The sequence below is a fragment of the Rhipicephalus sanguineus genome, chromosome 5 (assembly GCF_013339695.2).
Source record: "Rhipicephalus sanguineus isolate Rsan-2018 chromosome 5, BIME_Rsan_1.4, whole genome shotgun sequence".
NCBI lineage: Eukaryota > Metazoa > Arthropoda > Arachnida > Ixodida > Ixodidae > Rhipicephalus > Rhipicephalus sanguineus.
In genome coordinates this window covers 188,322,408-188,579,868 of record NC_051180.1, presented here as the reverse complement: position 1 = coordinate 188,579,868, position 257,461 = coordinate 188,322,408, and the positions used below count along the sequence as shown (strand labels likewise).

At 47.8% G+C, this 257,461-nt stretch overlaps 1 protein-coding gene across 3 annotated transcripts; it reads left to right on the top strand.

Moving 5' to 3' along the window:
• Nucleotides 1-33,355: 33,355 nt before the first annotated feature.
• LOC119394526 (transmembrane protein 50A) lies at nt 33,356-203,105 on the top strand. 3 transcript variants are annotated; one of them, XM_037661852.2, is made up of 7 exons: nt 33,356-33,534; nt 117,193-117,305; nt 117,383-117,450; nt 156,932-157,024; nt 161,455-161,514; nt 175,363-175,423; nt 202,540-203,105. In XM_037661852.2, the coding sequence occupies exons 1-7, from the start codon at nt 33,436-33,438 to the stop codon at nt 202,583-202,585; spliced, it is 540 nt and encodes a 179-aa protein (XP_037517780.1). In that variant the 5' UTR covers nt 33,356-33,435; the 3' UTR covers nt 202,586-203,105. The 3 variants fall into 3 exon arrangements, with proteins under 3 accessions (XP_037517780.1, XP_037517781.1, XP_049271766.1); XM_037661853.2 differs by lacking the exon at nt 161,455-161,514 and having other exon boundaries at nt 33,379-33,534; XM_049415809.1 differs by lacking the exons at nt 161,455-161,514; nt 175,363-175,423 and having other exon boundaries at nt 33,379-33,534.
• Nucleotides 203,106-257,461: the final 54,356 nt, after the last annotated feature.

The window sequence follows — 257,461 nt, the reverse complement described above, 5'->3', positions numbered from 1 at the left end:
GAGACCCGGCGAAGGTAAACAACAAAAAATAACGTTCATGTACGTCCGTCCAATAACCGTCCACTGCGCACACACACTTCCACTTCGCAGTTTGTGGGTGACACGGTTTCAGAGGCGTGCAAAACGCGTGCACGAAATGTCAACCGCGGCACGGAGTTCACAGACTTAGTTCCGTACTGCTGGTGCACAAAGGGGAGCACTCCCCCCTCCCGCCGACTGCCCGGCACTGTTACTCGGATACCGCCACGCATTTGGCACGCGCAACACCGCACCCTCGTTGACATGGGCGCTGCCCTTTCTGTGATGTACAGAACGTTCTAGCCCTGGCGCGCCAGCGACTACCGTGCTATCTTTGCCCCGTCGACGTCGCCAACGGTGTCTGCCGCAGACCCTACCCGGTCCCTTCCGCTTAGGGAACATTTTTTTGGAGCACTGTTCGTCGAACGCTAACACGGCCTCGCTCACTCGAACACTCGACGGCTTCGCCCGCATATCAGGCTGCGTTGCGTGCGCGGTCTGTTGTCTCACTCTGTCCGCCTCCTTAAGCAACGCCCACGCTTCCTCGGACAACAAACAGTCAGTGCGCGCCCTTAATTTGTCCGTCAGCGCGCACAACACCGGCACTGCTGCCTTACCATCCGCGAAGACTCCTGTGCCACGCGCGAGCGCCAGCGGCAGCATTGTCAGCTTCGCACGTACCTCTTCTCCGAACGCCGAGATCAGTGTAATTGACCCGTGCGGCTGCACAAGCTCCGGCGGGACTACGCTCTCCCGGACAACCGTGACGTCAGTGCCCGTGTCAAGAATGGCGCGAACCCCAACGTCTCGGCAACATAATTCGATGGGCTCGCGTTCATGCCCTCCGGCAACTATCGCCGTCGCCGATACGCGTGCGGACAAACCTATCCTTTCCTGAGAGCCAGACGCCTCGGCATCGCGATTTTCCGCTCGCGGGCAATCAGCTTTCAAGTGCCCATGCACACCGCATAGGAAGCAACCCCGCGCCTTTGTGGGCTCCCGCGCTAGTGGTTTAGCCCGATCCTGTGCGCCCGTGGTCACAGTCTCAATGATTTTGCGTTCCGACCTTTTGCTACCTCTGTTTTCGCCTTCCGCTTCCTCGAATGTTAAGACTAACGCCGCAATTTCGTGGGCCTTGCGCCAGCTCCCTCCCTCTTGGAGCGTTACATATTTTAAGGCGGCATCCGACAAGCCGTCTTTCATCTGGTCCGCGGTAAAAAGGTCGACGAGCTCCTCAAAGCTACTCACGCCTCTCGCCTCCACGTAACAACGCAAGTAGCTCTGCAGCCTGGTCGCGAACGCGCGCCACCCTTCTGCCGCTCGCTTCTTCGCCCCATGGAACCGGCGGAGGTATTCTCCTGCGGAAAGCTTCATCTCCTCGAGTACCGCGCCCTTCAGCACTTCGTAGTCCCTATGCTGAGGTGGTGCCAAGCGCGTCGACAAGAATGGTATTTTCTCCGCGACCAGTGGAAAAATAATCTGGCCCCACCAAGCCTTTGGCACTTCGTACCCCTCCATCGCGCTCTCGGCAGCCTCAAACCATACCGGGACCTCCGCCTCCGTCGGGAACTTTGGCAGCACACTGCTAATCAACTTTGAAAAGTGTCGCATTTCACCGTGGTTCTCCTGCCCTCCGTTACCGCGCGGAGTCGGCGCGGAGCCACGTTGCTCTCTTGCAATTTGCAGTTCTAACTCCCTCAGTCTGATTTTCATTTTGAGCACTTCTACTTCTGAATGGCTCTCTGGCTCCTCCAGACCGGCGGCCTCGTTTCCGACCTCCTCGTTGTCGCTAGCGTCGCCCATACCGCTGGTCGTACGTTTATCTGGATTTAGACAGGCGAACCGTGTTTCCATTTACACCCCTACCTAGCCTAATACGAACACAGTGCACAGGCCCAGGCGGAAGAAGAAGAGCACTCACCCGTCAAGACGACCGCTGCGTAGCTCCTGTCCTCCTCTCCGCGCTGGTTTTGCTGTAGCCCTTCGCTTCGATCCGCCGGCGCCCGGTAGATGACTTGAAGAAGCGGGCCAGCCGACTCCCACGGCTGTCTCCTGGCGTCCTTAGGACCCTTGTCCCCGTGCTGCACTGCTTTGCTGATGCCGCTGCTTTCTCTCCGCCCGCGCTGAGTGCTCGACACGGATCTTGAACCGCTGCCGAAGCGTTGCCTCCCCTTCACAACCTGTTGAATCCCTTCGCCATCGCGAGATGCTTGAAGAGATCCCACCGCTGCCACCAGTAAAGTTTGGGTCCTTTACCCGCGATCGGATGATCGCGATTCAGCCAGAGGCTGATCACCAAGCTTGTGAAGGTTCGTCACCGAGGTGCCCCGTCAGCGACGGTCGTAGTGGCGATTTGTAGGCAGAGGCTCGGAGATGATGGGGAATTAAAGCAGTTTATATACAGAAGGTTACAAAAACAACATATTTACAGCGTATTTACAAAGTCAGGGCGTCTACGTTGGACATCGTCCACACCTCGGGAGACCCGAGTACTGCCTCGCAGTAACACCGCCCTGCTCAGACTGACCTACTTTCCCCGGTCGGCCTCTTTTCCTCCTTCTCAGCATCCCTTTCCTCAATGCGGCCACGTGGTCCCGCCAACTCTGGCGCGCCAGTTCCTAGAACCCATGCGGCCGCACCCTCGGAGGGAAAAGCGCTCCACCGAAGGGATGACGTACAGTGTTCCAAATGCGGTCACCTCCCGAGTTTACGCGTTAGCACGCACTCGGGGAGGGGGGGGTGCTTTCAAGAAACGACGCCGGCCCGCCGCCACCGGCCACCGACTGCCTTCCCTCGGCGCCATCTTGCCCCCGTTGACAGATGTCTGTAACCCCCACGCTGTCCCTCTGTTTGCGCGGGGCGCGGTGCCGGCATACTGGCGCCAACGGCCCTGCCCAAGCTCTCTGTTTTTTCCCGAACCTTACAAATGGTCTCAGCCTGGGAACTCTTGGCATAGCACCGGACGAAGAAATTGTATTTGCTACTTGGGAATCAGGTGAACTAATAAAGAAGACCATGATGCCTCCAGCATTCCTAAAGGAATTTCAAAATGTGACCATGAAATGGATCCCTCATAACTACCTCGCGCGCACGCAAAGCAAATGCCATACACGAGGAAAAACAGTGTTGTGAAAAGGGTTCCATTGTTTTCCACTTTGACTTTGCCGAAAATTGGTCCATCGTACTCCCAGATGAAGTACAATCTTACCATTTGCAAAGTACGCAAGTTAGCATCTTTACTTGCGTTGTATCGACAAGAAAGTCGACATGGAACTACGCAATAATTAGCGATGTCGTTTGCCACGACTCCGCACATGCTTGCTAGGCCCTGAGAAAAATCAAGGATCACATTGAAGATTATGCTCCAATTTACACGAAACTAACACTTGTGAGTGATGGAGCAGCTGCCCATTTTAAGGACCGCTTCCAATGCACGAATTACAATGCAGTCAGCTTCAGACAACCAAGTGGGATTTTTCGGCAACGGGGCACGGCAAAAATGCCTGCGACGGCGTCGGTGGCCTTGTGAAACACCAAGCCACACTACATAACCTGCGTTCACCCACCACCGAGGTCATTCAGTGCGCAAGTGATTTCGTTACTATTGTAGCCAGTAAACTTAAAAAGGTTTTCTTACTGCATATGGAGAAGAGTGAAGTGGAAGCCTTCAGAGAACTGAAGAAGGAGAAATGGAAACTTGCCAGACGGGTTCAAGGTATTCAGGCAACCCACATGTGCAAACACATGAAATCGGGCCAGGGGAATTTCCTGTACGTAGCGCGGTGCGCAGACACAGAGTGGAAGGAGTTGTGAATCTGCAGTGTGCAAAATTTGATTGCCCGAATGGATATTACTCATTCTAGGTGACGTGAATAAACTATTTAATGCGCAACATGAACGTGTGCTTCTTGTAGATTCATAACTCCCTCATTCCCACCATCTCAACCCGTTTCTGCGAATGGTAAATTCGTCGAAATATTAAGACAGCAACGGTCTTAATATTCCCATACAATGGTAATGCTCGAGCCACCTGTACATTATTGTAACCAACTCTAGTCCATAAATTTCGTTGCTTGATGGAAGAAAATCAGGGTAAGTACGCAGTTGAAGATGGTAACACGAAGGCTTTTATTATTAATAAAGTATAGGAAGATATTTTTGCAGGATTTTCATCGAAATATGGCCCTCAAGTAGTCTTAGGGCAAGTTAATAATCATTTTCCTTAAAGAAACAAACGCGAACCTCACATTTCGGGCCCCCTTTCTCTACCACCCAGCAGCGAGTAATCGGGTCTAGGCACACTAACGCAACAATAACATTTTCCCGTACTGTTAGGGAAATACTAGTTAAATCTCTTTTGCGTTAGATACGTGGTATGATGTGAACTAAAATGGTTGACGTGCAGAAAGATTTGCACTCTACACCACGAGCTTTCATTTGTACGCGCTCTCGGGTGCCGGCTGCCTCAATGTACTGGTAGGGACACAGACAGAGGAGCTCTGAAAAATTCAAGCTCAGCTTTTCTGTGACTCAAAACGGTCAAAAAGACACAAGCTGGGTCCATCGTCATTATTAAAACCAAAAAAGCGAGCTACGAACTAAATATTTCTATTAAATTTATTTTATTATTAGAGCGCCACACATTGATGTTAAGACCATACATGGGTATTAAAATAAGCAAAATTTTCTCACTTAAAACAAAATAATGCAACATATTTTTGCAGCACAATATTTAGCAGTCATGGCCGGGTATAGTTCATTATTTTCATAAAAATCGGTGATGATTTTTTTTTAATGACCCTAAAATGTTGCAATTTTCGCTAGTTTTGGAATTATGGCATTTTTTGGGATTTTATAACGGAATAAATATGCAGTGTAGTCGCATAACTTTTTGCTTAATTAGCGAAAAACCTTTCGTAGACTTGTGAGAAATATTTTCAGCTTCAGCGCTTTAGCGAAAACTGCGAAAAAAGACCCTTGAATTTGGGGTCAGCCAGAGGCAGCCGCTCAGAAATCAATGTTTGGCAATTTTTCAAAAATGTACTCTCAGTCACACAAATTTAAATTTCCGTAGGCAGATAGTACTATTGCTGAAGATTTACGAAAAATTAACACTAATGTCGACAATGCGTTAAGTTTTTGTGATAGGCCTCCAAAGTTGTGAAATCTGAAAGTTGTAGAATTGCCTTTTTCCACCTGTTGTGAAACGCGAATTTTTTCCTAGAAATCCGTGATAATTTCCGCAAAACGAAGGTTCATTCCTTTCTATTGCCACGCCCACTTCTTGTCTTGTTTTGATGTATTCGGGTTTGACCGGCAGGGACGGTTATCAACGCTCGACGCTGTCCGCGAAGCATTGTTCGAGAAGCTTCACGTCTATAGTAGATCGTTCTGTTAAGATTGCGCCCCGCACGCGAACGTTCCAGCTTTGTCTAGAGATAACGCCGCCACCAGCGATATTGCTGGAAAGTTCGATACCGCCTGTATAAAAAGCCGACGCGATTGACCGCTTGTCAGTTGATCGACGGACGACGCCCTGTTCGCCGCTATATTTGTACAGCGTGTATTGCTGTAATTCTAGTTCTCATTTTCCGGCCACAAGTTCGGCCAAATAAACAGTTTCATCCTGCAAACGCCGACTGCTGTCTTCATCGACGTCACGACCACGTGACATCTGGTGGAGGTGCTGCTTCGCTCATGTTCCGGTCGCCCCCGTCAGGCCGTGAACCCAGTCCGGGCCGCCACGAAGACATCGACGCCTACCCTGAACAGCGAGCAAGCCGCAGGACACAAGGACTACCTCCAGAATACCAGCCTTTACCCGACAAGACCAGGAAGACCCCGACCATGACCAACACAACAGCGACAATGACAGCAACCATGCCGCTTGCACCCGTGCTGCTAAAGCGCCCAAAGGAACCACCGACCTTCCACGGATCATCTGCTGAAGACCCGGAAAGTTGGCTGGAGAAGTACGACCGCGTCGCCATTTTTAACGAATGGACCGATGAAGACAAGTTAAGACACGTCTACTTCGCCTTGGAGGACTCTGCCCGAACTTGGTTCGAGAACCAAGAGCGAAGCCTCACGACGTGGGACATTTTTCGCACAAGATTCCTTGCCACATTCACGAGTGTCGTCCGCAAGGAGAGGGCCGAAGCTCTGCTGGAAACCCGTGTGCAGCTTCCAAACGAGAACGTGGTGCTGTACGCGGAAGAGATGAGCAGACTGTTCCGACACGCCGACCCAGCCATGCCCGAGGACAAGAAAGTCCGCTTGCTCATGCGAGGGGTAAAGCAAGAGCTCTTCGCTGGGCTAATGCGGAACCCACCGTCAACAGTCCAAGAGTTCGTCTCAGAGGCGACGACGATTGAGAAGACGTTGGAAATGCGCAACCGGCAGTATAATCGCCGATCGATTCAAGACAACCCAGTTGTTCATGCTGTCGGCTCCGACGACCTGCGCGAAACGATCCGAGCGATCGTGCGGGAAGAACTACGCAAGCTCTTACCCTCACCACAGCCTGAAGTTGCGTCGATCGCTGACATCGTCCGAGAGGAAATCCAGCAGTCTCTGGGCACCCCCGAGTCAGCGCAGCCGCAGCTGCAAGCAGTGACCTATGCTGCTGCAGCCCGACGCAACGCCCCCCCTCCTCGCCCAAGTCAAGACGCCGCGCCGCCTCAACAGTTCCGCCGCCAGGCACCACCGCCGCCGCCACCGACGTCACACCGCCCGCCAGCCGGCCAACGATACACGCCGAGGAAGACCGACGTTTGGCGCGCCCCCGACCACCGCCCACTCTGTTACCATTGCGGAGAAGCTGGCCACACTTACCGCCGCTGCCAGTACCGACAGATGGGACTGCGTGGATTCGCCATCGACGCGCCGCGTCCACAGCGAGGGGAAAGACCACGTGACATCGCCGACTACCTCGCGGGAACGCAATGGACGCCCCGACAACCTTCCCGTTCGCCGTCGCCAGGCCGCTACGTCTCTCCCCAACACCGACCATACACTGGCCCAACACGGGGCCGGTCACCTAGCCCGTATCCGGAAAACTAAGGGCAGCAACCGATGGAGGTGCGGTTGCTGTACGACGAAATACCGAAGATCCTCCGCCGCCGACGACAACGCCGCAACGACATCTAGAGAACACGCCGCAAGCCGAACGAAGCCCTGACGTCGAAACTTCACGGCCCGAAGAAGACCTGACGACACAACGACGAAGCAGCGGGACAAACCGACGTAGCCGTGATCCGACGCCGCGACCAAATCGAAACGGTAGGCGACGAACGAGTGACCTCGACGTCCTCATCGACGGCCACAACGTCACCGCTCTCGTCGATACTGGAGCCGACTATTCCGTCATCAGTGGACCGTTCGCGACGAAGCTGAAGAAAGTCAAGACCGCCTGGGAAGGCCCCGAAATCCGCACAGCGGGAGGTCACCTAGTAACGCCGGCAGGAATCTGCACAGCGAGGGTCTCCATCAACAACCGGATTTATCCCGCAAGCTTTGTAGTCCTTCAGCATTGCTCCCGAGATGTCATCCTTGGTATGGACTTCTTAGGCCTTCATGGTGCAGTGATCGACCTCAGATCGAAGTCGATAACACTATCTACAGAAAAAGCATTACCGCGGTACACGCCGCCAGGGAAGCATGCCTTGAATGTGCTGGAAGACCAAGTCACCATTCCCCCTCGCTCCAGCGTCATCATTTCCGTCGGCTCTCAGAAAGTAGCAGACCTGGAAGGCGTCATTGAAGGCGACCAACACCAGTTGATTAACCGCGAGATTTGCGTCGCAAGAGGAATAGCAGAGTTGCGGGGAGGCAAAGCAACAGTGATGCTCACAAATTTTAGCAACGAGTATAAGCACGTAAACAAAGGCACGACAGTCGCCTACATCGAAGAAATCACAGCTACGTCGATGGCTTTCGCCATCGCCGATTCTTCCGAGCCAACACCGACGAACCAAGCTTCTCAACCAGTTTTCGACGTTAATCCTAGCCTTCCGAAGCATAAACAAGAACAGCTCAAAACCCTGCTCTTGAAATACAGGGACTGCTTTTCGTCATCGTCAAGAATCCGCCAGACCCCAGTCGCAAAACATCGCATCATAACAGAGGAAAATGCCAGGCCACTCCGGCAGAGCCCGTACAGAGTTTCAACGCGAGAACGCGAATCCATAAAGAAACAAGTCGACGAAATGCTACGCGACGACATCATCCAGCCGTCGAAGAGTCCATGGGCGTCACCCGTGGTGTTAGTGAAGAAGAAAGACGGAACCCTACGCTTCTGCGTCGATTATCGCCGCCTGAACAAAATCACGAAGAAGGACGTCTACCCTCTCCCACGGATAGACGACACCCTGGATCGACTCTACAACGCGAGGTACTTTTCGTCGATGGACCTCAAGACCGGCTATTGGCAAATCGAAGTCGACGAGAGAGACCGAGAGAAGACTGCCTTTATAACACCAGACGGCCTCTTCGAGTTCAAGGTTATGCCCTTTGGTCTTTGCTCGGCACCTGCGACGTTCCAGCGCGTTATGGACACCGTGCTGGCTGGACTGAAGTGGCAGACTTGCCTTGTGTACTTGGACGACGTCATTGTGTTTGCCTCAAGCTTCGACGAACACCTCCGGCGCCTTGACACTGTACTACAAGCAATCAAGACTTCTGGCCTCACCTTGAAGCCTGAAAAGTGCCGCTTTGCATACGAGGAGCTGCTGTTTTTGGGTCACGTGATCAGCAAGGGTGGTGTTCGCCCAGACCCGCGGAAAACAGCTGCCATCGCTGCCTTCCCGCCCCCCACCGACACGAAAGCCGTGCGCCGTTTTCTCGGCTTGTGCGCCTACTACAGGCGCTTTGTCAAGGAATTTTCACGAATCGCCGAACCGCTAACTCACCTCACGAAGACCGACGTGCCATTCAAGTGGGAAACGGCGCAAATCGAAGCATTTGAAGAACTGAAACGATGCCTTCAGATGCCTCCTATACTAGCACATTTCGACGAATACGCCGATACGGAAATCCACACCGACGCAAGCAGCGTAGGACTCGGCGCCGTCCTTGTGCAGAAGACTGACGGGCAGGAACGGGTCATCAGTTATGCTAGCCGGTCGCTATCAAAGGCAGAAACGAACTATTCCACAACAGAAAAGGAGTGCCTAGCGATCATCTGGGCTGCATCCAAGTTTCGCCCCTACCTCTACGGCAGGCCCTTCAAAGTTGTGAGCGACCACCACGCATTGTGTTGGCTAGCTAACTTGAAGGACCCTTCAGGTCGCCTCGCACGGTGGAGCCTACGACTTCAAGAATTCGACATTACCGTCGTTTACAAGTCCGGAAGGAAACACTCCGACGCTGACTGCCTGTCTCGCGCCCCCGTCGACCCACCGCCGCAGGACGACAAGGAGGACGACTCCTTCTTGGGAATCATAAGTGCCGACGACTTCGCCGAACGACAGCGAACGGATCCAGAACTCAGGGGCCTTGTGGAATACCTCGAGGGCAAGACCACCGTTGTTCCGAAGGTATTCACGCGGGGACTGGCGTCATTTTTCTTGCGCAGCGGTGTTCTCCTAAAGAAGAACTTCTCACCGCTTCGAGCCGATAGCCTTCTCGTGGTACCCTCGACATTGCGGCCAGAGGTCCTCCAGGCTCTGCACGACGACCCGACGGCTGGACACCTGGGTGTTTCGCGCACGCTAGCAAGAATACAGGAGAAGTACTACTGGCCGCGCCTTTCCGCCGACGTCACTCGTTACGTGAAGACCTGCCGGGACTGTCAGCGACGCAAGACACCGCCCACTAGGCCAGCCGGACTTCTGCAGCCTATCGAGCCACCTCGACGGCCGTTCCAGCAAATCGGGATGGACTTACTGGGTCCGTTCCCGACGTCCAATGCCGGAAACAAATGGATCGTCGTAGCTACAGACTACCTCACCCGCTACGCCGAGACGAGGGCCCTGCCTAGAGGCAGTGCCGCCGAGGTAGCGAAGTTCTTCGTTGAGAACATCGTCCTGCGTCATGGCGCCCCAGAAGTTCTCATCACCGACAGAGGTACGGCGTTTACTGCTGACCTAACTCAGGCAATACTGAGATACAGCCAAACAAGCCACCGCCGGACCACAGCGTACCACCCACAGACAAATGGCCTGACCGAGCGGCTAAACAAGACCATCGCCGACATGTTGGCCATGTATGTCGACGTCGAACACAAGACGTGGGATGCCATCCTTCCGTATGTGACCTTCGCCTACAACACGGCCGTCCAAGAAACGACGCAGATGACTCCGTACAAGTTGGTCTACGGAAGGAGCCCGGCGACGACGCTCGACGCCATGCTACCCAACGTCACCGACGAAGAAAACCTCGATGCCGCCGCTTACTTACAACGTGCCGAAGAAGCTCGACAGCTCGCCCGCCTGCGCATCAAGACCCAACAGCACACCGACAGCCGTCGCTACAATCTTCGACGACGCTTCGCGGAATACCAGCCCGGCGACCGTGTTTGGGTCTGGACGCCGATACGCCGACGTGGGCTTAGCGAAAAACTCCTTCGGCGATACTTCGGGCCATACAAGGTTCTTCGACGCCTCGGCGCTCTTGACTACGAGGTGATCCCGGACGGCATTACGAACTCCCAGCGACGCCGCGCACGACCTGAAGTCGTCCATGTCGTGCGCCTTAAGCCGTTTTTTGCGCGTTAGCGAACGTGGGGACTCTATTTTTCTTCCTTTGTTATTGTAATTTATTTTTGTATGCACTTGTTTTTTTTTCTCTCTTCTATGTTCTTTCACAAGCATCGGGACGATGCTTTTTCAGAGGGGGGCAATGCCACGCCCACTTCTTGTCTTGTTTTGATGTATTCGGGTTTGACCGGCAGGGACGGTTATCAACGCTCGACGCTGTCCGCGAAGCATTGTTCGAGAAGCTTCACGTCTATAGTAGATCGTTCTGTTAAGATTGCGCCCCGCACGCGAACGTTCCAGCTTTGTCTAGAGATAACGCCGCCACCAGCGATATTGCTGGAAAGTTCGATACCGCCTGTATAAAAAGCCGACGCGATTGACCGCTTGTCAGTTGATCGACGGACGACGCCCTGTTCGCCGCTATATTTGTACAGCGTGTATTGCTGTAATTCTAGTTCTCATTTTCCGGCCACAAGTTCGGCCAAATAAACAGTTTCATCCTGCAAACGCCGACTGCTGTCTTCATCGACGTCACGACCACGTGACACTATAGAGACATTTGCCCAGCTCATATAAAAATTCCGTGCAAAACAAAAAATAGTCGGGACCCCCCTTGGTCTGTGCTTTTCTGAACACACCCAGCTGTCGACCAACACCAGGAATAGAGGGAAAAGTAAGGCCTCACACCCTACCAGAATGGGCCATAGACAAACTGGTTGAAACACTGGAGAGCTCTGTGGAACAGGTAGACACGGACGAATATGAAGGCTTTGAGCAATGGCTGGTGAACAACCTTACTTCCGCCACAAAGGCATCAAACCCCGCCACAAAAACAAACAAGAAACACCGCCGCAAAGCATGGTGGGACAAAGAGGTCTCGGAGGCCCTGTCCAAGCGTAAGCAAGCATGCCGTGCACACCGTCATGCACTACAAAATGGGGCCACGGAAGATAACATCCTGCAGGTGGGAGGCATACAGGGAGGCGAAAAGAGACATGGCCAGTGTAGTACAGAAGAAAATGCGGGCAATAAATGTGCGCCTTCTACAAGACATCAAAAAGGCGGGAAAAGACGCTGCCAGGAAGTTCTGGCTATATATACGCAGCCAGCAACCAACATTGCTTCAGACCCAGGCATGCAGGCATACAGGACCCAGACACTGGACGCGCACTCTCTGAAGAGGAATGCCTCCGACTTATGGAGAAATATTTCAGTGCCAAATTCCAGTCTCTGGAAAATGAAATAAAAAGCACAGACCGTGAGCCCAGGATGTCGCTGCACCCATGCGCTACGATCAGAACAAGAGAGCTTGAACGGGCCATTAAGCACTTGTCTGGAAGCACAGCTGCAGGATTGGACGGCATACCTGCACTGCTCCTCAAGAGGATGGGGTCAACCGTGCGCCAACTGCTTCTCGCTGTCCTCAACCGGGTACTGCTTAGTGGTGAAATCCCCAAAAGCTGGAATCGCTCACGCATTCGGCTCATCCTGAAAAAAGGCAGTGATAAACGCCACCTAGAGAGCTATCGACCCATCGCAGTCACTTCTGTGCTGTACAGACTCTTATGCTGCATTCTGCGACGGCGCATTGAGACCTGTGCAGAGGAGGTCCTCGGAGAACTGCAAAATGGCTTCAAGCCAACACGATGCCTGGAGGACAACTTGTTTGTTGTGACGCAGGCTATTGAGATTGCAGAGAGAGAGGAAAGGACCCTAATGATGGCTTTTCTCGATATATCACGTGCCTACGACTCAGTAGAGCACCAACTACTGTGGGAAGTGTTAAGGGAGCAAGGCCTACCCACCGACCTACAACAAATCCTCGAGGCATTGTATGCAGACAATGAGGCTGTGATCCATTGGGAGGGCAATGTGACACAACCGATCAAAATATCGAAAGGACTGCGACAGGGGTGCCCCCTATCCCCACTGCTCTTTATGCTACTGGTGGTGGACATGGAGAGGAAACTCACGGAAAGTGACACAGGCTTCAACCTCACCAACTGGGATCAGGGAGTGATCTGCCCACGCCGCCTGCCGGCCTTATTCTACGCCGATGACATTGTGCTGCTGGCTGACAACACAAAGGACTTGCAGCAACTGCTGGACATATGTTCAGAGGAAGCACGGGCCATCGGTCTGCGTTTCAACCCCGCAAAGTCAGCATGCATGGTTGTGGTGAGCCAAGAGGACCGCACGCAATACACTGCAAGCAGGCTCATCCTCCAGGGAAACCCTGTAGAGTGGACAAACACTTACAGGTACCTGGGAGTAACACTGTCTGCTGCACCACATTACGCACTCCACTATGAGAATGAACTCAGGCCCAAGGCAATAAGGAAACGTGCCTTTCTAAACACCAGGGCACTCTGGGCTTTTAACAAGTTCGAGGTCACCAGAAAACTGTGGAAGTCAGTAGCTGTCCCGGCCCTTACTTTTGCAAACAGTGTGCTCTGCCTGTCCTCCGGGACACGTCAGTCCCTGGAAATACGTCAAAGGGAGGCAGGTAGGGCGGTACTGGGGGTCCACAGGGGCGTACCAAATGAGGCGGTGCAGGGCGAGGTGGGCTGGTCCTCCTTTGAGGCACGAGAGGCAGTTGCGAAACTCGCTTACGAGCGACGACTGAGCCAACTCCCAGACGGGCGTTGGGCACGTGAGGTGTACAAGTACATCCATCTAAAGTGCATTAACACCAGGTGGGCGCTACGCACAAAACGCCTGGCCGAGTGGTACGGGGTCGCACCATGCCGACTCACGGAGAAACCTCAGCGGGACAGGAGAGCGAAGGTCCGGGAAGCTGTCCAGGAGGCCAAAAGTGTCTGCTGGCGGAAGACTGCAACAGAGAAGCCCGCTTTGAGTCTCTACAGTAAGGCAAAACAAGCGATCGAGAAGGAACCGATGTATGAGAACTCAAAAAAGGGAAGTGGTCTTCTGTGCGAGGCCAGATGCGGCAAGCTGCGAACCCGACTGCTGCGGGCGAGGTACACGCCCAACCTTGACAATACATGCCCGCTTTGCACCCTGGAAGACGAAAGCATTGAGCACATTGTGCTCCACTGCCCAGCGTTGCAACCACAGCGACCACGAGACTTCACCAACTTCACTGCCTTCGCCGTCCCCCCGCCTGACGAGGAGTACAGTCAGTACAGTACGAGGAGGAACGAACGACAGCAGGGAAGAGTATTTCGGCCGCGCGTTAAAAAAGTCACGTGGTACAGAGAGCTGCTCCGCGCTATAGTGTTCTAGAATATACACTTTATCCGCGCGCGGCGGTCGCGGTTGCCTAGGCGGCGAAGACGCGGCCGCGGCGGCACTCCGACCGTCGTTGGGTTCTGCGGCAGTGCCATTGCGATGACGCAGTAACTGCACGAGCTGCAGGACTGCATCAGCTGCACGTCACAGCGCACAAATGCAACATTCAAGGGTAAAATTTAGCACAGCTTCACTGACTTGGCGTCGCGAAGACGGATGAAACTGCCGAGCTGGTGCCTTTTCCTTGGCTTTGGGGTGCCTTTTTTACTAAGTACTATTTTAGCTGTCGATACAGCGATGATAATATGACGCCGCTAAACGGTCCGTGAGCTCCTGCTTTGGCCACTCGCAAGCCAGGATCGGCTTCCCTTCGTTGCTGGGCGGCTGACGTCTCTCTTCCCGATGAGTTTTGTCGTGCAGTTGCCGCGACACGCCTCCCTCACTCGAAACTCGGGGTCGGCCCGTAATCGTTGGGCCCATGCTCTAGCAAATTCCCATCATATTTCCCGCCGCGCCGCTTCTTCTCCCGAAGACAGAACCTTGTTCGTACTCGCCATACTCGTCGCCGAACGTCGTAATGCTATGCGCCGACAGTACACTCGCCATGTTCAGCGCAAAACAGGAACACGAAAACACAAGGAAGTGCACGACACAAGCGCTGTCTGTATTCCGGTGTTAAATCTGCTAAAGGTCTTGAGCTGCAGATTTTTTTCACTGCAAAGACCCATAAGGCTGAAGTCCCATTCCGGGCTATTGTTACCGAGCGGAACTCATGGCAACACGTCGTGTCGGGTTTCTTACAGAAGCATTTAGAGGCGTTGCATGTGGTTGATCCTTTCACCACATCGGCGTTTGTCGGCGTTTGTGGTGTCCTGACTTCTTTCTTGTGTCCGTGTTTGCACGCCCTGTCTTTTCAGAATGATCCTTTCCTTGTTCGCAACTCAGAAGAGGTGGTGACACTGTTGGCTGAGCGTAACCCTTCAAGTTGTAAGGCGTTTAGCGTAGATGTACAAGACTTGTTTTATTCTTTGCCACATGGTTACCTCATGAGCTGTGTGAAAGAAACTATCGTCGAGGATAATGATGAAGTGATGTTTAGGAATAATGTTGGTATTCCAGTGGAAAGCTTCTTAGAGCTACTTTGGTTTTACCTATGCTCTACAGTTGTTTCATTTGGGCAGAGTCTGTTTGTACAGAAATCGGGCATCTGTATCGGGTCAAGGGTAGCCCCAGTATTAAGTAATATATGTCTTGGAAAAGTGGACCGTGCCCTTGAACAAGATTTCGAGGGTGTTGCACGACATGCTTTTAGATATGTCGATGACTACTTGGTGTTTGTCGATCGCGTCAATTTTATGGCGTCCATGATCCGGGTCTTAAGTATGTTTAAACAAAGGGGCAAAGGTCTGTGCTTTACCTCTGAAATCCCAAGAGACAATGTCTTGCAATTCTTAGATCTTTCATTACAGTTCCAGAGGGATCATGTTTGCTGGTCTTATTCCCCCCGTTCCTCAAAACCATTGTTAAGCTATCGCTCTGCCCAGGTAGCACACATGGTCTAGAAAACGTTTTTTTTTTAGGGATGAAACGGATAAAACGGATTCTAAACCAATTTCGACGTTTTAAAAACGTCATAGAAAATCCGTATTATATCCGTTTTTGATAACGTCTAGAAAGCGCATTTTTTAAGACCATTTTGGTCTGGAACGTATATTTGAAGACGTTTGTTCGATTCTAAACCAATTTCGACGTTTTCAAAACGTCACAGAAAATCCGTATTATATCCGTTTTTCATAACGTCTAGAAAACGCATTTGTTAAGATCATTTTGGTCTGCAACGTATATTTGAAGACGTTTGTTCGATTCTAAACCAATTTCGACGTTTTAAAAACGTCACAGAAAATCCGTATTATATCCGTTTTTGATAACGTCTAGAAAACGTATTTTTTAAGACCTTTTTGGTCTGCAACGTATATTTGAAGACGTTTGTTCGATTCTAAACCAATTTCGACGTTTTAAAAACGTCACAGAAAATCCGTATTATATCCGTTTTTGATAACGTCTAGAAAACGTATTTTTTAAGACCATTTTGGTCAGGAACGTATATTTCAAGACGTTTGTTCGATCCTAAACCAATTTCGACGTTTTAAAAACGTCTTGTTCGTGACGTCTAGAAGACGCACTTTATAAGACGTTTTGTCGCCCAGCAGCGGACCGCGCGCCACTTGGCCCATGCATGCATGGGCATGCATGAACCACCGCGAATTTATATTTGAACTCGAGCCTGCGCACGCCATCTCTCATTGCGATAAAGAAAGTAACGCGCAAAAGGATAAAGGCGTACGGTGTCTACATTGCATCAGCAATAATGAAGACTTCAAAGTTCGTTAACCAGTAAACTTTACGTCATTTACTGTAATTTACTCGCAGCGATAACCGTCCAACTTCCGTACGAAGGCCTTAGCGCTGACTGTATCCATCCGCGCGGCCGTTGCTTCTGCAATGTCAGTTAAGCTCGCCAATTTTCGCATGGGCGGTCGAGCTCACCGGTCATGCACTCTTTTGCTATATTTCGTGTTTGTGTCGTGGTTCGTGGAGGCTATAAACGCAGCTGTGAAGAAACTACTTCGCTGCGTGTTAAACTTGTGGACCCGAATGCAAGTATGCCTCTGTGGAGCGACTGTTACGCTGACTGACGGTTAGAGTCCCGTAAGATTCTCTGCGGAAAAATTCACTCATCAGCTTGCGCGCGGGACTCTCGCAGCTTCCTTTCTTCTGTGCTCGAAGGACGGGCGTGGTTACTTTAATGTGCGATTAGTTTTCTGTGGATTTGCGGATACTGTAAACCACGGGCTTCTGTCATTTTTGAAGGTAAGTTCATTTTTACTGCATTTGCGCTCAGTATTTCAGAAACTATGGCAAATGAAAAAGCGTGTTCCGTTGCATCACGGGCTGCATGTGCGACATGTTTCAGCAGTACGTTACTGCGGATCGAATTTATTCAGCATACATGATAAAGCTGTCTAAACGTAAATGCACGTCGTGGTTTCCGTTCATGCTCGAACGAACATCAGCGAAAACCATATTTATATTTGTTAACCTAATTTCAGTAAAATGACTGTCTTTTCTTGGCCGTTTTATGAGGTAGTTTCAAGAATCAAGATACACATTAGCTTAAGCAACGTGTGCCGCGTAAGAAGCAGTTTTAGAATAGGGTACGCAAAGACAGCGTTCGTTGGGCGCATACGCTATTTCCGCCACTTAACGTGAGTACGCAAGAGGATGGCGTACGACGCATGCGGAGTAGCCAGTTTTACAACGGGATACGCAGATAGCGTTTGTTGCGTACGTAGCGCATAATGCATGCGAAATGGCGATGAACGAACGCAGTGCTTCGCGCACCCCATTTTAAAACTGCTTTGTTGGAAGTTACGGCATGTGTCATCTGTTTTATTGTGTCACTGAAGTTTGTGGATGAGAGAATCTTTGCAGCGACAGCGTACTGGTTCATGGTTTCTTCCACAGTACTAGCTGCATGTAACGAGAGGCTGGTCACGCTTCTCCGTTAGTTGCGAATTTCTGAGGGCATGAGAGTCAAAGACGCGTTTCACGGGGAGGAGTTCGGCATTTTTTCTCAGTGCTGCCTTGACTATCTCGATGCGCTTTCGGACTTGTGATTTGTTTCCCCCACTCTGTTAACCACCTCCTTTCTCGGTAAAGCCTGCAGCTCTTAGCAGAACCAAGAGGTTCTCTTGCGCGTCTCTTGTGCCTGGTTAAATATAGCAGGCTCGCTCTCTGTCGCCGTACGGTGTTATCGAGTTTTCATCTTTTCACACCGTCCTATAGGTATAATAACAAGTACTGAAATGATCTTTTCTCCTATTTATTGCAGATGGTACTTGCCCTAGATGTTTAGAAACAAAGGCTACACCAACTAAATTATTACTTTCTTCTTTTTGATGGGCTGACTGACAGGTTTTAGTACGAAAAAAGATGGATGTCAAGAGATTGACATTTTTCTCTTTTCCTTGGAAACTTTCAAAAACAAAAGGTTACAGTTTGTAAAGCAGTTAACCTTTTTGAGCGTGTTCGTTGGCATCTTCAAGAAACCGCACTAGGGCTATTGTGCTAAATATCTTTGACGTGGAACGCTGCCCCATGCTGCTAATGGCACAACTTTCGTGTGTATGCTATTTGTAGTGTTCTTTGCAGACTTCCGGATGTGCCTAGTGATTTCCATCAAGTACCTGTCATGAAGCCATGTGTTGAGACTGACTTGCCACACATTGTGATATTTTGACACTGAGCAATGTGATGTGCTAACTGCAATACCCTGATCTGCCTCTGACAATCCTGAGTTTACAGCTGTGTGCTTTTTGAGTAAAAAATGGGGAAGAGTCCCAATTTCTTTAGCTGATGTGTCTTATCATTATATTAATTTGTTCTTTTAACCTGACATTTTCTAATACTGGGCATCATAAAAGAAAGATGTTTTTTATCAGGCTGGTATTTTCATATTCCTAATTTTTATTTATTCATTTTAGTAAGTGGCTCATTCATTGTAATTTTTGTGGTCGTTTCGATTAGTTTTCTGTTCATACATTTTGTTTTCGCCCTACAGTTGGTTTAGTTGCGCTTTTTGTTATATATCGCTGTAATTTACAGTGTTCATATTTTCTGCTAGCCATGGCACATTTAAGCTTAACTGTGTGCTCTCTAGGGATGTCAGACCATGATTTCTGTGATGTACGCTGCATTTCGAAGCCTGAAACCGTTACTTCTTTCGTTGGCGCCGTTTGAAACACGGATGCTGCATCCACAAATATTTTTAGCTAACGTCTAAAATGGCGCCTTTTTGTTCCCAACGTCTAGTCTTACTTCTGTAATGATGCCAGAGTTTTTTGCCAACATTTTTTCAGTGAGAAGTGTTCCAACAGAGGCATGTTGTAAGAACGTTCCTAAAAGTTTCATTTTGTGAGCAATACACTTCAGCAACAGTGATTTTGCAAGCAATTTACGTTCTTTTTTCATTGCGCATTCTTGGCTGGGTGGGCCAAATATTATTTTGCAGTTTTGTTTTGTTATTAGTAATTTCAACACATTGGAGTTGATTTCCACTAACTGTGGTCTTAAGTAGCGCTACTGAACAATTGTTTTGAAACGAAGGGAGACACACACCAGGTGCTTGATTCATGCCTCCTTTCCTGCTTTGAATGCTGTGTTGGAGCAAGATGGCGAATTGGGCCTGTTGGTTTACGTCCATGTTTGGAAAATTAGGTTGAAGCACACTGAAAAAAAAAAAAAACGTGGACAGTAGAAGTGGACAGGAGTAAGCGCTGTCCTGTCCACTTCTACTGTCCACGTCTTTTTGTTGTGTTGCTGTGTTGGCTGTGGCTCGGTGTAGCGTCTTCTAACTCATTCACCTATCGGATTGGTAGGGCAGATTCATCAATGTGCGATAACTGCAACTGTGTAGAGACTTTCGATCATCTTTTGTGCCGCTGTATGCTATTTCAAACACATCGCCGGACTCTCTAGTGTGCCAGTGTGCCTTCAGGGGACTTGACCGTCGCCCTTTTCCCGAAGGAAAGATCTTGGGAGTCTGTCTTCATAGCACATCAGCCCAGAAAACCATACGAGCCCTCCTGCAGTACTTCAAGGCAACAAAATTGAGTGACCACCTGTGATACGCTCCTCTGTATGTGTGTTGTGAAATGTGTCTCTTTCTCTCTATTTTTACTCCCTCATTCTCCTCCCATGAGTAGGGTGGCAAACTGGACGCCAGTTAACCTCCCTGCCTATCCTATGTTCCTTCTCTCTCTCTCTTTCCTACAAGAAAAAAGTTCAGCGGAAGATGAAGCGTTGAGGAAACGTTTCATCATGAATGCTTGTCTTCGTCAGGGCCCTGACGGCAGGGGCGTAGCCAAAGGGGGGGGGGGGGGGGTTCAACCCCCCAACCCCCCGAAAATAACGCACGCACGAACATACATAAAGTATGGTTGAACTCCCCCCCCCCCCCCCCCCGAAAGAAATTTCAGGCTACGACCCTGCCTGACGGAAACTAGTCCCCTTGTCGAGTAGTTGGCTTCATCGACATTCTTTTTTAGACAATTTCTCTTCACTTCATCCTTGCGTTTGATTAAGTAAAGCTAATGAGATTACGCTTACATATTGCAGAATGGCTGTGCCAGATCCTAAATTGTGTCATATTGCACTGTTAGTTGTTTGACAACAATTCTGCGAATGATGAATCGTGCAACAAAAAGTGTTCTTGAAGGTTGGATACTATATAGCTGCACTTTAATTACCTCGATATTTTGCCTTCTTTCGCCGCTTCTGAATAATGCTTTATAGTCGCATGCTATATCTCATTTCGTGGTTTTTACGTTTCTATGCTGTACAGGAATCGTTGCTGTTTTACATAATAAATTATGACATGACCGCTTTTGTCTGTGAATCGACTGAGCTCTCACTCTGTAATAGTAATTACCGAATAAAGTAACTGTAATTACTATAACAGGGAGGGCTTCCTAAAAACGTGCACTATTATAATTGCATGCGCAAAAACAAAACAGCTAAAAGAAAAGAGATCCTGCATGACGTCTTAAAAACGTTTAGAAAACGTCTTTTCAAAGACGATGCAATGGGGTATTTTTATTTTTAAAATGGGATTTTTTGCGACGTTTTTAAAACGTTTTCTGGATCGTCTTAAAAACGTTTAGAAAACGTCTTTTCAAAGACGATGCAATGGGATATTTTGAGCAGTTTTAAAAATTGCATTTTTTGCGACGTTTTTAAAACGTTTTTAAAACGTTTTTTAGATCGTCTTAAAAACGTTTTCTAGATGGTCTTAAAAACGGATTCTAGCCGGACATTAGACGAGATATAAAACGTTTTCTAGACCTTTAGCTTCTTTTCCGTGACGTTTTCTAAACGTTTTTATCGTCTCGGATAAACGTTTATAAAACGTCAATTATCCGTTTTGTGCTACCTGGGTGCTCATTCAAAAATTGTAAAGAATGGATTGGCCACGTCTTGTCTCAATTCGGCTTTAAAGAAGTCCTGTCCTCACACTGTACGTGAGAGTTTTTTAAGGCAGGTTGAAAGATTGGAAGCGGCTGGTTTCCCGCGCCTGGTCCTAGCTTCCACATCACAGCGATTGCTTCATCGCTTGAAAAAAGAAAAAGAAGAGGGTCTTGATGCTGTGGTTCTGCCCTCGGATAGGGGGAAAAAATTCGTTGTTATCCCTTATCTGCACTCGGTATCCCACCGTTTGAAGAAGATTGGTGGTCATTATGATGTGAATGTTGTTTTTCGCGCCGGCAAGAAGCTAGGGAGCGTTTGCGCGAGAGTTGAAAAAAGAGCGCAGAAGAGGCAGGCTGCTGACAGCACTGAAGGTTGCACTATGAAGCACTCTAAGCGTTTCACTGAATGCGCGAGCGGAGTGGTGTACGCCATCCCTTTGTCATGCGGTGGTGCGTACATTGGGCAGACGGGTCGTTGTCTCAACGTCCGTCTAAGGGAGCACGCTAGCTCTCTGAAAGGCACACCATCAACGCATCTTTCCATCCATTGCCGGCAGTGCGGATGCGCAGCCGAGCTAAACAAAACCACCGTGATGATGAGGCACAGGGACCAGCGCACGCGTGAAATTGCTGAAGCATTTGAAATTATAAAAGCAAGAGACAGATGCGTGAGCCAGCCTTCAATCGCTCTCACAGAAGCTGAGATTACCTATCTACAGCATACATGAGTACATGCCTGGTGGGGGATAAGAATTTTTGTTTGGTTTTTGTGTTTTTTTTGTTTTCTTTTGTGGTTTTTTTGCGGTTTTTTCTGTGTGCTTATATATGACACGTTTCTTCCATTAAAATTTCAGTTGTTAGACAGCGCTTGTGTCGTGCACTTCCTTGTGTTTTCGTGTTCCTGTTTTGCGCTGAACATGGCGAGTACGTTCCAACTAGCCCAATTTGCCACCTTACCGACAGTACACGCTTTTGTACTGCTTTGTTCACGCAGAATTTATTTTTGCAGCAACAACGAAATGAAGCAATGTTAGTGCTGTTAAATCAAGGTGTGCGGCCTAGAGGTAGGGGGCACTCTTGTAAGCTCAGTGCGAGCAGCCCGGCCGCATTGGAATTAACGCCACAATTAAAGCACGATATGCAACACGAACTGACGGTCGCATGTCAACAACAAGCATGCACGCTAGCAATAAACAAAGATAATGAAGATGTGCGTCTATCCTAGCCTCTCCTAACGCCATCGCACAGTAAACAAGCCCAGCTTTTTACACTGCCGAAATAACATAGCACTACCGCAGAAGGGGAGCGCATACTATCGATACGATGGCCGGCGCCACCGCGTCTACGTGTCTCGCCAGTCTCGCTCGCCTGGCAACGGCCAAACCCCCGCCAACTCCGCGCGCGCAGGCGGAGGGCAGCACAGCCGCACAGCGACGTGTACCACGTGGCTTTTTCAACGGCACGAGTCTAAAAAGCCACCTAAACATCGCCCAATGTTAGCGATGTAAGCATGTTTTATGTTGGCTACCTTGTGCCACCGAGCAAAACTAGCGCCGTGGTGTACCCAGAAATTCCCTAGTCAAGTTGGCGAGAGCAGACGAGAGCAACGAGAGGCCGAGTTGAAACTTGAAGTTAGAGGCACTTGATGGCGTGTCTTCTTTAAAGATTTTGTGTATCTGTGTCATGCTTTGTTGTGTTACCTCGCGAGTGTTCGCTTAGGAGTGACTGAGATTGCTAAGACATCGACTCTGCTGTCACTTTGGATGAAGCGCGAAAGACAGGGACAGAAAAGGCACACATACAACCACACATACTGCGCTACGTGTGGGTGTGTGTGTGCCTTTTCTGTCCCTGTCTTTCGCGCTGCTCCCTTAAGTTATGTTGAACCAACTAGCCAACAAGTTCACTCTTCAAGGTATCAGTGGTGTTCCGCTGTAAGCGCCTGGTATAATTCAGTGCGCTCCAGAATGAGGGATTTTCCTTGTTAAGCTTCACCGCTGCACAGTGGCGTTATGCGAAGAAAACTAAACGTCACGCTGTGAAGCTCTAGCCCTTCGTGGCCGAGAAGGGTTCGCTGCCGCAAAGTGGTTGATAAAACATTTACGGCTTCGAAGCAACTTAAAGGAATCAGTCAGCTCATGAGACTGTCCGAGACGTGTTAATATGAAAGCTTACAGGCGTATTTTCCATTTGTAATAATGGATATATCGAATTATTTCGCGATCCCCTTCGAATCCGATGGGTCCGACGGTCGTCAAGTGAGGTGAAACTTGAGGCACTCGAGAGTGTGCGTTGCGTAAAAATGTCTGTGTATGCCCTGCTTTATGTTACCTCGCGTGTGTTCGCTTGAATTTAAGACTATCAGCAGCGCTAATAAATCCATCATCTGCGCATTTATTATTTGACCTGAAATGTAGCAGCTGGCGTTTGAAGTAGACATCCGTAGCGGCGCCTCGTCGCAATTTTGCAGCAAGTTGACACTATGCGATCACGCTGAATTCAGGCCACGTGATTCATTGGTATCTTGTAATAATTTCTGTTGGCATAATTAAGTTTTTCCATGACACTATTCCAAGCTATTCCAAGAAGTGGCTTGGTCTGTTCTCTAATGTAAAGGGTTGCTGCTAATTCGTTTGCCTGGCGGGTAGAAGAATTGAAGAAACCTTTGCTATGAACTGGCGCATTTATTAGACGTTTGGGTGCTCGTACGGTGACTGGAGACTGCGTGGGCGCCTTTTTTTTGTAATTAAAGAAGACAAAGCATCAGGTAACGTATGTGGCAGTTACGATTTCCCTGCTAGTGGGCTTCGCTGCACAACGAATCACCGATGCACAGTACATGCTTTGTGGCATAACACAGCTGCAATGCCATAAAGCTGACTATAGTGAATCTGTCATCTTGTAGCACGTATATATAATGTAAATATATAGTGCATTGAATCCAAGGGGCAGTGCAAGCATGGCGTAAAGAAGCAGGGTACGAGTCAAAATATGGGCGGCGTGCGCAGCACAGATTTCTTTGCGCTCCACAATGAAGGAATTGCTTTGTAAGTTTTACCGCTACACAGGGGTGTAATGCGACGAAAACTAAATGCCACGCTGTGAAGCTTGCTACCTGTGGCTGCAATTAGTTGCCGGAAAGAGTATCGCCAGGTTGTTTCAGACTGATCTGACGAGAAAATAAGCAATCTGCATCGCTGCGCCTAGTACACACATACTGTGCCCTAAGTAGGGAGGCCGGCTTCGGCATGACGCTCGTTCGCATGGTGGCTCGATCGCCACAAGCATTTGTTTAAAACAAGCAATATGATTATTCGCTGACTATATCGCGGAATATTGGAGCTAAACGTTTTTCTAAGGCACCTTTTGGGAAAAGCTGGCTTTTCTGGAACCACGAGACAAGTTCCGATCATGTCTCAAACTTCGTCGTCCAAAAAGGACCAGCTTCGTAAACTAATGCGCTTGATACGCTAGCAAGGTTAACACAAAAATGAAACCTAATGCACTGTAGGCTATGCCTGCGCAGTGATCTCATTGAGCTGAAACAAAACTGATTCCCCCGCCTTGCGAACTGCGTGCCCCTTAGTCAAAAAGTGGCCCTTCACAAAGAAAGCAGCAAGGCGCACCTTATTCGTGCGTCCATTAGACTTCTAAGCGAACACTCGCGAGGTATACACAACAAAGCATGACACAGATACACAAAATCTTTAAAGAAGACACGCCATCAAGTGCCTCTAACTTCAAGTTTCAACTCGGCCTCTCGTTGCTCTCGTCTGCTCTCGCCAACTTGACTAGGGAATTTCTGGGTACACCACGGCGCTAGTTTTGCTCGGTGGCACAAGGTTGGGTGATTCCCGTAAGATCGACCCCGTTGGGTGATTCCACGTAAGATCGAACAATCGATGGCTGGTCGACCTCTCAAATTTATTTCAAAATGTTATATAATATTGCCTGATGAGTGGAAAGAAGATCCGCAATTTGTTTTGCCGCCAAAAATTTTTTCGAAGCACAGGAAATCAATAATGACGAACAGGTGGAGTGGAGCGCTCATCCGCTCTGCTGTTTTGGCCAACTTTCGTTATGAATTGCACAAAATATGTTAAAGTTAGGTAGCTGAAATTTCTTTAACTAAATATATGCATGTTTTTGCTTCTGCTCAGGTATTTTTAGTTTTGATGTGTAGTGTAAATGTTTTTATAAAAAACCTCAAAATTGGCCCAGGAAACGTTATTTTCTTTACTTTGAAGGTCTTTATCTCGAAAAATCCTTGTAGCAGAGCGACAAAAATTGCGCATTACGTTCTTCGCATGGTTATCTACCATACTGCCGAATCTTATATTTATATAACTTTTCAGTAAAGAGATATGATCGGGCTAAGTTAAAGAAAACACCGGACAATGAAAACTTCTGACGACAATTAAAAAAAAAACATTTTTATATTTCTTAAACTTTGTCCACTTATTCTCCTCCACATCAGCTTTCATAGTCATTGGAAACATGTTGCATAATGTCGTTGCACTAATAGTTACGACCCCTCCAATGAGACCCTTAGGCAAGGACTGGCAATTCCGACTTCTTGCCCAGCAAGTGTATAAAATGCAGGCAGGATTGAATTGCTTTTCATTAAAAGGCTAGCAGGTACCGAAAAAGGTGTCGCCGGCACTGAAGACGTTAATTTTGAAATTATTTCGTCACTGCAGCAGCCACGAGCGCGGGGCTCCCGAGCAGGCGCGTGTTGTATAAGGGACGGCGCAGTGAGAGCTCGTTTTCGCGTCCTCAGACCGATTGAGTTCGAAACAGCAACACCTCTGGGGTGACTTGAACGCACGTACACCGATAGTCGCAGTAATCTGGTTAATGACGTCGATTTCTTTTTGAGGGGGCATAAGAATGTCATCGTTAAACTGTGCGTTCCGTGAAGATCTTTCATTGCAGTGGTAGCAAAAGCACGCGTAGCAGAAGTAGTCCGTCTCACTGACAGTCACTGATCTTTCGGGCGTTAAACGTTTCTTCAAAGCGTATATGCCTAGGTCGGTAACTCTGCGAAATTTTGGCTTCTTTGCAATAATTAAAGGAGTACTGACACGATTCTGAGACATCGCAAAAGGGACATTTTTTGCTTCGTTGGTGTGCAGTGTCAACGCTGTCCACACACTGGAGTCGGAGAACACGTATAAAATAGTTTAATTTGACTTTGAAGTTGTCGTCGCTGAGCATCTGCAAGCCAGCTCCACTGCAAGGACATTATCCCGACCAGTCAGGACAATTCCCCCGAGTATGCGAGTGCTGCGTCCTGCATGCAGCCTAAATCGCAGAAATCACTGTCAGGGTCACAGGACGACAATTCACTCATCGTTGTTTATGTGCACCACGAGCAGATGACGAATTTGCTGCTAGTACGTCGCGAGTTTCTGTATCTCCGTGACGTCACACTGCTATGAAACGACACTGAGACGCCACCCCCTCGATATCTAAACCGAAAGTGTCTTTTTAAGGTGGCGCTAAATAAAATATATACGATGCATTTCCAGGCTCCACAATAGTCGTTTTAGGTTTTTCGACACCAGTATTTTTATTTAGAGCAACAATCCGAAATTTTTAAAACTTCGTGTCAGTACTCCTTTAAGCTTCTTGTGCTTCGAAAGGTAGTCTCCACAATACACTCATTCCGAGCTATACTTCTCGCCATGAGACGCACAGGAGGAGTAGAGTAAGAGCAAAGCACAAGAACTATCCGCGCCGAATGAAGTGTGAACAACGCTCTGAACGCGCGGCTAGTTCAGGCCGTCTGCTGCCGACATCTAAGCGCATCCGGCTACCGATAGTTTTGCTTTTCTTTCCTTTGACATTCCATATTTTGCTTTGCCACTGGAGCGCCACGTTAATGCTTTCCACTGATCGCAACTGGCGCAGCGCAGTTTCTCTGGCAGCAGCGTGCCTGAAGCGAGGGCTCATAGCTCCTTTATAGAGTTCTCATATTGCTTCCATCTCTGCCTTGTTATCAGCGCCTAGCTGCGATGCGAACAGAGGGCGGATAGAATAGCGAAGCTCCAGTGCACGTGCGTTCAAGTCACCGGAGAGGCGTTGCTGTTTCGAACTCAATCGGTCTGAGGACGCGAAAACGAGCTCTCACTGCGCCGTCTCTTACAACGAGCATCTCGGGTGCGCGCGCGCCTGCTCGGTAGCCCCGCGCTCGTGGCCGCTGCAGTGACCAAATAATTTCAAAATTACCGTCTACCGTGCCGGCGACACCTTTTTCGGTACCTGCTGGCCTTTTAATAAAAAGCAATTCAATCCTGCCTGCATTTTATACACTTGCTGGGCAAGAAGTCGGAATTGCCAATCCTTGCCTAAGGGTCTCATTGGAGGGGTCGTAACTATTAGTGCAACGACATTATGCAAGATGTTTTCAATGATTATGAAAGCTGATGTGGAGGAGAATAAGTGGACAAAGTTTAAGAAATATAAAAAATGGGGTTTTTTTTTTATTGTCGTCAGAAATTTTCATTGTCCGTTGTTTTCTTTAAAGGAGCACTGACATCAAATTTACGCTTGTCAAGATTTTTGCATCCACGAGTAGTTATCTACCCCCTAGTAGCGATTCGCGACCGAAAATGCAACTGAGCGACGAATAACTACCTGTTTTATTGATTTATATCACCGGTATCTAGCACGATTCAAAACAGCCTGCAAGCCCGCCATTTTTTAGCGCTGGCAGCGCTCCCTCGCGGTCAACTCCAGACCGCGCCCCAGTTTACAACTTGTCCACAGAAAGGAGTGACGTGAGGACCAGCTGCTCAGCTAACATTTCGTCTGCTAGGCGCGCACGTTCAGTTATGCCTTGTCAGTGTCGCCGTCAAAAGTATCGACTTGTGTTGAAGACGACATTCTGGAACTTAGAATCACCGCGATACGCGACGTCGCGAATCATTTTCGCTTCGACCCTTTGCAAAACAGCGATTCAGAAATTTTCGCCGTTCCAAGCAGCAACGAGGAGGTGCCCGGGGACGCGCGCTTGGGTCATACTCGCTGGTGTGTCTCAATTAGCTATATCAGAGAATTGTAGCGTGCACGTCATTCCGGTATACGCAGAGGGAGCTATGCACCAGCGGAGAAATAGAATACGATAGGTTTCTACAATAACAATTCTGTGCTTGCCAGGTTCTTCTTTGCGCCGCCAGATGGCCCCACCTATCCGGCCTCTCACGGTTACGGCTGCAGTAACCCGGTATTACGCCAGCGCAAGGAAGTCCACGGACGAACTACCATTCACTATTAACGCTACATGCGTGTTACTTGTTAGCGATGCTATTTATCTATAGGCTACTCCACTTTGATAGCTTGTGGTCGTGTTGGCGTGTACCGTACGTGTAATGAAACGCCACGCACTTTCCGCTTTTTCCGCGCCTCGACGAGCAGGTCCGCAGTACGCAGCGGTTCTCCAACGTGCTGGCATGTAGTCGCTCTGATTGATCTCACTCGCGCTGAGGATCACACGACAAATCGGTCGATACGACACGATGAATCGCAGGCACGGATCGGGACAGCAAGGAGAGCCACTGGCTGTGAGTGAGAGTAGAGTTACTGTATTCGCAATGCCCATAGACTGTCGCGCCGCCAAGCGGAATTCAGGAGCGTCCTCTCGAGGAGGGTTAGTAGACGACAAAATGGCAGCACTACGTAGTCGCTCCCTTGTTCGGCTGTGCTAACCTCAGTGTTAACACGTTGGCAAGGAAGGAACACTACGACTTGGCATGTTCCCTGCATCAGTGAACAAACCAGGCCCTCCATGACACGAGAAATCTGACTCGTTCTTGCGAGGCGCGATGTTTTCGTGAAAATACGTGGCGACTCGCGCTTTCAATGCTAGCCCACAGCGTACGCATACTATAAGCTTCGCGAGGCTTTCTGTAGCCACGTAGGTTAGTTAAATGTTATCGTCTGACATATTCAGTTGAAGCTCACCCTGTTTCACTTGTATATAGCATTGGTCAGTGTTTCTTGTGCATGAATCCCATAACACTGTACGCGGGAGGTCGCGCCGGCTCGCGATGTGCTCTTGTAAAACTGAGCGATCTCAAGTTGTCGATACATTAAAATATGCCTCTATCCTTTGTCAGCAAAGCGCTGTTACTAATCGTGCGAGCGACGTTTCAATCATTCGAGGACGCGTCCGCTCCACGCCTCTGGTGGAGCGAACGCTTTCCACGCCGTCCTTCGCCAGTGTGTTGGTTTCATAGCCAGCGCTGCGCCGTTTGTTTTTGTACGTTTGTTGATAGGTGGCAGCACACTGAAAGCGATTTGCTCGTTGACCGATCTGAGAGCGAGATGTTCTCACCGCCCAGACGTATCTGTAATTGTAAACGTGGTGACGCGGAGTGGTCGAAGTTGTTCGGCGGAGGAAATTCTTCAGATTGCTTTCAGCAGCAGTGATGTTGAAAGAAACCATCTTGACGACGAGGATTTTTCACTGGACGTAGAAGACTGTGAAGGCACCGAGAGTGACAGCGACGGTGAACGATCAGCTGGTAACTCACGAGGAGCGAGTTGCACTTCACGTCCTCGTGCGTTAACGTTCTTTCATGCTCGTAAGTCACTTTGATTGTATTTAATGTATCATATCCTTGAGCGAGATCAAAATAAAAGCATAGTTCCTCTTGTGCATTGCATGTATCAATTATTGTGGATATTAAGGAGCGCCGCATGCCGTCAACACGCTCGAGCTCGACCAGAGAAGCGAAATGGTTAGAGCGTTGGAACGTGCAGTCACAGCCACAATCCACGCCTCTCGGCTAACTTCATCGACGTTGCGAAAAGGATACGTGTGCATTCTTTTCGATATTCGTGTTTCGATCGTGCTGATCGAGCCTGCAACATGCGAGTGAAGTGAATTGCACACGGCTACAGTCTCAGCATGGCTGTGACACAAGCGCTACTGAATGGGAGGTTAAATGCTTGTGCTCCGTTGAAGACGTAACTCCGCGTTCCCGACTGCACGAGTAATGACGACGGCGTATTACGTTTGCAAACCATCACCACGTTAAACGTGCGGTCCCGTGCAGCAGCGATGGCGCTACTCGCTGGCGGCCTACTACTACAGTGTACTAGAATGGGGCAGTGGGCTCACTGCCGTATCCCTGCGCCGCGCCGCCGCGGCCCTCTCCGCGTCGACAGCTTGAGCGCCCGCCAGGGGCGCTGCCGCCAGTTTCTCCTGAAAACTCTTGCGGGGTGTGGAGCGCGTCCCCTTGGTCGGTGGGGGTTAGGCTGGTTACGCTGTAGTTGCGGGGGTATCAACAAACGCAGGGTTGGTGGCGGGGAGAGGGCCACCACAATGACACAAAAAGAGATCACAAAAAAAAAAAAATGAGGAGGGGAGGGAGTCGAGCATTTTATTCTTTTTTTTAACTGACCCAAGTAGTTGAAGCTATACTGTTTCCATTTGTGTGTGCCCTGCAGCGCATGTTCACGCCGTTCATTCGTTTGAAGGACCTTTGTCGGCACCCCCCGTGCCGCTTTACTGCACTTATATATGCTTGTTTTTCTGAAGGATCGGCATCTGTGTCTATCCCCAAATCGCAACTGTCTCAAAGACGGCCCGCCGCTGCATCTGGACGGGAGGGACGCGCTTTTTTACAGCCTCAGGCGGTCGTGCACATAGAGCATGCAGCGTACGTGCAGAGAAATTTCTGGGGCTGCGTTTGACAACAAAAAACAGCTGGACCCAACGAAGCTAGGAGTGACCGCAGAGTCAAGTGTGACAGCAATAAAAGCAAGAAAACGCGCGAGGGTGGTGACAACAAAACCATACTCGTGCTTTAGTAAAAAAAAAAAAGGGGGGGGGGGGGTTAAGGGTAGTACTTCTAAAAAAAATACTAAAGAACGCTGGTACATCGCTGCTTGTTTCGCTATCGAAGTCCTAAGCACTGAACTATACTGACGGATGAAACGGGCTGGATAGTGACGTACAGAAAAGGAGATGTAGAGGGGGGCTGAAGTAGCTCTCATTAGGAAGCGATGGAGGTCCAAAGGGATTGGGCTCTCTTTGGGATGCCCCAGTTCCTGGTAGATCGACGTTGTCGTCGGCTGTCGACTACAAACATCGCCGGCGTTTCTTGCTGTCCTTTATTTTTCATTTTCGTAGTCGACTAGCAGATGTTCATACACGTTTGTTGCATCTGTTTATTGTTCGACCACGAGTGACATTTTCGGCATTGATAATTCATATTGTGATATGGCAAACATTTGCGCATACATAGGCAGGGTTTTGTGTACATATAATCAGTATGTCAGTGCGTGACACTGTCGAGTGTTTCTTCGTGTCCTGTTATATTCGCGCTGGTGCAATTCCAAGGTGCAATAAAAAGTTTTGGTAACCTTGTACGATCTACGTCTGCAAATAAAAAAATTTTAAGCGTACGGTGCGGATACATTTATTACGAAGCCGAGTGATTCCCCCATTATTGATTCGCGAAAAAAAAGAACATTAAGTGGGTTAGTTACACAGACCAGCTAGATCATATATACGCGAAAAAATTTAAAAAATGAGGCGTTGTTTATATTCGGCATAGTGGGGCTCGAAAGGCGGGAGTGAAGTCGCTATGATAGCTACAGTGGCGAAAGTGCATTGAAAATCGTATCGATCAGCAGGACAAAAAAAAAAAAAAACGAACGCCCCCAACTACACACCCTGTTATTGCAGCGGCTGCGTGGAGGAGCATTCATTTATGCAATAGCCGCTTAAAACATCGCTCGCCCTCCGTAAATCAGTCACAACGACAGTAACTTATTTCACAACACACAGAAAACTTGCATCAAAAGAACTTCCGTGAGTTGCGCACCGTAAGATTGCCTTTTCTTGCGCGCAAAACAACAACGCGCGCTATCCGCGCCCTGCAACCCGCCGGAAAGTTTCAGGTGACGCTGTGAGCCGCGCCGCCTGTCGGCGGCGACATGAAGTGCGTCACGCTCCGCCGCTCAGTGAGCGCACTATAAACTTCTAGAACACTGTACTACTACTGCGGCAAATCCGTAAGGTAGGCTCGGTACAACGTATCCATAAACGTTGGCTCGGTACGTACTACCTCGGAGTGCCGTTCTGCTCATACGTCAATTTTAGTTCATGCAGTTTTATGTGGCACGCACAGGATTTCGCAAAGCATCGTTATGCACGGTAACGGAGCTGAAATATAACCTTTCACACCACAGCAAATAATTAGGTGGCGAGTACTTAGCACTTTCCATGGTTTGGGAAAGTAGCTTAGTCTCACATCCAATTCAGCACAGCTCATGACTTCATCCGGTGAAAGTGGCACGGCCGTACGTCCGCACGTACTATCTGTTCCTATGCTAACAAACGGGTTGACCCTCCTCCTGGCGTTATCTTGAAAAGCACGGCGCGCCACCTATAGTTCGTGGGCATTGCGAATATGCTAGCATATACTCTAAGTACAGTGTACTCTCTAAGTGAGAGCCGGTGAAAGCGTCGTCTGGCGTCGGCGGCACAACAAATACACTCAGATCGTCGACGTCATTGTTACTGGCGTATCGTCACTCACGATGGTATTTGCGGAATGTATCACACCTGTTACGTAGCACTAGTGTCGATGTCGCAGCGTGATCAATTTTCCGTTGAGCTTTCGTACGCTGTTTGCCCTCGAAATAAAATTACTTCCACGCGCGACGGACGCCGTTCAAATTTGGCCAAGAAGACCTATGCATACCGAGCAATCGAATGAATGACACATCTTGACTTTAAAATTTGATGTCAGTGCTCCTTTAACTTAGCCCGATCATATCTATTTACTGAAAAGTTATATAAATATAAGATTCAGCAATGTGGTAGATAACCATGCGAAGAACGTAATGCGCAATTTTTGTTGCTCTGCTACAAGTATTTTTCGAGATAAAGACCTTCAAAGTAAAGAAAATAACGTTTCCTGGGCCAATTTTGAGGTTTTTTATAAAAACATCTACACTACACATCAAAACTAAAACTACCTGAGCAGAATCAAAAACATGCACATATTTAGTTAAAAAAATTTCAGCTACCTAACTTTAATATATTTTGTGCAATTTATAACGAAAGTTGGCCAAAACAGCAGAGCGGATGAGCGCTCCTCTCCACCTCTTCGTCATTATTGATTTCCTGTGCTTCGAAAAAATTTTTGGCGGCAAAACGAATTGCGGATCTCTTCTTTCCACTCATCAGGCAATAATATATAAAATTTTGAAATAAATTTGAGAGGTCGACCAGCCATCGATTGTTCGATCTTACGTCGAATCACCCCAATGATTGTAAGAAACTCTATGCCCCGTTGCAAAGGGCAAGGTACCAATCATCATCATCATCAGCAGCAGCAAGGTAGAGTTGCTGCAAGTTGCTGAAGCTGTCTTCCGAAGCGGCTGAAGCGTAAACGCGTAAAGCTTTCCTTAGTCGCGTGGAAATGGCCGGGTGCTTTGACAATATTCAGTTCAACCGCCCCGAATGGATGGAGCTCGGCGAAAAGAGGAATGCAATAGCGTCGATTGTGGCCGGGTCTTTGGTGAGCGTTTCATGGCTTCCCGTTAGTCTCATTCGAGAAGCACTTCTTGATCGAAATAGCGGCGGTCGTCGTCCGGGTTTTCTGCTGATTGTGCAGGGTTCTGTTTGGTGTCACAGAAGTCCGTGGTATGCCCGTGTCACTGAGGTGCACGTAACCACGAGCCGCTTCGCCCTTCTCAGTATTTTGCCAGCGTCCGTGGTGTGCCCGTGTCACTGGGCTTCAGTCTGGCAAGAGACTTCTGTGACACCAAACAGAACCCTGCCGCTTTGTTTGGGGGTAAATATGTCGTGTAGATTTATTGCAGCTGCCAGTACAACGAAAAGGCTTGCGGTAAGCACTTTATTTTTAAGCCGACGAATAGCTGCAACTGCGATTATTCGACAAAAACACCGCTACTCTGTTTGATTTTGAGTTCGTATGCGTATTCCTAATCTAATTTTTACGACCTCGATTGGGCTCTCCTAAGAGCGCGTTCATTACCATTTGTCACAGCGGCCACGGTAGCAAATTTGACGGGATATGGGAGCAGACGACGCAATCGGCGGAAAGCCACTGCGCCGTGTTTTGCTGCTTCGCTCGACGCGTCTTCGTCTTCGTTGGCTTTCAAAAGACGTTAGATTGTTAGCAGGTGCCTCAGACCTTTAAACTTAAAGCTTATGTTGCATTTCGCAAGAGCCTGCAGGCTGCACCCTGAGGCGAACGCGGCGACAGAATATGCATGAGCTGGGGGATACAACAGAGGGGACGAGCTCGTTGAGTGAAAGCGCGTGCCGTCTTGCTCACTAAACGAGAGCAACGGTAGCACACAATACGCACAGCTTGCCACCCTCAGGCTAAAGCGGCAGCTTGAAGCAAACGAGAACACCGGGGCCAGTTCACAGTGCGTTCGTTCACAGTGCCTATTCCAACCAGCCGCCGAGCGAGTCTCCATGGCGTGCGTTTAGCTAGCTACGGCAATGCAAAGCGCGCCAGTAGTAATAAAACTTGGATTCAGAGAACTATAAGGAATAGCCTGCCTCTTCCGCGGCGATAATCTGTAACGAAAGTGCAGACAACTTTTTGAAGCGGGGCATAGGACATACACGGTACAATAGCGCAAGAAACATAGGGACACGGGCAAGAGAGACAATACAGGCTCTTGCCTCTGTCTCTGTGTTTCCTGCGCTATTGTACTACGCATTCGTACCAACTAGCTTGGCTTTCCGTACTACTGCAGGGGCATAAGAGGTTTTGCCGAGCGGACCAACTATCACGGGGAAGTGCGCCCCACAGAATATAATAAACGCACCAGGATCCGCGATAATGGAGGTATGCTGCTCACGTTTCAGTTCTTGGTTGTTTAGATACAGTTCATGTCATGCTTTCATATCGATGAAAGCAGGGGCATTTGCTCGGCCAGCTGCGACAGCCGTGCCGGAGTCGCAGGAAGACTCAACACGTGGCGGCCGTTGTGTACGTGAATGCAATGACTTCCGCATCAAAAACGAGTAAACCACTGTCATGGGGCCTTCCTGCAGCTTAGAACGTATACCCAAAACACTCAAATGTGGGAGGAAAGTGAGTTTATCTTTCCTCCTTGTCACCTTAGCTTTGAATGCTCCATGGACATTGCAACTTGCCCATTTGTTTACGGTCTTAAAACCTTCATTACAAATAACTTGGAGGCCAACTTCGTCCTTCACAGTTTGAGCAAGGAGCACCAACGGCATGCGCGGGCTGAGGAATATCGGCAGCATTGAGTGCCCTCTAAACGATGGTCTCAAGGCAGACGACGCGGCTCCCAAATATCCACAACATGCTCCCGCCTCTACTCGGCGAACTTTCATCTTGTTTGAGTGGGAAAACGACAACCAGTGCCACTGTCGCAATTACAGTATTCTTCATTCGATGATACCGGTTATTTACAATTGATACAAAGCAAACGGCTCTTAAGAATGTCGCGCGCTGTCACCGTGGGACTGTGGAGCAAGTGGTGCGAGCAGGCAAGAGTTTCCTACCAGGCTTGCACTTTGTTTCACTAGAGGCAGCTTCGTCGGCATTACGTCTGCACGGATCCTATTGGCTCGCTGCTTTTAATTTGTTGCCTGACGTCGTGTGTTACAGACACAATGATGAAGCCTCAGTGCCTTCCTTTTCTTCATCACAAGTCCGGTGCACGATTGTGCGCACGCTGCCCCAAGGAGCCGGCTTTAAGGTCGCTTTTTTTTGTTTAGCTCAGGGTGTTTTGCACCTCAGTCGCTTTTCTCAAGGCTCTTGGCGCCACCTGTCTGCACGAGAGGGATGAGGCTAATGGCAAATTCCATTGAGAGAACAGGAGTAGGGGCGTCATGCATTGAGGATTGGGGGGCAGGGCACTGAGAGCAGAGCCACTCGATCTGCCACTGGAATGCGGAACGCTTCCGGAGAGCAGGTGAGACGGTGACGAGTGGGGAGGAAGAAACCATGCGATCAAAACATTCGAAGCCCCAGCATTCTCTGTGGGGCAGCAGCAAAATATGCATGAAATTTGTCATTTGCATGTTCGCCATTATCCTAATTTGCAGTTACATAGTACGTTTGTGCAACGAAACATCCAGCAAACATAGCTGCATACACTTCGTAGCCGTCATCATCGATACCCATGCAGACGGCACCAATACGGCCCTCATCAGTGGTGTCGAACACATGGTTGCTACCATTGCCGCTGCGCTCGCCAGCTGAAGCAAAATTAGAACATACGAAGAACGGGACGTTTAAAGGTCACGTGACTTGTAGTACTGTGCCTACTCTGATTATCAAGCTAGAGCACTATGAACTGCTCCTGGCTGCTCTTGGTGCCGCAGAAGCGTTCATGATCCACCAAGCAAAATTACTACAAATACGGAAAATGTAATGTTTAAAGGGGTACTGACACGAATATTTTCAGTTGTCGTTTCTTTGCGTCAAATGAAAGTTCAAGCCCTCAAGAGCCTAGAAAAGGTAGTGCTAAGCGTGAGTTCGCCCTGAAAAAGTAATTACAGTATGTTTTTAAAAGCTAGTTTCGGTTCCTACTGTACCCTGACGTCACAACACGGTATGCGCTTCTCGTCACGTGCTCGCACAATATACAGTGACATTTCCACGGCCGCTCCGCAACGTGGCTCCGTTGGTGACGCAAAAGCGGCCATTTTGGAAGTTTTGATGACGCACAAGCGGCCATCTTGGAAGTTTTTGTACCTAACGTCATCACAACTAGCCAGACTGCTGCGTGAAGTCACCAGAATTTGTACTGTAGCCTGACGTCAAGCTAGTGTCGATGTCAGTAGTAGTAGGTGCGCCATGGAAAAATTGACTTTAATATCAAATTAAAATGCCTTATCAGCATTTTCTGAGCTTCACACTTGCTCAGGGCCGTCTCTGCATACAGGAGATATGCATGGCACAGTAAACTCGCCTTCGAAAAAAGGTGTCAGTACCCCTTTAAAAGTCATGTGACTCTCGTACTGCGCCTACTCTGCTTTTCAGGTGATAGAACTACGAGCTGCTGCTGGCTGCTCTCGGCACCACAAAAGCGCTCTCGCTCTACGATGACAGTGCTCCTTCTTAGGTTCAACCACTGAGACACGCTGGCTCTGAAGAGAGCACTTTCAGTGTGCTTTTGAGTGCTCCTGTGCTCCCAGTAGAATTTGCCATAAGTAGTACAGTCTGAATCACACTTCTCTAGAGCGGCCACTTAGCCGCCATCTTTTTTTCACAGAACTATGCAGAGAGCGACAAACCTAACATAGTCATATTGCATGCTGGATCCTTTTGCATGAACAGAAGGTGGCGACTGCGGACGGCGCCTGCGTCCACAGCCACGCGCTTGACTGCTCTAGACAAGTGTGATTCAGACTGCACAAATCCAGTTAGCTGTGCTGGAACCGGGTGCAAAGCAAGAATTTAATTATGGCTGATGTGTCCTACACAATTGAACCACGGAAAAAGAGCTGTGAGCGCTGCTGATATAACACGCCCATCCCAGAATGCCTGATGGACTCATTCGCCTTACCCATGGAGAAAAAAACGAAAGGGAGAGAAGGCAAGCATTACAGTCTTGTGCTACCTATAAAGAAAACATATAGTTGAGGGAAAAATTCTAAAGACCACGAGAGTGTGTGCCAAACTGCATGATTGCACCTTCTCACGGGTTCAGGGTTAAGTTTGAGAGTACCCCACCACGGTGGTCTAGTGGTTATGGTGACGAGAATGCTCGAGGCCCGTGTGCTTAGATTTAGGTGCACGGTAAAGAACCCCAGGTGGTCGAAATTTCCAGAGCCCTCCTCTACGGAGTCTCTCATAACCAGATCGTGATTTTGGGACGTTAAACCCCAGCAGTTATTATTAAGTTTGAAATAGCCAGTGCGTCCTTTCCTATCTGCCAGTCTACCCACTTCAAGCGTGCACATAACGGACCGTGGGCGAGAGTGCAAGATGTCACTTCTGCAGTCAATAGGCAGTTTTAGAATAACATATGCAAAGCTTTGCGTTAACGTTCAGGAGTGCTTTTTCCTTGGCTAGTTGGAATAGCATACTGTAATTTTGGACGCGCTTGAAAAACAAGGACAGAGATGAAAAAAATCCATAAGCAGGGGGTGGGTGCTCGAGCAGGCGTTTCGACAAGTGGACTTGTCTTCTTCAAGGCTGGAACTTCAAGGAAGGACACAGAGAGGCACACGTAAACCACAAAAGAAAGCACATCGTTAACGTTTGTCGCTATTGCGGATGTGTCATATAATAACCTCTTGTGTACACACGTTACGAAAACAGTGTATTGTATGCAAGCAACACTAGCGCTACAAATCCTATTCTAAAACTGTTTCTTGTGGAAGCGCCAAACAATGACATCACTAAACACTTCAGTTGTGGAAACAAGGTATTTCCATCACCATATCATTGCTTGGACACTTCCACGGTGACTGCAAAACTGACACCCTGCGCTTTGTCCCACGTTCTGGTGCGCAACCGGTTGGAGCAAGTGAATGAGCAGACTTGCAGGTGGAAAAAGATGCGTGTGTGTTGTACATGCTCTTGAACATAGCTGTGAAGCCTACAGAAGGAACAGCAATGCATTTTGGCACTAGCTTCCGTGGTCTCTAGAATCTTGCATTCGACTATATGTAGTCATCAACACTGATGTTGCTTTGTGAATTGGTGCAAACAACAACTATGGCTTGTTCCAAATGTTTGGTCTTAACTGTTATCATACATTGAGGCAAGATCGCTGTCGCAGCCGGCTGACCTAACTGATCAAGCTTTATTCTTTGCACATTCATGGTAAGAGGCTAAATAATGTCCGCAAACACTTTTCTAGAATGAACTCGTACTTCGTACTTCTTCCCAAGTCACATGTACCTGGTGCTGGGTGAGAAGCAACTTGTCCAACATCAATTTTGCTGTGCTTTTACTGGAACATCGTACAGTGCTTTGACGAGATAGACATGCGAATTAGGGCACAGGATCCATGAGGATACCATCATACAAAATGCAGTTTGGTAAAGCATCGAATATTAATAATATGTTACGCTGAATTCACTGTTATTTACATATTGCTGAGTACACAGACATGTCATGCAAATACATCACGCGTGTACTGCTTGGCTGTGCATGTGACCGCACTGTGCCTTGTGGCAAATAAAATTCATAATGGTCAATCACCAAGGCGTATGAACCACAAGTGTTGAAGATTGGGTGAGTTGGTTCGTCGTAGTTGAACTGGTATAGCGCATTACGGGAAAGAAGAAACGGTCGAGCAGACCGACACAAGATGACGTTGGAAGTTAGCGCTCTGTCCTCTTCTATCGGTCTGCTTGGCCGTTTCTTCTTTCCCCGTAATGCGCAATACCAGTTCAAGTAACCACCTTGTATGGAACTTAATTTCACGTATGTATGTTTTAAGGCGTGAATTCGAATTGGTTAACTGTATGAACATATGCATAACATCATTCGCAAACTATCTTCTTTCATACCAGTACATGTGCAACAGGTTTGGAAAGTTTATGTTCATTATGAAATAATGCCTGAAACTGTGCTAGTGAGGTGGTCACATGCATAAGAAGTTAGTGTTGATGCGGGAGTGCTTGGCTGCTTATCGAAAAGAAGCGGCTTCGACCTGGGCCACAGTGGTGGCATTTCAACGAAAGCGAAATGCTAGAAGCCTGTGTACTGTGTGATATCAGTAAATGTCAAGGAACCCCAAGTAGCTGAAATTATCCAGAGCCCCTCCATTATGGTGTCTATCATAGGCTGAGTCGCTGTCACAAACAAGCGCGTTAGTAAAGTGAGCGCGGCTGGTTTCAGACGACAGTAGGAATTCACGGCGCCAGCCGTTCGCTCAACAAGCGCGTGCAACGAAAAAAGCAAGTATCCAAAGACGCCGGCGTGCCGCCTCCCCCCCCCCCTTGAAACGGCCACCGTCGAACAGGAGTCGCGGATCAAATGCCCGGCAAAGTCTGGAAACATTGCGAAAGAACAGATGCAACGCCCAGTGACGCCACCGTGAGTGGAACCGACGAGAAGAATCTCGCCCTTTCCCTAGCTTTGGCTGTGCTGCACATCGAAGAACACACCCAACGCTTCTGGAACCCGGGAGCGAGGAGGTGTAAGCGTGCACCGACGAGGGAAAAGAGTAGTCAGTCCGGAGATGAAGTTATGTTGAGTGTGGTTCCGTCGGCAAAGGAAGACGTGTTTTATGATGTAGTGCGGTCAGTCAGTCGTCGATCTGGAAGAATCGAGTGATGACGCTGTATGAGCAGTGAAAAGTTGTGTGAGTGTTTCCTGGAAGAGAAACAATTGGGGCTGACGAAGGAAGTGAACAACGACGATCAGCGCTGAGTTTGCGTGAGTGTTTCCTGGAAGAGAAGCATTCAAGTTACGTTACAAGAACTGTGGGCTGGATATGTTTGGTGAATATTCAAGACTTTAACTGTTCTCGGAATAGTTCATAATGCATGAGATTGCATTTGTAGCGCGCGATCTGTTTGTTTTGTTACTGTTGCAGGGGTGAAAGTGCTGCGCTAATTGCAACATCCTGCGCCAATCTGGCCTGCTGCGCCAAGCTGTGCACAAATGGCAATTTCCGAGAAAATTTACCATTGGAAGTGCAAAGCGCCAAATCTAGTCGAGTCTTATCGTGTCGACCAAGCAACACTGAGTGTTGGCTACACAAAGGACACAGCCGCATCCATATCCAGTGTCATTCGGTCACGTTGTATTTGGGATAAGTCGTGATGCTTGCAAGTGCTCGTCTCAGCGCTGTTATCACCGTGGCACAAGAAGTCGAGCCTCCAAACCCGACTGTCATCCCTCAAAGCTCTACTTACAAATGCGCAAGAGCTTATAAGCAACGGTTTGGACGCTAGGGACATGGACACAGTAGAGAGTGGCAATACTTTGCTGGGGGTTGTGAACTCTTAACTGCACTCTGTGCTTGAGTGAATCAAAGCAGATGGCTAAACTCTTTAGTCTATGATGGCCAACTGAATCCTTGTTATGGTGGTGTTTGTGTGCAAACCTCATTTCGTGTCTTCTTTTTTCATGTTTAGCAGCAAACTAGTTCCTTCAAGTATTACATCGCCATACTCGGCGACAACCACTGATCTCCACTAGGAGGAGCTGGATGGCGCATTGAGCACACGGGCGTGAAGCCTCCGGAAGCTGCCGTTTTTGTCCCGCAACAGAGCTTCTCTCTTCTTTTTTAAAGAAATACCTGCCTGTAGCGCAGTAAACTGTACGAATCGACCGGAAAAGTCGTCAGGGAAAAGATTTCATGCGTAAGTACCTCAACGTTGCATTACTTTTTACGCATTTTGTACGTTGCAGCACTCCGCCATATTCGGACGGTGTCAGCACGGCGTCTGTCATCTTTCGTGTAGCGTTCGTCGGCATCTAAAGTGAGGCGTAATCGCAGAGTTTGAAAAAATGAAAAAGAAAAACGATCATAACAACAGCTGCCACCAGAGAATATTTGAATTGTGCGACTGAGACGGACAGAAGACGCCAGCTTCCGGGACAAACAGGGGACCTTCCGGTGACTTCACAAGCGCCCGCCTCGCAGAGCGGGGATGCGCCATCCAGCCTTTTTAATGGAGGTCAGTGGCGACAACTTACTTTGACATTGGAGCGAAGGCTATGGAGGCGCGGCTTCCGCTCATTCGTGTTGCTCCGTAAGTAGTACACCAGCTTGCGGCTGATTTCAGTTTTGGTCGCTCGCATCGTTAACGCTTTTAGAAAATTATATGCACGAAAATGTGGATGGGAGAAACATTTCGATGGTTGAGTGTACATTTTAGTGCCATATTACGAGTATATTTTTCTTGGAGAACTAAACAGCGTGTTTGCGGCCGCACACTGACCCACTACGTCGTGGATGCCATGTTTGGAAGACGGGTGTGCTTAAGCGTGGTGCTGTCAAGAAATGGAATGAAAAGGAAGGCACAAAGTGAACGATAACTGTATTTAGTAGTAACTATAGTAGGAAGGCATTAACTGTAATGGGAAGGCATTCTGCAAAGTGAACGATAACTTCCTGCAACTCGTAATACATAAAGCAGCGCTTATTTCAGCAAGGCCAATGAAGAAATTATCAGTAAACTTAAGTACTATTAGACAGTTATAGTTTAGCGTTAGCGTGATAGCGGGGGTTAAGGGAATAGCGTTACCGTGCCGCAAACGTTCGTTGCCGACAGCGCGTTTTAGTTTAGCGGGATAACGTTTACGGGATGGTTTACGTGCCCGAGCTGGCATGGTGGCGCCACCTGGAGGAGGATGAATACGTTAAAAAAAGTGAAAAGAAAAAACCGAGAATTCTCGCCTGTATCCCCGCACGCAGCAATATTACTCCTCTTTTTGGTGAAAATAAAAGTAAATAAATATGAACTAAGCACCAAAAGCGAAAATTTTCATGTTGCAGACTTGTTTACACCGATCTTCTAGATAGGCCTAGGGACGTTCGAAATGGGAAGCGATCTCAAAAACTACGCTAAGTTATCCGTAATACCGTGTCGTCGAAGCTACCTGAAGGCAAGCGAAGCCATATCGCACAGTCGTTTGCTACGAAAGAAGTGGGTCCGTCCACATCAACGCCAAATTCAGTTCGAAGCGGGCGTCGAAAACCGTCGCCATGTTTACGTACACTACGTTAACCACGCAAACACGCTAACGCTAAATCTGAAAAATAGCGTGCGTACGGTAAACGCTACGGGTCGTTTACGGTACTGCACATGCGCACTTCGATCCCGCTATTCCGGTAAGCCCGCTATTCCGTTAAACCCGCTAAACTATAACTGTCTATTTTTGGGCGCGGTAGAAGGCCTGCGCTTCGGTTCTGTAGTTTCCACACTACTCTCAAGAAAAGTTGTCGCCGAGTATACAAGCCTATTACCGCCTGCGATTCTTCTTGCACTGGTGTTCTGTCTTATGCACTGCCATAGCATTCTATGTCAACATTAAAAAAATTCTCTGATATGTAGTCAGGTTTAGCTACGCAGTGCAGTGCTTGTCTATATTTTCCTCTCAGTTCTCCTGTTCTCTCAGTTCTCAATGACGAGAGTATAAGCTTTTTAAATTCATTTTATAGAGTGTCAAGTTTAGAATGAAGGTAACTTTTATTACCTTACCTCTAGCCTTCAGTTGTTCATCTCAGCTACGTTGTTTTATTGGCATGACCATTCTTCATATGTCTGAGGCCTAGTCAAATGTAGTGATCCAAAGCATCGCTTATATCTTGCTTTTCTCCAAGTTATTGCTCTGTCAGCTGTGATGTTCTAATGATGGGGTCATATATGCATGTATAATATTAACTTGCGGTAAGTCTGGTCGGCTCATCAGTATTGAATGTTTGTGCCTCAATGACGGGAGCATACGCTTTTTAAATTCATTTTCATAGAGTGTCATTAAGTTTAGAATGAAGGTAACTTTTATTATCTCTAGTCTTCAGTTGTTGTTCATGTCAGCTACGTTCTTTTATTAACATGAACTTTCTTCATTTGTCAGGTCTAGTCAAGTGTAACGATACAAAACATCACTTATCTCTTGTTTTCTCCAAGTTATTGCTCTGTCAACTGCGATGCTTTAGTGATGGGATCATATGTACATGCATATTATTAATTTGGGGTAATCTGGTCGGCTCGTCAGTACTGAATGTTTAGTAAAAACCACTGGAATTTTTTGTGTTAACCAGTAATAAAAGATTTCAATAAACGATCATGTTTGACCTGAGAAGTGTGCTCCAAAACTAATTTTCATCGCTCCGAAACACACTTTTTGATGCTCCGAAGCTGCTCCAAAACTCCCATTTTATCGCTCCAAAGCTGCTCCAAAACAGCATTATTCCTGCTCCCTGAGCTGCTCCAAAAGGCTGAAGACCACTTCCACCCCTGCTGTTGTGTTAAACACCATCTAAGTTATACTGTGAGTTGTAATTGATACCAGCCGAGTTTGCATGTTTGTGTGATGCTTGTACTACCTTAACTGAGAATATATTTTATTTGTGTTATCATCTCTTGGCTCTGACTCGGTCTTTGGACCACAACCAGTGTTCGCTGGTGCACTAAAAGGATCTACTCTAAATTGTCCGTGCTTTCGTGGTGCATTTCGGGGGGCCGATACGTCAGCCCTTGGAATCTGCCCGGTGATTGCCACCCTGTTAACGGGACAAGCGACAGTCTCTTTGGGACCTTAAACCTTACAAACCAATGCAGGAATGTAAATGAAAATGTGAAGGATTCCCACTTTAAGTAAGCTATCTTTGTACATCGGTTTTTTGCATTCATCATCCACCTATTTTATATCTGCTACACTGCAGGAGGAAGTAAGTCTTCTCTCCAATTATCTCCAAATTGCACTGTCCTGTGTGAGCTCACTTTATTGCCTGCGAATTTCTTAATTTCATCGCCCTACTAACTCTCAGCCACCCTTAGCAGAGAGTCAATGTGGGTGCAAGTAAAATATGTAGTGGAGGCTGGGGAGCATTTACTAAAGCTGTGCACATGACAAAAAAAAAACACAATGTTGCGGATGCTAAAACGCCTTTTGTATATATTTTGTATTTTCAAATGATAAATTTCAGTTGGAAGACACCACTTATCCAGGTCCCTCTTGTTACTGTCACATTGTGCACCCTCGAAGTTGCCTAACCAAGCAAACACTTTGCTAAAGTATGCTTGTAATAACAAATGCAAGCAGATAGATAGGCTTCGTGTTGTCTTTGTTGTATGAATGGCTCTCTGATTTGAAAAAAGGCTGTAGTAAAACGCAATACAAACAACTTTTACCATAACATACTTTAATATTTGCTACTGTTCGAGAAATTCAGTACAAGTGTTTGTTAGTCATTTATTGATACCTCTAATGTGTTATTGCATTACCGTGTGGCTTCACTATAACCTGAAGACAAGAGGTGTTCTGCAACTCTAAAGGGACACTAAAGGCAAATATTAAGTCGACGTTGATTGTTGCAATAGCGTTGCAGAAACCTCGTAGTGCTTGATTTGTGCCAAGGAAATGCTTATTTTGAAAGAATATCACGTTTTAGTGGTCCGCACGGCAGCGCAATTCAAATCACCCGCCTGAACAGACCTTCTGACGTAGCAGTTGCCGTGCCCAGCGTTGCCCGGCCGCTGAAGCTACGGTTTCTTGTGCAACAACGCCCATCAACCTTGCCAAGACGCAGCCACGGGCCACTCCGAAACTGTATAGTTCACTGTAACGGAGCTTAGCTTGGCCAGCAGCAGCAGAAGTAGAGTATCGGCAGGCCGAAAACAGTGAGAGCCAAGCACACGCAGCAGTACGCGATACCGAAACTACCACTGAGACGCGCAGCTCGGCGAAAACGGAACTTTTGAACCACTCACGCTGTTCCCCATGGTAGCGCCAATAGGTTTTTTTCCATGAATCAAACAAACTAACAAGGAGCATTTTATTATGTCTTGTCATACACGGAAGATTCTTTTTTTATTGCAACTAGTTTGATTAGTAGTGGTAAATTGTACCCGGGACTCTTTGATGTCATCAGGATCATTTCCAAAATGTCCCGCTCGTGGCGCACATCGTGTCCTACATTTACCTTAATTTCTCGATTACTAGAGCGCTGCTGTTGATACTATTGACGTTTTAGACGTTCGTTTAGACGTATTGACGTTTTAGACTCACACATTGACCTTTCACTCTGACATAAATTGCTATTTGCCTTTAGTGTCCCTTAAAGTAAACTGCAGTTACAGTGTTCCGTTTACGTGCTATGTGGTAGACCAAGTGCTGCCTTGTAGGCCCATCTGATGATAGAGTGTGCGGTATGGTGAACCATACGTCACCCTGCTCATGACTAGAGCTTGAATAAGGTAGGTCACCACCTTGAAAAACGCATTTTTGACATTTTCAACCTCCCTGTCTATTCAAGAATATTTAACGAATAGAATTATACTGTTATGTTAAAGGTTTCATGAATCACTTTTCCAAGTAATCACCGAATGACCTCAGTGTCTGAGTTTATGGCTTCAAGAGTCGATTGCTGCAAAAATTTCTTGAATCCTTCAAGAACAAATTGTAGTAAGGCAGAGAACTGGGCTAGTTGGAAACGATGCGCGTTTGTAAAAATCGGCGCGAAGAGTACGGAGCACAAGGCGAGAAAGACGGTACGAGTGCTGAACAGTACAGTGCTCGTACTGTGTTCTTCTCACCTTGAGCTTCGTCCTGTTAATGCTGATCTTTGCAAACCTGTGTCGTTTCCAACTAGCTCACCTCTCCTCTACTTTACTGCGATTTGTTTCTTGTTTAACAAGTATGCTTCCATATTGCTAGCCCCCGCAGGGGCGCCTGCGCAAGCAGGCGTTTGGTGTGTAGCGACACCACGGACCCGAGCTAACGGGGGGATTTCGACCCCCTCCCACACCTAGCCGTGTGTGGCTTTGCCGTGTCTGGGGAAAAAGGGATCCTGGGGGTTGAGCCGATGCCGGGTGTCTGGACCTTTAAGGCCCCCCAGTAGAGGCAACACACCCCTTTGGCCCTAGCTTCACGTAGACGGCCCCCTGGGCTGACCCACCCAGGGGAAATCGGCAGTCGCCTTTTCGTGTCCCTGTCTTCCTAGACCTTCGTCTTGTCTCTGACTTCTCATCTTTCCTGTATTCTCCTCACTTCTGTTTACTTCCGTTTTTCCTGGCGGCCAGGGTTAACCTTGTGTGGATGACCAGTCTTGGCTCACCATATATGGTTATAGCGGTGGTGTACAACTGGCGCTGGCAGACTTGTCTTCGGACATCTCCTGTCGCGTCCCCTTGTTGGGCTCGGTGGTGGGCGGTTGGCACCGTCGCCGAAACACAAACGCATGCTATGTTAAGTTCATCTTTTTCCAAAACCGATCGTACCCTCAAAAGGGTACGCACCGAAGCATCCCTGCAACTTTTTTCCAAAACGCATGACCCTTTTCCAAAGTACCACGTTATCCACAGCGAGCAGTCAGACGAAAAAGGACCAGGTTACAAGGTGACTAAGATGGCCAGTGGTGATCTACTCCTTGAGCTGAAAGACAGAAAACAGTACGAAAACCTCTCCAACCTTACATCATTCGGAAGCATCCCTGTCACAGTCACCCCGCATAGGTCCATGAACACCGTCCGTGGTGTCGTCTCAGATGTAGATCTCTTGAACCTCTCCGAGCCTGAACTTCTTGATGGATGGAAACAACAAAATGTCGTCAACGTACAACGAATCAAAATAAGAAGGGACAACGTAGAGAAACCAACCAAGCACATAATACTAACATTCGGATCGAGCGAACTACCAGAGACCATAGAAACAGGCTACACGAAACTAAGAGAGCGCCCATATATTCCCAACCCATGAAGATGTTTCAACTGCCAAAAGTATGGCCACAGCTCTCTAACGTGCAAAGGACAACCTACCTGTGCCAGGTGTGCATCTAAAGAGCACATGTCAGACAAATGTGAGGCTGCAGCTCACTGTGCCAACTGCGGTGATGAGCACCCCGCATACTCACGGTCTTGTGTTGCATGGAAGAAAGAAAAAGTCCCACTTTCGCCGCAAGGCCGAAGCAATGAATGCGATAGCAAGAAACTAATGCTATATGAAGTGAGGCTCGCCATTGGATACTCTCAGTTTGAACAGCGCTCCTGTTGCAAAGGCGGCCGAAGCAGCGAAGGAAACTAGCGTGCTTGAAGTGTCGAGCTGTGACACTTGATAGTTCGCGCTCATCTTCTGTTTGTTCGTTTAGCGGCGTCCCTTGAGCTCGAGTGGCTTTCGTACGCTCCGTAACATGAGCGCGGACATCACGGTGAAAGCGTGATGTCCCCTCAGCACAAGAAAACCGTGCGAGCAGACAGCGGAAGGGCAGGGATCTCCCTGTGCAAGTATAAGAAGAAGCGAGCGAGCTCGCCGACGACTTTTAAATGCGCCTGTCGCGCTCCTAACGCCATCTCGCTGGTAACGAAGAAACGCTTATAAGCGCAGCCGTCTCTGAGTCCGTCCAACGGTAAACGGTGTGTATATAACGCTCGCCGTTACCTACGTGGAGGATCTGCGTTTCGTGGCGTAGTGGCTAGCGCCACTCGCTGCGGAGGAAGAGGTCCCTGGTTCGATTCCGCGCTTCAGAAGCATTTTTCTGAATTATTTTTCTTTGGGGCTTTTATATATATATATATATACATACTTATACATACACGGTGCATGACGGCGGCGACGGCGACGGCAAAATCCAGCCGAGACTGTCCATATAATTGCTATCGCAATAAAAGGACGTTATTTCTTTGAAAGTGAGAGACAACATCTCTTTCAGAGAAGCCAGGAAGAGATGCGCACCCTTCTATGGCACAACTTATGCGGATGCGGCGCGTCAGGGGGCAGCGTCGCACCGACCTCCGCCACTCGCCCGGCCCGTTCTGAGCGGACCGTCGGCTGTGGCACCTGCCCCCAAGGCGGCAGTAGTTCAGGCTACTCCGCCAACTCGCGAACAGGGACCGGCGACTCCAGGGCCGTCGGGTCTCAAGGCCTCGTCTCACCAGGCGAGGACCGAAACTCGAACAACTAGCCCGCCCGTGCGGGCATCCAGTGCCTCCGAGGAGGCAATGGACACAACGTCGGCACCTCGGGTGCCGAAACACCGGTGCAGTTTTCTGGACCGTGCCAAGAAAACAAAAAAGCCAATAACGGGGCCGGACGACCGTCCTGCCTCCTGAAACAAAGTATTTCACTTGAACGCTCCACACTTCCTTACTGTACACCCAGCACCTTTCAATGATTAATATGCAGACACAAATATTACAGTGGAACATCAGAGGTCTTCTTCGAAACCTCGATGACATTCAAGAACTCCTCCACGAACTCAACCCAAAAGTGCTGTGTGTACAAGAGACACATTTAAAACCACAACACACAAACTTTCTACGCAACTACGTCATTTTTCGTAAGGACCGAGATGATGCCACGGTATCATCTGGTGGTGTAGCCATTATAGTCAATCAATCAGTAGCATGTACACATTTACCACTACAAACATCCCTGGAAGCAGTAGCTGCTCGAGCAGTTCTTTTAGATAAACTCATCACCATTTGCTCTCTATACATACCGCCACAATACAACCTACAAAAACAAGAATTCCAGTCCTTGGTGGATGAGCTGCCGGAGCCTTATGTGGTCTTTGGGGACTTGAATGCGCATAGCGATCTATGGGGTGACTCTCACTGCGATGCACGAGGTCGTCTGATTGAAAATTTTCTCTTTTCTTCCGGCGCGTGTCTGTTGAATCGGAAAGAGCCAACATATTATAATCTCGCCAACAATTCCTACTCGTCAGTAGACCTCAGCATTACATCTCCATCCCTTCTTCCAGTCCTTAATTGGAAAGTTATTGGGAATCCCTATGGAAGTGACCATTTCCAATAGTTCTAAGCGCAGCAATAACAAATCAATATCCACCACATGTCCCTAAATGGCAGACTGAAAGAGCCGATTGGGAACAGTTTCGAAAACTTGCCCACTTAAGCTGGACTGACATGTGTACCTTAAGTATAGAAGCTGCTGTGAACTACTTTACAGCCTTTTTGACCGATGCTGCAACCAAATGCATCCCACAAACAAGTGGGCTATCTGGAAAACGTGTCCCATGGTGGAATAATGATTGTCGCATTGCACGCAACAAGCAAAACAAAGCATGGAGGTTGCTTCGGGATTTTCTGACAATGGAGAATCTTATCAACTTTAAGAACATAAAGTCCCAAGGCAGGAGGACGCGCCGACAGGCTAGAAGGGAAAGTTGGCAGAAGTTTTTATCAGGCATCAATTCGTATACACAGGAGGCTAAAGTATGGAACAGAGTTACTAGGGTAGTAGGAAGACAAGCGCATCCACTTCCTCTACTAAGCACAGAAGGCGACAGCTTGGAAGACCAGGCGAACTACCTAGGCGCACACTTCGAACAAGTGTCCAGCTCCGCACATTACTCTGAAGTCTTCCAACGGTACAAAACAAGAATAGAAAAGCAAAAACTAGAGCAGAAAAGTACAAAACACGAAGCATACAACCAACCTTTCAGCCTAGCTGAGCTACAGATATCGTTAAACAGCTGCAGTAATTCAGCCCCAGGTTCTGACCGTGTGGTATATGACATGTTGAAAAACATACCTGCCGAAACGCAAAAAACCTTACTTTCCCTGTACAATGCCATCTGGTTTTCCGGCGAGATCCCATCGTCTTGGAAGGAGGCGATGGTCATTCCTATTCTGAAGCAAGGCAAAGATCCATCCTCCGTTACGAGTTACAGGCCCATCGCACTAACGAGCTGCCTGTGTAAACTTTTCGAAAAGATGATAAACCGCCGACTTATACATTTCCTAGAAACAAATAATGTACTTGACCCGTACCAGTGCGGATTTCGCGAGGGTAGATCCACCACTGATCACCTGTTACGTATCGAGGCACAAATCCGTGACGCATTCGTCCGCAAGCAGTACTTTCTTTCTGTGTTCCTCGATATGGAAAAGGCTTATGACACAACGTGGCGCTTCGAAATATTAAGAGACCTGTCCCACCTTGGTGTACGTGGTAGAATGCTAGATATATTAGAGAGCTATTTGTCGGATCGTACATTCCGTGTCCGATTTCTTCAAGAAACTGGAGTGCCACAGGGTGGTGTACTTAGCTGTACACTCTTTATCATCAAAATGAATTCCTTGCGTCTTTGCATCCCACGAAATATGTTTTGTTGCACATATGTCGACGATTTGCAGGTCGGTTTTAAATCGTGCAACCTTTCGATGTGTGAGCGGCAGGTCCAACTAGGTGTGAACAAAATCTCCAAATGGGCAGACGAGAATGGTTTCACTCTTAATCCTCAGAAAAGCACCTGTGTCCTGTTTTCTCGAAAGAGAGGCCTTCATCCTGATCCAGATACCGTATTTACTCGAATCTAGGCCGGCCCCAATTCTAAGCCGACCCCCAAAATTCGCAAGGCCAGAAAAGAAAAAAAAACCTATTCATTGTACACGAATCTAAGCCGACCCCCCCACTTTCGCACATCGTTTTTTCGAAAAAAACATCGGCTTAGATTCGAGTAAATACAGTATTAACCTGTGTGGTCAACATCTATCAGTGACGACGAAGCACAAATTCTTAGGCCTAATTCTAGATAATAAGCTTACGTTCGTATCACACATCAAGTATTTAAAAAACAAATGCATAAAAACAATGAATGTTCTAAAAGTGTTGTCACGCACTACGTGGGGTAGTGACAAGAAGTGTCTGATGAACTTGTATAAAAGCCTCATACGCACTCGCCTAGACTACGGGGCAATAATCTATCAGTCTGCGACACCAAGCGCCTTAAAGATGTTTGACCCTGTCCACCACCTAGGCATTCGCTTATCTACGGGCGCCTTTCGCACAAGCCCCGTAGAAAGCCTCTATGTCGAATCAAATGAGTGGTCACTTCATCTACAGAGATCCTACTTATCATTTGTATATTTTCTCAAAGTGAACGCAAACAAGGAACACCCCTCACACGCCACAATCAAGGATTTGTCCACGTCTGTCCTTTTTCACAACCGTCCTTCGGTGCGAGAGCCCTACTCCGTGTGAGACGCTTGACAGAGGAAATGAGTGTTCCACTTCTTGAACACAGCGTGATGCCTCCTGCAATGGAGCTTCCACCGTGGCAGTGGCAGACTATCGACTGTGACCTATCCTTTGTAGAGGTTACAAAACACGCACCACTCGCACATATCCACACTTACTTTCTTGAATTACAGCACAAATATTCCTGCCCTGAATACTTTTCAGATGCTTCAGAATGTCACACTGGTGTGTCTTATGCGGCGGTTGGCCCCTCATTCTCCGATACCGGCGTTCTGCACCCTAATACAAGTATTTTCACCGCACAAGCATATGCGATATATGCTGCCGTTAAACACATTAAGCAATTACAATTACGAAATTCAGTCATATACACGGATTCATTAAGCGTCGTAAAGACATTGAAAACCCTCAAGAAACACAAAAATCCTGTCATCGTCTCACTGTATTCACTGTTATGTACCGTTTACACACTCGAACAGCATGTTGTAGTGTGCTGGGTCCTAGGACACCGTCAGTGGAGTGACATACCCATAGGGCCAATGGGGACGTTTTTCCGCTTCCGGCGACGGTGGCGGTTCCTGGGATGGGCGGTAATTGACTGGATTTTGGATTTCTGCTGGAGGCGAGCCAATCCGAAAGGAAAAAATCCAATATGGCCGCGCCCGTATGCGGTCGCTTCCTCGCTCGTGGTGCCGCCGGCCCCGCGGCCGCGACGACGGTTCGAGCGTTTGCGCACTAATTGCTACTGCACTGTCTTCTCTCTTTATTGCCGATGTACGTACGTAATGTGTGTAGTTGTTTTTCTGCTTCGTTGTAGCCTCTGTGGTAGCATGGCGAATGGTGGCGTGCGGCGCCGTCGCAGCTGCATAGCAGCCGCTTTCGGCGCTCGCTCGAGAAGCAAAAAGCGCATATAACTTTCTTCACATGATATTTTATTGAAGGAAACGTAAATTGCTGCACGTTTAGGCAATATTTGGGCTATAATATCGGTAACAATAACAAAAGAAAACGAAAAAGATTCGAAATACTGCTGTGGTAAAACCTGAATACAGGAATGCGTACATCGAGCACGCGTACAATATAAATAGGATACGAAAACGCATAATACAGCATAATACAATCACATAAGCAGGGTAAGCATATAAAGTGCTACATCAGCGTAAATAAGTGTACACATACGAGTTGTACAGATTATGACTAGCAGCATGAAGCGAAACAATCCCGCGCATTGAAATATATCATAACAAAACAAGTTGTTCGAATGGTTGGTGCATACTGTGCAAAAGATAATGACGCAACGCAAGCCGAAGAAAACAAGGGGTATAGGAAAAACACCCTTTCCTGTACTTTTTTTTTTATTGCCCTGCGTTGTGTCACTCCCTTTTGCACATACACACACACACATACTTTTGCATATATGTACACAGAAAGTGCACCTAACAGTCATAGCCTTTGGCTCATGTAGACGAACCCATGGAGCATAAGTAGATCAATGTCATAATATGCTGCAGTGCTACAGCATATTTTGTAAAAGCAGTGAGACAAATCTACCATTTGGCTCAGCTATCCCTGATCATGTTTTCCTCCAGGTAAATGTGTTGTAGGCAAGCTCACGTGATGTGAACAGGACACAGCATGCTTTAATTTTCAAGTAATAAAGGGAGAAGAACGCAACAAAGAGTGGTCTAGACTCAGTTGCAGAGGTGACCTTTGAAATTTGTGGAAACATTGTGGTTGTGACTGGTGCATAACAGGAATGATCACAGGTCATTAGTCAAGTTCGAAGTTGTGCGAAATACTCAAGGTAACATGAAATATACACGAAGATAAGCATCTTATCAAAGAAATAAGTAGAGTAAAGTGCAAAGTTGAACGCAGCTTCCCTATTATTTTTTTACCAGGTATCATGTTGGATCCATCACAATGTCAGAAGATTTTCTGAGCAGTACTTAAATTGCAGATGGGGAACGCTGCACAGTTTCATCATAATGTGTCACTAACTAGAACTGCATCGCTTGTCATTCATTGGTTCAGGAAGTGGAATGTCGGAGTTTGCAGAGTTTAGTTAAACAAGAAACACAGTTGCTCTACACAAACAGTACGTTGTGAATAGTTTCAGTGAGTATGGATGCATGCTTCTATTTCAAACTAACATGCATGTCAACCGAGTCGCAGCTTCTGCACAAACCCCTCTGGAATCCTCACAGAGCTGAGCACTTCATCAATGTATCTTTTATGCCTGTGAATAGCTGACACCATCAGTTCTTTGCAGTGGCACAACAGTCATGACCAGAGGTTTGTAATTGAAAAGTGACAGAGCCCCTGGGTGCTGAAAATCTTTTGGACTTGGTGAGCACCTGAATTCATGCATGCTTCAAACTTCGTGGCCCGTCGCAGTGGTCTAGTGGTTACGGTGCTCAACTCCTGGCCCGAACGTAGTGGGATTGAATCCCGGCTGCATATCAATGGATGCAATATGCTTGAGGCCAATCTGCCTAGATTTAGGTGCACGTTAAAAAAACGCCAGGTGCTCAAAATATCTGAAGTGCTCCACTACTGCATGCCTCATATTCGTATCATGGTTTTTGGACATAAAATTAATCAACCTATTTTTGCAACGTTCATTGTGAATTAATCACACTGTTACTGAAGACTGCTTCAGTGTAAAACGAGTCGTCAGTATTATATAAATTTTGGCATTTTTTGGGAGGCTGGATGTTTGATTGCCTTCCAAACCATGTCAAGCAAACAGAAAGAAAGCAGAACGAGCAGGGTTTTCCAGTGCATTTTGGGAAGTGTTGGCATTTCCCAATACTAAAGCAATCCAGAACCTCTGGTTGTAATACTCATGCTGATAGGGGCACACAAGGCTTCAAAAAAAAAGTTAGTCGGTTAAACTTGTATAATACAAAAGTAACGCAGCAGGAGCAAAAGTAGTCAATGCATTACATACAACCACAGCAGAATTATAAATACACATATATAAATATATACCTACATAAAATATACATATATACATAAAAATACGTACATATACACATAAAAAAAGAAATAGTGCAACACATCTAAAAATGGATAGGAAATGAGTGCAGAAGGCTGCACTAGAAATCCAATTTACATAATCATGTTCTAAAAGGCACAGGATAAATTTAGCCTGCTACTTTACGTTATTGCTGGCAGAAGCACTGTGCCTTGACTTTGTTTCTCGTGTGTTTTTGTTTACAAATGTAATGTGCCAATGTAGCCTTGTGCGGCAGAATATTAAGAAATTTCTCAGTGCAGCCAACTGAACAGAAAATAGCTTGCCGGATTGGCATCCTTTCCACCAGATTTTTGCACACATTGGAAAAATGTGCACAATAGTTGATTTCATGCCTGAAGGCCGAATCTAATTCCTTTATGTAATTCAGACATGATTCAGAGGTTACTGCAATGGAACCGAGGAGTTTCTCGGGTACACCACTTACCTTGAGTAGTGCAAAGAATTGGTGTCGTTCATGGAGAGAGCCTCCATCCACTTCAAGGAGTGTTCTCTCACATATGCACTCACTAGTCCTCAGTTCAAGAAAGCTGTTCACAAGAGTACCAGCGACATGGTACACAACATTTTCATACACCATGTCGGTCGCATCTTGTGAAGATGCCTGCAGATCAAATGAATCAGAGGCCTGCTGCGTGCTGTGGCTTGTGGTTGGTGTGCTGCTATAGTTGACAACAATGCAGATGCACTCTCCAAGTTGTTGAGGAAAGCAATTGTTGTCACCTCACAGTTTCCTTGAGAAAGCTTGAAGAGCTTGCCAATCCAAATATGTTTTAGAGCCGCCACGAATTGGTACACATTTGGTGTCTCATTGCAGCCATGTTTTTGACAAATGATTCCAAAAAAGTTTTCTAGGGGATCTTGCTGCAATCAACGTGTGAAAAGATGAGTGAAATCCAAGTCCTCTTTTAAACCAGTCCACAGCAACAACAAGGCTTTGATTGTAATCTGCCAACCTTTAACAGTGCGCGGCTGCTTGTCCCGAGGACTACCAAAGTGCCATAGGGCAATCCAACTGATGCATGACTCAAGGGAAGCACGGTGTTCCGACCCATCAATCATTGCATACCGCAACTTATCATCCTGATTTTTTGGGGTCGAACTGTTCTGGCTGTCAAAAATCTTATCCATTCTTTCTGTGAACTGAGCTGTAAATTTAGCATCAAGAGGAAGCTCTTGAATGGCAATGAGAGTGGGGAGTGCCACAGAGACAGATTCACTGAATAGGGAACCCAAGCTCAAGTTTGCGGCGCGACGACAGCGCCGCGCCAGCCGCGCTGCGGCTCTGTCGGAAAGCTCTGAACCTTCGCGCGGCCGACTCAGCCCCTTTCACGGTAGCGGTAGCGCACGTGCGCACGCATTCTTCTCTCGGTGCGGGTAGCTGGGAGGCCGTCAGCTGGGTACGTTGAACCGAGAGGCTTGCTGTGCGAAGCTGCGCACTTCCACGATGGCAGAAGCGACCCCGCGGAAGCGCAAGCGTGGTCCGAAGTATTGCGGTTTAGTGGCCAGCCACAACAGTGCAGACAAGGCACACGATTCACGTGTTAAACTGTATCGGTTCCCGGGCGTGTCGCACGAGAAATAAAGGCGGCAAGCGTGGGTAGCTGAAAGCGCTGTCTCGCCTTCTATTTTGGCTGTCTGAGTTCATCGCTTTCGTTCGTTCCGACTACCTGAATCGGTAAGTAACGGGGCGCATGCACGCATCGACTACAGTAATGATTACTCGCTGTCTTCTCGCATTGTTAAAGTCCAGTTACGGTTGTAGGTGAAGCAACTCTGTGTTTTGATTCCCCGTGCTCGTGAGACCTACCCGTCGTTGTTGAACGTTCACATTCGCGTTATACCGTTAGCGTTGCGCGGTTGGTTGAATTCAACTGAACTCCGCACATTGTCAGAAGTTCGGCGCCTGCATTTCAGCCGTCGGGAAGGCTGCTTTATCACGCCGGAACGGACGTCCGTGCATTTTCAGCAAGCTTTGACATCGTTCTGCAGGTTTGTTTTGTTTTTGTCACTTTATTAGGGTGATATATATTTAAGCCGCTAAATATAACTGGCACTTAATACATGCTTTGCAATTGCAACCTTGAAGTAACCACCTTCTGACTTTGTGCGATTTTCTAGCCGCGTTCACGCTGCAGGTTTTATACGCCTGTCAAGTCGATATCATAAAAAGAGACTGCAAGCATGACGCGAGAGCCGAAAAAAAAAACGAGGCGAGCAGTTCATCTTGCTTCACAGTGGTTAAAGCTCAGCTAGCTGCCTCGCGTCTTAATCGGCGGGTGATTCTCCAGCGGCACGGAGGACTTGACTCAAACCTTCTCAGGAAGCAGTGCCATGGCCGTATAATCTTTTTTCGCACGCCGCAAACGTTTGTTCACGAAAGTACACGGCTGCTACTGTAAGCATGCCATATCAAAACAACAATCATATGATTCGTAGTCCACGCCGCAGAACATCGATAGCGTGTACGGCTTCATTTCGGAGTGCATGTGGACCATTATTCATCTTTAACATGCCAGAATGAGACTTACCTCGAGGTATACGTTCTACACGTTGTAATCGCGACTTGGGAAATGCATTTCGCTTTGAGTCGGGCGTGGTTGTCGTCGATCGTCTGCTCTTCACCGTTAACGTGATAGCCTTTCTCATTTTATCAAGTTCGCTTTTCGGAAGCGCCAGTCAAGCTTGAAGATCCTTTTGAAGCCGCACTGCACGCGGTACATTGTGAGACGCCGCAAGTGCACCGCGAGAGCTCTGCACATGCACGGAAGCGAGCGGCAACGCGGTGGAGAGAACTCGGAGAAGGGAAAACGCTCGCTGATCACGCCCCAGTTTCTCTTTTTCTGCCAGAGATGGCGCTGCCTGTCAAGAGCAGCAGCGCCGCTAAGCGTTGCTTGGGAAGCCTATACTTGTGTGGCATACTTCACTCTTATGTCAGCCACGGCCGCTGGATGAAAAAGCGCACTTTTTATCCAGCGGCCGTGTGTCAGCAAAGGGCATCTTGTAGATATGTTGCTCTTTGAGCTTCCTTAGCAATCTTTCTTTTTTAGATGTTCAGTTGGTGTGTTAGAGGCGTGATTTGCGAGTATTTTTGTAAAAGGTTTCAATGTACACCCAGTCAACAACCTCGGAGCCAATCGTGAGCTTGTGTTTTCTCAAATTATTCCGCGTGCATTTTATCAGGTGTTGGATGTCAAACATGAAGTATAGTTTGCAGTTGTTGACAGTAAAACATGGTTCATGAAGAGAATGGATCAGCATTCTTGACAGGCTGACATTGTTTGACCCTTGATCATAGATGACCACTTTTACCAAAAGACCTTTTTTTTTCAAGCTGCATAATTACATCTAATAGCAGCTTGTGCATTGCAAGAGCTGACGTTGCATTGCGGGACACTGCAAAGGCTACTGGCTGCATCCAAATTCTCGATATGCCAGACACAGCCATTAGAATGGCTGCATTTGCCACACGAGAAGTCCTTGTGTTTCCATCATATGTGTCAGAGTGTCGGAACGGAACGAAAACCGAAAACGAAAAACGAAAAAAACGATATTTGTGACCGGAACGAAAACGTAACCGAAACGTTATTTATTATCTCGTTCCGGAGTGAAACCGAAATTTTTTCAATCGTTTTTCGGTTCACGAGAAAATTTCGCAATCCGGAACAACTGAGCTCATGCAAATGTGAGCATATCTCAGGGTATAGTATTAGCGCGTACCTCAGACAGAAAATCCAAAGCAAAGATATGTTGAAATTGTGCGAAAAACGAGAACAGTGGCAACCAGAGATGTTTAAATTAACGCAAGTGGACTTTTGCGCGCCTGTTAAGCAGGCCAAAGTGGAGAGGACATTGTCGGCGCTGAAGTTTGTTACAGCGAAAGCTATTATGAGATCACAACAGCCGATTTTGGCTCCATAGTTGTCCGCGGCCGCCGGTGTATGTGACCGCTATCGCGTGGTTATTAGAAAATATATAAGAAAGTCGTTATTAGAAAATATATAAGAAACAAAAGTCCTGTCTGTCTTTCTAGTCCCGTGTGCTCGCGCTGTTTCCGACGATGAAGCCATGCCAACAAGCTCAAGTTGACACCCTCCTAAATGAGAAACAAATTTCTAGGATCCGGGCCCTCTGCGTGGCAGTCAGGTCTTCCACCACAGTGTCACGCTGGTGCTTATAACTCCATCGCAAAAATACTCTACACAGGCGTCATGTCGGGCAAGGAATCGCGTTAACATATGTAATATAGCGTGGCAGAAGAGTAAAATAAGAACCAGTCATCACACAATGCTAATAGAGCAAAGAGTGTGTGGTTTAATGCTTCCCACCAGTGTTGCGGAGTTACCACTCCTGAATTGGAATGACTCCGGAATCATTCCACATTTTCGCGACCCTGGAATGGAATGAGGACAACGCTCGGAGGAATGAAATGGGAATGGAATTACGTCTTTTTCCGAAAATAGAGGACGTTTTCGTCTACGTGCTGTTTTTCAAGCTTCAAACGTTAGTAAGTCAGAGCCTCGCAAGTTAACACTAAAGCAGTATTTTTAAAATGGCTTAGCTGATTACAAGCACGGTACATTTATAAGCAACGCGCCTACTACAAAAGGAGGCATAAGTTAGTGTACAAACAAATGTATTATCCCAGCAGATACCGAAGGGAGAAACAAATTACCCCTGCGCGTTGGTTCCCATTGATACCACCACCCGAAAGTGGCGAATACTCTATGCACAGCCTGATCTTTATCTCACGAGCAGTTTAGTACCTGACACACGTAAATAACCTTTGCAACAAGGAAGACATTGCATACCTGCGCACAGGCGAACACAGAAAGTTCTCCTCACCGCATCCATGCTTGCGAGGCGCGCTTGACAAGCGTGAGTGCTGACGGACAGTGCGGCCCAGTGTTCCGTATTCGATGCAAAGGCGCTTTTGTCAGCATAAAAATACGCTATGTCGTCATTTTAGCATTAACAGATTTAAGCTTAAACAATATTGAAACACCACCATTCGTTCAAACATGTTGACCATGCAAATACTATCGTTAGTGGGAGAACTGCCCCCATGGGAATTAGTAGGGTGGTTGTACTGCACGAGATATGTCACCAAGCTACTATTCCTCGACCTTGGCAACGTGTTTTGCGTACTTTTGCAGTTCTTAATGCATTTGATGACATCAGCTTTAGGGGGCGTTCATTCTTAACTCGATAAAACTATCAAGATGCCTTTCCTACGTTGAGGAATTACAGGAATGGAATCGGACTGCCAGGCCATTCCCTGAGTGCCAATGGGCTGTTTTTTTCATTCCGAGGAATTGAAAGGAATGCAATTGCGGCAAGCTCCAATTCCCCGGAATGGAATTGGAATCGAATGGAGGCGCCCATTCCGCAACACTCCTTCCCACCCACTGCAAAGTGCTCAGCTATAATTCTTCATTATCAGCTACAGCACGAAGTGCAGATAATGCCTTACAGATGTGTAGCGGGTACCGCGATTCTCCGAAGAATGAAGAAAAATGGCATAGTGGGAACTTCGCTACTTCAGAAAAATTGCGACGATTAATGACGTAGTGGGTACGTTGCATGTTTACTTGTATTAGTTGCCCCAAGAGATAACGGGCTCTACAAAGTGCGCTCTTCTAGCTGTTGCTGTGACTTGCTGCGTGTTTCACGCAGGCCTGGCGATCTTTTTATCAGAACAGCGGTCTCGCACATCAGAGAGTGCACTCAATGACGTGCTGCTTCTGAGATCGCGCTCACTCCCTTGACACAAAGAATTAAGCCAACTAAAAAAATTCGTATTTATCTTGTGAGAAAATAAATACTATGACTTTGAAATGAATACTGGTTTGTGCTAGTTGGTAGGAATACGTGGTACAGTTACTTCCGCTCCTCTGAAGAACGTGTTTTACCCTTGTCCCACTTTTTTAAGAGGAGGGCAAGCAACTACATCACAAATCCAATGTTTTTTTTAATGATTGCCTCACCTTTTTCATACTTTCTTTTTTTATACAAAGAAATAAAAACCGTTACGAACCGTTACGGAACATTTTTTTTTTTCGTTCCGGAACAGAAACGAAACGGAACTTTTTGCGGCGGAACGAAACTAAAACCGAAACGAAAAACATTTCGTTCCGACACCCTGATATGTGTAGCCAATCACTATATCTTTTGATTGATCGTACATCAAATGTCTTTTCAAGGCTATTTAATCGAATAAAAGACAGCATGCTTTGTCTTGCAGAGGCCAAGCTTTAATGATTGATTCTATTGCATCCATGGCACCTGGAATGATACCAGGTGTCATTGGGATGTCTGCCAGCCAGCACCTGAGTGTCCGCACATGTGGCAAGTGAAGCATTTCTCTGAGGAAGCGTGAATTGAGAGTGAATTGTTTCATCCATTTGGACCAATGTTTTTTTTTTTTGGGGGGGGAATGTACCAAGCCTGATTCGTGCTTTAAGCAGTTCAAAAAAGGTCCTTTGACAAATCCGGTTCAAGCTTGTTTAAAACCTCCTGCTGCGTTACTCGCCTCGCCTCGTCCCTTTTTTTCATCTGACCGACTGCCTTGCGGTACTTTTCACTTCGTGAGTGAAGTGTTAGCAGCTTCTTTTTGGTGCGAAGGGTGTGCACAGAGCTGCGTTTTCTTCGCCCACTTTTTTGGCGTTTCTTGCATCTGTTCCGCGCTGCTGCCCTCCTTGGAAAATTGGAGGCCGCTCGGACTAGGCTCAGCTGAAAAAAAAAGACATGGAAGAATGCGAAGGCATAGGCTTTCATCAGTCTTGTAGAGAAAAAAAAATCACGATTAAGCTATCAGGGCGCAATCACAGGGCTACTAATATACGGACCACTATGTGCTGCCATGCCATTTTTCATTGGAAGCAATGTGTATTCTGCGACTGAGACAGGAATCATAATTGATTTATACATTCCAAGCATTTTATCTTCAAAGAATCATCCATGATTAAGGAAATATCACAAAGCATTGCAAAAATGAACATTTCATGAAATGCTGAACAGAGGCAATGACATTTACAAAGTGGAGGATTTTGAATTATTCATCTCATAAATAGCTATCTGGGCTGCATAAGCCACATTTACATGAATGCACACCTGATTGTGCATCATATTCCGCTGGCCTATCTCGCAGAGCTACACTCATCACAACAAATCGGACAGCACAATTTTCAGTGTGAACTATGTAGGTCCAACTGCACCCACCTTATATTTGAAATATAAATAATTGCGTGAACTAAATCACGGGTTGCAGGCCCTGAACTATATGTATGGTTTTGTCAACATTATAGGTTGTGACAATATTACACAGGCTTAGGTGTCCATATCTACTAGGAAAGCATCAAGACTACTGGTCCATACTTCCTTATGCAGATGCAGGATGTGTACTTTGCAATAATTCTCTCTCTCACTTTTTGCACATACCATCACTTGGTGAAACCTGTGACGGTGGTGTGGGCCTTCTTGTGGGTGTGCTTGGCGAAGCGGCTGTTGAAAAATAAATAAATATGCTATAAAAGGCTGGCCAAGCAGGTGTTTTAATACCCTCACTTTGCATTGCACGTGTGAATACTGAGCAACAGACTTATGGAGCAATTTTCACATGTGCCTGAGGAAAACTACTCAGTGTTTTCATCTCTATGGAATGAGCTCAACAAAGAAAGCACTGAGTCTATGCATTGATGTAGAAAAAGAAAAGATATCTATACCACGCAACAAAGTTTTCTTGCAGGGAGGTTGGTTTGTTGTGAACTCATACCGAGCTCCACAAACACTAGAGGAGTAAGGACGGAAACAGGACAGAGTACAAACTATTTATACTGTGAGATGCCAAAAGCCATTTTCGCTGCTCTATCTCCCTGTTTCTTCATTTTGCGTTTGTGCAGCATGCTATCAGTTCATCCATACCATGTAAACAGTGCACTCAGACATTTATACTTCTCTATGAGTGCAAGCTAACATTTTTTTTCCCCTAGAGTACATTTCCTGCATTTAAGGTTTACGTACAGCAATTGTTCTCATAGCACTGGTAATTGAAAAACAGCTGTGGCATTTCTACCTACTGTTCTAATTTCAGAGAACAATCTGCTCGAGTGTGCAGGTGTAGAATACAAAATAGTACCGCTCTTTGTTTTTATTTTTTGCAAGCTATTCGTGCAGTATTACGGTGGCACCACCAACCAAATATTCTGTACCCTTTCATTCCAAGCAGAAAGGTGAAACAGATCCTTGTTCGGTACACCTACATTCCACACTAGGGGGGCAGTCTCAGCAGCAGGGACGGCAACTCGCTTGCAATAAACTGGTTGTCTGCAATTAAAGTACTCGAACTTAGTCACCCTACGGTGAAAAAACAGCTGGTAGAGTAAATACACTTGCAAGCTTTTAAAGGCATGGCACTAAGCTTAATAAATGTGCTTGCTTTTAATCTCCACTAAATTATAATTACTGATAATTACATATATCCCGACAATATTCTCTGAATTAAAACTTGATATATGAAACAACTCGATCGAGTTCTTGTTTTTCCACTGCTTTTGCGAGTCGAAACGATATTGAAAGCTTATAAGGAATTATTGGTGTGTAAACGCTAAGCGCAAACAGCGCATTGAAAAAAAAATACAGAAAAGTGAAAGGGTGGCGGTGGGCATGGGTCCAGATTAGAGAGGGAAAAAAAAGTGGCCCCGCGCGATAAGCGCGGCCTGTTTCATGAACATCCAAAACCGAGCTTGGCCATGCCTTCGCCCGTTGGAAGCATCACGAGGGAGTAATGAAGAGATAAGCGAAACTGTTTCCGGGAGCTTCCCGAGAGCGAAAAGGGGCAGGTGGGTATCACGCTTGGTTCAAGGTCCCCCGTCGAGCAGCGCGGCAAGGTACGCGGAAGGGAAGGAATGCGGACAATTTACGGCGACAAAAATCCGAGCAGGCGGTCGGTGCGTACACAGACACACAGATGAGGAACGCGGTGGTTTTCACTTGTGCAACACCGCAGCACACATTCGAATCTGAGGGCAGTGTCCCGAGTTCGCTACTAGGGCCTCCGCAATAACTTTGCGAGCGATACTTTCGTCGGCTGCGAGCACCACCCATAAACTACACGGACATGATGTATACGCACGCATTAAAGCGCTTAAAAAAAACAGCTGCAGCGAGCACAACAACTATCCCACTCCGTTAATGTTACTAGCACGCATAAGTTAAAGTAACACGTAACAAAACACCCTGAAGACACGGTTGCATGACACGGTAATCCGAATTGGTTAGATTTCATGAGATAGTAGAGGTAACGTCAGGCAGTGAGGCACGCACATATATACTAACGTGAGCAACAGTGGCGGATCCAGGGGGGGGGCGATTGGGCGATCGCCCCCCCCAAAGCTATAAGCCAACCCCCACCCCCCGCTTTTCACCTCACCGAAGGCCATTTTTCAGAACGTAGAATTTTTTCAGGTGGTCGCTGTGCCCATCCCAATCCGAGACTAGGGAAGCACCCCTCACACAGCCCAGCGCTTTTGTTAAGAGCGAAACAGGCTTTCTAGAAAAGATTTCTTCTGCGTCCTGCATCTTTCAAATAGGCACCGACGAGCACAAGCCTCAACTATTTTGCTAAAGCAACTGCTGCCTTTATGGAAGCGAGCTAAAGTTTCCTCCCCACTCCCAGGGCCATCAGATCTTCAGCAAAGCGAGGGGTCTTCAAATTCTCCCATCTTTTTCTCAGAGACAGGAGTCTGTTCTGTGTCATTCAAACTGGCATCTTTCGTCCCACCACGGCCGGGCTAGACTGCACGTGCGCGCTTGAGCGCGCACGTGCAGTCTAGCCCGGCCGTGGTCCCACAAAGCGTGCAGAACAAGTTACCTTTTAGTCAACCTTCAGCGGCTGGTCCAAAAAAAAAAAAAAAAGAAGGAAGGCAGGCAGTGGTGCTGTGAATTATATTCGCCGAAGTACCGAGCAAGCCTCCGAGAGCACGTGCGTGGGGTATAATCGAGCGCGACTCCGAAAGCTCCGTTTGACCGTCCTTAGGCTGCGGAGATAGAAAGGGCATTTTCTGGCAACACGACCGGCCAGAAAAAAAGGCAATGGGGAGGAGGGGGCGGGGTAACAAAGGGAGGCTTACTCCGAAACTACGTTCAAGGAATACTAGAGCTCGCCATTGTGGGAATACTCATTTATCGAGCAGGTGGCCTGCCCTTCCCTCTTTCACCCTCCTCTTACCAACAACACTGATACGTGTTCCCCAATGTTTAGCGGAAATATGCGAAATTTTAGATAATGAAATGGCACTGAGCAATGCAACTGAGAACAAAAATAATGAGCATTTGGTTACTAACGTGAAGTTTTAAAGTTGGGCAACGCCCCCCTCCCCCCTCTCCCCCCCCCCAACAACCAACCGCCCCCCCCAAAGCAAGCGCCTGGATCCGCCCCTGGTGAGCAACCATAACTAGCGAACAGCTCCGCTTTTGAGAGGTGACGCGCGTCGAGCCACAAACTGCAGCCCGCCCACTAATTTTAACTTATTATCATAACCATTTCTCAAACAGATAGCTGCAGCAACGAATGGCAGCAAGAAAATTCGCTGTTCATTCAGCAGTTTCAAATCATAATGGTCAACGACAGTCAAATCAAAACTTTGCGAACATCTTGGGAAATATATAATAGTGAACGTATAAATACCTGTGGTCAGCAGGGATTCTGAAGAAGTGTTCGCCTTCATTCCCCGAGGAATCGCACCACTTCACGCCGCAATAAAGGTGCGACATCGCTGCTCCTCGCTGCGGTGGTAAAGTTTGCGTTTCTATGCGCTCTCGTGCTTGCGCGTCGTCTGCTTGTGCGCTGCGCAGGCGTGATGGCGGCGGTACCTAGCGGAGCCACGCACAGTCATGTTTACAAAACTTCTTTAAAACTTTGCCTGGTAATACTCGTGGCTGGTTATAGTTTAATGCAGAAGCACGTTTTTATTTACTACTGTATACTACCGTGGCCGCGTTATTTTATTTTAATTAGGCTTACTGAGGCCTTCACTCCCCGCCCGTACCAGGTTCGCTGCAATCGTTTCGACGGTAGCGACGCCCCATGGCTCGGACGCCAAACTGCCATCATGCCTCGGGCCTGACACCGTGAGATACAAGGCAATGTTATGGCAGACAAACTAGTTGCATCTGTCCAACAAAGCGCTTCCAATATATCTGTTGTAGTCCCTGCATTGGACCTTAAAGGACCCCTGACACCAAAATTGAAACCTCGAGATGTTTTTGTTGTTTGACTTTCCTGTATACGGGGACACATCTGACTGATTATTAGTGATGAACGTTGCCTTTAAGATATCTTAATTTGGTTTTAAAAGTAAGCGTGAGTGCTCATTTGAGTTGGCTGCACCTCGCGACATCCTGGTATGACGTAGATAGAGGCCCCGTGTGACGTTCCACGAGTAAAGCAAGTATTGTGGACGTCACGGAAGGTTTGCGGGGTGCACGTGCACAATACGACGACTGGCACCCGGCGAGGCCTATTGTTCCGCACCCCTCTCGCTTTGTTATCGGGCTGCTCTCGAGGTAGTTTTCGTGAGGGAACACGCGCTTAACAGGTACATACTTTCAATCTCTACCGCGCGCGGGGCCCCAATTTGAAAACCGCGCTTTCAACGTCACCACAGCTTGAGTGCACGTGGTCTCTGACGCTCCCCCGCATGGGGCGCTAGTTTCTTGTGGTTTTTAGGCGGGCGTTTTGAAGTGATGCTAAAATGGTCACAATTAACTACGCTAGAATTAGTTATACGATACGCTAGAGCATTTACAATTTAACTTGGGGATTACCAGACACAAAGCTACAAATTACAGTAAAAAAGTCACCAACAAAAATTTTTCTGTCAGGGGCCCTTTAAACCCGTCCTAAAGAAATCATTAAGGGCACACTGGCAGCGCTTGTGGGATAGAGAAACTAAAAATAAATTGCATGTCATCAAGCCACGTCTTGGCGCCTGGTCACCGGTGTCAAAGTCACACTATACAGAAGTCACACTTTGTAGAATGAGAATAGGACACACACACAGTACACACGCACACCTTTTATCCGGCGGTGACCCACCCATCTGTGAGAAATGCGACGCGGCACTCACTGTACTCCACATTCTTCTTCAGTGCACCCATCTTGATGCCATCCGAGAAAAGCATTTTCCATCATACCGCCAACATCTTCTACTCCATCCCTCAATGTTCATAGGCAGCGAACCTGTTTTTAAATATGATTCACTCCTTGCTCCTTGGTTTCCTCAAAGACGTACATAGTTTTAATGTTAAATTTTCAGGCAGCCGCAGTACGGCTTCTCAACAGAGGCTGCTGCTACGGTAGTTCTCTTAAAGGAAAGCACTTGCCTCCAATCCTTTGGACACAAAGGAGTTGAGGAGGTACAAGTGCTAGTCACTCCGTACGTCATCGCCATAATTTCATTGTGTATGTATACAGATCTGTTAACACATTTCATGTCACTCATGATTTTAATAGTTATATGTTTTACCCGCCTTGAGGGCGTGGAATTTTAAGGCCCTTATACAGCCACTAACCATAATCATTGATTACATCTCTTTGTCCCACGACCTGGCGCTCTTTGGCCATTAACTGGCCCTTGCACCATAAAACATCACATAATAATATTGCTAGCGAACACGCACAAAGGACGACAGAGAAAGAGGACAACCGCTATGTCGTACTTTGTGCGTGTTCGCTAGCAATATGGAAGCATACAATCAATACCAACTAGCCCAGCATAATGCATTAACGAGTTGTTTAACAAGCTCTGTTTTGTGTCAATCACTCGACTTAACCAACCCTGCTGTGCTTTTGTCCATCATCGTCATTTGTGTGTACAAAGCACGTACCGCTTCGTGGTATGCAAAAGCTTCGATGTGCCCTCCTGACCTACAAGGGATGTACGGCTTCCTGTAACCTTCGGCATGCCATTCGCGGTGTTTTCGCCACCTTCTTTGGTTAGAGTAGTGGCGCCAAGCGAGGCACTTCAAGACTCTACGGGTACGGTGCTTGAACTGTGGGAGCAGGGGAAAACGCCTCAGCTTTTACACTGAGTCGCAAATGATGACTGACCATGTCACTGAGTATCTATGGAACATCATTCATCCGACGTTGCCGCTGAGGAAGAAGCATATCCCCCAGAAGGTGGATGTGCAGTTTGTTGGTGATGTTGACGTTCCTGACAAGCTAAGTCGAGTACTGGAACTTGCCCCAAAGTTTTGCTTTGAGCCAAAGCTCTCCACGCTTGAAACCTTGGCTCCCAATGCATTCCGGAAGGGGAGCAAACTTCGTGCGTAAGGATACTTGTCTCAGATGCATCTCAACCGAAAGGTACGCCTAGACCATCAGGAAACCTGGGTCCACTTGGGAACTTTTGTAGACAATCACATAAGACTGTTGCTGTAGGACAAAGGTAATTTTGTTGTACTTCCTCAGAAGGCATTCTCGAAGAAAGCCATGAGCACTGTTTCAAAAAATTTTAAGCCTTTGCTTTGAAGTCTAACCACGTGAAGAAGTGAGCTGTCTCTCTTAAATGAGTTAGGCCTTGAGCGCATTGCCTCAGCGCTTGAAAAGGCACGCATGGACACTCTTCAGGTTTTCTTTGCCGCAAGAACGTACAGTGTCGATGTGCCCTACCGTTGTATTGTGTCCGAAAGTCACACTTGGCAATACGAGTTATCCAGCTACTTGCTAAAGTATCTCTCTACTGTGCATGTCAGAGGACCCTTTTAGAGTGTCTAATTCATGTGATGCTGATTTTTTGATCTAATGATAACCCCAGACCTTGTGAAGCTTTTAGTCTGGATGTGGAAGATTTATTTTATTCTCTCCCACATGACGAGTTGATGAAATGTGTAAAATGTTGCATCACCGAAAATAATGATAAACTTGCATTTGTTAGCAGCAGCCTGGTTTCTCTTTTCTAGAGCTATTGAGCTCCTACCTCAAGTTGACCTTTGTAACATGGAAAGGCAGCCTGTTTATACAAAAGTCCTGTGTGTGCATCGGCTCTAAAGTGGCACCCGTTTTAAGTGATATTTTTCTTAGTGATGTTGATCTGCTTGTAGACTCTGAAGTACGTGACCTGGTAGTAAGAATCTTTTGCTACATTGAATATTTCCTGATTCTTTTCACCACATTAATCTGATGATTTTTTAAGAAAAGGCGTATGGGCTGAAATTTGCCTGTGAATTACTGGAAAATAATTCCTTGCAGTTTTTGGACCAGCATTTGTTTTTGCAATGTGACCACGCTTGCTGGTGTTTCTCCCCGCATTCCAAAAAATCGCTGCTCCTATGAACTCTTTACAGTCCGCCCTCAAGAAGTCCTGCATACACAGATGTCATGATAGCCTTCAGCAGCAGGTTGTTCGGCTAAAAAAGGCTGGGTACCCTGCGCATGTGCTTGTGTCAGTGTCTGAGAGACCTATCAGGAAGTGTAAATCCCACTCGGTTGAAACCGCGGAGCTAGGTGACAAGTCGAAGAAATATGCTGTCATGCCTTACATACACCAACTATCACATCGGTTAAAAAAAAATAGCTAAAAGTTTTGATGTCGACGTTCTATTTTCTTCAAACCTAAAAGTAGGTAAAGCTTGTGCTGCGATTGAGAAGAAGGCTAGAGGAACGGTGACTGTAGGTTGCTTGGTGAAGCGTCGCAATCCCTGCCGTTTCCTGCTTCGTTGGTGTTGTTTATAAGATTCCCCTTTCCTGTGGAAAGCTGTACATTGGCCAGTCTGGTAAATGTATTAATGAAAGACCTTGCCAGCACAATATCTTAAAGGGAACGCTGACGTCACATCTTTCAGCCCATTGCAGATCATGCGGGTGTAAACCTTTTTTCAATAACACGGTCATTATGCTGAAGCACAAAGACAAAAGGGCTCGTGAACTCGTGGAAGCATTCTTTATCAAAATGAAGGGTGATGATTGCATATCTGAACCGTCTGTTTGCTAGATTGCGAGGTACGCTCGCTTAACCATTTCTTTGACGTCACCTAAAATTTCTGCGCACGCAGGTGTAGGTTTTCGTTGCGTTCATTTTTTTTTTCCAATAAACTTCAGTTGTTGTTAGACAGCACTCGTACTGTGTCCTTCTTGTCTTGTGCTCCGTCCTGTTCGCGCTGATTTTTACAAACATCCATCAAGAACGAGTGGAGTGACAGGTGTTTGTTGCATGCCTTAAGTCATGTCTCTCTTCTCTCGTGCCAGCGAGCGCACTGGAAGCTACACAAGGAGGGATGGCACAAAGGGAAAGAAGTTAACGTCAGCGCACGTTATAACCTTGAGTGCAACTGATGAAACGATCATTCTTTCCTGTTGCGATTCCTGTGCGCGAGTGTGGCTCACTGTGGGCGAAGCGCCAGAAGCATAGACAGAAAACAGGAGAAGGACACAAGACAGGCACTCACTGTGTGGCTCTCACTCGAGTGCTCACTGTGTGATGCTCACTCAAGTGTGGCTCACTCTGTAAAGTTAGCTGACTATGGAGCACGGTGCCAGCATGTGGCAGCAACCCGTAGCTAGAAGACCTGCCAATACTAGCATCCTGGTTAGCTCTGTTGGTAGAGTGACCGTCCCGAAAAGGCATTGGTCCAGGGTTCGGTGCCCTGACTAGGACAAATTTTTCTTGAACTAATAGATGTTCTTTTCAAAGAAAGCTGTATGGATTTCCTTTTGGCTTCGTGCTACACACGGGTGTTTGTCAAATATCCTTTTCGAAATCCTTCCGGGACCTTGTGGGATTCTACAGAACTCATTTGCTTTTTTCTATGTCCATGTGCTTGAAGTTGTTGACTAATTCGCTCTCGTGCTGGCAATTGCTAGCATCCTGGTTAGCTCGATTGGTAGAGTGGCCGTCCCAAAAAGGCATTGGTCCTGAATTTCATCCCCTGACCAGGACATTTTTCTTCAACTAATAAGCGTTCTTTTCAAAGAAATGTGTATGGATTTTCTTGTGGCTTCGTGCTACACACGGGTGTTTGTCAAATATCCTTTTCGAAATCCTTCTGGGACCTTGTGGGCCTCTACAGAACTCATTTGCTTTAATCTATGTTCATGTGCTTCAAGTTATTGACTAATTCGCTCTCGTGCTGGCAATTCCTAGGATCCTGGTTAGCTCAGTTGGTAGAACGACCGTCCCAAAAAGGCATTGGTCCTGGTTTTGATCCTCTGACTAGGGCAAATTTTTCTTAAAATAAGCGTAATCTCCTGACCAGGACATTTTTCTTGAACTAATAAGTGGTCCTTTTAGAGAAGTCTGTATGAATTTCCTTGTGGCTTCGTGTTACACACAGATGTTTGTCAGTTTTGCCTTTTTAGGATCTGATAATGCCTGCCAAATGGGCTCCACCCCGTTCTTATTCTTCTGTGTACTTCTTATTCTAGTCAATTCAATTTCATGGTTTGGATCTGCAGTCATTATCTTCCCTATCGAGATGTATTCATGATGCACAATATACGTTCATAATCCGTATTTCTTGACCACTTCCAGTGCCTTGCTATCTATTGTGAACCGTTGTTCTCTTTTGAGACACTTTACCATTGTTTTAGTTTGCTGCATATTAATTTTTTGACCGGCCATTCTGCTTTGCCTGTCCAACTCAGTATGAGATATTCCCCAGTAACTCTTATTGCTAACTGTTCCCAATCCAGGGCTCTGAACAGCTCTTGTAAACACGCTATGCACAGAATTGGAGAGAGGGTATCTCCCAGCGTCACACCCTTCTTTATTTTAATTTTACTGCTTTCTTTATGGAGGACTGTGGAGTTGCTGTACACATCTTCCGGTATTTTTATATATGGTTCAACACCTTGATTCCATGGTGACTGCTGAGATTTCTACTGAATCAAATGCTTTCTCTCAATATATGAAGTCTAAATATAGAGGTCAGTTACATGCCAAGCATTTTTCTATCGCCTGATTAATAGTGTGGATGTGGTCTGAACTCAAATCTTGATATAACGAACGTGTATATAACAAATTATTGGTTATAACAAAGTAAATGAATAGTCTTGTACTAGGTAGTGTTACGAATGCGTGTTTATAATCAATTGTTGGATAGAACAAACTTAATTTCATGTCAGATGCGACGTTGTTATGAGGTATGAGTGAATTGCCGGGTAGCTTCTACAAAATCGTGTTTGTTCCTTTAGTTGAATGAAATATAAGGCAATCGTAAATTTATCGGGAATCGCCTTTGTCGATACCTTGTAGGCAACGGACAGCAAGCAGACCAGGTTGTACTTCCTGTTGCCCCCTTTCTTACGGATTAAAGTGATTTTAGGTTCCGGTATGCTCACAGTCAGAAGGGGTTGTGTGCAGGTCTTAGTGTCCCTTCATTCAAGGGGGGGCCCGCCCGCTTAGGGCGGCGATCTCTCTCTCTCTCTCTCTATATATATATATATATATATATATATATATATATATATATATATATAGTCAACGTCCGATTTTTCGGACTCCCTAGGGACCGTGAAATCGTTTGAAAAACCTAATTCATGCATTTTTTTTATTCCGCTCAAGCTGTCAAATCGCCACAGCCACGTCAGAAATAGCTTAAATGCCTCCCAGTACAATTATCAGGCGTTTTGGTGCGTGCCCAGGCTCTCGCAAGTACATTCGGCACCTGCCGCAAACCCTGCTTAACTACGTGCCGACCGCCATTTGCAAGTTTGCATCTCGTGATAAGCGCCGCTGATATCAGCAACGCCTGGAGTAGATTACGGCTCTCTCGCATGGAGCGTTTGGAAACGATGACGCGGGACACAGATTGTGGCGGAAGAGCGGACGACTCGTCCGGCTTTCCTTGATGCATGTGCGCACATAAACGATGCGCACACACATCGTCGAATCTCCGCCGATATGCCGCATTTGCTGCCGCGTGAAGCCGATTGTTTCTAGTTGTGTGCAGCACATCGCCAACTAAGCTGACGCCGTCACTGTACTGTTGCTGCATCGTATGCACGCATTTGTCACGAAAGGGTTCGTGATGCGCACTTTGTTCCTGATAGCACAGGGGCGCGGCAATGGTGAGCTGTTTTCGTTCGAGAACGCCCATACACTTAGAGAAGGGAAACCACCTTTGGCAGTGCAACGGAAATAAGGGTAGCGGTGGCGTTGTGAACTAAAGTAGCCGACCAAGAGATGCCGTTGTACAACAGGAAACTGAAATGAGTTTTATGCAGTATGGCTGCCGTCTCTCGTTTTTGGTTGCTGTGCAGTGCGCTCCGGTCACCCGTGCTCGTACAAAATAAATAAATGTATATGCCACGTTTTGTTCGCTTACCGAGCCCTGCGAGTGTTGTAATGAATCTTCTGAACTGTCTTTCGTGTTTATTCCGTGCCCCAACTGTGTGAAATCTTACGAAGGTGCCAGGAGACACTAATGCCTCAACTGGCATTAACGCACACAACACCGGCGATATGTAAGCCTGATAATGTTTTATTACATATTGTGGGCATTCATTAGACACATCTACCCTCCTCATACATGGCCATCATCATGGGTGTTCGTCGTCTTCATCTGTAGTGGGAACTCGGCTTGATTGTGATCTGTGCCTCGGGTGTGGTCGCTTCACCGTGCCTTCGGGGCCTAATAAAGGTCGCGCTAACCGTTGCGTCACAAGTGGTGGAGGCTGCTCATCGATCGTCCTGCCTCTCCCAACCTGCTCTACCTCCTGGAGCTCCGCTCAGGTCGCCGTCTGTACCAGGTGTCCGGTAACATGCCTCAGGACGAGCCAACCGGCGCACCTGCATCTACCTCCACGGCCCCGACTACCATGGCCTATCCACCCTGGATTATCAGTGGCCACCAGCGTGACCCCCCCATGTTCGCCGGACTTCGAGGTGAAGATGTGGAAGATTGGTTGGACCACTACGACCGAGTGAGTTCAACAAACAACTGGGATGATCCGGCCAAGCTTCGCCGTGTATCTTTCTACCTCACAGACGTCGCGAAAACGTGGTATTTCAATCACGAAATTGATTTCACGGACTGGACCCATTTCAAGCAACAGCTTCGCCAAATTTTCGGTACTCCGGCAGTTCGTTCTGCCCTCGCAAAGAAGACCTTGGACACTCGCAAGCAACAACTTGGCGAATCCTACACCTCATACATTGAGGATGTGCTTGCTCTTTGCCGCCGTTTCAACACCTCCATGACCGAATCGGAGAGGGTTCGCCATCTACTGAAAGGCATCGGCACTACCGCCTTCAATGCGTTGGCCATACAGAACCCGACCACAGTCGCCGACGTTGTTGCCACATGCCAACGCCTAGAGGAACTCGAGTCTCAGCGGTTGCCGCCGGATAGCCCTGACAACACCGCCACCGCCGATCCCTCGTTGCGTGCTATGATCCGCGCGATTATACGGGAAGAGCTGCAATCTCTAGGCCTATCAGCGACCCCGAGTCCACCTCCCGCCTCCAGCACTCTTTTGCGTGACGTGATCAAGGAGGAATTGGCATCCATGGCTGCTCCAGCGTATGTGGACTCTCTGACCCCTCGACTCCAGCCAACGTACGCACAAGTCGTCGCTGGTTCACCAGGCGTCGTGCAATCGATGTCTGCACACTCGACGCCGGTACACCTGGCTTCGATGACACCGAGTGCACCTAGCCAGCCCTTTCACCCAACATGGCGATCGCCTCGTCCGGTGTGCTATTACTGCGGGTATCGTGGCCACATTGCACGCTTTTGTCGTAAGCGTCAGCAGGACGAGCGCCGTGGATTCGACGCCTACGAACGGGATGATGGTGCCGCCGGGGCCACGTTTCAACGCCGTCCTTACGTTCCGCCGCCACGTCGCTCTCCATCCCCAAGTGCAACATCCGAGACGGCACCAACTTACCGCCCCACTAGACGCCGCTCACCGTCGCCCTTTCGCCGCTCTACGTGACCACTGCGACCTGTTTCGCAGTTCACCGACCATCGCCCGGAAAACTAACCTATGCAGCTTTTGGAGGAAAAGCTGCATTGAACGACAAGACAGAAATTCCTCCAGTGCGTCCGTATAATATGGTATCTGTTTTAGTCGAAGGTTTATACGTGGACGCTTTGATAGACACTGGTGCTTGTTTATCGGTTATTGATCGCTCTTTGTGTTCCCGTCTCCGGAAAGTCACCACCCCTTATGATGGACCTACATTGTTCGCTGCTCAAGGGGACGCCATTCGACCTTCCGCCATGTGCACCGCTCGTGTTTTCATTGATGGACTTCTCCATTATGTACAGTTCGCCGTGCTGAGTTCGTGTGCCCACCAGCTTATATTAGGGTGGGATTTTCTGTCTACGGCAAACGCTTCCATCTGCTGTCGAGAACGTGTTCTTCACATGACGGAAACCGACTATGCCCTTTCTGTGGATGACAAGCCACTTCGCTTGCTCGCTGTGGAGGATACCGAGATACCACCTGGTCATCAACGAATAGTTACCATCGCCTCTGACGTGATCGATTATGGGGACGTGCTTGTCCTTCCATCTGCACGCTGTCTCGCTAGAGGGATAGCCTTTGCTTCAGGGATAGTGCGGTTCCACGATGGCTGCGGACTTCTCTATGCTACAAACCAGACGTCCGAGAAAATTCTCATCCCTAAAGGCACCACAATGGCTTGCGTCACGGGATCCCAGCCTCTCTCTGTTGTTCCGCTCGTGCCGGCGTCCTCTGACCCTCCTTCTGTTGAACGTTCCCCGGGCACGTCTGCTCTCGCTGCGACTATCAGTCCCGACCTGACATCATCGCAGTCAGATGAGTTGCTTGCCTTGCTACAAAAGCATGCAACATCGTTTGATGCCCATTCCTCCTCTTTGGGACAAACGTCCATTATCACGCATCGGATCGAGACGGATGGCACTTCTATCGTACGCCGTCGACCATATCACGTCTCTTCATCCGAGCGGAAGGTCATTGAAGAAAACGTCGCCGATATGTTGCAACGGAACATCATACGTCCCTCCGCGAGTCCTTGGTCATCTCCCGTTGTTTTAGTACGGAAAAAAGACGGCTCGGTGCGATTTTGCGTAGACTACCGGGCCCTTAATAACATCACCCGCAAGGATGTCTATCCCATGCCACGCATAGACGATGCCTTGGATTCGCTACAGGGTGCCGAGTATTTCTCAAGTCTAGACCTGCGTTCGGGCTATTGGCAGATACCCATGCACGAGGACGACAAAGAAAAGACAGCGTTTTCAACACCAGATGGCCTCTACGAATTCAACGTCATGCCATTCGGCCTTTGCAATGCTCCAGCAACATTCGAGCGCATGATTGACACCGTTTTGCGAGGCCTGAAATGGAAAACTTGCTTGTGCTATTTGGACGATATTGTTATTTTCTCGTCAACATTCCATCAGCACTTGCAACGTCTGGACGAAGTTCTCACGTGTCTTGCCAACGCCGGCCTTCAGCTGAACACCAAGAAGTGCCGTTTTGCGAGCAAGACAATTAAAGTCTTAGGTCACATCGTAAGCAAGGACGGCATTCGTCCTGATCCAGACAAGGTTTCCGCTGTCCAGCACTTCCCGCGTCCTGAAAAAGCCAAAGATTTGCGCAGTTTCCTCGGCCTCGCTTCCTATTTTCGCCGATTCATTCGAGACTTCGCCTCAATCGCTTCGCCTTTGCACAAGTTGCTCGGCTCCGGCGTTCCCTTTGTGTGGTCTCCTGAATGTGAATCGGCGTTCGTCCATCTGAAGTGCGCCCTCACGTCCGAACCAGTCCTTTGCCATTTCGATGAAACCGCACCTACACTCCTGCATACGGACGCTAGTGGTCATGGCATTGGTGGTATTCTGCTACAGCGAGACCAGTCTTCACGTGAGAGGGTCGTCTCATACGCCAGCCGTGTACTGACACCTGCAGAAAAGAATTATACCATCACCGAGCAGGAATGCCTAGCCGTCGTTTGGTCTGTACAGAAGTTTCGACCTTACCTTCACGGCCGCCACTTTACTGTGGTTACAGACCATCACGCCTTGTGCTGGCTCTCGACACTCAAGAACTTATCTGGCCGCCTTGGTCGCTGGATTCTTCGTTTGCAAGAATATGACTTTAGTATTACGTACAAGTCGGGAAAGAAACACCAAGACGCCGACGCGCTTTCGCGCTGCCCGCTTCCTTCGGAACCGTATCACGACACCACCACGACCGCACGCGACGAGTTCTCGGCCGTCCCTTCTTCACACGTTTCATCCTTAGCTACTATGGGCCCAACTTCTTTGAACGAGTGTGGTTCATTGCTATCTCACCAACGCGCTGATCCTTACTGTCGCCGCCTCATGGGCCGCCTTGACGGGACTTCGCGGCCCCCTAACGCACGTCTTCGTCGACAGCTGACGCAATTCAAGCTCGACAACTGCGTCCTGTACCGCCATATCTACCATCCTGATGGTCAACGCTGGGTGCCCGTTCTACCTCGCTCTCTTCGAGCTGACGTCCTCAAGGCATACCACGACGACATGACCGCTGGACACTTGGGATTTCAGAAAACGTACGATCGCATCAGATGTCGCTACTACTGGCCGGGCTTGTCCGCTAGTGTAGCGAAGTACGTTGCTTCGTGCGTCCTTTGTCAGCGTCGAAAGCTTCCCACATCAGCTCAAAGCGGGCAACTACAACCACTCCCGTGTCCGCTGGAGCCATTTGAGGTAGTTGGCATCGATCTGTACGGTCCACTCCCTATGACTGTCGCCGGTAATCGATGGATCGTTACAGCTGTCGACCATCTGACACGCTACGCCGAAACAGCTTCCGCGGCTTCCGCATCAGCTCCCGAAGTTGCTGATTTTATACTCCGATCCCTAATCCTTCGTCACGGTGCTCCTCGTGTCATCCTGAGCGACCGTGGAAAGGCATTTCTTTCACAACTCGTTGACGAAGTGCTCAAGGTATCCGGCACCACCCACAAAACAAGCTCCAGTTACCATCCTCAAACGAACGGGCTGACTGAACGCTTTCATCGTACGCTGTCAGACATGATAGCCATGTATATCCAACCGGATCACAGAAACTGGGACGCAATTTTGCCATTCGTGACTTTCGCGTACAATACCTCCGTACAGCGCACAACAGGTTACTCGCCATTCTACCTGGTCCATGGTCGTTTGCCCTCTTCTTTCCTCGACGTTTCCTTCTTCTCTGCGCCTGTTAAACCATCTCCATCCACCAGTGAAGAATATGTGTCCCGGCTGCTTCATTGCCGCCAGCTGGCTCGCGTCAACACTGAAGCAAGGCAACAGGACCGCAAGCTTGACTATGATGCCTCTCATCGCGCCGTGTCCTTCAGCCCTGGCGATGAAGTGCTGCTTCTTACACCCATTCGCACTCCTGGCTTGTGCGACAAATTTCAACTACGCTTTATTGGCCCCTACACGGTCTTGGAGCAAACGTCTCCCGTCAACTATCGCGTGGCACCCGTTGTTCTCCCAGCGGACCGCCGCTGCCGGGCTGCAGATATTGTCCACGTATCACGCATGAAGCCTTTCGCAAGGCGTTCTTCGCTTTAACCCGCGGTCAGGATGACCGCTCTCGCGTGGGGGGGAAAGTTAGTGTGGGCATTCATTAGACACATCTACCCTCCTCATACATGGCCATCATCATGGGTGTTCGTCGTCTTCATCTGTAGTGGGAACTCGGCTTGATTGTGATCTGTGCCTCGGGTGTGGTCGCTTCACCGTGCCTTCGGGGCCTAATAAAGGTCGCGCTAACCGTTGCGTCACAATATTCATAAATCATTACAAGACAAAGTACACCACTGAACGTTCACACAAGCAAACAACGCGGTTACATCGTGAAGTAGTGGCTCATAAAGCGCGAACGCACGAGCAAGAAGAGCTACGAAACGTATGTATATGCTCGTGTTCACTATAATTATTTCCCTATTTCCTTGTGCCAATTTTATGCAGCCTCTTTGGGACATCACCTGGCCGGTAGCCTTGCGGAGAGAATACGATAGCTTGCAGCGGAAAACTCAGTGGCTGGCAAAACTTACTTCTCACGACTTTTGACTTCACATTGTGAAACCACCCGAATCCGTATTTTCCTAACTACTGGCTTGTTGCTTGACAAGTTTAGCATAGCAGGTAAGGTGCCGCGCTGGTAGATGCGAGGACATGGGTGTGAATTCCCTCCACGACGGCCGCATTTGTTTTGTTTTATCGCCTAGAAAAACTAGGCGACAAAACAGATGCGGCCGCCGTGACGGGCATTTTGGTGGGGTGTAAAAACCGAAAACACGTGTACTTAGATTAAGGTGCACATTAAAGAACCCCAGGAGGTCAAAACTGATGCGGAGTACCCACTATGATGCGCGTCATAATCGCATCGTGGTTTCAGTACGTAATTCTCCAAAAACAATGAATATATTAAATTTCTATGCATTCAAAACTATTTTAAGTGGTGGAGCGAACCTATAATAATTTCGCCCTGGATGAAAAGTTATCCTAACATCTAGTTTCTCTCTGCAGAGGCAATCGGCTAAATTGTGTCGAAAGAGGCAAGTAATGGCTCGGAGTAGCACAAAATTTGTTTCAGCTTGCAGCCGACCGCAGACAAGTGGGCTGGGAAAATTGCAACCTTTCTTGGTAAAGAGCCCACTTGACAGCACGGCAAGTGCCCAGAAATTAATAGGTATGGTTTAATCATTCTGTGCGTTCCCACATTGTAAGTAACCACATGCTTAATTCACAACACAGATACATAACAAACACTTCGTGGTCACAACAATACTGTAGGAAATATCAGTACATTGCTTATAAACACATGGACAACAAGTAAAGTTGTACAACCAAGTCATGAGCTCCTTGGATTGCTTATCCTTTTTGCTTAGAAGAATTATAACACAGCAGTATACGAGCACACGAAGAATAGTCTTGAACTGCTAAGTCAATTTTTGCAGCAGACTTCCAAGTCTTTGCCTGGCTTAATTCTCTGTTTTTGAATTCCAAATACCACAGAATCCTAATATGTACAAACTAGGGGTGTGCGAATATTCGAGTGTCAAATTCGAATCGAATAGTACTTAATCGAATAAGTCGATTCAACTTTCGAATAGCTAGTATTCGAAGTTTCGAATAATTCGACAGGACGAATATCTAAAGCATGACAAAGGTCGATGGTGCAACTTGGTTAGGGTGGGTTGGCAAAAACTAACGCTAACGTCGTTACAGTAGGCCTTCCGTTAAAACTTTCACTGACATCCTGGTTCAAAAGCGAGCGCATGCTGATCTTAAAAGAGATTATGTCAATTCCGCACATAGGAAAACACATCAGAATACTGTCAAGCCCTTCACAACTTCGTTCCCAAAACGAAGGCACGGACTTCTTGCGTAGTTAGGTCGCATATGCTGCAAGCGCCGTAAAACGTCCCGACTTTTACCTGCGAAACCCTCGGTCATTGGCTTTGTTTGTAAAAGTTTGTTCACGCTGGGCAGTCGCCACTGCCACACCGAACCACTTGTTCAGAAACTTCCGTCGTTTCGGCACGCAGTTAAAACGCTGCTGTGAACGGGCGCCCAAAGATTTTTGGGCCCAGAGCACCCATGGCGATGAAGCACAACATTACCGTTGTCAGACGAGCCGTATTGCGCGACCATGGGGAAAAAAACTAGCCACCGTACCTCCCTCCATTAGTCTTTAGGAGGTTTGGAGTGGCACTGCTGACTGTAATGGCGGCTTTTCTATCAACATGCTTGCACGCCCATAGAAACTGAAACAAAAACCACTCTCGAACAAGTGCGTAATGAAACTCGGCACGCTGTAGCGTCCCTGATTTGTCCTTTGTCTTGCCGTAACTGGCAGTACACATTTTGTGTAAATATACTATTCGATATTCTATATTTTTGGCCACTATTCGGCACTATTCGATTCGAAGTGAAATTTCACAATTCGCACACCCCTAGTACAAACATTTGCAGAAACAATTTGCGACAGTGAGCACTGCAAAATGGGCCATTAGTCACCTCCATCATAATACGAAGCAGTTTCTCTGACACCCCTCTCAAGTGTGCTACAGCACCTATTTGAACAGATAATGCTTCTTCCAATTTTCTGACAAAATTGAAAGCTGCTTCTGTGGGCACTGTTAAATTACCCAGAGTCTTGTCCTGCACCTCCACTGCTTTGAACATCATGGAGATTTGGTTTGGTGAAGACAAATCTTGGCTTTTGTCTTTCAAGAGATCCTTGCACTGTGAGCATGGTGCTTTTTTCAGAAATGCTTGTACTAGGTATCCTGACATGTAACAAACTATGTTTGATTCAAGTACATCTGGTGGTTCTTCGGTGTCTGAAAGGTTTGAGCTGAAGGTGTCGGCCACAGTAGGACTTTCTTGATTGAGTCTTAATTTCTTTAGCTTAGAAGAACAGCCTTATCTGCTTCGCAGTTGCTGCCATCTGAAAGCTTGAAGAGCTTCCCGACAATGATATGCCTGAGACCGGCAGTGTATTGAAATGTGGAGTCTCGTTACAGCCATGCTGCTGCCGAACGATCCCAAACAAGTTCTCCAAGGGATCCTGATTCAGACGACGAGCGAGCAAAAATTTGAAGTTATAGGATTCCTGCAGATCTGCCCACAGCATACAAACCGCTTTGTCACCTACCTGCCCTAAATGGTTCTTGGTTGCCTAGGTGCTTTGAATTTCCTAGATTTAACCATGCAATGCAAGAATTCAATGTGCCCTGTAGAAGTATTAATTTCATACCTCATTTTTCTCTCAGTTATCTTTACACAAGAACTGTTCAATGAATCAAACTGATCTATTTTCTCAACACTCAGCTGTGCTTGTGGCTTCTGGTGGTAGAACATTAAATGCTATGAATGCTTCTATTGTTAAATAGACACTTTTGCTGAGCACCTGACTTGCTGAGCACCCACTTTACTTTCATGTTACCAAATGCACTTTCATAGATGTGCCCTCAGTGAGTTTAGGTAGGCATTTTAGTTTCAGGTGATGGGGTGTTGATTCATACAATTCTTAATATGCCCCCAGGAAGCAACCTTATCACCAATAGAAATATCATGCTTCCTCAGATTATTCCTCATACATTTCAACAGGTGGGGGACGTCAAAAATGAAGGAAATCTTCTCTTTATCAGTAATAAAGAAAGGCCTGTCAAGGGTCACACCCAGTGTCCTTGCAATAACGCAATTTCTGCTTTCCCGGTCACAAACCAATGCTTTGACGAAGAAGCGACATGCCTTTAGCTCAATGATTAGCTTTTTCAGTGACATTAAAAGGGGCCCTGTGCGAACTGTCCCCTCTCCTGTCAGAAAGGCTACTGGCTGTATCCATTTCTGCGCTATCCACAGAGACCAACACATGTGCTGCAGTGTTCGCTGTGCCATTTGTTCTTTCTCTGGCGTTATCAACATATCCATGTATGATGTCTTCCTTAGGGCCATACTGCAAATTTCTTTTATTGCGATATCAATTATATGGACAGTCTCGGCTGGTTTTTGTCCGTCCCAGTCGCCGTCAATCACCGTATATGTATAAGTAGGTATATATGTATATATATATGAAAGTCCCAAAGAAAAATAATTTAGAAAAATGCTTCCGAAGCGCGGAATCGAACCAGGGACCTCTCGCTCCACAGCCCGTGGCGCTAGCCTCTACGCCACGAAACGCCGGTCCTCTAGGGAGCTAAGGGCGAACGTTATATACACACCCTTTACCGCTGGCCGGACTCGGAGACGGCAGGCGTTTATAAGCATTTCTTCATTGCCAGTGAGATGGCGCAAGGAGTGCAACGAAGGTCTTTCGCTCCTGCAGCGGCCGCGTTTGCGAAAGGAGCGCGCTGTTCAAACAGAAATAAGTAACAACTGCGACATTTAGTTCGCGCTCGTCCTGTGTGTACCTGTTTCTTCGTTTCGTGCGTCCTACCAGGGGCGTAGCCAAGGGGGGGGTTGGGGGGGTGCAAACCCCCCCCGAAATTTTTCAATTTTGCTTGCGTATATAGGCACGCACACATACAAACGCACGCACGAACATACATAAAGTATGGTTGAACCCCCCCCCCCCCCCGAAAAAAATTTCTGGCTACGCCCCTGCGTCCTACTTTATGTTTTAGCAGTGCGCTTCAAGTATTGAGCTGTGACGCATGATAGTACGCGCTCGTCCTGTGTGCATTCTTTTCGTGCGTCCTTTGGGCTCGAGCGACGCGCTGGCAATTTCGAGCTGCTTTCCGTTCTTTGCATTAGATTCCAATTTGTCGCTATCGCATTCATTGCTTCGCCGTTGCGGCGAAACTGTGACTTTTCTTAATGAAATTTTGTCAAAAATTAGGCAGCAAGCTCTGTCTTGAATTTCCCAATTCTTTTTTTGCCTTTTCTTTGAATAACTTGAGAATCTGAGGCAGAACTCCTGTCTTTATATTTACGACTGACAGCCACGTCCTTGAGGGCTTTACTGTGGGAATGCTTATTACTAGGGATGTGCGAATATTCGAGTTTCGAAGTCGAATCGAATACTAACTAATCGAATAATTCGATTCGACTTTCGAATAGCTAGTATTCGAACTTCCGAATAATTTGACGGTACGAATATCTAAAACGCGACAAAGGCCAATGGTGCAACTTGGTGAAGGTGGGGCGGCTAAAACTAACTCTAACGTGATTACAATAGGCCTTCGTTAAAACTTTCTCCAATTTTCTGGTTCAAAAATGAGTGCGTGTTTACTGTAGAGGAGGTTATGTTATTTCAGCGCGCAAAAAAAAAGAGACAAGAAAAGTGGCAAGCCCTTCTCAACTTCGCTCCCGGACTTCTTGCATAGTTCAGTCGCATGTGCCGCAAGGGCCGTAAAACATCCCGACTTTGGCCTGCGAAACCCTTGATGATTGGTTTCAGGTGCGAACATTTGTTCACGCTGCGCAGTCGCCACCGCTGCACTGACCACTCGTTCAGAAACTCCGTTCTATCAGAAACTCCTATCGTTTCGGCATGCAATCAAAACGCTGCTGTGAACGGGCGCCCGAAGATTTTCGGGCCCAGAGCACCCATGGCGATGGAGCACAATAACGTGACCATTGTCAGATGAGCCGTATGCAAGGCCATAGGAAAAAAAAAAAAGCTATCTACTGTACCACCCTTGTTACCCATTAGGAAGTTAAAAGTGGTGCTGCTGACTAGAATGGCGGTTCTTCTATCAACATGGTTGCACGCCCATAAAAGCTGGAAAAAGAAAAAAAGAGACTCCCGAACAAGCGCGCCAGCTGTCACTACACCGTAGCTTCTTTAATTTTTTTTGCCGTAACTGTCCGTGCAGGCTTCGATACTATTCGATATTTTCGGCCACTATGCGGCACTATTCGATTCGAATTCGATTCGAGATGAGATTTCACTATTCGCACACCCCTACTTAGTACCTTGATAGATATTTATATGCCTCAGGGCTCGTAAAGTAAAGACTGAGGGCAAACTGTCTAAGTTGCATCGGCCATCGTCTCCCATGTTTTTTTCAGTGGTTGCAGATGCATTTGCATTCTTAGAATTTCCAAAATGTCCTTTAGGTACCTGCCTGCTTCAGGAAGAAGCTGCGCATGAGATGCAATTGGTCTCTTGGGCTTTTTAAGTCTTGCAACAATTTGATGGAGGTGGGAGTTCTCGTCGTAGTAGCGCTGAAACCGCTTCATAGAACGTGGAGTGAGCACGTTCCGGGTCCTGGTCCTGGCTCTAGGGGTTCCTGGAACATCAAACAGCCACATCACTAATGTTAAGTCTAAGCAAGAGGCTTTAAAACTTGCTTTGGTTAAATGGTTCGCTAAGTTTGGTACAATAAAAACACCTACATTTGTATTTTAATGCAACATATTATTACCTGGAATTTTGTGTGCATCCTTTACAAAATTTGCAAGCTATGCCCAAATTGAAATACCAGGTCAGGCTAGTGTAAAAGGCTAATTTGGTATTTTTGCATGTTTTGACAAGAAAATAAACACAGGCAAAATGTATTTTTTGTCACAGCCACGTATATGACTGGCCAAAAGTAATAATGAGAACTAACAGACAATTCTCATTAATATTGTGTCTAACAAACAAAAACAACCCCTAAAAGTCACCTTCTGGCCAAAAGTAGGCACACACCCAGTGGCAGATAGTAAAACGTTAAAACAAAAGTGCATTTATTTAATGAAAGCATCCATTTAATGTAATGAGCTGTCATTAACCAGTTGTAGTGCCAATATTTATAGACTGGGGATGTATGTGGGCATATTTCCTTTTTGTTTTGTAGAATGAAGGCACACTTACTGGAATTACTATGTAATCTTGCATTAATCTTCCTTTAATAAGAGGAATAAAACCTACTCTGTGTAGTTGGTGTTGTTGGCTATGGCTCCTGTGCCCCCTAGGATGCTTGCTCTTGTGTTGGTGGAGAGATATTGAGGGGCACTGGAAAGGAATGCTGTATATGACTATACAAATTTAAGCAGGAGCAATGTCATTGTGCTTTATTTTTGGAAAGCTCCCACTTACTGATCTCACGCCTTGATGCTGACAGCTCTGGAGAAAAGTCGGGGAAATCTTGGTATTCTGAAAGTACACATCATTACATTAATTCTATATCCGCTTTAGAAAAAACACATCATCTATGGAAGCAGTGAAACGAAGCTTCGACACTTCTAACATAAGAAATACTATTCGCAGTGATTCCACTCCTGCGCCAACTGCGCCAAAGTGCGCCAAATTGTATTTACTGCGCCATCCTGATAATATCGACGAAAATTGCGCCAAACTGCGCCAAAGTCTCGGGTTTGGGGGCGTCTATCAACGGCAGTCGCACGGCCGGCGCGTCAGAACATGTGCAGCTTGATCTCGGGGCTGCCAAAGTCGCAACCATGGACCAAGAATTATTCCGCTGAATAAACAGCGCTCGCGCGTGCGTCCCGAATAAGCAACGACGCCTGAAGGCCGCCCACAACGCTGCTTTTTAATTTTTTAAATGTATTTTTTTATTTTTTATTTTTTTAATTTTTTTATTGATTTATTATTATTATTTTTTTTTTACCTTTTGGCCTTCTCAAAAATAAAGTTTTTCACCACCACCACCATGCACGGTGCCGACGCAGCTTCTGTTCTTTAAGTCGGCTCGACAGCAAAACGCGCTCTCCGCAGAGGCTCGTGACGTCTAGGCCTCTCGGTAGCGAAAAAGTGCGACGGCGATTCATCGGCGGACGTCGTCTGTTCTAGAAACGCGGCTGATAGCTCGTTTCAAGCGTCGCACGGCACGTAAGGAAAACAATGTTCAGTAATAACTACATGTGTGCTGCTAAAATGTCTGTCACTTCTGTTTCCGGACATCGCGGAATGAAATCTGGGATCGCTAGCAGTATATATATGGAACAATATCGAATTTTCCTTGCTTCGCGTTTATGGAAGGGCACGCGAACGGTGGAAACGCGTTCACACTTTTCCTCAGATATACTTTATCCATGGATCTTCATTCGGAAGAGCTTTTTCGTAATTGCTTATACCTGCACGTCCGAGTTTAATCACTCTGCGGTAAATACCCCCTAAAAGGCCCTGCCCTTTCGAGCTCACGTGCTAGGGTTCCAATTCGAATTTTTTGCTTGCTCTGTGAAAATGTCATCTCATTAATAAAAGCATATATCCTGGTCGGAGCAGCCGCAAATACGCAGCTGTCAGTAGCGGGCCCGTCGCTGACGGCCCACAGTGAAGCGGCTACCCCATGTTACACGTCCGCCCCTCGCTTTCGGGGGTCAATAGCTGACGGGTAAAAAAACTCAGTTTCGCTTAAGGGCGAAGCAATGAATGCGCGATACCAACAAATTGTATGGTGGAGGACAGTTTGGTATGTAAGGCCAGGTTGTTAACGTTCAATTCGCAATATGCTTTATCAAACACGAAAATTGACCGTCGGCGGCGTCAATCGATTGATGCAAAAAATAATCATGTGATGGCGTCATCATCATGTCATAGATCGTCAAAACTTGTGACGTCATCATGGCGTCATATATCGTGATGACGCCATCACGTCATCGTCGCTCTGCTTCCGTAATCGGTGCGCCGATCATGGAGCTAGCGCAAAACCAGGTGAGGTGCAGAAAGCTTGCAGAGGAGGAGGGGGAGGATCAACCCGTCGATCGAGAAGAACCTCGCTTTCGCCTAGGAGTTTTCTTAGGGGAATTCATTAGGGACAGTGTGGCTCTTTGGCATTGAGGCACTGCTGTACATCACGGCGTTTGTCTACAATGTCTGCTGATAACCACATAGATGTATTTAGAGTGTTATTTCATAAAGTGCAATTTTATTGATCTGGTATTCTGTTTATTTGCTAGTGTCGAAAATAATCGCCGAAGAGGTTAATTCAGAACACTCAACTGCATGAGCCCTTATTTTTTCATTAGCGAGTGAAGTATGGAGTTCTCCGGAGATGATTTTTTCCATGAGATTTGCAATGAATCGAAATATTTCTAGCCTTCATAAGAGCCCCATAGTAATATTCCGGTGCTTGAATGTTATTGCAATATGCTTCTGTAGTGCACTCCAGGATGTAAAATTCGCTGCTCCAGAGTGCTCCCAGATGCAAAATGATCTGCTCCAAAGTGCCCCAAGATGAAAATTTTGCTGCTCCAAAGTGCTCCAAAACGGAAATTTTGCTGCTCCAAAAATTGCTCCAAATCAGAAGTCCTCGGTAGCATCACTGTATTCGTGAAACCACTGCCGTTACAGGGTGGAAGGTACAGAGGCGTCCACTTCCACCTTGATCACCGCACCGTGCGACCAGCGCTCCGCGGAGCGCCTCTCGCGGGCGCTTGGGGAACTAGCGCGCAAGCGCAGTGACAGCTGTAGGTGGGGCCTTCGCAGCGTCGTCTGCTAGAGCGCGGCTGCTCCGCCGAATCGCGCTTGCTTTGCGGTAAAGCTAACTTCGCTCTTGCTATGCGCACGCAAATTGAGAATCCGGCACGGTTCTCGAGAAGCGCAGCGACTGCGCCTTATTCCGCCCATCTTTTCCTCCTACTGTTTCCTTTATTTTGTGCATGCGATCTCACAGGTAATAAATTTTGGCCCGTGCATGAGTAAAATTTCCAAGCCGCGCTGGAACTCCCACATCTAAGCTACTCAGCTGCTTTGTGCCTTACCAGGATGTTATCGCTGCTCTCGCGATTGTTTTTGGCCAGCCTAAATGTTAGGCGCCGCAGAATTGGTGGTAAAGACATTGTAAGGTCTGACAGAACAGCTTTAAATGTGCGAAAGTTTCGATTCGCTAGTCACCTGAACACAAAAGGATGTTAGCATTTTTCCAAATTCAGAGAAGTTACATAACATTCGGGTGTTGCCAGCACCGCTGGCTTCATGCGCTAGGGAACTTAACTCGCCAATACGCCGCTCTAATTTGCTCATTTGCAAACGTGTTTCTTCGTACCATTCATAAAGACAAATTAAGAAGCGTTCTAATCGAGTTTTCAGCTGAACTCATACCAGGCAATCAGCGCACCAAAGAAGCGCCGCTGACAAATCTTTACTTCTGTAAGCAGGCGCTGAATAAAGCTTCGCTCCCTTTTTATCGCTTGGTGATCGAAGGCCCGCGTATCACTTTATATCTTTCTTGGCTCAAAACTTTAGCAGTGCAGTCAAACTTATCTTTTTTAAAAATTGTTACCGACTTTGTGTCGCCAAAGTTTCAGCTGATGGGAACAATTGTGTGAGTCGCCGGAATATTCTAGCTGTTCGGCACAGAGCAGCTGAGTTGTTGTGGGAGTGTCAGGGTGGCTTGGAGATTTTACTCACGCAGGGGCCGTGGTTTATTATTTGTGAGATCGCATGCAGAAAACAAAGAAAACTAGGACGACAAACTGGACAGAACGAGGCGCAGTCGCTGCGCTTCTCGAGAACCGTGCCGGATTCTCGATTTGCGTGCGCATAGCAAGAGCGAAGTTAGCTTTACCGCAAAGCAAGCGCGATTCGGCGGAGCCGCCGCGCTCTAGCAGACCACGCTGCGAAGACCCCACCTACAGTAGAGTGACCTAGAATTACTAGAATAGGGGGAGTGTCCAAAGCGCCGCGCCAATACATGGGAGGAGCGAGGGCCTTTTGCGGTGAACTTCCGCGCCGCGGCGCTGCCGTGCCGGACCCGTTAGGGAGCCTTCATGTGTGCGCGCCCCCTCCGTTCGCACACATGAAGGCTCCCTAGGACCCGTGGGCTTTCTCCGCGGCGGAAGCCGCGTCAAAGCGGCGAGCGTCTGCTACGCGCGTAATATTTTCGCCACTATTAGGTAAAATTGTGGAAATTTCGGCAACATTTTATACTGCGTCACTGCAACATATTACTGCAGCGACTCATGTTGTGAAACGGGGTTTTTTGTATATATCCTTGCAGCTGGTTTGTCACCGCATTGGTCCACACTTCCGCGGCTGATTGAGGAACGCATCCTGCGCGCACTTCATCGTGAGAAAAGGCGCTTAGCTTACTTTCGTGTGGAATCACGAACGTAAACTTGCTGCAGGAGAGAATAAACTGGAGATAACGAGGAGAACGTAGCACATATGCACGTAGTAACTAGCTCATGCATGCTAACGCGTTTGCACCCTTCATATCCTTTTATTTCGTGCATTCGATTTGTTTTACAAGGCTGCTTCCGGCGCTCTGCTGTTTCAAGCCATTTCATGCGAAGCCGAATGTGTCAGTCGGCGTGGCCGCGGTACCAAAAGTAAAAGATTACTCGCGTAACTTGCGTCTCGTTCACTTGGTATACACGAAAATTGGCACGGAGGGGTACGAATGTATGTATGCCTAACACGTCCGGTAGGACATGACATCACTAACTTGACATGCTTGCAATTTGCGTAATGACTAACAATAATAATATGGTGTGTGGCGCGAAAACCTGCTTTCTTTAGCCAGAAATAATTCTGACGATGTGTGGTCTGACGATTTCTTTCCGTCAGGTTGTAAAAAACGTGGTAGTCACCAATATCGATGTCAACATGTTAGACTTACCCATACATATTGAAGAACTGACCGCGTAGGTAAAATGTATGCGAAAAAATAACATGAAAAAAAAAACATGGTCCCTTATGCATTCGCCGGAGATGAGTCGAAAACGAAAGCCATCTTTTTCTTCAGTCGTTGCATTGATCCTCCCTCGCCCCTCTCCGAAAGCTTTCTGCACATAACGTGGTTTCGGACTGCACACAGGATCGAAGGCATTGCAAGCTTTCTCCACCTTACCTGCTTTTACATTGCCTACATCGGGGGCCAGTCACGGAGGCAATGGGAAGCGACCATGTCATGTGATGGCGTCATCATATGACGTCACGTTGAATGACGTAATAGTGACGTCACAAGTTTTGTCGACGTCATCGCAATATGATTTTGTGCATCACTCGTGTTGGCTACGCGGGACGCCGACGGTCAATTTTCGTGTTTGATGAGGCTTCTAAGGCTTTAGAGTTTAAAAAAAAGACAAATGAAACGATAACAGTGCAACATTGTGTATGCCTCACTTCATGTTACGAGCGATCGCCCGAAAACAAACGTGATTCTCAGTTCAGAGCAGCTGATTGCACGCGTCTGCGGGACAAGAGAGGCTTTCTTTACCCGTCTGGTCATTTCTTTATATTTATTTATTCAAGAGATGAGCAGACTCGCTATTTAAGTACTCCGGAGCTTCAGCACGAAATTGTGGTGGACGCTATATTGAGGTCATCAGGAAAAAGCGGGAAATTGCTGTCGGGTGCCCTGTTGGCGCGCACTCAACTGCCGCAGAAACAATTGTATTTTATGTAACTGCTCATCCACATCTTTTCGTAAAGTCTCTGAACCGGGCGAACGCTGACCTCCGAGAACCGTAAAAACATCTGAAGTTGAGAATGAGTTGTTTGAAACTGTTTTCATTTCGTATGGTGAAGGCTTGAAGCAATGCACGCATCTCGCGCGAACGTTTCATACTGACGTTCAGCGATCCGATGCAACATGCGATATATATATATATATATATATATATATATATATATATATATATATATTCTTACCGTACTTTCGTTCCGGCAGCTTGTACAGCGAGAATGGGGGCGTTTGCAACTTTGTTTCATGATATCTGGATATTTGTAAAGCATTTTCTATAATACGCCTTCTATGCAAAAGCTTGTGGAATAAGGTTAGTTTACCTGTCATTGCTTTTCTTTCAAATGTTTGCGCACGGTGAGCCTTGTTGTAAGCTACCTCAGAAACAAAAATAAGCCAACAGCATTGCGGTCGTATGGTCGTCTCTACTCTTTTTTATCTTTTTTTTTGTTCCCCTTGCGCCTACCCGGTGTGCTCCGTACATGATAAAGAGCTTGTGGAGGCTAATGAATTGTGAAATAAAGCGGTGTGCATATGGCTAGCAAACCAGAGGCGACTATGAGTAAAAAGCTCGTGAAGTCACTGCGCGCAAGTATTTCAGCTGACTGCGCTTGCAATTTACTTTTTTTATTACTCTTAATTCGTGCATGCGTGATGCTATTGCCCGATTACTGGTGCGAATAGGGTTTTTTTTTTTTTCGTTCTTTGCTTGTGCGTGTCCGTTTTGCGCGTTTTTACACCCGCACCAACGTTCTCGAACTCTGTGACCGGAACTAGGCCACGCTGATGCCGCTTGACACATGCTTTTTTGCATTCTGTTGTTGCCCCAGCACTAACACAACGCTTAAAGATGGATAAGCTTCATTCCGCACCACATTACTAAAGTTAAGTAGACTTCAAGTGCCACGGACGGGCGCAAACTTCCAAATGATTTTGTTATCAACAAGTGGCATATATATATACATACAAATATGGCTATGACAATACACCAATGGCACAGGTGTGCAGTGTGTCAGCGCGCATCAGCTACTCCCTCCCCCAAATGTGTGTACTTTCCAAGAAGGCCATTTCCTTCTGTGTTAACGAAACTGACGTAATGCTCACGCAGTTGCTGCCCTCCCGTTGCATTTTTGCTGCCTCCACAATCTCTCGCGTGCGCTGATCCCCGTCATGAAAAACAGCTGTACACTGTTGATACAACGGTTTGCACCCACACTCGTGGCAATGAATGGCCAAATTTCCATCCCTGCCCCCTTCCACCCTAATATAATATCTGGGGTTTAACGTCCCAAAACCACGATATGATTATGAGAGACGCCGTAGTGGAGGGCTCCGGAAATTTTGACCACCTGGGGTTCTTTAACGTGCACCTAAATCTAAGTACACGAGCCTCAAACATTTTCGCCTCCATCGAAAATGCAGCCGCCGCGGCCGGGATTTGATCCCGCGACCTTCGGGTCAGCAATCGAGCGCCATAACCACTAGACCACCGTGGCGGGTCCCCCTTCCACCCTGTTCGCATGCTCACGCAAACGGTGGTCTAGACACCGACCTGTTTGCCCAATGTAGGGTCGTCCACACGATAGTGGCAACTTGTACACGACTTCCTTCGTGCAGTCAACATACTTGTTGCGGTGTTTTACGCCGCATTTTTCATTTTTGGGTATAAAACACACGAAACAGTCCGTCAAAACAAACCACGCACCAAACACGGCGATACTATGGTGTACTGGAATGGGGTAGTGTGCCGTCTTTGCAGCAAACCGATGGAATAACGGTGGTCGCTTTTGCGATGACGCCACCAGTAGGGCGCCACGATCGAACGGTGTGCCCGGCGCGCGAAATTTAAATCGATATTACGAAAATCTCTGCCGTTCTTGAGTGAAATGGTCACGTAACACCATTGAAACTAAATATATTTGCAAGATTTAAACACTTAAACACATTTAGTTGCATTTTTGCAATAAAGATGCTTCTGCGTCGTCTGAGCTTGCACAATTCGTATCGCAGAACAGCGTCCCGGATCGTCTGCATGCTTACTGTTTTGATTGCAGAAGGCATAAAAAAAACACAATGTACGTCTGTCTAGCTATCACAGTAATTTGAATTTGTGCGTCGAAACGCACGAGGAGGTCCGGAGGGCTAACATTAACAGCATCAGGTGAGTTGCACCGTTGCTCGTCACCTGCATCAGCCAGAACAGCAGTCGCAAGGTTTTCGACAGAAAAAATACAACGCTCAATGACGAATGCTGCTCCATTTCCTTAGAGATTTTACTCCTCAAAGGGGCACCAAAACGCAGGAATGCAGCTAAATGTACCGCGATGTAGTCGGGGGTGTTGGATTTATCCTATGTGCATAAGTCCGTAATTCCAATCGGTCTGCCAAACTTCAATGCATCAGGCTTCATCAAACACTGAGTCTGCCATGCACGCGAAGAAAATCGCTAACGTGTCATGAGAAACACAAGGGAACAATCGGCAAGTTTCCCACGTGCACGCACAGCCAGCGCGGCAACTGCAGCTACCAATCTCGGAGGCTTTGTATCTCAGCTTACCATAAATTTCTTCAGGGGGCGGCGTCAAGTGGCGACACAGTGAAGCGAGATCGGGCTGCCTTAGAACGCGTAGTTATAAAGCGAAATTCAGTAAAGAAGAACAATGCACGTGCTGCGGGGAAGATCAGGAAACGGCGGAGCATGTTCTGATTGAATGTGGAGACATCCACCCAGGTGTACGTTTGGGCACGAGCCTACATGACGCCTTGGGTTTTAGAGACAATGGAAAGCTGAACACACCCGCGATTGAAATAAGTAAGAGACGGTTAGAGTATTGGTGGCAGAAAATTAGAGAGAAAGGACACAAATAAATATTGAAAAAAAAGGACATTCTGCCGTAAAGGGCAGACAACTGGGCTGAAAACTTGAGTTTTTTTTTTCTGGAGTAAGATAGTTTTAGTTGAAGTAGAGACACTAGGCCAACACTAAGAAAAAGAAGAGTAAAGGTTTTTTTTTTTTTTTTTGTCGAGCCTGGTGGCACACTTGTCACCGCCCCGTTATAAAGGGGACGCTCGTAGCATCCATCCATCCATCCATCCACAGTAGTACGGTGTGCTCTGGCACCACAGGCTGTCATCGCAAAAAGAGCCACGTTTCCGGCGCCAGACGGCACACTACCACATCCCAGTACACCATAGCGATGGGAGACCAGCGCTGGATAAGTGGCGCGCCGAAAAAGAGCGCCTGGCGGGGAGTCGCGACATAACTCAGCCGCTCGCATGGCCTCTGCGCCGCGTGCTAATCTCGGAGGCCATGCCGCTCGCGCTCAGACGACCGGCCGCACTGTACCGCGGTGAGCGCACGCGCGTGCGCCGTTCCCGTGCTTCATTTTGGCGCGGACAGCTCGAGCGGCCATTGCGCCAGTAATGCTGCTCTATGGTTTAGAACAAAATAACTTTGTCTGAAGGCTACTTTCTCAGGAAAGCACTGGAAAACGGAGAGAAGCCCTGCAAAGCAGACTACATCTGTGCATACGGCGTCGAAGAGAGAGTGCTGTGTCGTGGTCGCGACTCCGTCGTCACTATTTTCTGGTTGCGTCATGGGATTTGTGTCAAGCTAGTGTAGGCTCACAAGCCTCCATTGATAAGTACGTGCTGCGTCGATACCAGCTGCCCACTACTGCACTAAAAAAAAAAAAAACCATAAGAGGCAAGGGGTAGCTGCGTCAATGTTTTTCTGCCGTGGTATGTATGCCCAGCCCGCGGTATGTATGCACGCGGACGTTGATCAAGCAAACCACCGTGCTAGCATAGCATGTATGGTGTCGCGCTGTTAAGCTCGAGGGCGCGGGATAGATTCCCGGCCACCTTGGCCGTATTTCGATGGGGTTGAAATACAAACACCCGCGTACTGAGATTTATGTGCACATTAAAGGACCCCAAGCGGTCAAAATTAATCCTCATTCCCATACTACGGCGTGCCTCACAATCATACCCTGTTTGGCACGTAAAACGCCAGCAATTGTCGATGTTGATCAAACACGTTTATTCTAAGCAGACACAGGCAAGCGAAAAAACTAACTCAGTACGTCAGGCGAATTAAACGGCGAGTAAAAATTCAAGACATTTGACTCTTTTGTACCGGGGCATAAATTGCGATGTCACTTCGCCGCGGCAGCCAATGCACGAAGAAGCTTTACCGCATTATCTGACTCCAGAAAGCTGAGCTTCGAGTAGTCCGCTGCTCTGTTCGTGACAAGAACTCTGTCTGTAGCACAAGTGAAGCTCAACGGAGGCATCCATCGCGTGCGTATTTCTCATAACAGTTCAGCGGCTTCGGAGAACGTGCCCCGGTACGCATCTCGGTGACAGACAGCTTTCGTTCTGCGTAACTGTTTGCAAATAATGTAGACTACCTGCCTATCGCATCATATTCACTGCACGCGGTGGCATCAGAAGGAGCTTGGTGGTGGTCAGATGGAAAGATTGTTACATATATGCCGCATGCTGCATAATATGTATGTTTTATTTACGACAAAACACCGATCAAATTCTGCTCGTCGGCCCGGTTTCCACTGGTGGCCCTCACTATCGAATAAATCTAGCAGACACGCGCAATTCGGTTTCGAAACCAGTCCGACGCCACTAAACAGGGGAGCAAGAGCAGAACATACTGTGCTCGCCTGACTGCCGGCATCCGTTCCTATTCATATGTTTTAGAAGAAAAAGCATAGAAGGATACGTCCTTTCTCATTTCTACGTATTCACTTGAATGCGCAACAGTACCGCCAGCATCCTTCTGTTTTGTTTTGGCGATACGCGCCCGCATCGCCTCAACCAGTCGCCATTCTCGTCCGCGGGAGCGGCTGGAGTATGCGCGCTTTGATCGCCAGGGCGGCACTGCCCACACCGCGGAATTAGTCGCTGAAAAATTTTCAGAGTATCGCTTCTGTTTTCCGCTCGCCGCCACCGACGCGATTGGCTTATTAGCGTCACGTGACCTCTCGCCGCCATATCCCTTCCAAGCGCTTTGGGTGCAGGCGCGTTGAACGCAGAGCGTGACCGGACACTTAGCAGTACCTCGGTCCCTAGAAGTACTTCGTCGCTTTTTAAACGCGTCATGCAGATGCCAGAGAGTAGCTCACCAGCAACCGAGTGTAATCTGGGAATTTTGTTTATTTTTGCATTTCGAGTTATAAGCCTGTTACGCACGAGAGTGAAATCGGAAGATTTATTAAAATAATAGCTGTTTACTGGTATACCTTAAAGGTAACTGTGGCGTAATCATTTGCCATTGCCCAAAACGGAAGCTTGGAACTCTGTTGATAAACGTGGTACAAGGCGATGTTATTAAGCGTATTTTCTCATGTTTTCGCAAAAAAAAAAAAAAGTTGCTACAGCTGCATTGCGCGAGAGTACCCTTATAATACTGTTTAGTGGCTGAGAAACGGTCACAGAAAAAAAAAAAAATTTTAATTTGGCAGATCCCACGAATTGAGGGAATCGATTTCATGCGAGCCCTAGGTCTATATACATACTGTGTTGCAGTAGCATGCGCTTTAAAAATCTCCGGGATGTGATATTTCTGATATAAAGAACATAAAGCACTGTGCCGAGGAAGCTTTAATAAGAGCGCATTAGGAAAAAAAAAAGAAGTTGAAATGAAAAGCACTGCGGAAACTGAACCCCAGCTGTTTACGCGCTGGCAACGTCAACAAAGACAACAACAAAAAAATGTTTGTCGGAACACAGCAAAATATTTGCGAATGCACAGCCACGTTAGGAATATTAAGGAGACAAAAAAAATGGGAAATGAAACGATTAATTAGCGATGTTAATCATTTTTATGCCCTATTTTCTACGTATCTGTTAGGAACTGACAACATATTCGCAAAATAAGATGCACCTTACCTACCGCACACCGATTCGCCCGTGCGTTCGGCTGCTGGCGTTCCGAACCGAGACATAAATACGTCACGCACAACTTCCATTTACCGTACTCGCACACCACATCTATTACACATAACGCCCAGTTGAAGAGCAAGCATGGTGCACAAGCAAGGTATGCGTCAGAGATCAGCCGAAGGACGCAATGTTGAATGTTCTCGATGTTCGATAATGTTCTCGAGTGCGCTAAGAAGTGAACCTGAACACACTGCAAAGCTAGCGCAAAGTCAATATTCACCAAATGTCGAAGTAAATGGCATCTTGCACGAAGTCACATCGCTAATGCAACTATGTTTACAGTTCCGGGCCTAGCGAACACATCCGGCCCTGACACGAAAAGACACCAATGAAGCCACGAAGAGAGTTCGCGAGCACATGGTAACATTCGCCGCACGTTTCATTTGTTACACCGCTTACCGCGCAGTCGATTAATAACTGTCGATGAAGCAAAATCACTTCTGATATCCTGTTGAAGAAACACACACACACATACTGCAGTTCTTCCGAGCGTCACACGGCTTCTAGGCGAAAGGATCGGTTACTTGTCAACACACTCTAGCAACGCGCCGGATAATCTGGAAGAGAAATGGCCACCGCCGCCCAGTGTTGCCCGCGTGCAGCCTACCTTTGCGGTACTCTGAAATTTTCCAGTGACTCTACGCGGAATGAATGAATGAAAAACTTTATTAGTGCAAAGAAATTCTCCCGGCGAAGGTGGAGCCCTCAGTCCAGGGCCCCTGTGGCCTTTGCCATCTTGCGAGCTCTGTCGATCAGCTTGAGTAGAGTGACTTAGAATAGGGGGAGTGTCCAAAGCGCCGGCTCCCGCGTGGGCCTTTTGCCGTGAACTCCCGCGCCGCGCCGCTGCTGCGCTGGCCCCGATTGGGTTGTTGGACTTGGGAGAGGACGGACGTGTTTTTCGTGGGCTCCGGAATGACAGCGTCAGATAAGTTTTTTTTTGTTTTGCATGATTCGAGCTTGTTTTTTTAGTTATATGAGTACATAAGCCACTAGATTGAAGCTTAATAGGGCTTACAATTTTGTACTGTTTCCTGTGTGACAGTCGCCTGGGTCTTTTTTTTTTTTTTGTTCGGTCACCACGTGGCTGAAAGGCACACATGTGCTTTGAAGTATAGCATACTTGCGGAGTTTTGTGATACCATTTGACTTTAAGTGTAACTAATTCGCCGTGTGAACGATCTAACCATGGTCAAAAAGACCGTAAAGTGTACAGGGTGCGGAATGGGATGGAAAATAGAGGTTTGTACGGATGAGAAGACAGAGGGAGCTGACGCCAAGTGTAAGCAATGCGAGTTAGAGGCGAAAATGGAAATAATGATGGTTGCCCAGAATGAGCTCATGGTAAGAATCGCCGAGCTGGAGAACGCGTTGGCGACAGAGCGGGAAAAAACGATGGCTATGGGGGAAAGGCTTAAGTCAGCCGAGGAGGGGTTAGCAAAGGTAGTCATGGCGAACAAGGAAGCAGGCGACAGCGGGAACAGAGGGGCATCGACCCCCACAGTGGTAGACTCGAAGGGGGAAACAGGTTTGGAAAAGACAGGTGCAAGGGTCACAGGACCCAGCTTCCGCGAAGTAGTTTTGGGAAGGGGAGGGGACAAAGCAGCAGTGACACGCGCTAATAACCGAGGTGGTGGCCAGGTGCGGGACGGTCCAGCAGAAGAGTCGGAGCACGTGATAATCGCCGGGGACTCGAATTTAGTTAGATGCGAAGAAGCAGTCAAGGAAAGGGTGAGAGGCGACAAACGAGTTTTAATAGGGAAGTTCCCGGGACATAGGCTGGGATCAGTGATGAGACAAGCTAGCGCAAAACTCGCAACTAAGGCTAATGGACGTAACCTCGTGATAATCGCGGGAGGTCTAAACGACGTCTTGAATGAAGAATCAGCCGAACTAGCACCCACATTGGCGAAAGGGGTCGATGACATGCGCGCCATTTCCCCTCAGGTGCAGATAGTGGTATGCACAATACCGGAAGTACCAGTGAGGAATATCAACTTGCAAAGAGCGGTTGTCGACGCAAACAAAGAGATATGGCGAATTAGTCGAGAGAAGGGCTTCGAGGTAGTGGATATAAACAGGGAGGTGCACAGGTGGGGCGGTTTCCAAAGAGACAGAATTCACTTCGATGGTCATGAGGTGGGTTGGCGACTTGCAGGTCGCGCAGTAGCTTTTTTGGGGGGCACGCGGGCCCTTCGGTGCCCAGGGTAGCTTGTAATGAGGAAAACAACCATGGGGACTCTTTGACAGGCAGTATAGCGAAAAACCAGAGAAAAGGTAAAAGGAGGGAGAAGGCGCGTGTTGCAATTAGTTACATAAACATGCAGGGTGGCAGAAAAAAGGCAAAATGGTTAGAGATTGAGGAGCAGTTAAGCAAGGAACAGATAGGTGTTTATGCGGTTACAGAAACACACCTTAGAGACTTGGAAGAGCCACCACATATTGACAATTATATTTGGGAAGGATGTAACAGGATCACATCAGAAAGGAGAGGTGGGGGTGTTGGAATGCTGATCCATACCAGAACAAAATTGGACAGAGTGAAACAAACGTGTTCAGAGCACATGTGGGTTTCGGGCACAGTAGGTGGAAAGAAAACGTGGCTAGGTGTAGCTTACTTGTGGACGGGGAATAACTGCAGAGAAAACAATCTGGAGATAGTGAAATGCATAAGCACCGATATTAAAGAATTTGGTCCTGATGCCGAAATAATCCTTCTAGGGGACATGAACGCTCACATTCATGACCTTGACGGATATTCAGACACCAATGGCAAGTTATTGCTAGATCTCTGCGAGCAACATAGTCTTGAGATAGTTAACGTGGGGCCTAAGTGTGAGGGGCAGATCACGTGGGAAGTCGGAAACCGGCAATCGAGCATTGATTATTGTATCATGACAGAAGGAATATATGACAAACTTAGAGAAATGAGAATAGACGAGGAAGGCATTAACAGCTTGGGTAGTGATCATAAACGCATAATATTACAAATGGGATATAAAACTGATAATAAGAACATAGAATCAAAGTTTGGCAGCTTGTATCTAAATGACAAACAAATAACAAATATAGCCGCAAGAGTCGAGGAAAAAGTAGACGACCTACCAGGTAAAGACTGGAAGTATAGTGAGCTGCTACATATAATCACAAAAGAAATGGAAAAAGAGAAGAAAACTATTTGTTGGAAAGGAAAGAGAAAGCCAAAAAGTTGGTGGAACAAAGAAATCCGGGAGGCGATCGAGAAGCGACGTGAGGCATCACGGGAGCACAGACAAGCAAAAAAGGAGAAGCGGCCACAGGACGAAGTCAACCAAATATGGGAAATATATTTAGAGCAAAAATCCATTGTGCAGGAATTAGTCGAGGCAAAAATTAAAGGTGAAAGTGAACGCTGGATGACAGAGATTCGCGAAAAGAAGGCCGCGCCTAGGATATTTTGGAGCCACCTAAAAGCGCTGGGTAGGAAGTCTGTCACAATGCAACAACATATGGTAGATGAAGGAGGAAATCAATTGGAAGGGTATGAAGCGCTAGGTTACATCCGAAAGATAACAGCCGATTCGTTTAAAAAGGTCGCCCAGGGGATTCCCCCGGTGAGTAAAAGTGCGCAAAGGAGTGCAACCGACGAAGATGTAGTACTAGAGAATTTCAATTGGAAGAAAGCCGAAGGAAAAATTCCTAGGCGCACTACACCGGGCTTAGATGGGGTTCCCGTCAGCCTCATTAACGAACTCGGACATAACACTAAAGAAGCACTGCTGAAAGCCGTAGAAAAGTGCTTACAGGAGAGGGAAATACCAGACAGTTGGCGAAAAAGTAGAATGAACTTAATCTATAAAGGCAGGGGAGAAAAGGATAACATTCGCTCGTATAGACCGCTAACCATTACATCGGTGCTATACAGGTTGGCGATGCAGGTAGTAAAATTAAAAATAGAAGCGTGGGTAGAACAACATGATATTTTGGGAGAACTTCAGAATGGATTTCGAATCGACAGGCGGTTAGACGATAATCTGTTTGTTCTTACCCAGTGTATAGAAATATCGAAAATAGAAAACAGGCCCTTATACGTAGCTTATCTAGATATTACCGGGGCGTATGACAACGTTAATCAGGAAATTTTGTGGGATATACTGAAAGAAGTGGGCATAGGTGACGACTGTATACAGCTTTTGAGGGAAATATACCGAGAAAATATAGTTTGTATAGAATGGGAAGGAATAAGTAGCAAGGACAGCGTTGAAATCAGCAAGGGGCTGAGACAGGGATGCCCTTTGTCCCCGCTGTTATTCATGCTGTACATGGTGAGGATGGAAAAAGCGCTAGAAGGTAGCAACATTGGATTTAATTTGTCACACAAACAGGTCGGCACGATGGTTGAGCAGAAGCTTCCAGGTCTATTTTATGCTGATGATATTGTCTTATTTGCGGACAGTCAAGATGATATACAGCGACTAGCAGATATATGCGGAAGGGAATGTGAGGCTTTAGGACTAGGATTTAGTGCAACAAAATGTGGATTGATGGTATTCAATGATCACGAAGACCATGCGGTCTTTATACAGGGCCAAAAAATACCGAGGGTAAGCGAGTACAAGTACCTCGGAGTATGGGTAAATGAGGGGGATAGATATATGGAGGTACAAGAGAAAGCATCGGTAGCAAAGGGAAAGAGGAATGCTGCCATTATGAAGCACAGAGCTTTATGGGGGTACAATAGGTACGAGGTGCTTCGAGGGCTGTGGAAGGGTGTGATGGTCCCGGGGCTTACATTTGGGAACTCAGTGGTGTGCATGAAGTCAGAGGTACAATCGGGAATGGATGTAAATCAAAGGACGGTGGGCCGCCTTGCGTTGGGCGCTCACGGGAAGACGACAAATGAGGCTGTAAAGGGTGATATGGGATGGACAGGTTTTGAGGTGCGGGAAGCTCAGAGCAAAATGAGATTCGAAGAGAGGCTGAGGAAATGAAGAAGAGTAGATGGGCAGAGAAGGTTTTCAGGTATTTGTATAGAAAAAGCGTTGACACGCAGTGGAGAAAAAGAACTAGGAGGCTCACCAGTAAATATACGGCTAGCAGTGCGGGCGATATGGCAACAAGGAGCATTAAGCGGAAGGTCAGAGAGGCGGAGAGGACTTATTGGATGGCAGCGATGGAAAAGAAGCCGGCTCTGAGTAACTACCGAAAGGGAAAAAACGAAATAAGGAGGGAAAGGTTTTATGATAATTCAAGGGGAAGCGCTTTACTGTTTGAAGCAAGGTCGGGCTGCCTTAGAACGCGTAGTTATAAAGCGAGATTCAGTAACGAAGAACAATGTACATGCTGCGGAGGAACTAAGGAAACGATGGAACATGTACTGATTGAATGTGGCGATATTCACCCAGTTATACGTGTTGGCACGAGTCTACATGAAGCCTTGGGTTTTAGGGACAACAATGGAAAGCTGAACACGTCCGCGATAGAAATAAGTAAGAGACGGTTAGAGTATTGGTGGCAGAAAAGTAGAGATAAAGAACAAAAATAAATAATGGGGGGAAAAATAGGGTCATTCTGCCTTAAGAGGCAGAGAGATAGACCGTGAATTTATAGTTTTTTGGTATAATAACATAGATTTAATCAATGTAAATAAGGTATTAGGCCAGCATAAAACAACGAAGCTTTTTTTTTTTTTCTTCGAGCCTGGAGGCAGACATGTCACCGCCCCGTTACAAAGGGGACGCTCATAGCATCCATCCATCCATCCATCCGTTAGAGTTACTGTATATGCTACCTTTAGGTAGCAGAGTTGCGCATCTGTCTTCCAACGCCGCTAGCAACCATGCATTGCGGAGAAGCTGCCGCTTGGGCCAATTTTTTTATTTCTCGCCGCCGCCGCTGCAGCGAACTGAATAACCACTAGCCATCGAGAGCCAATGTTTATCGCCGGTCTTCGACACGCCAGACATGTTAATCGGCGACATGGTAGGCATGTCGCCTGCAAAAACGAAGTGCGACTTCACCGCATAGCTGTGGTTGCTAGCCGGACCTATGCGCAACTCTGCTGCCTAAAGGTAGCATATACAGTGACTCTAGGACCCGTGGGCTTTTCGCGCTCGGGAAGCGCGGAAAGCCAGGGGCGTCTGCTACGCGCTGTAGTTTTTTGCGCCGCGGTTCCACACAGGGCACTTGAAGTCTACTTAACTTTTATAATGCGGTGCGGAATGGATCTTATCCATCTTTAAGCATTGTGTTAGTGCTGGAGCAACAACAGAATGCAAAAAAATCATGTGTCAGGCGGCATCAGCGTGGTCTAGTTCCGGTCACAAAGTTCGAGAACGTTGGTGCGTGTGTAAAAACGCGCAAAACGTACACGCACAAGCAAAGAATGAAAAGAAAACTTTATTCGCACGAGTAATCGGGCAATAGCATCACGCATGCTGGAATTAAGAGTAATAAAAAAAGTAAATTGCACGCGCAGTCAGCTGAATTACTTGCGCGCAGTGACCACTTCACACTACGAGCTTTTTACTCACGGTCGCCACTGGGTTTAGCCTCCACTAGCTCTTTATTATGGACGGAGCACACCGGGAAGACGCAAGGGAAACAAAAAAAAAAAGAAAAAAAAAGTAGAGACGGCCATACGACCGCAATGCTTTTCGCTTATTTTTGCTTCTGAGGTAGCGTACAAGGCTCACCGTGCGCAAACATTTGAAAGAAAAGCAATGCCAGGTAAACTAACCTTATTCCACAAGTTTTTGCATAGAAGGCGTAATATAGAAAATGCTTTACAAATATCCAGATATCATGAAACAAAGTTACAAATGCCCCCATTCTTGCTGTACAAGCTGCCTGAACCGAAAATACGGTAAGAAATTGACAAATAGAAGAGCACGTAATGTCTCAATCACTTCAGAAAATTGTTCAAATGCAGAGATTCCTTATGTACCTAGCCTGAAAAAATACAACAGTCGCATTTATATATATATATATATATATATATTATATATATATATATATATATATATATATATATATATATATATATATATATATATATATATATATATATTGCTTCAAGCCTTCACCATACGAAGTGAGAACAGTTTCAAACAACTCATTCTCAAGTTCAGATGACTTCATGGTTCGCGGAGGTTAGCGTTCGCCCGGTTCAGAGACTTTACAAAAAGATGTGGACGAGTAGACATAATATACAATTGTTTCCGTGGCAGTTGAATGCGCGCCAACAGGGCACCCGACCACGATTTTCCGCTTTTTCCTGATGACCTCAATATAGCGTCCACCACAATTTCGTGCTGAAGCTCCGAGTACTTAAATAGCGAGTCTGCTCATCTCTTGAATAAATATAAAGAGATGACCAGACGTGTAATGCAAGCCTCTTTTGTCCCGCAGACGCGCGCAATCAGCTGCTCTGAACTGAGTCACGTTTGTTTTCTGGCGATCGCTCGTCACATGAAGTGAGGCGTACACGATGTTGCACTGTAATCGTTTCATTTTCTTTGGTTTGTCTTTTTTTTCAACGCTAAAGCCTTAGATGCCTCATCAAACACGCAAATTGACCGTCGGCGTCCCGCGTAGCCCCACGAGTGATGCACAAAATCATCACGCGACGACGTCGACAGAACTTGTGACGTCACTATGACGTCATTCAACGTGACGTCATATGATGACGCCATCGCATGACATGTCGCTTTGCATTGCCTCCGTGATCGGGGGCCGATCACGGAGGCAATGTAAAAGCAGGTGAGGTGCAGAAAGCTTGCAATGCCTTCAATCCTGTCAGCAGTCCGAAACCACGTTATGTGCAGAAAGCTTTCGGAGAGGGGCGAGGGAGGATCAATGCATCGACTGACGAAAAAGCTGGCTTTCGTTTTCGATTCATCTCAGCCGAATGCATAAGGAACCATGTTTTTTTTTTTCATGTAATTTTTTCGCACACATTTTACCTATGTGGTCAGTTCTTGAAAACGTATGGGTAAGTCTAACATGTTGACATCGATATTGGTGACCACCACGTTTTTTTTATAACCTGACGAAAACAAATCGTCAGAACTATTTCTGGCTACAGAAAGCGGGTTTGCGCGCCACACACCATATTATTATTGTTAGTCGTTACACAAATGGCAAGCATGTGAAGTTAGTGATGCCATGACCTATCGGTCGTGTTAGGCATACATACACTCGTACCCCTCCGTGCCAATTTTCGTGTATACCAAGTGAACGAGACGCGAGTTACGCGAGTAGTTTTTTTACTTTTGGTACAGCGGCCACGCCGACTGACACATTCGGCTTCGCATGAAATGGCTTCAAACAGCAGAGCGCCGGAGGCAGCCTTGTAAAACAAATCGAATGCACGAAATAAAAGATAGGATGGTGGTGCAAACGCGTTAGCATGCATGAGCTAGTTACTACGTGCATATGTGCTACGTTCTCCTGGTTATCTACAGTTTATTCTCTCCTGCAGCAAGTTTACGTTCGTCATTCCACACGAAAGTAAGTGAAGCGCCTTCTCTCACCATGAGGTGCGCGCAGGATGCGTTCCTCAAACAGCCGCGGAAGTGTGAACCAATGCGGTGACAAACCAGCTGAGAGGATATATACAAAATCTCCGTTTCACAACGCACAAACGCGTTCTCTGTGTGATGAGTCGCTGCAGTATTATGTTGCAGTGACACAGTATCAAATATTGCCCAAATTTCCGCAATTTTAGCTAACAGCGGCCAAAATATCGCGCGCGTAGCAGACGCTCGCCACTGTGACGCAGCTTGCGCCGCGGAGAAAGCCCACGGATGGATGGATGCTATGAGCGTCCCCTTTAAAACGGGGCGGTGACATGTCTGCCACCAGGCTCGAACAAAAAAAAAAGCTTCCTTGTTTCATGTTGGCCTAATTCCTTATCTACATTGATTAAATTATGTTATTATACCCAAAAATATAAATTCACGGTCCATCTCTCTGCCTCTTAAGGCACAATGACCTTATTTTTCCTCCGTATTTATTTTTGTTCTTTATCTCTACTTTTCTGCCACCAATACTCCAACCGTCTCTTACTTATTTCTATCGCGGACGTGTTCTGCTTTCCATTGTTGTCCCTAAAACCCAAGGCTTCATGTAGACTCGTGCCCACACGTATGCCTGGGTGAATATCGCCACATTCAATCAGTACATGTTCCATCGTTTCCTTAGTTCCCCCGCAGCATGTACATTGTTCTTCTTCGTTACTGAATCTCGCTTTATAACTACGCGTTCTAAGGCAGCCCGACCTTGCTTCAAACAGTAAAGCGCTTCCCCTTGAATTATCATAAAACCTTTCCCTCCTTATTTCGTTTTTTCCCTTTCGGTAGTTACTCAGAGCCGCGTTCTTTTCCATCGCTGCCATCCAATAAGTCCTCTCCGCCTCTCTGACCTTCCGCTTCATGCTCCTTGTTGCCATATCGCCCGCACTGCTAGCCGTATATTTACTGGTGAGCCTCCTAGTTTTTTTTCTCCACTGCGTGTCAACGCATTTTCTATACAAATACCTGAAAACCTCCTCTGCCCATCTACTCTTCATTTTCCTCAGCCTCTCTTCGAATCTCATTTTGCTCTGAGCTTCCCTCACTTCAAAGCCTGTCCATCCCATATCACCCTTTACAGCCTCATTTGTCGTCTTCCCGTGAGCGCCCAACGCGAGGCGGCCCACCATCCTTTGATTTACATCCATTCCTGATTGTACCTCTGACTTCATGCACACCACTGAGTTCCCAAATGTAAGCCCCGGGACCATCACACCCTTCCACAGCCCTCGAAGCACCTCGTACCTAATGTATCCTCATAAAGCTCTGTGCTTCATAATTGCAGCATTCCTCTTTCCCTTTGCTACCGATGCTTTCTCTTGTACCTCCATATATCTATCCCCCTTATTTACCCATACTCCGAGGTACTTGTACTCGCTTACCCTCGGTATTTTTTGGCCCTGTATAAAGACCGCATGGTCTTCGTGATCATTGAATACCATCAATCCACATTTTGTTGCACTAACCCCCGAATGCAGAGATGTTACTTGTCTCGTACTTGACTCGTACTTGACTCAAGACAGCTTTGCCGCTCGCCATAAATCGTTCTCGAACTTGCGGACGACTTGCGGGCTACTTGGCTCGGTCAAAGCCGGGACGAGTTTCAAGTCTGCTGCGGGGCTAGCTTGAAACAGTCTTGATACGTTATTCCAACATGGCCGCCTCTCGAATGGACGTCGCGCGGAGGTTGTCTGCGTTTGAGTTTGCTTGCCACGCTATGGACGTAGCATTTTCTGAGGTACATTGCCTGCCGGAGATTCCGCGACCCGCCTTACGTGACCGAGGAAATCCGATGGAGTTGTACGACGAGGAACAATTCCACGCTCGCTACAGGTTCACCAAGAACGCCGTGAGGCAGCTTCTGGCTACGTTGCCGCTCCAAGAAAGCGGGGACAACCGAGGATAGCCTGTGCCTCCCATGTTGGAGCTACTGATGGCGCTCAGGTTTTACGGCGCTGGCACATTTGAGAGAGTCACCGGGGATCTCGTCCAAATGCCGCAGTCGACAGTGTGCCGCGCAGTCGGAAAAGTGACCTTACTCATCGCAAAGCGCTTGTACTCGATGCTGGTGCGCTTGTACTCGATGCTGGTACTCGGTGTATTTACGCTCACCATTCACTCATCTCCCGAATACAAAACATGTGGAAGGTCACAAGAATAATAGCTCAAGTGAACCAGTTATGCAAAAAAAATGTTGTTCTTACCAGTTTTGTGGCGCTCTCGCTTTTCTCTTGCAGCTTCTTCTTTCCATTTCTGCTTGAGGTTATTCCAGCATTTCTTGAGCTGCAGGTGGTGGCGCCTGGAAATCCCGTGGTTGGCGTTGTAGCGGTTGGCTGTTTTTTTCCACGTTTCATTGTTTTTTTCGCCACTGACGCAACATCAGTTTTTTTTCCACTCGATAATGTGCCTGAACTGCCTCACAAGATCGATCAGCACACTTTTTTCGTCCTCGGTGAAGCGCGGGGCCGCCTTGCGTTGAGGTGTCTCTTGGGACCACAAGGTGCCTTGATGCGACATCTCAGCGAATGGTTCTTTCTCCTTGATTCGACGACTTCGCTTCGAAAAGTGACGTGGGGGACGTAGCATGAGTCGAAAAATGTTTTCATTGTATACAACATTTTACGTCGTTTTTGTCTCGTTCGGTGCAGCTGTGTGGAATTGAGAAACTTGACAGGCATCAGTTTGCAGCACAACGATACGAAAGATTCCTTAAGCTTTTCTCAGAAAAAAAGAGCTTCCCCTAATGCGGGTTTAATCCACGGACCAGGAAAAATTTTTTGGTAACAAGGCGAAGCTTTTCTTGGGACTTCTTCGTAGCTTTGTATTACAAACAAGTGCTCTCTTACAAATAGGTGGATGAGCTCTTCGTTCACCTCGCAGGACGCACATGGCAGGCCTGTGTCTTTTTAGTTGTTCGCAACAAAGCTTCCAGCAGATAACATATATAGCTTTATATGACGTGATTGTTTCCACAGCTGACCAAAGGCGTCTGAGCGATTCCTTTAACTCGTTTTGTGTTTGGTGTGAGAAATGGAAAATGAACATTAATTTCAAAAAGACCGTTGTTTTGTCCTTCACAAAAAAAGTAATGCCGGTTATTGCAACATACTCTTTCAATGGTTCCCCTTTAATCAGAGTTATGCAGTACAAGTATCTTGGTGTCACATTTACTCATGATCTCTCATGGTCTACTCACATTGCCCTAACATGTTCTAAAGCCCTAAAAAAATTAGGATATTTACGTCGAACAATGCAGAATGCCCCAAAAGATATTAAACTTTTAATGTATAAATCTCTTGTTCGCCCTATCATCGATTATGCCTCCACGGTCTGGTCACCTTATCGACAATGCGACATAATCAGACTGGAAGCGGTTCAAAAGAAAGCTGCGCGTTTCATTTTTCGCAGGTACGACCGCTATTTCTCACCCTCATCAGCCCTACATGAGCTAAAGCTAGAACCTCTTTCGGTACGTCGTGATGTGGAATCATTAAAATTTTTGCACAACATAATCAATAATTCATATCGCATTTCAAACACAGCTTTTTTGTCCTTTGCCAAGCCTTCCTCTACGCGTAACTTCCATAAACTTAATCTTTCTACCTTATTTGCGCGCACTGACACATTTAAGTATAGTTTCTTTCCCCGCACTATAGAATTATGGAATTCCATACCTGGCCACATTCGTTCACTCCCCCTGAATGATTATGTTTCTATTCTTGTTGAAAGTCATTATGTATAACAAAAGTGTAATTCCTTAATTGTTGCAAATTGTTCTTGTTGTTACTTTTCGTGTATCTTTTGTTTGCTGCGACCTTTTCTGCACTGTATAATCCCACTCCTGCAATAGCCCTTTCACAGGGCTGCAGTATGTAAAAATAAATAAAATAAATAAATAAATATCCTGCCAATGTGCGCCCCCCCCCTCCCCTCACCAACATGCAGCGTGGCATTGCTGCACCCCGCGAGGCAAAATTCCGCCGCGTCCCATGATCCTGACCTCCGCTTCTTGTCTTGTTTACCAAGAATCAAATGTTCAACGAAAGTAGACAAATAATTAGCATTTCCAGTTCTATTCTTTAGCTTCTTTTGTTGGGTGGCGGCACCCACATGGGCCTGAACAAGAGCTTTGTACACTTTGTTTCCAGAACTTGTTATTTTTTTATTTATTCATATATAACTGCGACCTAGCTCGCTACAAGCATGTCCATAGGCGAATAGAAAGGCTAGTACCTTGAAAATTCGCGATACCTAGCTTAAAACTTGCGAGCCAGGGAAGCGCATATACACTCCGCGTTCGATAAGAAAAAAAAAAAAAAAGACGAAAGGACACAACGCAAACCATGCCTTGTTTCGCATCTTTATGGGAAATTCTATTAGCGCGCAGGCCAAAACAAGCAAGCTTGGAGTAACGCGCCGCGCTTCGGCGGCCACTGAAACCAGCGGGCAACGGACGCCTTACACAAGCAACACTGCGCATCGCTGCGGCGGCGGGAACCACGTGGCGCTCGTTGACAGTAAAATGACAAAAATATGCTTGTGGCACTTTGAAGGGGTAGTTCTTTTCAAATATACGAACTTTTCTTGCTGTAACACGTGCCTACGCCAACAACTTCATTATTAACCTCAGTACCAGGCGAGCAACGTGTTTCTGCATTGAAGCTCGTTCTTGACTTGACCAAGCAAGACAGCCTAACGTCTATGAAACGCGAAGGCCGACTTGGGCGTTTTCAAGTCCGCTGCTTGCTTCGGGCCGACTTGCTCAAGTCAAGTTGAAGGCACGAGCCAAGTAACATCTCTGCATTCGGGGGTAAATCCTAGTCCTAGAGCCTCACATTCCCTTACGCATATATCTGCCAGTCGCTGTATATCATCTTGATTGTCCGCAAATAAGACAATATCATCAGCATAAAATAGACCTGGAAGCTTCTGCTCAACCATCGTGCCGACCTGTTTGTGCGACAAATTAAATCCAATGTTGCTACCTTCTAGCGTCTTTTCCATCCTCACCATGTGCAGCATGAATAACAGCGGGGACAAAGGACATCCCTGTCTCAGCCCCTTGCTAATTTCAACGCTGTCCTTGCTACTTATTCCTTCCCATTCTATACAAACTGTATTTTCTCGGTATATTTGCCTCAAAAGCTGTATACAGTCCTCACCTATGCCCACTTCTTTCAATATATCCCACAAAATTTCCTGATTAACGTTGTCATACGCCCCGGTAATATCTAGATAAGCTACGTATAAGGGCCTGTTTTCTATTTTCGATATTTCTATACACTGGGTAAGAACAAACAGATTATCGTCTAACCGCCTGTCGATTCGAAATCCATTCTGAAGTTCTCCCAAAATATCATTTTGTTCTACCCACGCTTCTATTTTTAATTTTACTGCCTGCATCGCCAACCTGTATTGGCCGCGAGATCGAGCGGAGTCGCCGCCTAGCGGCTTCTGGCTGAACCGCGCCTAGTGTGGATTGCTCGATGCGTCGTCTGCTAGCCCCGTTGTGTTTGCATGTGCGCGTCCGTCATGCAGATCCTCAAAAGGCGGTTTGTTCCGTTGCGTTAGTGCAACTTTAACCGCTCGTACGTGTGCCTAACACGATGTAATGATAAGCATTTGGCCTTGATCGGCTGTATATGTACTGTAATAAGATCAGAGAGTGCACATGTCGAGAGTGCTGTGTATGGTCGTCGTACCCTCCGTTCACGAGAGTCATATCAGTGTAGGTGCCGCTCTGTGGTTCAAGCGCATTGCAAAGTGCACTTCGCGTTGCCCTAAAGATGAGAAGTATTAACTCTCATGTGAATATACCCTTTTAGCGGCGCGGTGGTAAAAAAAAAAAGGCTCGCATGTACTTGAGCGTTGTGGTTAGATGTTGTTTATACGTTACGCGACGAGCTTTAGTTGTGTACGGTCCTGGTCTGACTAAAGAGAAATATTTCTGTTAAGTCACGTCTGACACTTCGGTACTTAAATTGTTCCCTAAAAAGAACAGAAAATGAAATGACACGGAAATCGCAAAACTGAGTTGCGTTGCGCAACTTTAACTTGTGGCGAAATTTATACAAAAACACCCGTGTACTTAGATTAAGGTGCGCGTTAAAGAGCGCTGATGGTCAAAATAATCCAAACGGCGTAGTTTAAATTTGTGTCGTAGTAATTTCACGCGAAGCCACATCTTTTTTTTCTTTACATTATCTTGAGCGTTTGTGTTGCGTTATTTAGATTGACGGAAGGCAGCAGACATTATTCGTATGAAAAAGCGTACTTTGGTCCCGTAAAATAACCGGCCCTTTGTTCCATTACTGTCGTGCAAGTAATCAATCGAAGAAATTTCCGTGCTGTTCAGCTATCTTTGTGTACTGTTACTGGAATAAAAACAAGCGTGTGCGTGTTAATCGTCTCCGTAGCGCTAAAGCGCTGTCAGCCACGTACCTTTCCTCAGTAAACCTATCAACTGTCCTACATTTCATGGAGAACTGAATAAGAAATCCGAATGAATATTTGAGCACGCAGTGCACAAAGTGCTATTTCAACTCATCGTGCAGGAATCCGGGCTTTCTTTTTGTTGAGGGGCATCCCAATGAACAAGAAGTAAATAGGTAATTCAGTCGCGCTATACAGCAGTGCGTAGTAGGTGGAACACAAGCTAAACATGTACAAATGAAACAACAAGAAAACGTGACCCATTGCGAAAACGCCGACTGTCGCCGAAGGCGAGCAACCCGTTCGTTGGCAGAATGCGCTTCTCTCACAAGTAATTGTAACGTTCGGCGCGCTTCGGGCATTAATTCGGGAATGAAGAGCGCACCTATTACCAAAGCTGCAGTCAACGCATTTTGTTTGCTGGAAATCGGGTCACATCGCTCACAACGAAGCGCTGTTGTGCACGTTTGTACACGCGCCGACAACTGCCTATCCGCACTAGCGCGGCGACGGTGCTGCCACCTGTAGCCCGATCTCGCGGCGAATAGCACCGATGTTATGGTTAGCGGTCTATAAGAGCGAATGTTATCCTTTTCTCCCCTGCCTTTATAGATTAAGTTCATTCTACTTTTTCGCCAACTGTCTGGTATTTCCCTCTCCTGTAAGCACTTTTCTACGGCTTTCAGCAGTGCTTCTTTAGTGTTATGTCCGAGTTCGTTAATGAGGCTGACGGGAACCCCATCTAAGCCCGGAGTAGTGCGCTTAGGAATTTTTCCTTCGGCCTTCTTCCAATTGAAATTCTCTAGTACTACATTTTCGTCGGTTGCACTCCTTTGCGTACTTTTACTCACCGGGGGAATCCCCTGGGCGACCTTTTTAAACGAATCGGCTGTTATCTTTCGGATGTAACCTAGCGCTTCATACCCTTCCAATTGATTTCCTCCTTCATCTACTCTATGTTGTGCATTGTGACAGACTTCCTGTATACCCAGCGCTTTTAGGTGGCTCCAAAATATCCTAGGCGCGGCCTTCTTCTTTTCGCGAATCTCTGTCATCCAGCGTTCACTTTCACCTTTAATTTTTGCCTCGACTAATTTCTGCACAATGGATTTTTGCTCTAAATATATTTCCCATATTTGGTTGACTTCGTCCTGTGGCCGCTTCTCCTTTTTTGCCTGTCTGTGCTCCCGTGATGCCTCACGTCGCTTCTCGATCGCCTCCCGGATTTCTTTGTTCCACCAACTTTTTGGCTTTCTCTTTGCTTTCCAACAAATAGTTTTCTCCTCTTTTTCCATTTCTTTCGTGATTAGCAGCTCACTATACTTCCAGTCTTTGCCTGGTAGTTCGTCTACTTTTCCTCGACTCTTGCGACTCCTCGACTCTTGCGGCACGGCAGCGCCGCGGCGCGGGAGTTCACCGCAAAAGGCCCTCGCTCCTCCCAAGTATTCGCGCGGCGCTTTGGACACTCCCCCTATTCTAGGTCAGTCTAGCTTGAGCTGTTCGTCAGGCTTCGAGCAGGACACCACGGAAACTCCAGCGCTGGTTTCCTATACCAAGCATATCAAGCAACGGATTGTCTTGGCTTTCGCACCGACCGTAAGCCCATAGTTGCGAGACTAGCCCTTAATTACGCCAAACATTGTAAAAACACTTGATGAAATATGCTCGGGGACTGCAGATGCAAGGAGGAAGGGTTCATTTTAACTGAAATACGTTGTATTTGTCAGTATTTTTTATAAAAACCAGTTAAACGTTTATATTTTAATCGCGAAACTTAGTGTCGCGTGACCTGCTTCACCGGCCCAAACTAAGGAGCACTTTTCGCGTGTGCCAACCGCAGTTGGCACTAACTATAGTTTACTCCGGTTAACTGAGGTCCTTCGTAACTGATGATAGCGTGCCCGTGTAACAAGGGTATTACACTCGCATGTCTCCAGGGCCACTAGACAAGATACGCCAACGATATGCGAATATGTGCAATACGGCTTTCCAGCAGGTTTTAAATGCGAAGCATTTCTTAGCGAACCTCTGGCACTTTGAGCGTTTCTATCTACGTATCTATCTATCTATCTATCTAGCCGCCTACGTCTGGGTGCTCTCATGATGGCCTCCTTAACTTGCTGTAGACCAAAATTTGCATGGGAGGGTAAGAGGAGTTGACGAATATGATGGCCGGGTCATGACATGAATAACGTTAAAACCTTGTCGCGTACGTCGTCAAACCCTTTCCACTAGACAATTGTGGCACATACCCGTTTACCACGGGCCGCGGTGTACAGGTATGCGCCACAGGTGATTGACAGTTTATATCTACCCAGGAACAGCGATAACAAACATGGATAACCTAAATGCTAGAGCGTTAAGGAAAACCAACATCGACAGCGTTGACTGAACGAATGGAAAGAATGAAAATTAAGATCCCAGCAGGAATCGAACCCAAGCATTCTGCGTGGCAATCAGGTATTCTACCACTGAGTCACGCCAGGTCTATAAACTGGTTTGGAAAAACAGCCTACGCAGGCGTAATATCGGGGCAACGTCAATTGTGGTTGTGGTGCTGGCTATCTAATTTTACAAAAAAGCAATAAACACTACATGATACTCCTACGATGTGTACTCCTACGATATAGGCGTCATATGAGATTAACCTCTGTAGTTCCAGTGTTGGCTCCGCTTTTATAGCAGTCTAATAAACATTACGTTTGTATTCCTATGATTCAGCAAGCTATACTGAAGCCTTGCTGGACCCCGGAGGAATACTTTAACGAAAGTTACATATGATATCCACATCACCGCACCGTAAAGTCACTTCGTCCACGAGAACGACGCAGTGTCCTCTTAATTTCTTACGAGGCTGCGCGATGGCCTCATGTTGACCGAGGATGATGCCAGATTGATTGACAGCAGCTTTGGAGACTAGGCTACGTAGGCCACATACGCCCAGGTAGCCTATGAATACGACAAACAGCATCGACTGATGTTGGTCTATGTAGCACTATCCCGGCCTACCAGCCTCGACGGCCTATACCTCACCAACGCGAAGGGTGGCTTCAGGTTCCGGCATGTCGCCGGCTCTGTCGACAGACAATTTGTCGACGAAATGACCGAGGCATCCACGAATTCCAACAGCTCTACTATACGACATACTTCACTACACATGGACCCCTCGTCACCACGATCACGACCGGATTCTATAACAAGTCATGACCAGCTGCTGGTACCCACTGATCACGGTGACGATGCCCTTGTTCAAGAACTGTCAAGAACTTCTTGCACACATGCACAGGGGTTCGTGAAACGTGCATGCGTTGTCGGGACACGTATAAGCACTACATATCAGTTTACCGCTTCTGGTGTTAGCAATACCCACGTTGACATTGGCAGCGTTACCCAACCGTAAACATCTGGTTATATAACACATATGCGGCTCTTCAACATATATATGTGTGCGTATAAAATATATGCAAATCTTTAGCGTCATTTTGTAACGTGTCGCTCAGTAAAAAAAGTTACGCCACAGTCACCTACCCGCCGCATGCTTCGCATAACATCGACTCCAACGGTACGTGGGATCTGCCGAATTTTTTAAACACGAAAGTGTTTTATGCCAGGGTCCACCAAGTACATCCGTCACGGATATGACGTTGATAAAATGGACGCCAGCGGGTGAGAAAGAAAAAAATACCAAGAAAAAGATACCCCGCTACCCCGCTGGGATTCGAACCCACGACGCTCTACCGACTAAGCTAAGCCGGGAGATGCTAGAGGCGGCGCGAACGCGCCTTATATCTTTCACACACTCTCTTTCGCGGCGGGCGGAGCGGGGCAGTGCCGTCATCTGTGAGATGTGAAAAGAACTAATGCTTCACGATCGACAGTTACTAGCGCTTACTCCGAGATTGCACGCGATATCGGAGGTCGTGGTTAAAGCGTCTCGATACCAGAGAGGTAGACTGGCCGCGCTGGCGTCGCCGAGGCACCCTTGACGCACTTACGTTCTATGCCTTTGGCTTCGTGTTAGCGTGCGTCGGCTCATCGGAGTAGTGCAGCTTCCACGTGCACCAACGGGATTTCTCCGCCGTCGACTGCTTCAATTGCGAGAGCACCGACTAACAAAACTGCTGCAATACGCGTTGCAGAAAGGACGCGATTTCGACGGGCGAATGTCGTCCCTCGGTGGAGCGAGAGCAGCGCCTGCGAGACAGAAACCAGCGGGACGCACGCGTTTCCGGCTCAGGCTACGAACCTCTACCTCCCGTGTTGCTGAAGCGCAGTGTGTGTTAGTGTATGCATGAGCACAGGCGTCGGCTACCCATTACTGGAAAGCGCACACCGTGCCGTTTCTCTCCTTAATTGACGACGCCTTGAAGAAGTGCATACCGAGTACCAGTGTTGATTATGAGCTTGTTGACATCATCCTTACGCGGGATTCACGATTCGCTGTGTCTAAATATATGTTCACACCGTCAGCTACCACAACGCTTTAATCATGATCATGGGCGTTAGTCGTCGCGACAGAGACATGCTGTCAACATGGGTGCATCCACGTCAAACGGTGCTATAGCTTCCAAACACGAATTGACATTGTACAAGCTGTCATATATCACTACACAATAAGCACTATGACGGAGGGATCACCCATGTTTTTTTTTTCTTCGAGCATACGCTTTCGTTCACAGGCTGCTTTTCTCGCTCGTTGTGCTTCTGCAGCGGCAGTTCCAGTGAAAGTGCGTAGGCTGACGCTAAACAAAGAGGGGCGACAATGCCATGCCAGCTTTGGAAGAAAAAAATAAAAAAAATGTGGTGTTCGCATACCTTCACTGGAACTGGAAGGGGCACTCATCGGCGGACAAAAGCCGCCGAAGCAGGGGGAGCGGGGGCACCTTGAGGTCACATGGTAATAAACTCTCAAACGGTGGTTAGAAATCGCGTGACTGAAAACTCCCCGCATAGTAAAATTGGATTATGACATCCTTTTACTACGTTCCTCAGAGGTGGTGGTAAAACTGTCTGCCGCTTTTACTCCAACGTAAGGTAGTAATTTTGGGAGCGAGGGAGCTTTCATAGGTAATTAGCCGCAAAAACCCTAATCTCGGCTAACTTTTGCTTACAGTGTAGATTAAGATTACTGGTTTGATGACGTAACAGCACGCGCGAAAGTTTCTAAAAGAAAGCTACTGTCAACTACAGTGGCTGGAAGCCGGCCATTTTTCATTTGTGCTGTCTTGTTGCCTGTATCGCGGGTGTTGATAGTCCGATTGCACGTGTTTTGGTGATCAAGGTGGTGACTAAGTGATGAAGAGAGCAGCGTTTAGACGAAACTTGCAATCTAAGCTGCTTCATTGTTTTCTCAGTTATGTGGCGATCAGGGCCGTAACTAAGGGGGGGGGGGTGAGGGGGTTCTGTCACCCCCCGAAATTTTTTCCTGCTTTAACTTTTCGGGTGACCCTAATATACTTGCACGCCTTCACAGCGACCAGCAGCTGCCAAAGTTAGCCGTTCTGCACACAAACACCCCCCGCAAAATATTCCTGGGTACGGCCCTGGTGGCGATTATCCTTTCAGTGCGCTCTTCTCAAGTCCTTAATGCCTCGGGATTCGAGGCAGATGGATCGGCATGGTTGACAAGCATTGTTGTTGTCTGTCATTGTCTTCCACGCACGGTCAGCAGTTAGCCAGAGTGTGTTATACTTAAATATCTGCTGTTTTTCTTCTGCTCCTTGCATCTTACGTATTATTTTTCATGTGGATCAAGTTCTTCATTGGCTGGTGGATTATCATCGACGTGGCTGCACACTACCCTTCCAATGCTGATTTCAGCCGTGCTTTCCACGTCTGCGGCGTCATGAGCACATTATCTCTTTTCATGTAAGTCCACCCTGAAGTATTCGTGGATGCTCTCTCGTTGTTGCAGCTGCCACCTGTACTCCAATTTGCTGTTGCAGGATCAACGCTGTGTCCAATGGCCAAATTCGAGGTGACTCTTACACAACTGGCTGCATTGGCCAGAGGGGTGAGTGTTGCCGTCAACACTGGCAGACTCTGTATGTATTCATTATCTTTCTTAAGCTACCCTATGAGTCTTAAGAAAAACAGCAACAAAAGGTATGTCGCCACCCTTCAGAAAAAAACTACAGTTTTAATGCAAAAGTTAATTATATTTAGTGATTCTGCTCCTGCGCCAAAGTGCGCCGAAATGGATTTACTGCGCCATCCTGATAATACCGACGGAAATCGCGCCAAACTGCGCCAGAGTCTCGGGATTGGGGGCGTCTATCACCGCCAATCGCACCACGGGCTCGTCAAAACACGTGCAGCTTGATCTTAGGCAGCCGAGGTCACAACCACAGACCAAGAATTATCCCACTAAATAGCGCTCGCGCGTTCGTCCCGAGTAAGCCACAATTCCATGCACGGTGCCGACGCAGCTTCAGGTGTACAAGTCGGCTCAACGGCAAAATGCGCTCTCTGCTGAATGATAAAGGCAGCGCTGCTAAGTTCAAAAGACAGAAAACATGGACAGACAAAGCGCTTCGTCTGTGACGTCCCTGTTTTCTGTCTTTTGAACTTAGCAGCGCTCCCTTTATCATCCAGTATGTTCCAACTAGCCCGTACACAACTCTTCTCTCTGCTGAGGCTCGTGACGTCTGTAGGCCAATCGGTAGCGAGAAAATGCGGCGTTTCGTCGGCGGACGCCGTCTCTTCCGGTAACGCTGCTGGTAGCTCGTTTCAAGCGTCGCAAAGCACGTAATTAAAGCCGTGCCGCTAAAATGTTTCTCACTTCTGTTTCATGGTCATCGGGGAATGAAATCTGGGAACCCTAGCAATATATATGTTGTCATTCCGCCTAAGATAAAACGTGTGTTAGTGGCGCTCTGACGTCTCTGTAAGATTGGGTTGTCCTACCTAAGATGGTTCTCATAACTATTAACAGACAATAATGCCAAGGAAAGCGTAGGGGATGTAAAGTGGACGAAAAGATAATAGTTAGGATATATATGTGAAGAATGTAAAGTGGACGAAAAGATAACTTGCCGCCGGCAGGTACCGAACCTGCGACCTTCGAATAAAGCGGGGGACAGACGGTCCGATTTTCCATGCGATCCGACGGCCGACGCCGCGGTGGGGGAGAGGGAATGGTGGCTGTACGATGCTATGAAAGGTCACCATTCCGGTTTCCCCTCCGCCGTGTCGGACGTCGAATCGCATGAAAAATCGTACCGTCTGTCTCGCCCTTAACGCGTCCGATGCTCTACCACTGAGCTATGGCGGCGGTCATCCTCCCGTCCACTCTATGGGGTATATATATATATGTGCATTAAACCTAGGAGTGTTAGCGCCGATCGGTCCCTGCCGGCGGCAAGTTGTCTTTTCGTACACTTTACTTTCTTCACATTTCTATCCTAATTACTACAAATAACATCCCCTATACTTTCCTTGGCATTATAGACCTTATGCAAAATCTGCTGCCACGTAGCGGCCGCCGTGCGCGTTTCCGCCATGTTGAAGGCTAAGCGCGCTCCGCATGTGCACACACGGAGCGTACGTATCGACGTGTGGCGGCTGATGGGAACGGCAATGCCGACATATTTTCGTGTGCCATGTAGCTGAGATTGAGGAAATTGGAATGCTGAAAAGTTTGCAGGAAACTAGCCTCCATATGTTATTAGATTTCCTTGCGGCCGACGAGACGCGACAGATCGTTCCGTTGCTCCGCCTACTGCTCACGACTGAAGCCGTGTTTGCATTCGCCGTTCTTAATAGATGCGGTATGTGACAGCATCGGCCCTCATCAGAGAACACTCTTTCGTGTCGTGCCGGAACGAGACAGTTTTCGCGCCGTGTACTTGCAGGCATAGACAAACCGGCTTCGTGTGCGCGCTCCAAAGCTGCATCGCGGCTACTCGCGCATGCCTGCGCAGTTGGTGACACCATTACTTTGTTTATCACATTGCGATAGCATTTGTGCTGGAGGGTGATGCTCGTAGTTTGTTTGTGACTGTGAAGTTTAACAAGGTAGCATTTATTTGGTGGGGTGCTTTGCGCGTGTACTGATTCCCTATGCGTATTTTTCAAGCATTTCATGCGCTATTACTGCCTAATTCAGAGGGGTGGCCTGGATCACCTGACTCGCCCCCACTTTCTTTTTTATTTGTACCCCTAGAAGAGCACATATCAGGTTCTCCTAGCTGACGCTGCATGATCCCCCCTCGGAAAAATCCTGTATCCACCCCTGTGTGCTATGAAATTTTAAGACGCTTGTGTGTGGAACCTTTTGTATGAAACTGAAAGAAATGCTGTTCACGCAGATGTGTTACATTCGACCGTGGGTGCGCTTAGGGGCGTAGGCAGAAATTTTTCTCAGGGGGGGGGGGGCACCTCCTTGATCTGATGTGGGGGCCGGGCAGGCAGATGTGGTCGAGTGTCATTTTGTGCTCTGTATGCCATGGCAAAAAAAAAAATCACAGCATATCCACGGAGTGAATGATGATGAGTGGGCGAAGCTGCGGAGGTTCATCGGTAAACCGTGAATCTTCCGTGAATTCTGCCCAGTACATCATCACCGACGTGAGATCGGGCGCGTTTATACTAAAGGTTCGATGAGAGTTATGACGACTTGCAGCTCACTTTAATTTTACATGTACGCTGTGAATTTTCATTGTTTAATCACGCACAGGAGCAATCGCACGCACGCACTACCTTGGAGGTCAAAATCCAGTGCCTATATATACGGGGTGGTCAGTGAACGGTTGTGCAGCGCGAGCGGTCGGTTTTTTCAATCAAGACGCTGCCGCGACGCTGCCTGCGTCGGCGCCGCTGCGCCGCGAGGCAAGATAGGGGGGGGGGACCGTAGGAGAGGAGAAAGAGGGGGAAGCGTAGGAGAGGAGAGGGTGATACATATCACGTACTGTCGCAGCACATTGTCTTTAGGGAGCCTTCATGTGTGCACGCCCCCTCCGTTTTTAAGACTGGTTATGGGAGAGGGGAAGTGGAGAGGGGGAGGGGAGAGGGAAAGGGGAGAGGGGTAGAGGACATGGGGAATGGTGAGGGGGAGTGGAGAGGAGGTGTGTGGAGAGGGTATGCGCATGCGCAGTAAGGGTGGTCACACCACCACCGGACAGATACTGCCGTTTACTGCCGGCTGCCGGGAGATACGCCGGACAACGGAGACGTGACAAGGTTAGACTAAGAGGAGCTACGCCCCAGAAAATCGGGGGTGGTCACGGGCCCGGCCCCCCCCCCCCCTCTGGCTACGCCATTCGGTGCGCTACCGTTGGTTACGTGCTGAAGTGCTTTCACAAGCGTTCAGTCGGCGACGCAAAAATGCCTTGCTGCAACGGGTTGAACTTGTAAGGCGTCATTAGGCCCCGAAAGCGACGATGTGAACGCGAATATCCTTGGCGGATCGTGTTATTTACGAGTACATGTGGGAAGGATATTCGATCAAATACCAGCTAATCGGCGCCTACTTCTTGGAGCAACTAACGTTTTTCATGTTCACTTGTCACGTGCGTGAGAAGCGGACCATTCTAGGCAAAACACACGTCGGTGACTACAGCAGCGAAATATTTCTTGTTTCAAAAATAAGAAACAGGACAACGTTTTATTTAAAGTAAGATACGCAATACATTAGGTCGACGTAGGCAGTCCCTTATCAAATACTCTTTGAAATACGTCAACAGCACTCTCTTACCGTCATCGCTGTGCCTAGCCGCGTCGCGAGCTAATGCCTCCTCCCAACCATCCTACACTACACGCATGGTATTCCGATAGCTAACAACGCTTCATTCGCTACACTGAAAACAGACAAAATTTATGACAAACGCAAAACTTCATTCTCAACGACGACAGGCTTACATGTGACTCGGTGACAAACTTGTACTTTCTTCTCGTTGCGAGGCAGTTCTTCACACATAATAATTATCAGCGTGAAAACTAAAAAATGCCGGTAACGTGTACAGCTTCATTCGCTACACTGAAAACAGACAAAATTTATGACAAACGCAAAGCTTCATTCTCAACGACGACAGGCTTACATGTGACTCGGTGACAAACTTGTACTTTCTTCTCGTTGCGAGGCAGTTCTTCACACATAATAATTATCAGCGTGAAAACTAAAAAATGCCGGTAACGTGTACAGCTTCATTCGCTACACTGAAAACAGACAAAATTTATGACCAAGCGCAAAGCTTCATTCTCAACGACGACAGGCTTACATGTGACTCGGTGACAAACTTGTACTTTCTTCTCGTTGCGAGGCAGTTCTTCACACATAATAATTATCAGCGTGAAAACTAAAAAATGCCGGTAACGTGTACAGCTTCATTCGCTACACTGAAAACAGACAAAATTTATGACAAACGCAAAGCTTCATTCTCAACGACGACAGGCTTACATGTGACTCGGTGACAAACTTGTACTTTCTTCTCGTTGCGAGGCAGTTCTTCACACATAATAATTATCAGCGTGAAAACTAAAAAATGCCGGTAACGTGTACAGCTTCATTCGCTACACTGAAAACAGACAAAATTTATGACAAACGCAAAGCTTCATTCTCAACGACGACAGGCTTACATGTGACTCGGTGACAAACTTGTACTTTCTTCTCGTTGCGAGGCAGTTCTTCACACATAATAATTATCAGCGTGAAAACTAAAAAATGCCGGTAACGTGTACAGCTTCATTCGCTACACTGAAAACAGACAAAATTTATGACAAACGCAAAGCTTCATTCTCAACGACGACAGGCTTACATGTGACTCGGTGACAAACTTGTACTTTCTTCTCGTTGCGAGGCAGTTCTTCACACATAATAATTATCATCGTGAAAACTAAAAAATGCCGGTAACGTGTACAGGCTCGTCTGATGTTTTTATGCCCCGATTGCCGACTATCAAAGCAGACACAAACAAGGAGAAATAGCAGCGGCAGCAATACGATTCGAACACAAGCCTCCAACATGACGCCGAATCGATACCTTCGTCAAACGTCCGACAGATGGCAGCAATTTTGCATAAGGTTTATTGTCTGTTAGTTCTCATTAATATTGTGTTTAACAAAGGAAAACGAGCCCTTAACAGTCATCTTCTTTCCTTCTACCTAAGATAAGACGCACGTGTGTGGTCTCTGACATACTGTTTAGTTTCTCTGTTAGCTTATAAGACCGCCGTGTGTGTCCGTCGCGGTTCATTCCGTTGTATTGCAAGTTGCAAGAAACGTGTTGGCAAGTAGGCGGCCGAGTGATGAAGATATTAATGCGAAAGCCTTTAATGTCTCATACTCGCGGCGTCCGTCCGTGCCCTGGAACGGTGCCAACTGTGCCCTCTCCCCCTCACACTCTCAGCAATCACGTGAGAGAGAGAGAGAGAGAGAGAGTACAACTTTATTGAGAGTCCAGTGCAGACGCAGAGGTTGCCCCGCGCCACCCGGCTACTCCCACGTTGGGACCGGCAGGTCTAGCCTAACGGCCCTGTCGCGGGCGCACTGGACGGCCAGGATTTGGTCCTGTAGGTTTGGGCTGCGCAAAAGCGCATCCCACTCGGCCTTGCTGTAAGTCGGGCCGAGCGACCCGCACTCCCAAAGCATGTGCGCTAACGTAGCGGCCTGCCCGCAAGCGGTGCAGGCGGCATCGGGGAATTTGTGTGGATAAATTTCATTTAAGTGTGCTAAAGATGGGTACGAATGGGTTTGAAGTAAGCGCAACGAGACTGCCTGTGCTCGATTGAGTTTTGAATGTGGGATCGGGAAAGCCCGCCTCGCCATGTAATAATACTTGGTGATCTCGTTGTGTGTGGTTGGAGTGTCCTTATGCCCTGCGTTGTCGGCGCTGGAGCCATCGCCCATGTCGAGAGCAGCGCGGTCGGTGAGCGCGCGCGCTGCTGTGTGGGCTGACTCATTCGGGTTCAGGGCAACGCCCTTTACTGAGCCGATATGTGCGGGGAACCAGTAAATGGTGTGAGGGACCATCCCATCTCTGGTGGAGCTGTTCAAGATCCTGGCGGCCTGTGTAGATATACGGCCCGTTTGGAAGGCTCTGACTGCCGCCTTTGAGTCGCTGTACACCTCTTCACATCGATCATTTAGCAGAGCGAGGGCAATGGCCACTTGTTCGGCCACCTGCGGGTTCGTTGTGCGTACCGTGGAGCAGTTCGTAGTTGAGCCGGTCTGGTCGACGACTACCGCTGCGAACTTTTTACCGTCTCGATATGCTGCAGCGTCGACGAAACTTGCACTTGTACCACCCTTTCCCAGTTGCTTCAATAGAGCTGTCGCCCTCGCCCGACGACGTCCCTCATTGTGTACAGGGTGTGTGTTGCGGGGGATTGGAGCAACAGTGATGTTTTCTTGTACATGTCTCGATATGCGCACGCTATTTGTTTCCACTTGCATTGGGTTGAAACCGAGTTCGTTAAGTATGCGCCGACCGGCCGTCGTCGTGGACAATCTAGCTAGCTGCGATCGTTGCTGCGCTTCCGCTATCTCGGCCGCAGAGTTGTGCACGCCGAGTGCGAGTAGATTCTCGGTGTGTGTGCGTACTGGAAGCCCCAATGCTTTCTTGACGATCTTCCTGATAACAACATCGAGCTTGTCCCACTCCGACCTGAGCCAGTTGTGCATGGCAACGGTGTAGGTAAAGTGGCAGAGCACGAACGCATTAATGAGTCTTAACAAATTGTCCTCCTTAAGGCCTCTGTGTCTCCCGGAGATCCTTTTGACGAGTCGAAAAGCGTTGTCAGTCTTGGCGACGATCTTCCGCATAGCGGTGCCGTTGCCGCCCTTCGCTTCGATAAACATGCCGAGAATCCTGATGGTGCCTACCCTCGGGATTTCCTCCCCATCACTGGCGTAAACGTGTATGTTACTTTCTTCGACGGGTTTCCATCCCTTGGGTCGGGAGCCCCGTTCCTTCCTGTAGAGCAGGAGCTCCGACTTTGCGGGTGAGCATCTGAGTCCCGTTGGGCGCAGATACTCTTCCACCTCGACTACTGCCTCTTGCATGGCATCTTGCACCCGGCCTTCGCTGCCGCCGACGCACCAAATCGTGATGTCGTCGGCGTAGATGGTATGCTTGATGCCGTCCACACTAGCCAGTCTTTTAGACAGTCCAATCATGCAGAGATTGAATAGCACCGGAGAAATCACAGATCCCTGGGGCGTGCCTCGATGTCCAAGCGGTACGTCTTCGGAGAAAAAGTTCCCGATGCGCAGCCTCGCTTTTCTCCCAGACAGGAAGGACCTGATGTAGTTGTACAGCCTGGGCCCAAGCTCGAGGTTCGCCACCGTCTTCAGGATGAATTCGTGCTTGATGTTGTCAAAGGCCTTCTCCAGGTCTAGGCCAAGAAGAGCCTTGGTATCTCTGGAGTAACCATCGATGACTTGGTGTTTAATGAGCATCATTGCATCCTGCGTTGAAAGGCCGGCGCGAAAACCGATCATATTATGCGTATAAATGTCGTTTCCCTCCAGGTAGTCGTTAAGTCTGTTGAGAATCGCGTGCTCTGCCACCTTACCCACACAGGACGTAAGGGAGATGGGGCGAAGGTTCTCGACGCTAGGCGACTTTCCTGGCTTGGGGATTAGTACGGTATCGGCTAGCTTCCATTCCTCAGGGACCTTACCCGTTTTCCATGCTTCGTTGATGAAAGCAGTTAGGCGTTCTATGGATGCGTCGTCGAGGTTTCTGAGGGCTCTGTTTGTGATCCCGTCCGGCCCTGGAGCCGACTTGCGATTTAGCGTTTGAATCACTCGCCTAATTTCGATCTCTGAAAAGTCTTCGTCCAGTTCTGGAAGAGGGGGGCCACCATAGTCCGGGAACACGCCGTCTTCGCCCTCTCGTTCGACTGGTAGGTACTTGGATACTAACCAGGCAACGAGTTCTTCAACCACCTGTTCTTTGGTGGCCTCATGCAGGGCACGGGCTAGGGTGTGCCTTTGGTTGGCCTTAGTGCTGTGCTCGTCCAAGAGATGCTTCAGAAGGTGCCATGACTTGCCGTTTCTGATTTGCCCATCGACGGACTCACAGAGCTCGTCCCACTGCTGTTTGCACAATGTGTCGCAATGTTCTCCGATTTCCTTGTTCAACTTTGATATTTTTTGCCGCAGCCTACGGTTGTGCATCTGCTCCTTCCATCGACGCATTAGAGCATCCTTGGCTTCCAGCAGGTGGGCAAGCCTGCTGTCCATCTTCTCCACATTTAAGTCTGATGTTATCTTCTTGGTGGCAGTGGCGATATCTCTGCGGATGTCCTCGCACCATTCCTCGAAGTTGTCGGGAGCACCGGGCCTTGTAGTACGGATGTTGCGAAAAAGATCCCAGTCAACCACCGTGAACTCTCGGACTCTGCTACGATCCACCTCTATAGAGGTCTGCAGGACGTAGTGGTCGCTGCCAAAGTCCATAGCGGTGTTGGTCCACGCATGGTTTTCAACATTCTTGATGAAAGCGAGGTCTGGCGTCGTGTCTCTGGTCACCGAGTTGCCTATCCGCGTAGGGAAAGCCTTATCAGTTATTAGGGTTAGGTCTAGTTCGTTGGCGTCCTGCCAAAGGTCCCGACCCTTGCTCGTGTCATATACGTATCCCCATAAGCCGTGTGGTGCATTGAAGTCACCGACTACGACGAGAGGGCGAGGACCAGCTAATTCCACTGCCTTCTCGAGCAACGTCTTGAACTGCTGGCGCCTGTGCTTGGGATTACTATAAACGTTTAACACAAATACACTGTTTTTACGTTGATTGCGCCGTGGTGTGTCAAGCAAAATCTCCGCCATTACATGTTCTACCTTGCAGCTGATCAGTTTCAGGTCGTGGACGAGGTGTGTTAGCTTCTTACTTATAAGTGTGCAGACACCTCGTCCTCCTGACTGCCCAGGAACTGCACGGTAGCCAGCGAGGGACGCTGCAGAGGCTAAAGTCTCTTGAAGTGCTATAATATGAGGTTTGTCCGTTATTGTTCTAAAGTACTGCTGCAAGAGTGCTCTTTTACCAGCGTACCCCCTGCAGTTCCACTGCCAAATGCGGATATTGCTTTTTATCGTTGGCCATTGGACAGCGGCGCTACGGTCCCTAGAATTAGGGACCGTAGCGGCGCATAGCAACATTTGCGCGTTGCTCCTGCCAACGCGCGTTGCGCAACTGTTGCGCAACACGGCGGCGGCATTCAGCAGCGGCGTCCGTCGGCGGCCATGGCGTTGTCAGTCGAATGGCCACGGGCCTTCGCCGAACGCACTTTGGAATTTACAAAGGGTCCTTCAATTTTACAGTAGCGACGAGGATGGGATCAGCTCGAGCACGATAGCCGGGCTTCAGCGGTAGCCCAGGTCACGGCTTCAGTATTCTAGGAGCGGAAAGTGTCTGTGCGGATTACCACGACGTGGCTTCCTTTGGCCGGTTTAGGCCGTTCACGTAGAAGGGAGACGAAGACTTCGAGTCTTATGCGGAACGCTTTAAACACAAACTACATCCGGGCCACCCAGGTCAGCGAAGACTTGAACGTATCAGTCCATAGTGGTGACTGAAGCTAGGAGTCACCGCCATTGGAAAACAGCCTTACCGCTCGTTGAAGAATTCGTTGGCCCCGACCAAGCCGGAAGAAAAAAGTATGACGAACTGCTCCAGATACTGAAAGGGTGCTATTCTCTGAAGCCTTTAATGACAGCGGAAAGATTCTGGTTCAGCCGTCGGTCGCAGCTAGAAAATGAACCAGTTGCTGCGTTTGCATTAGAACTAAAAAGGCTAGCTGGATCCTGCAAGTTCGGGCACTTGTTGGATGGGATGGTGCTTTACGGGATTCGGGCCCGTAGCCCTAGCCTCCCCCCCCCCCACCTGGTGTTCTGATGAAAGGGGGTGTTTTACCGAAAATAAATAATGAAAATAGCAGTTTTTTTTATAAAATAGTCAAGGCCTTCAGCAAATGCCTCCTCTCCCCCCACCCAGAAAAAAATTCTTGACTACGGGCCTATGTGGCCGGACTGCGAGATGAAACAGTGGAAGCAAAGCTGCTTAAGAAGAGTACCCTGACGTTTCAAGCTGCCTATGACAGGCGAAAAGCGAGGAATTCGCTCGCACAGAAACGAAAAAAATTCATCCTAAAGAAGACGGTGATGTGAGCCTGATCCAGCAAGACTAACAACGAACCACAAGTACGAGAAGGGTCGCGAGCAAAAACCCGGGGAGTCATGCCGAATCAATGGACTGTTGCAGGTGCGGAGCAATGCATGACGCCGCCACCTGCTCCCTTCGCAAACATCGATGCCGTGCCTGCAAAAAGATGGGACACCTGGCAAGGCTCTGCAGAACAACGCCACGTTCGGTGCACTGTCTTGTATAGAAGACTGGCTTACAAAATTCCGGTGACTCGAACGGTAAAAGTGGGGAGAACTGCGTCTCGCAGCATCATATTTTTCATGTTTGAGACGGTGGGTACGTTGCGAAGGTTAATGTAGCAGGGAGCAATATCGCAATGCAGGCTCATACCGGAGCATCTGTGTCTATTGTGCCAGAAAAGACGTACAGACAGTATTGGTCATATGTACCCCTAGAAAGCTGTACTTTACGAGGTTATTATTAACTTGCCTATTAGCATGTACTTTACGGTTAAAAACGCATAGAGGTGCCGCGCTGGCAAGTGCCGGCAAGTTGGCGGTGCGCGTAAAGGACTAGGGGCAAACCGCGACCTTACGGTTAATTGTAGTCCGAACGCCACAAAATTATGACACCTTGTTGTTGGGCAGCAACTGGCTAGAGGCTTTGAAGCTGGATTGACGAAGCGTGTGTAATATTGACGCGAGGTAGGCTGGTCACTACAGTTGCCAGCCTACCGACGAGGGCGACCGTGCGAAAACCGCGTTCGTGACTACCGACGGGCTGTACGAATTTAAAGTACTGCCTTTTGGTCTCTGTTCCGCTCCCGCCACATTTCAACGAATGATAGGCACTGTGCTCGCTGATCGCAAGTAGCAGACGTGTCTTGTATACCTGGACGACGTCGTTGTGTTCTCAAGCGCGTTCGACGAACATCTCACACTGCTAAAAAGCGTACTCACAGCAATACGCAAGACAAACCTCACTATCAAGCCCGAAAAATGCTACTTTGGCTACCAGGAAGTTTCTAGCCACGTGGTGACCCTGACGGTGTTCGACCAGACCCAGACAAGCTGACTGCCGTTGCCGAGTTTCCTCGTCCTGGAGATAAGAAGGCTGTTCAGCGGTTCCTTGTCCTCTGCGCGTACTACCACGGTTTCGTTGGAGGATTTTTCAAAATTACGGTACCTCTAACGAGACTAACGCGACAAGATGTACCCTTCGTGTGGACGGATGAGCAACAACCCACCTTCGTTCAGTCACGCAAGCGACTCCAAACAGCTCCATTGCTGACACATTTTGACGACACTGCGGAAACTGAGGTTCACACGGACGCCAGCAACCTAGGGCTCGGAGCCATTCTAGTTCAATGGCAGGACGGCGCAGAACGTGTGGTCGCTTACGCCAGCCGCAATCTCACAAAAGCAGAAGCTAAATACTCTACCACCGAAAGAAATCACGCCATGTCCACGAAGTGAATGATGATTGAGGAGCTGGCTCGGAGATAATCGGGTAAACCGTGAATGCCCCGTACAATTCCTCTAATGTCATATAAAGACGTGACACGTTGTTATAGTAGCGATTGTGGTCAGGTTGTTCTCGAACCACAAGCGTTCGCAGACCTTGCAGCTGTGGCCGAACGTGTGGTCGAGGAAATTGCGCTTGAAGCGCGCGTCGGCGCCACCAACTTCAGGTAGCGGCCGCTTTCGGCGCTTGGCCGCTGCATCCCGCGCCCGTACCTCTTCGAGGTTCTCTTGCCGCCGCTTGCGCTTCGCGGGCTTGTATCTCGAGGTCCGCACGGCGCTGACGTATATCTGCGGCCTCGCGAGCTCTCAACGCAGAGTCTTGGTGGCGAGCCCGCGATGCTGCTGCCTTGGAGGTCCCGCTTGCGGTGTGTAACCTTGGGACCTCCTCCTGCATATTTACCTGCAGTGTACTATATTTTTGACAAGACTAATAAAATTTGATTGATTGATTGATTGATTGATTGATTGATTGATTGATTGCGAGCCCTCTGCTCCGCCGCCTTGTCTTCTTCGTTCATGTTATTAGTATCGAAGCGCACGGACTGACGACTGTCGAAAGAGAGGAAGCGCGCAGTTGTGGCCCTCTAGCGGTCTCCTATCAAACTAGAGCACGCGCCGGAGTAGAGCGAGCGCCGCATGCTACAGTTCGCTATGTTTTATATCATCAAGGCGCTCGAAGAACAAGAGGAAGAAGACTCCTCTTTCGCGCGAGCTGCACCTGTAGCGGTCGCCTCTGGAACTAAGGTTACAGTTACGGCGCGGGACTTCGCCCCAGCTTCAGAACCTGGCAAGCCAGCTCCTAAAAGAGTGCTTAGCAGTCGTTTGGGCCATCAGCAAGTTTCGATCCCATCTATATGGTCGGCCGTATCGAGCGGTCAGTGATCACCATTCGCTTTGTTGGCTTGCCAATCTACGAGATCCATCAGGCCACCTCGCTTGTTGGAGCCTTAGTCTTCAAGAGTACGACATAACTGTCGTCTACCGATCCGGACATAAGCATACCGATGCTGACGGCCTATCGCGTACCCCTATTCCCTTGACATCATCTGACATGGAAGAAGGATTGCCGTTTCTCGGCTTCGTCGATGTGGTGCGGATGCTGAACATCAACGTGAGTACACTGAACTGCTCCCTGTCATCCGCTATCTTCAGGGAGCTTACGTTGTCGTCCCACGCCCGCTCTCACGAGGACTGACATCTTATTGCCTGCGGAACAATGTTCTCCACAAAAGAAATCTCGAGAAGAGCCAGGAAACTTTTCTCCTCGTCGTTCCGACGGCACTACGTGGAGAAGTTTTGCAGGCGTGCCGCGATGACCCCTCTGCCGGTCACTTAGGCTTTGTGAGGACATTAGCGCGCATATGCCAAAAATACTTCTGGCCACAGCTATATGCGTCAGTTCAGCGCTGTCAGGACCTGTCGTGACTGTCAGAGGCGTAAATTTCCACCCGTCAAGCCCGCTGGCTTCCTCCAGCCTTTGGATCCGCCTCCAGTGCCGTTCCAGCAAGAGGGAATGGATCTTCGGTCCATTTCCTGCGTCATCCTCCGACAACAAATGGATAATCGTTGACACACTTTGAAGCAAAAGGGTGTTAAAAGGATGTGTCGTTCGTCCCTTTGCAGACTAATGAGGCTGCCACAAGCAATAATCCCTTTAAGTACTAACGGCACCTGGTCTAACAGTTAGTCCCCACTGATCACCTCAGTGGACTAACATTTGGTCCTCACATTTACACCTTACCGGGCAACCGTTAGTACTTGCAGTTGCACCTCGCTGGACGAACGGTCGGCCCACTCAAATACTCCATTCGGATGAACTTTTTATCCCCAGGGATAATTTTCTACAGTTACTCTCCGCAAGGCTTAATACTTTTTTCGCGTGTTTCTTTCCGCAGTGAGCAACAAATGCCGCGGAAGAGAACACGCGAAAAAATATTTAGTCATGCGTGTGTCACTGCTTTCGCAGTCAAAGACAAAAGTGAGACAATTAAATGTTTTATTTTTCTAGATACATATGAAGTTTCTGCTTTCTTTCATTGAATTCACTGCAATATGTCCAATACAGGTCCAGCCGCGTTGTCATATCCTGTTCAGTCCTTTTTGTGCAGCTGCTCCAACGGAAGCGATAGATGACAGGCATTATACGCTCGTTGTGGACAACGGCTGAATCCTGCAAAGCACAAAAATATTGCAAATAGTCACACGTGACAGTGAGGGTGAAGACGCACGCACATCGCAAATACGTGCAAGGTGAACTAAAACACATGTCTAAATTTCGGCATGCAAATAAGTTCACCCCTGCAAAGAACAAAAATATTGCAAATAGTCAGCGACACGTCACAGAGAGGATGAAGACGCACGCACACGGCAAATACGACGAAGGTGAAATAAAAACACAGCCAGACAGACAATGAACTTTAATGTGGTCCTGAGGCGCGACTCGGAAAGCCCCCTTACGGGGGAGGAGCCGCCGCGGGCAACTCCCACGTCGGGACGGGCAGGCCATGCCTGTCCGCCACGTCGCGAGCCCTCTGGACGGCCCGTAGCTGAACGACGAGGTCGGAGCTCTTGAGTGCCTCCTGGCACTCTTCTTGCGTGGTTAGACGATCGTGCTGCTGTAACGAGGGACACCGCCGGAGCATGTGTTCTAAAGTGCAGAAAGCCTCTCCGCAATCCGGACAATGGGGCTCGAACGAGTCCGCGTACTTGCTGACCCTGGCTAAGCTGGGATATTACCCAGTCTGCAGCACGCGAAAGGTGGAAGGCTGAGGCCTGGAGAGCTTGGTGTGTGGCGGGGGATATACCCTCCTGCCGAGCGTATAGTGCTTCGTGACATCGTTGAACGTGTGGAGCGAGTCCTTGTGGAGCCTCGCGTCCGCACCCGCGAGCAGCGTTTCCCCGGCGCGGTGGGTGAGTTCGCGCGCACGGGCATGGGCCAGCTCGTTGGCGTTGGGAACGACGGGGGAGACCTGAGTCCCCATGTAGGCCGTGAACCTAGTGATCACGTGGGGGACGACGCTCCTGCCGCAAAGCAGGGAGGCCGCCTCCCTCGAGACCGAACCCGACGCGAAGGCCCTGACTGCCGCCCGGGAATCGTGTAGACCTGCGGCCTGCTCCCGTCCCGGAGGGCGAGAGCTACCGCCACCTGTTCTGCCAGTGCCGGGGACGAGCCCGACACCGATGAGGCGTTAAGGAGGTTGCCCCTGTAATCTACCACGGCCGCCCCGAACCGGTCGGACGAACCGTACTGAGCGGCGTCGACGAAGGCGACCGATCGCTGATCGCCGGCGACGTATTTGAGAAGCGCGGCCGCCCTGGCCCTTCGCCTGCCTGCATTGTGTTGTGGGTGCACGCTGCGCGGGATCGGCGAGACCGTGATGGCCTCCCGCGTTTGCGCGTCGAGCGCGCAGCGCCTCTCCCTAATGGCAGTGTGATTGCAGCCGAGCGCCACCAGGACCCGCCTCCCCGCAGGCGAGGAAGAGAGCCTGGCGACCTCGGCCGTCTGCTGTGCCTCGACAACCTCGTCGAGGGTGTTGTGGACTCCCAGCTGCATAAGCTTCTCCGTGCTGGCTCCCATGGGGATGCCGAGCACCTTCTTGATACTCTTACGCATCAGCGCCTCGAGCTTTGACCTCTCGTATCCGTGCCAGCGATGCGCGGCGGCCACGTACGTGATATGACCCATTAGGAAGGCATGGTACAACCTGAGGAGGTTTTCTTCCCCCAGCTCTCCGCGGCTGCTGGAGACCCTGGTGATGAGCCTGACCATGTTGTCCGTTTTAGCGGCGATACGAGCGATCGTTTGTCCGGTACAACCGTTTGCCTCGATCAGCATACCAAGTACGCGGATGACCTCAACTCTTGGGATGACCTGTCCGATGGCTGTGTGAATGGAGATGTCGACCTTCCCTAGAGGGACCTGCCCCTTGGGGATGCGCCCCCTCCTCGTCGGGCGATACAAAAGAAGTTCGGACTTGGACGGGGAGAGCCGGAGCCCCGTGCCCTTGAAGAATTCCTCCGTGCAGCTCAGGGCCGCCTGTAGGAATTCCTCGACTCTACCTTCCCTGCCGCCGTCGCACCACACCGTGATGTCATCGGCGTAAAGAGCGTGATTAACGCCGTCCACTTTAGAGAGGCGGGCGGAGAGGCCGCGCATGGCGACGTTGAAGAGAAGAGGCGAGATTACCGACCCCTGAGGAGTGCTCCTCGCCCCCAGCTCGAAGGGATCAGACCTCGCCCACCTTGTGGGTGGCGCGCCTGCCCCGAAGGAACGAAGTGATGAGCCCGTGAAACTTGCACACAAGTCCCATGTCCGAAATGGAATCCAGGACGTGCTTATGCAAAACGTTATCGAAGGCCTTTTCGAGATTTAGCGCCAGGATACCCCTGGCGTCTCTGGTGTCCCTATCAATGATCTGGTGCTTAATGAGCTTCATGACATCCTGAGTGGACAGGGATGGACGAAATCCCATCATGTTGTAGGGGAAGAGTTCGTGTTCCTCGATATACCTAGATATCCGGTTGTGAATGACGTGTTCCGCGACTTTTTCCACGCACGAAGTGAGCGAGATCGGTCGCAGGATGTTTAGGCCGGGGGTTGGCTTTGGAATAAGAATTACTGACGCTAGCTTCTAATCGTCCGGGACGTCACCCGCATCCCACATGCGATTGATCTCGTCTTTTAAGGTGACGATGGCCTTTTCGTCCAGATTGCGAAGTAGCGCCTGTTCGAAATGCCGTCCGCCGATCGGCCATTAAGGTTGAAAAGCGCTTCGCAGACCTCGTTTTTAGAGAAGGGAGCGTCGAGGTCCTCCCTCTGGAGGCGCCGGTAGTGGGGGCAGTCCGCGTCGCCCGAGGGACCCATCGGTAGATGTCTGCCAGTGATCGGAGAATGTCGTCCGCCGTGGAGCCCTTCTCTTTGGCTTCGTGTAAAACTCTATCCATAGCTAGTCTCTGATTTGACTTAGAGGCCGACTCCTCTAGGAGCTGCTTCGGGAGGTTCCACTTGCCTCCCGTGCGCATTTGCCCGTCGACCGAGTTGCAAAGCTCGTCCCACTGCTGCTTAGCAAGCGCGCGACAGTGTTCCTCAGTGGTGCGATTGAGTTCGGCTATCCTCTTACGGAGTCTACGATTGAGCCGTTGCCCCTTCCACCTGGCTAGGAGAGCGGCCTTTGCCTCGAGGAGGTGAGCGAGACGACTGTCCATCCTGTCCACCTTGAGGTCCGTGCGGACTGTCTTGGTGGCGGACTCGACGTCGCTTCTCAATTGCGACAACCAGTCTTTAAAGTCCGCATGTTCCGCTGTCTTTTCTTTCCTGATTTTGCGAAACGGATCCCACTCCGTGACCCTAAATTTGTGCGGGGGCCTGCTCGACACCTCGAAGGAGGTGGCCAACACGAAGTGGTCACTACCCACGTTCTCGTGCAGGTTACGCCACGAGGTCGGCCCTACCCCCTTGACGAAAGTAAGGTCCGGCGTGGAGTCCCTAGTGATCGAAGTGCCCGTTCTGGTGGGGAAGGACGGATCCGTCAAGAGTACGAGCGCGTGATCGGCGGCCGTTTGCCAGAGGTCACTCCTCTTCGCTGTCGAGGACGGGTAGCCCCACTCGCGGTGTGGAGCGTTGAAGTCGCCCGCGACCACCAACGGTGCGCCCGCCGCCAGCCCCGCGGCCTTCGCCACGAGGGACGCAAAGCGGTGTCTGTGGTCTCTGGGGGAACTGTATATGTTGAGAATAAAGATAATGGACTTGAGCCAGGCGTTGGGAATGATCTCAATTAGCGAATGCTCGACCTTGCTGTGGTCCATGCGCATGGAGTGTACGATAAAAGAACATCGCTTGGACATGAGGAAGGAAATGCCCCTCCTGCCCTCGCCAAAGACCGAGTGAGACCTGTACCCCTGCAGCGAAACTGCCTCCCTGAGAGTTTCCTTTAGTAAAATGGCGTGTGGCTTGCGCTCGCGTGAACGAACGAACTGCTGCAGGACCGCCTTTTTCGGCAGGAACCCGGCACAGTTCCATTGCCAGATTAGGAATCTGTTATCCTGACCCACCATGGTTGGAGCTTTTGCTTGGCCTTTCATATGGTGAACCGCGTCTCATGCCCTCCGCTTCTGAGGGTAGACCATTTCTAGCCACTCCAGAGAACTCGGGGTTGGAGTCTGCGATACCGACCCAAGTTTGGAGGGTGTCGACCCTGTTCGTGAGAGCAGTCAGCGTTTCTACTAAGGTCATGACTGCGCCTTGGAGGCTATTTACCGATTCCCTAAGATCCTTCATGGAGTTCGTAATCTCACTTTTGAATTCCTCAATTTCCCGTTCTCCCTCAACGGGGGCCGCGAGGGCCCGCTTCTTGGCGGAGCGCGCTGGCGCCGATGCCTCTGCGGGGAGCTCCCCAGGACGCGTGGGCGGCACGGATGAACACGACTTGCGAAAAAACTCGAACTGGGCCCTGAGCTCCTCCAACGCGGTTCTGAGCTTCGCGTTCTGCTGCTCTAATTGCGCGATTCTAGGATTGCTCTGCTCTGGCGGTGAACCCCTCGTTACGTTTGGAGGCTTCGGCTTGACTCGATTAGCCCAGGTGGTCTCCTCGATCCGGACACTCGAGCGAGAGCGCCCCCTGGAGCGAGAGCGTCCAGTGGACCGGCTGCAGCGGCCGGCTGGCGTGGCGGAGCGCCCTCTCGAGAACGCTCTTGGCACGTTCGGATCATGTCCTTGGCAGCTGGTCGTCCCCTGCGGCGCAGGTGTTTCTTCGGCGCGCTTCCGCTGCTTCCTGCGACGGACGACGTAGGGCACTTGGAAGCGTTGCTTGCAGGCCTTGTCCGCTGTGAGGTGAGGCCGTCCGCAGTAGGCGCACTTGGGCGAGCACTCGTGGTCTTCCGCGGGAGACGCTGTTCCGCATACCCTGCAAATTGTTTTCTCCGGGGCCGGGCACACGTCGGCGCGGTGACCCAGCCTCCCTCAGGCGTTGCAAACGTCCGTCTGGCGTCTGTAAAGCGTGCAGCGAAGCATACTGGCGCCGCGCATGTCATAATTCGGCACTTTGAGTCTGTCGAAAAGGACGATGATCGTGGTGGTGTCCTTGATGCGTTTCACTTCGAGGGCCTTGGGGTTTCTCGGCTGGATGATCATGTCACGCAGCTGATTGTGGTTAAAGTCGAGGTCGACGCCCCGCACGATCCCTTTGCAGGTGTTATCGCGAAGTACGAGTTGACTTAGTATCGGGCGGACCCCACGAGTAGAGCTTCCACCCTTGCGTAAGCGCGGGCGTTCTTTTCCGTCGGTGTACTCACGACGAAGATGTTTTGGACCATGTTGGGGCAGACGATGTCCCCTTGCGTCTCGGCCGGGGCGAGTTGTGCCGCCATGGCAAGGGCCTGTGTCACCTTGATCTGGCTGATTCTCCTGACGTCCATGCCGCCCCTGGGGCGGACGATAATCTTAAAGGGGTATTCAGACGGAGGACAAATGCTCGGGGGATAAAGGCGGAGCCTAGTGACGCCATCTCGCGAGGAGAAGTCTCCACAAATGTCCCCCCCTCACACGGACGAGGCGAACGAAGGGGGAGACCAGTGTTACTAGACTACTCTGGTGGCTTGTACCACCCGTGCAGCTGCAGACTGGACACCCACTGCCGCTCTCTGCAGGAGCAAGTGCAACAATGTGGCCAAACAAGAGCCTGAAATTCCGCCATATCTCCCACCGCCGGGGGATCGTTTGTCCTGTCGGGGAAAAGGTCCCACCTCCGAGGAGCCGTGGGGGGGTCGCGCCTACTCACTAATCTGTGACGACGTGGTCACGTGATCCGCAATCACCCCGTGTCCCCCGCCGATTTCTCCCTCGTGTGAATACCCCTTAAAGTGCTCCCTCGGCAGGCGAGGGAGCCTTGAGGCCGCGGCGAGGCGTTTGACGACGCAGGCGGCGGGGGTGCGGGACTCGCCGCGTTCGCTGCCGCGTTGTGTCGAACTTTCCCGGCCGTTGACATCGGGCTGGCTTTGCGACTTGCGCTTGGAAATGGCCGTGATCCATCCTTACTCCAGGCACTCCTTGGGGTTGATGTCCTCCCCCTCGACCGTGACGTGCATGGACATTTTTGGGAGTAGCGAGCGCCCGACGGCGTGCGAGAGCTAGGCCTCGCCGCGCCTAACAACCGTGCGTCGGGATCGGAGTGAGAAAGTCGCGAAAATGGCACCACCGACCGCCAAAAACTTGATATCGGCGTGGTCCTCTAGGCGAACTGCGTCGAATGGTGCGAAAACTCGCTGAAGATGAGACGCCTTACCGGCCGAAAACATTTACAGAAGCGGAAGCCGATGTTCGCGCGTCCGCATTAGTCGGCGCCCCCTGGCGCACGTCTAAAATATTAATGAGAACTAACAGACAATAATGCGAAGGAAAGTATAGGGGGTATTGTTTCTAGTGATTAGAATATAAATGTGAAGAAAGTAAAGTGGACGAAAAGATAACTTGCCGCCGGCAGAGACTGAACCTGCGACCTTCGAATAACGCGTCCGATGTTCTACTACTCAGCTACGGCGGCGGTCGTCCTCTCGTCCACTTTATGGGGTATATATGTACATTTTTTTGAAGGAAGTGGACGAAAAGATGACTTGCCGCCGGCAGGGACCGAACCTGTGACCTTCGAATAACGCGTACGAATGCTCTATCACTGGGCTACTGCGGCGGTCATCCTCTCGTCCACATTGGCATTATTGTCTGTTCTCATTAATATTGTGTCTAACAAAGAAAAACGAGCCCTTAAAAGTCACCTTGTTTCCTTCATTCATAGCGAGAGTCTCGTTCTGGCAGACTTGGTGCCTTTAGGTAGTATGCGAGGGATTATTGGTCAGCTGCCGGCTCGTAAAAGGATCACGTGCTACGTGACGCCAACAGGCAGAAAACGTGTGTTCCGCGCTCGCCGCCATGGCTGTAACCGGCGCTGACTAGCACTCCTAGGTTTAAATGTACATATATACCCCATAAAGTGGACGAGAGGATGACCGCCGCCGTAGCTCAGTGGTAGAGCATCGGACGCGTTATTGGAAGGTCGCAGGTTCGGTCCCTGCCGGCGGCAAGTTATCTTTTCGTCCACTTTACTTCCTTCACATTTATATTCTAATTACTAGAAATAACACCCCCTTTTCTTGGAATTATTGTCTGTTAGTTCTCAATAATATTGTGCCTAACAAAGAAAAACGAGCCCCTAAAAGTCACCATGTCTAAATAATGGCACGTAAATAATTTCACTGTGATGTCATACATAATCAAAGACGCATTTCGAGCCACATAGCGCCACAGTTCAAGTGCGGCAGCCGCAGCCATCATGCAGAGGAGCCGCCAAACACCGTGCCGGCGAGTTTTCTGCGAGCGGCGTCGTACAGCTCGAGTAAGCCCGTCAGCCGCCGCAGCCGCCAGCGAATCTTGAGCGGAAGGGCGAGCGAACCCGGAGCCACCGCCACGAAAGGCGCCGAGCTACTGGCGAGTAAGCGTAAGGAAGCCTACGGTAATGGCGACCAATTTCCACAAGATTCCTCGAGCGAGCAGTAGTACAGCGAGTGAACGCGGGGCCGCCGCCACGAACGGCGCCGGGCTGCTTGCGAGCGAGCGAAGGGGAAGCCGACGATAACGGCGCCCAATTTCCACCAAATTCCTTGAGCGCGCGGCAGTAAGCGTGGTCGCCTCCGCGAACGGCGGCGAACTGCTTGCGAGCGAGCCTCGAGGAAGCCGACGGTAATGGCGACCAGTTTCCGCAGAGTTCCGAAGCGCAGCTAAAGTGGGCTAGCTGAAGCACTCGCCAACCCATGTCGGTGCATTTCGAGCGCGCCGCATACAATCGTGCTCGTTGCCGGTGACCGCACAGCGTTTTGAACGAGTCGCAAAACAGCGGCTCGTTCAATATAGCAGCCGCCATTCCCAGCCGGTGGCGACGCAGTGCCGTGTCTACGCCGGACGCAGCGTCGCGACGTGTCGAGACTAGCTCCAGACTATGTAGGTGCGGCGAAACGTAAAAGCAGCACGACACGCTCATCCACGCATACGTGTATATCAAAGGCAGCAAGTCGTAGTTCCTAGATCGGCGAACTCTCCGAGCACGACACAACCGTCAACACGCCAGCACGAACACAAGTGGGAAGACTGACCCGAGCGAGAAGAGCGGTTTGTTCCCTTGACAACGGTTTGCACACGGAACGTATCTCTGCACACGGCCTGCATCTCCCGCGCGGTTCATCCCTTTGGAGACTAACTGGTTTGCACACGGCACGCATCCCTCTCCGCTTCCTCCTCGACGGTCTATCCGTTCATCGCGCGCGCCGATTGGGCTCCGTTATTACTGTTTTGTAGCGTTAGCGACACTTGTCTAGCCGCAGCCGATTTCGCGTGGTTCCTCATGAGCCGTGCTGCTCATGCACGAGGATCAGTGCGGCGCCGGCATCTCACGCGCTCTCCGCCACCGCCGCGCGCGGCTCGGCGCTGCTGGTGGCGGAGAGCGGGAGGAGTGGCGTCGTAGTCGGGCAGACAGACTGGCGCCGGCGCGCGCGACTCGCCGCTGCTGCTCTGCGCATTCGAGAGGGGTGACGTCGTAGCCATGGAGCGCGCAGCTATTCGCCTTCGCTGTGCAGTCGCCGTCTGACAATGCGCTGGTGCCGCTTGATAGCGCCTTTGACTGGCGTTTGCAGGTGGGTAACGCCATGGCGAAGGAGAGCGCAAATGCTGCTCAACGGCGCAGAAGAGCCGAGAGCTTATGTCATCGGATCCCGAAGTAGTTGCCTGGCAATTAGCGGTTCAACGTATGAGGAATGATGAAGCAACCTGACGTTGAGCAAAAATAAATATGCATGTGCCGCATAATACGTATAGTGCGTGTGTGTCATTGGAGCAGCAGTAAGCATGACAATCAAGCTAATCCTAGATAATCTGGAAAGCTCAGAATAATCAGCTGAACCTTTGCTAACGCTACGTATATCCTGGCATAGCAGAGCTAAGCCACTGCAATTTTTTGGGTAATTTTGCCTTAAAGTGCACCGACTATCCAACTCGCTATGCGGAGACAAAAGCTGTGCCCAGGGGAACTGCTGTAGAAGTCGCCAGATTCTTCGTCCACGACATCGTGTTGCGTCATGGTGCCCCGGCTGTTCTCATCACTGATCGCGGTGCAGCATTTACTGCGGAGTTATTGCAACAGGTCGCCAAGCTAACGCGCACCAACCACTGGAAGACCACAGCCTATCATCCCCAAACCAGCGGTTTGACGGAGCGATTATACAGCACAGTGGCCGACATGCTGTCTATGTATGTGGAAGTGGAGCACAAAACGTGGGATGAAATTTTGCCGTATGTGACGTTTGCTTATAATACAGCTGTACAAGAGGCCATCGAGCTTACACCATTCGAGCTTGTTTACGGACGTCGTGTCACAACACCGTTATGGCCCGAACACACGTACGCGTTGCAGCGCGTACGTGTGTTCGGGCCTTTAGACGCCATGCTACCAGTAGAACATGACACCAGCAGAAATGACAGCGTTGACGACTTCATTGGGAAAGCCGAGGAAGCCCGCCAACTTGCTCGGAACTGCATTCGCACGCAGCAGGATACCGACGCTCGCCGTTACAACGTGGGGCGACGGAACGTACACTACCAACCGGTTGACGACGTGTGGGTGTGGACACCTATCCGACATCGCGGGCTCTCGGAGAAGTTGTTACGACGCTATTTTGGCCCTTACGAGGTTGTGCGCGGCCCCAGTGATTTACGAGGTGATGCCCCAAAGCTGACCTGAGTTTGAGCCGACGACGTCCACGTGTTGAGGTTGTCCACGTCGTACAGGTGAAGCCGCACCACGCGCGCGTGTGATAACCGACACTTCGCAACCCCTTCCATTATTGCACTACGTTACCTTGGTTTTTTGTTTGTTTTCCTTCACGCAACCGCCTTTCTCCATAGTGCTCTCGTCTCGCGCCCTGAACCCATCGACCGGGACGGTCGCTCTTGAGAGGGGGGAATTGACGCGAGCTAGGCTGGCAACTGTAGTGGCCAGTTCCTTGAAGGAGAACAACGAAATTAATGGGTGTGCGCGCGCTTTCGGGTGTCAGCCTTTTTCTAGAGTAAACGTTCCTGTTTTGTATCTTCGCCCTGTGTCTTCTACCGTCTATTAGTTAGCCTGGTGACGATATCAACTTTGATAGATCAGCCGCACTGATCGAAAAATTTTCGGATGTGTTTAATACGGCACTAGGACTGATAGCTGACACGTAGTGAAACTGGTGCTAAAAGACAGCTGTACGCCTGTTTTCTGCAAGCATCGGCCTGTGCGATTCGCACTCAGGGATGGTAGCATCAGAGTTACATTCACTAGTGTAATCGGGACTCGTACTGGTTCCAGTAAAACACAGTGAATGAGCAAAGGCTCTAGTAGTTGCCCCCAAGGCCAACAACAGTGCGAATATGCGGAGACTACGAAGTGACCCTGAACCGTTGTCGGAGAAACGATTATTACCCTGGTAGGTCAAAGAAAGAATCGCTCCTGGCACTATCCAGGTGAATTATATACAAGTGTTTAGTTTTGCATGTAACTGATAGTTTTATCTTGTAAGCTCACGAGTTATCACTTCAGGGTGTCGTGATTTGTGGAAGCGGAGTGGCGCAGGCGCGCAGTGACCACTATGAATATGCGTCTGAGCAATAAACATTCACTTGGAAGTTAGCGCTTGTGTGTGTCGTAATTTTTCGTCCCTCGTCTCTGAAGTTTGCGTAAAAGAAGCATCAATGGATTACCAACTAGCCCAAACATGCGCATTTTATTTATTCATTTGCAACAATAAATATCTTGCAGGAGACCAGGGGGAAAAAGCTGATCAATCAGCTTGAGGGTGTCCTGGCCACCCTACACCTATGTCAGCGCGAACGGTGGTTAGAAACAAAAAAAAAATGCATGCATAATCATAGGTCGGCAAAAAGTGTGGAGCTCACTCCATGTCCAGGAATTCGGGACATCGACAACTAGCGCCATTTGTTGCGTTGGCTGCTGAGTGGCATCGTCACTGAATGGGAAACGACCTTTAAACATCTATTGTGGTGCAACGCTTCAATATACGCTTAAATCACTTCGTCCATATAATCTGGGAGTCATCATCTTACAGTGTAAGAAGTTTTGCTCTAGTCCCATAAACCTCCTGGGTTCGAGAACCACTTTAATGTGCTATGTGAAACTCCATAGGAGAGAATTAAAAAATTTATATAAAAACAATGCGCCCTCACCTGCTTAAATCACTGAAGTGACCCAATTTCGATTATTCAATATTCGAACCTGTGAAGTTTGGCTGATGGCGAAGTTTGTGAGGTTCGACGGGAAGTTTTGTGAAAAGGTGAATTGCAGCGAGACCACCTTATAGGGGTGCATGCGCTTCATAATGTTTTCGGTGGCCCCAAAACACGTGAAAAGAAAATGTCAGTGTTTTTATACAAGTTTGTTTTTCTTGAAGCTGCTCAAGATATAGAGGATATGAATAATGTGAAGGTCTTCAGTTGATAATTAGCAATGAGAAATCGTAGGTTAATTAGAGCAGATCAAAAACGAGAATAGCTCCTCGTAATTCAAAGCAAGTAAGAATTAACAAGAGACATTGATACGCATGCGAATCTTCCTCTATTGAGTATATGTAATTAAAGGTAGTAATGAATTTAACAATTTAATTAAAACTTATTGGTGAAAGCGGTCAGTATAGAAGGACATGTATAATATATATATATATATATATATATTTACAGATAGTACTGCAACGTACACCATTGATACTATATGGCTATCGCATGTAACTAGCAGTAGCTACTGTTATAGCTAATTTCGAATCAAAGGTATAAAAGATATGGTAATCGTACTCTAGAATTATTAATACTTACACTCAGTGTTAAACAGGAAAGGGATAATTAAGAATCAACTAATCGGAGGATCGCGTTGTAATGTATCACATAGAGTGGAGACGAAGAGGATGAAGGATACAAGAATCTGAAGTTGCTAGTTAGTGATTAGGGGTCTTTTAGCTTAATTATTACGGATAAATAACAATTTGGCAATGACCTGCAAGAAGTCACAATGACTGCTGTTTACTCAGCAACATTATGCACATTTGCACCCTGACGATATAAGTCATCACTTGTAACAATGAAATGACCAATTTTAAGCTCATAATAGAAGGCTTTCAGTATAAAGCATACGTACATGAAATTATACGGTATTCAATGTATGAAATTACGATCAGAGAGAGATAGTAACAGGCAATTATCTTTAGATGTAGTAATCGATGATTAGTAGTCAGGGATGATTTTTGGAGAAAATCTATAGAACCGAGTGACTAAAGGTGTCAAATGAAGTTTTATGCAAGAGAAACATATTTTATGGTTTATTAATGATCGTTGTTGGCAATTATCAAGTGTGGTCGATGATCAATGCATCAACGAAAGCATAGATGGAGAGGCTGAATACATTTAGAATGTTTTGCTAATTGGCAATTAGGGGCTCTACAGCACAATTAAAATATTTATTTTTATAGCAGAGCTGTTATGCCCGCTATATGTCCGACTCGAGATGTCGACAAACAGTCATCATCATGCCGGCGCGCTAAGCATAGCTGTGCCTAGCTAAGCCAAGTGAATTGTAGCCAATCCTAATAAAGCCTAGTTGAGCAGGGCAAAACCTGATTAGCCAGACATAATTAAGTCAAAGGCTAATTAGCCATAATTAAAGGGACACTGAAGCACATTAAAAAAAAAAAACGAGATTATCGTGTCATGTTAAGTAATTTCGGGCGGCAAACTCGAAAATCAAGTCGAAAATTTGCACAGACCAACGCAAATAACTATTTTGCCGAAAACGAGCAACAAGCGCCTCGGGCGGCATTGCGAGTCTCGCCGCCGCCTGTGATTGTTCGAAGCTCCGTGACATCATCGACAGTATCATGCAGACAGCTGACGGCGCATTCCAGCAGGCGATGCCGTGCTTTTTTTTTTTTTTTTTTTGAAATCGGCGTGTAGTTGCTGTTATGGCGAAATCTGGCAGTCGTAAAGAGTTCACTGTATATCCGCACATGTTCGAGCTGGTCGCCACTGTAAGAGCGACAACCGAAGATGCTGCCAGCGCCGATGATGCGGCACAAGAAAGTGTGTCCCAACCGGTAACCTTCACCCGCGTCGGAAACATGGACTGGTACGTGTAAGATGCATGTTAGTGCTTAATTTCACTGCAGTAAACTGATAGAAATGATACGTTCAGCCGTGTATATTAAATCCGATAAGCAACAGCACCATTGGCACTCGCTTTTAGCCGCGTCTTGGCAGGGTCCGCGCTGCGCGCGCACATCGTGCAACATCAGCTGTTCGTGAATTTCACTGCTCGAAGTGCAGCGTTGTTGACGCAATCAGTGTCACACTTCGCAGTGGGCAAGAAGCATGTGATGAGTCAGTGTGCTATCACGATCGCGAGAGAAAAAAACAGACAAAAAAGCACACGAGAGCCGCTTTTTACCGCAGTGGTGATATGTGCTCCAACTGCGCTGCAACCTTGCGCAGTGGCGTGGCCAGGGGGGGGGGGGGGGGCACACCGGGTCCGTGCCCCCCCCCTCGATTTTTTTTTTTGCCACAGCATATTGTCACGTGGTCGTGGTCCGAAATGAAACTCTTTATTAGGCCGAACTTGTGGCCAGGAAACTGAAAGTCAAGCTACAGCAATACAGTGATTGCGGCGAACAGAGCGTCGACTCGACCGTCGATCAACTGACAAGCGGTGAAGCGCGTCGGCATTTATACATGTGCCGTCGAATATTCCAGCGTTATCGCTGGTTGTCGCGCAAGTTCTAGAATAAGCTCGAGTGTTCGCGTCTTGCGCGCAATCTTAACAAAATGATGTACAATAATCGCGAAGCTTCTCGAACAATAAGGCGCGGTTTGCGCTGAGCGTTGCTGACAGTCTTTGTGGGCGAAAAACGAATACAGCAAAAGTGATAATAAGAAACGCCCGTGGCAATGCCTCTCTCTGAAAAGGCATCGTCCCGATGCTTAAAACAGAACACGGGGATTGCTAATGCATGCAACAATAAATAACAAGAATAAAGCAACAAAGTACAATAAACAATAAGCACAAGCAAAAAAGTACAGTAGTAAAGCAAAATGACAGTCCTCAGATTCGCTAACGCGCGTAATATTGCCGCGACATATTGGCCGCATTCAAATAGCTCGCCCGTCAACATGCATACCCGACACTACGCGCCGTATCGTAGTGCCGCGACCATCGTGGAACGAGCACCTGGCCGGCTCGCATGCGCCACGCGCCCGTGTGCCTCTCGGGGGAAAAGGAAGAAAACAGCTGAACGACATCTTTGGTGTTCGACTGACTCGCAGTTTTACGACCGCAGCGCCTTGAGTTGTGGGCACAGGTTCGCCCTTAATAAATACGTTTGTTTTATTAGCCTTTGTGCTTCAGCATCGCTACATGTCTGGTGGAGGTGCGGGGTATGAATCGAAGCCCCACGAACGCAAGACAGCGTAGCCCCGACGACCAGCGAGTCGATCCCGTAGAAGTGACATCTGTACACCAGAGGGCCGGCCGCCGTCTTCGAGGTGACTCACCTGAGTTCAGTCCTCTTCACTTCACGCCAAGGGGAACTCAGACAACGGACGCCGCCACCATGACTAGCCAGGTAACACCGGCACAAGTGGTCATCAATCAACCTCACCAGCCGCCAGTGTTCCATGGCGACTCGTTCGAAGATGTGGAAAATTGGTTGGACCGGTTCGAGAGAGTGGCGAGCCTGAATGGATGGGATGAGAGAGAGAGAAGCTCCGTCGCGTATACTTTGCTCTGGAGGACTTTGCAAATACGTGGTTTGAGAACCATGAAACCTCTTTGTCTACCTGGGAGGAATTTCGACGACAAGTGCTGGCTACTTACGCCAGCACAGATCGCAAAGAAAAGGCGGAGGCTTCTCTTCAAACCAGGAACCAGCTCACGAACGAAAGTGTGGCGATGTACATCGAGGACATGATCCGCCTGTTCAAGCGTGCCGATGCTAACATGGCCGAAGATAAGAAGGTGCGCCATCTTATGCGTGGCGTGAAGCAGGAGCTATTCTCTGTTCTCGTCCGAAACCCACCGAGAACAGTTGCCGAGTTTCATTCCGAAGCGATAGCCATCGAAAAAACGCTGGAACAGCGGGCTCGGCAATACAACCGGGACATAAGCTTTTCACCTGCCAATGTCTTCTCTGGAGGCGTACGGAATAACATTGAAACCTTGCGAGAGCTAATCCGATCAGTAATCAGGGAAGAACTCAGCAAGTTTCAAGCACCTCAGACCACAACTGCACTGTCTGTCGTCGACGTAGTGCGAGACGAACTGAGGCAGCTCATGCGGGAGCCGGGGCGTGAGCCACAGTCAACTCGATGCATCCCAACGTACTCCGAGGTACTGAGGCAACCCGTGGTGCACAGCAATGCAGCAGTTGCGATGGCGGCGCCTTACCCGCCGACAGCACGCAGTGCGCCTCATCCTCCGGAACCAACGGCTAGCTACCAGCCTCCAGCGCGTAGCGTAGCTCGCTATGTGGACCAAAGCCCCCGGAAAAGTGATATCTGGCGTGACCACGATCGCAGGCCTTTGTGTTTCCTTTGCGCAGAAGCGGGTCACCTGTATAGGTTCTGCCCTTACCGACAGGCTGGATTACGGGGCTTTCCATTGTATACACCATGCCCTCGAAATGGTGAACGACCATCAGAGATTGAAGAATACTTATCCACACGCCAGAGCCCACTCGCTCCACGCCAGCATCAGCCAAAGTCACCGTCGCCCATGCGCTACCGATCGCCCAGCCCACGTGCATCTCCAAGACTGCCTGGACGTCGTTCTCCAAGCCCACACCCGGAAAACTGAAGCAAGCGACCTGTGGAGGTGAGGCCGCTTAAAACCACAGTTACGAAGATCCTCCATCATGCGTTAAGGGTGACGACGCTATATTTCCAGTAAATAGGTGCAGCAGCGAAAAGATTACTTCAGATTTGCGGTTGAAGGTAGACGGATGCGAGCTGAATGATTTAGTCGACACCGGCGCTGACTATTCCGTAATAAGCCACCAAATGGCGAAGAAACTGAAAAAAGTTGTAACGAAATGGAGCGGATCGCAGATACGCATGGCAGGTGGACACTTTATTGCGCCCCTTTGTAGATGCACTGCAAGGCTCGAAATAAGAGGCTTTACTTACGTTGCCGACTTCATTGTACTGCCCGAATGTTTAAGGGAACTCATATTAGGAATGGATTTTCTACAAGCTAACGGCGCCATAATTAACCTGCGTAGGTCCAGTGTATCGTTCTCGACCAAACAAGCTATGCCTGTGGAAAAATCGGAGGAGCGGCGCCTTACTGCTCTGCGCGTCGTTGAGAATGACGTAACTGTGCCGCCACGCTGCAGTATAATGGTGCTTGTGGAGAATGAGGCATTTTATGGCCGTGAAGGTATAGCAGATGGAAATGTAGGGCTGTTTTTGAACAAAGGAATTTGCGTGGCTCGAGGTCTTGTTCTTTTAACCAATGGCCGTGCAGATGTCCTACTGAGGAATTTCGGGAATGAATTTCAACACATCGCCCAAGGTACGGCTATCGCCTATTTCCATGAGTTCTGTATGGCGACCGAACTATGCAGCTTAACGACAACGTCAACCACTCGACGAGGGGCCTGCAACGTCGACACATCAGTAATCATCAACCAGAACCTCCCCGAAAGTCAAAAGAAACAGATGTATGCCCTGGTAAAGGAATTCTCTGACTGCTTCTCCACTACCTCGAAGGTCCGGCGCACGTCTATTGCAAAGCACAGAATTATAACAGAAGACGCCACGAGACCCATATGCCAGCACCCATGTCGAGTGTCACAAAAGGAAAGAGAAATTATCAAGAAGCAAGTGGAGGAGATGCTGTCAGATGATGTCGTCCAGCCTTCCAACTGTTCATGGGCGTCCCCCGTAGTGCTCGTTAAGAAGAAAGATAACACGCTTCGATTCTGTGTCGACTACCGGAAACTGAACAGTGTAACTAAACGAGATGTATACCCTCTGCCACGTATCGATGATACGCTAGATCGGCTGCGATGTGCAAAGTTTTTCTCCTCCTTGGATCTCAAGAGTGGATATTGGCAAATAGAGGTGGACGAGCGGGGCCGTGAAAAGACAGCATTCGTAACACAAGATGGCCTCTACGAATTTAAAGCGCTTCCATTCGGCCTGTGTTCCGCACCAGTGACGTTCCAGCGAACGATGGACACTGTCCTCGCGGGATTGAAATGGCAGTCATTCCTAGTGTATTTGGATGATGTGGTCGTATTCTCCGCAACATTTGACCAACATCTAGAGCGACTGCGCATATGTATTGGAAGCCATCCGCTCAGCAGACTTGACAATTAAACCGGAAAAATGCCACTTCGGCTTTGAAGAGCTGCGATTCCTTGGGCATGTCATTAGTTCTGAAGGCGTTCGCCCAGATACCGAAAAGACAACCGCTGTTGCGATGTTCCCGAGAACCAGAGACAAAAAGTCAGTGCGCCGCTTTTTGGGTTTATGTGCATACTATAGGCGGTTTGTGGAAAACTTTTCAAACATTGCTGAACCCCTTACAAAACTAACAAGAGACGACATGCCCTTCATATGGGAAAGCGAACAACAGGACGCCTTTGACGAATTAAGAAAACGCCTGCAAGCTTCACCAATCCTTGTCCATCTAGATGAGACAGCCGACACTGAAGTTCATACCGATGCCAGTAATATCGGCCTCGGGGCCATACTAGTCCAGTGGCAAAATGGTCAAGAGAAAGTGTTAGCCTATGCTAGCCGCAAACTGTCGAAAGCTGAGGCTAACTACTCTGCACCCGAAAAAGAGTGTCTCGCAGTCATTTGGGCACTAAGCAAGTTTCGACCCTACCTTTATGGTAGACCGTTCAGGGCAGTCAGTGACCACCATTCGCTATGCTGGTTGGCAAATCTCAAGGATCCGTCAGGACGACTAGCAAGATGGAGCCTTAGGCTGCAGGAGTATGACATTACTGTAGTATACAAATCCGGGAGAAAACACAGCGATGCCGACTGCCTGTCACGCGCACCAGTCGATCCAAGTGTGTCTGAAAAAGATATTTTCGGTTTTCCGCTGTGACCATGCTTCAGAAAACAGCGGGAACGCTGGATTCACAAAGTACGCCGCTTAAAGCAAGTGATCCCGGGCATGTTTATGAAGTACATGCTGTAGCTAGTTTGTTGTGAATTTACGCTCCACGCAAGTTAACTGATATTTTTACAGTTCTGACGGAACCGAGTGGCTGGTAAAGTGACCTCAGCCTGCTGTCTAGATTTCATTCGCGGAAAGCCATCGACAGATCCAGCAGTTCTCCCTCATACGCTCCTGTTGTTATTCCGCCGTATCGTAGTTCGTCGAGCGGCGCAGTTCCCAGACTGCGCAGTTCGTAAACGGGAACAATAACGAAGAAGCCCCGAATGCGTGGCAAAATGCGTCGGGGACCTCGAGAATTTCAATACTTATTCCCCTTGTGCTGCATTTGCCCCTTAACAGCATTGTGCGTGCAAGTGAAGCCACGCTACGCCGTTCTGTTACGCTGCGTGACGACAGATATATCACGTGCAAAGCTGGTGCGTGCAATGTTAGTCCAGCACTCACGCAGCCCGAGCAACGTCTACAGAGAGAATTTAAGTACAGCGCAAGAAACTAGGCGGAACGGATACGGCATTGCTAAATATGCAACACGTACAGTTTCCGCAGTCGTATGTTTCACTTGCGCCCATCGCGATGGTCTGTCTGACACATGTCATATACAAATGTCATCGTTTATTCAACAATAAGCAGGCAAAATGACAAGAAAGAATGCATACAAACATCGATGGTGGTGTCCTGTGCTTCCAGGTTTGCTGGCGGGCCGCACGAATCGCCATTTCAAAACACTTTGTCGCACGTCGGTGCTTTCTGGCGCATCGGAAGCATGATTTATTCCGTATAATTTATGTCCTTTCTCTTCCTTTGAGGCCCGAAAAGAATCCTGCACTGCTAACTTTTTGAAAGCCTACCCGTTTTATCAAACATGTCGCCTTCGCGCAGGCGCACTTGCAAACAACGCGGGCGTACCAGGCGGAGAGACGACCATTCGTAGCACGCGAGTGGAAACTGAAGTGGCCGCAAGTGGCCACTCGTGGCGCTGGCGGCGCCCTGGCGCAGTAAGGTCCCTCTGTTTTATAGAGGGACCTCATGACGCAGTGGACTGTAACGCCACGTGTTGATGCTGAGCGTTTCCGATTGCAGCAGCAAGCGGGATCTGGGCCTGAGGGCTCCACTTTCTGGGACTTCGCGAGCAAAATACAAATGAATTTTTCTACTACTTCTACTGAAATCAAGCGGATTGTACGGACCTGCTCAAAGTCCCGTGCTAATTCGGCAAATGAAAAAGTGCTCCAAACCGGAAGCCAACTTGTGCGTCACGTCACTTTCATGTAATGCAGCATTTTCTGCCTTTGAAACATGCACACGCGCCCTACCCTATCAAGATCAGTAAAATGCTTGGCGGCAGAGATAGGTAGTCAGCGCTTGGTCCTTCTTGTCTAGTTATATTTGCGCGGTCTCCACTAATGACAGCATAAAAACGAGCTCAAGACCCCAATCTTTTAAAGGAAAATTCTCGTTCCTCAGCAACAAGATTTTCTGTGCAACACTTCTATTTGTCCTGCTCCGAGAGCAGCTCCAAAACATGAAAAGCCACTTCCATCACTGCGCTTGCAGGGCTACAATGGCTAGAAAGCAAAGTACTATGAATTATGATTAAAAGCTGATACATGAATTGTCTTTTAATGCATGTATTCTTGAAAACTTTTATTTACTGGTTCAGTGGTAATAAACATCTATGCTAATCAGCATCCGTTCTGCTGGCCTAACTTGCAGTCGTCAGTCAAGAAGAGTGTGTCTTCTACAGTAGGCCTACACGCTGTCAAACTGATAACCTATCCTAAATGTGTAGGTGACTCCTCAGTCAATCCGTTGTATGTGTGAGATGGGAGGACTTGAACTGCTGTTATTCGTTAACATCATCATCAGCTGCTCAGAAATCAGGCCACTTTGCTCCTAGACAAGGGCAGTCATTTCAACGGGTGCCGCCATGTTTTCGACGAAAAGCTTTTGGGGATCGCCGCTGAATCTGAGAAATTGCAAGCCCAATGCAAAACCGAAGCGCCTCGTGGATGCGCAGTGCCAGCGACACTATTTCTTTGAGGCTCTTATTCTAAGGTTCTCCTTGAAGGGCCCCTCACCAGGCCACGTAGCAAATTTTAGTTAGACGCTGGAAGTTGTTGTGTGCCGAATGAAGAGCAGTATGCCGCAAGAATTTTTCAAATCGGTTCATTACGAACTGAGAAAAACAATAATTTGTAGCGGCGCGAAACCATGATGCGAGGAGGCGAGTTTCAAACCCTTGCCACTCGCCCCATGTAGCCTTAGCAAGCCAAACCCTTCCCTGCCCTCTTCTCTTGACACATACGCATGAACACGTCATGCGCATGCATGGTCACGTGCGAATGACGTGCCCGAGCCAGCCCGAGCACGCGAGCGGCGTGGCACGGCCGCTACCTTTTAATGCGAAGCATTTCTTAGCGAACTTCTGCGACTTTGAGCATATCTATCTATCTATCTATCTATCTATCTATCTATCTATCTATCTATCTATCTATCTATCTATCTATCTATCTATCTATCTATCTATCTATCTATCTATCTATTTATCTATTTATCTATCTATCTATCTATCTATCTATCTATCTATCTATCTATCTATCTATCTATCTATCTACGACTTTGTGCTCTCCTGGTCGCTTGGTTAATCGAATGTGCACCAAATTTGGTATGGCGTAACGTGACTGTATGACGAACGTAAATGACAAGTCATACCATGAAAATCATGACACGCATGTCATGTACAGCATCATTTACGTGCCACGCTCACGGTGCGCTGCCGGCCGTTTCGCTAGCTTGATATACACCAAAATTGGCATCTTGCGACGTGACTGTGTGACGAACATAAATAACACGTGTTAACATGAAAATCATGACACGCATGTCATGTACAGCATGACTTACGTGCCACGCTCATGGGGCGCTGGCGGCCGTTTCGCTAGCTTTATATACACCAAAATTGGTATCTTGCGATGTGACTGTGTGACGACCATAAATAACACGAGTTAACATGAAAATCATGACACGCATGTCATGTACAGCATGACTTACGTGCCACGCTCATAGGGCGCTGGCGGCCGTTTCGCTAGCTTTATATACACCCAAATTGGTATCTTGCGATGTGACTGTGTAACGAACATAAATAACACGAGTCAACATGAAAATCATGACACGCATGTCATGTGCAGCATGACTTACGTGCCACGCTCATGGGGCGCTGGCGGCCGTTTCGCTAGATTTATATACACCAAAATTGGTATCTTGCGATGTGACTGTGTAACGAACATAAATAACACGAGTTAACATGAAAATCATGACACGCATGTCATGTACAGCATGACTTACGTGCCACACTCATGGGGCGCTGGCGGCCGTTTCGCTAGATTTATGTACACCAAAATTGGTATCTTGTGACGTGACTGTATAACGAACATTAATTACACGAGTTAACATGAAAATCATGACACGCATGTCATGTACAGCATGACTTACGTTCCACGCTCATGGGGCGCTGGCGGCCGTTTTGCTAGCTTTATATACACAAAAATTGGTATCTTGTGACGTGACTGTGTAAGGAACATAAATAACACGAGTTAACATGAAAATCATGACACGCATGTCATGTACAGCATGACTTACGTGCCACGCTCATGGAGCGCTGGCGGCCGTTTCGCTAGCTTGATCTACCCCGAAATTAGTATTGCGCGACGTGACTGCGTGACGAACATAATAACACGAGTTAACATGACAGTCATGACACACATGTCATGTACAGCACGACTTACGTGCCACGCTCATGGTGCGCTGGCAGCCGTTTCTCTAGCTTGATCTACCCCGAAGTTGGTATTGCGCGACGTTACTGTGTGACGAACATAAATAATAGGAGGCAACATGAAAACCATGACACGCATTTTCCTCAGTGACATACAAGACGGTGTATGCAGCTCTTTGCTGGCTGCTTCGCATTACATCGATTCCCACAATGCGTGGGATCTGCCGGATTTTTTCTAGATGCGAAGTATCTTAAGGCGGAGCTCAATCCGGTGGTGGTGGTGTGCGGCGTGACCACCCTTACTGCGCATGCGCATACCCTCTCCACACACCTCCTCTCCACTCACCCTCTCCCCTCTCCACTTTCCCTCTCCCCTCCCCCTTTCCACTCTTCCTCTGAAACGCGGGCTGGACATGCCGAAATTCTCTCCTGCGCAACGCCGCGATGAGCTCGAGCGCATGCGCGTCCCCTACGCTTCTCTCTCCTCTCCCACGCTGCCCCCCTCTCGGCCGCCTGTCGACCGCGTTCCCCGCTCGCCCTGTGAGAATTAACGGCCAGGCTAGATGGAAGATACGACGCGCGTAGCGTCCCTCTTCGCATTCCACGACGCGAGGTCGGTAGCATGCCCAACGAACGCCAACGGAACGCGATCGTGCAAGTGCTCCGGCTTCGCATCGCCTCATGGTCCCCTTTAGCGGGAGATGGTGTAATTTTTTTATGTAGCGGCCGTGGGCGTTTTGTCGGCGTTTTGTCTGTGGTGTAGTGCCTGTTTCTGCGGGACGGGCATGAAAGTTGAGACATTTGTACGGGCACGAGAGTGGCGGTATCATGAGCCAGTGCCGCATTAACGTTTACTTGGACGCGTTACTATAAATGAGCATAATGAGTGCTCGAACGCGCGAGAACATTACTTTTGTTTCCAGGGCTGGCGTCTGCTCGATGCGCTAACCGCGGGGGCACGAACGCATGGGAAAGGGAGGCACATTAGCCCCGCATCTCACTGCAATTCACGAAACAAAAATGAAAAAGACGCGCACATTCCCTTTGTGTATCTCATTATTTCTCTCAAGTTTAATTACAAACTACACATGTCGTGTCAAATAATTATCGCAGTGTCACGTGCTACTGTTGGCGACGTCAGAGCACAGTCGTCTACGTACAGGAGCGACGTCACAGCACTACCACCTACGTAGGGCCAATTTTTCATGTACGTCATCCCCTCATTCTCTAAAGCGCGCGCCCGCGAAAGGAAGGGCAAGCAGCGTTCACCTTGAAATTTGACCCATTTCCGCGGCGCGTAGCGTTGCAAATTTTGGCAGACGTGATCGTGAACGCCCAGTGTATGCATTGCGCTCGTTAGCTCAAAATTGTCAAACCTGGCACGGCCGCTAAATAAAAAAGAGGTGCAGCCTGCCGAACGCTCTTTTGCGCCGGTGACAGCGCTATTTCTTGCTCCCGCCGCCGCAGCGCTGCACAACGGTAACGTATAGGGTGCCTTGATGCGCGTTTTGTTGCGCGTTTTGGTCGAGGCACACTAGTAACGTAAACCCGCTCGCACAGGCGGCCAGCCGGCTGCGTGCATTCGTTTTAGTGGTCATTACAGTCGCCTCACATTGACCTGTGATTGCATTTTCGCCATTTATGTGCAAGACACGCCAGATTACGTATCAGTATGGTTTCCTTTGCGGTTATTGCTACTATGCTCGAGAAGCGCATGCTCCCGTGAAGACATACCTATAAGCGTGCTGTACAGCGCCGCTGCCAAAAGATAGATGAATGAATGTAAAACTTTGCTGAACAATCGTTCATTTTTTTTTTTCTTCTACTGGGAACAAAAGTGGTCCACTGCTGTTCGTTGATGTCTCCAGTCGTTTGAATGCTGTAGCTTTTGTTATCTGCGTGGACGACTTCCTAATCGAGGGAGCTTTTTTAGAGATGCGTGATTACTTACTGCTCTTGAAAATAAACTAGCGTGACATGGAATATCTCCCACGTATATACTTGCTAAATCTGGTGTATATCTGTTTCGCATTGCACTAATAAGTGCCATTTTTAAATGTACCCGATTCAAACATGAGTTGTTACCATTGAAGTACATTACTGAAACACAGTAAATGCAAACGTCTTGCCAACATATTGTACCAAAATGGCAAGTTGGGCCATTTGGCGCGTACTCACGTCCTGAAGAAACAGCGCAGATGAAAAACGAAAACAAGAAATGGCGGAAAAACACACAGCGCTGCACACCCAACTGGAGGTTCATTGGGTGTTAACTGTCGCGTTTTAACGCGATCTTCCACGGCAGGGCTGTGTAGGCGGCCGTCCAGTCCAGAGAATCATTCCGCGTTCGAAGTCATTCCACTCACCACGGTTTTTAGGGGCGAAGCTCCTTAAAGCGGCACCCGTTCGTCCCTCGTAGTGCGTAACCAGTCGTAACGCTAGTACCAGATCTTGACCTACAAGGTGGTGCCGGTGGGAGATTTCTCCTGTGCGTTGTTGAACAATAAAAAATTCGCAGCGTGCGCGTTAACTAAAAGCCGACTTCTTCTGTCTCTCATTCCCATTAGCAGCCATTGTTTACCTCCAAGGTAGTGCCTGGTGAGATTTCTCCTGTGCGTGATTAAACAATAAAGATTTTGTGGAAAACGCCGTTGATTGATGAAATAAACCAACGAAAGACGCCAGATGTTTTCTAAAAGCAAAACGAAAGAACGCCAGATGTTTCTAAAGCAAAACGAAAAGACGCCAGCTGCTTAACGAAAGACGCCAGATGTTTTCTAAAGCAATGGTTTTCTAAACAATGAAAATTCACAGCGTACATGTAAAATTAAAGTGAGCTGCAAGTCGTCATAACTCTCATCGAACCTTTAGTATAAACGCGCCCGATCTGACGTCGGTGATGATGTACTGGGCAGAATTCACGGAAGATTCACGGTTTACCGATGAACCTCCGCAGCTTCGCCCACTCATCATCATTCACTCCGTGGATATGCTGTGATTTTTTGTTTCAGCAACTTCTGCACGCATGGGATTGACAACTTCTTTTCTTGAGCTTTGGCACTCGTCTAGTTAATATTGTTTGCTGTCCAATATGGAAGGAGTAGGCAAAACACGAACAACCGGTCTACCATTCAATAAGGACGCGGCTAGCTTGTAAGCTGGAAAAGATGAAAATAAGATCGGCACGGCTGTCGGCCGCAGCACCTTGCGCTCTACCTTGAAGTCGTACTGCTTGAAGTGAACGAAGTGAATGTGCGACTTCTTCGCAGTTACCGATCTCCATCTCCACCACGGCGACAGGTCTTGGGCATCGCAGTTATGGTGAAATGTCCAATCACATTAAGCACTCACTGATAGAGCCAGCGCAACAAAAAACCCGCACCTTTTCTACCTCGTAAGCAAGCGTACGGTTGCTCATTTCCAGCAAGAGCGTTTGCTTGCGCTCTCCCGAGCCAACGCCCCGAGCGTTCGCTTACTAGCGGCCGCGGTTTACCGATGTGCAGCGCCCCCGCGGTAGCGTCTCAAAAGTCTGCATCTCACGCGTTCCCCCATTGAAACGCACTCATTCGGCAGGCCGCACCTCTTTTTTTATTTAGCGGCCGTGAACCTGGTGAGGGGCCCTTTAAAGGCACTTTTGTACGAGCCTGTTCTACAGATACATAACTTCTGTAGGCGCGAAAGACACGTAAGACCACGAAGAACACAGCACACGCGCTTGTCCTCTGTTCTTCGTGGTCTTACGTGTCTTTAGCGCTTACAGAAGTTATGGATAAGTACCAACTAGCCCGATCTCAGTGCATTCTATGTTCTGCAGAGGCGAAAAGAATAAGTGCTCTAATGGCCACATCTCTGTGCAGGCGCTCGGGTGTGGCTCTTCCTTGGATTTGCCCTTGGCTTCGGCTCGCTCATTGCATCGTGCTGGATCTTGTTTGGTGATTACGTTACACAAGGTCAGTCGTGAGACATTTTGCCTAGCCTCAATTGTTACATAACAATTGGTGTCATGTGCTCTCGTCATTGTTGTGCTTTAGCAAGCTGCTTACTATATATTGTGTGGCAGCTGGCATTCAGCCTAGCGGTTGTAATAAAGTTTGCAGCAAAATAGATATTGGGCAAGAAAAAATACCTTGTCTGTATACTGTGTCAACTTTCTGTGTAATGTATGCTCAACATCACAAGTGGTGTGACTCGGTGTCGGCTTGAAAAGCAGCTTGGTGAGTGAGTCTACCAGGTGTTTTGTTGAGCTTCAGACTCGCGCTTTCTCGCTGATCGCAGCATGTGGCTAGTGTAACGAAAAAAAAAATCCACGCGGGATATCCTTTGGGAGTATGCATAAGTGTAGATGTAGGTTGTGGCCATTCCTATAACACTGTGTTTAGGCAGGGTGGTATCTTTCACCTTCATAGCAATCGTCACCATCTGGAACCACCTTACAGAAGGCACATGCGAGTTTGGCATTAAACTTTTGCAAAGTCTAAATTTTTCTGATACGTACAGTCTTTTATGTCGGCTGTACAGGTTGTCTTGGAGAGGGCCCATTTCCTCTGCCGTGGAATTCAATGAAGCCTTCATAGGAAGTGCTCACTTTAATGCATTTGTTTTGCACCACGGGTACAACGTTTTATGAATTGTTTGAACCTCCTGCGGAAAAGTCACGTGCATCGAATGACTTCAGCAACGACGAGGAAGAAGAGAGCACACTCGTTGACATAGATGCTCGTTTTTGCTTCTTTTCTCCGGCGGTTTCCTACGCAATGCATTCATATGGTTCAGATACGCTCAGAGTTTGCAAGTGCGCATGTGTAGCGCAGTGGTTGTGACAGTGAAGGATTGAGCAGTCCAAATGGTGTGGGATCTCTCTCACGCTCGAGGAACAAACGGACGCATTACACACCGTAGCACAATGAACACATGGACGTTTATTAGCACCTTTTGCACGACAGCGAGCCCGCCAGCCGAAGCATACAGACAGCTAAAGTAACACAACAAATAGCACAATAGAATGCAAATATAACGCACATGAAGCAAAATAATAGACATACAACACGATAGCTGCGTCGCTGATGTTAGGCTCATGGCGCGAAGGAGTCTGTGGGGGCAATCGGCGGAATCGCCCCACAGACCCCTGCTCACCAGAGTCGACCGTACATGAGCAGCACCAAGGAGCACAGAGAGAGAGAGCGTCATCCCTCATTGACCCACGTAACATCGCTGCCAGGCGGCGCCACTGCGGGAACACAACTAAAGCCCCTCTTTGAAGCGCCACTCTTTGAAGAAAGCGCGCCTCCTCTCATTACTTCCTCCGCCCTCTCCGACGCTGACGCTGCGTCGCTATTTGCCAACTCGCGTCACGTGGTACTGTACCCAGAGTTCGTTTGTTTACGGTGTTCTAGTGGCTATGTCGCTCGACTTCTGACCCGAAAGGTCGCGGGATCGAATCCGGGCCGCGGCGGCCGCATTTCGATGGAGGTGAAATGCTAGAATCTCGTGTACTCAGATTTAGTTGCACGTTAAAGAACTCGCAGGCGGTCGAAATTTCCGGAGCGTTCCACTACGGCGTCCCTCATAATCATATCGTGGTTTTCGGACGTGAAACCCCAACAGTCATTATTATTATTATTATTACATGTTTCGCGTGTAGGCATAGTTGCTGCTCTGTGTGCATTATCGAAATTGCCGTGCTTCGCGTCCGTGGAAGAGCATATGAACGGTGTGAACGCGTTGACACTTTTCCTCAAATAGACTATCCAGTCCGCAAGAGCCTTTTCGTACTTCCTTCCACCAGCACATTCGGGTTTGTAAGCGCTCTTGCGGTAAATAAAAAGTGAGGGCCCTTTAGGGCCCTCACCTTTCAAGCTCGTGAGTACTAGGGTCCCAATTGGAATTTTTTGGCTTGCTTTTTTACAAGTCTCATCTCATAAAAGCAGGCCCCCTGGTCGGATCAGCCGCAGTTCGGTTTTAATATGCGCAGCCGTCAGTAGCGGGCCCAGGCGTCGGAAAGCCCACTGTGGAGCGGCTATGCCATGTTACACCTCTGCCCTTCGCTCTCCAGGGTCAATAGCTAAAGTTTAACAAAAATCAGTTTCGCTTAAGGGCGAAGCAATGAATGCGATACTCCCAAATTGTATTGTTATATGAAGTAAAGCTAGCAGCTAACCCTTGTGGATCCTATATCGCGTAAGTCAACAAAATGCTGGTTTAAGGGAATGTATGGCCGCTCCAGGGACTGAAGCGGTTCTTGTGCTCTCAGTTCTCTAACCGCGAACTAAGCGTTACAGCATAGCAAGTTTACGAGCCGTCTCCTGATGCCTCGAGATAGCGCGCGCGCCAGCGACTGCGCCCCTCCCCTCCCCTGGCGTCCCTTCATGCTCCTCACGAAAGACGGGCGGCGCGTTTCCTCTCTGATGAGCAATCGATGGCAGGCCTCGCACGCGGGCTGATGTTATCGCATGCGCTCTCCGTGCGACGGAGACGGCCGGATCGTTTCATCTCCGCTTCAGCCGCGTTCGTCGCCAGCCTTAAACCGTGTCGCCAGTGCTCGCGAGCTTTTACTCACGGGAAGAACATAGGACATGCGGGGTGATATCAATTTGGACTTTATACGGAAAATGATGGACACTGCGCGGCAAAAGACCGTCGACAGTGTCCATGCAATATCTATCGCAACAAAAAGCAGAAAAAAATTGTGGAGCCATTCTACTCGGTGAGGTGGAGGACCAGCGAAGCTGTTGGCGCACGGCACAGAGGTGAAATGGTGGAGGCCACTTTGGTCAGGTGCAGAAAGCTTGCAATGCCTCCGCTACCGGAGGCAGTGCAAAATTACGTTAAGTGCAGAAAGCTTTCAGAAGGACGCGGGAGAGGATCAGTACCTCGAATGAGAAGAAAAAGAAGTTGCTTTCGCCTTCGAGTCGTCTTAGGCGAATGCATAAGGGACCCTGTGAGTTGTTTTTTTTTTGCACTACTTCTTAGAGGGCACTAGGGGGTTTTCAACGTACAAACGGAATGTTCTACCCATAGACATTAAAGGAAAATGAGGTTTGTTATATCATGTAGTCCCCTGTTGAGCGCACTTTCGGAGACTTTCGCGGAAGCTCGTCTTGTAGCTGATCTCCATCTTCCAGGCAACCCAGCGCATGCGCAAATGATGGTCTGGAGGCACTGCGAGAATGCTCTTGCTACAAGAGAGGCTTCAGAAAGAGGCAAGGGAGCCTCGGAGGAGGTTGGTTTTCAGAGGCTAGCTAGGTGACATCATGTTGCATCCAGCACTACAATCGATCGGGAAGACAAAGAACTTGGCTTTCGCCTTGGAGTCATTTTAGGGGAATGCATTAGGGACAGTGTGACTCTTTAGCATTGAGGCACTGTTGTACGTCGCGGCGTTTGTCTACCACGTCTGTTGATGACCACATAGATGTATTTAACATCTTATTTCATAAAGCACAATTTTATTATTGATCCAGTATTCTGTGTATTTGCTAGTGTAAAAAATAATCGCTTAAGAAATTGTTCCAGAACACTTAACTGCATGATGCCCTTATTTCTGCATTACGTAGTGGAACATGGAGTGTTCCTGAGGTGACATTCTCCATGAGATTTGCAATGAATCGAAATATTTCTAGCTCTTCATAAGAGCTCCATCATAATTATTCAGGTGCTTGAATGTTAAGGCGATTTGCTTCTCCAGTGCACTCCAGAATGTGAAATTAGCTGCTCCAGAGTGCTCCCAGATGCAAAATTATCTGCTCCAAAGTGCTCCAGGATGGAAATTTTTGCTGCTCCAAAAATTGCTCCAAATCATAATTCCTCAGTAGCATCACTGCGAAAAAAATCACTGTACCCAGAGAAAAGCTTCCTGGGAGAATCCAAAGAATGCAGTGAACTCGGGTGATGTGGCATGATGCTCGCCCTAGCAGAGTAATTGCGTACTGCGGTAGCTCTGCCCAACGCAGCGCCAGTCCCGTTACCTTTGGGTGCCCCCTCGTATGTGAGTGTTGGAATATTTTTCTTTGAAGAGCTAAATCAAGCTGCTTGTAGCAGGGGCGCATCTAACATATTTCAACCACGTATATAGCAGTATTTGAGAACTCTGCATTGTCCCTGGTTTTCAAATCCAGAATGAGGTCTCATACTTTCTTAGAAATACGAGCGTGTAACGTAAACAGGGACTTAGGAAGACAAGGACAAGGTCCTTGTCTTCCTAAGTCCCTGTTTCACCAACTCGCCCAATCAGCCATTTTAAATCGTACTCTCGTTGACTACTGTGTGATTGTTATGCGAGTGTTGGTAACGCATTGTGATCATGACGAGTTAGTGCATACTGATGCAAAACCCCTGTATGTGCTGTGACTGAGTTGACCATGCTTGACGGCCACCGTTTCAGGTCGTCTGAGAGATGAAAGCTTTTTCGATGACCCAAAGCTGGCCCATGTTGTGCCAGTCAGTAAGTATATCTAGGCCAATGTGATCAGTCAATTGGCCTTTAAATGTGCTGCAGTTGCCGTGGTTTTATGGTAGACTTGACAATAATTTACTAGTTTTATTCCATTAAAGCCGTGGTAAGAGTGTAATATAAAAGAGAAAGTAAGTTTGTACGTCGTTCAAATTTTGGTGCCACTACAAGTTCAAAAAATTGACACAGTTCTTCATTGTGAACCTGTAGATCATTAAAAATTATCTTCTTCAATGTTGCTTTCTAATGGACTATGGATGCTCTTCATAATAAGCTCCAAGGTGTTCAGTAATAGCTGAATGCTTAGTCCAAACATATGAGTAGGCAGCTTGATGTGCTAGCAGCTCTGTCTACGCTGTGAAAATGTGTCGTCTGTGGACGATGTTGACAATAGCTAATTGCATACTTGCTAACCTAGAAGAGCAGCGGTTCAGGCTACTTGGTAGCATAATAGCGCGGAAGCACGACAAAGGGCAAGCAAAGACAATGACAAAAGCTTGTCATTGTCCCCTCGTGTTTTTCTCATGTTTTCGCGCTATTACGGTAAAGAACTTCCATGACCTTAACTCTCCTGAAGAACTGACAGGGATCCAACAGCTGCGCCAATTGCTCCAATTTGATACAATTCCTTATTTTTGCGCCAAGCTGAGCCAAAACCGTGAAATTGGTTAAAATTGCGCCACGCTGCGTCAAAATGCCCGATCAGCTTAAAATTTTCTCAGTTGCGCAAATTTGAGCAAGAAATGGAGGCTGCTTTGGTCATCTGCAGTGTGGGCATCGTCATCAATACAGCAAAGTTAGAAATTGGGCTAGTTGGTTGTGCATGTTGGGAGCATTGCGCTGTTGGGAGCATTGCGCTTGTCGTGTCCATTCCGTTCGTCCGTCCTCTAGCTTTGTTAAGTCCCAGTTAACTGTAGCGCAATTCCCTCCCATCATCAATACAGACGCGCAGACCCTAACTCTCACCCCTCGCGAAAGAAAAAAAAACTCAGTTTCACCGCAAGGACGAAGCAATGAATGCGATAGCAACAAATTGTAATGTTATACGAAGTGAGGCTGGCAGCAAACTCTTTTGTATCCGATCTCGCGTAACTCTACAAAACGTTGGTGTAAGAAAATACGGCCGCTCCAGGGAAAGATGCTCTTTCTGCACAGTGTCTTCGCATTGACAGCGCAGCGCGTAGCAGGATATACGAGCCGCCCGCTGATGGCTGCTGAGATAGCGCGCACGCTAGCGATCACGGCCTTAGAATCAAAGTTCAAAGTTGCTACTCAAGCGACAGCCCCCCCCCCCCGCCCCCCTCTCGCTTCTTTTCATGCTCGTTCAAAACGGGCGGGGCGTTTCCTCTATGCTTTGATGGCAGGCATCCCGAGCGGAGTGGTGTTATCGCATACGCCCTCCGAGCGATGGAGATGGGCAGGCTCGTTTGATATATCTGCTTCAGCCGCGTTCGTCGCCCGCATTCGCGTGCTTTTATCCGCGGTAGAACATACTATGTACAGGGATATGTTATAAATTTGGACTTTATACGGGAGGTGACGACAAAAACTTGTCGAGAGTGTCCATATAGTTGCTGTCGCAATAGAAAAAAAAAACAGTAGTTCTGCAGAACGCTTTTTAAGCTACTTTTGCCGCGGTACACTGGTGTCCTGCGGAAAAGCATACTGAGATTTAGAAGGGGCTATTAGTACTAGCTGTCAGAGACACAGCACATTTTTGTTCCTTACTCATTCGTGCACTCGCCGTGTAATTACGAGTACTAGTATGATCGCTGACGTCTACAAAATTATTGGCAATCATTTGGAGCTGCTGTGTATGGCGTTTCTGCGGCCTTGAGAAACAATAGACAAAAGCGTATGCCAGTTTTGTTTTTAGGGGCGTAGCTCCTCTTAGTCTAACCTTGTCCCATGTCAGGCGTAACCGCGGCAGTATCTCCCTAACAGTATAATAGATGGCGCTGTCCCATAGAGATGCATGCAAACTGCAGTTGGGTGACGATACACTAGATGGCGCTGTCCCATAGAGATAGAAAAAAAATAAGAGAAAAAGAAATAAAAATGAAAAAAAGAATATAAAAAAAAATAGAAAATAAAAAAGAAGGAAACACGGGAAAAGGAAAAATAATCAAAGCGGCGCATCACTTTGATTACTGCTGGTCGAAACCACTGAACATTTCACGGTTTACACATGATTGCTTCAGGAGCATCGCCCAAGCTCTTCATCATTCACCCGTGGATATGCTGTAATTTTTTTTTCACTACCCCCACTTGCTCCTGCTTTACGAATCTCCCTAATTTCAAGGTTGCCAGGTTCGCAGGTCCGCATAAGCATTTCCAGTGCATGTTGCATTATTCGAAAAATCCTGCAAATGCTAATGTGGACTTAGTCATTGTTTGCACTGTGGGGTGACCCAACACACTGCTTATATTGAAATAGCAGTGTTCACGTGCACTGTGCACGAATTAGCTGATGTTGAATGGTTTTTACATATTTTTGTTTTCTTTTCTAAAAATAAGCCTTCTTTTTTATACTGCTCCAAATTTAGAATTTCAGGCCAAAAAATTCAGGTTTTTTTTTCATAACCTGCTACAAATTTGGATTTTTGTGCTCCAAAAGCAACATTTTGCTGCTCCAAAAATTGCTCCAAATCCTATTTCGGCTGTTGCATCCCTGAACTGATCAAAGTCTCAAAAGTTACCATAGCTCTAGCTGCACGCCTTTGATCAATAAACATTGAGCTGGCGTACGAACGCTAGTTCGTAGAAGTGAGTATCAATGTGAGCTGCCATAAGGCTCATAGTAATGCTGAAGTTAAGTACTTATCACTAGAGACCGGATTTTAGGCAAATGCCTATTTTATGAGCATAAGTTCGAGGTTAAGAATGACCTTTATGGTGTTTTTATAGTGCCTATAACTGCCTCTTTTTGGCGTTTGTGCCTAAATGTTTACAAATGCCTATAAATGCCTATTTTCAAAATTGAAAAAGATCCGTAAACAGGGGGTGGGTGCTCGAGCCGACGTTTCGACAAGTGGACTTGTTTTCTTCAAGGCTGGAACGGATTTCCTTAGCTATCGTGTGTATATGCTTCGTGCCCTCTCCACCAGAAGGGAGAAGGGTGGGGGAGGGGGGGAGAGGCCACCGTGACGACTGGGTGAGTCATAAGGAACGCGAAAGAAAGAAGGAACAAAAAGCGGGGGGCGGGAGTGTATACGTTTCTCTGAGTGATTGTCAGTGGAAGCACGTGGCAGTTTAAAGGTTGGAAATTCCTAGAAGAACTTAACTCTCATTGGCTTTCGTTCGGTATGTACCATACCGAATAGCTTCAAGAGCCCCCTTAGAAACGTTAATACCTGCTGGCTGGAGTGTATTGAACTTGTGAATAAGGTATGACTCTGTATATTTTCTGTCTCTTGGGGACCGGAAGCTTGACTGAAGTATGTAAAGTTTGAGATATTCGAAGTTGTGACCTGCTACATTAAAATGCTGTGCCACTGCTTTGGGTAACTTCTTCGCTGTGTCCGCGCGATGCCCGTTTAATCTAACATTAACAGGTTGTCCCGTTTCGCCAATGTACCGTTTTTGACAATACGAACATTCGATCATGTAGATAACGTTTCAACTAGTGCAGGTAAAACTACATTTTATATGATGGACGTAATCACTTTCGGTGTTTTTAACTATAACGTCATCTTGAAGGTGCTTACAAGTCTTACATCTTGGACGAGAACAAGGTGTTATGTGGGCAGTAGAATGAGGGTTTACTTTTGCATGCACTAACATGTCCTTAAAATTCCTATTGCGGCGATACACGACCTTTGGCACTCCGGGAAACGCTCGCCTAAGGCGCTCGTTGCTTGCCAGTATTGGGTAATACTTACGGAGGATATTACGTATGTTTGGTAGCGAATTTGAGTATTTGGTTATAAATGCTAACGGCTGGTGGAGCTGTGTTACGGGGGCCCTTTGAGCTAGTGATGATTTCCTATCTAGTTGACATGCTTCGTTGTAGACCTTGTTTAGAGCATATTGCGGGTAATTTCTTTGAACTAATGTTTCCTTTAGGTTGCTTAAAGGGGCCCTGCAACACCTTTCTTTGTTATATTGGAATAGTCCCATTATTGACGTATGACTCTTCACGAGCCATATGCCGCAAAAATTTTTCGAATCCGTCAAGTCTAAGTGGTGTTACCAAATTATAGAGATCACGTTCCGCAGCTTTCTCTCTCAACTCAACGCAGCGAGCGCGCGGAAAGCTGCGCGCGGCGTGAGGGGAGGGAGGGAGGGAGGGCGGAGGTGCGAGGAGGCGACGTCAGCGCCGGCGGCATTTTTTTCATTTTTTTCTCTCTGGCGTCTCGGCGCAACCACGTGGTCTGTGCCGCCACTTCCGGTCGGCTTGCGTCGTTCTCGTCGAGCGGAGTCGATCGCGCTGTGTATCGCGCGTGCTTGAAAACTGCGCGTCGGTTTGGTAATGTTGGGTGTGCACCTCGAACGCCGTAGTGTTTTCATCGCTCTGCCAACCATGGAAGCAAACGTGCGCGCTCGTTTGGAACGAATGACAGCTGAGATCGGTTTCGGCCCATACTCCGATACACCGCCTCGTAAGACGGCACTGGCAGACGACCCCGAAGCGCCGCCATTACCGGACGCCAGCATTGTTATCGGAGACACGCTGCGCCCGTGCCTCGGTCGGTCGTGAGAACGTGCCGACGATGCAGTTCTCAGCTGACGAGGCAACACTCGAACGGCTGCCACTCTCAACGGCAAACGGCGATGGTCAAAAGCACAGAAATATTCACGTTTTCGGCACTGCGCATGGCGAAGAAAACGGAACCACGCAACTACGAGCAGGCGAGCTGTCGGTGAGACCGGAAGTGCTAATATTAATGTTTGTTCGGTGTTTTTAACGCGATAACATAATATAAACGTACATATTATCTACTTATTGAACTCAAAATTAACAACGAAAGTAATAATGAGGGTGTTATCGTGATTATAACATCAGCCAATGGTGGAACTGCGGACAATCGCGTCATATTTTGCGGACTAATACATCATTTGTCGAGAGAAGAGGGAGCGATTTTCAGCTGACTTTGAGAATTTATTGTAAATTCCAGGCCGTGCGCATCGCTATAATATTTGGCTGGCGTGTTCTCGGGAGCCTCGACTACCGATCGGCAGCGCTTTTTGAGCATGCTCGAAAAGTGTTGCAGGGCCCCTTTAAAGGGGAACTCCGGTGCATTTTCGACCATATTGAGATAATGCCGTTTTCAAATAGTATTAAGTCCTGTAACAGCAAGGGTGGCTCATTTTGCTGAGAGACTAGTCAATACAATTGCACGGCTATGTTCAAGTGTTGGCACCTTTGTGCCATCTTAAGCAACAACATTCTTGTTTTCCTGTCGTAGATGGAGGTCGCATACGTCTTCGTTTGAAATTAGTTGCATTTATGTGAAAGCTTATTGTGCCTACATTTACAATATTGGAGGCCTAAAACATTGTTCTGCCTGCCTATTTCTGGCGCCTAAAACGAGCTTTTTTAATGCCTAAGAATCCGGCCTCTGGTTATCACCATAACACTAGAAGAGAAACTTGGGCTCGTTGGTGATTCATCATTGTGAAGGAAAAAAACCGCTAAAAATGGACGAGGACTAAGGAGTGTCAGCGCCTGTGTCGTGTTTTCTTCCTTAGTCCTCGTCCATTTTTAGCGCTGTTTTTTCCTTCACAATTATCACCATAGGTCGGCAAAAAAATATAAAACTCACTCAAGAAATATATTTTGTGCTTAGGGCTCACTCGGACTCACTCACGAAAATTTTCCTCAACCGGACTCACTCGGACTCGGACGCAGTAAAATTTGTCTCAACCGAACTCACTCGGACATAAACTCACCAAAATATTACTCACCCTGACTCACTCAGACTGAGACTCGCAGCCTCATCTGAGTCGGAGTGAGTCGACTCATGAGTTTGCCGACCTATGCATAATGACTGTGTCCTTTGCGTTAACGCTGCTACAGTACAGCTCTGTTTTTTATGCGGGGAAGCATACACAAAACATTGCGCTGAAGCATACCAGAAAGAAAGACCACTGTCACAGGACATGTTTCTCAATTATACGTGCACGAATGTACTGTCCCAAATCACTGGGAAACCACTGAGAAGTGGTTTATCTGTGTACAAGTTATATGTTTTTCAAAATGATCTGTATCTTATGCTAAAATGTCGTTCATTGTATAACTCTGTCTCCTGCCTGTACTTTATGTATGCTATAGTTGCATGGATCCATACTAGCATTCTGCTAAGGGTCCAGATGTTGCTAACATGTTTTTGTTTTACTGTATTTCGTTTAATAAGAGTAAAGTTTAAAGTATAACCATCTATGGTACAGATTCAGAGCCTTTCTTTCGATCACTTTCCAGTGTATCAAACCGTGAGGGGGCTCTGTGCACGTCTCTATGTGTGTGTGCACGGGCCGTCACAGTACGACTGTACTGTTAGTCATTTGGAGCTGTTGATGATGTGGAAACAAAAAGCAAATCTAATTTCTTTCTTTTTGACCCACCTGCCGAACCTGAAATGCCCGGGTCGACAAGTACGTCATTGTATAAATAACTGTTTGAGATTATCAATTGTTACTACTAAAAATATGGAAGTAACTTTTTCGTATTGAGGAGAATGTAACTTCTGCGTAACGGCGCTCGAATAATGCCTTTCTAATAACTCTGTTTTCCCCCTTCCGAACTGCTGTGTAGAGGCACTGGCAGTTTTAGAGGCTTTGGTTCGTCAAGGAGTACATCACAAATATTCCGGAAATACCTTGCTTCTATGCAAAAAAAAAGTGATTGAGAAATGCGCCAGGCAAGGAGATACGATTTTTGCTGTGTTGTTCACTGCATTAGAGAGAGTATTTAAACGAAACAGATGACTAGATTGGAAAGACATAAGAATGAACATTAAGATGAGCATTTTGGCAACTTACTGTTTGCAGATGACAGCTTTTCGGCAGTGATGGCAACGAGTTCCATGTAATGTTTAGTGTTGGAATATTTGAACCAAGAAAGTGTCAGAGTAGGGTTGATGATAAATACGTAGACACAGAAGACAATTATAAATACCCTTGAATATGTTCAAGAGTATGTATATTTAGGTAAATTACTAAAAGGGGAGCCTACGCATGTAAAGAAAAATCACCGAAAAATAATTACGCCTGGTGCACATACGGTAGACATTTTCAACTCAATTTACCGCTGCCCCTAACGCTGAAAGCGCACAACCACTGCATCTTAACAGTGGTAACATAGGAGGCTTAAACTTCGAGGATAAGAAAGAAACTTTATAAGAAATTAAGGACCATACAGTGTGCGGCAAAACAAAAGAGATAGGCGCATTATTAAGAGATAAAGGTAGCAGAGCAGAGCAGGACAAAGAGGGGTAGTAGATGTCCTTGTTTGCCATTGAGAGAAAAAAAAAAACTGCACAACTAAGCATTGTGTAGGCGTAGAGCTTTAAACTCTGTGGTTGCGCCCTTCCCTGGAAAATTTTTGTTGGGTGGCATCGGTTCTTAAAGGGACACTAAAGAGCAAAGCGATTTTTCTCGCATTAGTAAAGTAGTCTTCCACGATACCAAAAACACCACGCTTGCTGCGAGAAGACGCTTAATAAGCGAGAAAACGCGCAAAAATAAAATACAGGTGGCGACGCCACCTTGGAATTCCCGCACCATTTGCCGTGACGTCACATATTTTTGACGGCACCTGCTTGGGCCTACGTAGCTCCTGATCGGTTAAATCGAAGTACATTGTCCTCCGAGGGGGCCAGAGACTTGACATAAAGAGTTTGTGGAAATTTCGTCGAGCCAGTGGCGCCAAAATACCTTAAATGCTCTTTGAAATCTTTCACGTCACGAATTACAAAGTTCGGCGCGAAATTTAAAAATGAAACTTTGAACTTGGTTTTCTCCTCTAATAATAAACCTATAGGGAACCCAAGCTCAAGTTTGCGGCGCGACGACAGCGCCGCGCCACCGCGCTGCGGCTCTGTCGGAAAGCTCTGAACCTTCGCGCGGCCGACTCGGCCCCTTTCACGGTAGCGGTAGCGCACGTGCGCACGCGTTCTTCTCTCGGTGCGGGTAACTGGGAGGCCGTCAGCTGGGTACGTTGAACCGAGAGGCTTGCTGTGCGAAGCTGCGCATTTCCACGATGGCAGAAGCGACCCCGCGGAAGCGCAAGCGTGGTCCGAAGTATTGCGGTTTAGTGGCCAGCCACAACAGTGCAGACAAGGCACACGATTCACGTGTTAAACTGTATCGGTTCCCGGGCGTGTCGCACGAGAAATAAAGGCGGCAAGCGTGGGTAGCTGAAAGCGCTGTCTCGCCTTCTATTTTGGCTGTCTGAGTTCATCGCTTTCGTTCGTTCCGACTACCTGAATCGGTAAGTAACGGGGCGCATGCACGCATCGACTACAGTAATGATTACTCGCTGTCTTCTCGCATTGTTAAAGTCCAGTTACGGTTGTAGGTGAAGCAACTCTGTGTTTTGATTCCCCGTGCTCGTGAGACCTACCCGTCGTTGTTGAACGTTCACATTCGCGTTATACCGTTAGCGTTGCGCGGTTGGTTGAATTCAACTGAACTCCGCACATTGTCAGAAGTTCGGCGCCTGCATTTCAGGCGTCGGGAAGGCTGCTTTATCACGCCGGAACGGACGTCTGTGCATTTTCAGCAAGCTTTGACATCGTTCTGCAGGTTTGCTTTGTTTTTGTCACTTTATTAAGGTGATATATATTTAAGCCGCTAAATATAACTGGCACTTAATGCATGCTTTGCAATTGCAACCTTGAAGTAACCACCTTCTGACTTTGTGCGATTTTCTAGCCGCGTTCGCGCAACAGGTTTTATACGCCTGTCAAGTCGATATCATAAAAAGAGACTGCAAGCATGACGCGAGAGCCCAAAAAACGAGGCGAGCAGTTCATCTTGCTTCACAGTGGTTGAAGCTCAGCTAGCTGCCTCGCGTCTTAATCGGCGGGTGATTCTCCAGCGGCACGGAGGACTTGACTCAAACCTTCTCAGGAAGCAGTGCCATGGCCGTATAATCTTTTTTTCGCACGCCGCAAACGTTTGTTCACGAAAGTACACGGCTGCTACTTTAAGCATGCCATATCAAAACAACAATCATATGATTTGTAGTCCACACCGCAGAACATCCATAGCGTGTACGGCTTCATTTCGGAGTGCATGTGGACCATTATTCATCTTTAACATGACAGAATGAGACTTACCTCGAGGTATACGTCCTACACGTTGTAATCGCGACTTGGGAAATGCATTTCGCTTTGAGTCGGGCGTGGTTGTCGTCGATCGTCTGCTCTTCACCGTTAACGTGATAGCCTTTCTCATTTTATCAAGTTCGCTTTTCGGAAGCGCCAGTCAAGCTTGAAGATCCTTTTGAAGCCGCACTGCACGCGGTACATTGTGAGACGCCGCAAGTGCACCGCGAGAGCTCTGCACGTGCACGGAAGCGAGCGGCAACGCGGCGGAGAGAAGGGAAAACGCTCGCTGATCACGCCCCAGTTTCTCTTTTTCTGCCAGAGATGGCGCTGCCTGTCAAGAGCAGCAGCGCCGCTAAGCGTTGCTTGGGAAGCCTATGGTTGTGAAATAAACTGCACAATAGTTCTCCGAACACACTTTGTCAATCTAAACCAATTCATTGTTTCTCTTTAGTGTCCCTTTAAGAACGATAATTCCTCATTAGCTGTCCCCGCCATAGATAAATCCTGTGCAATAAACAGAAGACTGAGGAGCTGTTATATCATTTTTCACTTCAACATAGCGCGGACTCATCATGACCCGTGCTGGAGTGGGTACAAGATTTTGTTTGGAAGCAAACTATTGGCGCGGTGCCCATCTATGACAATAGCCTTGCGAGCTGCCTGCTCTTCGAGGTGCAAACTGGGGCACTGCGCACACTGCAACATCAATGCACAATTGACACTGAGCAGCTGGATATAATGTGTCGCATCAGTGATGGTGCTGACGAAACTAGGGAGCACATTGCGATGTAGTGCAAGGTAATCGAACCCCATTGTAAAGGAGACATTCCCCTGCATGTCGCACTGGAATTCAAAGGTGATGGTGGGGAGATTAGCAGGGGAGCGGTAGAGCGCACTAAGCGGCGCCTTGAAAGACGGAGCACCGTATCTCTGCAGAAATGTACGAAGGGAGCGACACTGTTTTTTTTTTCTCTGTGTTTTCATTACCACGAGGTAACACTTCGGGCTAGGCGAGAATACTAGGGGTCATTGCAAAGTGCAGAACGTAACCTGTCTAATGCAGCGTAGTTCACATTAATCCATCCAGTGGTCGCAGCATGCACAGTGCATCAGCAAACAATGATTAAAATGCGGAGCGTGTGCCCATCGCAGTGGAGCCGCCGCCTTAATGCTAGCCTGCACTTCTCTTTTTTTTTTTGGGGGGGGGGGGCATAATATTTAACGATGTTCGTCGTGTTTTATTATTTGTGTATCTGTTAGCTGTTTAGAATTAAAGGTTATTTTTCTTTTGAATGAAGTGATATATAACCTTTTGGTTATATATCGCTTCATTAGCTTGCATTTTTCATCCCCCAAGCACTTGCTTCTTCATTATTAGCAATTTTGTCTTTATATTATTATTTATATGCATGTAATCTGCCTCAACATTCTTACATTTTCTGAAACGCTCTTGCCCAAACGCCTTTTCAGGCCTGCAAAGTATTTTCACTAAAAAATAAAAATATAAATAGTACTAGCTGCATATTTGCGCATGCGTGTTTATCATTGCAATGAGAGGGATTCGTGAGATGGTTCGCCCGCTCTCTAATGTCTGCAAAAATTCAGGTTGTGGTAAGAAGGGAAGCATTGAAAGTGTTCTGCAATGCTTGAACAATATGCACGAGTTCCTTTCACAAACGTTTCACTTTTTTTGAACATAGTATTTCCAAAATATCTGGAAAAAAACGTGTGTGTGTGTGTGTGTGTGTGTGTGTGTGTGTGTGTGTGTGTGTGTGTGTGTGTGTGTGCTGCTCGATCATTTCACAAATTTTGCACCTTTGCTTGTGTCTTACCTCTGGGCTATTTCCGTGCATTGTCAGGTGTATAAAAAATGATGGACTTTCATGTTACCCGTTGTAAATTAGCATGGCTTTCCACATCATGATCGTGTCAGCTTTAGGAGCGAAGCTCCTCTAGACGGGGCTATGTCCCGCGCGCCGTGTACGCTAGTTCTCGTTGCTCCCGCTAGAGGCGCATCTGTGCTATAATTCAAAGGGCGCCCGCTAGATGGCGCGGCACACACCTGCACTCAAGTCCCTGGATATTTTTGGGAAAGTACCGTCTTTCTTTTAACCGAGCCGCCACGCCGAGCACCCTCCTCTCCCGCCTTCAACCTCCCCGTTTCACGGGCCGTCGGCCGGGAAACGCGCGCGTTATCAGCGTGACATATCATTCTTGATAGGAAAGTGGCGCGAGCCGGGTTATAGGGGAGAACCGTTTGCCCGCCGACAACAGCACTTGCCATTCCCCTCCCGGAAAAAGCGTACACTAGTAGCGTGTTACGACCATTCGGCTTCCTTTTGCTCCCATGCATTTGCGAGGCGCACGCTGCACGTGAAACGCACCTCGTTCCGCGATGTCACCCCGACAGAAAGGGGGGAACTATTGCTGCGTCGTCAACTGTCACAATGGCTATGCAAACACGAAGGGGTCGGCTTCGGCTCCACCAGTGAAGTTCTACCGATTCCCAAACAGATGGCACGAAAAAAGCAGACGACAGGCATGGATGTGAAGCGCACGCTTGAATGGACACGGCCACGACAACTATACGACAAAAGAAAACAAAAAGCATTAGCCGTTGTTGCACGTCCATTGGTTTTTTTGGCAGATACAGTGAACTAGTTGTTACTGAGTGTGCAGGTACAGCCCGTACAACACGGTGCACTTTCGATAGTGACCAAGATAAAATACCTTGACAGCAATTGGCTCTTCAAAAAAGTTTTTCTGAAAGCTGGGCGCTCGTCATTTCCCTATTAATAATGCTATGTCATGTTGATAGTACGCACGCTGTTCGTGAACTCGGAGTACCGGCTATGAGAACGGCGATAATGCAAGGAAGGACACGCGAGATAGATGTCAATTTTTGTTGCGGGACAGAAAGAAGCCCAAAATAGACCATTTATTTTTGGAGTGTTGCGTACCGCACGATAACTCGAATGGTTGCTAGTAAATTAAGGTATCCCAACTAATAGCAGTCACAGCGCCAGGGCCACTTAACCCATATATACCCAAACTCAGAAAAAATGACAAGACAAATATTTTTTTTTGACAGAAAGTGCACTTCTACCGTCAAAAGAAAGCACAAGTTCTTTATTTACTGCAAGGTAAAGGCAACACTGTTTTTCAAGCCGTCCTATACATATGTGACACTGGGCATTAGGGGCACTATGTGCGGGTGTGGTAAGCCTTGAAACATTTCACGTGCACACCGACATTGCACTTCTTCCTCTCCATGGCGTCTTTCACACAAAGCATGCGTTTGCCCGGAGAAAGCGGTCGGCATTTCACGTGCACTTCTTCCTCTCCATGGCGTCTTTCACAGAAAGCACGCGTTTGCCCAGAGAAAGCTGTCGGCACGTGGCAGTTTGAAAAGCAAGCAATGTCTAGGCTTGCACACGTTCAGAATGAGGCCTGCTTGATGTGCTGTAGGTGGCGCTAGTCATCAGCTAAAGAAATAGCGATGTTAGGGTGCATCAAAGAAGCGTCCTATATGTAGGACGTTGGGCATATATGGGTTAACCTAAAGCACGAGAAGCTGCCTTACCCATGCATCTAGTAACAAACACAGAGAGTGCGTAGTACGCACAGCAAACCAAATAAAACAGGTATATAATTATGAACGTACTGAACATTGTGCTCACTCCACGTCGTAAACAGCGTCGTCCTTCACTTGCGTAATGCACTCCGCTCTGACGAGGACGGCGTCGTCTGCTATCACTTGCTCCGCATCTGCTACATGGCTGAGCAGACGCTGACCTTTCACCAAATTGCTTCCACGCGGACAGAAGCGTGTACATCCTAACCGCGCGCGACGCGAAATTCTCAAAACCACGTGCAGAACGCGTGCAGCGTGCGAGCAAAGCAACGCGGTTTCAAGGCAGCTTGAAGGGGACAGCGGAGGTTCAACACGAGTGAAGCTGTATTCCCACGACGGACGTGATCGCGGACGGATCAGTCACGTGACATGTGATGTGATTCGGATCTCCGCAGCCAGCATTCACACGACAGGGGAGAATTCACGCTACAAGCGAGGATTTCGGCATTGCTCCCCGAGGATTGCAACTGTGATTTGGGCCTCCGTCGTTTCACGAATCGCTCCTCGCGGACCGAAGCGGGAACGGCTGACGTATGGTGGCGCAGTACGCAACCCGTAGGCTCGAATCGCGATTTCGTCCGTCGTGTAAATACAGCTTAACGAGTTTTCTCCCCACATTGACTAACAGCGCCCGGCACCACAGCGCCTGCCACGGCGTGGGTCTCCCTTATAGGGCCGGCGCCCGCACGGTGGCCGTTTGGGAGAGGATATAGATAAGGTTTGGACACTTGGGAGAGGAGGGTTGGACACTTGGGAGAGGATATGGAGGAGAGTGTCCCTACTTTCTACATTTAAGGGACTTTACTGCACTCCCCGGGTCCGCTGCACACTCGGCGCGCGCGCTAGTTAGCGTTGGAGCTTCGCCCCACTCATCAGCGTTCACTTCGTGGAGATGGCATGTATTTTTTTTCTCCATTACCGTTCTCAATGCAGGGAGGGAGGTGCAGTGGCCTGGCATTGCCATTTTCCTCCAGAACTCCTTCATCTTTCTTGGGTGAGCATGAAGTCTTGAATTTTTAATAGTTATCATGGATAAGAATATCCATGCTACATGGGAAGCTTACTTGTCTGTGGCTGAGAAAACCAAGACGTACGATCTTTTGCTTTCTACACGTTCAGGCATTCCTGTTACGGCACGAATCTTATGTTGAACAAAAGCTATCTTATAAACAACAGGAGCCATCTTGACATTTCCTAAGTGCCACTGTATTTACTGAATGTCATTCACTAAATGACAGTATACGCAAAAGAAGGAATAATGGCAAAAGTCTTTACTGCTTCTCTGAACATGTGGCTAAAACCTTGCGTTTCCAGTAATTACCTTGAAGCCGAGTGTTCGACAGAAGCCCATCTGGTTGGGATGAATCGTAATAATAATAATACCGTTTATTCTGGGATATGCACAAACAATGCTGCATGCCACGATGAAGCAATGAAACGAAGGACACCGACCAAAATAAACACTAAAAACGAATAAAGGACGTTTCGGCTTCACTACAGAAGTCTTGTTCACTTTAATGGGGCGAAGGCAAGCTACAGATGCTTGTGTATTCTTCAGTACATGACGTGGGCAACGCGTGTGCGACGGGGGGGGGGGGGGGGGGGGTTCCCTCACTGCGATTGAGCATGGGATGTGTTTTTTGTGTCTCCAACGACTCCAGATAAAGTTGCAATTTCAAGTTTCTTTTGTGGCCGATAATGCTTGAGTCAATCATGTGGCCCGTTGCCTCTGTGTACTCAGCGAGGGCATCTGAAACTGTTCGTTTCTTGTCGACATCGATCGTATGCTGCCTGTCCAAAGTTGCCCTATTCACCGATGTATGCGTAGTCGCAATCAGCGCATGGTATCTTGTAGACTACTCCGGAAAACTACTCTCTTGGAAGCCTATTCCTGTTTCACTTTTTGAGGCACAAAAGAACAAGGATGAAAAACGACGCGGACACAGCCTATTCCTGCCACCCACGAGTGCATGCCTCAGCTTACACACAGGCACGTGGGTCAACTCAACGTCATAACTGCGCATAACGCGAGAAAAGGTTCCGCTTATCCGAGGAGCCCTCATGAAAATGGTGATGTCCTGGAAGTGTACTGTATGGTTCCCCGAGCAACATGAGGACACAACCTGTATGTCTCCCAGATGTCGCGATTTGGCCGCTTACTTTCTGTGTCCCCCAAGTGTCCGTCCTGTATGTGTCCCATTTGTGACCGTCCTGTATGTATCCGATATGTAACCGTCCTTTATGTCTCCCAGATGTCGCGATTTGGCCACTGACTTTCTGTCTCCTCAAAAGTGTCCATCCTGTATGTGTCCTATAAGTAGCCACCCTTGACGCAGACCAGAAATGAAACCATTTCATTGCCTGTATGATGCAGCATATTACGGCTGCTATAACTGGATGTACATGCATACAAAACTCTGCAATATTACTAATTTATTATCATTTACACTGTACAGTTTAGAGCACTTCATAGACAATATTCAAACTGGCAATGTACATATGTCGGCGGTTGAAGAAAAATAAGATTAACAGATCAGCCTTAACCCCATAACGCCTGAACACATCATTAACATTTTAAAAGTTTTAACTTGTTCTGCATCTTTTTTGGTAATGAAGAGTACATTCATTTCTGGAAAAAGCAAAAACAAATGTTTTAAGAAACTCATCCATGACAGCAATTTATGACCAAGAGGCACTTTCCAAGGCATTATAAACACTATGGGCTACTTAGATAAGCTTTGCACACCTATGTGTATCAGAGTGACTTGTTGGGCATCATGGGTTAATTACAAATGTATGCAACCTTCTAGAGTGGAAGAAGTGGAACAATCATAACTTCACAACAAACTCAGAATAAATACACAAATAAAAAATACTGCAATAAATGAGGAATGTGACAAACGACAGTGCACTACCCAGAGCTGCTCACAATAAATGCATGCTAAAATAATTAAATACTGCAATAAATTAGGAATGTGGCAAACACAACATCAGTGCACTACCAAAGATGCGTGGTTGGCACCAAAATGCCATACTTAGCATGCTTAATTTCAAGCAGGAAACTATAGCCCACACAGAAGTAGTACACTGTAAGTCACCCTTGACTGCTGAACCGAAGGTCACGCGATCAAATCCCGGCCGTGGTGGCCACATTTTCGATCGAGGAAGAAATGCTTGAGGCTCATCTACTTAGATTTAGGTGCACCTTATAGAACCCAGGTGGTGAAAGCCCTCCACTACGACGCCCCTCATAATCATATTGTGGTTAAATCCAAACACTTATTATTATTATACTTCACACAACTAAAGCAAGCAGGTAAAACTGTGTAGTTTAAAAAATGTCGCCACCATTCATCTCCCAATGCCGAGACTTACATTTCAATAGTTCAGAATGCCTTCTGTAAGTTATCATTAACAAAGTTAAATATGATTAGGCATCACAGCAGGACATCACATGATTGCACTTAGGAAATGAATTTCTGGAAGACAATGAAATATGTATGATTAGAAAAGCATATTACAACAAAATGTACGGTGAATATTAAAGTGAAAATAAAATAGTGAATTGATGCACTACTGCCTTATCACAAAATTGAAAGTTCAATTTTAAAAATGATAACTGCACATAAGATATGAATTAAAACATGACGCACGAGTCGAGAGAGCCGCTCACTCAATAGACTTTGAAAAGACAAAATACAAAGCTAAGGAAGCAGCATTGACACATTCAGGATTGTGCTTTATGGTTGCATTAAAATTCAGCCCTGGGAAAAACATGAAAACCAACTTTGCAGGTAAGTTAAGTGTCCATGAGGACACAAAGTAAGACATTACTGCTGTCAGCCAGCCCAATTAACTAAGATTAAATAATTAAATTTTTAGTGACTACAGCAAGCGGGCATCTTTGTATTGAAAAGTTGGAGGCAGTCGTGTTTCTACACAGTTCCACTTGGAAGAGTTCTAGCTTGTCTGTGCTGCGAGATATCCCGCTGCAAAGATTAATTGTGGTTTGCATGATGCAAGGCAGTGAGAATCAGCAAAATATTACTCCCTGGTGTGACGAGCAGTCACTGCTTCCTATCACCAGCCGGCAGGAAAAGGGTAACCGTTATGTTTGCCTATGCCTTCGACCCGCTGTAACATTAAACATGGCTTGTGCTTTGTGCCAGTGCTCAAGGTCCTGCATGTGTAATGATGCAAGCCGGAATTAACTCTGCAGCAGGATATCTGAGCCCAGACATGCTAGAAGAATTCTTCCAAGAGGAATCGTGTAGAAATGCAGCTGGCTCAAACTTCTTAATACATACATGCCCGCTTGCTGCAGTCACTAAAAAGTTCATTATTAAATCTTAGTTAACTGCGCGGCTGACAGCGATAATTATTGTCCCACTTTGTGTCCCCCTGGATAATAACTTATCTGCAAAGGTGGTTTTGACGTGCCTTACAGTGCAGACTTTTTTATAAAAAAAAAACAAAAAGCTTAATTTTGAACACCCTCTACATGTGAGCTACTTGAACACAGCAAACAGGTGGCTGAAGTGCCCACTCCGTTGTTCTCAGTGCAGTTCCCCTTGCACAGGAAACAGAAGCCATGCGCAGCTGCTGTACATCAGCAACGAACTTGTCCATGAGCCAGCATTGATGACAGGCTTGCCCGGATTTCTTTCACACTCGCTTTGTACAAGGAGCACGTATAGGCTGCAATGGAAACAACAAAATAACAATTTAGTGACACATGTGTCTGTTAGCAAAGCTGAATTCCTCATGCGTTCTTTTTTAACTTATCTGGAACAATGTGTTTTAGATAAGTTTAAAACAAGCAGGACGTACACAAACTAGAGAAGTTACAAGAAAAACTTGTTTGATGCATTCTTGGTGAACACAGTCACAACCTTATGAGAGAATGTGGATTTCCACATCGCAGATGCGTAAAAAATATGCTTGAATATTGTTCCTGCATAATGCAGGGTGCGCTAGGGTGTACTTTCTCTACAGTACATTCGTACCCTGAAGCCTAAAATAAAGACAGAAGGAGTAGTCACGAAATGTTTCACAAGAGTTTAACGTATGTCCCATCATGCTAGAATTGTGTTCTTAGTTCGTGTGGGTATAGATGCAGTGCACGGCCACATATTCAGTGGCACCCGACTCCACTCAGTGAGAAATACATAAAGGGAGGGAATGCTGCGAAATAAATGCAATAAAAAGCGTGTTGTGGATGAACGTTTATGCTCTTGATGTCGAGGATCTAACCTTACCATTTTAGCTCGCTCACGTACTAACGCAAAGCTAAAGCTCTTAGGAAAAGATGCCCCCTGTTTGTTGTATGTGTCAACCACGTGTAATTGAAAGTTCTGTGCGCGAGTAATGTCATTGGCTGCTATCGGTAAATTCTGTTCTTGCAGCTAGCCAAACCTATGTGTGAGTATACATTCACACAGGCACATTTGTATTCCTGTAGCTATATTATGATACTTATACGACGTGCTCCTTAAAGGGAATGCAATGCAATATGCACCATATGAATAGTTTATTTATTGCACAAAAGCACAATAGCACTGCACATACATGACAGTATGCACATTCATCATGTATCCATTGCAGGTAACATGTAAAATTAAATTATGTCTGCTTGCAAACACAACTAACGTAGCTTTCTTCAGGCTGCTCACATTGGGATTATTATATAATGTCAGAAATTGGTTTCACTCTACTATTGTGTGCTGCTAAATTGCGGTCATTAGTTTCAATGATTCTGGTTGGCTAAAGAAACAATACTCCTCACTAATGCATCACAGGCTGTCTAATGGCCATGTGGAGATAAAGGTGGAAATCTAAGACTTACAAGGCACCAATCTTGAACCACATGCCATCCCAATAAAGCATGCAGGCTTCTGCAACAATCTCTGGCAACCAGAATCCTGGAAGCTATTGACCACAATTTAGGCAAATACACAATAAACATTCGATGAAACTCTTTCTGAAGTTGTATAATTGTTTCAATGCCAACAGCGTGAAAAAACAGTCTAGATTTGTTGTGTTCTCAGATACAATACATTGTCTAATTTTACATTTGAACAGCAACACATGCATGACTTATGCATGCATACCGTGAAATATGTATAAGATTATTGCGAGTTATGAGCAATAAATAACATATTCATATGTTGCACATATCCACGGATCATTTAACATCTGTAGCGCATGCCTAGAGCAATTTACTTTATCCGATAGGCCGTTAAGCTCTTCATCTATCAGAAAATGTCACTGGAGGTGGTGGTACAAGCTGTTTATAATGTTCGTACCCGAACAAGTAAGTGTTTAGCGAAGTTTTAACGCCAAGGTGGGGCGAGGCGCATACAATTTTTAATAACCAGAACAAAATAACAAAAGCCAAACACGACAGAAACAAGCAGAACAAAAAAGTTGTGCTCGAACGCGTGAACTGATCCTCGAATTAGCGCTTGCACTGTTTATGTGCGACAATTCTGCCCCAAATAGACATGAAGGATTCCCTGGAGTATAGTTCAACGTACGGCTTAACAGGCACGGGTGCCGGCCGCACCAGGCAACCTATGTTGCGGGTGAAAACATCGGCCGAATTTGACGAAACGGGCTGTATGAACACCTAAGCGTAAGTTCAAGCTTCGCGAGCCGTACCTAAGGCGAAGCAACATGCTATTTCAAGATCACGCACACGCATCAACCCGAGTATCACGGCAGTTTACATACGTGCCAGCGCTGATGAATACACATGCACACGTTTGACCACCCGCAAGGATGAAAACACATCTGATAGTAGTCAAAACATTGCTATTATAACGATCCTGTAGCTATTGAAAAGAGTACGCGCAGCATATGGAACTGCCGTGAAAGTGTTCAGTGCGCTAAAAAAGTGAACATGAATTACCCAAGCATACGCGCCTTAGGCACGATCGACGCTTACAGCTAACAAACGCCGTCTTCGCCCATCTATTAAGCCGAAATAGTAGTTTACCGCGAGCGGGGCCACCCTCCAACACCACTGCCGACAGAGAAGGGCACAGCCACAACTCCGTTCAAATCCCCCGCCGTATAACAGCCACGCATGCGCACTCTCCTTCACGCCTCAAACAAAAGAAAAAGCTCGCCCGCGCTTAAAATCACACAAACTTGCCTTGCTCCTGGTGAAATGATAGACACAAACAGGCTCGCTACGTTAATAAAAGCTCATTTATCGTCCACTGGTTAAGAAAAACTTAGTTAACGGCGTTATTATCGCGCTATCGGTGTTAACCAAGCGCTGACAGCAGCAACGTGGTATACATACCTGGTGAGTGCTCCACGATATGAAGCAGCCGGTCTTCGCTTGAGTATAGCGCATCCTCGTAACAAGCAGCACCGGCAGAACACACAGGACGAGCACAAGGCGCAAGCACACTTCAAACAAAAGAAAAATTCACTCAAACTCGGCCCTTCGCGACGCGGCGAGGCGACGAGAAACGCAAAACAAGAAAAAGTGGTATCACGTGGTATCAGCCCCGCAGACGTAAACCGCATTTGCGCATCGCGCTTTCTAACTAAAAGCCTGAAGTTACGCTTGATAATGTTTTTAAAAAAATTATGTAAATATAATATTCATAAATAGTTGAGGCGTACAAGTCTTGACCTCGGAAAAAAATAAGTCAAAATCCAAGCGCGCGAAATTTGAAAAAAATTTGAACACATGAACAACGATGCTATTAATCGCCACAAAACGTTCGTGTGTCGTCAATTAATGTTATACAATTAGTGCAGATGTCTACACGCGAGATTTTCATGCAATGATTGATTGCCCTTATGTTAAACTAAAAAAAGTATCAAATACAACTTTTATCCAGTGCGACGACAAAATGACTAAATAAATAATTATAAATATATATATATATATATTATATATATATATATATATATATATATATATATATATATATATTAATCAGGTCCATAGCCAGGGGGGTGGCGCCCGAGGGGCCCAGCCACCCCGAAATTGTGGTGAAGTAGGTGTTTTTCTGAAAACGGCAAGGTTTTCATCAGGTGCCCCCCCCCCCGCAAAAAAATTCCTGGCTACGGGCCTTATATATATATATATATATATATATATATATATATATATATATATATATATATATATATATATATATATGTGTGTGTGTGTGTGTGTGTGTGTGTGTGTGTGTGGTGTGTGTTTCCTAGCCAAGAATTTTTTCGGGGGGGGCCTAGGCCCCCCCCCTGAAATTTTGATGGAGTGGGTGTTTATATATATATACCCCCGAAATCATAAAAACCATCAAAATTTCGGGGGGGGGGCAGCCCCAGCCCGATATATATATATATATATATATATATATATATATATATATATATATATATATACTTGTGTGTGTGTGTTATATAATGCAAAAATTTGGGGGTGGGCTTCGGCACCCCCAAACCCCCCTCTGGCTACGGCACTGACAAAAGATGTTTTGTACTACCACATGTTACCCACTCATGAACTCGGGTGCTCCTGCAGGTAACATATAGTTCGCTGCCAGGTAACATCCTGCCGTAAACATAAAGGACACATCCTACAGGATACAAGAAGGAATCCTTCGATAGGACGAGGAAGGGTTTCGTAAACATAAAGTAGCGTCCTGCAGGTCACAAAAAGGAAGAGGAACCATAAAGGTCATGTAGGGCGTCAATGGGAAACAGAAAGGACATTGCCCGGACATCACCATTTTCATACGGGTATGGCAGCACGTTTTCTTGGACGGAATTAAAAAGACACTAAAGGCAAAAAAAATTGTTAGAATGAAAGGTAAATGTTTGAGAATGTCTAAAACGTCAATATTATCAACAGCAGTGCTCCAGTAATCGAGAAATTAAGGTAAATGTAGGACACTCTATGCCCCACCAGTGGGACGTTTTGGAACGAACCCGATGACATCAAGAGTCCCGAGCAGGCAGTAGCCAGGGGGGGCAGGGGGGCTAGGAGCCCGCCTTCCACCACCCCCCCCCCCGAAATTTTGGTGACGTAGGTGTTTTTACCAAAAATAAATAATGAAAATAGGTGTTTTCATTATTTTCATTACAAGGTTTCAGCAAGTGCCCCCCTCCCCAAAGAAAATTTCCTGGCTACGGGCCTGGTCCCGAGTACAAATTATCGCTAGTATTCAAGCTACTTATGATAAAAAAGAACAGTATGACGATTGCAAGACTTAATAAAATGCTGCTTGTGTGTTTCTGTTTGATTGATGGAAAAAAGAACTTGACGTTACAATGGAGAACGGCGCAGGTTGTGCAAAAAATTACACCATTCCCGCTAAAGGGGACCATGATGCGATGCGAAGCGGAGCACTTGCACGATCGCGTTCCGTTGGCGTTTCGTTCGGCATGCTACCGACCTCGCGTCGTGGAACGCGAAGAGGAACGCTACGCGCGTCTTGTCTTCCGAAGCAGGTGTGTGACCGGGCTAGTTGGTATTCCATAGTGACGTGAACAGCGGCGTATAATACACAAGGACGAAGAACCGACGAGGACTAGCGCTGACTTCCAACTGAAATTTATTAACACAAACATGGAAAAACGAGAACAAGTAGGCACACGTGATCACCGCTCTTGAATTGCGCATGACTGGCGGACATGGAGACGGGAACCAAGAAACAAAAAGAATTAACAAGCAAAAACCACGAAACCGCGAAAAGACGTCAGAGAAGCACCGAAGTATGTCTATGTTATCTGACCGGATGAACTTAGGTAATCTACTTCTTTTCAGTGAGGGCGATTGAAGGTTTGCTGATGCAATTGCCTTTAGCGATAGCTGCAGCTTCAGTGATTATGCGCGTGCTATCCCTGACGATGCCTAGCTAAAATCTGTGTGTTATTATCAAGAGTCGGGTGGCAAGCAGCAGTTTCCAGCGAATGTCGACCAAATCCGCTGCTAGCGGGGACTCAGCCGAAGCTGGGCCTAACACGGACGCGGCCTCTAGAACATTTGAGAACGGCAATCGGTCCAGAACAGGGTCGTCAGGGCCTCCCGCATGCCCTACATGCCTAAGGATCACTTCAAGATCATCCTACGACCACGAGGCGGCATCATATTAGCAAGATGGGTTCCACCAAGGTAGGCAAAGCCATCATAGAAGCTGCAGGGCTGGGGTCGGACCAGACGGCGTCAGAACATCGTCTGCCCGAACGTCCGCCAGAACATAATGGTGGCAAGTACACCGGAACGAGAAAATGCTGAGAAGTACGTGAGAATAAGATCTATAGACCTGGGCGGTTGCAGTTATGAGATCAACGCCTACGAGGCTGCACCAGACGATACGTGCAAAGGAGTGATAAGAATACTGACGAGTCGCCGACGGGCCGGCGGAAGCTTGAGAAGAAATATTGTCAACCCGAGAAACCCCTTGCGCTCGCCGCTAAAAGAATTAAGAATACCGGCACGGTGATCATCGCCTTCGACGGTCACAAGGCTCCAAATTTCGTCAGGTACGGCCCGACCTGGTGAAGTGTTCACTCTACAAGAAAAAGATCGATATATGTTATGCTTGTGGCCGGCTTGGTCACAGAGCTGACGTGTGCCCGACCCCGGAAGAGACCGTGTGTAGAGGATGTGGCGCGATAAACGTGACTAAGGACACACAGGTGCCAACCCAGGTGTGAACTGTGCGGTGGTCCACACCCCACGGCGGACAGGATGTGCAGCCAGCGTTACACAATTCATACGTTGTCAGAAGAAGAAGTGAAAGAGCAATGGCAGCCAACGTTGAAAAGGAGCAAGTCGACAATCCCGCTGAACCCTCGCTCGTCCGAGCTGCACTCCACGGCATCAGCTCCAGTGGACGACTCGAAGCCAACAGCAGCATCTCGCGGCAGGTCCAGGTCTCGAAAACACTCCCGATCCAGAGGAAGGAGTGCATCCAGATCGAGAGGACGGAGTGCATTCAGATCCAAATCCGTGGTGCTGTCTGGGCATCGGAGTCCATCGATCAACCCGAAATCCGAAGGAGGCAGTGGTTCCACGTGGGCCGACAAAGTCAAGGGATCGGCAGTGACGGACAAGACGCCACCTACCAGAGGACAATCTTCCGACAACAGACGACTTGCCTGGGCCGATGGTGCGCAAACCGAACCGGTAAGTGCCATGCTTTGCGACCACCGCCAGAGCAAAGTAGGGTAATAGAGAGGCTCAAGAAAGAAAATGAAGAACTAAGGGAGATGAACAAGAATGTGCTTGCAGAATTAGCAGCAATTAAAAAACTTTTAAGTGAATCCAAGCGGACCGAGAACATAAACAACACGCAAAAGGAAACACCAGTTCCCGCGCCTGCGGGTGATGGGGCCATGTCGGCCAAGCGCAGAGCTGTTGAAAGTAAGCTCAAGAATACTGAAACGCACATAGAGGAAATGAAACAAACACTAGCCTCATTGCAGATAACATGAAAATGATCATGGACAGCGTCTCACAGTTAACGATGAGTGTGGGACAAATGCAGAAATCATTAAACGATCCCAGGGAAGGGCTTAAGGCATTTAGCGAAAGAGTGAAAACTCTTGAAATGATGACTATGTCCGGCAACGACAGAACGCAGTGTGGACCATCGTTCCTCACAGCCCCATGATTCCCCAGGCAGGGGACACGAATATCCAATATGGCTCACACTAAAAGGGAATTTCGAGTGTGGCAATGGAATTGCAGGGGGTACCAAAACAACGTGCCACACTCCAGCAATATCTCAGATCACTACAATCTAAGCCGTATATAATTGCACTCCAAAACAGGGTACGGCTACGTCACGCTCACTGGGTATAGGGCTATAGAGTGCCAAACGTATGGTAGAGGCTTATATGTGCTCGTAAATAAGCAGCTGACACACATCTCTCATGATCTGGGCATTCGGGACAAGAGCTTAGAGCATCTCATGGTGGAGGTATTAGTGCCGGTCTCATACAAAAATCAAACATGCAACAGCTTATTCGTCCTCAACATTTACAGTAACCCGCAGCACTACAAGCAACAGTTCAAGATAATTTTCGAAAAGCTACTAAACTCGCTGAAGCTAGGCCCCTAATCATAGGGGACTTCAACGCTGCTCATGAACTCTGGGGATATACTGCGCAAACCCCAAAGGCAGAAATCTATGGCATCATGCGGACGAGCAAGACATGGTCTTGATTACGGATAAAGGGTATCCACAAGAATCGGCAATTCAGTCTGTAGAGACACCACCCCGACCTAACCTTTGTCAGGAACGTAGAGCATGCCATATGGACAAATACCGGTCATAACTTCGGCAGTGATCACTATGTTCTCGAGGTTAAGCTGTAGGTTGAGAAAGGCCGCACTCGAGAATTTGAGGTTGTTGACTGGGATGTCTTTCGCAGAATTAGAACGCAAAGCGGACCAAATGCTGCCAAACCAAGCCTCAAAGAGTGGTGCGAATCAGGAATGATATCAAGGCAGCCACCAGAAAGCTTCTCACTGACGCTAATGTGGAGGCCATGGATTCTAAACTAGCCCACCTAATAGAAGCAAAGCAGGCCATCACTAAGAAATGGCGGAACTCAACTCAATCGTAAACTAAGGAAGAAAATAGCAGAACTGAATAAACAAATCGAACAGCACTGCAACAACCTATGTAAGCAGCAGTGGGATGAATTCTGTGAAACAATTGATGGGCAGATCAGGAACGGCAAGGCATGGAAACTCATTAAGCACCTCCTAGACGAGCAAGGCACCAAGTCCAACCAGAGACACTGCCTTGCCCGGGCCATACCATAGCCCTTAAAGGGGTCATGAAGCACCTCTTGGGCTTGTTGAAAAAACACAACCTGCGGAAAGCTGACACGGCTATGAACTGCTCTGCAAAATATTACAGTCGTGCGCGTCGCGTAAACCCCACAAGCGGAGCGCGAATTTGCCGTTTCCTCAGGCGCCCTCTTTTCAAACAGAGGCCGGTTCTCACTCTCGTCGGTGGGCGGGGCGTCTGCATGCGTACGTCGCGGAGACATAGCATGCTTATTGGCCGATAGCCGGATGAGATGCGCTTCTTGCCACGGGGTGCCGCCACTTGCCCGCGCGCTTACTTCTCAGTCTGCTATTTTACACGGTAGCCGCACTCGCGCATGCGCATCACAGCGAGAGCGATCGCGTTTCATGACGCGCGCTGACGTGACTTCTTACCCCCGTGCCATCCCTCCCTGTCTAGCTTCCAGTGCGCTCGTCGGCACGAGAAAAGAGAGAAAGCGCTGAGAGCGTGCGCCAAACCCCCGTAACTCCTGTTTCTTGACGGATTCGAGAAATTTTTGCGGCAATCGATTCGGGAGGCAGTAAACTCCGATACTAACGTCATTAGATCATTACTTGGAAAAGTGGTTCATGACCCCTTTAAAAATCAAGACATTGAAACAGTTACTAAACAACTCATAGACAAATACCTACCAGTCGCTAAGGAGCAAGAACATTTTCCGCGATCGGAATACCGGGGAGCCCTCAGCCGAGTTGGATTGACCCTTCACCTTATCTGAAATCAGAAGGGTGCTGAGTGAGTTAAACAGAAAGTCTGCCCCTGGCCCAGATGGCGTCACCAACAAGACCCTCAGGAATCTCGACGAGCCTCTATTGAATCACTGACTGATTTATTAACAAAGCATGGAATTCGGGGAAAGTTCCTGATGAATGGAAACTTTCTCAAGTCACTAATACCGAAACCGGGTAAACCTCCAGTCTAGAGAACTTGCGGCCAATATCGCTAACATCATGTGTAGGAAAGGTTGCCGAGCATGCAATCCTCAACAGGCTTAAAGGCCAACTCCGGCGATTTTTGGCCATGTCAAAGTAATGGTGCTTTTATGTTCCTGAGACGCTCCGTTACGGGCCCGATAGCAGAAGTACTCGCAAATTGGAGAATAATTTTAAATAAGCAAAAAAGCGCAACACCGAAACCGAAACCCAACCGAGTGTACTGTCTACGTATGACGTAGACGTTTTACGAACAAACCGGAAGTCGTACAAGGCATGCCGGTCACGCCGGCGCGGAGTATGAAAACTGTGACAGCCGGGACGACCAGCGAAGCGCCGGCCAAACCCGCTGTCTGTCGCCTTGTGCACAGCAGACGCTCGCTGTAGCGGCCTGAGCGCCGAAGTTAGCGGTGCCCTCGGCTGCGTCACTTCCGCCGCCTTGCCAACACTGACGTCACAGACGCAATGTTGCCAATAATTGTGGGAAGCCAGGAGGGCGTTTGCAGACAATCTTTAAAATTCATTTGCAAACAATCTGCGCATGTCTCAAGCCTGTAATTTGGCATAAATGACGGAAACGTGCAAAGGAACGTACCACAGCGAATTCACTGAGATCCATCGACCTCGAAAAATCGCCGGAGTTGGCCTTTAAGGATTGCTTGGAGGACAACAACAATACACCCACATAGGCTAGGCTTCAGATCCTCGCTATCTACTCAGGATGCTATGAAGCAGATTAAACGGACATTCTGGACGGGTACTCTAGAGATACCAAAGCCATCCTCGGACTAGAACATGGAGAAAGCATTCGACAACATCAGGCAAATGTATCCTTCAAACGACAGAGGAAATTGGACTTGGATCGAAAATGTATAATTACATTACGCTGTGTGTGCTCTCTTTGCTCGTCCTCGTTGTATGCGCTGTGAAACCTTTGGATTATACATAAAATTTTTCTTAGGAGCCCGTACAGCGAGGTTAAGGGTAGGAGACACCAACTCAGATGTGGTTCAACTCGGTGATCGTGGAACCCCTCAAGGCTCGGTGATCTCTCCCGTCCTCTTCAACCTGTGCATGATCGGCCTGTCCAGGAAGCTGAGCAATATCAGCAACATTCACCACACCATCTATGCTGATGACCTTTACTATATGGTGTACTGGCGGTAGTGAAGGACAGGTACAGGATGCACTTACAGAAGCGGTGCAGACAGTGGAGGAATACTTGAGGCCCACTGGTCTCAGGTGCTCCCCACACAAATCGGAGTTGTTACTTTACAGAAAAGGGAGACCTAAGGGCTGGAAGCCACTATCCGAAAGTGACATACATATACTGACCGAAAACGAGGTTAATATACCCAGAGTCGACACGATGAGGGTACTCGGCTTTTTTATAGATGCCAATGGCAGGAGTCACACGGCACTCAAGAAAATTATCTTCAAGAGAGAGAACGCATACCGGATGATCAGACGACTTGCAGGGAGACAAAAAGGCATGAAAGAGGACAATCTTATCAGGTTGATCCACTCTTTCGTGTTATGTTATATTTCATATGCGGCTTCCATGTATAACAGGACACAGACCCAATTAAAGAAGCTAGACGCAGCGATCAAGAAAGTCATCAAGAGTGCACTGGGTCTCCCACTTCGCACCAGCACTCAACAATTGCTCAAGTTAGGGGTACACAACACGACTAGAGAAATTGCGGAGGCTCAAGAAAGCTCCCAAATAGCAAGACTCTCTACAACTTGCACGGGGAGGTCGATCCTCAATAGAATCATGATCAACCCTGTCATCGACCAGGAGACATACACTAAGGTACCACAGGACTTTGCTGAGAGCATCATCGTAGCCCCGTTGCCATGAAATATGCACCCCACCTTCAACGTCGCCAGACGGGTAGCCCGGGCTAAGGCTTTATTGAAGAAGTTGGATAAAGGAGGCAGGGGGGCTTGCTTTGTCGACTCAGCCACATATAAAGACCGAACTAAGTTCGCCGCGGTAGTAGTAGACCACCAGGGCAGGTGTACCAACTGCGCCACGGTTTACACTTCCAAACCGGAAATCGCTGAACAGGTTGCCATCGCGTTGGCCCTGACGGATGATCGATACACCGAGATATACAGTGATTCAAAACCAGCCATCAGAGCCTTCAGCAGGGGCAAGATCGCACCACAAGCAGTTCGAATTATTAATAGTAAACAGGCCATTGATACACATTACATATATTGGTTCCCAGCGCACCTTGGATCACTCGATGACATTCCCATGAATCCAAATGAATCGGCCAACAGCGTTGCCCGCGAACTTACGGACCGGGCCGCTTTTACATATGGCTTTGATTCTGCTGGATTCGAAAATCAACAACGGGATACGCCCACGACATATAATGAAATTACTAAACATTACTATTTGGGGAGGAGAGAGTTTCCACCCCCTCACAGTAGACTAAACAGAGCACAAGCAGTCACACTTAGACAATTACAGACACAGTCTTATTACTCACCAGCACAGGCAAAAGCATGGTACGATATAAAAGATATGGATGCTGTTTGCAAGGCATGCAAGAAAGAAGTATGCACACTTGAGCATATGCTCTGGGAGTGTGGGTCGCTTGGCCTGGCATTTCCCGGGAACGGTTTACAGGGATGATAAAGTCTCACGACCATATTCCCCAAGTCCTGGCTGTCCAGTACGCCCATGACAGGGCTGGGAGGCTTGACCCCAGTCCCGACGTGGGATTAGCCAGGCAGGTGGCAACACCTGTACAGGACGTATAAATAAAGTTATTTCCATCCATCATCCATCCATCCATCCACTGCGCATGGGACGTAGCGTGACCTGTGCGCTACAGTGCACGGGGCAGAGTATGCACGAGGTGTGTTGACCTGCTTACATATATAGTCTGCAATTTTTCCGGTGCAGAAAAAACCACCTGAACGCTGGCGGCTTGGCCAATCTTTTTTAACCTGTGCGCGGCGACAGGCAGAGAAGCGAAACAGTGTCGAAAAGAGCCGGCCTGTCGTACTACCGTATGTGCACGATGTATCGCACAGGTTACACTGTAAGCAAAAATTAGCCCAGATGGGAGTTTTATCAGCTTATCAGCCCCGAAAACCATGCCCGCATCATTTACTCCGTCATAGCAGTGTTAATACGGCACAAGTCGTCTTTGTGCTCCCGTTGCGAAGTGAGGGAGCATATAAACGACATGACCCTATTATACTCCCCACGGAGTATCTGCTCACGTTCACAAACTTCCCATGGGAGCTCCAAAAACCAATTTTGGCATCGACGTGCGTGCGTGTGTGTGTATGTGTGAAGCTCCTGTGCACCGATGCCTTGCAACAACTGCCGATTAGTGCTTTGTGTAGACGTGTAGGACTATTTTCTCCGCTGAACCGTTCTGGAGAGAGACAAGTTCAACTCGTGCCAGCATCCGACCGCGAACACATCGAGCTGGCTGTGCGGTGCTTATTCTCCCGTCGAGCGGCAGTGCCCATCCACACGAGTGCAAGCCTCCGACACGCCAAGGATACCTCGCTTCAACGTGCCGAGTTACGAGAAGTGCGAAGAATAATTTCATCGGTAACAAAAGTAAGCTGTTGCGATCGTCAGCGGTTGTTTCCGGAGTTTCACCGGCTGAGACTTCGAAGCAGAGAGAAGTAGGCTTCGCTATGTCGTCGGCATCAAGCCGGCCGGCGGCCGGTGTGAGAGCTGTGCCAGCGACGCGCTCGACCACGGGCAACGGTTACTTCTCGGAGTGTCAACGATGTTTCCTGGCTGCAACTTCTAAGCGGTAAGAACGCTTCGCTACGTCGTCGGTACCAAGCCGACGGCGTAGCGAACTCGCACCGCCACACCGGCCGCCGTGGCGAGTTCTACGAGCTCGCACCGGTCACCGGTGAAGCAAAGAATATGTTTCACAGAAAATGAAACTGCTGGAATGAATAAGTTTAAATTGTCTCCTTTGCGCCATGCGACCACCGCTGTCAAAAGTCTAGCGAGAAGGCAAGCACCGATACGAGACAGATTGAACCAACATGCGGTCGCCGATGCACTGCGACCAACAGGAACCGCGACTACGAGCCGTCTTGTTCGTTGTAAGTGCACCGCTCCGTAGCTTAAAGCGGATAGCGGACACCTGTTTTTTTTATTGTGTGTGTAAAACAACAGCGACGAAAACTGCCTAGCAGCAAGCATTCTGTGATCGCGAGCTCTCGTTCGTCGTATAGCCGTGCCGTATCCTGGGAGAGGCCTAGCGATCACCGTCGGCAACAACGCGGTATACCGGCGTGGCGCCTCGGTTCTTCGCCGGTGTTGCTGAATGTGTGCCGCTGAAGCGTTCGTGCACGGCCGCTCGGGATTCGTGCAGGATTAGGTGCATTTTAGACTCACGTAAGGCGGATACATCCCATACGACAGAGTGCCAGCCGATAACCAAATTCGCTAATTGAAAAGGCGTTGAATGTTAAAAGATGGGCGTGCATCATGATATCTATAAGCCTACCTGAAATTTACACGTACGCCATGAATGTTTGTTGCTTAATTACGTGGAAAAGAAGTGTCCCACCTGAGCTACATGGGAGGTCAAGTAGGGTGCCTATATACCCGGTGACCAGGCCCGTAGCCAGGAATTTTTTCGGGGGGGGGGGGGGGGGCACTTGCTGAAAACCTTGAGCTTTTGAGAAAAATACCTATTTTTATTATTTATTTTGGTAAAAACACATACTGCACCAAATTCGGGTCCCCCCCCCTGGCTACGGGCCTGCCGGTGACCGTAGTTTGGTTTTGAAGCGCCAGTGGCGAGCGGTTGTCAGTGTTAATGTTGTGTTACTTTGCGAACGTTGTGTGCATGTTTCTGTACTTGTGATCGATCTGCGTGCTTCGATGCTAATTTAATTAAAGATTCTCCGACGCATGGTCCGACAGCGAAAGCATTTTTTTTCGTTGGTTATAAAATTTACTCCCATACTTACCTGGAAAAGCTCCCCGACGGATGTAAAAATACTCCCCTCAGTCCATCCAAAACCACCGTCCTTAAGGGGGGTAAATTTTTTACTCCGCCTGGACGGAGTATATAAAACCCCCATCGGAGCGTGCGCTGCACTCTAAGAAAAAATCGAGTATTTGGGGAGTATTTCTGCCACACAACTATAATCGTCATCCATCTCGCGTACTTTCCTCGCGTTATCGTCGCGACCCCGAACGGCGCGCGCGTTATCAGCGTGACATAGCATTCTCAATCGGAAAGTGACGAGAGCCGGTTTTCAAGAAAGGAAACGCGAGCAAGCCGGATGACGATTATTCACTTTAAGAAAATATCGATTAAAAAGGGCGTCTATTTGTCCCACAACAATAATCGTCATTTATTTTGCCTTCCTTTCCTTGCACTATCGCCGCGCCCGGCACTTTCTGGTCACGAACGACATGCGCGCTATCAGCGTGACATAGCATTCTTGGCAGGAAAGTGGCCAGCGCCGAGTTTTCAAGAAAGGAAACGCAAGCAAGCCAGATGACGATTATTGTTGTGGGACAAAAAGACGCCTTTTTACTCGATCTTTTCTTAGGTGTTGCGTGGCAGAAATACTCCCCAAATACTCGATTTTTTCTCAGAGTGTAGCAGACAAGTCCATTTACTCCCATCTCGGCTTTTTTTTTCTTACAGTGTAAAAAAGGTTGGCCAAGCCGCCAGCTGTCGTACTACCGTATGTGCACGATGTATCGCACAGGTTAAAAAGATTGGCCAAGCCGCCAGCGTTCAGGTGGTTTTTTCTGCACCGGAAAATTGCAGAGACTATATATGCAAGCAGGTCAACACACCTCGCGCATACTCTGCCCTGTGCACTGTAGCGCACAGGTCACGCTACGTCCCATGCGCAGTGCGAGTCGTCTACTCGATCCCACTGACGTGTGGAAGGCTTACGCGGCCAAACCGGCAGGTGCGTAAACGACCAGCTGCGAGAGCGCCGAAATAATGTACACCCGTCGGCAAAATAAGCCGGGGACGCGCGAGCGACGACCGTAATCAAATAAAACTGCATCGCCCGCCATCTGACGTGGAAAGTGCGCGTGTGCGTCCTTTCAATCTCGCAGCCATATCGTTTTACTCGCTTGCAGCGGACCAGCGATTACATGTACCGTTTTGCGCTAGGCGTCGCTTTCTTTCTTCAATCCATGACGTGCTCAGTTTGACGGGGCACGGTGGCGGTGATGTGTACGCGGCTCGCTATGCCCTGATTAAAGAGATAGCATATCTTGTCTCAGTGGCAAACTGGTCCACGCACATCATTACTTCTCTTCTCTGCACGTTCGTTTTAGTTGAAGCATACCATGTGATAATGAAACACGAACGAAGGCACCGAAAACGAAAAGGCGTTGAGCCGAAAGAATGCTTCAGTTTATTACATAATAAGAGGCAGGCAGATCACCTTGCACATGCAACAAAATAGGCGAATTGACTAAAAAAAAAGAAAAACGCTCGCTGGTATCGGCGATGTCATGAATTGGCCTTGAAAGAACAAAAAAGGAAAGCAACTGAGGGCGAGCGAAAAATAGCAACGGTGAAATTTATCACCTATGCCGTATTGAGTTGTCATTAAAAACAGGGAAACCGTTGCATCACGTGGTCACACTCAAAAACTGATCGGCAAGTTATTGAACAGGATACCAAACGATGCATACCTTCGGAACTATTGCTGTGATCACGCTTCCCACGAAACACAAGAAAAGCTAGAAAACTTCTACTAAACATCTAGAAAGGAAACTCCAAAAGTATATTAGAAGTTTAGTTGAGATGTTATTTAGACGTAAGCAGCTTGAAAACTTCCTGTAGCTGTGCTAACGCCACGTTATTAGAAGTCTAGAAAACTGCTTGCAAGAATTCTAAAAACTTCTTGCTAGATCTTTTTAAGAGCTTTTTTAGACATTTATTTTTCATGCAAACCAGCTTGTTGAGGAGCTTGCCCTAGTCAATTCGTTGCATCATGCAGCCTTTTGCAATCGCGTTTTAGCTGTTCACTGTCAAGCGTAATAGGTAAAGGGATGCCTGCGTAATATATGGCGTCACATTAATTTCTCGAGCTACTCTAGCGAGCAGGATTGATAATTCAAAAAAGGCAGAAGTTGAGGGGAAGATGGAAGCTTGAAGAGATGACAAATTCTCGACACGGGGTGTCGCTGGAGCGATTTCGACAAGCGGACTTGTCAATTCACAGCTTTGAAGAAGACAAGTTTGCTTGTCGAAGCGCTCACTCCAGCGACACCCCGTGTCGAAGAATTTGTCATCTCTTCAAGCTTCCATCTTCCCCTCAACTTCTGCCTTTTTGAATTATCAATCCTGCTCGCTAGAGTAGCTCGAGAAATTAATGTGACGCCATATTACGCAGGCAATCCCTTACCTATTACGCTTGACAGTGAACGCTAAACGTGATTGCAAACACTGGCATGATACAACGAATTGACTAGCGTGTTTGCTGGAGCCAACATTTTGACAAAACTAACTTGTCTTCAAGTTCCCAGCCTTGAAGAAAAGTCCGCTGTCCGAAGCGGCTCCGGCGACACCCCGTGTTCAAGAATTTTTTATCTCAGCACAATTGGTGTTCTTCTGGCCAAAGAATGGTTACCCTATTTATTCAGACATGACATTTCCTTAATTCATTGTTCTCAACACATCTAAGCATTTTGATGTCGGGCCATTTTCATTACTTGTGTTTTATGGAATACATTATACCACGCTTCCAAAGTAAATGCGAAATTCCAACAAATCTTGTTATCATGCATAACCTTTATTGTAGCAATTCCAAACAATATGTTGGCCACTTGACATAGGCTGGAGCAATGGAATTGATGACTTTGTTCAAGAACCTGCACGCAAAAGGCACAGTAAAGTACAACCGTGTCTCAATCATCAGACATGTATCAGCACAACAAAAATCGGAAGGCTGTCTTGGCAAACACACGAGCGCAGCAGCAATACTTTTCTAAATCATCGAACATTTGTAAACGCCAATAGGAGCAGTTCAATGGCTTATTTTCTTGGGTAGGCAAAATTTAGAGTTCCTCTACAATGGTGTGTGTCAATAATATCGTGGTTTTGGGAATACCTGGAATTCTAATTTCAGCCTGCACACAAAAGGCACGATGAGCCAGGAAAATGTTTCAGTCAGCATGCACCTACACCAGCATAACAAAGAAACAAATAAAACGAAACAAGAAGCTAGTTTGGTTAAACGACAACAAACACCGTAGCACAGGGCGACACTGGTTTTAGGAAAAGTTCGCCCTAGTTGGTAGCACATGCAAAGAATTTTTTCGCATAACCAACACAAGAACAAAAATGGAGACACAACATGTGCACTAACTTTCAGTAGAATGGTTTATTGCACACGAGGCAAACGGTTGCACAATGCCGGGGCACTCACACTGCACCAAGACGCAATGCACCGAGATTTGTCTTTTTCCATTTCATTTTTAGATAACATAACACTCATAAACTCACAGACTACTGCACATTCCAGAAAGTCTATTCTTTATCTGACAAGGGACAGGGACAGAGTACTGACACAAGTGGTACGGATATTTGCGATTTTGGCAGCTTATAGTATTATCAATCTCGTTAGTTAAGCTCTATTGGTTGATAAAACCTTTGAGTTCTGCTAGAAAGGTTCACACCCACACGCTCTACAGGACAATGCAAGCCACCCATCATTGGCTTTATTTACAAGATTACAATGCTCTATTAACCTATCATTCATGCAGCTGCTTGTTTACACGACATACTGCTTAGCTGCAGGAAAGAGGTATCTGATAAGCGACAGTTTCTCCACATTCCACAAACCGCATTCTATGTTCGTTTCTGGCAAGCAGTTGTCTTCTTCGATGCTTGGCTGCTAATTCTGCAAATCGATTTCAGCTTTCATGGAGCGTAAAAACTATTTGTACATTAGCAAGTGACATCAACCTTATGATGTAGTGCAAAATTTCGTGCAAGTGTGGCACAACAGCTATTCCTTTTTGAGCAACATCACTGTTGAATGGCAGACTAGAGCAATGGAGTGGTACTTCCTAATCGGGACCTCTGCGACTAACACCTTTGTTTGAGTGACGTGTTGTGTGTGAATCTTTCCAATGTGCTATGTGTTCCGTTGAGTTGTTGCGCTATTCAAGTACAGAATAAAAAGGTTGGCATCACGTGCTAATGTGCAAGTAGTTTTCAGCTCGATGCAAGCTGAAATCGATTTGCAGAATCGGCACTCAAGCACCAAAGACGACGATGCCTGCAAGAAACAACATAGGACACAGTTTCCTGGAAGGCAGAGAAGCTGTCCTTTATCAGATACCTCTTTCATGCGGTAAGCAGTATGCCGGGAAATGGCCACTGCAGGAATGATAGGTTAAAGAGAGCATTTTTAAAAGAGGCGAGCGAATGTTGGGTGAGTTAGGGTCTCGACATAATAAATACCATCGTAAGTAGCGCAACTAGACAGGACACAGTGTTCGTCTGTTCCTTTCTGTTGTCCTGCCTAGTTGCTGGTACATACAATGGCATTTATAAGACAGCATGGTAATCTTGTAAACACGATGGATGTCTGCGTTACAGTGTAGAGCATCTGAGTGGGAACTTTCTTCAGAACACAAATGTTTTATCAGCTAATAGAGTTGAACTAACGAAGTTGATAATAGAAGCTGCAAAAATTGCAATAGGGGGTATCAATTTTGTTAGCACTCCTCGACTGTCCTTCTCGAATGAAGCACTGATCTTTCTTGAACATGGAGTAGTTCGCGAAGGTGATCAGTATGCCGTATATTTTGCTAAAATAAAGCGGAAGAAGACATCTCTCTGCATGGCACCTTGGTTAAGCTTGAGGGCACCACGCCATTGTCTACAAGTGCCTCGTGTGCAATAAACCATTTTTTTTTAAAGTTAGTGCACAGATTGTCCCTTTTCGGCTTTGTGTTGCTTATGTGCTAAAAATTTTTACCAAGTGTGTTGAGGTCACTTATGAGTACAGAAAACAAGATACTTTAGAAATTTCAACCACAGATACACACAAGCACAACAGCAAAACCTAGTTAACAGTAGAAAACCTGTAACAGCCAAAGGAAAGTGCAGCTGAACAGTTAATATTAGGCAGTTTTAGAATAGCGTACGCTAAGTTAGCGTTAGCGTTTGCGGCCCGCTATTTCCGTCACTTAACGGGAGCCCGCAAGCGGTTAGCGTACGACGCATGCGCAGTTGCGCGAAAAGCCAACGCAAAGCTTTGCGTACGCTATTCTAAACTGCCTATTGCCCACACAATGCGCTTAAATTTAGGTATGTTTCAGAATCCCGGGTAAGCAAAATCAACGAGTTCCTCCACAACGGTGGCCATCATAGTCGTGGTTTCGGCAATACTCAGAACTTTATTTTCATCCTGCACGCAAATGGCACAATGAAGTCAGCCAAGCATGTGCGTGCAGCTTACCCTATGTCTTTCAAAAATTATGACAAATCGGAACATTTTCGAAGCATATGTTTTGACGCCTTCTGCACATCCTTCTAAGGCCTCACAGCAAAGTTACTTGAACACGGGCATGAGCTGGCGCTCTCATGTATAATTCGTTCAGGTGACCTGTCGGCGGGTTCAGGTGACGCACTTCCACATTCATCACCCTCAACACAGATTGTAACCAGGCAGGCATTATCTACGCTTTCAGTAGTTGAGTTTTGTGCTGAAAAGTTACTAGCTTTCATTATTTTGCATCGAGGCGGTCTGGCGAAAAAGCGGCTCAACTGCAGCATGAAGTCGGCGATGTTTTTGCCGACGCGATAGGTAGCCGATAGCTTTCTTTTTTCTTTCCATGGCAGTCCCTTTCGCGCGGAAAGCTAAAAATGACACTTACGTCTGTTGGGTGTCTGGAAGACAATGAGGTCCTGGAGTTTTGACACGAAAAAATAGCAGGACGAACAAGAAGCACATTCCGAAAAGACGGAGAAAGGATATTCAACTTGAAATGCTTGAAACTATACTGCGCAGTTATCGATCGTCGGCGGCTTCGGTGGAAAGAGAGCGAGATAAGAGCGAGAGCGGCGAGAGCGCCAGAGCGGCGTCACGGGCGGCCAATGAGAGGGCACGACACGATGACGTAGAATGACGAAGTGTGTGGCGACCAATGGCGACCATGGGTGGCGACAGGTCTCGACCATGGCCTCCGAGATGGGGGACGCGCCCGCTATCTCTGAGGCCATGTCTCGCCTCTGGACGGCGGGAGTGTGAGGAAAGACGCTTTTCTTCCGCCCTCGATAGGAGCGCGCCTCGGCAAGCATGGTCTGCGCGCGAACGAACTGGAGATGACGCTCGAAGGGTCCGGGGGCACTCTCGGTCCCATACTGCCCATACATTGTATCACATTTTATTTCATCAATTAAGCGATGGTGATCGATGTTCGGCGAATGATTTTGTATCCTTCACGTGCATGGTGGGCTAAAAGATGGGAAAATTTGGTTTACCGATCTTCACATGTTAAAATGGGGAGAAATATAAACCCGCTACCCTTTCTTTTATTGCGCATGCGGTTCAGGCGACCAATATTTGCGATACGAACGTATACGAGCGACCGAAGTTCATATGCGCGCATTTTAATGGCAAAAGCTCTAGAAAAAAATGTTCACTAAACGTTTTAAAAGACTTCTTGTAAAAAACGTTTTTTCAACGTCTTCTAAAAAACTTCTTGTGAAAAACGTTTATTCAACGTTGCATAAGTATACCTAGATGTCTGCATACCTTTTTAGTCGTTTCAAGAAGTTTTTTAGAGGTTTTGTGTTTCGTGGGTTCTTCAGAGCTTTCGATATCCTCTATAGAGAGCATGTAAATCACAATGTTCCGCGTGGCTGCAGAAAGTTGCAAAAACACGTGGCAGCAGTGATGAACTCAAAAAAGCTGAGTGAGCGCTCAAAAGAACATAGCGTGTGCATCAAAGCGTAGAAGTTCCCTGCTTCTCTTCGAAGACGATAAAACGAGAAGGACGTTTGAGCTCCGCCTCCAAGAGTAGGACACGATAACCTGATCGGGCCTAGTTGGCATCGCCTTCTCCATAATTAGCCTGAACGTGCCGCGAGAAAAAGAAAGCCTGTGCGCGTAACATTGAACACATTTTTGCCACACAGAACGCGCTGATTTTTCGCGCACTGCCAACGACACTTACGCAGACACCGACACCGGAATTTCTGCGAAAGGAGCTTTTAATCAGCAGCGCGGTCAACGAAAAGTTCGGCTGCTCTGCGTTGTCTGTGAAGCGAGCCGCGAACACTTCACCGCCACCATGCCCCCGTCGAACTGAGCACGTCATGGATTGAAGCAAGAAAGCGACGCCTAGCGCAAAACGGTACATGTAATCACTTGGTCAGCTGCAGCGAGTAAATAGATAGGGCTGCAAAATTGAAAGGATGCGCATGCGCGCTCTACATGTCAGATGGCGCGGCGATGCAGTTTTATCTGATTTCGGTCGTCGCTCGCACGTCCCGACCTATTTTGCCGACGGGTGTACATAATGTGATACAAGGGCACCTTGGCACCCATTGCCGGGATTGCGGTTGCAGTCCCCTCTTCGATCGATGCGCGATAAAGGCAAGGCACAGGATCAGTTAACCCGCGAGATCACCGAAGCAGAAATAATTCACTCACTAGGTGAAAACTGCGTAAGCTCCCCATCAGTTTCATTATCGCAGTTAGAACGTGAATACTTGGCCGGGCGTTAAGGCAATGGTGGATCCGTTCCACTTGCTTCGATTACAGTGGCTTTGATTAGGCTGTATGCTTGCTTTTTATCTTCCTTTTCCTCGCATATATTTTGCCACTTTGCAAAATAGTCATTTGGAAGTCAGCGCTCTTTCTGTCTACTCTGTCCTTTTTTTCCTATGTTCGCGCGCTGCAAAACCCTGCCAATATGTTCCATTGAACATGAGTTCAGTGCTCAGAGGTATAAAAGGTCTAAAAATTCAAGTACGAAACCAATCATATTAGAGGCGGCTGAGTGTGTCCAGGTAATAACGAGATCGTGGTCCCGGTCACCATTCCCGATTTCGATTAGATTTGTTTAGGTACAGGTTTTAGGCCCAGAACAATGATTTCGAAGTTAGTTAGTTTTGTGAAAACAAAATTTGTTCGCCGACAAAAAGTATGCAAAGTTTGGCCTATGAGTGCACCTAGGGAAAAGTGCGTACTGAAGTACAAAAAAAAAAAACGCGTACCATCAAGGACGGATTCAAGACAGAACAGAAGAGGGCGTCACTCGCAACTAACTTTATTCTCAGAAAATCAGCGACATATATAACCGTAGCAACCATGCGCACACACATCGTCTCACACGCTCGTCAAAATACACGCGGTAAGGAGAATGGCAAAACCATTTAATCTAAAACAGATTGAAAGGAATTATATTCACCACCACGCAGAACAACCGATGTGTCACTTACACAAACATCTCTCTTCTTTTAATGTAGCATGCTTAGTCGAAAAAAGCGCCGTTGTAATCGCCAGGATAAGCCGCACATACAGTCTCGTAGAAGGTGACGTTCCGAACTGCTTGCAAGGTGAAGGATGATAGCAGCACAGCGCCAACGTCAGCATAGCGTTTCGGGCGACGAAAAGATTGTGAGCCATCCCTCTGCGTGTGTTGCTCCCATGCTCACTGAAGGCGAAGTTGTCCCGAGGGTCGCTTAAGTGCGCGAGCTGCGTTACTCTCGTTGACCATGGTGCTGGCACGTCCGCGAAAAGCGCAGTGCCAGGCAGGGGGTAGTCGAATGAAGCGCCGATGTAATCGCCAGGATAAGCCGCACATGCAGTCTCGTAGAAGGTGACGTTCCGAGCTGCTTGCAAGGTGAAGGATGATAGCAGCACAGCGCTAACGTCAGCATAGCGTTTCAGGCGAGGAAAAGATTGCGAGCCATCCCTCTGCGTGTGCTGCTCCCATGCTCACAATGCTAAATTTCAGTTGGTTCACAATGCTAAATTTCAGACCACAAATTTGGCACGGGACGTAGACAACATTTTTGCTGTGCGCGTGACCTCTCTTGTGTGTATTCTTCGATGTCCCGTACCACACTGCGTTTTAGCTTTGTCATACATATGCATACATATGCATGCCTGGAGTGCCACTCGCAGAGGACAACAGTAATTCGAATAGTCTGTACTGTTGTCTATAATTTAATAGTAATAAAAATTGCTGGGGTATAACGTCCCAAAACTACGGTATATGAGAGACACCGTAGCGGAGGGCTCCGGAAATTTCGACCACCTGGGGTTCTTTAACGTGCACCAAAATCTAAGTACACGGGCCTCAAGCATTTTCGCCTGTCATTAATGCTATCTATTTTTTGCAGGGCCTTGGTGTTCAAGTTCGGGCGAACCGAAGACCTGTGGGGTTGAGTTCTTATCAGCACAGCATTGTCACGGGCTGCACAATCGCAGTCGCAAAATTGCTAATAAGAGGTTGTACTTAATTAGCACCTCTCACCATTTATTTGCTATTTTTGTGTAGTGTCATTCTTCTAGGGATATTTTTTTGAGAATTTTGTTTGCGTGTTAAACAAAGTATGTACGCATCGATTTCTCTTATTTACCATATGTATATGGTATGATGTTGAGTTTTTTCCAAACTCCGAATGCAAGCTCATTAAAGTTGGCCAGATTCATGCAGTGTAAATCTACAAGTCTTTCGGCAATCCAGCTAATTTGTCTTCAAGGAAGGGCAAAAAATATGTCGGACCATCTTCGCTGTTGTTTTGCAGTCGATATAGTATCATGCTTTTAAGATCTTGTATGAGAAACAAGAAATGTTGTAAGAAACTTCATGATGAAGATACGCCATTGCATAACTTCAATGTGGTAACGCCTTGTCTTCTCGCATTGCTTTTATTTGCGAAAATACAAGCTATTGTCTCTTGAACTAGCTGTTACTTATTATAATGTGCTGTGCTTGTAAAACGCCTAAGTTGTAAATAAATAGTGTAATCCTGAGTCTCTTAAGTGTGATTTATTAAGAGGTTGCACTTTGCACCATGCCATGTTCTTGTGTAAGAAGAGCAGTGTGATCAGTTTTATCAATTAGGAAGAGGAACACCATCAGTGCTTGTAGATCAGCAGTTAATAGAGGATGGTCTAGTTGGTTCAAGAAACAGTGGACAATGTATAACACACAGCGCTTGTCCTTGTTCCTTTCTTTATGCATTGTCTGTTGTTGCACTGTTTATTCAAGATGTTTGGGCTAGTTGGTGACCCTCTGAGTAGAACATTGAACGACCAAGAACAGCATGGGCACCGACATCAAACTTAGGTTTTAAGCTATACGCCGAATTTATACAAATTGTTAAAACAGCCATCTAAAAACAGTCATTTTTAGAGCGATAGTTATAATACTGCATATCTCGCAAGGTCATTCATCGCGTCGCAATGACCTTCAGCCGCCGCAGCGCAAACATAATGCAAGGTTCGTCCGGCCGGCCTTTGCAAAAGAAGAGCAGCAGCATGGCTAGAGGTGCGTGCCAGAGAAACACGAGAACGCGCTTGGCCAGCGCCTTCTCTATTTTTCAGTGCCTGGGCGAGCGCTCTCCTCGGGCCGTCGAACGCGCGCTCCGCTTCCGCTCGCCGCTGCCGCGTGGTGGCGCTGTGCAAGTAGACTACGTAGAGTCACTGGAAAATTTCACAGTACCGCAAAGGTGGGCTGCACGCAGGCAACATTGGGCGGCGGCGGCCATTTCCCTTCCGGACTGTCCGGCGCGTTGCTAGCGTGTGTTGAGAAGTGACCGTTTTCGCTTCGATGCCGTGTTACGCTCGGCGGAACTGCAATGTGTGTGTGTGTGTTTTTCAAGAGGATATTAGAAGTGATTTCGAGTAATCGACAGTTGTGAATCGACTGCGCGGTAAGCGGTGTAACTAATGAAACGTGCGGCAAATGTTGCCATGTGCTCGCGAACTCTTTATGGCTTCATCGGTCTCTTTTCGTGTCACGGCCGGGTGTGTTCGTTAGGTCCGGAGCCGTAAGCATAGTTGCATTAGCGCAGTGACTTCGTGCGAGACGCCATTTACTTCGACACTTGGTGATATCTTGACTGTTTGCGCTAGCTTTGCAGTCGGTGTTCAGGTTCACTTCATAGCGTACACTAGAACATTACGAACAACATCGAGAACATTCAACATTACGTCCTTCGACTGATCACTGACGCATACCTTGCTTGCGCACCATGCTTGCTGTTCAACTGGGTGTTATGTGTAATAGAAGTGGCGTGTGTGTACAGTAACTGGAAGTTGTGCGTGACGTATTTATGTCTCTGTTTCGAACGCCAGCAGCTGAACGTACGAGCGAATCGGCCTGCGGTAGGTAAGGTGCATCTTATTTTGCGAATACGTTGTCTTTTCCTAACAGACACCTAGAAAATAGGCCATCAAAAATTATTGTTGACATCACTAATTATTTGTTTAATTTCCTTTTTTTTTTGTCTCTTTAATATTCCCGACGTTGCAGTGCATTTGCAAATATTTTGCTGTGTTCCGACAAACATTTTTTTTTTTTTGACGTTGCCAGCGCCTAAACAGCTGGGGTTCGGTTGCTCCACTGCTTTTAATTTCAACTTTTTTTTTCATACTGCACTCTTATAAAACTTCCTCGGCACAGTGATTTATGTCCTTTTAATCAGAAATAGCACGTCCCGGAAATTTTTAAAGCGCATGCTACTGCAACACAATATATAGACCTAGGGCTCGCATGAAATGACTCCCTCAATGAGTGGGATCTGCCGATTTTTTTTTTCCTGTGACCATTGCTTACCCACTAAACAGTATTGTAAGGGTACGCTTGGCGCAGTGCAGCACTAGCAACATTTGCAAAAAATTTAAAAATACGCTTAATAACATTGCCTTACACCAAGTTATCAACAGAGTTCCACGCTTCTGTTTCGCGCAATGGCAAACGATGACGCCACAATTGCCTTCAAGGTCAACAGTTATTATTTTAATAAATCTTCGATTTCGCTCTCGTGCGTGACATGTTTATAACTAAATGAATGCACAATCTGTTCAACAGATCGAGATATAAACAGCCGAGCAAATAGAAAGGTATCTGGTATGTAATTTTCAGTATCGCTGAACATGGCGAACCGAAAAGATGAAGTTTCCTGTCGCATGAGAGCTTTTCCAGCAAAGTTTGTGTAGTTCACTGCAGAAAGGAGTGTTCTTCGAGAGGGGCGAATTTATTCCGCGGCCAACATTGAGGCACTTAAAACGACGCTCTTTGACGTTAATTCTTCCCGCACAGAATGCAAAAATAAACGAGAATCCCAGGTTACGTTCGGTTGCTGTTCAGCTATTCTTTGGCATCTGCATGACGCGTTTAAAAAAGCGACGAAGTACTTCTAAGGACTGTGATACTGCTAAATGTCCGACCACGCTTTGCGTTCAACGCGCCTGCACCCAAAGCGCTTGGAAGGGATATGGCGGCGAGAGGTCACGTGATGCGGAGAGGCCAATCGCGTCGGCGGCGGCGCGCGGAAAACAGATGCGATACTCTGAAATTTTTCCAGTGACTCTAAGACTACGGGAAGCTGGCGCTGAACGCCCGCGCGTATCACGAAGCTCACGAATTCGTGTTTGCATCCGAGTTTAATTGCATTTGTGCTTCTTGCAGGCTTTCACAGGTACAGGGGGATGAAAAGAAACGCGAACATAGCGGCGCACTGTTTTCATCACGCTTTAACCATGCATGGTGGCAATAAAAAGATTCTAGATAGTCTTTTATTCTGTCATGGATGACTTCGTCGTCTCATCAATCATCCAGGCTATAACCACGTGAAAATAAATGTGAAACAGCAAACAATGCAGATGCCGCAATACGCGTGTCTTTCCATCCCCGCTGTACGTATTCCGCGGGCAGTCTTCCAGACCGTGCTACCGGTTCTATACTTGCACTCGAGTTTGATAGTATTCGCGTTTTATTTTCTATTTCAGGCTATTGGCAACCGCCCCAATGCCTTAGTATGTCATACTGTTGTGTTCCACTCTGCAAAGCTTACGCATTCATCTAAGACGACTGAAAGACGAAAGCCATCTTCTTTTTCTTCCAGTCAATTTATTGAACATTCCCTGCCTCCCTCCGAGATATTTCTGCGCCTATCGTGGTTTTCTTACAGCCTCAAGGATCGGAGGCAGTGCAAGCTTTCTGCACATCAGCGGAGGCATGCACTGCCTCAGTGATCAGTCCATTTTGACCAAGCGAAAATGTAATATGACGACGTCACGTGATGTGACGTCACGATGATGTCACAATGTTATTATCTGTGACGTCATATGATGACGTCATCACATAATTATTTTTTGCATCACTCTTGCTGACGCCGCCGACGGTCAATTTTCGCGTTTGATGAGGCATTTAAGGCTTTCGCCTTAATACACTGTTCGGCTGTCGTTCCATGAAATTCCAGCTGCCGCTGGTGTTCGGTAGAGGTGGCTTGCAGTAATTAGGCGGGATAATTGGTCTCCTAATACATCTTCAAACTGCACTAGAATATGCAGCCGTCGTTTACGACGCGAAGATTTCATAGAATATAAGAAGCGGCGGCTTACGAAGGATGCACTAGCGTCACTCTTTGCAGACTACCCTTCACGTTTGCAGCCCAAAGTAACAACTGCACTAAGCATGGCAAGTATCCCTAAACGTAACCGTGTTGCGTCCGAACAGTCAACGAATGCATGTAGTACCAGTAGCAACGCTGCCTCGCGATCACCGCCATGTGCATGCAGCGCTGACATTAGATCCCGAAGCTGAAGAATCGGAGCCCATGGACACCACATGCACCACCGGCGAAACAATCGACAATCATTATGTACAGTGTCACAATAAATGAGTGCACAAGGCTGAGTAGCCTGCCCCATGCGACAAAAGCGTCCAGGTCGACAGCCACTCGGCCTCTCTACTTTGCTGACTACCGAAAAGGGCAAATGGAAGAGAAAAGAAAGATACCTGAGGAGCCAGATACTGAGGCTACAACAATCCGCCGACAAATACAAAGACGAGCTCAAGCAACTGGCAACAGGCCGCGCCATTTTTCACGCCTTTCACATTGGCTCATGTTTAGAGTCGGCACTACGACTTTATACTTGAAAGTCAGCGTCTGTTCACACACACCAGTCGGTGTTGCAGGAAGCGCGCGGCATATGTAGCTGTTTTTGTTTGTTTTCCGTACCACCACGATTTAACTGGTTTAAGCTCTGAAATGGTGGAATCACTTGGCATAGTTCTTTTTTTGGCACCAGCTGTTGCTTTCTCCCGGTGGCAACAAACGTAATTCTCAAAAGCTTTACGAAGGGAACGGGCAATTACGTATATCCCTGGAAGCAGTCTAGTGACATTTCATGCTATTTAGCGCATGAACTCCAGGCTTGCGTGTAGTATGCTACACCAGTAGACGGTAGCACGCATTGGGGAACTTTAAGCGCCCAAGCTTCCAGTATTAGCTCTTGGCAAATGCTGCTTTCGAAAATCGACTTTCAGACAGTCAAAAATTACACCATCCGGCTAAAGGGGACCATGAGGCAACGCGAAGCCGAAGCACTTTCACGATCGCGTTCCGTTGGCGTTCGCTGGGCATGCTACCGACCTCGCGTCGTGGAACGCGAAGAGGAACACTACGCGCGTCGTGTCTTCTCTTTAGCCTGGCCGTTAATTCTCACAGGGCGTGCGGGGAACGTGGTCGACAGGCGCGCGAGAGAGAGCGTAGGAGAGGGGAGAGAGCGGGAGGGGACGCGCATGCACTGGCGCTCATCGCGGCGCTGCGCAGGAGAGAATTTCGGCATGACGAGCCCGCATTTCAGAGGAGTCAACTGAGGCAAGCGCTGGACTGAACGCGCGCAGCGCTCTACCACTTGAAGGAGAGGAGACTAGAGGAGGAGAGTAGCGTATGTGCCGCGAGAGCAGAAGCGAGAACGCAAGAGAAGCGCAAGCAGGTGCTGGTAGAGAAGTGGAGAGAGTGACGCGCAGCTGTTGAAGAGAGGGATTGAGGAGAGTTCCGCATGCGTAGTGTAAGTGCGGACTACTACGCCGCGTGCGGATTATCACGCCGCGTTACATACCCCCGAGCACGAGACACTTCGCATCTAAAACCGACTCTCAGTCAAGCGAACGTAACGGTGACAAAACAGTTTTCCGCGCATCACTGGCATGCGCTCTCTGGTACCGGGCTAGCAGACGACGCGCGAGCGTCTCGATGAAATAGCCGCGAAAGACACATGCCTTCGAAATAGGCTGGTTGCCCAGAACGACAAGTGCTTCATGCATAGAGTTTCTTACAATAATACCTAGAGGGCAATCTGGCGCTAGTGTCTACGCGGGCTCCTTGAGCGGCGCTTCAACCACCATGGGAATGATGGGAAGTACAGGCTTCGGATGGATTAGGTTCTTGAGATTCGCAACGCTTCTTTGCCGAGTGTAAAACCAAACGATATGAAGTTATTTCCAATTAAAACTTTCTTCATTCTTTTGTACGTAAAACTTATTGCAACAAGTTTGCGTGACCGTGAGATGGAACTGAAACCTGGACAAATTCAACCACCAGTGTATGCATTGCTCTGCAATTGTGTTCCAGATTTGGCATCATAATATAATGAATTACTTTCTTTACAACACTTAAAACAAACGCGCTTCTCTTTCCCTCAAGTACGCATTATCTATTTATGGAAATAACAGTACCGTATTGAGTGAGAACACTTAACGTATTATCTGCTGCGATGCCCGATGCGTCTGTCGAAGTGGCCTGTCCCCAACGCATCTCTCGTTTTGTTGTGAAGTCGAGTCAGAGGAGCGCGACGGTACGTCTACTTAGCTTCGCCGTCGTTTTGCAGTCGATTTGAAAGAGTTTTGACAAGTAGCGCTTATCACAAAACGGGAACTCTATGCAATTTCCTGCACTGGCATGGGACGCTACATCTATGCGCAGCGGTGAGTGCACGACGCTTTGCTAAAACTGTCAAATACAACCTGTAAAGCTGCAACGTGGCAGCAAAGCAAGAAACCTAGCGGTCTTCAGCCTCTTTGAACAACAGAGGCACTGCTTGAGTGCTTTGCAACGCACCCAACTGCCCTCGCCTCGCGAATAACGAAACTGAAACTGTAGAAAAAGATCCGTAGACAGTTCGCTAGCTAACGGAATCCAATCCGAAGCCTGTACTTCCCATCATTCCCATGGTGGTTGAACGATCGCAGCGCCAGTTTCCTCTATAGGTGAATGTATGAAACTCTATGGCTTCATGATTCCAGTTTACAAGTTTTCATTATACTTTAAACAACGCGAATACAGCCGAAAACTGAACCATACAGCAGCTTCGAATGCAGCCACGGCATTTGTTTCCGCGAGCGACGACGCGACGGCGGGTCTACTATGGTGGCGGCGCCCGGCGGCTAAAAGCCGCACTAACGCCGACGGTCGCTTCCCATTGCGGGAGAGGTTCTTTGCAGTACGTTCCACATGGGTACAGTGGCTAGAATAGGGAAGTGTGAAGACCGCGCCGCCTGCGCTGACGCTCTCCACCGATGCCTCGACCGGCGCTGTCTAGGTGGCGCTGGTTGTAGCTTACACGTAGTGACAAAACGCGCAACAAAACGCGCATCAAGGCACCCTACTTACACGTCGCTCGCTCGGCTCCCTGCAGCGAAGCTGCCATGTCAAGGCTGATTTGTGGCTCATATGGTGTTGTTTGCGCCGTGAATTTTTATTAGTGTCTCTACTATATGGCAGGGCGTAAGTGCCTCATAAAGAAATGAAATTGGCGGCAGATACTATCAAACATTATCACCGTATGGTATGACCGTGCGCACACTATCATAAGTGAAGCTTTACATCGTTCGCAAACATCGCGGCCAGCTAAGCTTGCCACTGCTTGCGATCGTTCCTTGATGCTGAGAAATGTAACTGATTAACATGTTGGGGGGATTGCCATTTCACAAGGTTATAAGCAACCTCAAGAAGCTCGAAAAAAAAAAATGCTACTATGACATTCATATGAATTTTCTTCATGTTGTTATACAGTATACCTAACGTTTTGCATGAGATAGTTTTCAAGAACTTAAGTATTCTTGCGTATTCACAGTGGAAATATTTTTCAATTAACAACTGCACAGAAAATCGGAGAGCATTTCACTCTTCTTACACATTTTATTTAAAGTTGGGAGAATCAAAGTAGGGAAGAAAGCTAGTACATTACAGGGTGATGCACATAACATCGCCCTTCGAAACTTGAAGTGCTTTGATCTTTCTCTTGCAGAACTTCTCTGTTTGTTTAGAGATTTCGTGAAGAAGTGAAGCCGTGTGAGAACAAAAAACTTGATTATGTTGCTCGTCAGGTATTGCTTGTGTGCGTCGCACACTATACGGATGGTACGGTCTGCATTGAGTTAAGAAAAGTTCAACTATAGTGTTCCTTAAGGGGGGGGGGGGGTTCAAACCCCCTCCTCGAAATTTTTCAGTTTTGCTTGCGTATATAGGCACGCACACATACAAACGCACGCACGAACATACATAAAGTATGGTTGAACCGCCCCCCCCCCCCCGAAAAAATTTTTTGGCTACGCCCCTGGTCCCTTTAGAGCTTATTATAACTGAACCACGATGTGAATGTGTCCTCCAGTGCCTCCACAAATGAAAATAGTTCAGGTGACAGGTACAAAAGCCCTCCAACATCGCAGAATGCTGTGAATGACGCAAGACCCTTATCTGCGTTCTCGAGGGATTTGAGCACCTGCTCAAAACAGTCCTGGCATTTCGTTGCCATAAGTTTCCTCCGTGCCACATAGCCGGCCAAACAGTACACCAGTCTTCCGTCACTGACTTGCACAGGATACACAGGGTCAGAAAGGAGAGTCGATGCCTGTAGTACACTTGAATCTTCGTCCAGGTTTCCAGTGTCCAGTAAATTGTCAACATGGATGGCCACTTCATCAGTTCCAACTAATGACGTAAGTGTGTCACCTGCACAGTTGCCCGTGTCTGGTGCTTTTACCAAAATGCAAAAGCTAAGGGAATTCACGGCAGTAAGGAACTGGGTCGATGTGGGATTATCATTGCACCCGGATAACTGACGAATCATCCCGAATAGCTTTCCGATTGGATCTCGGGGATTGGAACGGCAGCATTATTTTCCAAAGGCTCGTCTGCTCTTGGTATATTACGCTGCCACTGCTGGAACAAATGGTCGTCTTCGGGACTCCAAACAATGAAAGCTTCTGCTTGCACGATTTGTACCCAGTTGAGCATCTGGGCAAAAAACAGTGGCTCTGACGTCTGCTCATGGCACACACTCCGCAAAAGACAGCGTAAACACGACAAGGCTGTCCGACCAGCAAATGTAGCACGAAAGAACAGCGTAAACAGGCAAAAGAATCACGTCTAACCGGCGAGTTCTAGCATTGAAGAACGTGCGCAGCCTGAGAGCCTGACGTGTATACGACAGCGCGCGCCACCTAGCGGAAACATCGCAAGGCGGCGTCACTACCTCCCATTGCAGCCGCTTGGCGGTGATCACACTTCTAGTATTCTAGCCACTGTAACATGGGCCTCCTTTGCGCATGCGTGGCCACGCCTGGCAACTACGGGCAGCGCGCGCTGGCACCTAAAGTCCCTAGATTTTTCCCTGTTCTTTCGACTTTACTGGCACCCGCCTCACGCAAACGCCTTGCCTTGCAAAATATGGGCAGCGCGAGCTAGCAGATGAGGACCCAACTAAAAATGTCGCTCTACAACAGCCGAAATCAAGCGTAGAAGAATAGGAAAAAGGGACGAAGGCTCCCATGCGGGCACATTTGAAAGAAGTATTGGGCGTGCAGCTGCTACTATGGGCGATTATATGCGCTGCACGCAGGCATCCGCAGCGGCCCGCGACCCATGCATCTGGCGTCATGAAAATATTAAGGGTCTGTGCTTGTGCTACTTCATTCCATCCGATACAGATGTTACTTCAGTGCATTTAGAAAGTGAAAACTTCAGCGCTAATAGGACGGAACACGCGCACTACGCCAGGGCTCGTCTCATCTCTTTGTAATTCGTCCTCGTTTGTGCTGAAGTCCTTACCTGCGAAGTTATGCAGTAACTAGGCATATTAACGTGAGCGTTTGAACGGGTTGGTAATTCATCTAGAACATCATCTTGATGGCTTTCACCTTCCAGTCGTCTCAGGCAAACGCATAAGGGACCCTTAGTTTTTATTGTACTTCAGTACAGGCCATTTCATTGGGGCATCTTAGCACCTCCGTACGGTAAACGCCATAAGTACGGCAATATCTACACGCAAATGTCAGTCGCTACTAACAAGTCCCGCAGGTGCCTTACATCTTCTTCAGGTGCTGTCGCCACGGCAGGCTCCACAGTGCCCCGCGCCGCAGGAAAAGTGGCATGGAATCTGCTCCCAACAAGCGCTTAGCGTAGTCGCAGCGGCCAAGCGGCACTACCACGACGCTCAGTATATTCTAGGGACCGTACTACCGCTAGGGCGGCTACCCTACTACCGCACTACCACACGCTCGACATGTCTGTGCTCGGCCGCGCCAGAGAACATCTGGCCGCGCTCGCAAGGCGCGTCTCCGTTGCTAGGCGACGGGGGGGGGGGGGGGGGTGATTCTTAAAAGGAAGAAGGAAATGAAAATGAAAATTGGGTGTAGAGTGCACGTTACTGTCTCCCAAGTGAGGACACCTCAACCGATACACTCACGGGGGACTGGGGATTGAAGGGACAGTGAGAGTTAAAAGAGCATGGTAAAAGAAGAAAAAGAAAGGTATGAGTGGAAAAAAAAAAAAGAAAAGGTGAGGGGGGGGGGCAGGAGAACGGGCGTCCGAGTCGCCGTGGTGAGCGGCTAGAAAATTCGTTCGACAAGGCCGGCATCCTCGAGAAAAGCGAGTAGGGCCGCAAGGGCTGATCGGCGACGGTGCACGTGGCCGGTGGGATGGAGCAAGTCCTGTAGGGTCGCACACGTCAGTCCGACGAGTCGGTACTTCATGACGAGCCGCTTCCGCGCAGTGTTGAGAGAAGGGCAGTCAAACAATAGGTGGCACAGGGTTTCGATCGCGCCGCAATCGGTGCAGTTCGGTGCAGTGGCGCCGCGAAGACGATGCCTGCGTTCCGCGGGCCACACACAACTGGTCCTCAGGGCAAGAAGAAGCGCGCGCTCGTGGCGAGTGAAACCAGTGGCTGGGATGGGAGGAGGGGGGTGTCCGGCGGCGACCCGTGCGTCCGGATGCTCGCGCACCAGCTCCCGGCGAAGGTTGTTGCGTGCCGAGTCGAACGAGCTGGCGTAATCTGTCAGCGAAGTCTCGGCGGAGTGTGCTCGTTTTGCGAGCTCGTCTGCAGCCTCGTTGCCCGCGATGCCGACGTGTGAAGGGAGCCACTGAAGGACCACGTCACAGCCGCGTTCCTGGAGGGCCAGCAGGCTGAGAGCGGCGCGCTGAGCAAGAAGGGGGCCTCGTTCCTCCCTCGCGAGCTGGCGCAGGGCAGGTTTCGAGTCGCAGAAGATTGCTGCGCTAGAGACGGCCGGCGAGTTGCGCAGGAGGTCTGCAGCCAGCTGGAGCCAGACTAGCTCAGCTGTTGTTGAGGATGCACAGTATCGCAAGCGGCACTGTCGTTCTGAGCTGAGCTGAGGGGCTATGCAGGCGGCCGCGGCTGAGCGATCCTGCAGGACGGACCCATCGGTGAACACTTGCGTCCTCCCGGCCAGGTCCTCATACATCCGCGCCGCGGCCTCCTTCCGCATGCGCAAAGGAAACCCATGTGGAACGTACTGCGAAGAACCTCTCCATCCCATTGCGCTCCGCTCCTTCGCCCAGAGAGAGAGAGAGAGAGCAACTTTATTAAAAAAAAAAAAGGTCCGGCGAGTTCTTCGGGGATTTGGGCTAATATCCCCACCTAGGCGTCGGCCACGAGCCCTTGAGCTCTGGCGGCTGCCTCGGCCCGCTGGACGGCCCAGAGTTGGTCCTCGAGGGCGAAGCTGAGCAGTGCAGTCTCCCAGCGCGTTCGGTTCGAGGCTGCGTCTCCGTCTGGTACCCCACCTCTGTCACACACCCATAACATGTGTTCCAGGGTAGCCCTGGCCTCGCAAAACTTGCATCTTGCCGAATAAAGCTCCGGGTAACAGAGATTCAAGATCGCTGGGCTCGGAAACGTTCTGGTCTGCAGCTGTCGCCACGTGACCGCCTGCTTCTTGTTCAGTTTTTGGTGTGGTGGCGGAAATTTGCACCTGGCCAATCTGTAATGTTGTGTTATTTCTCGAAAACTAGTGAGGCGATCCTCCCACTCCCACTCCCCGCCCGACGTCGCGGCCGAGGCGGCGGCGGTGTTGACGGTGGCGGCTCGGTCCGTAAGCCCTCGAGCCGCCCCGTGCGCCGCCTCATTGCGGGCGAGCGAAGTGGTGTGTGCGGGTGCCCATAAGATGTAAACGTCCCTATTCTCGGTTTTGCCCGCAAGCAGAATTCGTAACGCCTCGGGGGAGACGCGGCCGTTGGCAAAGTTGCGGACTGCGGTCTGGGAGTCGCTAATTACCACTTCGGCCGTGGTGGTGGCCACCGCGGGGCACAAAAAAAATAGAGGAGGCGCTGGCTCGCTCGGAGTAGAGCACTCCGGCCCGGGCCCGCTTTATGAAGCCCGAGCCCAGCCCGGACCAGTGGTTCCAAGCGCTGGCCCGGCCCGGGCGTACATGACCGAACTCAGCCCGAGCCCGGCCCGTGGTTCCAAGCCCGGGCCCTGCCCGGGCCCGGGCGTTCATTACTAAACTAATCCAGGGCGTGCTTGTTCATGACCAGACCCAACCCGGGCCCGCTAGAGGATATTAGTTGTTGATGATGATTATTAATGATGCCGGGCGCTTTGTAGCGGGCGATCGGACGGAAAATCCGGTGTGTATATGCATCAAAATGTGGCTTTGCCTGCGGTGGTAGCTCAGCGGTTAATCTGTTTCGCTGTTAAGACCTAGGACGCGGGTGCGATTCCCGCGGCCACGGCGGCCGCAATTTGATGGGGGCGAAATGCAAGAACACCGTCTATATACTTTAGGTGCACGTTAGAGAACTCAAGGTGGTCAAATTAATCCGGTGCCACTACGGCGTGCCTCGTAATCATATCGTGGTTTTGGCACGTAATACCAAGGAATATAAATGAAATGTACCGTATGTGTCAACCTAGAATAAAAGAAATCTTTATTCCTCCCATGGGAATAACCGTGATCTGGCCCATTGTTAGTGCTGGTTATATATATATATATATATATATATATATATATATATATATATATATATATATATATATATATATATATACGTGATCTGGCGTGTTTATAAGGAAGCCCACCACGATGTACTTGTTACTTTGACCAGGGGCGTAGCCAGAAATTTTTTTCGGGGGGGTTCAACCATACATTATGTATGTTCGTGCGTGCGTTTGTATGTGTGCATGTATATATACGCAAGCAAAACTGAAAAATTTCGGGGGGGGTTTGAACCCCCCCAACCCCCCCCTTGGCTACGCCCCTGACTTTGACAAAGTCTGGTCCAGCAGGCGAAACGTTAGTGAAAATATACAGTGCCAATCTATATCTATACTGGTGAAAAAAAAATAGCACTTCAACTGTTTTTCTATTTTTATTGCTAAGCTTTACTAAGAGCCAGCTCTTTGCACGTGTCACTTCAGCTTGGCACAGTATACCTTAGACCATGCGATGCATAACGTTCGCGTGTGCTCGAAGGCCCGACTTACCGTGTCCGGCCCGGCCCGCAGCCTCAAGCCCGGGCCTGGCTCAGGCACGCGGCTTCAATCCCGGGCCCGGGCTTTCGGGCCGGCCCGGGCCCGTGCAGAGCTCTAGCTCGGAGTCTCACCGCTGCGGTGCCACGCGACTAGGCGAAGGTTTAACGGCTGCGCCGCCGCTTGGTCGCTAAGTTTCGCAATGGATGGCGTGTCGGCAGGGCCGTCTGTACGTGCGCTTCAGCTCAAGCGACAGACAGAATCCAATCATCCAGTAGATATAGCTTCACGGCAGGCTGCGAAATATCAAGCAAAGGCAAGGTTTGGCTGCTGAAACACCTGAGCAAAGGGACGCTAGATTAGCATGCTATAGAGAAGCTTACCAAGCGCGAAAGCGTTCCAAGATCGAAGCTACTGAAGCCGCCGTCTACTTGCATAGTCTTTGTAAAACCAAGCCAAACATACCTTTCGCTCGTCATAATGATAGGTTTACAAGAGCGAAACCTCAGGCGATTCTTTTTTCTGTGAACTCTGATGCCATTCTAATGCAGTTACGAGGAATGTACTAATATCCTACATAATCCGCTGTAACATTATGATTGACTCAAGTACTTTTTGCTTCAGTATATTTTTTCCATATGTTAAAAAACTTCATGGTATGTTTTCCAAGACATGTGAAAGAATATGAACATGAATTGTTTTCTTTTGCATGAAATAAACGCTGCCCACGATTTTGTGCTCGGAAGTTTCAAAGGTACTGAAGCAATGCCACACTGACTGAGATAATTTTGCTAAAGTACAAGCGATATGTCGCACGCTCATATATTTAGCATCTCTTGCTCATGCTCAGCCCGATATATTAGAGTTTTAGCTAGTTACGGAAATACGGTACGCAAATATGCTACCGTATGACGGTACCGCTCCTCCTTTCCAGGTCGTCGACCTTTTGCCGGTGAAGGCAGCCCAACACCACAAAACCTTTTTCGAAATTTACTGTGTGGTGTCACGCCTCATTATTGCCTGTCAGCCCATGCATTCTTAACAATCCACCTATCGTTCGGGGGACGCACTAGTGCTCACTGGAAATGGGAGCGGACGAGCGAGAGAGGAGGAGCGCTACCGTAATCACATACCCTATTTGCGTACCGTGTTTCCGTAACTTGCTAAAAGACTCTAATAGCGCACCGTGCACCTGCCGTGTCGTCTCTTCGGCGCCATACGGATGATTCTTGTCCAAACGCATAATCCGCGTGCAAGTGCTGACAACGCGAGGTCAACGAGCCTCCTAAGCCCCGAAAGGATCGTGAGAGGTGGCGGACCTCAACCTCTGAAGTCCTGCGCGGTCAATGGGACATTGAATTTTGAAGTGCAGGTGTGTGCTCATCATTATGACCCTACCAAGGTTCCGGGATTGGTGCAATCTTGGTGACCGCGTGGAGAGAGGGAAAATGGGGTGGACCTCAATCTGATCATTTAATCCGGTGCTGGTGCACCGGAGAGCACCATGCCTGTTCCCTGTGATCTGAATAATGTAAATACTTATATATATACCTTTCTTCCTTCCATCAACTTATCCCGATGACTGCCCAACAAGACACCAACCCGTGTTCGCACCGGCCACGCAGCCCGATTTCTAACAAAGGCTTATAGCGCAGCAAAATGGGCATATATCTGAAGTGTGGTAGCCCGTAATTTGTAGTAATCTTCCAATTTCGTATGAGAAAACTGATTAGCACAAATGAGTGGTACCACTTTAAGCACAAATTAACACTATTTATGTTGTGATGGGTTTTTTTAATAACAGTAACTACTAAAAACAAAGGTCAGCCCCCCCCCCCCCTCTCCAGTTTTTTTCAAGCGACCCCCCCCCCCTTAAAATGAGTGGCTGGATCCGGCCCTGGGTAGAAGTAGACGTGACGCAGATTGTCTTCGGTGCTGCAAGTGTTAAAAGCGGCGACACGGTCGTATGTTTCAATCCTGGTTTCCGAGTCTTCGAATGATGAACCGCGGAACGTTGGCAGCTCCCTGGGTTGCCGGAGCACTCGGTGCAGGCGGCACAGTGTCTGTCATCGTCGCTTCGGTCGAGGTCAGGGTCTTGGTTCGCCGGGTCTTTTCAGGTAGAGGCCCGTACTGTGGCGGTAGACCTTGCATGTTGCCTGCGGCTTGCTCGCTGCTCGGTATTGGCGTCGATGTCTTCTTTGCGACTTGTTCTGTGTTCACGGCTTGACGGGGGCGTCCGAAACATGGACGAACAGCACCTCCACCAGATGTCACGGGGTCGTGACGTCGACGAAGGCAGCAGTCGGCGTGTCCAAGATGAAACATTTTATTTGGCCGAACTTGTGGCCAGGAAACGGAAAGTCAAACTATGGCCATACACACTGTACACTGATAGCGGTGAACAGAGCGTCGGCCGTCGAAAAAACTGATCGTTGCTGGGATGCGCCGGCTTTTATACATCACGCATCGAGCTTTCCAGCCTTATCACTGGTGGTCGCGCAAGCTCTGGAATAATCGTGACTATTCGCGTCCTGTGCGCAATGTTAACAAAATGATATACTACAATCGCGAAGCTTCCCGAACACTGCGGCGCGGTCAGTGTCAAACGTTGCTAACCGTCCACGCGGGTCAAACCCGAATACCTCAAAATAAAACATCAAGCGGGCGTGACAATATGGATGGATGCTATGAGCGAGGCTTGGGGTGTGTTAAAGCATTGACGAAATTACACTTCTATTGGAAACGCGCCGAATGGGATGGTCGTAGCAACGCCGCATTTCTGCTTTTTTTTTTTTCGAGCCTGGTGGCACTCATGTCACCGCCCCGTTATAAAGGGGACGCTCATAGTATCCATCCATTCATCCAAGAGCACTGTGAGAGGAAAGTGTGAAAGATAAAAGGCGCGTCCATGTAACCTCTGTGATGTCATTCTTCACTTACTCGCGCCAACACACCGGGACAAGAAGTAAGTCTCTTCTTGTCCCTGTGTGTTTGCGCGAGTAAGTGAAGAATGAATTTGTTCCAACTAGGCCGAGTTGCAGTTTTTCTCCGTAAAGCGTTTGGCGGTAGCTCAGTGAGATAAGTGCCCGCCAGCCATCGTTCCGGCACCGAGAGGTCATGGGTTCGACTCCTGTCAACAGAACTTTTTCTTATTTTTTTTCTTTGCCATCTGATTGCCTACATTTTGCTGACGTACTTCCGTGGCGGAAATACGTCATGAAAGTCTTGGTGGACCCCGGCGTAAAACACTTTCATGTTAATAATGACATGCATGTCATGTGCGTCATGACTTACGTACCGGCCATTTCGCGCGCCTGGTATACACCAAAATTGGTGCTGTGTGACGTGACTCTATGACGAACATATGTGACAGGTGGCAATAGGGAGTTTTAGCTTGTAACGTATACTTCTTTACGTTACCGTTACCGGATAACGTTTACCGTTTTACCGGAACTCGAGTTTTAGTACAGATTTTTAGCTGCCCAAACGTAAACCTTTACGTTTGCGCAAACCACTAAGTGGTGATGATAACTGCATTTAAACCGCATTTAAACTACACTTAATTTAGATAATATTGAATTACGCTGCGGCAAAATCATAAGAGGTTTTTAGCGTGCGCAGTATCCCGGTATAAGCGAATCAGTGTAGCAATACTACAGACCGGGTTACCGGGCGATGGTGTCGACATCTTGTGACGCTTTGTGCAACCACAATCGTGGACACGTTTGTTTTCGCTTAGTGTTCTTGAGGGGGGAAAATGATTAAAAAGGCAACTCATTCGTAATTATGCCGCTGCAAGGCATTTACATTGGAAGTAGAACGCCCGATGTTTCTGAAATACCAATTTTTTGCTTGCCTGGTACATCGTGGCCCCGCTAGATGGCGCCACCTATCCAGCCTGTGAGCGTGTTTAGGCCTCTCACGCTTGCGGATTCGGTATTCTAGGTTGCTCTAGCCTCGGTAATCCGGCTGAAATTAGGTGATCGTAAGAGGCCCTCGCACGTCGGCTTATATTGACTCGGCGGCTGGAGTCTCCGCAAAGCGGATATCGCGAATAGCCACGAACGAAGGTGGACTTGCGAGATAGAGCCGTGAACGTAAAGCCTATCCGGCGAGTAGTTTACATTCCGCAAAAGTTTACGTTCCGTAAAGGTTCCCGCATGCGCAGACTCCATCCGGTATCCGGTAACACGGTAACGTAAAGAAGTATACGTACAAGCTAAAACTCCCTAATAAGAAAATAGTGACTTGCATGTCATGCATAGCATGATTTACATGCCACGCTCATGGTGAACTCGCGGTCGTTTTTCATGCTTGATATACACCAAAATTGGTGTTGTGGGACGTGACTATATGACGAACATTTGTGGCAGGTGAGAATAAGAAAATGATGACTTGCCTGTCATGTGCGCCATGACTTACGTGCCACGCTCATGAGGAGCTCGTAGCCATTTCGCTCGCTGGATATTCACCAAAATTGATGTTGCGCGATGTGACTATATGACGAACATTTGTGACAGGTGGCAATAAGGAAATAATGACTTGCATGTCCTGCATAGCATGATTTACATTTCATGCTCATTGTGAGCTTGCGGTCGTTTTTCATGCTTGATATACACCAAAATAGGTGTTGTGTGATGTGACTATGTGACGAACATTTGTGAAGTTTTATTTTGAAAATAGGACTGATGAACAACACTATAGTACTTCAGAAACAACTTGCTGACGACTACAACTCGTAGAATATTAGCAACAGCTCCATTTCTAAGCTGTCGTCGGACAGCATGCCTCCCTTCTCAGTGAATGCATTCGCAGCTACTGTAAATATGCTTCCACAGCAACGTCGAGCGTCGCCACTGCTCTTATCACAACTGGGGGCATCCACGGCCACAACACTGCCGCCCCCGCTTCTGCGCATGCATAGAGCTCTCGGATTGCATCTGTGGTGCGTCGCAGTGTAACTATTGCTGACTAGCAGTGATCGGGCCGAATGAGGAGCGCATGCGTGCACCTGCCCTTGCCGCCGCCGCTGCCAAATCTGGCGACACACTGCCTTCGCGGGCAGCGTTTGCCCCCAGTGACGCATAGCTCGGCCACGCGAGCGTCGCGCCCAAACTTGAGCTTGGGTTCCCTATAGGCTCTCGAAGGACGTATTAGGTGATAGTACTCCTGTTGTCAACACCCGGCAGGCCGGTAGCAGTCCGCCGCTGCGACATAAGAATAGCTAGCTGGCGCAAATAATTGTACCATTGTGAGCATTGTGATAGTGCTGTTAGCCACGTGTTGATAAGTGTTCATTTCTGAGTTTGTTATCTTGGAATGATGGTCAATTGGCTCTTGGAAAGAGCAAAAATCAGGTTGTTAGTATATCGTGGTTGATAAACCAAAAAAAGAAAAAAAAAACTATCATTTCTGTTTGACTATCGATCTGTCATTTGTCAAGTTTAAGCGCATTTATAAGGCTGTTTGGTGCAAAATAAATCCAGTTGTAAGTCAGCGCTCGTGTGTGTTGTGTGTTCTTGTCCATTGTCTCAGTTGCGCTGTGCCTTCCCACTGCTATGAACCAACTCGCCCAGACCAAACTCTTGCTGATTATTGAAGCTGCGACAATTCAAGAAAAAAAAAAAAGGCGATTAGTAAACCTTCAATAAAGCTATACCCCCATGGAGTTATTATTCTTGCGGGAAGCGAACTGTCATGCACGTATTTCTTAACATTGAGTGACATAAATGATTACGTGTTATCATTGTCAAAAGAACTTTTCGACAGCATGTACTCGCGCATGTGCAATTCTGTTTGTATATATACATGTGTGTTCCATCGAAATAAAATTCGCTTGTAAGTCAGCGCTTGTCTTCGTGTCTCTTCTTCGTCCATGTTTCAGAGTGCGCTGCAAGTTATTATGCATTATTATTACACCAGTCGTTTTACTAAAAAAAAATTGATCTTTTACTAAGAAAAATTGAACACTGGCGTTTATAGGGTAACTTATGGTGCGACGGAACGTCAGCCCTGACGTTAGAGTACATACGTCAGTGTTATTGAAGCTATGTGCACTTTATGGTGCAATCGTGTGGATGTCGCACGTAACTTTCGTTAATCTATTCCACCGGGGTCGAGCAATGCTAAAATATAGCTTGCTGAATCATAGGGATACGAATGCAATGTTTATTAGACTGCTATAAAATCGGAGCCAACACTGGAACCACAGACGTTAATATGATATAATGCCTGTATTGTAGGAGTACATATGTTGTATGTAGTGTTTATTGCTTTCTTGTAAAATTAAGCCATCACCACAAACACAATTGACGTTGCACCGAAATTACGCCTGCATAGGCTGTTTTTCCAAAACAGTTTATAGACCTGGCGTGGCTCTGTGGTAGAATACCTGATTGCGACGCAGAATGCTTGGGTTCGATTCCTGCTGGGATCCTAATTCTTATTCTTTCCATTCGTTGGGTCAACGCTGCCGATGTTGGTTTGTCTTAACGCGCTCTCATTTAAATTACCGATGTCTGTTCTTGCCGTTCCTGGGTAGATATAAACTGTCAATCACCTTTGGCGCATACCCGCACACCGCAGCCCAACGGGTATGTGCCACACGTGTCTGGAGGAAAGGGTTTGACGACGTACGCGACAGGATTTTATTTATGTTATACATGTCATGACTTGACAGTCATATTCGTCAAGTCGTGTTACCCTCCTATGCCAATTTTGATCTACACCAAGTTAGAGCACCCAGACGCTCCCAGAGCTAGAGCACCCAGAGCTAGAGCACCCAGACGTAGGCGGCTAGATAGATAGATAGATAGATAGATAGATAGATAGATAGATAGATAGATAGATAGATAGATAGAAACGCTCAAATTTGTGCCAAAAGTTCGCTAAGAAATGCTTCGCGTTTAAAAACACGCGGGGCTCGTCACGTGAATATAGTACCGAGGCTGCGGTGTCTATCAGAAAGCCGGGAAAAAGAAACTCCGCTTGCGGACTCTTGCCGAGGCAGACACAGAGTGCCTGAGTTGTCAGTGGAGTACGTCTTCTGGAAAAGCGGTGACACGCTTCCTATAATCAACTGATTTATGAAATAATATGCTTAAAACATACCTTTTTGCCATCTTCAACTTAAGTGTAGTCCAGGGTTCGAGGGAACCTCGCACAGAATATACGTTTTCTTCACGGTAAACAAACATTGATCCAGTGGCGTACCAACTCGTTCGCGAGTGGGGGACTGGCGTCGCTCACTCTGTCCGCCGTATATATATATATATATATATATATATATATATATATATATATATATATATATATATATATATAATATGTATATACTATATGGGTATAATACAACGGAGGCGTTGTCAACAGTGATATAAATATTTATTTCCCAACAGTTTCGGGAGGGGGCCTCCCTTCCTCGGGGGATGAGTTAAAACTGACGTCGAAGTTCGGTCTTGCTTCTTGCCGCGTCGCTCTCGCCTTCAAGGACATTTCAGAGAGTGGGGGAGATAGATTACGAGAAAAAGAAAAAAAAGGAGAGAGAAGAACACCGACGAAGTCAGAAAGCGAGGCGAGGGAAAAAAAGAGCAGAAAAAAACGCTAACTGTGTAATTATTGTCGCGGAGGGCAGAATGAGACACCTGAGGGAAGAGCGTCCCCTTAATGGGTCGGCATACCGCCTTTCATCTCCGCCCGCTCCCTGTGAATAGGCTCCAAGTGATAGAGGAGCGTAAGCACTTTACATTGTACAAGTAGTGAAAAACATAAACAAAAAATAAACAAAAAAGGGGAGAAAAGAAAAGCAAGAAAATAAACGACACTGCACACGTACGGTTTCCAAAACGCGCGCGCGCGAACAACGTGAGGCATATTTTATCTTTAAATTTAGAACATTAACAGCCGGCATCAATGAGGACCCGGGAAGACTCTCCTGCCTCCGAGAGATAAGCCAAAATGAATTTGGCAACACGGAATCATAATTGGGACCATGCCTGTTTCTTGACTGGCTCGTACGTGTGCAGTGTCTACCATATCTACACTTATATATATATATATATATATATATATATATATATATATATATATATATATATATATATATATATATATATATATATATATATATATATATATTCTCATACAGCTGATCAGATGACTTGCTTTTCAAAACTGTTTGTTTTAAATCAAGGAAGAATCTGCACAAACAGATTTTTCAGGCTGGGCCGCACTACTATACCGCGACAACACTGCAGTGTTTAATAACATTATGGAAATAATACCGTGAAGTTTAAAAAGTACACCCAAATTTAACCGGACCATCTGAGAATTCCATCAGCTATCTTCCCAGTCTTATTTCGGCGTTGTAGATACGATGAGTATGAAGAACCTGCTATGACTCTAGTACCTTAAATTCTCACTTAATAAAGAGCTCGTTTCGCAGAAATTCCCGTGTCGGCGTCGGTGACAGTCGTTGGTTGTGAGCGAAAAATCATCTTGTCCATGACCGAAAAATTGAGCAAGACGCAAATAAAATAAATAAAAATTTTTGGATCCATGTGAGAATCGAACCCACACCGTCTGTGTGTAAAGCAGGTGTTCTACCGCAGAGCCACGCTTTTTCTTGAAACTGCTTCGCAAAAGAAACGCTATATGGATGTCACGTAGTGGAAGGTGCGTCTGACGTATGCAATATTGCGTGTCAGAAGCGTAGAATCGCTCCAGGCGTCAAAACATGTGAATCGCTTGCTATGGTCGAGGCTTGGGCTAGTTGGTTCATGGTTAAACTTGGCAAAAAAGAGCGCAAAATTGACACAGGACACAAGACGAAGAAGGCACGACAACAGCCTTCTTCGTCTTGTGCCCTGTCTCAATTTTGAGCTGTTTTTTGCAAAGTTTAATGTGAATCGCGCATCCAGTGGGTGTTTTAAAGGCCCACCCATCGCAAAGCGCTCAGACATTTGTGATAATCTTCAGCAGCAAAAAACATCAACAAAGTGAACAGCTGCGTAAGTTCGTGTGCTGGTTTACGGACGCGTAATGGGCCCTTCACTGATTAGCAAAATGAATAATTATGGCGTAGTGGGCGCTTCAACAACTGTACTTGCAGGAGGCAATATAGGATACTTTGAAACGGCCAATGTTACGCGCACACTCGTTCGTTTCCTCACAGCGTGGCTGAGGCATACACCAAGAGCCGAAGCCAGGCTAGCAATTGAGAAGGTGATGCGCACGAGGCCCGATAACGCTATCGCGTTCTACTCTTGAAGGCGAAGCTCAAACGCCCTGCAAGGGCTCAAGCATCCTGCAAGTTTTTAAACACAACATGTGGCTGACAAAGCAAGGTACTTCGCAGGAGTCTTCAGGATAAGCCGAGTGCCAATTTCTTTATCTTAGAGCCCTCTAATATAAAGTCTTTCTTCAGGAGGGGGGGGGGCGCTAGAGTAGCCGGCGATGGCAGACGTGCCTCACCTCGGCTCCTCCTTTTTTGGTCAGTTTGACTAGTTTTTTCCGCTTAACTTTGATGAGCCAGACAGATGCAGAGAGTCCTGGGAGTCCTTGCTACTCAACGAAGAGGAAAATGCTCAACGGCAAGTCATCGGTCTCGCCCTAACCGCCGCCACGTCCCAAGGGATCCCGGTCGACGGTTAGGGAGGATGAGTGTGGGTTTAGGCTGACGCCTCTACCCCGTCATCTATTTGACGGGTGCCAATAAAGTTACTTCTCTCTCTCTCTCTTCCGCTTGTCTACTATACGGTTTGTTGCTTCGGACGTGAATCTCAGCTACACGGTGAGCCTGTGTCGCACAGCCGGCGTTTTTGGAGAACCTTTTCCCCTTTTTTTTCCGTTTTGTGAACTGACCGCCCTAAGCCTAGTGAGACGCTTCGGACTGGCCTAAAGGGCACAGCTGCCGGCGGCCGCGTCTGCATCGCGTCCGCGCGGCCGTGCCGTGCCTGGCGAACCTGCTACGCCCGGCGCGTTTCATTCCGGATCTCAAGACGCCTACTATGACAACGACCACGGAATGCACGAGCGTTCCTGTGAACTCCGCTGACTTTTCAACGTTATCTGACGGAAACGAGACCATGGATTCAACGCAGTCTACGCTGTCATCCGAATCGTCTACCGGACCTCCTGCTCCTGACATGGCAGCGGGCTCTTCTACCGGCACCACCGAACCTCGTGACGACGGGGTACGACAGAGGAACGCCGTCTACTACCGACGCCAAGTGTCACCGAGTAGACTGCACGCCGAACGGGTGAGTCGGCCCCGCTATACCGTTTTGATCAGGCCGCTAAACAAAGTGCACGTGACATACATTCCGAAACAAGCGCTCACAGACGCCATAGAGCAAAGCGCTCCGTCAGCTTTTATTGCAGAAATGGCCATCCTCCGCTTTGACATAACCAGTAACTGCCTACGGATCACGCTTCGTGACGAAGGTCATTATCGTAAGCTCTGCACACTATCGCACTTAGTCGCAACGGTCAACGGTAATGTGCGAGTAATTGATGTAGACACATCGCCTCTTCAGCCACACGCAGTCGGCAGCTCTCGTGGGGTAATAAAGATAAGACCCGGCCTAGCAACGGACTATATCAAAGCGCATCTGCGCTGTGAACAGGCGACAATCACCGATGTGCGCATGCTCGGTAAAACACAGCTACTGCTTTTGACATTTGATACGGACGCCATACCGAAACGCCTGGTGTTTGAATACGAAGTCATCCGTGTTCATGAGTATCGGCCTCGCCCGGTGGCATGCTACAGCTGTCATCGTTTGGGCCATGTTGCCAAATACTGCTCCTTCCCTCCGGTATGCCGCGACTGCGGCAAAGCTCCGCATGAGATCCACCCAAACTGTAAGCAGTTTCCTCATTGCGTTGCTTGTGGAGCGTCCACACACATTTCACTCAGTCCTCATTGTCCTGAACGAGATATATCTGAATCAGCCCCTACTCGCAACACTAATGATTCATCACCTACGACATCTTCCACACAGCCTACACCTCCGACGCCTCGGAAAGTAACCTGGGCTCAAAAAGCCGCTTCTTCCGATCTGACTCAGCTTATCAACAGCCTTCGCCAAGAAATACAGGAATTAAGGCAAGAAAATCAGAGACTTCGCGATCTCATATTGGACCAAAAGAAGGGGAATCGGTCCCCAACGCCAAGCCGCAGTCGCTCTCGAAATGAACGAAAGAGCCGTTCTCCGACACGTCGTCCTAAACCAGTCACGGACAGGGACTCCGCCTACTCTCACATTATTGGGCTCCTCCGACAGGAACGGACTCAAGAATCTAATAAGCTGGAGCACGCGATTCGGTCAGAGATGGTTAACACTCTAACACAAGCTCTTGATGCTATGCAAACTCGGTTTCAAAACATGTTCGACGAACTGCAGCGCAATGTCCTCGCTGATGACAATAAGCGCCGCAAATCAGGGCCATCCTCATGAGTTCTTTCGCTCAGGGGGTGCAGTGGAACTGTCGTAGTTTTCATCAAACGCGCTCCACAATCCGCAATTATGTTCAAAGGCATCGCCCCTTATTCCTTCTTCTCCAGGAGACGCGCGGCACGTGCTCGCTTCCTGGCTACCGCGCTTTCCAGACCCCAACCATCAAACACAAGCGGGAACTTCCTAAAGGCCAGGCAGCGCTTCTGGTCCGTAATGACTGCCCAGCCACCCAAATGGACCTTCCTGATCTCAGTTCCAACGCTCGCGAAATAGTAGCTGTTAAAATTTGTCCCCCAGGCCAAAAACCCTTTGTGGCCGTGTCCGCGTATTTTCGCCCGGGAAATATCTCAGTTGGACCATACACGTGGCTGCAAACGCTTAAACAAGCATCTCAGAACCTTCCTCTGCTTATTGGAGGGGATTTTAATGCTCATCACCCTGCCTGGAGTGCCTCAAAGCCCAATAAACGTGGGAAATATCTTTACGACGCTATTGAGCTTTCCTCTGTAGACATTTGTAACACCCCCGACACCCCTACGAGAATAGGATTGCATAAAGCGCAGAGAGACACGACCCCAGATCTTACCCTCGCCAGCCCTCAATTTGTGCGGCACTGGACAGTCTCCAGCCAGTCAATGGGCAGCGATCATCTCCCGATATTCGTGGCACTTCATCGAAAATGCCTCCGGGTCAAAACAACAACAACAATGACTAACTGAAATACCTTTCGGAGTCATGTTACTGGATCCTTTTCGACAGTTGGGGGTCTTCTGGACATAGTTCAACAGGCCCGTTCACTGGCACGCGAAACAGTGCCATGCGAAGACCATACTCAACCGATGGATAATCATTTAGGCAATTTATGGAGAACAGCAGACTACTTAGTGAGAAGATACCGCTCGCACGGCAAACGGCACTCTGACCTCATGAAAATCAAGCGCCAATTTAAGCTTATCAATGAATATCAGCTCCAACTTCAAAGGGAAGCCTGGCAATTCACCTGCGAGCGCCTTGGCCGTATTCCGGGCCTCCAGAGTCTCTGGCGCATTTTTCGCAGCCTCAGCGGGAAAGGAAAGGGTAACCCTCCTTTGGCCGAGCTGTTCCTCAAAGCAGATCCCTCAATAGTAGAAGACGAAATTATTACCGCTTTCTTTCCTCACGCTTCACTCACTCCACCTACGCCTCCGAACGCCTGCACCGTACCGCAACCTGATCCAGATCTTGATCGTCCATTTAGCATGGGAGAAATGCTAGCAGCTATCAAACACAGCCGTCCTCGATCGGCGCCTGGCCACGACCGAATCACATGGCAAGAACTCCGCAATCTCGGAGAAGAAGCCCAAGACGCACTCCTGGCGGTAATCAATGACCTCTGGGCCTCAGGAAATGTACCGGAGAACCTTAAGCTGTCGCTCATTTATCCCATTCCGAAACACGGAAAAGACAAGAACCTCTACAAGAACCTCCGGCCAATATCTCTCACGTCGACTCTCTGTAAGCTCATTGAACGCATGATTCACACACGCATGTCCCATTACCTCGAGATAACTCGGCCGGGATACCATCCAGCCCAGGCGGGTTTTCGCCCTAACCTGGGCACCCATGACTGCCTTTGGCTGCTACGGCGTGTTATTAATCGTACGTCACGAAAGATGCTACCTGATTACTTGCTGGCCGTCGACATGCAGAAAGCGTTTGATAATGTTCACCATAACGCCATTCTTGAAGAACTAGCTAAGCGCTACCCAAGTCATCGTGCGCAGGTATGGATTCGAAATTTCCTTGCAGCACGGCCCATTCGCTTAAGCGGCGCATCGCCTGGATGGAGCCCGAAGACTTATTACTTGGATAGAGGTGTGCCACAGGGATCTATTCTAGGACCAACGCTGTTTAACCTGGCCATGACCAGGGTAGCAGAAAATCTTGAGCGGGACACGACGGTTCGATTCGCCATCTACGCTGATGATATTACTATATGGACAGAAGCAGCGGATTATACTGACAAAGAATCAATGCAGACCGAGCTGCAGGCAGCCCTCCTTAGCTTAGAGTCCACTCTTAAGGAGGTAGGTCTGCAGCTAGCTCCACATAAGACAGACCTTATAAGCATAGACGGCAAGCATCACACCAAGCAGAAAATGTGCATCTCGCTCCATATTCGATCGCACACTATACAATCAAAAAACGGACAAATCAAAGTTTTAGGTTTACCAATCGCCAGTTGCAACAGCCCACAGAAGTGGCTACGTGGGCTGCGGCAGGCATGGCCAGCCACGTTACATATGATACGTCGTCTGTCCAGCAAATACGGAGGAGCACGACAGCAAGCCTGTCGTACTCTCGCGAGAGCTGTGGCCGTTGGAAAGATTTTTTACGGTGCACCCATATACACGTTCTCTCCAACGGACATCCGAAATTTGGAACGCCTTCATCGGGCTCCGTACCATCACGGGGCTCCCTAAACACACTAAGATATCCGCACTTGAAACCGCAGGGGGCTTGCCTCCTCTGCAGGACGTCATCCGTGAAGCCCACACTCGACACCACATCCGCATGGAAAACACGCCGCAAGGTCGTCGCCTTCTGGCTTGGGATTGTCAGCGACATGATGATGCACCCCTTCTTAATCAGTCCTTACCCCCATGGGAAACTCCGATAGCCTCTCGACGGTTCCGTCGTCCCATATCTCGTCACAATGATACTGCCCGCCAGGTTCTTGCCACGCGACAACTCAGGGAAGCGACCTTAGATACAATCGACATCTACACGGACGCTGCTCTCTCCGATGGCCAAGCTTGCATAGCATGGATTTGCGCGCAAACCACCGAGTACACTGGGGCCTACAGGTGCCATCTCCCGAACGGTACCCCTCTGCAGGCCGAACTCCTTGCCATATGGGGAGCGACTGCAAGCCTCCCGTACACCATACAGAAACCCCTTCGTGTCTTTACCGACTCGCACTCTGCTTACTCGGAAATATTTCGCCCAGCCTCGGAGGATGCTACAGCTGCCGCTATTCAAAGCATCCTTCGTAGGCACGAAAAAGCCGACAGGCCGATAGAAATTATTTGGACGCCGGGGCATGCGGGTGTGCCCGGGGGCAATACGGCGGCACACGCCGCTGCTGCTTCCGCAGGTGGGTCGACCAATCTTTCTCGGCCCCCACCCCTCAGGGTAAACCCGTATGAGCTCTTAAGTCAAATGGCTCCCTCAGTAGCCACAATGCACTACGTGAGTACGTCCCTGCGTCATGCTAGTAAAAAACGCATAACGCAGGTTACCCCACCAGTCCTCTTTTCCAGCAGTGTCCGCTTTCGCGCTATCAAGAAGTATTCATCAATAAGATCTACGCAAATTCCGCATACACGCCGTATTCCTTAGCTAAATGGCGACAACCGGACATTGCGATAGCGACGTGCAATCACTGCGGGCTGCGCTGCCGCGCAGACCTTCACCACTTACTGTGGCAATGTTCCGCATTTGAAAAAGGGCGAATGGCCATACAGGCTTTGCAGTACACAAATTATCGGGAAGCGCTGCTTACGCACCCGGACACGCAGTTAGTATTCGCGCAATATGGAAGTCAGAGCGGCCTGATCAGAGTGGTTTAGGGGGTCCGACAGACCACAGTACTGACCACACACCGCCTCAGTACATGTGATTGTGATTTGAATAAGTGCAAACCCTATGAAACTGTGAAATATTAGTATAGTTTGAAAGTCCCGCTTATCCCCACAGAGGCCATGCGCCTCCCTCTTTTTCAATAAAGGACTTTCCATCCATCCTTCAGGAGAAGACCAAGTTCAGTCGATTAATACTTAAGATTGAGCTGGCTGTGTATAGTTATCAGATTATAAATGAGTACGAATTTATATACTACGTGTCGTTCCTTGCCCTCCTACTTTTCCCAGCTTGGGGGCGGGGGGGGGGGGGGTGGACGGAAAAGCGGTGAAGTGGTCCTTTACTCCGGCCCTCCGGTTCCTCCACGTAAATATCCTACGTAAACTGTGTAAGCTCAAATTTTCCAGCTAAAAAATGTGGGCGATTATAACGTTAAACTACCCCGCATTGTTTCCTCCCGTATAGGTCGTTAGCTGTTAACGATTGGTCGAAATTTTCCGGGTTATGCTCACAGCGCCTGCTCGTAAAACGACGCAACAAATGACTCGTAAGTGACCCACCGGTTAATTACCACGTACGCATGACTGCGTAAAAAATAAAATAATGAACTATTTTCAATACGGTGTATTGTTTGTCATTGGTTCTTCGCTATTCAAAAATTTTCATTGTGCCATAAAATCGCCTCCAATTGTTACGCGACGTCACAAGTCTGCGAAAACTCGCGGCGTTAAAATGAAGTGCGCACAATAAGCAGCCTATGACTTTGCTGAACAATAACTCACTTTTTTCGAAATAGCCAGACACTGTCTCTCTCTGAACGTAATTTAAGAAGGCTGCCCGCCATTCACATTGGCAGCTGCTCCTTATGGGTTCATATGTGTATGATAGATACTTTCAGTTGTAATATAACGATGCTGAGCCAGGCACGTAGGCAAGGGGGGGGGGGGGCGCCCCCCCCCCCCCCCCGAAATTTGTCCGGCCTTCTATATTCCCGGCCAACTTTTGTTTTATTTTTGCCATGGAAAGACTTTCTTTCAAACAATCAGGCCTTGCCCCCCCCCCCCCCGAAAAAAAAATCCTGGCTACGTGCCTGTGCTGAGCTGTTTTTGCGTGTGTACAACTCTATGTGAATTCATCGTTGCTGACAAAGAGGTAGAGAGAGAAATAAACAATATTAGGAACAGACACAATCCTTTGTAGGTAGGCAGCCTTCCTAGTCCAGAGAACCGTGGACGCTGATCATCTCAATGGTCAGGTAGATCAAGTAACGGGGCAAACTAGAAAGCTAGGCTTCTCAATTTACTCGAGTCCACTGCCTTGTTACAAGCCGCTACGATCGCTGCAGGCTACCATATAAGCCAAGTGAAGCAGGCTAATCGGAGACTAAAGTGGGGATCTATTTTAGCTGTCCTGGCTAGGCACAACTAAAATACATACACTTCTGCACATTCAACTCACAGCAGCTTGGATATGGGGCAGTGGCGATGCTATTCGTTTTGAAAGAACTGAATTTTCTGAAAAAGGAGAGCGTTTGATCAGGCTATAAAACGTTTACTGGTTCCCGCCCATATTTGCGATGCGGATTACTTAAATTTCAGGCCAGGCAGGGCAAAATTAAATCATGACAGATTGCTGTAATCTTATAGAGCTCCTGCTGAGCGATAGCCTCCTTTGCAATGCTCGATCGCAAGACGCACAAGCTTGGAATAAGCAGCCCACACCGCAGGTAGCCTACGGCGCGTGGTCATGGCACACGGAGGACAGTCGTCACAGCAGAATCGTAGGACAAATTTTATTACATAATTACGTTATTGCTGCGTTCCAGTAAAACTTTGCCTGACTTGTTAGTTTCCCAGTCTGCAGCCGACAATAACCACTGTCAAAAGTGGGGGGGCTCCGCCCTCCCAACATTTCTCAGTGGGGGAGGGGGGGCTAGCGCCCCCCTTGCCCCCCCCCCCCCCCGGTAGATACGCCTATGCATTGATCACAGGGAAAAAGAACAAATAACGTTTCGACACCCTTACAGGTCCCTCGTTTACATAAGGTTTTTCCAAACCAAACCAACGGATCCTGGTGAGAGGCCTTTTAACGTGCTTCACAACGTACGGAGCTGTTAAAGCTTTTCGTTGCGCCCGGTAGTGCGGATAGAAGTCAACCGGCAAGCGCTCGCTTCTTCTTCATCTTCTGCTTCGCTCGCACAACACGTGCGCCGATTTGTCCGGCCGCGGAACGCAGTCGTCGGCGAGCATGTTACGGGACCAAAAAATAACATCGGGTTTAATAAGTAGTCACACGACTAAAATCACGCAACAAGTCGCGTCACAAAAAATCCTGTAAAACTAGTCCTATGGCTAAAATACGTAACATTTCGTAACAATTAGTCACTTGACTAGCACACGTAAGATCTGGTCACATGTCTAAATCACGTAATATGATGTACTAACTAGCCACGTGACTGAATTCAAGTATTATTTCGTAAGTAGCCATGTGACTGAAATCACGAAACAGCACGTAACTACTCACGGGATTAATAATCCCGTAACAACAAGTAACATCCAGTCGCGTCTCTAAAATCACGTTATATCTAGTCCCGTGACTAAAAACTACGTAATATCTAATCACGTGAGCAAAACCACGTAACTTCACAAAACAGCCAGTCAGACATGTTCCGCCGAAAATATGTAATAGGTAGTCACGTGACTAAAAGCACGCAACATAACGCAACTAGTCACGCGAATAAAGTCACGTGACTAATACCACGTAACAACTAATCACGGGACATGTTCCCACTAAAACCACGTACGTTACATCAACTCACGTGGCATGTTTCCGCCAAAACCACGTAGCAGCTATAGTGACGTGACTAAGATCACTTTGCATCGCGTAACTTATTCATGTGACTAAAAATCACGTAACATCACGTGACAGCTAGTCAAATGACTAAAATCACGTAGCATGACGTAACAGCTAGTCACGTGACTAAAATATCAATAACCGGTGGCGTGATATGTTCCCGCCAAGAACCACACAACAGAGAGTCACGTGATTAAAATCACAACATCACATAACAGCTAGCACGTGACACGTTCCCGCCAAAACCGCGTGACACGTGAGTAGGTAGTGTGGGGAACCGACTGAAAAAAAACGAGAAACAAAAGGGGCGCTTGTCTTGTGTAGTTCTTCCTTTTTGTCTTCCGTTTCTCTCGCGCTGTTTATTAGTATGAACCGGCCGATACTGGAGTAGGATAACCAAGCCTAACCATAGTTAGTACTAGTAGCAAAAACTTAGCATGTCTAGCAAAAGCTTGACAGCACTAGCAAAAATTTGAAAAATGATAGTTCGAGCGCTGTTGGTACCAGCGTTGCGCCACGTGCAAGCTGCGCTGTTTTTTTTATTTTGTCTTGTTTGTACTGGCTGCGACGGCGCGGTTTCAGTGTACGACTTCGAACAAATCTGCTGTGGAATATCCACTGTGGCAACGAGATGGGTTTCTGGGTCGTGTATACAACAGTCTATTCGCGTTCATCGTATTTTCAGAAACACTGAGAAGAAACGCGAGATTGGGCTCTCTAGCGTGCCAAGTGCTTAAAGGGACACTAAAGGCAAATATTAAGTTGCTGTTTATTGTTGCAATAGCGTTGCATAAACCTCGTAGTTCTTGTTTCGTGCCAAGTAAATGCTTATTTTGAAAGAAAACCACGTTTTAGTGGTCCGCACGGCAGTGCAATTCAAATCACCAGCCTGAACAGACCTTCTGACGTAGCTGTTGCCGTGCCCAACGTTGCCCGCCTTTACTGCCCGGCCGCCGAAGCTAAGGTTTCTTGCGCAATAGCGGCCATCAACCTTGCCAAGACGCAGCCACGGGCCACTCCGAAACTGTATAGTTCACTGTAACCGAGCTTAGCTTGGCCAACAGCAGCAAAAGTAGAGTATCGACAGGGCGAAAATAGCGAGAGCCAAGCACACGCAGCAGTACGCGATACCGAAACTACCACTGAGACGTGCAGCTCGGCCAGGGGGAGGTTACTCCGTATACCTCCCATAGGACGCCTTAATTCATGACGCCAGCGCTGGCAGCGCCAAACGTCCCTTCAGTTACTATCCTGGCGGCTGGGATTCAAAGACTCGAACGGCAGAATGGCGGCGCACACGGTATGCGTCGTCATGGCAACACTAACACCAGCCGCGGCTCCTCTCCTAGCTCCCTCGCGCGCGCCGGGTTTTTTTCTTTTTGTTTTGTTTGCGTGCGCGGGCTCCCTCTCCCTTTCTTTTATGACTCCCTCGTCCGCGTGCTGCGCCGTGCAGCGCGCCGGGCGCTTTTTTTTTTTTTTTTTTGCCTCCGCTGCGCGTACTGCGCCGCGCGTTCGTTGTTCGTTTGAATGTGCGCAATTTGCAATCAGGCATTCTGCAAACACTGCGGTCGTGCAGCATGTGCCAGAACGCAAAAGAATGAATTGCACTCACAACACAAAATATCTTTGGTCTCGTTTTATTGTCCTCGTTTCCGAAAATCAACATTTTCACCAAATGTGGTGCGATACAGGCTCAGCAGATTAACAGAAATTAACAGGAGATTAACATACACGTGTTCATGATCACTAAACAACACGAAAGTTCTCGGCAAAGTTAAGAACTTAAAGAACAGTGGAATAAAAAACATAACATAACACTAGGGCACATATTCAAAAAGACAATTTTTATACTGACAAAAGTGCAGAACAGCTTGTGATATATGCGCACGATATTGCACAAAATTATCATAACTAACAAAATTGAACATTCCTGGAATGCAAAAACAATGAAAGCAGTTGAAATACCTAAAAATAGAATAATAATGTAAATATCATTTTAAAGATGTGAAAATGAACTCCACATGTAACAACTAATATTGGCCGCACTTTATTGACTACATTTCCAAAAACGTTGATTTTCATATAACTAGTGATGATAAACGCGGAGAAAATGAACGACTGATATCGGATGATTCATGGCATCTCTTCTTGAAGTGCGCCGATTCTGCAATTCTTCAGCTTTTCTCTGGGCGCACCGATCAGCTGTGTTGCGTTCCGAAATACACCCTGAAGAAAAGGGCAAGTTTCAATCAGATAAAGAGCGCCGTCGACTCGTGCAAAAGTGAACTCGTTTGTTCGTCTCAGAGCAGCACAAGTTTTCATACATCTACCTAATGTCTCACAAACGTGGTTATAGGCGATGGCGAGTAATTAACCGGAGACAAATGCAAAGCACACACTCAAACACGCGGTTCTGTGAGAGTGTTAAACCTATGTAACTATACTTACGTCGCATGGGCTTCATGTCCGCTGCTTGTTCGTATAACGATTTAAACGCAGCATCGTGCCCTTTTCAAATCGGTCATTTTTGAAAACATTAACTGAAGCCCCACTGCAGAGAACAGCTACTCGGTATGGACGTGAATTCAAATTGACACAATGAAGACCGCGACTGAAAGGGCACGCTCACCTGTCGTTCTTTTGAGGGCCGGCACATATATGCCGGGACTTGTTCTGGAACTATTCGAGCAACAAAGCACTATGCACGAACAGCGCGAGTCGTAAAACATCGCGTCGCACAAGCACGCAGCGAGCAAGCACCATGAAACGGACGCGCGACGGCTAACACATGCCTTACCAACGCCAGACACTTTCTAACGGATTTCAAAGTCGGCGGCGCCAGCAAGGCGGCGGAAAGCGCGCTTCCCGCAGGAAAGGGAATTGATCCTACCAGAGAGGGGGTTGAAGAGAGTTGGGAGGAAAGAGAAGGAACGCAGATTTTAACTCTGATCCCAGTCAATGGATCGCGCCTCAATTAGCCATACCGGTCACGTGGGTTTCTTTCACTAGCCTGGCTCGGCGACAACGGAACTTTTGAACCACTCGCGCAGTTCCCCATGGTAGTGCCAAGAAGTTCTTTTTTTTTATGAATCAAACAAACGAACAAGCAGCAGGTCGATTCCACGAAAGATCAAAAAAGGGTGTATACTTGATGTTTCCGATTTTCCTGATAATTTTGTATGTTGTGCACATATTACTGCACAGCACGAAATCGCAGTTCGTTTTCAAATAAAAATTTTTTTCAACACAGGAAAATTCTGCAAGCGTCGTCGGTTGACGACGACCATTTTACGAAGAGTGCGTTTTCGTAAATTCGCAACCATTCTGGCAGCTACTGAAGCTATATATTACAAATATCTTTCTTTTTAGCGGAAGTAGAAGTAAAGAGGAAATAGCTCTTATCATTTCATGGAATTCTGAGCAAATTATGTATTTTTAAAAATTCACGAAAAACGCTGCGTTTTTGAAAATCAGTCAAATTTGGGACGATATGGCTACTTCTGTGAACATCTTAGCTTGTTCATATTTGCAGTATGAATAGGCCTTTCTGCGAATAATGAACCTCTGCATTTGTATTTCTCTTATAATTTTCAAAGTAGCAAATTTTCATGCTCGAAACACCAAAAAGACAAAAGTGCTCCTCGATTCAAAAATCTATAATAAAAAAACCCCAATCTCAATTTTGTTCAAAGTCCCCCAAAATGTTCTCAAAGGACCAGTATGATATTATGAAAAAACATATTGCATCATTTTTATTAGAACAAAAGCAGAAAATGTCAAACGTGTTTCCAGAGCGTGGTGGCTACTGCGTAAAGGATACCTCTAGTAACAAGAAAATACAGTAACACGCCTTTTTTCTTCTCTGAGCTTCGCTAAACAAGAGTAATGATCTATTGTCGGAAATAGAGCACTGCACTGGCCCGGGCCGGGCCGTCCGAAGCGTTTTTCGGCGGGCCCGGGCTGGGCTCGGGCGTGAAAGTGCGGGCCCGGGCCGGGCCCGGGCTTGAGGCTGCGGGCCGGGCCGGACTCGGTAAGTCGGGCCTTCGAGCACACGCGAACTTTGCATTGCATTGCATGGTCTAAGGTATACTGTGCCAAGCTGAAGTGACACGTGCAAAGAGCTGGCTCTTAGTAAAGCTTAGCAATAAAAATAGAAAAACAGTTGAAGTGCTATTTTTTTTCACCAGTATAGATATAGATTGGCACTGTATATTTTCACTAACGTTTCGTCTGCTGGACCAGACTTTGTCAAAGTAACAAGTACATCGCGGTGGGTTTCCTTATAAACACGCCAGATCACGTTATATATATATATATATATATATATATATATATATATATATATATATATATATATATATATATATATATATATATATATATATATATATATATAGTAGTGGGAAAAGAATCACGCGGACCCCCGATAGAATAAGAATGAAGAAAGAAACTACGACTTTCGTTGGTTTGGCACTGTATATTTTCACTAACGTTTCGTCTGGTGGACCAGACTTTGTCAAAGTGCATAATTCGGACCTATTCGGGTTCCCATCGAAGTACCGCTCACCTGAAGGTAATGGCTATCATTAAATTCGAAGTTATTAAGTTCAAGAATAAGCTTTAGCAGCGATCCCAGGGTTTCTTTATCTACAGGCTTTTCGACACGACAGTCTTCATACGCTTTAAGGACTGCTGAAATCCCATCGGCATGCGGTATGTTAGTGTAAAGCGAGGTGACGTCAGACTTTGACAAAGTCTGGTCCACCAGACCAAACGTTAGTGAAAATATACAGTGCCAAACCAACGAGAGTCGTAGTTCTTTCTTCATTCCTATATATATAGATATATATATATATATATATAGTATATATATTATATATTATATATATATATATATATAATATATTATATCTATATATCTATATATAACAAGGACTATAAATGAAATGTACCGTATTTGTCAACCTAATAAAAGACCGAAATCTTTACTTCCTCCCAGGGAACAACCGTGATCAGGCCATTGTTAGTGCTGTAATACTATATATATATATTATATATATATTAATATATATATATATATATATAATATATATATATATATATATATAATATATATAGTATACTATATATATATATATTATATCTATATCTAACAGCACAACAATGGGCCTGATCACGGTTGTTCCCATGGGAGGAATAAAGATTTCGGTCTTTTATTCTAGGTTGACACATACGGTACATTCATTATATCCTTGGTATTACGTGCCAAAACCACGATATGATTACGAGGCACGCCGTTGGCACCGGATTAATTTCGACCACCTTGAGTTCTCTAACGTGCACCTAAAGATAAGTATATAGACGGGTGTTCTTGCATTTCGCCCCCATCAAATTGCGGCCGCCGTGGCCGCGGGAATCGCACCCGCGTCCTAGGACTTAACAACGAAACAGATTAACCGCTGAGCTACCACCACAGGCAAAGCAACATTTCGATGCATGTACGCACACACCGGATTTTCCGTCCGATCGCCCGCTACAAAGCGCACGGCATCATTAATAATCATCATCAACAACTGATATCCTCTAGCGGGCCCGGGTCGGGTCTGGTCATGAACAAGCGCGCCCTGGATTAGTTTAGTAATGAACGCCCGGGCCGGGCTCGGGGCTGGGTACGGTCAAGTACGCCCGGGCCCGGTCCGGGCCCGGGCTTGGAACCACGGGCCGGGGCCGGGCTGGGTTCGGTCATGTACGCCCGGGCCCGGGCCGGGCCCACGCTTGGAACCACGGGTCCGGGCTGGGCTCGGGCTTCATAAAGCGGGCCCGGGCCGGGCCCGGGCCGTAAAATCCGGCCCGTGCAGTGCTCTAGTCGGAAAGTGGGAACTGTTTTGTGAAGAAAAAGATCGTTCCAATTAAATGCATTTGCGACACCACTTATATTCCTCGTCGACGGGCAGCACGGACATTTTCATTCCTCTAGATAATTTTTTTTTTGAGTAAATGCGCTTATATAAAAGCAACGAAGCTAAACGCTATATTTGTGCAGCTGAGTCGATCATGCATTGTAAGAATCTGAGAAATCGCAAATGGCGACAGTGGTGAACGGCGAGTACTGCAGTGCAACCTAAGCACAGCAGCCACACATGGTTTGCCAGGCTTTGTCGCTCTGCACGAGAAAATGCTGGGGTGTCGATTGCGTTGGTTACACGATACATTTTTCACCGCTCGTCGCTCTCCCGCCCGGTCTCTGGATCCGCACCGTGGGGATCGTGCGGCGGATCGAGTGGCCCGCGCTACACGCCTTCGTGTGCAAAGGGCGGTGCGATAGACGCCCGCCTGAGCAGACGACAGCAACGAGCACGGCTGTGCCAGTCAGCCAAACACCACCTAAGTGAAGCATCCAAATTGTGCTTCACTTTGGTGCGATCACTGTCCTACGCTCTGAAGGTGTCTATGGGCAGGCGTTATAGCCATGACGGAGTTTTTTGTACGGACTACCTCTTGGTGCACAAAAAGAAAGTTTCGCTGCAGCGGAATTTTCGTTGTGTAGAAGATATCGGATCGAGTCTCTTTTGCGGAGGATCATGAAGTAGGATGCGCGCTCAATTCAAGGGGGAGACCAGATCTGTCAGCGCTGCTTCAAGAGATACAAGGACATGCAAAGCAAAGCAGACGCAATGCAAACAAAACGTGTTTTGTCTGTGGTCAGAACTGCTCCCACCAATCTTCACGTAATCGATTCTTCTTAACCTCTGCATTGATCACATGAGGTTTGACAACGTACAGATTTGGGCCAACAAAAACTAAACCTCTTGGCGACCGCTCACCACAAATTAATTTCCATTCATGAAGAGACCTTGCCTTTTATACCAATCTCTCAATTCTGGCACAACACAACATCATAAGAGACGCATGGAGGGAATGCGTTCTTTAGCATGCAAGATATGAATTATACTCAACTGAAATAGATGAAAGAAAAGGAGGCTACAACTGAAAGTGCCTACTGTGGACTGAGGGATGTCTAACACTGGCGTGAAGTCGCAAATCTCACAAATGCATTTAATTAGAACGATCTTTTTCTTTACAAAGCAGTTCCCACTTTCCGACAATAGATCATTACTGTTGTTTAGCGAAGCTCAGAGAAGAAAAAAGACGTCTTACTGTATTTTCTTGTTACCAGAGATGTCCTTTACGCAGTAGCCAGCACGCTCTGGAAACACAATGTTTGACATTTTCTGCTCTTGTTCTACTAAAAATGATGCAACATGTTTTTTCATAATATCATTCTGCAGTCCTTTTAGAACTTTTTGGGGGACTTTGAACAAAATTGAGATTGGGGTTTTTTTATTATGGATTTTTGAATCGAGGAGCACTTTTGTCCTTCTGGTGTTTCGAGCATGAAAATTTACTACTTTGAAAATTATTAGAGAAATACAAATCCAGAGGTTCAATATTTACATAAAGGCCTATTCATACTGCAAATATGAACAAGCTAAGATGTTCACAGAAGTAGCCATAGTGTCCCAAATTTGACTGATTTTCAAAAACGCAGCGTTTTTCGTGAATTTTTAAAAATACATAATTTGCTCAGAATTCTATGAAATGATAAGAGCTCTTTCCTCTTTACTCCTACTTCCGCTAAAAAGAAAGATATTTGTAATATATAGCTTCAGTAGCTGCCAGCATGGTAGCGAATTTACGAAAATGCACTCTTCGTAAAATGGTCGTCGTCAACCGACGACGCTTGCAGAATTTTCCTGTGTTGAAAAAAATTTTTATTTGAAAACGAACTGCGATCTCGTGCTGTGCAGTCATATGTGCACAACATACAAAATTATCAGGAAAATAGGAAACATCAAGTATACACCGTTTTTCGATCTTTCGTAGAATCGACCAGCATTTGTTTGTTTGTGCTAACGCGATAGCGTTAGAGAGCTCGTGTCGCAGAAATTCCGGTGTCGGCGTCTGTGTCGGCACCGTTGGTTGTGAGCGAAAAATCGTCCGTGAGCGAAAAATCGAGAAAGAAGCAAATAAATAAAATCTTCGGTCTCATTGAGGATCGAGTCGGGCCGTTCGCGTGGAAGGCAGGTGTCCTGCCACAAAGCCACGATGTTACTTGCAGCTGCTTCAGAAAAAAAAACACTACATAAATGCCATGTAGTGGAAGGAGTCTCCTTAACGCATTTTGTTCGGGAGGTGTCACGACGAAAACGAGCCCATTCGGCGATTTGTAGGCGCATTTGGGAGGCCATCACACTACGTCGAAAAAAGCCGGGATAGTGCAGCCATCGCCGCTAAAAACACACACGAACTTTCAAACAGCTCTAAAAATGGTCAACTATGTCCGTCTAACGGAAAACGTATCAAGCCAACGCCGGCTTTCTAGAGGAGGCGTTGATCAAGCAAGGAGGAGGAAACAACTTTGTTGAGTAGTAGGGAAGGGGGGAAAGGGAGCCAGGACATGGGGGGATGCTAGGTCGGGGCCCAAGGGGCCGCGGCTGCCGCCGTCCATTCCGCCAGCCTGGACTGAGTGGCTTGCTTTGGACATCGCAACGTTTTTTCCCACTCTTCGGGTGAGGGGGGCAGTTGCAGGAGCTCTTTAGGGGGCGGGTGGCGGTCGCATCCCCATAGAATGTGGTCCTGTCCCGCCTGAGCTAGGCCGCAATACGTACACGACGAGACGCTGTCATCCCTCAGGATGGCCGCCAGTCTCCTGGGGCTGAGCACACTGCGCGTTTCAACTCTGCGCAAGGCCACGGCCTGGTGTCTTTTTAGGCCTCCACATGGAGGAGGATAGATTTGTCGCTCCTCTCTTTGTCGACGGAGGCGATCTCCATAACTTGTTGATGCCTCTTCAGGGTTTGCCGGATGAAGCTGCACCTCTCCCCGGTTTGTATTTGCGCGGGCTGCGAGGTCGGCAGCTTCGTTGCCGGGGTTTCCCTCATGGCTGGGGACCCAGAGAAGCCTAATGCTCACCGCTGGCTCTTGGAGTTTTTTTGCCGCGGTTTCGCTCACTTGTCCTGACCTAAAGCTTCTAATCGCTGACATGGAGTCAGACACGATGAAGAGCGTTCCTTCGATAGCCGTTGCCATGGCGATGGCGGCCTCCTCCGCCTCCAGGACAGACGTAGCTGTGATTCCCTCGGTGCTCAGGATTCTTCCCGTTCCGTCCACAGCAGCTATCGCGTATTTGTCGTGTCCTATAGGGGAAACGTCCACATACGCGACCGGTTTGTCTGCCAGAGTCTTCCATAGGGACTCAGCGCGCGCGCGTCGGCGTTCTTTGTTGTGCCCTCCCATGTTCTTTGGCAGTGGTTGAATTATCAGTTTGTTCCTAATCACTTTTACTATTTTCACTCTCTTTGTGGTCCCTGTGAGGGGCGGAAGATTCATCAGTTGCAAGATGTCGTGCCCTTGTTGCGTGCATGACAGCCTCCACCACTGCGCAGCTCGTTGCGCTTCAATGATTTCGCTGACGGTGTTTTGGAGGCCTAACTGCATCATTCTTTCGTTGCTCACCCATGTAGGGAGTCCGGTGGCCACTCTGTAGACTAAACGCAATAGAGAGTCTATCTTTGCGATGTCCGTCTTTCGTAGCTGAAGGAAAGGGCAAGTGTATGCGATCCTAGAAACAAAGTATGCCTGCATTAGCTTGCATGCTTCTTTCTCTTTGAGTCCGAACTTGTGGCCAGTAATGCGTCGCAGCAGGCCCGTGACCTGGCGAGATGTGCTTTCCAGTCTTTTCAATGTTTCTTTGCAACTGTTCTTCTCTTCTAGGAAGAGTCCCAATACCCTGATGGTCTGGACCTGGGGTACTACTTCTCTGTTGACTATGATTTGTAGTGCACTTCTGACTGCCGGTGTTGTTTTGCCAGCAATAAACAGTTCTGACTTGGCGGAGGAGCATTTTAGTCCATTGCCGTCCACATAGGCTTGTACAGTGTTGGCCGCTTCTTGCAGTGCTCCCCTGACGGCTTCGGCATTGCCTTGCCTTGTCCAAATAGTCACATCGTCCGCGTAGATGGCATGGCGGATGAGCGAGATCTTGTCAAGTTCTTTGGGTAGATTCCTCATTACACAGTTGAAAAGAAATGGGGATAGTATAGCACCTTGGGGCGTACCTCTAGCGCCAAGATTGAGCAGGGGTCTGTTGATGCCTCCGATGCTGAAGGTGGCAGTCCGGTCCCTAAGAAATGCGATAATGTACTTGTGCGCTCGTGCCCCAACGTTCATATTCGATAGGTTTCTGAGTATGGCCTCGTGTTTGACGTTATCGAACGCCCTGTGCACGTCGAGCCCGAGTATTGTGCGTACTGCTCCTGGAATGCCTGCGTTCACCACGTCCCTTTTGAGCACCCACATAATATCTTGCGTGGACATAGCTTGCCGAAAGCCAAACAGGGTGGGCGGAAATAGCTGGTGTTCATCAACATGCTCGATGAGGCGTGTCAGAACCACATGTTCTAGTGCTTTGCCCAGGCACGACGTAAGCGAGATTGGACGTAGATTCTCAAGTTGCAGCTTTTTCCCTGGTTTTGGAATGAAGACTACGGCGGCTTCTTTCCACGTCTGTGGAAGTTCACCGGTGCGCCAAACATGATTGAATAGGTCGGTTAGGTTTTTTATCGACTGGTCGTCGAGGTTGCGCAGCATTTTATTAGTAATGCCGTCCGGCCCAGCCGCCGATGGTTTTTAGATCGGCGAGCGCAGCTCTGACCTCAGCCTCGGTGATATCAGCATCTATGTTAAGGTGGCTCGAATGGGGAGGTGTGCTGAGCGCAGCGCGTTTCCCTTGCCAGACAGGGTCCCTCTGCGCGCCGATGCCGCCAGGGGCGCTGCTGCAGGGGGCGCGGGTACAGCCGCCGCTGTCGCAGATTGCCCGTTGGAAGGCTACCACAAGGAAACGCGGCGCAATTTTTTTCACCATTTACGTGTTCTTTATTGTACACGGGTCATGCATTAGTGAGCTGTGGTGATAATACTGTATAAAACGAAGAGAACTGAACGCTGGTGCTTCGTTCCTGGCTGCTACGAAAACTATGAAACCAAAGAAATGAATTGCGAAGAAATACAATGATAATGATTAACAAAATGTATGTTCGCCCTATCATGGTATAAGGCGTCGTTTTCTTCTTGTTGTTTTTTTCTCTGGCAACGCAGCTTAAAAAATGAAACCTCTAATACTATTAGAAAGGAATGATTTGCGCTTGTGCCTTGGACTTCTAACTTGTTCGTTGCGAACGACGTACTAGATATGGAAGCGCGATTACCATGGTCTGTAATTAGATCAAAGATACTCACAGTTAAAACGCACATTTTTAAAGATATACAGTTCGCATGAGAGACAATCAATATATGTTTTCATATAAAACCTAGTTTATTCTTTGAAGCACATTGGTCGTGAGTGCACACCCCTCAGATTATATTCGCATAAGCGCTGCTACAACTACTCGATGTAAAAACATAACATATTGACTCTTCAAGTAAGCTTAGTTCGATCCTTCGCACACAATGTCGTGACAGTTGTTTTCTCATAATGCTAAACAAATGCCATTTCTGTATTTAAATGACCACGATTACCTTGCTCACATGACAATTAGCAATACAACTCATTATGTAAATAAAAAAACCGCGATCTATGCATCGGTAGAGGGCAAGGTTAGGCCAACGTCACTATACTAGGTTACTAACCTAGTCTAGTAACGTTGGGTTAGGCATCTTCTCTGGCTCTTTTCAGTGGTCCTTTTCAATTCGGCTTCCCAATCATACACCTAAGGCGCTTAGCCGTGCTCCCTATTGGGTTGCACGGCTAAGTGCCTTCCATTTCTTTTGTAATGAAATTCGCATCAACAAGAGTTTATACATGATGAGACCATACTACGTGTCGCATAGAAATGATCACTAAAAAAAAAAATCCGCGAGATCAGCTGTCGTACCGGTGTCTTCGCTAATTCTTTTTTTCCTTTCACTACTCGTGAATGGAATAAGTTGGATGCGTGTGTTGTTGACCTTCCAGCCGATGCTTTTTGTTCATCACTATAAGATGTGTGCTTTTCGTGAATACGCAGGCATTTCTGTGCAAATGTGTGCCATTTTTTTACTGTAAAACTGTGTTTTTCCTTTCTAACCCCCCTACAATAATGCCCACTTGGGCGATGTAGGTTTCACTAATAAATAAATAAATAAATAAATAAATAAATAAATAAATAAATAAAGATATTAGCGCTTTTTTTCTATCTTCCTCTTATCATCGTATATATACACCTATATTAATTCCAGAAATATTGGCTGTTGTTTTAGCAAGCTCCCGTCAAATGAATCAACAACAGTTACAGATTATCTTTCGGTATGTTCAGCACTTCCTATATACAGCAATGAATTCAACACTCCTGAGCATGTTTCGTTATCTAATACCTGCAAACTTACAAAAAATTTGGTTGCTGGGGGTACCGGGCCACCGCGGATTGTATCTAAATGAAATGCTGGATTTATGAGCCTCAGTATCTCTATGTGGACCTCTGATTCCTAATTTACCCAATACGGCTTATGGGACAGCTTTAAGGTATAGAAATGCTTGTTTGCAAAGCGACACTGGCAAATTATCGCTGGATAACTTTAAAAACTTCGTACATGTAAGGTATTGCTGGAATAAACAGCGGTGTGCATCTTGACAATTAGAAGTTTCTTACAGCAGATTACGCTGTCGAATTCCACAAGTGAACTTTTATTTATATAATGCTGGTCTTATGGTGTCCCCGGCCGTTGTGCAAATTTGGAATCAATTGAAACAACAGACCGCTTCCTTTTATTCTGTCGCCAATATTACAATTAGAAAAAAAGGTACCTCGTAGCTCCACTTCAGAAGATATGATTAACAATAAGTTACTGTTTTTATATTCAGAGGGACGTCTGTTATGCTGTATTCGGTTATATAAATATGACGAAAAGATTACCGCGATGGTTTATTTTTCTTTCCCTTTTCTTTGTTCCAAATCCATTTTGTCTAGATCGATCCTTTGCATTACTTCACATCTAGATATTTACTACCGCGAGGCTTATCTCTTTCATAAATTCCATCTGACAGTATGACCGCTTGCTCATTTATCATTTTCATTTACTCGACGTTTACTTTTTAATCTAACTTTCTAGTTACCCTTGGCTTCATTTGTGTTTTCTTAAATCATCCACATTGTGTGTAACGAATTTTTTTTCTTTCGAGGAAGTAACACCAATCGACATTTGCTGGTTGGTGCGCACCGCATCTCACTCCGATATATTCTTTCTCGCGTGCATTCCTTCACGAAAATCAGTAAAGAAGGAGAGGAAAATGAGAAGCGTACGAACTTGAGCTTGTTGGTACACATTCATAGTAAAAAAACTGCGAGAAAACTAATACAAGGACGAGACAGCGCTAGTCCTGTTTCATCTGTCTCGTCTTCGTAGTTTTCGCGCTGTTTTTTACTAAGAGAGAAAGATGTTACAGTGTGTTCTTTTTTACTGCACCCGCTGAATGGTAAAAGGAAAAAGACGATTAACGCAGCAAACTGTTGCAAGATAAATAGCGCGAGACAGGTTTGCCGGACATGAGCAGCGCTACGCGGCACGTCGTCTGCTCGACTCCCCGCGCCTTAGAGTTACTGTATATGGTAGCAGATACAGTAACTCTACCGCGCCTCTGCGTACAGCGCCCCTTGCGGCATCGGCGCGATTTGGGGACCGGTTTGCGCGGCCGCTTTTCACACCTCCCCATTCTAGCCACCTTATCTATGTTCTCATTTGCTTCGCCACTGTATTCTGCGCACGCAAGATCATTTGTTTCCGTATTAAAATAGCGGCTAGTGAGCTCTTGTATGATCTCTTGATCTGACGCCGGATGCATCCGGAGATGCTGGCTGACCTTTTTGGCAGTTGCTTCTTTGCTGTTGTCGGGATCCAGCAAATGACGAAACAAGAAGCAGGGGTTCTTCGAGCCGAGCTGACCGTTTAGCCTGTTGCACAGCTGCATCCACTGAGCCGAACGTAACTCTTCGGAGTATTTTTGTACTTCCGTTTCAGCTTGAGCCAGGACTGGTTTAAGTTGACGGTCATGTTTGCGCTTCAGCCATTCCGCTTGGAGAGTTTGCTGATTTTCCAAAAGTGTGATCAGCTTAGCGTCAGGTCTGGGGCCATCCTCTTCGGCGAGCGCGTAGGTCGTGAACTCTTCGGCGTCCTGGAGGAGCTGCGTTGTCCATTCGTTAAGTCTTCAATTTTTGTGACAGCCTGATGGTTCCGTTTGAATCGAAAAAGGTCCCACTTGGTATGTTTGATATGTTTCTTATTTTTACTGTATCCCGCCGCAGGTATTCTGATGTCCAGGACATAGTGATCACTGCTCAAATTGAGTCCTGTGTTGGACCATGTCGCTCCCTCCACTTGTCGGACAAAGGTCGGATCGGGAGTGGTGTTTCGTGTCACGCTGTTGCCAATTCTTGTCGGCTGTGAAGGATCTGTGAGCAGGGTCAAGCCGTGGTTGTTGGCCCCATTTGCTATCGAGACGCCCTTCTTGGTGTTACGGGGGTAGCCCCACATGGTATGACTTGCATTAAAGTCTCCCAGAATGACAACCTGGGCTTCTCCTGCCTCTTTCCTCACTTTTCGCATGATTGTTGGGAAGGGGATAGTACTGCATCTTGGCGGGCTATATACGTTAAGTATATAGAGGCATTTATGCTTTCTGTTCTTGGGCATGAGTTGAACGAAAGTGTATGTGCAGATTTTCTATTTCCAAGTCGATTTGCATTGCGGCAATGTTACGATGTACTGCAATGGCTGTTCTTACGTTCGATTTGTTGCTTGTCAGGAGCTCATTAAAGGGATACTGAACAAAAATTTGAAAAAGCTACGAAAACACTTACATTCGACTCGGACGACACGACTGTTCCTCTACGCAGCGTTTATTTCACGTAATTTCGAGCAGTTGGCCGTATTTTTAGTGGATTGTGAGAGCGCGGCGGCTGCATGCCACTGCGCTTGTCGGCGGACGTGACGTCGAGTGCTCCAGCAAGAGGGGGGCAACCGGCACGCTCTCTCCTGCCCTGCCACTTCCCTTTCTCCACCTCTCCTCTCAAGAACTGAGGGTGGCCGGTGTGGCGCTGAGCCTTGTCCTCTTTTCCCCACATAGGAAACAAAATAGCGCTTATTCCTCAAAAACCGCTACAACTACCGAGCGTGTCGCGAGAGCGCAAAGATGCAAGGTGCGAGTGACAGTGGTTCCACGAGCGGTCATTGCGACTCCGAGTTCGACAGGCCTCCAAAGCGGATGCGCCAAATACAACCATATGCGTGTGACGGTTCTGCTGTGTCAAGCGACAGCAAGGACGACGAGCCAGACGAGCCGCCGTAGCCCAACGTGGTTCGGCAGCCGGGACCAGCAATTTACACAGTAACTCATAGTCACTATCCTCGAAGTGTTCGGAGCACAAAAAGTCACGCTTTGAAGGCACCCACGTTGGCTGGGGTGGGCACGCAGCGCGAATCCATATCCTTCGGAGCTTCGGCTCTGTTGGAAAGGTTTGACAGGGCACACCCTAGCGCAGAACAGCGTTGAGGCATTCTGCGTTGTGTCAGGTGCTTCACCGTTCACATTACGTAGCAGCACACAACACAGACGGCAAATTCGTAGACGTGGGTGCAAGCTCCGCTTGAGGAAACAAATATACGGCCGAGAGCGCCGCAATGGCGTCGTTGGCTGCCGGTTGAGAACACGCACGGAGAACACCTTCCCGACCGTGAAAACACGTTTTGAGAGAGACGCGCGGCAGCGGGTGGCGGCTTGCGATGTCGATTGGTGAGCGATTTTGCTGCGAGCACGGTTGGCGAGTCACTATCCGCGGAGTTTCGCGTCACTTCCTCTCTAGTTCGCGGCGCGGCCGCTAGACGCGCCAATTCGCGAAAAATGCATTAAATTCATTATTTTCTGCTAGTCTCTGGCTGAAATGAAGGTTGTTTCAACAAATTTCAGCACCCAATCTTTCAATTGAGTCATTTATCTCGGCGGCGAAAATTTTGTTCAGTATCCCTTTAAAGCTGGTATAGCTGGTAATTTTGACAGCCGATTCTGTTTCTTGTAACGCGATGACATCGACCTTAGGGTTGAGGTCCGTCATTACGAACTGCAGCGCTGCTCTCTTTTTGGCAAACGATCTGCAGTTCCACTGAATTATTCTAACTTGTTCTGCCATCATTTTTGTGGTATACTGTGGACCTGGCGTCGGCCGCACCGTTGGGAATGCCGCGTCCGTTTTGAGGTCCCCCTGTTTGATTTGCAGACGCGATGACTAGAGGTGGCGAGGTTGACGGTGTCTCTATGTTGTTGCCTAATGTGGGTATCATGTTGCGTATTTCGTTTTTGAGCATGTCGTGGAACGTCTTCAGCGTTTCTTGCATTGCACACTGCATAACGTTGAATCTTTCGTCTATGCTTTTCGCCAGGCTTGATATTGTTTGTTCTACTGTTTCGACTCGTTGTTTGAGATCGCTTGCTGGTTCTTCGGCGGGTTAACTCTCGTCGATTAATTTTCTTTTAGGATTACGTGCATGATCTACCTCCCTACTCGACTCCGCGTTCCTGTGTACGTATGCGGCCGTTTCTCTAGCTGCAAGCGTTAGCCGAGCGGGCGTGGGATTTTCCAGCGCTCGAGTCTTGTTGTTAGCAGCTTCTAATTGTTTTTTGAGCTCCTTAACTTCTGCAACTAACCCCCTCACCGTTTCGCTGACTGCTCCGCCAGGGTCCGATCGGGTAGTCCCTTGGCCTTGGCTGGTCCCGTGGCCATGGCTGGTGTAGTGACCATGTGCTGCAGCCCTTCCTCGGCTGGACGAGTGCTCTCTGGAGCCTGAGGGAGCCTGCTGCAGCACTGTTGCGTTTTCTTGACGGGCTTGCGACGCCTCCGTCAGTGGAGTGCCTCGTACCGCGTCCCTGTAACCCGTGCTCTGCGAGTTCGGCTGGATAGCCGAGGTGATGCGGGTTGTGTTCTCCTGGTCACCGCCTTGTTGTTGACCGATGACGACGGTCGTGCCCTTGGTCCCTGTGCTGTTCTTGCTGTTGTTGTTATGCTGCTGTACTTGAGAATAGTACTTGAACTTGCAGTTCCTGCCACAGGTGGGGTGCCCGCCCTTGCATACTATGCACCGAGCTAGGCATGTGGGCTTGGTGCCCCACTCCGGCGTGGCATGCGTCTCATCTCCACATCTCTTGCATCTTGCCTGTCTTTGTTGAGGACACACATCCGTTCGGTGGCCGACTTTCCGACAGTTGTAACAGGCTTCGATGCGATCCCGGAAAGGGTATACGACGTACGTGGCGCCCCAGTATCTTACGTAGTCCGGCCGGTCGGGACCGGCAAATATCGTCACAATATGCCTGGACTTCCCCAGGCGTCGAGCTCCGACGACATCAATGCCCTTATTTCTGGCACGTAGTTCATTCCAGATAGCTGCATCATCTTCGTCAGAACAAGTGTGATGCAGTATCCCTTTGGTGGAGTTCTCAGGCGCCGGAGCGTAAGCAAAAAATTGGATTTCTTGTTGGCCGATTTTGACGACTTGTAATTTTATGTACCTGCCTGCCCTATCCAGGGACGGGGTGCTGATCAGCGCCGTATTGTTCGTAGGGTGTAACCGGAGCTGGTCTTCGGCGACGACTTCCGTGGGGTTCACCTGCGCCGCAGCGCAGACTGCCTTAAAAAGTTCTGTCGCACCGTGGTGTAGCAGACTGGCTGCTGTTTGTGGTCGTATGATGACCTTGTAATCCGCCGGCGGAAGCTTCGGTAGCGGTTTACGTTTAGCGGTGGCGGCCTGGCGCGGAATCGAGGTCTCCCCCTCTCACGATGCTCGGAGTCGGCAGTGGTGCTCCCGGTCTGCTTCCTGTCTGTATCGGCTCGGGGCTGTTGGTCCAGCTCCCGCTTAGATACTCTTCTTCGGTGATTGTCTGGCCCTTCACGACCACCTCCATCACTCAAATAAGGCGGATGGAGGAAGGGGGAGATATATCGCAGCAAACGCTAGATAATGTGCTGCCATCTGTGACGCATTGTGAGACTCTGCATGGCCTCCGAGATGGCAAATGCGCGGCGTTTATCTTGGAGGCCATGCGACTCTTGCTTTAGATAAAAAACCTGTACCATTCGCGCGATCGCGCGCGTGTGTGTCTGTGTGCGTGTGTGTGTGTAACAATACACATTAATAAGTATGCACTTGGTGGTTGAAGTGCGCACTAGGGGCCAGATTTCGCTATCGCGTTCAACTCTTAAAGGCGAAGCTTCCCCCAATTTTTTATTACGTCTTGTGATGGACGGAAGGTTCTTTTTTTTTATTGCAACTAGTTTGATTAGTAGTGGTTACTTGTACTCGGGACTCTCTGACGTCATCGCGATCATTTACAAAATGTCCCACTCGTGGCGCACATCGTGTCCTACATTGACCTTAATTTCTCGATTACTAGAGCACTGCTGTTGGTATTATTGACGTTTTAGACGTTATCACACATTTACCTTTCACTCTGACATAAATTGTTATTTGCCTTTAGTGTCCCTTTAACAAAATAAATTGTTTGCAGCGCATTTTATTGTGAGCTTGAGAAACAAAAGAAATGTGGTTCAAATTAAATTCCCTTAACTAAAATGCTTTGAAGAAGAAGGTTACTGAACATTAATCAGTTTTTAAACGAATGCGTGCCTTTACTTATGTCGCTTATAGACCTTATGCGAAATCTGCTGCCATCTAGCGGCCGCCGTGCGCATTTGCATGTTGAAGGCTAAGCGCGCTCCTCATGTGCACGCACGGAGCGTACGTATTGACGTGTGGCGGCCGATAGGAACGGCAATGACGACATATTTTCGTGCGCCGTGTTGCTGATACTGAGGGAAATGGGATGCTGAAAAATGGTTTGCAGAAAACTAGCCTCCATTTGTTATTACATTTCCTTGCGGCCGACGAGAAGCGGCAAATCGTTCCGTTGCTCCGTCTACTGCTTATGACTAACGCCGTGTTTACGTTCTCCGTTCTTGATAGATGTGGTATGTGACAGCATCGCCACTCATCAGAGAACACTCTTTCGTGTCATGCCGGAACGAGACGATTTTCGTGCCGTGTACTCGCAGGCAAACCGGCTTCGTGTACGAGCTTCAAAGCTGCATCGCAGCTACTCGCGCATGCCTGCGCAGTTGTTGACACCATTACTTTGTTTATCACATTGCGATAACAGTTACATGTTAGGTAGCTCGTGCGCGTCATCTATTCTCAGCGAACGGACCTATTGTGCTGCAGCGTGTTGTTCGTAGTTTGTTTTAGATTGTGAAGTTTAACAAGGTAGCATTTGGTGGGATGCCTTGCGCGCGTACTGCTTCCCTCTGCGTATTTTTCAAGCACTTCATGTGCTATTACTGCCAAATTCAGAGGGGCGGCTCGGATGGCCTGAGCCTGCCCCCCCCCCCCGACTTTCTTTTTTTATTTATACCCCAAGAAGAGCACATATCAGATTCTCCCAGCTGACACTGATCACCCTTCGGAAAAATCCTGTATCCACCCCTGCGTGCTATAAAATGTTAACAGATGCTTGTGTGCGGCTCGAAACTGAAAAAAATGCTGTTACCGCAGGTGTGTTACGTTCGACCATGGGTGCGCTACCGTTGGTTCCGCGCAGAGGTGGTTTCGCTAGAGTTCACTCGGCGACGCAAAACTGCCTTCCTTCAACGGGTTGAAATTGTAAGGCGCCAGTAGGCCCCGAAAGCGACGATGTGAACGCAAATCTTCTTGGCGGATGGTATTGTTTACGAGTACATGTAGGAAGGATATTCAATTATATACCAGCTAATCCGCGCCTACTTCTTGGAGCAACTGACGCTTTTCATGTTTACTTTTCACGTGCGTGAGATTCTAACCGTGCGGTAGCTCTATGCAAAACATACATCGGTGACTATCTATAGCAGCGTAATATTTCTTGTTTCAAAAATAACAAAAAAGACATGGTTTTATTTAAAATAAGATGCACAATACATTAGGTCATCGTAGCTGTCCCTTGTGAAATACGCTTTTAAATGGGTCAACAGCACTTTCTTACCGTCATCGCTGTGCCCAGCCGCGTCGCGCGCTAATGCCTCCTCCCAACCATCCTACACTACACGCATGATATTCCGATAGCTTACAACGCTTCATTCGCTACACTGAAAACAGACAAAATTTATAACCTAGCGCAAAGCTTCATTCTCCAAGACGACAAGCTTACGTGTGACTCGGTGACAAACTTGTACCTTCTTCTCGTTGCAAGGCAGTTCTTCACACGTAATAATTGTCAACGTAAACACTAGGAAATGCCGGTAACGTGTACAGGCTCGTCTGACGTTTTTATGCCCCAATTGCTGACTATCAAAGCAGATACAAGCAAGAAGTTATAGCAGCGATAGCAATACGATTCGGACACAAGCCTCCAACATGGCGCCAAATCGGCAGCTTCGTCAAACCTCCGACAGATGGCAGCAATTTTGCATAAGGTCTATTGAGCTCTATAAAACGAAGTCTCTGTCAGCCTTGAAGTTTTGCAAGAACAAATCTCTCTCAGTGACTACAACACGTGGCTTGGCGCTTTCGCCCAATTGTGCACTATCGTGGGTTTGTAAAATGACGCCAATAAAGGAAAGTCAATCCCGAGCATGCATATTCTGGAACAACGCGATCATCATAATTTAAGATGGTAGTATTTCTCAAAATTAGCTTCAGCGATCCAAAACACTGCAGCGACCAATGGCATTCTCGCCAACTTTAAAAGGAACCAGGGGAGGCTAACGGCAGTACGATGAGACGATATGTATTGAAGGGGCCGGAAACGAGAGGAAGGGCAGGACGCCCTTTCCAGATTCCGTTGTCTCGATGAAGGAACGAGCCACTTTGATACAAAACTGCCGATTCACTATTGAGCACTCGCCCGCTCGTCGTATGCGTTTATAGAGTTTCTTACAAAAAAATCACACCATTTCCTGCTAAACGGGACCATGAGGCGATGCGAAGCAGCGTTTCGGCATGTAGAGCCCGCGTTTCAGAGGGGAAGTGGAGAGGAAAGGGGAGAGAGGGTGAGGGGAAGGGAAATGGGAAGTAGAGAGGGGGAGGGGAGTGGAGAGAGAGAAGAGGTGTGTGTGGAGAGGGCTTGTGCATGCGCAGTAAGGGTGGTCACGCCGCACACCACCACCACCACCACCACCGGATTGAACTCCGCTACAAGATGCTTCACATTTAATAATACCTAGAGGTGAATCTGGCGCTAGTGTCTACGCGGGCTCCTTGAGTGGCGCTTCAACCACCATGGGAATGATGGGAAGTACAGGCTTCGGATGGATTATGTTCTTGAGATTCGCGACGCTCATTTGCCGAGTGTAAAACAAAGCGATATGAAGTTATTTCCAATTAAAACTTGCTTCATTCTTTTGTACGTAAAACTTATTGCAAAAAGTTTGCGTGACCATGAGATGAAACTGAAACCAGGAAAAATTCAACCACCAGGGTATGCATTTCTCTTCAATTGTGTTCCAGATTTGGCATCGCAATATAATGAATTATTTCTTTACAACACTTAAAAGAAACGCGCTTGTCTATCCCTCGAAAGTACGCATTATCTATTTATGGAAATTACAGTATCGTATTGACGGCAGGAAGGAGAAGATGGAAGCTTGCGATGAGAAAATCCGTAAACAGCTAGGGGTGGGTGCCCGAGCCGACGTTTCGACAAGTGGACTTGTCTTCTTCAAGGCTGGAACTCCGTTCTTCAAGTTCCAGCCTTGAAGAAGACAAGTCCACTTGTCGAAACGTCGGCTAGAGCACCCACCCCTAGCTGTTTACGGATTTTCTCATCTGTATCGTATTGAGTGCGAAACACTTAACGTATCATCTGCTGCAATGCCAGATGCATCTGTCCAAGTGACCTGCCCCCAACACATCTCTCGTTTTGTTGTGATGTCGAAACAGAGGAGCGTGGCGGTGTGTCTACTTAGGTTCGCCGTCGTTTTGCAGTCGATTTGAAAGAGTTTTGACCAGTAGCGCTTATCAAAAAACGTGATCTCTATGCAATTTCCTGCACTGGCATGGGACGTATACATCTATAAGCAGCGGTGAGTGCACGACGCTTTCCTAAAACTGTCAAATACAACCTCTAAAGCTGCAACGTAGCAGCAAAACAAGAAACCTAGCGGTCTTCAGCCTCTTTGAACAACAAAGGCACTACTTGAATGCTTTGCCTTTCCTCTTCGTATCTCTCTCTCTCTTTGCAACGCACCCCACTGCCCACGCCTCGCAAAGAACGAAACTGAAAGCATTGTAGTACTTGCGCGAGAACAAACGGGGACGAAGAAAGGAGACACACGGACAAGCGCAACCGTCCCCGTTTGTTCTCGCGCAAGTACTACAATGAATTCGTTCCAACTAGGCCGGCTAGCAGTTTTGCTTCAGTTCGAAACTGAAAGGGTAGAAAAAGCTATCTAACGCAATCCAATGCGAAGCCTGTACTTCCCATTATTCCCATGGAGGTTGAACGATCGCAGCGCCAGTGTCCTCTCTAAGTTATTGTTATGTATGCGTTGTCGTTATCAGTCGGCGATTGCTGGTTCGCGCTCGGTGGTGAAAGCGGATATTGTCGTCTGTCTTTGTGGGCTCTACGCTAGAGTGTACTAGAACTGTCGAGTGGCGTGAACGCGCCTCGCCGCCTGATGCCCTCCGTGTCGACCGTAGCGGCGGCGCTGCAGTCGCTCGATACTGAAGGCGCGCGGCGCCGCGCGCAAGAACTGCTACTGATGCGGCTTTCGTTGCGTGTCTATCATTATTAAGCGTAGGACTTGACGTCGTAAGCCTTGGTGGACGAAACTTCAAAGCTTTTAATGGATGCTTGCTTCATAAATGCCTTTGAGAGATACTGCAAATCAGTCCTTGTAGCCGAAGTGACTGACTGCTGGAAGGTACGCAAAATATAAAAATGTAAATGGGCTGATACCGTCCGTGAAGATTCACGATCTCGGTGTAATTGAGCCGAACTCATTGCTGGGCTAGTTCCATTACTGTCAATTAACTAGACGCCGAACGACCGCCAGAAGAAAGAGACAGAGGAAACAGAAAGGGCGTGCTTTATTCTGATTTCTTCTGTTTTAATGCTTTCTTCTGGTGGTGATTCGGCGTCTAGTTTATTCAGAGTAACTGAGCTGCTCTAATGGAATTTAACTGTGCTCAGAAAGCTCTGTGCTAATATTCTGCCGAAAGCACGCCAAACATTTACCGCGCGTTGGCGAGGCTGTGTGAACGGTGCGTATCTTTACAAATATCCTGTGTAAATGTGAGCACTGTGTAACTGTGTAAATGTGACTTTTTCGACATTGCGAGGGCTCAAAGGTATTTGAAGCCAATGGTAACTCGACCGGTACAAATAACGGTCGTCCTCATGCACGTTGCACGGATATTGTCATTGGCGCCGGGTGGGGAGGTGAGACTTTACTGCCAATTATTCGTGCGTGTAAATATATATGCACATATATATAAAAACATAATATCGCAAAGCGTAGAGCACCACCGCCCCTCCTGGCTTGACTTTTGACACTTTACA

Coding starts and splice junctions, on each gene's coding strand:
- LOC119394526 (XM_037661852.2), top strand. CDS start 33,436: ATGGCCGGGTGCTTTGACAATATTCAGTTCAACCGCCCCGAATGGATG. Junction 33,535..117,192: donor CGATTGTGGCCGGGTCTTTG/GTGAGCGTTTCA, acceptor ATGTGGATCAAG/TTCTTCATTGGCTGGTGGAT. Junction 175,424..202,539: donor AACTCCTTCATCTTTCTTGG/GTGAGCATGAAG, acceptor TATTTTTTGCAG/GGCCTTGGTGTTCAAGTTCG.